General features: G+C 50.1%; 9 protein-coding genes across 20 annotated transcripts in view; 6 read left to right on the top strand and 3 right to left on the bottom strand.

Moving 5' to 3' along the window:
- Positions 1–3,994: 3,994 nt before the first annotated feature.
- Positions 3,995–20,084, top strand: CIB3 (calcium and integrin binding family member 3). Of its 2 annotated transcripts, none has more exons than XM_077336372.1 (6): positions 3,995–4,077; positions 4,368–4,402; positions 6,945–7,056; positions 9,337–9,484; positions 11,092–11,198; positions 19,771–20,084. In XM_077336372.1, exons 1-6 carry the CDS (start codon positions 4,027–4,029, stop codon positions 19,783–19,785), a joined length of 468 nt encoding a protein of 155 aa, XP_077192487.1. In that variant the 5' UTR covers positions 3,995–4,026; the 3' UTR covers positions 19,786–20,084. The 2 variants fall into 2 exon arrangements, with proteins under 2 accessions (XP_077192487.1, XP_077192486.1); XM_077336371.1 differs by having other exon boundaries at positions 11,092–11,287.
- Positions 20,085–23,863: 3,779 nt separating this feature from the next.
- Positions 23,864–28,866, bottom strand: LOC143836656 (lysophosphatidic acid receptor 6-like). The gene is made up of 2 exons (XM_077336206.1): positions 28,451–28,866; positions 23,864–25,540 (listed from the first exon to the last, which is right to left on the bottom strand). The coding sequence occupies exon 2, from the start codon at positions 25,513–25,515 to the stop codon at positions 24,448–24,450; it is 1,068 nt and encodes a 355-aa protein (XP_077192321.1). The 5' UTR covers positions 25,516–25,540; positions 28,451–28,866; the 3' UTR covers positions 23,864–24,447.
- Positions 28,867–40,957: 12,091 nt separating this feature from the next.
- Positions 40,958–44,057, top strand: COPS6 (COP9 signalosome subunit 6). The gene is made up of 10 exons (XM_077336205.1): positions 40,958–41,084; positions 41,186–41,311; positions 41,413–41,544; positions 41,643–41,731; positions 41,837–41,899; positions 41,986–42,033; positions 42,244–42,358; positions 42,550–42,642; positions 42,747–42,847; positions 43,877–44,057. The coding sequence occupies exons 1-10, from the start codon at positions 41,030–41,032 to the stop codon at positions 44,015–44,017; spliced, it is 963 nt and encodes a 320-aa protein (XP_077192320.1). The 5' UTR covers positions 40,958–41,029; the 3' UTR covers positions 44,018–44,057.
- A 1,380-nt stretch (positions 44,058–45,437) lies between these two features.
- Positions 45,438–54,288, bottom strand: MCM7 (minichromosome maintenance complex component 7). Its single transcript, XM_077336202.1, has 15 exons — positions 54,131–54,288; positions 53,942–54,030; positions 53,673–53,837; positions 53,450–53,574; positions 53,027–53,207; positions 52,787–52,924; positions 51,691–51,840; positions 51,491–51,605; positions 50,431–50,562; positions 50,060–50,143; positions 49,233–49,626; positions 49,058–49,141; positions 48,759–48,927; positions 45,837–45,946; positions 45,438–45,734 (listed from the first exon to the last, which is right to left on the bottom strand). Exons 1-15 carry the CDS (start codon positions 54,171–54,173, stop codon positions 45,527–45,529), a joined length of 2,187 nt encoding a protein of 728 aa, XP_077192317.1. The 5' UTR covers positions 54,174–54,288; the 3' UTR covers positions 45,438–45,526.
- Positions 54,258–75,097, top strand: AP4M1 (adaptor related protein complex 4 subunit mu 1). The gene is made up of 15 exons (XM_077336203.1): positions 54,258–54,398; positions 54,535–54,620; positions 54,751–54,857; positions 54,956–55,052; positions 55,660–55,770; positions 62,177–62,257; positions 64,507–64,569; positions 66,529–66,595; positions 67,642–67,695; positions 73,864–73,970; positions 74,045–74,136; positions 74,244–74,288; positions 74,386–74,436; positions 74,639–74,756; positions 74,830–75,097. Exons 1-15 carry the CDS (start codon positions 54,341–54,343, stop codon positions 75,028–75,030), a joined length of 1,338 nt encoding a protein of 445 aa, XP_077192318.1. The 5' UTR covers positions 54,258–54,340; the 3' UTR covers positions 75,031–75,097.
- On the bottom strand, positions 63,947–165,032 carry STAG3 (STAG3 cohesin complex component). Of its 11 annotated transcripts, none has more exons than XM_077336193.1 (33): positions 164,712–165,032; positions 164,435–164,591; positions 152,881–152,985; positions 152,002–152,098; positions 149,274–149,350; positions 148,953–149,157; positions 148,611–148,762; positions 147,141–147,214; positions 146,937–147,060; positions 141,816–141,914; positions 135,560–135,639; positions 135,358–135,465; positions 135,099–135,210; positions 134,887–134,998; positions 134,525–134,707; positions 132,991–133,094; positions 132,789–132,881; positions 116,122–116,214; positions 115,805–116,005; positions 114,267–114,334; positions 114,038–114,125; positions 113,725–113,820; positions 107,495–107,587; positions 99,603–99,771; positions 99,354–99,487; positions 98,873–98,974; positions 96,016–96,161; positions 95,732–95,860; positions 88,287–88,465; positions 87,989–88,139; positions 87,555–87,644; positions 82,709–82,816; positions 63,947–64,626 (listed from the first exon to the last, which is right to left on the bottom strand). In XM_077336193.1, exons 1-32 carry the CDS (start codon positions 164,846–164,848, stop codon positions 82,738–82,740), a joined length of 3,837 nt encoding a protein of 1,278 aa, XP_077192308.1. In that variant the 5' UTR covers positions 164,849–165,032; the 3' UTR covers positions 63,947–64,626; positions 82,709–82,737. The 11 variants fall into 11 exon arrangements, with proteins under 11 accessions (XP_077192308.1, XP_077192305.1, XP_077192306.1 ...); XM_077336190.1 differs by lacking the exon at positions 63,947–64,626 and adding an exon at positions 75,106–75,434; XM_077336191.1 differs by lacking the exon at positions 63,947–64,626 and adding an exon at positions 75,106–75,430.
- A 23,739-nt stretch (positions 165,033–188,771) lies between these two features.
- Positions 188,772–207,826, top strand: LOC143836650 (protein-glutamine gamma-glutamyltransferase E-like). Its single transcript, XM_077336188.1, has 13 exons — positions 188,772–188,921; positions 191,050–191,220; positions 191,355–191,597; positions 194,960–195,078; positions 196,434–196,562; positions 198,310–198,487; positions 199,731–199,866; positions 201,383–201,486; positions 201,635–201,880; positions 202,685–202,978; positions 203,541–203,698; positions 204,129–204,262; positions 207,562–207,826. The coding sequence occupies exons 1-13, from the start codon at positions 188,915–188,917 to the stop codon at positions 207,707–207,709; spliced, it is 2,067 nt and encodes a 688-aa protein (XP_077192303.1). The 5' UTR covers positions 188,772–188,914; the 3' UTR covers positions 207,710–207,826.
- Positions 207,827–218,734: 10,908 nt separating this feature from the next.
- LOC143836649 (protein-glutamine gamma-glutamyltransferase E-like) lies at positions 218,735–240,390 on the top strand. The gene is made up of 14 exons (XM_077336187.1): positions 218,735–218,979; positions 219,335–220,071; positions 221,477–221,650; positions 223,315–223,557; positions 226,290–226,408; positions 228,899–229,027; positions 229,135–229,315; positions 229,436–229,571; positions 230,634–230,737; positions 230,823–231,065; positions 231,902–232,222; positions 235,989–236,146; positions 237,351–237,475; positions 238,123–240,390. The coding sequence occupies exons 2-14, from the start codon at positions 220,065–220,067 to the stop codon at positions 238,280–238,282; spliced, it is 2,100 nt and encodes a 699-aa protein (XP_077192302.1). The 5' UTR covers positions 218,735–218,979; positions 219,335–220,064; the 3' UTR covers positions 238,283–240,390.
- Positions 240,391–270,372: 29,982 nt separating this feature from the next.
- Positions 270,373–282,075, top strand: part of LOC143836651 (protein-glutamine gamma-glutamyltransferase 5-like) — a 12,092-nt gene continuing 389 nt past the window's right edge. The window contains exons 1-12 of the mRNA XM_077336189.1: positions 270,373–270,639; positions 270,730–270,909; positions 271,344–271,595; positions 272,947–273,065; positions 275,085–275,213; positions 275,815–275,992; positions 277,031–277,169; positions 277,929–278,032; positions 278,132–278,371; positions 279,791–280,132; positions 280,218–280,378; positions 281,020–281,153. Coding sequence (XP_077192304.1) covers positions 270,630–270,639; positions 270,730–270,909; positions 271,344–271,595; positions 272,947–273,065; positions 275,085–275,213; positions 275,815–275,992; positions 277,031–277,169; positions 277,929–278,032; positions 278,132–278,371; positions 279,791–280,132; positions 280,218–280,378; positions 281,020–281,153 — 1,988 coding nt within the window. The 5' untranslated portion in view covers positions 270,373–270,629. The remainder of the gene's footprint in view (positions 270,640–270,729; positions 270,910–271,343; positions 271,596–272,946; positions 273,066–275,084; positions 275,214–275,814; positions 275,993–277,030; positions 277,170–277,928; positions 278,033–278,131; positions 278,372–279,790; positions 280,133–280,217; positions 280,379–281,019; positions 281,154–282,075) is intronic.

Genomic DNA, 282,075 nt, shown 5'->3' with positions numbered 1-282,075 from the left:
AAACCAGGTACAGACTCCCAACACCTAACACGGATTCCTGTGCAACGACTAGGATTTCCTAATTCTGATATGATTCAAGTGGGTAGCCGTGTTGATCTGTCTGAAGCAGCACAACAAAATCAGAGTCCATTGGTCGTAAAGGTCTTACAGGTGCCACTGGACTCTGATTATGTTGTGCTAATTCTGACATGCTAGGCTTTCTCAACCAGGATTTCACATATATATATTGGGTGATATGACCATACCCCCCTCCCCCCTTCTAAAATGACCACTGGTGGGCCTGGAAAGGGTGGGAAAGGGAGTGGCCAGCAGCATTTCCCCCCTGACCAGGCTTCCTTGTGCCACCCATATATACCACCCCCCCTGCACATAGAACAAGCCCTCCCCCCTCCCACACTCACCAGATTTATAATTGCTACAGAGAGCAGAAAGCTGATAATATTTTGCATTTGCAAAAGGCTGTCCTTCCAGGGTCCTGGTGTTGGTCAAGAAAGGCCAGACACTCAGCCAAGCTCTGGCCCCCAGCCTCCTCTCCAAAGCCTCATTCAGAGGGGAACAAGCAATTATGAGGCAAGCAATCAGCTGCAACTCCCAACTTGAGGTTTTGCAAAATGAGAAGCAGCCTGAGAAGAAGCTCCACCCAAGAAGGAAGAGCAGTTCCCCTTGCAATCCCATAGGGCTAATACTTTGCATAAGTGGGCACATGGAAAACCAGGCACAGACTCTAAACACCTAACATGGGTTCCTGCCCCATGACTAAGGGCCATTTCGCACGGCTTCAAAGTAGCAGAATGGTTGCTATTTGGAAACGCTACTAATTTGCCATAACCCACGACGTCGTAGACAATCTGCAACAATCCTGAAACCAATCAGCAAAAAGCACTTCGTTGTGGCGCTTTCAGGGGAATCCAGAAAAGTGGATTCACCCTCCGGATAGCGATACACTCCTGCAACCAATCTGCAACAGTAGCGCTAAAGACCTGTGCGTTACCATTGTTGCTGGTTCTTTAAAGTCCCTCCCCCTGGCTCTCTCCTCCAAACTTCCGGCGAAGCGATCGCCATTTTTTTTTCTCCGAGCGAGCGGGGATAAACGCACCGGTGAGCCTCTTTCTGTTTAGAGGCTTCCCTGGCTTCAGTCCTTCACCTTTAGTCACTAAGCACAAACCACTGAAAAGCCCGTTTGCTGAAATAAAGTCCCTTTATTTTTTACAAATAAATTCAGCCGAAAATCGGGCCCGTGAGAGGGGGGGGGGATTTTTTTTTTATCACTCGAGGCAGCGTGCAAACGATCATACAATCAAACGACAGCTCACATTAGGCAGCTGGATGGGTCTCTCCGTAGCAACGAATCTACCTAGATTCGTTGCTATGGGTCGTTTTTTTTTTTAAAAAACCTTTCTTAAAGGGAAAGGGGCTGTTTGGGAGCATGCTAACGGCTGCCCATTGGCTGCTTGACGGCCAGGGGCGGGACGAGCTTGGCAATAGCGCTTCCTTTCTAGTGATTTCTGCCGAGACCGGAAGCCTGTGGGAAACGCTAAAAAACGCAACTGATTCCACTACAAAGGCAGGTATGCATAACGACAAATTCCACTATTTTAAATGGCGATTTTTCATTCCGCAAACAATTTGCAACAAAGATCCCTGTGCGAAAAGGCCCTAAGGATTTCCTAATTCTGACATGCTAGGCTTTCTCAGCCAGGCATTGCCAAATATATATTGGTTGATATGACCACAGATGGTGATCTCAATCTACCCCCCCCCCTTCCAAAATGGCCAATCATGGACCTGGAGAGGGTGAGAAAGGGAGTGGCTCCAGGTGGCCCCAGCTATCCTTCCCAAACATATTCCACATGATTGTGCTAGTCTTGGGGTTTCTCAAAGCCTGAGTAATATTTTAGGGGTTTCTCAATGGTAAGAAAAGTTGAGAAAGGAATGGCAAGCTGCAATGAGCAGGAGCACAATCCAGACTTTCTCCACAGAATATGTTACTCTACCACTGCTGCACTCCACAGCTCCTTGCCCAGTTTCCCCTGCCACATCTGTACAGAGCAAGAAAAGATGGCATGGACACAGCACCTGGGGCAGGGAAAGTGCCATAAATGTTACTGAACGGTGCACAGAGAGAGGCTGGTAGAAAGGCAGAGAATGGATGGGGAGCATGAGACATGGAAAGCACCACCAAGGGACCAAGCCCTATGAAGATAGGTTGAGGGACTTGGGAATGTTCAGCCTGGAGAAAAGGAGGTTGAGAGAGGACATGATAGCCCTCTTTAAGTATTTGAAAGGTTGTCATTTGGAGGAGGGCAGGATGCTGTTCCCATTGGCTGCAGAGAAAAGGACACACAGTAATGGGTTTAAACTAGGAAGGGCGTTGTGAGTCTTGACCTACTGTCAAAGGCAGACAAAACTCACAACAAGGCTTATCATAGAATCATAGAATCCTAGAATCATAGAGTTGGAAGGGGCCATACAGGCCATCTAGTCCAACCCCCTGCTCAACGCAGGATCAGCCCTAAGCATCCTAAACCATCCAAGAAAAGTGTGTATCCAACCTTTGCTTGAAGACTGCCAGTGAGGGGGAGCTCACCACCTCCTTAGGCAGCCTATTCCACTGCTGAACTACTCTGACTGTGAAACATTTTTTTCCTGATATCTTGCCTATATCGTTGTACTTGTAGTTTAAACCCATTACTGCATGTCCTCTCCTCTGCAGCCAACTTCTATAGAAGCTTCTATGGAAAGAAAGCTTTAATTGGAAGTAGATCTGAATACTCAAACATCTGAAGTCAAGACTGTTCGATATTGGGAAAGCAAGCAGTTATCAATACAATTCTCCTGCCTAAACCAGACCCGTTCCCATGGGAGGGGTGCCATCCCCCACCCAGACGCCATCCCAGGCTTCCTGCCAAAGTGTCTCTGTTGGCACGTCCTTGATCAGCTCGGCACCTCAAGTTGCAGATAAGATGTTTACAGGAGCACTGGTAACAAAGTATCACAGCAGGGAGCACATGCAGTGTGAAAAGCTAGGGGGGATCAAAGGGAGGACAGAGGATCAAAAGGAATGCTACAGAGTCATAAGCATAATGGTTACATGGGTAAAGCAATAGAGGTTACACACACACAAAGATGGAGTCTCTCTGGCTCGCTTGGTTCAGACATGGCAGAGAGCAGGGGTCTGATCCTGACATTAACTTGTATGCGGAGTGTACTAAGACTTTGCACCTAACAACAACAACATGCTGTTGATGTCACTCAGACTCTAACAGCAGTTGGCAAATATGTAAGTGAAACATTTTGCAAAATGTTTCCACATCCAACTATGGCTGTGGTCTATTTAATATCCAGTCATCTATTCAAGATGCCTGTAGATGTTATGAAAGAAGGGTTCATACCACTCCAAGCCAATATGCTGCTTCTCAAAGGCCTGTGGTGGTCAAAGGAGAGCACTTGCCAGTGCTTTTGGGAAAAAAATGATGGCCAAGAGAGCAAGGACTTTACAACATTTGAGCTTTTGAAGATACCTGAGCCAATGTCAAGAGGGACCATCTGGACCCACCTGTCCATTCCCATGTTTCAAGGAGTGAGGTCTGTGGTGGCTGCCCTTGCAGGTACAATCAGTTTAAGGCAGTGGTGTATGTGAGAGTGGGTGTGAAAGAGATCTTGTTGCGTCATTTGGAAGGAGATGCTGACAACAAAGTAAGGAATGGTAGGAGGAGGCCAAGTCAGCCATCCAGTACCTTTGTCCAGTGCTGAAGGGTCCGCTTCGTGCGCAGACCAAGGCCTGGGAGTAACCCGACCCTCTCTGGAGTGATGATGCTAATCCTGTCCCTTGTGCCCCCACTGCACTCTGGATGCTTCTATTATAATCCTCAGATCTATGGAGCAGTGAAAGCTGACACTTGATCCTCTCAGGTCTCAGCAAGCCCTGTGTTGCCTGAACTTTTCATAATCTCAGTACTCTACCTCATTAGTCAGTTAGCCTCGGGGGGGGGGGAAGAGTCACAGGATAAGGACCAGGAGTTAACCATGGGCAACAAGCAGACCACTTTCACTCTGGAGCAGCTGGATGCATATCAGGTAAGTGCCTTTTCATGCCCTGGGACATACAAAACATTTCTCTTGCATTAATACATCTTGTGCACCCAGATGAGCACTGCCATGGCTGGCCAGAAGGTGGGAGGGTAAGAAGGGAGATAAATCCTTTTCCAGCTACTTAGAAGCAGACAAACCCCTGCCTCTTCTGACAAGAGGCGTAAGAGTTCTCCACAGCCCCTGAGAGGGGAAAAAGAAGACTCCAACAACAGGGCTAGAAATTACTCTGGGGCCTGAGTCAAGCCATCTCTGACTTGAGAGTTCTTCTGTTTCAGGACACAACATTTTTCACCAAGAAAGAAATTCTCAGGTAAGGACATTTTTTGATACTAACATGTAAGTTCCAGCCACTTTAATATCTGTTTGAAAATACTTGATCAATTAACATGTTTATAACCTACTTTTCCTCTTTGCTCAAGGATTAAGAATGACTGGGCCAGAGTTATTGTCCACATTTTTCTCAACATAAAGAAATGTGGAGCTCTGTCCATCCACAGACAATATTGTAATAATTCCATAATATGAATATTTCTTTACCTTGGCATTCTGGTGACTCAACCCACTGCTTTTCTGGAGCTGAGGAAGCCCCACAGTGTCAGAGTTTAAGTTACCTATAGGACAAGCTGCATTATGTGCACCTCTACTAGGCATCAGATATCTGATGATCCCCCAGCCTCCCTGCTTGTGTACAACTTAAGCTGCAATGGGGGACAACATCCCCCATTTAGAATTGGTACTTTCCAAGTTGAAGGGCTTTAAAACATGTTTTGATTTTTTTTTAAACCATAGCTATTACTGAAGACCAAAAACAGGACTTCTTTCTAATCTGAAAGAGAGCACTCAAAGCAAAGTATTTGAAATGCTTTCCTGTAAAATGCAAAACCACAGGCACCAAGGCCCAGTGGTCCTTTCTGCCCCACTGCCCAGCTCCTCCTGAGGCATTCATCAGACAAAGCCTCAGTCAGCAGAGATCAAGTCAGGAAGAGCCAGGACCGTGGGGCAGGTGAATCCTGTCCCCTTTCACCGTTGCTGATCTGCTGCATGATGCACAGATGGGGTGAAATTTAAGTATAGGCGCATTTTCATGCCTGGAATAGAGTCCAAGCCCATAATTGTATCATGAATAAGACATCTATTATTGATAAGGAATCCTTTTGAAACGTCTCCCTCTTTGTTCCTTTCTGCTTTCACTGATGACAGCTGTGAACAGTCGTTGGACCTATGAGAACAGCAAACAGCCACTGCCCTACAGCCCAGCCCCAAGGCCCCATCATGACCCCAGACTGTCTCCCCCACAGACACCCGTCATATTAAAGCTGACAGAGCAGGAAGGTATAGGCAGCTCAGTCCTATATAGTCCGATTGAATTTACAAGAAAATGTGCATATAAAGTACATACAATGAGAACATGATCCTCGACTGGCTAGACACTATAATGAAGGAGGAGATCTAGGTCCTTGGTCCATCCAGAGCTCACAAGTCTGAGTAATCAAACTTACGCCTTACACAGGCCTCATCTACACATTCACTTGTGTAGTCCAGTTGCACTATGCAGATATTTTAGAGTGGTCCTGTTGAGAGAGTCTTTCTTTGCCCCTTGCCAAGCCTTCCTGTCTTCACTGGAAATATGGACATAAGGTTTCCCTGATGCTAAAGTTCAGACAAATCAAATGGCCTAGGGTCTAGAATTGGTCAGTAAGGGTTCTTATTCAGCCTGCAAGCAACTGAGGGAGGGGGTGGGGAGTCTGAATGTAGACCAGAAGGATCTATTTTAGGGTCTTATACTTCCTGCTAAAGATTTTAGCATATTGACCTCTTGTCACCGCTAGAAGGTTGGTAGAAGGTTTAGCCTAGCTAGCATAAAAAATCGCTTCAGGGAAGATGATTTTAAAGATGTAAAGTACTCCGAGAGCCTTCCTGCTTGGGGATAGATATAAAAAAAGATGGGAAAGTATGTTCTGCGTGCTCTGGCAATAGTGTTCTGATAGTCAATATCCAAGATTCGTTACTGATGGTGTTGTAAGCTTGGTTCTCTTCAAGGTTTTCCAAAAATTCAATAGACATTCCTAAAGACTGTAGTTTGATGTTAATCTTCATGACCCAGGATGATAGAAACTTATCAGACAACATAAGATAGACTAAGCTCCCAGCTTGGGAGCCAGCCTAGAGAGGTCAATTCTGGGTACTACGGGAGAGGGAGGCGGGTATGAGGGCGGGATGATACAGAGAACTCTAGCACGTTTGACCTCCATACCTTCCTTCTGCTGGTTGCCTGCTGGTTGCTCTCTGGTTGCTAGCACTTTTTAGGGTGGTGAATCCACTTTATGTGATTCATAGAATCATAGAATCATGGAATCATAGAATTGGAAGGGGCCATACAGGCCATCTAGTCCAACCCCCTGCTCTACGCAGGATCAGCCCTAAGCATCCTATAGAATCATAGAATCATAGAGTTGGAAGGGGCCATACAGGCCATCTAGTCTAACCCCCTGCTCTACGCAGGATCAGCCCTAAGCTGATTCCCAAAGAAGCACTTTAAAATGAATAATGTAGCGACCAGTCAGCTGGCCAGATGCTGGATGTGGGCAACATCATGTGAAGGGGCTGGACTGTCTACATTCGACTGGCATGACGCTACATTTAACGGGTGCAGAAATCCCCTGGGTTAGATGTGAAACCTCTAGGAGAGATTCCGGTTCACTTGTTCTTTGAAAACTATCCATCAAATTCTTGGTTTGGGCCCTCCCTGTCTCTCTGCAAAGTCTGAATATAACTAATTGGTCTGAACAAGTTCTTCAAGCCCTGTCCTTGGAGGCACCAAGGGAAGGATGACCCTTTCTCTTTCTTTGCAGGCTGTTCTACAGGTATCGTGATTTGGCCCCTCAGCTAGTCCCACTGGACTACACCAAGAAGCCCAACGTGAAGCTGCCCTATGAACTGATAGGCAGCATGCCTGAGCTGAAGGTACTGGACAGTAAGGAGAGCCAAGGGGAGGGCAGAAAGAGACTGGTGGGTGCTGGAAACCTTGCAGGAGGGGCTTGAACAGAATGGTACCTGGGCCTGACCACTGTGCAACAGAGATATGTTGGACTGGATGGTATAGTGATTAAGAGTGGCAGCTTTAAATCTGGCGAGCCAGTTTTGATTCCCTGCTCCTCCACATGCAGCCAGCTGGGTGACCTTGGGCTTATCACAGCACTGATAAAACTTTTCTTACTGAGCAGAGATGTCAGGGCTCTCTCAGCCTCACCCACCTCACAGGGTGTCTGTTGTGGGGAGAAGAAATGGAATGTGACTGTAAGCCGCTTTGAGCCTCCTTCGGGTGGGGAAAAGCGGCATATAAGAACCAAATCTTCTTCTTCTTCTTCTTCTTCTTCTTCTTCTTCTTCTTCTTCTTCTTCTTCTTCTTCTTCTTCTTCTTCTTCTTCTTCTTCTTCTTCTTCTTTGAATCATAGAATCATAGAATCATAGAATCATAGAATCATAGAATCATAGAATCATAGAATCATAGAATCATAGAATCATAGAGTTGGAAGGGGCCATACAGGCCATCTAGTCCAACCCCCTGCTCAGCGCAGGATCAGCCCAAAGCATCCAAGAAAAGTGTGTATCAGCATTCACCCGATATACAGCATTTGCCTTTTTGACCGCTACATCACACTGCCTGCTCATGTTTAGCTTACAATCCACAAGTACCCCAAGGTCTCGTTCACACACAGTGTTACCTAGAAGTGTATCCCCCATCCAGTAGGCATGCTTTTCATTTTTCTGACCCAGATGCAGAACGTTACACTTATCTTTATTAAATTGCATATTGTTCTCATTTGCCCATTTTTCCATTGTGTTCAGATCTCGTTGAACTCTGTCTCCATCTTCCCGAGTATTTGCCAGTCCTCCCAATTTGGTGTCATCTGCAAACTTGATGAGTAGTCCCTCCACCCCCTCATCTAGATCATTAATAAATATGTTAAAAAGTACCGGACCGAGCCCTGAGCCCTGAGGTACCCCGCTACTCACCTCCCTCCAGTCTGATGAAACACCATTGACAACAACTCTTTGAGTGCGGTTCTCTAATCAATTCCCTATCCACTTAACTATCTGAAAATCCAGATTTCAGTCCTTCAAATTTATCCATCATAACATCATGGGGAACCTTATAAAAAGCTTTACTAAAATCCAAGTAAACGACATCAACCGAATTTCAACGATCCAGCAAACCTATTACTTGGTCAAAAAAGGAAACCAGGTTGGTCTGACAGAACCTGTTGGAGACAAATCCATGCTGACTTCCTTGGATCACCAAATTGTCTTCCAGATGTTTGCAGATTGCTCCCTTTAATGTCTGCTCCATTATCTTACCCACAACAGAGATCAGACTCACTGGTCTGTAGTTTCCCAGGTCATCCTTCCTCCCTTTTTTGAAGATCGGAATAACGTTTGCTCTCTTCCAGTCCTCCGGGACATCTTCAGTCCTTAAAGAGGTCCCGAAGATGATGGACAAGGGGATTTGAACTCATCCAGTGCAGCTAAATGCTTCTCAACAACCTCTCTGTCCATGTAAGCCTGCCACCCAGACACTATCCCTTGGCTACTGCCATCTCTAGTTGTGCCTAAGCCCTTTGACCTGTGGAAAAAAACAGATGTAAAATAGGCACTGAGCCTTTCTGCTTTTTTTGCATCTTCCGTTAGAGTTTGTCCATCTGGACCCAACAGTGGGCCTATTGCCTCCTTTACCTTACATTTGCTCCTGACATAACTAAAAAAATCTTTTCTTGTTACAAAGTTTGCCCTATAAAAATCCAACATCCGCGTCTGGCTACAAGCTTCCTTGACCCCCCCCCATCTCAAAAGGAATTCTATGAGGAAATGGTCACTTCCCCCTACGGTCCCCACCTCCTTCACCTCATCCACTAACTCTTGCCTGTTGGTCAGTATTAAGTCCAGTATGGCTGAACCTCTTGTGGGTTCATCTACCATTTGATAAATGAAATTGTCAGCCAGGCAGGTTAGAAAGTCGCATGACTGAGGATGCTTCGCAGAGTTTGTTTCCCAGCACACATCTGGGAAATTGAAGTCACCCATGATGACAAGGTCCTGCCGCTTGGATATTTTCCCAAGCTGCTCACAAAGTGCAGCATCCACATCGTTGCAATGGGAGATGCTTTTCAGAGAGACAAACCGGCCCAGTGGGGTCCCTGGAGAGACCTCACTCCCTTTCAAAACCTCCCATGCCTCTCTCCACAGGACAACCCCTTCCGGCAACGTATTGCAGAGGTTTTCTCTGAGGATGGGGAGGGCAACATGACCCTAGATGATTTCCTGGACATGTTCTCTGTGATGAGTGAAATGGCTCCCCGGGACCTCAAGGCTTACTATGCCTTCAAAATATATGGTGAGTGGGCCTGAAAAACATTCAGTGCTGGAGGGGGAGCCCAGAAGGAAGAGCAGCAGGTGGCAGGAATCCTCAGAAGCAGCATAGAAATGTCCTACATAGATGGACACAGGCTATCTGTCATCTTCTCAGACCAGCAGCAAAGTGGTTTTCTGTGGGTCCCCAAAGACTTTGCCTACAGGGATGCACAGGACATCCAACTGGGGGTGGTGATATCCTATTTTGAGGTCCAATGGTCCCTTCAGCAACCATCAAGGACTGAAGAGGTGGGACTCCCAAGGCCAGTCCCTTGAGGAAAGGGTGGTAGCAGAGACTGTGCAGCTATCTGCCCTAGGCCTGGCAATTACACAGCTACTCAAGGAACGGAGACTGTTGGGAGGCCACAATGCCAGACTTCACAATTAAGATCAAAAGTGTTCTTGGGGATGAGAGCCTGCTTGTGCAGCTCGGACCTCACAGGAAGCAGTGTGATTCTTGTCACAAACTGCCAGAGACTCACTGTTTGGACCTTCTCTGCAAGGATTGCCCACCAACTGAATCATAGAAACCTAGAGTGGGAAGGGGCCATACAAGCAATCTAATCCAACCCCCTGCTCAATACAGGATCACCCTCAAGCATCCAGGAGAAGGATTAGTCCAGCCACTACTTGAAGATCACCAGTGAGGGGGAACTCACCACCTCCTTAAGCAGCCCATTCCACTGATGAACTAGACTCATAGAATCCTAGAGTGGGAAGGGGCCATCCAGGCCATCTAGTCCCACATCCTGCTCTATGCAGGATCAGCCTAAGGCAGTGGTTCTCAACCTGGGGGGTCAGCACTCTTTTGGATGTCGAATGCCCCTTTCACAGGGGTTGCGGCAGGGCAAACAGCTTGGCTGGGGAGGCGCCATCTACACAACAGCCTTACAGGGTTGATCGAGATAGAGCATTCATCTGTCTGGAGCAGCAGAAAAGAGCGAGATCAGCATGGTGAGACTAGAGGCAGAACTGAACTGAGAAACCCCAGGGGGAAAAAAAAACTATTTATGTATAATCATGAACAATGGATCTTCACGAGATTGATGAGTTTCAGTTTAATTTCTGTGAAAGAATCTTTGCATAATTTCATGGTTGGGGTTCACAACAACATGAGGAACTGTATTAAAGGGTCGCAGCACTAGGAAGGTTGAGAACCACTGGCCTAAGACATCCAGGATAAGGATCTGTCCAGTCACTGCTTGAAGACTGCCAGTGAGGGGGAGGTTACCACCTCCCTAGACACCCCATTCCACTGCTGAACTACTTTGACTGTGAATTTCCTCCTGATACCTATCAAATACTGTTCTACAAGTAGTCTAAAGTTAATACTGCAGGCCCTATCCTCTGCTGCCCACAGGAACCACTTCCTGGCCAGTTTCCCAGCAGAATACAGGATGGGAAGGGCCCAATGGGATGGCAAGGGCTGCTGCTTCGCTGGCCTCCCCAGCCCCCATGGCCAGGGTCCAAAGGTCTGGCACTGCTGTTTCTCAATCAGAGCTCAGCTTGGGTCACTCATGGGGAGGGAGAAAGGGAGAGGAGGAGCCCACAGAGCTGAAGCAGGGTTTGTCACTGGCTTCTTTCCAACAGACTTTAACAATGATGACTACATCTGCAAGTTTGATTTGGAGAAGACCGTTAACAAGCTGACCCGCAAGGAACTGACCCCAGAGGAGGTGAACCTGGTGTGCAACAAGGTGATTGACGAGGCAGACTTGGACAATGATGGGAAGCTGTCATTAGAGGACTTCCAGCACATGATTGTACGAGCACCTGACTTCCTCAGGTAACAGAAATGATCCCAGCCTCTTAGCCCCACTTCCATTAGTGGGCCCGGACTAATCAGAGTTGGGGAAACCCTCCCTTTTCATCTGTTAAACTGGTTTTTAAAACCAATAAAAGATGAAACCACACCAAGAATTCTGTGGCATACGTATTTGGCCTATTTGGCCCCCAGGGCAGGTGAGAGGGGTGTGGGGGCGCAGGGCCTGGGGCAAGCCAAACAAGAAACTGAGGCACTTTGTGCTCATACACTGCTCCCATGTTTCCAGCTTGCAATCCACCTGTGACCTGTTCCCTGCTTCCTCACTCATCTCCCCAAGCCGTGCCATTCTGACTGCAAGACTCAACACTGGGGGACAGTAAGTGCTGTGGGAGGGTGGAGGAAATGGGAGTTTTACTAGAAAGCCAGATAAGAGCCCCCCACCCCCACTCCAGCCACTCTACCCAGGCCCAGGTCAGCATGGCATATGGCCTAGCTTCGCAACAGAACTGGATGGGAAGGGAGCTGGTGGCTGCCAACTGAGTCTGGAGGCAGCAGTGCTCCTTGTTAGGCGCAGAGTGAGGAACAGGGGGGTGAGACTGAGCTGGGCTTTCTCCTCTGAGAGCACCCTCTCCCTGTGGTCTCTCTGCCAATGGCAAGACAGCACCCATATGGGTCTTGGCCAGCTTGTGGGCTGGATAAATGTGAAGGAGTGTGGGATGGTGCCTTGCCAGGCAGCGTACCCATGGATGAGTCCCTGGGTGGTGGCAACGGAAAAGCTGGCAGCAGCACCTTCTCCAAGGTGTTGTTGCAAGCATTGAGTGGCAGCAAGGAGTAGAAGATTGCATACTTGCAGGCAGCACACTCCATTGTAGCCTCCTTGTCACTCCACAAGGTGCAGCTGGAACTGGGACTCAAGTTAAGTGCCATGGTGGAGGGCTCAGGAGCAGCCCTCAGCGAGAGGAGAGCAGGAAAGAAGCCACAATTATCATACTTAAGATACACCACTGCAAGAATGCCCTCCATCTTTCTCCTGGATGTTTAGCCGGAAATTCTTGGGAATTAATTTCAACCCACTGGTTCCGGTCTGACCCTCTGGGACAACAGAAAACAACTCTGCTCCATTTTCTATATGACAACCCTTCAATCAGCTAGGACAAGAAAGTGAATTTATAACAGATGATGAAGAGAGGGCTGACCTGCTTAAATACTATTTCTCCTCAGCCTCCTCTTGTGAGGGAAATAGTACTCAATGTGGAAAAAACGTAATACAAAACGGGGGGGGGGGGATGAGAATGGTGGCCTAGGATCACTGTGGGGACAGTCCATAAAGTCCTAGTTTCTTTAAATGTAACAAAGTCTTCTGGGCCAGATGAACTGCATCCAATAGTACTAAAAGAACTTACAGAACCTCTGTCCATTATTTTTGACACTTCTTGGCAAACAGGTAAGGTACCACATGATTGGAGGCGGGCAAATGTTGTCCCGATCTTCAAGAAAGGGAAAAAAGAGGATCTGGGTAACTATCGACCTGTCAGCTTGACATCTGTAGCTGGAAACATTTTGGAACAAATCATAAAACAGTCAGTCCTTGAGTAGCTGGAACAGAGAGCTGTGATTTCTAAGCATGGGTTTCACAAGAACAAATCATGTCGTTGTTGATGTTGTTAGGTGCGAAGTTATGTCCGACCCATCGCAACCCCATGGACAATGATCCTCCAGGCCTTCCTGTCCTCTACCTTTCCACGGAGTCCATTTAAGTTCACACCCACTGCTTCAGTGACTCCATCCAGCCACCTCATTCTCTGTCGTCCCCTTCTTCTTTTTCCCTTAATCGCTCCCAGCATTAGGCTCTCTTCCAGGGAGTCCTTCCTTCTCATGAGGTGGCCAAAGTATTTGAGTTTCATCTTCAGGATCTGGCCTTCTAAGGAGCAGTCTGGGCTGATCTCCTCTAGGACTGACCGGTTTGTTCGCCTTGCAGTCCAAGGGACTCGCAAGAGTCTTCTCCAGCACCAGAATTCAAAAGCCTCAATTCTTTGACACTCGGCCTTCCTTATGGTCCAGCGTTCACAGCCATACATTGCAACTGGGAATACCATAGGCTTGACTAAATACACTTTTGTTGGCAGGGTAATGTCTCTGCTTTTTAGGATGCTATCTAGATTTGCCATAGCTTTCCTCCCCAGGAGCAAGAGTCTTTTAATTTCTTTGCTGCAGTCCCCATCTAGTGAGGGGGAGCTCACCACCTCCTTAGGCAGCCTATTCCACTGCTGAACTACTCTGACTGTGAAAATTTTTTTCCTGATATCTAGCCTATATCGTTGTACTTGTAGTTTAAACCCATTACTGCGTGTCCTCTCCTCTGCAGCCAACAGAAACAGCATCCTGCCCTCCTCCAAGTGACAACCTTTCAAATACTTATCATGTCCCCTCTCAACCTCCTTTTCTCCAGGCTGAACATTCCCAAGTCCCTCAACCTATCTTCATAGGTCTTGGTCCCTTGGCCCCAGATCATCTTCGTCGCTCTCCTCTGTACTCTTTCAATTTTATCTACGTCCTTCTTGAAGTGAGGCCTCCAGAACTGCACACAGTACTCCAGGTGCGGTCTGACCAGTGCCGTATACAATGGGACTATGACATCTTGTGATGTTCCTTACAGAGTAGTTTCTCAGTGGAACAGGCTTCCTTGGGAGGTGGTGGCTTCTCTGGGAAACTTTAATCAGAGGTTAGATTTTTCTTGGATGCTTTAGGATGCTTTGGGCTGATCCTGCGTTGAGCAGAGGGTTGGACTAGATGGTCTGTATGGCCCCTTCCAACTCTATGATTCTGTGATTCTAGGATTCCATAGACATCTGATGGAGAGGCTGATTCTGTGAAGTCTTAAGGGGGTGGGAGGTTACAGCGGATGAGCAATAGGGTTGTGAGTGTCCTGTATAGTGCAGGGTGCTGGACTAGATGACCCATGAGGTCCCTTACAACTGTATTATTCTATGATTCTATGATTCATATCACCTCTTAGTTGTCTTCTCTACAGGGTATACAGACCCTCAAGCTTTCCTCATATGACTTGGTCTCCAACCCACTCACCATCTTGGTAGCCCTCCTCTGGACACACTCCAGTTTATCTATATCTTTCTTTAGTTGTGGTCCCCAAAACTGAACACAGGTTGGTGTCTGCTACCGACCGCCTGACCAGTGAGAGGATGTGGATGCTGCACTTTGTGAGCAGCTTGAGAAAATATCCAAGCGTCAGGACCTTGTCATCATGGGTGAGTTCAATTTCCCAGATGCGTGAATCATAGAATCATAGAGTTGGAAGGGGCCATACAGGCCATCTAGTCCAACCCCCTGCTAAACCCAGGATCAGCCCAAAGCATCCTAAAGCATCCAAGAAAAGTGTGTATCCAACCTTTGCTTGAAAACTGCCAGTGAGGGGGAGCTCACCTCTGCAGCCAACGGGAACAGCATCCTGCCCTCCTCCAAATGACAACCTTTCAAATACTTAAAGAGGGCTATCATGTCCCCTCTCAACCTCCTTTTCTCCAGGCTGAACATTCCCAAGTCCCTCAACCTATCTTCATAGGAATTGGTCCCTTGGCCCCAGATCATCCTCGTCGCTATGACATCTTGTGATTTTGATGTGATGCCCCTGTTGATACAGCCCAAAATGGGCACTTGCCTTTTTTACCACTGCATCACACTGCGTGCTCATATTTAGTTTACAGTCCACAAGTACCCCAAGGTCTTGTACACACACAGTGTTACCTAGAAGTGTATCCCCCAGCCAGTAGGCATGCTTTTCATTTTTCTGACCCAGATGCAGAACTTTACACTTATCATTATTAAATAGCATCTTGTTCTAATTTGCCCATTTTTCCATTATGTTCAGATCTCGTTGAACTCTGTCTCTATCTTCTGGAGTATTAGTCTGTCCTCCCAATTTGGTGTCATCTGCAAACCTGATGAGTACCCCCTCATCTAGATCAGTGGTCCCCAACCTGCAGGCCGTGGCCCGGTGCCGGGCCGTGAAGGCCATGGCGCCGGGCCGCGGCTCCCTCTCCCCGCCCCCCCGCAGTAAAAAACTTCCCAGGCCGCAAGCTTGCAGGGGCACGGCCCGCGGGTGCGGCCCGATGCGTGGGCGTGGCTGATGCGTGGGCGTGGCCCGCGCAGGCTGCGGGCCGCGCCCCGATGCCCTGCCGGTCCCCAACCTCAGAAAGGTTGGGGACCACTGATCTAGATCATTAATAAAAAAGTACCGGATCGAGAACTGAGCCCTGAGGTACCCCGCTACTCACCGCCCTCCAGTCTGATGAAATACCATTGACAACAACTCTTTGAGTGTGGTTCTCTAACCAATTCCCTATCCACCTAACCATCTAAAAATCCAGATTGCAGTCCTTCAATTTTTCCATCAGAACATCATGGGGAACCTTATCAAAAGCTTTACTAAAATCCAAGTAAACGACATCAACCGAATTTCCATGATCCAGCAAAACTGTCACTTGGTCAAAAAAGGAAACCAGGTTGGTCTGGCAGGACCTGTTGGAGACAAATCCATGCTGACTTCCGTGGATCACCAAATTGTCTTCCAGATGTTTTCAGATTGCTCCCTTTAATATCTGCTCCATTATCTTACCCACAACAGAGATCAGACTCACTGGTCTGTAGTTTCCCAGGTCATCCTTCCTCCCTTTTTTGAAGATCGGAATAACGTTTGCTCTCTTCCAGTCCTCTGGGACATCTCCAGTCCTTAAAGTGGTCCCAAAGATGATGGACAAGGGTTCTGCAAGTTCTCCGGAAAGTTCTTTGAGCACTCTCGGGTGCATTTCATCCGGCCCAGGGGATTTGAACTCATCCAATGCAGCTAAATGCCTCTCGACAACCACTCTGTCCATGTCAACCTGCCTCCCAGACACTATATCTTGGCTACTGACATCTCTAGATGTGCCTAAACCCTTTGACCTGTGGGAAAAATACAGATGTAAAATAGGCACTGAGCCTTTCTGCTTTCTCTGCATATTCCGTTAGAGTTTGTCCATCCGCACCCAACAGTGGGCCTATTGCCTCCTTTACTTTACATTTGCTCCTCACATAACTGAAAAATCTTTTCTTGTTACAGTGGGCTTCCCTGGCCAATCTTAGCTCACTCTCAGCTTTGGCCTTTCTGATGATTGATCTACAGTGCCTAGTAACCTGTACGTACTCTTTTTTAGAGCTCTGTCCTTCCCTCCATTTCCTGAATATTTCCCTTTTCTTTCTTAGTTCCTCTTGAAGTTCTCTGTTCATCCAAATAGGCTTCTTAGAGCTCCTGCAGTGTTTTCGTCTTTTGGGGATAGTCATTGATTGAGCATGCAATAGCTCTTGTTTGAGTTGCGCCCACCGTTTACATGCTCCCTTCCCTTCCAGCATTCTCGTCCATGGTATGACACTCATCATGTCTCTGAGTTTATTAAAGTTTGCCCTATGAAAATCCAACATCTGCATCTGGCTACAAACTTCCTTGCCTCCCCATCTCAAAAGGAATTCTATGAGGACATGGTCACTTCCCCCTAGGGTCCCCACCTCCTTCACCTCATCCATCAACTCTTGCCTGTTGGTCAGTATTAAGTCCAGTATGGCTGAACCTCTTGTGGGTTCATCTACCATTTGATAAATGAAATTGTCAGCTAGGCAGTTCAGAAAGTTGCATGACTGAGGATGCTTTGCAGAGTTTGTTTCCCAGCACATGAGACCTTGGGGTATTTGTGGATTGTAAACTAAACATGAGCAGGCAGTGTGAAGCAGTGGTAAAAAAGGCGAATGCCATTTTGGGCTGTATCAACAGAGGCATCACATCAAAATCACAAGATGTCATAGTCCCATTGTATACAGCACTGGTCAGACCACACCTGGAGTACTGTGTGCAGTTCTGGAGGCCTCACTTCAAGAAGGACATAGATAAAATTGAAAGGGTATAGAGGAGAGCAACGAAGATGATCTGGGGCCAAGGGACCAAGCTCTATGAAGATAGGTTGAGGGACTTGGGAATGTTCAGCCTGGAGAAAAGGAGTTTGAGAGGGGACATGATAGCCCTCTTTAAGTATTTGAAAGGTTGTCACTTGGAGGAGGGCAGGATGCTGTTTCTGTTGGCCGCAGAGGAGAGGACACGCAGTAATGGGTTTAAACTTCAAGTACAACGATATAGGCTAGATATCAGGAAGAAAATGTTCATAGTCAGAATAGTTCAGCAGTGGAATAGGTTGCCTAAGGGGGTGGTGAGCTCCCCCCCACTGGCAGTCTTCAAGCAAAGGTTGGATACACACTTTTCTTGGATGGTTTAGGATGCTTAGGGCTGATCCTGCATTGAGCAGGGGGTTGGACTAGATGGCCTGTATGGCCCCTTCCAATTCTATGATTCTATGATTCTATTATTCTATAGGATGCTTAGGGCTGATCCTCCGTAGAGCAGGGGGTTATACTAGATGGCCTGTATCGCCCCTTCCAACTCTATGATTCTATCGTTCTATGATTCACACATCTGGGAAATTGAAGTCACCCATGATGACAAGGTCCTGACGCTTGGATATTTTCTCAAGCTGCTCACAAAGTGCAGCATCCACATCCTCTCATTGGTCAGACGGTCGGTAGCAGACACCAACCACCACACTGTTTGTTTTCTCCTTGCTTATTTCCCCCCAGTTGCTTTCCACTGTAGATATACTCTCCTTCACTAGAATTTCCTGACAGGTAAGCCCTTTCCTCACATACAGTGCCACTCCTCCACCTCTTAGATCTATTCTGTTTTTTCTGAACAATTGATGTGTTACCCGCAGAAAGTGGTAACATTGCCTCATGTGATCTAGACCAGTGTTTCCCAACCACCGGTCCACGGACTGGTACCGGGTCGTGAAGCCCTCGGTACTGGGCCGCGGAGGGGGGAGGCACCGACGCACTAATGGCGATTGGCCACTTTGGCAGAGGGGGAGCAAGGAAAGGCAGACGGGCATGGCTGTGGTTTTGAAATCAACCGGGGCTGGCTGCCAACTTGCATCGGCTGGGGCGCGGGGGAAAGGGGCAAGGCTTTGCCATTTGGAGAAATTACGAAGAGGCCAAGGGCTCAAACCTAAGTGTGTCAGAAGAATAGCGGACGAGGAGGCAACCTGCTAACTTATCTCCCACTTCCTGTTGAAATCCACTCCTGCTGCTATAAATGGAGCTGCCTTGTGTCATTCTGAGGGCTGCTTCTGACAAAGGAGACCAGAAAGCACTCTGTGGCACGGCTGTGAAGGGGACAGAGGGAATTCTCCTGCTCCACCTTAAGCCACCAAGTCTAGGGAGGCTATGGGAGGTAACTGCGCATCCTTAAGCAGCTGCGGGTCCTGCTCGAGTGGTGGTGGAGGCGGCGGTACAAGCAACTTGGGGAAGGGAGGGAGGAGCTCGTGCTGCCCGGACCAGCCTGCGTGCTGCCGCTCCCAACAGCAGCAGTGCCTGCGGGCGGAGGGTCCAGTTGGCGCCATGTGCGCTAGTGTGGGTCGAGGCCAAGGCGGCGTGGCACACGGGGGCAGCGATGCCCCGGGGGAGGCGGCAGCATGATGGCTAAGCCCCTGCCCCCACCCCCACCCCCCAGAGCCAGAGCGCACCCGCGCCGAGTTGGAAAAGCTCATCCAGCAGCACGCCGTGCTCTGTGTCAGCTAAAAGGGAAGCATTTCGTACCGGCCCACCAGGTTACTCGGCCCCACCAGGTTACTCAGTCCTTCACCAATCCCAGACCCACAAGAAGGGAGGGGGTGGCAATCTTGGTCCGGGAGGCTCTTTCCTACAGGGCTCTCCCGGGGCCAGAAATCAGTGGAGTGATGTCAGTATTGGGTGGGACACGGTTGAGAGCTTGGCCATATGGCTGGTATACTGCCCGCCCAACAAGCTGCCAGATGCCCTGTATTCTGACATCAATAAAGCAGTGAGCCAGAAGTTCATGGTCAACTATGTCAAATGCTGCCATGAGATCCAATAGCACAAGCAGCCCTGACCCACCCTGATCCAGCTGTCTCATCATCATCATCATCATCATCATCATCATCATCATCATCATCATCATTAAATTTATTTTCAGCATTCCCTTGCGGCTCGTGGCTGGTCACAGTGTCTTAAAACCCCATTAAAACCCCATTAAAAGACATAAAACATTACCAACATGGCAGAAAATCAATAAAAACCCGACTCCCCCCCACTACTAGCAGGGTGGAGAAGGAGGTCCTGATGATGTTCACTTCAGATCCCGGGGGGGCGGGGCATAGATCGATCTTGCCAGCCCCGGTCTCAACCATATACCTGGTCGAAGAGCTCCATTTTACAGCTCTCCCGGGAGCTCATTCCACCAGGTCGGGGCCAGGACCGAAAAGGCGTGCTTCCCTAGGGCCAGGAATGACCAGCAAATTTTCACCCACAGAGCGTAGGGCCCTGCAGTGCTCTTCCTATTACTTACATGTGGATGGGACATAGATGTTTAAGTATTACTGTGTTTTTAACAGCACTTTCCACATTAGAATCTGAAAAGAGGGGCTATGAAGATAATGGGACTCCCACGTCCACACCTTCCAACATGAGTGAATTGGATCTGTTGATGGTTTGGAGCCTGTCTGAATCCAAAGCTTCAGGGAGTTCAGGTGGTGATGGAGAAGAAATTAATAATCTGACAGGCTCTGCAAAGGACCAGGGGACATCAGACCTTCGTGTTGCCTCCTGTTGGGAAGATGAAGCAAGCAAAAGCTGCCAGTACAGTCCTTTATCACTCTTTGCGTATGATCTGTCAACCAGTTCTCAATACACCTAAGATCTATTATTATTGTTGTTGTTGTTGTTGTTGTTGTTGTTGTTGTCGTTGTTATTGTTATTATTTAATTTTTAGACCGCCCTTCTCCAAATAGGTCTCAGGGCGGTTTACAAGATAAATAGTTAAAACACAATAAAATCCCCATAAAAACCCCAATTAACATCAACAAAAGTTACATATAACATATAAGCGGCGGTGGTCACAATTCTGATATTAGTTACCTGAATTCCCCTCAAGTTCAGCCTGGTGGGGAGAATAATATTCAGAAGAGGGTGGCACCAATACAATAGATCTAACAATGATCTCGATGTTAGAGATCTTAATATTGGAGGGGATCCTCTGATGGATTTGTGGGAGAGCTGCCCTGGCTTCAACCATATGCCTGGCGGAAGAGCTCTGTCTTACAGGCCCTGCGGAAAGCTGGTAGATCCCGCAGGGCCCTTAGCTCTTCTGGGAGCTCATTCCACCAGGTTGGGGCCAGGACTGAAAAGGCCCTGGCCCGGGTCGAGGCCAGGCGAACATCCCGTGGGCCCGGGACAACCAGTAAATTCATACCCGCAGAGCGGAGTGCCCTGTGGGGGGCATAAGCAACCAAGCGGTCCCGCAGGTAGACGGGACCAAGGCCGCGTATAGCCTTAAAGGTCAATACCAACACCTTGAATCTGATTCGGAAACAGACTGGTAACCAGTGCAGATGACGAAGCACTGGCTGAATGTGGGCCCTCAAAGGTGTTCTAGTGAGGACCCTGGCAGCTGCATTTTGGAACAGCTGTAACTTCCGATTCAAAGACAAGGGAAGGCCCACGTAGAGCGAGGATCCATCAATAGGATCCATACCACATTTTACCAAGTTGCCAATAAGAGTATGATGTGGAACCTTATCAAAAGCCTTACTGAAATCAAGGTAAATTATGTCCACAGCATTTCCCTGATCTAGCAAGCTAATAACTTTCTAAAAAAAAAGAAATAAGTTTAATCTAACATGACTTTTTTCTTGATAAAACTATGCTGACTCATAGTAATTATAGTCATCTGCTCTAGCTGCTCAAGGATTGACTGTCTGATGATTTTTTCTAAAATGTTGCAACCTATGGACGTCAAGCTGATGGGCTGGTAGTTACCCGAATTCTCTTTTTCCCCTTCTTGAAGATGAAGACAACATTTGCCCACCTCCAATCGTCTTGCACTTCACCTGTTCTCCAAGAATTGTAAAAAATAATGGACAGAGGCTCAGAAATTACATCTGCAAGCACTTTTAGTACTCTTGGATGCAATTCATCCAGCCCAGAGGATCTGGTTTCATTTAGAGAAACTAGAGGAATTTCCGCACATAGTATCACGCCCACAAAATGGCAAAGCACTGAATTATATCGCACCTCCCAGGTCTTACCTTTTTGCTATCACGCCTTTGTGGGGGGGGGGGAGAGAAAACCTTCAAGAGGTACACTTTGTTACAACACTTTAAAAATATTCTTTTATTTCTTGCATTGCCTACACACATGTCTTCCTATTCATTGCTCCAGACATGTTGCCATTTTTTAAAAGAGATTCCCATCTCTGGGAACAAGGGAGAGGGAGGCGGGTGTTAGGATGGGATGAAGCAGGTGACTTTAGTGCATTTAAGTCTCCATACCTTCCTTCTGCTGGTTGCCTGTAGGTTGTCCTCTGGTAACTAGCGCTTTTTAGGTTAATGAATCCACTTTATGCGATGGGTTTAAACTTCAAATACAACGATATAGGTTAGATATCAGGAATTTTTTTTCACCGTCAGAGTAGTTCAGCAGTGGAATAGGCTGCCTAAGGAGGTCGTGAGCTCCCCCTCACTGGCAGTCTTCAAGCAAAGGTTGGATACACACTTTTCTTGGATGCTTTAGGATGCTTAGGGCTGATCCTGCGTTGAGCAGGGGGTTGGACTAGATGGCCTGTATGGCCCCTTCCAACTCTATGATTCTATGATTCTATGATTCCCAAAGAAGCGCTTTAAAATGGAGGAAGTAGTGAGCTCTCAGTTGGATGTGGGTGACGTCATGTGCAGTGGCCAGAATATTCAGCTTGCAATTGACTGGCATGATGCTACCTTGGGGGGGGGGGGAGAATGCTTTCACCATGTTTGTTCCATTGTGTTACTGTTCTCCTGTTATGACTATTGTTCAATCTATCATGTTATTTGTACTGTTTTTTTCTCCAGTTCCATGTGAACCACCCTGAGCCCCAGGGGAGGGTGGTAAATAAATAAGCAAACAGATAAATAAACAAACCAATGAATTAATTTAATGGGTGCAGAAATACCCCAGGTGTTTAGGGCCTAACCCTATAGTGATCCTTGGCCACAACTCCCATCCTTCATCACATGAAATGATTTGGCCACGTTGAGAACTATTCCCCTCCCAAGAGAAGACTGAGGAGAAGTAGGAATTGAGCAATTCAGCCCTCTCTTCATCACCTGTTACAATGTCACTTTCTGGTCCCCGTAATGGTCCTACCGTGTCCCTATCCTTTTTCTTGTTTGAATATAACTAAATAACCCTCTCTTCTTGTTTTTAGCATTTCTTGCAAGCTTAAGCTCATACTAGCATTGAGTTAATTATTGTTAATAATAATAAATGCTGGCAAGTTACTTCTGAATGAACACTGAGAAGGGCCCTTATGGTTCCCTTGGGGGAATTAATCCATCTCGTCTTGGGTCTGCTTTTTTTCCTTCCACCTTCCATCTTTCCTATCATTGTTTGCCTTTTCCAGCGAATGGGTACATAAAGAAAGAAAGTCCTCAAGGATCAGACAATCAGCTCAGGGCCCACTGTCTTTCAAAGAGGTAGACATGTATTTGGGCTTAACTTGCATTGAGCAGGAGGTTGGACTAGATGGCCTATGTGGCCCCTTCCAACTCTATGTTTCTATGATTCTATGATTTCACTGTGGAGGAATGGGCTATACTGGATGTTTGACAGAGAGCTCTATATAGGGAAGTCGTGCTGGAAAGTTATGAGATGGTGGTATCTGTGGGTAAGAATTCCTTGAATGCTTGCTTAGGGGACAGATTTTTCTTGTTATGCTTATCTGCAGAAGAAGTGGGAAAAGGCTAGTGAGAAAAATGCCCTGACTGCTCACTAATCTGGTAGCTTTGTATCAAACCCAAGCCTGTTGTCAGGCACTTTTAAGAATTCATCTTGCCTCATATAGCCCATATTTCTCTTTTTAAAGAACCCTGCTGGATAGGCCACCATTACTGTCACCATGCTACAGGTGGAGGATTATGGCAGAGAGGGGTAGATAAGGGAAGAGGCCCACTTGTAAGTGGGTGGAAGCCAGACCGTCTCCATCCAAACCAGCACTACGTGCTCCAGTGGACATCAACTCAACAAGATTTCAGTACCTAAATGTTAAAGTAGGATGAAAATAAGTTTTAAACATAACTTCTTTAATATATAAATGTATAAAGAAGTGGATCCTGGGCAGAAATACGTTCTACTTCCTTTTTATGAGATATATAATACATAGATTTCCTTTCTATACTTTCATACAATACTCGCGGAAAGTTAAAGTGGTTGGGAAAGGCGGCAACAATATATAATACCAAATACGTAGTGAAGATGTAGCCAATAATGTAGATTTAAAATGGATGAATCATGAAATTTGAAATCTAAAATGTTGAGTATAAATGTACAGCAACAGAAGTAAATAACACTGTATTGCATGAATGGTGTTTTAAAAACTAAAATGAAGGGGATGTTTGGGGGAAATGCTTCTGGTTAATACCTGTCAGTGACCCGTTGAATTTCCAACAAGGAGACTCTGATGGAAAAGAAATCTCTTTATTGAAGAAATATATGAAAGGTGCAAGGAGTTTCCTTGCTGAAATTGACTTAGGCAGATTGTATGTGAATTTAGGCAGATTGTAAACTTAGGCAGAAGGGACTATGTCTGAGCTTGACTCTTGTGGCCCTGTCTTGCATGCCCAGGGAAATGCTAATTGCCACTTTGGGGTCAGAAGGTGAATTTCCTAGTGGTTAGAAGTGTGGACTTCTAAGCTGGCAAGCCGGGTTCAATTCTGCACTCCCCCACATGCAGCCACCTGGGTGGACTTGGGCTCGCCACAGCGCTGATAGAAATGTTCTGACCGAGCAGTGATATCAGGGCTCTCTCAATCTCACCCACTACACAGGGTGCCTGTTGTGGGGAGAAGAAAGGAAAGGTGACTGTAAGCTTCTTTGGGTAGAAAACAGCAGCATATAAGAACCAACTCTTCTTCTTCATCATCATCAGATGGAGGACTCTGTTATTTTGGGGGGGGGGTCATGATCTGGATATGGAATTGGGGTCACTTTGGGTGGGCAGGTAGTTGTGAATTTCCTGGAGGTCCCTTCCAACTCTATGATCAAGCAAGCCCTTGCTCACCCCTCTGGGTTGCAGTAGTTTCCTCTGTGGAGGGTCCCTGGTGGGCAGAGAGTGTCTGAAGCCGAAGGGGGGACTGTGACTTTATTGGACAGCAGGCACATTTCCAATATGGTCTCCATGAAAAACGTTCAGCAGCAAAATAGTAGACCAGGGGGTCAAGACAGGCATTGAGACTGGTGAGGGCCATGGTCACACGCCGGGCGATGTAGGTGGCACGGATGAGGGAGCAGCCATGCAGAGCACCCACGCGGCCAAGCGTGTGGACCAGTTGCACCACGTGGTAAGGAACAAAACAGAGAAGGAAGACGCCGAGTACCACCAGCACTGTCCGCAGTGCCTTGCGCCTTACAGCACGGGAACCAGGCTGAATCCCTGGGGTGGCCAGCAGCCGGCAAGCAATGAGTGGGTAGCACACCCCAATGAGAAAAAGGGGCAATAGGAAGCCAACCACCACAGCAAAGAGGCTTACACTGGAAATGCGCCCCTTCCAAGAACTGGAGGAGAAGTTCTCAAGGCAGGCTATGCGGCCATCAGCAAAGGGGCTGGTCAGGGGCCCTCGGAGGGCCAGGTAGAGGATGGCTGCCAGGAGTACTGCCCACACCACTAGCACAGCCCCCACGCGGTAGCGGAGCTGCCGGAAGTGCAAGTGCCGCAGTGGGTGCACCACTGCCACATAGCGCTCCAGGCAGATGCAGGCCAGGAAGAGGGAGCTGCCATACAGGTTGGCAAAGAAGAGGCAGCCTGTGATCTTGCAGAGAATCTCCCCAAAGATCCAGTCATTATGCAGCGCGTGGTAAGCAATGCGGAATGGCAAGGTCAATACAAAGAGCAAGTCAATGATGGCTAGGTTCACCAGGAAGACGTTGGCCGGAGCAGTGGCTGACTTGGTCCAGGAGAAGTAGCCCAGCACAAACATGTTTCCAGCCAAACCCAGCACAAAGACCAGGCTGTAGACAACAGGGAAGAGGATATACTGGAAGTCCGCACTTTCTGAGCAGTTTGGGATGCTCTTGCTACTGTTCCACATGGAGCCACTGAGACGCAGCATTGACCACACTGCAGGGAGCAGGCAGCTGAAAAGGAATTGACATACACTTTGACATACACTTAACCCATTTTATTACTTTTTGGTATGGAGCTTGAATCAAGGTTCCTTCCAGCACACGACCCCAGTTTAAGAAGAAGTGTTGGTTCTTAGATGCCGCTTTTCTCTACCCGAAGGAGGCTCAAAGCAGCTTACAGTCGCCTTCCCTTTCCTCTCCCCACAACAGACACCCTGTGAGGTGGGTGAGGCTGAGAGAGCCCTGATATCTCTTCTCGATCAGAACAGCTTTATCAGCGCTGTGGTGAGCTCAAGGTCACCCAGCTGGCTGCATGTGGGGGAGCGCAGAATCGAACCTGGCATGCCAGATTAGAAGTCCACACTCTTTACCCCTACACCAAACTGGCTCTCTTCCCTATTCTAGCCATTGTGAGACACCACTCCCACCCTCTACCTACAATAAGGAGTCAGGCAGGTGCACCAAGAGGGACGCAGGCAGCCTCCCCCTTGCACCTTAGCTGTCCCCCCAGGGTCCAGCAACCAGCTGCAGTCTTCTTGCTCCTACCATGTATCCCACTAGGATGGTAGCCAGAAAGAATATGAGACCTCTGTTGGGGATGAGCAGGCAGAAGTTTGTCTTCTGCTTTGCATAGCAGGTAGTCCCTCTTGATGTTTTTGCATTGTTTTTCCTCTTTAGAGATGAGGCCAGGTAGTTCTATGCCCCTGCTGAAAAACTCCAGATTTTTACCAAATCTGTTTAAGATTTCTGTTTGACATTATTCCCAGATTTCTGTAATCCAATGCGTACTGTTTTGTTCATTTTGAAAGTCCATCCTGCTGCAGAGAACCAGCTTGGAGACTGACAGCTTGGTGTAGTGGTTAGGAGCGTGGACTTATAATTTGGTGAGCTGGGTTTGATTATGTGCTCCTCCATATGCAACCAGCTGGGTGAACTTGGGCTTGCTACAGCACTGATAAAGCTGTTCTGACTGAGCAGTAATATCAGGGCTCTCTCAGGCTTACCTCCCTCACAGGGGTCTGTTGTGGGGAGAGGAAAGGGAAGGTGACTGGAAGCTGCTTTGAGCCTCCTTCAGGTAAAGAAAAGTGGCATGTAAGAACCAACTCTTCTTCTTCTTACTCTATGGAATCATCCGTGAGTCTTATCGAGAGAAAAGCCGGCTGCAAACCAAACAACAGAAACAGCCATTGAAGCCTGGACAGAAGGCATTCCCAGGCGAAGAAAGCTACTGCCATGTCTAAAAGAAAAATGCCTACGTGGTTATGAAACCACATCAAGGAAGTTGCAAAAATCAAAAAGCGGAAGTTGAACAGGAGGGAGCATTGGGGCTGGCAAAAGAAGTGTCTGTTCATAATTACCCGATTAAAGAGAAGATTTGAGCAGCAGATTGTTATATATATATTACAATATATGTATGTATGGAGCAGGCCACAGGACAGGGAGGCAGCTGGGATGCTGTGTTAAGCTATGTCAGTATTCTCACACATTACGCTATGTCCAAAACATCCTGCAGAAACGTGTGTGTTTGTGTCTGTGTGTGCACATTAAGTTCTGTCAAGTTTCTTGTGACTTATAGCAATCCTTTAAATTGATGTCCTCCAAAACAAATATAGACTATCAGCTATAATCATCAGCCACTCATCTGTATATCAAGGTACCATCTGGCAACATTGCACTGATCTGGAAATGTCAGGTAAAGCTGAGATGTCAACTTTAAGCATGTTATGATAAAGCATTAGTTTCCACATCTACTGTATCTCGTGTCCCAACACAAATCCTGTGAGCAATCAGAACAAAGGCTCACCTATCTGACAAAGTAGCTGTCCTTTCTACTAACAGGCACTTCATTTTTCCATCCAGCATTTCAATAGACCTCACATTGGAGAACTCTTGGGCACACGCGATCAGGACCCGTCTTTTAATTTCCCCAACAAGTCTCACGGTCCATCTCAATTTGAGTCAGTTGAGTTTCTACAAGCCCCATGGTTTGCACAGTAAACCCAGGAGCAAAAAAATCCCTTGGATTTCCCTGCCATCTCCCCATCTTATCCACCACCACTGCAAGAGTTTGTCTAGTGTCCAGATTAAGAGCAGCAGTCTCTGATCTGAAGAGGAGGGTTTGATTTCCAGCTCCTTCTTGACATGGAGCCAGTTGGGTGATCTTGGGCCAGTCACAGTACAGATAGAGCTGTTATTGCGGAACAGTTCTGTCAGAGCTCTCTCAGCCCGACCTCCCTCAAAAGTTGTGAAGAGAGGAAGCTTGGATGCTTTAGGATGCTTTGGGCTGATCCTGCGTTGAGTAGGGGGTTGGACTAGATGGCCTGTAGGACCCCTTCCAACTCTATGATACTAGGATTCTATGAAGGGAAAGGTGTTTATAAGCCACTTTGAGACTCCTTAGAGTAGTGACAACCGGGAGCATAAAAACCAACTTCTTCAGCAATCATCTGAAGGCTGGAGTGAAATCCAGGGTGGTGGCCTGGGTGGACCCCATTCCAGAGAAGGGCAAGGTTGCGGGGCAAGCGGCAGCGCTTCCAAAGACCCTTCCTCCTCGGCCCAGAGATCTGGATTTGAACCCAAGTCTGGCTCTGGCGGCGTGTCTCAGTGCCACCTTCCTTTGCCTTCGAGGCGGCCTTGCGGATCTCGGGGGGGGGGGGGACTGCGGTACCGCGCCCCCGCGCCCCCGCCTCCCTTCTCCTCCGCTCTGGGCTGGCTGGTGATGGTGGTCGCACCCGACTCTTCGCTGAAAGACCGAAGGGGCCCGAGATACACCGCTGTACACCCTTCCCCCCTACTCTCGAGGAAGCCTCTGACCAGCATAGCAGGGGGAGCGTTCGGCCGGGGGTCCAGCTCCTGAGGGGAGAGTAGCGGTGGTGGAAACAGCCCTGGCAAGGATGTGAGGGCTCGGCTCGAGAGTCTCACCTCCGCCCGTGGGCCCGACTGGCGCCGCGTCCTGTTCGGGGAGCGCTCAGCCCGTTCGCTGGCTCGGCCAGCCGGTGCCTGCCCGTCCCCCGCAGCAGCAGCAGCAGCAGCAGCAGCGCCCCGGTCCGCGCCTCGCCGGGGAATTCCTCTGCCAGCTTGCCTGCCTGGCGGCCTGCCTCCGAGCCGGAAAGCCCCGCCTGGCGAAACCGGCCGCTGGGTAGAGCCGTCGGTGCCAGAAGCCAGGTCGCTTCCTCCTCGGCAGCTTGGCGCGGGAGCCTCCCGCCCTGGGGCTTTTAGGGGGCATAGGCGTCCCGCTTGGGCGGGAGGGGGGGGGGAGAGAAGGGTTCAGCTGCCCCGCACTGGGGCCTCGGGGGTTCTCTGGGACCCGGCCGGGCTGCTGGAGTGGCGAGCCAAAGCATCTGCCACAGGAAAGACTCCTCCCCCCCACACACACACACACCTGGAGTGAGAGCAGGGCAAAGTTGAGCTCTCATCAAGACGGAGCCAGACGCCTCTTCCACTTGTACTCTGCTCTGGTTCGGCCGCACTTGGAGTCCTCTGTTCAGTTTTGGGCACCTCAGTTTAAGAGGGAGGTAGTCAAGCTAGAGCATGTCCAAAGGAGGGCATCAAGGATGGTGAGCAGTTTGGAGACCAAGACATGTGCGGAAAGGCTGGGGGAGCTTGGTCTGTTTAGCCTGGAGAGGATCTCGGCGATTCGGACCGTTTTATAGGTACAGGGGCTGATTCAGATCGATTTGGACCGCAGTAGCCAAGAGATAGTGGCAGGTTGACATTGACAGAGAGGTTGTTGAGAGGCATTTAGCTGCACTGGATGAGTTCAAATCCCCTGGGCCGGATGAAATGCACCCAAGAGTGCTCAAAGAACTTTCCAGATAACCTGCACAACCCTTGTCCATCATCTTTGGGACCTCTTTAAGGACTGGAGATGTCCCGGAGGAGTGGAAGAGAGCAAAAGTTATTCCGATCTTCAAAAAAGGGAGGAAGGATGACCAGGGAAACTACAGAACAGTGAGTCTGACCTCTATTCTGGGTAAGATAATGGAGCAGATATTAAAGGGAGTGATCTGCAAACATCTGGAGGACAATTTGGTGATCCAAGGAAGTCAGCATGGATTTGTCTCCAACAGGTCCTGCCAGACCAACCTGGTTTCCTTTTTTGACCAAGCGACAGGTTTGCTGGATCGTGGAAATACAGTTGATGTCGTTTACTTGGATTTTAGTAAAGCTTTTTATAAGGTTCCCTATGATGTTCTGATGGATAAGTTGAAGGACTGCAATCTGGATTTTCAGATAGTTAGGTGGATAGGGAATTGGTTAGAGAACCGCACTCAGAGTTGTTGTCAATGGTGTTTCATCAGACTGGAGGGAGGTGAGTAGCGGGGTACCTCAGGGCTCGGTGCTTGGTCCGGTACTTTTTAACATATTTATTAATAATCTAGATGAGGGGGTACTCATCAAGTTTGCAGATGACACCAAATTGGGAGGACTGGCAAATACTCCAGAAGATAGAGACAGAGTTCAATGAGGTCTGAACACAATGGAAAAATGGGCAAATGAGAACAAGATGCAATTTAATAAAGATAAGTATAAAGTTCTGCATCTGGGTCATAAAAATGAAAAGCATGCCTACTGGATGGGGGATACGCTTCTAGGTAACACTGTGTGTGAACGAGACCTTGGGGTACTTGTGGATTGTAAACTAAACATGAGCAGGCAATAGCTCTTGTTTGAGTAGCGCCCACACTTCACATGCTCCCTTCCCTTCCAGCATTCTCGTCCATAGTATGACACTCATCGTGTCTCTGTGTTTATTAAAGTTTGCCCTACGAAAATCCAACATCCGTGTCTGGCTACAAGCTTCCTTGGCTCCCCATCTCAAAAGGAATTCCTTGAGGACATGGTCACTTCCCCCTAGGGTCCCCACCTCCTTCACCTCCTTCAACTCTTGCCTGTTGGTCAGTATTAAGTCCAGTATGGCTGAACCTCTTGTGGGTTCATCTACCATTTGATAAATGAAATTGTCAGCCAGGCAGGTCAGAAACTTGCATGACTGAGGACGCTTCGCAGAGTTTGTTTCCCAGCACACATCTGGGAAATTGAAGTCACCCATGATGACAAGGTCTTGCCGCTTGGATATTTTCTCAAGCTGCTCACAAAGTGCAGCATCCACATCCTCTCGTTGGTCAGGCGGTCGGTAGCAGACACCAACCACCACACTGTTGTTTTCCCCTCATTTATTTTCACCCAGATGCTTTCCACTGTAGATATGCTCTCCTTCACTAGAATTTCCTGACAGGTAAGCCCTTTCCTCACATACAGTGCCACTCCTCCACCTCTTCTATTCTTTTTTTTTCTGAACAGTTCATATCATATTCCTATTAGGTCATAGCCCCCTTCCTCTATTAGGACTACTAGTTCCTCCTGGTTGTTTCCCATACTCTGTGCATTAATATAGAGACATCATAGTCCATCCTTTGTGTGCCTCATGGTTTTGGTTTTTGGACTTCCTTGTAAGCTCGTAGTTCCCTGCTTCTGTAACTGTTGGGGCGAGGGGTCGGGGAGGGTGCAGGAAGGGGAGAGCTCAAGCCACCCGCGGCTCCCAGGGCCCAAGATGGTTGGCAGAGGCAAATGGCAGAGAACCCTGTGGGGAGAAAAGATCATAGAATCATAGAGTTGGAAGGGGCCATACAGGACCCTGATATCTAGCTGCTCCGCGAGCAGCTCGACGACATGAGGAGAGAAGCCCGAACAAACCTGGCTGCGGCCCAGCAGTACCAGAAGACATACTATGACAGGCAAGCCCGGACCCAAGCGTTCCAGAGTGGAGAACAAGTCCTAATCCACTGAAAGGGCCTCGGAACAATGGAAGGAGAGTGTTGGCAAGGACCCTTCCGGATCCTAAGGGTCTTGGGACCAGTGACATACGAGGTCCGGCCGGTGGTTGGTGGCGTCAGACATGCACGGTGCACATGAATTTCATCAAGCGCTGGTACCCCCGTCAAGAGAGAGGGTGTGCCTTGGAGAAAGAGACATCTACCCTACCGGATGGCATGCCCCCATGGCAGGACCAAAGAACTGTCCTGGGCAGTCTACCCATCCTCAACCCCACGCTAACGGGAGATCAGAAGTGGGAGGGGGACCAGCTGCTGCGGTGGTATGTTCCCATCTTCTCGAGCACGCCAGGACGCACCCACATCTTGGAGCATGCTATCTGGACCGAGCTGGGAAGCTCTCAGAGATGCCGAGGAGGGGTGGAACACGGAAGAGGGCAGGGAGGAGAGGTTTAAGGCAGAGGCAGGGGAACAGGGAGAGGATAAAAACGGGTGGTGAACACAGACGGAGTTGAAGGTGATGCTTGTATGGTGGTGGAAACTGAGTAAATACATAGCAACAACAGCTGACGCCTGAAGAGGAGGCGACTGAGAGGGGATCTGATAACCATCTTCAAGTATTTAAAGGGTTGCCATATAGAGGATGGAGCAGAATTGTTCTCTCTTGCACCAAAGGGACGGACAAGAACCAACTGGATGAAATTAATTTCAAATAAATTCCGTCTAAGCATCCTAAAGAAATTCACATCAAAATCACAAGATGTCATAGTCCCATTGTATACGGCACTGGTCAGACCACACCTGGAGTACTGTGTGCATTTCTGGAGGCCTCACTTCAAGGACGTAGATAAAATTGAAAGGATACAGAAGAGAGCGACAAGGATGATCTGGGGCCAAGGAACCAAGCCCTATGATGATAGGTCGAGGGACTTGGGAATGTTCAGCGTGGAGTAAAGGAGGTTGAGAGGGGACATGAGGTGGGGACCTAAGGGGGGAGTGACCATGTCCTCATAGAATTCCTTTGGAGATGTGGAGGCAAGGAAGCTTGTAGCCAGACGCGGATGTTGAATTTTCATAGGGCAAACTTTAATAGACTCAGAGACATGATGAGTGTCATACCATGGACGAGAATGCTGGAAGGGAAGGGAGCATGTGAAGGGTGGGCGCTACTCAAACAAGAGCTATTGCATGCTCAATCCATGACTATCCCAGAAAGATGAAAACACTGCAGGAGCTCTAAGAAGCCTATTTGGATGAACAGAGAACTTCAAGAGGAACTAAGAAAGAAAAGGGAGATGTTCAGGAAACGGAGGGAAGGACAGAGCTCTAAAGAAGAGTACCTACAGGTTACTAGGCACTGTAGGTCAATCATCAGAAAGGCCAAAGCTGAGAGTGAGCTAGGATTGGCCAGGGAAGCCCACTGTAACAAGGAAAGATTTTTCAGTTATGTGAGGAGCAAACGTAAAGTAAAGGAGGCAATATGTTTATCTTCAAAAAAGGGAGGAATCTGCAAAAAAGGGAGGAATCTTCAAAAAAGAGAGGAAGGATGACCCGGGAAACTACAGACCAGTGAGTCTGACCTCTGTTGTTGGTAAGATAATGGAGCAGATATTAAAGGGAGCGATCTGCAAACATCTGGAGGACAATTTGGTGATCCAAGGAAGTCAGCATGGATTTGTCTCCAATAGATCCTGTCAGACCAACCTGGTCTCCTTTTTTGACCAAGTGACAGGTTTGCTGGATCGTGGAAATTCGGTTGATATAATTTACTTGGATTTTAGTAAAGCTTTTGATAAGGTTCCCCATGATATTCTGATGGATAAATTGAAGGACTGCAATCTGGATTTTCAGATAGGTGGATAGGGCATTGGTTAGAGAACCGCACTCAAAGAGTTGTTGTCAATGGTGTTTCATCAGACTGGAGGGAGATGAGTAGTGGGGTACTTCAGGGCTCTGTGCTAGGTCCGGTACTTTTTAACATATTTATTAATGATCTAGATGAGGGGGTCCCCCTTCAAGGATCGCTGTCTTGTTGTGGCAAGGGGGCTTGCGTAGTTCAGTGAAGCTATGAGCTATACCGTGCAGGGCCACCCAAGATGGACAGGTCATAGCTGAGAGCTCTGACAAAAGGTGATCCACTGGAGAAGGAAAGGGCAACCCACTCCAGTATCTTTGCCATGAAAACTCTATGGACAGTTCCAATAGGCATAATGATATGACGCTGGAAGATGAGCCCCTCAGGTCGGAAGGTGTCCAATATGCTACTGGGGATGAGCAGACAGCTAGTACGAATAGCGCCAGAATGAATGAAGCGACTGGGCCAAAGCCGAAAGGACGCTCAGTTGTGGAAGTAACTGGTGGCGAAAAGACAGTCCGATGCTGTAAAGATTTTTATTCCATAGGAACCTGGAACGTCAGATCCATGAATCAGGGTAAGCTGGACGTGGTCAAACAAGAAATGACAAGACTGAACATCGACATTTTAGGAATCAGTGAACTAAAATGGACAGGAATGGGTGAATTTAATTCAGATGACCATCAGGTATACTACTGTGGACAAGAATCTCGCAGAAGAAATGGAGTAGCCTTCATAATCAATAAGAGAGTAGGAAAAGCAGTCTTGGGATACAATCCCCAAAATGACAGAATGATCTCAGTTCGAATCCAAGGCAAACCATTCAACATCACAGTGATCCAGGTCTATGACCCAACCACTGCTGCTGAAGAGGATGAAGTTGATCAGTTCTATGAAGCCCTACAACACCTTCTAGAAGCAACGCCAAAAAATGATGTGCTTATCATCATGGGGGATTGGAATGCTAAAGTAGGAAGCCAAAAGATAACCGGGATAACAGGCAGGTTTGGCCTTGGAGTACAAAATGAAGCAGGGCACAGGCTGGTAGAATTTTGTTAAGAGAATACAATGGTCATAGCAAACACTCTTTTCCAACAACCCAAGAGACGACTCTACACATGGACATCACCAGACGGTCAATACAGAAATCAGATTGACTATGTGCTCTGCAGCCAAAGATGGAAAAGTTCTATCCAGTCAATAAAAACAAGACCAGGAGCTGATTGTGGTTCAGATCATGAGCTGCTTGTGGCAAAATTTAGGCTAAAATTCAAGAAAGTAGGGAAAAGCACTAGGCCACTCAGGTATGAACTAAATCATATCCCCAATGAATACACAGTAGAGGTGACAAATAGATTTAAGGAATTAGATCTGATACACAGAGTGCCTGAAGAACTATGGACGGAGGTTCACAACATTGTACAAGAGGTAGCAACTAAAACCATCCCAAAGAAAAAGAAATGCAAGAAATCAAAATGGCTGTCTGAGGAAGCTTTACAAATAGCTAAGGAGAGAAGGGAAGTGAAAGGCAAGGGAGAAAGAGAAAGATACACCCAACTGAATGCAGAATTCCAGAGAAAAGCTAGAAGAGATAAGAATGCCTTCTTAAATGAACAGTGCAAAGAAATAGAAGAAAACAATAGAATGGGGAGGACCAGAGATCTTTTCAAGAAAATTGGAGATATGAAGAGAACGTTTCATGCAAAGTTGGGTATAAGGGACCAAAATGGTAGGGACCTCACAGAAGCAGAAGAGATTAAACAAAGGTGGCAAAATTATACAGAACAACTATACAAGAGCGAGCTTAACATCCCTGATGACCACAGTGAGGTAGTTACTGACCTGGAGCCAGACATCCTGGAATGTGAAGTCAAATGGGCCTTAGGAAGTCTGAGCAACAATAAAGCTAGTGGTGGTGACAGCATTCCAGTTGAACTATTCAAAATCTTAAAGAACGATGCAGTAAAAGTGCTACACTCAATATGCCAGCAAATTTGGAAAACTCAACAATGGCCACAGGATTGGAAAAGGTCAGTTTACATTCCAATCCCAAAGAAGGGCAATGCCAAAGAATGTTCAAACTACCGCACCATTGCACTAATTTCTCATGCTAGCAAAGTTCTCATGCTAGCAAAATCCTAGAAACTAGGCTCCAGCAATATGTGGACTGAGAACTTCCAGAAGTACAGGCAGGATTTCGAAGAGGCAGAGGAACTAGAGATCAAATTGCCAACATACGCTGGATCATGGAGAAACCTAGGGAGTACCAGAAGAACGTCTACTTCTGCTTCATTGACTATGCTAAAGCCTTTGATTGTGTGGAGCACAACAAATTGTGGCACGTTCTTAAAGAGATGGGAATACCAGAGCATCTTATTTGTCTCTTGAGAAATTTATATGCAGGTCAAGAAGCAACAGTGAGAACTGAACATGGAATCACTGACTGGTTCAAAATTGAGAAAGGAGTTCGGCAAGGCTGTATACTGTCGCCTTGCCTATTTAACTTGTATGCAGAGCACATCATGAGAAATGCGGGATTAGAGGAGTCACAAATTGGGATCAAGATTGCAGGGAGAAATATCAACAACCTCAGATATGCAGATGATACCACTCTAATGGCAGAAAGTGAAGAAGAATTAAAGAGCTTGTTGATGCGGGTGAAGGAGGAGAGTGCAAAAGTTGGCTTGAAACTCAACATCAAGAAAACAAAGATCATGGCATCCGGCCCTCTCAATTCCTGGCAAATAGATGGGGAAGAAATGGAGATAGTGACAGATTTTATTTTCCTGGGCTCCAAGATCACTGCAGATGGGGACTGCAGCAAAGAAATTAAAAGACGCTTGCTCCTGGGGAGGAAAGCTATGGCAAATCTAGACAGCATCCCAAAAAGCAGAGACATCACCCTGCCAACAAAAGTGCGTTTAGTCAAGGCTATGGTATTCCCAGTTGCAATGTATGGCTGCGAGAGTTGGACCATAAGGAAGGCCGAGGGTCAAAGAATTGAGGCTTTTGAACTCTGGTGCTGGAGAAGACTCTTGCGAGTCCCTTGGACTGCAAGGCGAACAAACCGGTCAGTCCTAGAGGAGATCAACCCTGACTGCTCTTTAGAAGGCCAGATCCTGAAGATGAAACTCAAATACTTTGGCCACCTCATGAGAAGGAAGGACTCCCTGGAGAAGAGCCTAATGCTGGGAGCGATAGAGGGCAAAAGAAGAAGGGGACGACAGAGAATGAGGTGGCTGGATGGAGTCACTGAAGCAGTAGGTGCAAGCTTAAATGGACTCCGGGGAATGGTAGAGGACAGGAAGGCCTGGAGGATCATTGTCCATGGGGTCGCGATGGGTCAGACACGACTTCGCACATAACAACAATAACAAGATGAGGGAGTGGAGGGACTGCTCATTAAGTTTGCTGATGAGACCAAATTGGGAGGACTGGCAAATACTCCAGAAGATAGAGTTCAACAAGATCTGAACACAATGGAAAAATGGGCAAATGAACAGAAGATGCAATTTAATAAAGATAAGTGTAAAGTTCTGCAGTCTGGGTCAGAAAAATGAAAAGCATTCCTACTGGCAGTCTTCAAGCAAAGGCTGGAAACACACTTTTCTTGGATGCTTTAGGATGGTTAGGGCTGATCCTGCGTTGAGCAGGGGGTTGGACTAGATGGCCTGTATGAACCCTTCCAACTCTATGATTCTATGATTCTATGATTCTATGATTCTATGGATGGCGGATACACTTCTAAGTAACACTGTGTGTGCACGAGACCTTGGGGTACTTGTGGATTGTAAACTAAACATGAGCAGGGAGTGTGATGCAGCGGTAAAAAAGGCAAATACTATTTTGGGCTGTAAAAGCACCCTGGCACCAGGCTGCGGCTCCCTCTCCCGCCCCCCCGCGGTAAGAAACGTCCTAGGCCGCTAACTTGCGGCCCGGCAAGCTTCTTACTGTGGGAGGGGGGAGAGGGAGGCAGGGCGGCATACGTGCACATGCGCCATGCGCTACCAAAAACGTGCATGCGTGGCACTTTTGGCATGCGTGGAAGTACCGCACATGCGTGTTTCAGCCGCACATGGCGCTTCCGCATGGCGCGTGCGCGGCCTTGATTCCCTCCCCCCCCCACAGTAAGTATTTGAAACGTTGTCACTTGGAGGAGGGCAGGATGCTGTTTCTGCTGGCTGCAGAGGAGAGGACACGCAGTAATGGGTTTAAACTTAAAGTACAACGATATAGGCTAGATATCAGGAAAAAAATTTTCACTGTCAGAGTAGTTCAGCAGTGGAATAGGCTGCCTAAGGAGGTGGTGAGCTCCCCCTCACTGGCAGTCTTCAAGCCAAGGTTGGATACACACTTTTCTTGGATGCTTTAGGATGCTTTGGGCTGATCCTGCGTTGAGCAGGGGGTTGGACTAGATGGCCTGTATGGCCCCTTCCAACTCTATGATTCTATGATTCTATGATTCTATGATTCTATGATATCCAATTTGCTTCTGTTTTGGCATCCTTCTTCAAGGCTGGTGAGTGACCAGACTATCTTGAATAATTGTGCTGGGTGCGAGTTTGCGGGTGCAATGGAAGTTGATTAAAAGCTGTGTTTTACTGATTTCGCCGCTATCTCATAGGTCTTCCTTCTGTCATGCCATCTTTGCATGGTTGAGCATATACTGTTAATTGGCTTTGTTTCAAGTATCTGTAACCCTGTAATCCAGTTGGCTGGCTTAGCAGTTGTCCCATCCTGTCAACTGCATAAGCTGTCCTGCCCCTGGACACTTTGTTTGATGTAAATGCTAATGTAGACTGTCTCACAATTACTATGCTGCAATGAATGTGAGGTCCTATCAAATACCACATGACCGGCATTTTGCCAGCAGCAGAGCTTCTAGCCCTTCGGACTGCAAACCATTCACCCCCCCCCAATAAATAAATAAATAAATAAACGAACGAACATACAAACAAACAAAAGCACCCCGTAGCTTGAGTGGATGAAGTCCTCCCACCCATCAGTCCTTCATTAGTGTTTTCATCAGTCCTTCCTGTAAGTAGCCAAGGCACAGGAAGAGAGAGAAAAATTATGCAAGTAAATGACTGGCTACGTCAGATTCTAACCATCTTCAAGTATTTAAAAGGGAGCCATATAGAGGATGGAGCAGAATTGTTCTCTCTTGCCCCAGAGGGACAGACCAGAACGAATGGGATGAAATTAATTCAAAAGAAATTCCGTCTCAACATCCAAAAGAAGTTCCTGACAGTGAAAGCGGTTTCTCAGTGGAACAGGCCTCCTTGTGAGGCGGTGGGTTCTCCATCTTTGGACATTTTTAAACAGAGGCTGGAGAGCCATCTGACAGAGAGGCTGATTCTGTGAAGGCACAAAGGGGTGGCACATTACAGTAGATGAGCGACTGGGATGTGAGTGTCCTGCATAGTGTAGGGGGTTGGACTAGATGACCTATGAGATCCCTTCCAACTCTCTTATTCTATGATTCTATGATTCTATCAACCTCCCTGATAAAAAAAAAAACTTGATGCAGATCTTGAGAGGTGGAGACAAATAAAGAAGCCAACAGAAGCGGAAAATATTGCAATACTGAGTTATTTCAACCACGGTCATGTGAGCTGACCAAATGTGCGTTCAAGTCAAAGTGCAGAAAAACGGTTTTGGGATTGTGTAAATCAGTCCCCAACCTTTTTATCACCGGGGACCGGTCAACGCTTGACAATTTTACTGAGGCCCGGGGAGGGCTGGTACTCTTTTGCTGAGGGATGCTGCCACCTGAGCCCCTGCTTCACTTGCTTTCCCGTCGGCGCCCGACTTCCCTCTGCCCGCTGGGGGGCACTGCCAGCAGCAGCTGCGCAGTGCCATGCTGAGGGGGAGCCCCAGCCATGCCGGCCGCTGGAGAGCAGCAAAGGTGAGCTGGTGGCAGCGTGGCAGGGCAGTCCCCGAGGCAGCAGCCAGGGAGGAGGACAAGGAGGAACCACAGCCCAGTACCGACTGATCCACGGACCGGTACCAGTTGCCGGACCGGGGTTGGGGACAGGTGGTGTAAATGACCATGTACATGTTGGAGCAGCTAGGTCTGGGAACCAGCTAGAGGTGTTGCACCAACTGAGAATGGTGACCTCAGTGCTGTCAAGGGCCATGACCCTGTCAACAGAAGGCTGCCTCCAAATTCAGGAACATGAGACTTCAAAAGACAGAACTGTCCAAAAAGGAGGGGGGCTATTCAAACGGAACTGAAAAGAAGAACAGTTGGTTCTTATATACCGCTTTTCTCTACCAGGAGTTAGGGTCTACAATCTCCTTTCCTTTCCTCTCTCCACAACTAACACCCTGTGAGGGAGAGGAGGCTGAGGGATCACTGATATTACTGAAGAAGAGTTGGTTCTTATATGCCACTTTTTCTCTACCTGAAAGAGTCTCAAAGTGGCTTCCAATCGCCTTCTTTTTCTTCTCCCCACAACAGGCACCTAATGAGTGAGGTGGGGCTGAGAGAGCCCTGAGATTACTGAAGAAGAGTTGGTTCTTATATGCTGCTTCTCTCTACCCGAAGGAGTCTCAAAGTGGCTTCCAATCGCCTTCCTTTTCCTCTCCCCAAAACAAACACCTTATGAGGGAGGTGAGGTTGAGACAGTCTTGATATTCCTGCTTGATCAGAACAGCTTTATCAGTGCTGTGACTAGCCGAAGGTCACCCAGCTGGTTACATATGGGGGAGCGTGGAGTCAAACCCGATTCACCGAATTAGAAGTCTGCACTCCTATCCACTACACTAGCGATCCCCAACCTGTGGGCTGCGGACCACATGTGGTCCTTCGACTAATTGGAAGTGGGCCCCGAAGGATGCCTTCTCCCCCCCCCCCCCGGCCGTTTACAACACACTTCGGGTGTCCTTGTCTCCCATCACTCCCAGATGGGACTATCTCGTTGCAGAGAAACAAGCTCAGGGTTCCCATTGATTTGTCATTGTCATGAGTTAAAATTTCCATGAAAATAAAATGTTCCTTATGTTCATTGTTGTGGCGTGTCTGTATCTTATTTTGAAGGGATGTTTAAACATTACCATAGCGATCAGAGAGCGTTAGGGCAGTGGTTGAGAGTAGAGGAGTAAACTACCCCCCCCTCCGGGCCTCAGTAAAAGGCATTGAGTGGTCCCCAGTGATAAAAAGGTTGGGGACCACTGCGCTACACCACACCGGTGTCGGGAGAATTAAGAGTCCATTTTATTCAAGGTCCAGATAAAAGTCAGGAAAAATGCCATCAAATCTAAAATGAAACAATCATATAGATATTTTTTGAGTGGTGGATTTAAATATATTAGATAGCATGAAGGTTGCAAAGAAACGAAATGAAAGTGAATTAAACAAAGCAAATCCATTTATTATAAAGTGCAGCTAAAAAAACATTTAAAAATAGGGCTTGAACTTAGGTTCCAGGCTGAAGGTGTAGTTCCATAGCACCCCCAAGGTGATGAGGTCCAGGCATGACCCGCTGGGCCTTCCTCACTGGGCACGTCTGGCCCAAGGTCCAAGGCAGAAGTACCGCGGCCAACCCAACGGGGGGTGGGGGGCGGCCGCGGGATCCAGCAGATCCAGGGGGCCTCCGGGCCAGAAGGGAGAGCTGCCTCCCCGGAGGGCCGGGGGCTGCTCGGAAGGGAGGGAGGGACGGGAGACCACCTCCATGGCCCCCGCCCCATCGGCGGGGGAAAGAACCCCTCCCGCGGAAAGGGCCTTAAAAGGCCACACACCCCGCCCGGGGGCGGGGCTAGCTTCTGCAGGGGCCAATCCGATCGCCCGGTCGCCCCTCAGGGGCTGCGGCGCGTGCGCGCTTCCGCGGCGGTTTCTACGGAGGCCAGCAGGGGACGGACCCGGCCAAGATGGCGGCCGCGGTGAGCGGCGGCAACGGGGCCGGCATGGAGGTGGACGCGGCCGGTAAGGACGGGCCGGGCCGGGTCGGGCCGGGCTTGGGCGGCGTGAGTGACTGGATGGCTGGCTGGCCGGCCGGCTGACTGGCGTCTCCTTTCCTCCCTCAGCAGCGCCGGCGGTGATGGCCTCGGGCGTGACGGGCAGCGTGTCGGTGGCGCTGCACCCGCTCGTCATCCTCAACATCAGCGACCACTGGATCCGGATGCGCGCCCAGGAGGGCCGCCCCGTCCAAGGTGGGTGAGAGGGAGGGGGAGGCGCCCCGGGGGACCCCTCCCTCCCTCCCTCTGCGGGCGGGGCTGATCGGGGTGCTCTCTCCCCCCCCCCGCGGGCGCAGTCATCGGGGCGCTGATCGGGCGCCAGGAGGGGCGCAACATTGAGGTGATGAACTCCTTCGAGCTGCTCTCGCACACCGTGGAGGAGAACGTGGTTATCGACAAGGAGTACTATTACACCAAGGAGGAGCAGTGTGAGTAGGCCAGAGGAGGGGAGGGAGTCCCTTCTGCAGGCCTCCCAAGTCTCCACGCTCCTCTCATTCTCTCTTTCCCTCCATCCTCTCCTGGGCAGTCAAGCAGGTGTTCAAGGACCTGGAGTTCCTGGGCTGGTACACCACGGGGGGCCCCCCAGACCAATCAGACATCCATGTACACAAGCAGGTAAGCTTCTCTCTGTAGCGGGGGGGGGGGAGGGGGGAAGGAAGCACCTGCCCCAAAGTCCTGCTTCTCGGGGGACCTCTGAGAGTGCTGTTTACTATTCCTCAGGTGTGTGAGATAATAGAGAGCCCCCTCTTCCTCAAGCTCAACCCCATGACCAAGCACACAGATGTGAGTACCTGCTCCTCTTCCCTCCTTACTGTTAGTCACATCTCCATGAGAAGTGAGCCAGGTGCTTTTTGTCTTTTCCTTCCCAGTTGCCAGTAAGTGTCTTTGAATCCGTGATCGACATCATCAATGGAGAGGTAATGCCTGCTGCCGTCCCTAAGAAGACTCTCTTTCTGAAGAAATTGGCAACCTGGTGCTGGCCACATGGCCAAATTTCTTCCTAGAGCCACTTGCTGCTCCCCAGAGGGTTGTTAGCAAATGGAGTGGAGGTGGAAGGTCTGGCACTAGGAGCACAGGTTCCTTCCATTTCTGGTATCAACTTGTTGCCTTCTGCCTTTTCCTCCCAGGCCACAATGTTGTTTGCCGAGCTGACGTACACGCTGGCGACAGAGGAGGCCGAGCGCATTGGGGTGGACCACGTGGCACGAATGACTGCAACCGGCAGTGGCGAGAACTCCACAGGTGAAAGAGTAAAGCAGGGGGAGATACTGTTAAGATCTGGGTTGGCTCCATGTGGTAGAGCAGGTGGATGGGGGTGGGGGGGGGGAGAAGCAGGTGCTGGGGGAATCTGCCAGATCTCTGGTTCAGGGGCGCAGCCATTGATGGCCTTGCATGGCTAGATCGCAGTGTCCCTCTTTGATTGTTTTCTGTAGTGGCCGAGCACCTCATTGCTCAGCACAGCGCCATAAAGATGCTTCACAGCCGTGTCAAACTTATCCTAGAATACGTCAAGGCCACAGAGACAGGTAAAGCACCTGGCTGGGGTGGGCTTGTGACCCTGATCCAAGTTCTTGTACTTTCTGGGTGAGAAGCAGAGACTCTTCCATAACATGTCTTCTCTCTGCAATAGGTGAGATCCCTTTCAACCATGAGATCCTGCGGGAGGCTTTTGCCCTCTGCCACTGCTTGCCAGTGCTGAGCACTGACAAATTCAAGACAGACTTCTATGATGTGAGTGCTGGGAGTGGGGCTGGGGAGGCAAAAGGACAGGGGGTATTTTCCTTCTGTCATGCCAAAGCAAAAGAAGGGTGAGGAATGGGAGAACACCCCTGGCAAAAGGAGAAGGGCTGATGGGAGTGAGGTGGAAACTGTTCCTTCAGCCAGTGGAAGCTGGAGAGCTAGAAATAGTTATGCAGGTGGCAGTGGTCAGGAGCTATTGCCTACCTGCTGGCCTGAGAACTTGCAAATGTCTAGGGCAGGCTTTCTTAACCAGGGTTCGTGTAGTCCTAATATGTTACACTTATTAGCTGAAATGACCATATATAGTTATGTCGACTCCCCTGCCTCAGCCAATGATGGGCCTGGAGGGGGGGTTAGGGTTGGGGGGTGGGAAGAGGAGGGGCTTAGGTGGGCATGGACACAGCTATGATTTTCAACCATATGCTGCATGATCACGTCACTTCTGGGATTTCTCAAAGCCTAAATAATATTTCAGGGGTTTCTCAACAGTAAAAAATTGAGAAAGGTGAATTTTCTCCAGGTCAGACTGGCCAGGTTTTTTTTTTTTTTTTTGAGGGGGGGCATTATAATCTGGGCATGGAATTGGGGTCACTGTGGGTGGGCAGGCAGTTGTGAATTTTCTGCATTCTGGAGGGGATTGGACTAGATGATCCTGGAGGTTCGTCCAACTATGATTCTAAAGGCTGTTCTATGGGAAGAAAAATGAATCCTCCGTATCACTCATGGTGATAGAAAAGCCCTAGGCTTAGTTTTAAGCGACCTTTGTTGTATGTTAGTTCCCTTAGGTGCACAAAATCATTTGTACAAGTGAAGGAGAACAGTAAAGCAGCACAGTTGGTAGCTGAATTAGTTGTTCTGAATGCTGCCTTGAGAACCTTAACTGAAGAGTAGGTTAAATAAATGCCTTGGTTCTCCCCTGCTGTGCCACCCACTTCCTCATGCCAGTGGGGCAGCATGGGTACTAGCGTGGGTTTGTCCCTTCTAAGCGCTCAAGACTGCTTCCTTGTGGCTCTTTTCCAGCAATGCAATGATGTGGGCCTCATGACGTATCTGGGCACCATCACCAAGACCTGCAACACCATGAACCAGTTTGTGAACAAATTCAACATTCTCTATGACCGCCAGGGCATTGGCCGACGAATGCGGGGCCTCTTTTTCTGAGGTGTGCCAGCATTCCTGAATAAAACTTGTGATGCCCGGGTGTGGGTATGCATCTTTGCTGTTGCAAGAGGGGGGAGCAATCAGATTCCTCTCTGGACCAGTTGTCCAGAGGGAGGCCAGTCCTTTCACGTGTGCAACAGGCCCTGCACAAAGACTTTTGCATTTGCCACTGTCACAGCCAGCTTACAGCAACCCATCATTGTGCTTCAGGCCAGAGCCAGTAGTGGTGGTATGCTTTTGGGGTCCCTGGTGACTTCCTGCCTTATAGGGACCGGGGGGGGGGGAGAGTTCTTGATTTGGTCTATATGGAGCAACAAGATTTCATAGAATGCAAAAAATAGTATTGTTATGTATTCTCAATTTCAATGCAAGTACAATTTGCCAGGTGCCCCCAGATGTCCCTCCAAAAGTGGGACAATCTGGTCACCTTAACCTAAAGGCAACAAATAGCAGCTCTTTCACAGAGGCTTCTTAGAATCAGAGTTGGAAGGGACCTCCTGGGTCACATAGTCCAACCCCCTGCACCATGCAGGACACCCACAACCCTATCACTGAAACTGTAACCTGCCACCCAGTTGAATCTTCACAGAATCAGCCTCAGATGGCTATCTGGCCTATTCCAAAGATGGAGAACCTCCCGAGGAAGCCTGTTCCACTGAGAAACCGCTCTGTCAAGAACTTCTGGATGTTTAGATGGAATTGCTTTTGAATTAATTTCATCCCATTGGTTCTGGTCCATCCCTCCGGGCAAGAGAGAACTCTGCTCCATCCTCTATATGGCACCCTTTTAAATACTTGAAGATGGTTATCAGATACCCTCTCAGTCATTTCCTCTCCAGGCTAAACATACTAAGCTCTCCCAACCTTTCCTCACGTCTTGGTCTCCAACCCCCTCACCTTTGTTGCCCTCTGGACACACTCCAGTTTGTCTACATCCCTCAACTGTGGTGCCCAAAACTGAACACTGCTTGAGAACCAGCTTGGTGTAGTGGTTAAAAGTAGCAGTTTCTAATCTGATGAGCCAGGTTTAATTCTCTGCTCCCTGACATGCTGGGTGACTTTGGGCTTGTCACAGCACTGAGAGTTGTTCTGATATAGCGGTTTCTTTGAGCTCTCAACCTCACTTACCTCATAGGGTCTGTTTAGAGATATGAAAGGGAAGGAAATTCTAAGTTGCTTTGAGACTCCTGGTAGAGAAAAGCAGAAAATAACCAGCTTTTCTTCCTGGATTGGCTGAGGACTTGTAAGTCAATACCAGAATGTGGAACTGTTCTGTCCTCCAGATCATCACTCATCCCCCCCCCCCCCACACACAATAAGGGAGAACAACGCAGATGGAGATGATACGCAAATAGCCTCCTCTCCCAGAGGGCTTCAGCTGTTACCTTTACATTGATTCCCCTAGCAAGAGGCAGAAATGTCATGGGCCACATGTAACTTTATTGCAGAAAAAGACAGATGCAATTTTCAAAAATAGAAGAGACCAGGGAGGTTCTCTCCAAGGGAAGATTACACAAATGTGAGGCGGGTCTTCTGCTGGTTCACCTGCCAGACATTGAGTTCTTCGTAATCCTCAAGTGCAGCATGGAACTGAGCAGGCGTGAAGCCTTTAGAGATGCAGCGCTGCTCAGCTTCTGCAAGGCGGACTGAACGGACCCCTCCTGCTGGAACCATTTCCCGGATCGCTGCAAAGATCAGTTCTGAAGGCTGTTGAGCTCTGGGGAAAGAGAAATGGGGGTTAACAAACCTCACTGCCTCCAACAAAAGTCCAGAATATGGTGTCGGGTGGGTGGGTTATGATGGGAACCCTCCATCTTACCTGCTTGGCTGTCCCTTGTCTGTGAGAAGGGAGTCTTTGGACATCTCCATCAAGCGCATAGCCTCATTGACATCCTCCTTCTCCACCACATCCACCCGCCTCAGCCGTGCCTGCAATGAGGAAGGGCAGGATGAAGTGTGGGCCCAGTGGTTAGTGTCTCACTCCCCACCACCCAGGCTACTACACTGAAGGACTGCAATCTGGATTTTCAGGTAGTTAGATGGATAGGGAATTGGTTAGAGAACTGCACTCAAAAGTTATTGTCAATGGTGTTTCATCAGACTGGAGGGAGGGGAGTAGCGGGGTACCTCAGGGCTTGGTACTCGGTCCGGTACTTTTTATTTATTAATGATCTACATGTGAGGCTGGAGGGACTACTCATCGATATTGCAGATTACACCAAATTGGGAGACTGGCAAATACTCCAGAAGATACGAGACAGAATTTAAGTATTTGAAAGGTTGTCACTTTCCTCTGTTGGCTGCAGAGGAAAGGACGCACAGTAATGCCTACTGGATGGGGGATACGCTTCTAGGTAACACTGTGTGTGAACGAGACCTTGGGGTACTTGTGGATTGTAAACTAAACATGAGCAGGCAGTGTGATGCAGCGGTAAAAAAGGCAAATGCCATTTTGGGCTGTATCAACAGGGGCATCACATCAAAATCACATGTCATAGTCCCATTGTATACGACACTGGTCAGACCACACCTGGAGTACTGTGTGCAGTTCTGGAGGCCTCACTTCAAGAAGGACGTAGATAAAATTGAAAGGGTAGAGAGGAGAGCGACGAAGATGATCTGGGGCCAAGGGACCAAGCCCTATGAAGATAGGTTGAGGGACTTGGGAATGTTCAGCCTGGAGAAAAGGAGGTTGAGAGGGGACATGATAGCCCTCTTTAAGTATTTGAAAGGTTGTCACTTGGAGGAGGGCAGGATGCTGTTCCCACTGGCTGCAGAGGAAAGGACACCCAGTAATGGGTTTAAACTACAAGTACAACGATATAGGCTAGATATCAGGAAAAAACATTTCACAGAGTAGTTCAGCAGTGGAATAGGCTGTCTAAGGAGGTGGTAAGCTCCCCCTCACTAGCAGTCTTCAAGCAAAGGTTGGATACACACTTTTCATGGATGCTTTCGGCTGATCCTGCATTGAGCAGGGGGTTGGACTAGATGGCCTGTATGGCCCCTTCCAACTCTATATTATCCCCCATCCAGTAGGCATGCTTTTCATTTTTCTGACCCAGATGTAGAACTTTACACTTATCTTTATTAAATTGCATCTTGTTCTCATCTGCCCATTTTTCCATTGTGTTCAGATCTCGAACTCTGTCTCTATCTTCCCGAGTATGTGCCAGTCCTCCCAATTTGGTGTCTTTTGCAAACTTGATGAGTAGTCCCTCCACCCCCTCATCTAGATCATCTTTATACAGCCCGCGGCGCCACAGGTGCCGTGGACTGAATAAAGCCATAAGGGCTTAGGGGGAGGAGTTAGGGCGGGCTCTGTCCGGGATGAGGAAGGGTGCCGATTGGCCCCTTCCTCCGGACAGACCATCGCCCAGCTGATTCCCGCCCTGCTGACAAGGAAGTAACTGCTCGCAGTTGCTCCCTTGCGGGCCGCAAGGGAGCCCCCGGCAGCCACGCAGAGCACAGCTGCCGGGGGCTCCCTGCCCGGCAACCTGATGCGGCGAGAGGCGCAAAGCGCCTCTTGCGGCGTCAGGCCACCTGCCAAGGGAGCCCCCGGCAGTCGCGCTCTGTGCGACCGCCGGGGGCTCCCTTGCCTAGCGCCCGCTGTATTTATTTTACATCGGGCTTGTTTACTAGTTAATAAATATGTTAAAAAGTACCGGACCGAGCACTGGACATAGCTGATGGAGCAGAATTGTTTTATGTTGTTCCAGAGGAGTGGACCAGAACCAGTGGTTTGAAATTAATTCAAATGATTTTTTCGGCTAAACATCCAGAAGTAGTTCCTGACAGAGCGGTTCCTCAGTGAAACAGCTTCCTTAGGAGGGAGAAAGTCACCCTCCTTTGGAAGTTATTAAGCAGTCATCTGACAGAAATGCTGATTTTATTAACTTGGGGGCAGATTGTAAGTGGGTGGGCAGGAAGAGATGTGCCAGGGTTTGTCTCTTGTGGCCCTTCCCTGCATACCCAGGGAATTGCTGATCACCACTGTGGAATTGTAGGTAAATTTCTTCTAACTGGTACAGATTCTGGAGATTCTTGGTGTGTGTGTGGGGGATCACTGGGGCATGAAATTGGGTAGGTGGGTAGTTGTGAGTTCCTGCATTGTGCAGAGGTGTGGATGATTCAATGCCTCAGGGCTCGGTCCAGTACTTTTTAACATATTTATTAATTATCTAGACTCTATGAGGGGGTGGAGGGACTACTAGGTTGGGGGACTTGGGGATGTTCAGCCTGGAGAAAAGGAGGTTGAGAGGGGACATGATAGCCCTGTTGAAATATTTGAAAGGTTGTCACTTGGAAGAGGGCAGGATGCTGTTTCTGCTGGCTGCAGAGAAGAGGACACGCAGTAGTGGGTTTAAACTTCAAGTACGATATAGGTTAGGTATCAGGAAAACGTTTTTCACAGAGTAGTTCAGCAGTGGAATAGGCTGCCTAAGGAGGTGGTGAGCTCCCCCTCACTGGCAGTTTTCAAGCAAAGGTTGTATACACACTTTTCTTGGATGCTTTAGGATGCTTAGGGCTGATCCTGCGTAGAGCAGGGGGTTGGACTAGATGGCCTGTGTGGCCCCTTCCAACTCTATGATTCTATCCTTTGAATAAAACTTTGTTGGTTGCAGAGGTGTTCCTGGGCTCAAGCTTTGTTCTGGAATCTGCTCTTTCAAGGCACTGAAGGACACATAAGCCTGTAGTCAGGCGCTTAGCCCTTCCCCCTCTGCACCCAGCCCCCGCTCACCAGGGCTGTGGCCAGCCGCAGGATGCCCAGCAAAGTGCGGGCAGAGGTGTAGGTGGTGTCCTTGCTGGCCCAGGCCTCCTTCCGCATCTCCACATAGGCGGCTGTGATATAATCTGCCAGTGATTCTGGCACAGCTGGCTGTTTCCGCTTGCAGGTGGCAATGTAGCGCCTGGGGGGAGGCAGAGACAGGCTAGCCTGAGAAAGAGGCTGGAGGGAACCTCCTCAGCCCCATCTCGGCCTCTTGCCAACAGGCAGCTATGGGCTCCCAGAAAGGATGACAGGGGGTCCCACTGCTTCACCTCATGAGGGCCATGTCCAGAGGCTGCAACTGGCTGGGTGGCTGCCGGTTATGCTGGTGCACGTACGTGATATGCTGGGCAAGTCTGCAGGAGAAACAAAACAGCCTCTCAGCAGAGAGACACAGGGCGGGGGGCTCCTCTCTTGCCCCCCCTCCCAATCTCGCCTTTTCCTTACCGAAGGTCGTTGTCATGGTCAGGCCGGTCCTGGATGAGCCACAGCAAGTCAAAGCGGGAAAGCAGGGCGGCTGGCAGCTGGAGGTTCTGCTCCAGGCTGCGCTTGGGGTTGTAGCGGCCGTAGGCGGGGTTGGCAGCCGCCAGGATGGCACAGCGAGCGTTCAGTGTGGTCAGGATGCCTGCTTTGGCAATGGAAAGTGTTTGCTGCTCCATCACCTCGTGGATGGCCGTGCGGTCTGACTCCAGCATCTTGTCAAACTCGTCGATGCAGCAGACACCCTGGTCAGCCAGCACCAGTGCGCCTCCCTCCAGTGCCAGCTCCCCTGTCAGGGGGTCACGGAGCACAGCTGCCGTCAGCCCCACTCCAGAGGAGCCACGGCCCGTGGTGTACTGGCCTGCAGGGAGACAACAGATGTAGAGACATTCTCCTGGGTGGCCGGGCTCCCGTCCAACAAAAAGAAGCAGAGAAGCCAGGGCAGAAGGTGTCGGTTGCTGGGCATGGCCAAGGGGAACTACTGCCTCCTTCTCCCCCTGAAGGCCCCTGGAAGTATCTGGTCTGCTGTGGGAAACAGGGACACAGAACCCCCCCCCCCACCCTTAGCCAGCACATCTCTTCTTGTGCTCTGTCATGAAGAACAGTCTGGCCACAAGCACTGCTCCATTTTTCCAACCAGATGAGCCAGAATGGCTTAGGAATAGCTCTCTGCCCCAATTCAAGTAAGAGGAGCAGCACCAGGATGGGGCCTCTCCCCCCTGCTGCCAGATTCCCAGAAGGCAGAGGAGGGACATGAAGCTCAGAGGGACCCCCCTCCCCTTTGCCGTACTCACTGCGTGGTGCCAGGCGTGTGATATAGGACAGCAGCTGGGACTTTGCCACGCCAGGATCCCCCATGAGGCAAATGTTGATGTTCCCTAAGACGAGGGGAAAGGAGGGGGAGGCACATTCTTCTCAATGCCTGCCTTGCTGGCTCCTTCCCCCCCCCCCCCGGGAAGAAAGCAACTCCTTGTAAAATACTATAACTGTGTTTTCTCAGCAGAGTGAAATGGGGCAGGGAGGCAGGAGATGCATGACCTTAGTTGGAGAGAAACACATAGCTTCCTTGTGCCACGCCATACCCCTGGGCCACCCTCTGAGGCCCCATGGTTCCCTTGGAGGGTCTCTGTGCACAGGAGGCTGGGAAAGGAAACAGCTGCCTCACCACGTATCTTCATGCCTCGGGGGTTCTGGTCCACGCCCCCCACCAGCAGAAGCAGCAGGGCCTTTTTGACATCTTCGTGCCCATAGATCTCGGGGGCAATTGAGGCAGCCAGCTTGTTGTAGAAATCTTCCTCTGGAAGAGTCCCCCGGCCCCCAAGCAATGAGTATATAGTGAACACTTTGAAGACAGCAGGTGCTACAGGAATGGCATTGGCTGCCAGCTACATTCCAGATTAAGTTCAGTGCTTTGGTATTGACCCTGAGGGCCATGGGCAGTCTGGGCTCAGAGTATCTGAGGGCCTGTCTAACTCCTTATGCCCCATGCAGAGCCTTGCGCTCTGTGGATCCCAATAGGTTGGTGATCCTCAGTCTGGGAAAAGTGCTCCTTGCCTTGACCTGGTGGGAAAAAACTCCCAGAAGAGCTTAGGGCCCTGTTGGAGCTATCACAGTTCCACAGGGGCTGCAAGACAGCTCTTCTACCAGGTGTTTGGCTGCGGTAAAGAGGACAGAACATCCCTCCTCTGAACACTCGCTCTGAGGCATTGGGTTGGAGGGTCCAACCAATCTGTTGAGGGGTGGGAATGCAGGGGTCTTATGCTTACTGTTGTAAATCGCTGTGAGCTAACTGGACTAAGAACAGCAGCCAATGAAATAAAAAGGCAGGGAAGTTAGCAAGAGGCCCTTCTTGAGACCACAGCAGCTGTTAGCAAGACCTTTTAGGACGCTGCTTCTCAAAGGAGCCTAGAGATGGTGGTTCAGCTTGGCTGCAGCCTCTTTGCCTCAGAAGGCCTGGGCATGGAATTGGGGGCATTGTGTTGGGCAGGTAGTTTTGAGTTTCCTGCATTGTGCAGGGGGTAGACTAGATTACCCAGGAAGTCCCTTCCAACTTCACAATTCTATGAAAAATACTTTAGACAAAAACAACTAAGCAATTGAAAATCAAACCCCAGAGATAACTGGATCACCTCAGCCATGCAAGAAAGGGCCAGCGTCTCACCTGTGTGCACTCGCCCATTACTCCACCTTCACTTTTGGTGCATAGGAAAGAGTAGCCATCTCACCTGTAATCTGGTGCAGTTCTTCCTCTGTGAGCTCCTCTTCTCCCTGCTGCTCCTGCTCACTCTTGCTCACACAAACAATGTGATGGGCCTCCAGGTAAGTGTCGGAGAGAAGGCCCTGCCAGAGCAAGCCATGCCCTCAGTTTGGGGTGCCAGAACCATGGCTGAGCTACCCCGCCCAATCCCACTGATCCATTTCTCACCTGCATCAGCTGCCTAAAGCCGGCCTGTCGCACAGGGAGGAAAACTCCAGTGATGCTCACGTGGTCACCCGGCTGCACGAGACGAGTGTTCTCTCCTTGCACGCTAACGTTGATGGAGCGGGGCAAATTGCCCACTGGCACCTGGTCACTCTGTGGACAAGAATACAGCAATGTCGTATAGGAGGCCTCCAGCCCTCTCCTGTAATCTCCCCCCTTGCTGTAGCTAAGACTTTGAGGTGAGAAGGGTTCGGAGGTTGGTCAGCACACCAGCACCACTCTTTAGCAAACTACAGAGAAACAGGATGAGAAAGGAATCCGTTTGGTAAACTGCAACTTTTCTTCCAAGAAGTCACCAATTTGGCCATGGTTTGAACACTGGCAGGCAGCGTGGAAATATATTTGTTTATTTTATACTTTATAATTGTACTTTTAGGCTACTGTTCCCAACCTGTTGGCTTGCAGTGGCTAACAGATAAAAACAATACAATAAAAATGCACTAAAACCACACGGTCCCAGTCCCAACAATTGTAACCCCCTTCTTTCCACCCCCACCCGCCTAGACTCCAGGGATGATATTATTGGAGGGAAAGACTTCCAGAGGTGGGGCAAGACCTCCTGTCAGCCTGGCCTCAAGCAAAAGCATGCGTGTCTGCTGGAGGGAGCCCAAGGGTTGATTTTGCACCCCACCTCCTGGCCACGTTTTCCATCAACAGCCCAGGCTGTCCCAGCCTAAGTGAGAGAAAAACAGTTTCATGAACAGAGTGCCGATGGTTGGATTTTAAGAATGCAGATTTTTACTACATTATGGAACACAACCACCTGCACCGTCATTGGACTCTGTGCTTGCTTTGATCAGCAAGGAGAGAGATCTTTTTCGCTCTGCTCACGAATGATCCTTCCTCTAGAATACGATGCCCACAAAGCACAGAGTTCTGGTACTCAGCCTGGTCTCTCTCATAACCTACCTTGTCTTGCTTTGACCAAAGTTGCCCTCCAGTGCCCCAAAGGACATTGGCCTCCAAACCTTCCTCAGACCCAGCTGAGCTACCCTGTGGCTTCAACTCCTTTCCACATATAGCTGCAGCCGTCACTCACGTGCTCCTGGATCTTCATCTCCTGGTATTTGATGAACTTGGAGCCGCGGCTTTGTAGATAGAGTCGGCCCCCGGCTCGGTTGGTCTGGCATTCGCGACTTGGGCAGAGCAAGAGAGGCATGAAGGTGGGTGCCTGGATCTGGAACGGGGCAAGGTGTGGCGGTGGGGAGAGAAGAAGAGCGTTCAGAGGGGAGGTCTCGAGGCAGCCCCCCTCCCAGTCCCTGCAAAGCCCATGACTCACCGGCTGGTAGGTCTCTGCACCACACTGGTCACAGCTGTATGTCGCGACCACCATCCGAGGCTTCACCTCAGAGACACGGGTGACGATGCCACGGACAGTCACCAGTTTGCCAATGGAGTCCGCCTTCACCTCCCGGATCACCCGGGCCTTGGTGCCCGCAGGAGCCTTGAAGTACAGCTCACTGAGGAGAGGAGAAGGAACTGCTGCTGACATGGCTGGGCCGGGGGCTGCTCCATTCCCCAGGGAGGCTTCCCTGCCTCACCAGAACTCTGGAAAGAGGTCAGCCTGCTTTCTGTGGGTCGAGAGCAGTGCTGCTCCTATGTCAGGGGCAGGCGGGCTGGGTGTGTGTGTGTGTGTGTGCTGCCCAGGGCTCCCCCCCCTCTTGAGTGGACCAGCGCCCAATCCCGGGGAAGGAACGCTCACAATCGGCGCATGAGCTCGGGCGGGAACTGGTTCTGGGGCGGGCGAGGCTGGCCGGGCTCCCGGGCGCGCCCCTCCAGTAGCAGCCGGTGCTCCAGGTACACGTCCAGGGCGTCCTTGGGGGCCACCTGAGGGGAAGGAGGCGTCAGGGGGACGGCGTCGGCGGGCGGCCCCATTGCTCCCTCCCTTCCCCCCAGGGGATGGTGTGGAGGGGAGACGGACCGACCTCCGGCGGGCGGCATCGGGGCAGGAGCTCGGCGACGGCGTCGGCGAAGAGGCGCTGGTAGCGCTTGGCGTTCTCGCAGACGGCTTCGGCCAGCGCCGGGTCCTCCTCGGCCACGTCGTCCAGGTCCACGTGCAGGGCCACGGCCTCCCGGCGAGCCAGCACCTCCTGCGGGCGGGGGAGAGAGAGGGAGGGAGGGAGGGCGGGAGGCTGCGGCCGGGAGCTCCAGGCGCTCTGCACATGCTCGGGGCGGGGGGGGGGCGCGGACTCACCAGGCGCTGCCGGTAGGGGAAGTCCTTCTTGGGCGGCCGCCCGGCCTCGCTCTGCCGGTAGAAGTCCTGCAGGAAGCGCTGCGCCGCCTCTGCCCGGGACAAAACGAAGGGGGGGAGGGGGGGTCAGTCGGGGCGGGGGCGGGGGCGGCGTCGGGGGGGGGCGTGGGGGGCAGGCGCGGTCCCGCTCACCTCGCTCCTCCGCGTAGTCACCCCGGCCGCGCGCCCCCGCCATCTTCCTCCTCCGGCTCTCCCGGTCTTCTTTTCCCGCCGCGAAAGTGGCGCGAAAGCGATCGCCCCGCCCTGATCACGTGTCGCCCGGTGCGCCCCGCCCTCGCCGGCGGAAGAGCGGACGGGCGGGCGTTCCCCGGGGCATGCGCAGAACGCCTCCCCCCCCCGTCCATGTTCGCGCAGGTGTTCGTGCTGTCGGCGCAGGGCGACCGTCTGGTCTACAAGGACTGTATCCTTCCCCGGCGGGAGTTGGGGCGGCCCTTTCTTTCTTTCTTGTTTCTTTCGTTCTTTCTCCTTGACTCGGCCCTCCCCTCTCCCCTCCTCTCCTCTCCTCTCCTCTCCTCTCTTCTCTTCCCTGCGCGGAGTCCGCGGCGATGGCGGCCCCGACCTGGTGGGCGACTTCTTCCGACGAGTCACGGCGGTGCCCGGCGCCCCGGCGCCCCTCTGCAGGGTGGGTGTCCCGGCGGGGCGGGGCGGGGCGGGGCGGGGCGGGGCGGGGCGGGGGCGGGGGCGGCGCCGCTCTCTTCCAGCTGTTCCCTCCGCCCCTCCAGCTGTTCCCTCTCTTCTTCCCCCCCCCGCAGGGTCGGTCGGGGCGGCACTTTGCGCACGTGCGCCACGCCGGGCTCTACTTCGTGGCCAGCCTCCTGCCCAGCGCCTCGCCCTTTGTGGCCGTGGAGTTCCTTTCCAGGTGAGCGGGGCGGGGAGGAAGGTGGGCTGACCGCAGCCGCCCACCGCCACTCCCAAGGCTTACACCATCCCCCCCCCCCCCCCCCGTTCTCCTGCAAGGCTGGTGACCCTCCTGCGCGACTATTGCGGCGCCCTCAACGAGCAGACGGTCGGCCTCAACTTCGCCCTCATCTACGAAGTGCTGGACGAGCTGCTGGTAGGGGCGGGGCGTGGTGGGGCTGGTGGTAGCATCTCCTAATGCCAATAGGCTTGGTACCAGACAAACGGCCCATCGTCAAAAGCAGTTTATTGAGGAAGCTCATGATTGTTTTGCTGAAACTGATTGGATAGGCAACATGACCCCCAAATCCCACCCCCCCCATGACAACAGGTGGGGTTTCCTGGAAATGGCCAGCTCCCCGCCCCACCTCCCCAGTCCAAGGGAAAGTGCAGAGGAGCCCTCCACCCAGAAACCTCCTCACAAGGCTGACTGAAGGCCAGTCTCACCAAGGAAGTCCACACTTCCCTCTCTTAACACTTTCATCTGCTCAAGAGCAAATTCGCAGTGAGACTACACAAATGGGCGAGCAACACAAAGCACAAAACACAGATTGCAGTCAGTTAACTTCCCCCATGACAAGTAACAATACACTAAAATGGACGTGGCAGGAGACTAGTGCTTAGGTGGATTCTGGCCCTTGGGGAGTGGGGGAGGGAGGACCGCTGGCTGAGCGTGGCCAATGCCAGCAGTGGGGGGGTGGGAGGCATCCTGCACCAATGCTGACCTGCTCCACTTTTGAGCACCGGTGTCTTCTCCCTGCAAGGACTACGGCTATGTTCAGACGACCAGGCCTGACGTGCTGAAGAACTTCATCCAGATGGAACCGGCAGTCAGCCAGCCCTTCAGCCTCCTGGATCTCAGCACTGTCGGCCTGGTGAGTACGGCCCAAGGCAGGCGGGTGGGTGGGTGGCTTGCTTCTGCCTGCTGCTGGTGCCTAATGCCGGCAGAGATGGTGTGGAGCGGCAGAGTGGGCCTTGGCCCCTGTGCAGAGGGGAGCTTGCTAGAGCAGCAGTGCTGACTAAGACCACAGGGGAAGAGAAGTCATGCGTTCTCCCTGCCCCAAGATGGCAGCCCTGCCCTCCCTTTCTGCCCATGGGCTTTGATTAAAAGAGCCACTTACAGGTCACTTTCCTGTTACGCTGGTGATTGTTCACACGTTGCTCTACCCTGATTTTTGGATCTAAAAAGCCCCAACCGCATGTCCCTCTTGGAACAGGCCTGGCCTGTGCCAGCAGTTAAAGTCACTCCATGGCCTCAAAGCCAGGAGTAGATGACAGAAAACCAACAATCTGCGGAAGGCCAATATCTGTTTTTTATGCAATAAAGCATAAAGCACAATAAAAAAGTTTTGTTTATTTCCAGTTTAAATCTTGATGTAGAATGAGAATCATCCAGAGAAAATGAACGCTGAACGCTCTTAATGTTTTATTTTCATAGAATCATAGAGTTGGAAGGGGCCATACAGGCCATCTAGTCCAACCCCCTGCTCAACGCAGGATCAGCCGAGAGCATCCTAAGGGGCGGGGGTGGAGGTGGGAGAAATCATCCTCTTAACCGTTCTCCCCACAGAGGCAGGACAGTACGGGCAGCTGCAGAGCTGGGGGCCACTTTGCTTTGTTGAGTGTCTGCTCCTTAGGCAGCCTTCTTGAAGTGAGGCCTCCAGAACAGCACACAGTACTCCAGGTGTGGTCTGACTAGTGCCGTATACCAGTAGTCCGCAACCTTTCTAAGGCTGCAGACCGGTGGGGAGGGGGAGGGTGAACCAGCGGCTGCGCAAACGCGCATGCGCGGCATGTCCGCGTTTGCGCCATGCGAGGCTGCAAACGTGCATGCGCAAAACTGCTGCACATGCGCGTTTGCTCGGTCCTAACAGATAGTTAGGTGGATAGGGAATTGGTTAGAGAACCGCACTCAAAGAGTTGTTTTCAATGGTGTTTCATCAGACTGGAGGGAGGTGAGTAGCGGGGTACCGCGGTGCTCGGTGCTCAGTCCGGTACTTTTTAACATATTTATTAATGATCTAGATGAGGGGGTAGAGGGACTACCCATCAAGTTTGCAGATAACACCAAATTGGGAGGACTGGCAAATACTCCAGAAGAGACAGAGTTCAACGAGATCTGAACACAATGGAAAAATGGGCAAATGAGAAAAAGATGCAATTTAATAAAGCCTTTCTGTTTTCTCTGCATCCTCTGTTAGAGTTTGTCCATTTGCACCCAGCAGTGGGCCTATTGCCTCCTTACGTTTGCTCCTCACATAACTGAAAAATCTTTTCTTGTTACAGTGGGCTTCCCTGGCCAATCCTAGCTCACTCTTAGCTTTGGCCTTTCTGATGATACATCTACAGTGCCTAGTAACCTGTAAGTACTCTACTTTAGAGCTCTGTCCTTCCCTCCATCTCCTGAACATTTCCCTTTTCTTTCTTAGTTCCTCTTGAATTTCTCTGTTCATCCAAATAGGCTTCTTAGAGCTCCTTCAGTGTTTTCGTCTTTTTGGGATAGTCATTGATTGAACATGCAACAGCTCTTGTTTGAGTAGCGCCCACCCTTCACATGTTCCCTTCCCTTCCAGCATTCTCATCCATGGTATGACACTCATCATGTCTCTGAGTTTATTAAAGTTTGCCCTACGAAAATTCAACATCCGCGTCTGGCTACAAGCTTCCTTGGCTCCCCATCTCAAAAGGAATTCTATGAGGACATGGTCACTTCCCCCTAGGCTCCCCACTTCCTTCACCTCATCCACCAACTCTTGCCTGTTGGTCAGTATTAAGTACAATATGGCTCTTGTGGGTTCATCTACCATTTGATAAATGAAATTGTCAGCCAGGCAGGTCAGAAACTTGCATGACTGAGGACGCTTCGCAGAGTTTGTTTCCCAGCACACATCTGGGAAATTGAAGTCACCCATGATGACAAGGTCCTTACGCTTGGATATTTTCTCAAGCTGCTCACGAAGTGCAGCATCCACATCTTCTTGTTGGTCAGGCGGTCGGTAGCAGACACCCACCACCACACTGTTTGTTTTCCCCTCGCTTATTTTCACCTAGATGCTTTCCACTGTAGATATACTCTCCTTCACTAGAATTTCCTGACAGGTAAGCCCTTTCTTCACATACAGTGCCACTCCTCCATCTCTTCGATCTATTCTGTTTTTTCTGAACAGTTCATATCCATCCACTATTACATTCCAGTCATGAGAATCATTCCACCAAGTTTCTGTGATGCCTACTAGATCATACCTTTCCATCAGCATGAGAAGTTCCAGCTCTTCCTTCTTATTTCCTATGCTTTGGGTGTTAGTATAAAGGCATCTGAATCCTTTGACTTTTGGTTCCCTATGAGCTGGCCTTCCTGGTTGGGCTGCCCCCGATCGGTCTCCTTCCTTACACTCCATATGTTGAACGTCTCCTTCCCCTTGTGGCTTCAGTTTAAAGCTCTCTTGTGCAAGGCTCTTTCCGATTACCCGGTACTTGGTCCTTTCAGCTGGAGATACCAGGGACAAAACCCACCTTCAGCTAAGCAAGGGACCTTCCATGAAGTAACAGCCCTCTCCCTCCTCGTATTTATGCAAGCTGGTGTTTTAAACATTTTAATCCTGAAAGATCGGCAGAATGGAGCCTGGAGGAACAGTGGTCACGCTCTCCTGGCTTTGAGGAATAGCAAGAATACAGGAGGGCACAAAAACAACATATGACAGAAATGAACCAATGATCTGTGTGGCCAGTATCTACAGCACAAGTAATAAGTCTTGTTTAAATCTTGATATGGAATGAGACTATTTCAGAGAAAACTTTTTCCAACACGCAATCCTGCACAAATATATAATCTGAGCACTGCTAGACAAGATTCTGGCATTCCCTCGTATCACAGGAGGCTTTTCCAACAGCAAAGCTAGAAAATCAATCATCAGAAAGGCAAAAGCTGAGAGTGAGCTAAGATTGGCCAGGGAAGTCCGCAGTAATAAGAAAAGATTTTTCAGTTATGTGAGGAGCAAACGTAAAGGAGGCAATAGGCCCACTGTTGAGTGCGGATGGACAAACTCTAACGGAAGATGCAGAGAAAGCAGAAAGCTCAGCACCTATTTTACATCTGTTTTTTCCCACAGGTCAAAGGGTTTAGGCACATCTAGAGAAGGCAGTAGCCAAGAGATAGTGTCTGGGTGGCAAGTTGACATGGACAGAGAGGTTGTCGAGAGGCATTTAGCTGCACTGGATGAGTTCAAATCCCCTGGGCCAGATGAAATGCACCCGAGAGTGCTCAAAGAACTTTCCGGAGAACTTGCACAACCCTTGTCCATTATCTTTGGGACCTCTTTAAGGACTGGAGATGTCCCGGAGGACTGGAAGAGAGCAAACGTTATTCCAATCTTCAAAAAAGGGAGGAAGGATGACCCGGGAAACTACAGACCAGTGAGTCTGACTTCTGTTGTGGGTAAGATAATGGAGCAGATATTAAAGGGAGTGATCTGCAAACATCTGGAGGACAATTTGGTGATCCAAGGAAGTCAGCATGGATTTGTCTCCAACAGGTCCTGTCAGACCAACCTGGTTTCATTTTTTGACCAAGTAACAGGTTTGCTGGATCATGGAAATTCGGTTGATGTCGTTTACTTGGTTTTTAGTAAAGCTTTTGATAAGGTTCCCCATGATATTCTGATGGATAAGTTGAAGGACTGCAATCTGGATTTTCAGATAGTTAGGTGGTTAGGGCATTGGTTAGAGAACCGCACTCAAAGAGTTGTTGTCAATGGTATTTCATCAGACTGGAGGGCGGTGAGTAGCGGGGTACCTCAGGGCTCAGTTCTCGATCCGGTACTTTTTTATTAATGATCTATATGAGGGGGTACTCATCAAGTTTGCAGATGACACCAAATTGGGAGGACAGACTAATACTCCAGAAGATAGAGACAGAGTTCAACGAAATCTGAACGTAATGGAAAAATGGGCAAATGAGAACAAGATGCAATTTAATAATGATAAGTATAAAGTTCTGCATCTGGGTCAGAAAAATGAAAACCATGCCTACTGGATGGGGGATATGCTTCTAGGTAACACTGTGTGTCAACGAGACCTTGGGGTACTTGTGGATTGTAAACTAAACATGAGCAGGCAGTGTGACAAAGAAGTAAAAGAGGCGACTGCCATTTTGGGCTGTATCAACTGGGGCATCACATCAATATCACAAGATGTCATAGTCCCATTGTATACAGCACTGGTCAGACCCCACCTGGAGTACTGGTGTTTAAACTATAAGTACAACAATATAGGCTAGATATCAGGAAAAAATTTTTCACAGAGTAGTTCAGCAGTGGAATAGGCTGCCTAAGGAGGTGCCCTCACTGGCAGGCTTCAAGCGAAGGTTGGATACACACTTTTCTTGGATGCTTTAGGATGCTTTGGGCTGATCCTGGGTTGAGCAGGGGGTTGGACTAGATGGCCCCTTCCAACTCTATGATTTTATGAAGATCCCGGAAAGCAGCTTCCAGAATGATTGGATGATCTTGACATTGATGGTCTAATTCAATTTAAGGCAGTTACTTTGCACATTCAGAACATGTCTCGTGTCACCATGTTTAGTGTCTCCTGTGAGCTGTGGATCTCTGATGATCTAGTGTAGAGTTTGGAAGGTCAGAGCAGGAGGGTGGAGACCCACTTTCATAGTTCTTATTTGATGAAAAGTTCTTGGGCTGACCTTGAGCCAGTCACATATGCTTAGAGAAAAGTGGCATACAAGAACCATCTCTTCTTCTTCAGTAATATCAGGGCTCTCTCAGCCTCCCCTCCCTCACAGGGTGTCTGTTGTGAGGAGAGCAAAGGTGAATGTAAGCCGCTTTCTACCTGCCTTCGGGTAGAGAAAAGTGGCATATAAGAACCAACTCTTCTTCTTCTTAGGCTAACCTCTCTTACCGTTGTGAGGCTGAGCAGTTGGGACCCCCGCCCCTTACACAGGCACAGAGATCATAGGGGTTGTGCATAACACCTCTGCTGTCCCCCACCTGTCTCAAGAGCTGTGCCCATATGAGTTTCAGAACCCTGTTTCCAGGCAGGCCCCCTGGGAAGACAGCATGGCCCCTCGTCGCCCATCGTCCTCCAAAGCTGAATCAACAACTCCCAAGACCTTTCCGTGCCCAGGGGCCTGGTCAGGTGTCGGAAAGGCCAAGCCGGCCTCTTGGCAGAGCAGAAAGAGGAGTGCTGCGCTGTGGAGGGCACAAGGCATTCTCCAGCAGTCATAAGGATGGCAGTGGCTGTGGGCAGGGGCATAGAAAAAGGGAGGGCACAGGTGGAGTGTGGAAGGTGCTCTTTGGATGGCTTCTGGGGCAACCATCACACAAGTTCCTGGGCATGGGTTGGTGAGGGGACAGGCTGTTTTTGCCACCTCACTGTCATCAGAGGAGGAGCCGATTGTTTATAACCTGCTTTTCACTACCTGAAGGAGTCCTAAAGTGGCTTACAAATACTGTTCCCTTCCTCTCCCCACAAGAGGGCAGCTCTTTGAGAACTTTTGTGAGAACAGCCCTAAGATAACTGGGACTAGCTCAAGGTCACCCAGCTGGCTGCATGTGGAGAAGGAATGGAAAATCAAATCCACCCCAACAGACTGAAGTCTGTTTAACCATGACGCCATGCTGGCTCTAACCAGCTTCCCAAAGCAGGAAGGTGCTCAGTGCCAGATGCACATGCCCCTCATTTCAGAACCTACGCTCTGTGGGGGCTAACCTATTGGTCGTTCCTGGTCCCAAGGAAGCTCGGCTGGCCTCGACCAGGGCCAGGGCCTTTTCGGTCCTGGCCCCTCCCTGGTGGAATGAGCTCCTGGAAGAGCTCCGGGCCCTGCGGGAACTGTCATCATTCCACAGGGCCTGCAAGATGGAGCTCTTCTGCCAGGCTTTCGGTTGAGGCCGGGCAGCAAGAAGATCTAGCCCCCCTCACACATGTGACGGTTGCGGCTGTCATCTGCCCCGTCCCTTTCCCTTCTTCGTGGGTTGTGGAATTGGGTTAGTCATATTGAATCTTGCAGCCATTCTTGTCTTTACTTTTGTAATTAATTGTATTATGTTTTATTGTGTTTTTATTGTTTTAGGGAATTGGTTTTATGTGACCCGCCTCGAGCCTCCGGGGGGAGGCAGGATGTAAATTAAATAACAACAACAACAATAATAAAAAGCCTCATGGCAAAGACAATGAATGCCATAGTTCTGGTGGCTATGAGTATGGGGAAAAGGATTTATTCCTGCCTCCCTCTCACTACATTTTCATCTTTTCCTTTTCTTGTGGTTTCAGTTTGGAGCGGACACTCAACAAAGCAAGGTGGCTCCCAGCTCTGCAGCTGCCCGTACTGTCCTGCCTCTGCGGGGAGAACGGGTAAGAGGATGATTTCTCCCACCTGCACCTCCACCCCCACCCTTTAGGATGCTTAGGGCTGATCCTGCGTTGAGTATGGGTTGGACTAGATGGCCTGTATGGCCCCTTCCAACTCTATGATTCAAACTGTGCCAGGAGCTTGCTTCTGGCGGTGAATTGGGTGCTGGATCCCCTCCCTCCAGGCACTTCGAACAGCAAATGGGGAGGTTAGAGAATTGATAGGTGTGAAAAAAGAGATTTTGAGGCGTGGGTTGTTAAAAGCATCAAGACAGACAATAAACATTTAAAAAAACTACACCCAGAGCAGGACACCAGCCAGAGTAGCAGTGGGGTCTTTGGATGACAAAGGGCTCAAGGGATTGCTAAAGGAAGATGGGGAGAGGGCAGAGTAGCTTAAAGACTCCTTTGCTGCTGGGTTCACTCTGGAAGGTGTGGGGCACAGACCCCTCCATGCCAGAGCTTCTGTTTTCAGGAAGGGAGTGTGAAGAACTGAGCTAAATTGAAGTGACCGGAAATGAAGTTCTAGACCTTCTGGGGAAAGTGAAGGCCCGCATAGAGCAAGTTACAGAAATCATTTCTGGAGGTGACCATTGCATGGATCACTATAGCCAGGAGTTCTGAGGACAGCTAGGGCGCTAGTAGCCTCGCCTGGCGCAGATGGTAGAAAGCCTGGTGGGCTACCTTTGTGACCTGCACCCCATGGTCAGTGAGGAATCCAGGATTACCCCCAAATTTCTGGCCTGGGGTGTAGCGGTAAGTTGCGCCCCTGTTAGAATGTGTAGCCAGGCTTCCTGTCCTGCCCTCTTCCCCCCAAGCTGTAGGACTTGTGTCTTGGAGGGGTTGAGTTTCAGGCAAGTTTGCTTGATCCATCCAGCTAAGGCTTCCAAACATTTGGCGGACGGATTGGGGAGGGGAGTCTTGATGGCTGTCCATGAGGAGATAGAGCTGGGTGTCATCATCAGTGTACTTATGACAGCCCAGCCTGAAGCTCCGTGCCAGCTGGGCCATGGGAGTCGGAAAGGGGCTATCTGTCAGCCAATGGGGAATGCTCTCTTCCTCCTGTTAGACCCCTCCAGTTCTTTCTGCCTCTGGCCAAGGGGTGATGCTTGGGTATTCAGTATGCCATCCCAGGGACAAGGCTTTGTAGTTTCCAGTTGCCCATTGCATTCCTTTCTTCTTCCTCCCCCTCCCTGCTCCAACACCCTCCTGTTCTCACTCTGGGTTCAATAAAATCAGAGACCAGTAGCACCTTTGAGACCAACAAAGATTTATTCAGGGCGTGAGCTTTCGAATGCAGTCTTCGGCAGACTGCTTGCACTCCAAAGCTCACACCCTGAATAAATATTTGTTGGTCTCAAAGGTGCTACTTCAGACCAACACGGCGACCCATTTGAATCTATCGCTCTGGGGTTGTTATCATGATGTTGTGACTACAAATGTGGCATCTGTTCAGTGATCCTAGGAAGGGGGGCGGCCCTGCTGAACCCTGTATGTAGTGACCCATCGTTTGAATGTTAGTTCACAGAATTCAGCAGCTGTACCAGAAGAATGGAGAGTAGCAAATGTGAAACCAGTTTTTAGGAAAACACCCAGCGAGCAACCAGGAAATTACAGGCCAGTCATCCCAATGTCTGTTGGAGGCAAATTATTCAGGATGGTGAAAACCAAGGTTGATTGCGAAGAGCCCCACCAACTCGGGCAGTGGGCAGCAGTGGGGCGAATGAAGTTTAATGTAGGTCAGTGTAAAGTGATGCACAGAGGGACAAAAATGACTGAGGAGGTACAAGATAGAGGCAAAGGGTGGAGAGCTGACAAAAACAACTTTTCACTCTCCCAAGATAGTAGAATTCATGAGCACCCAATGAGGCTGATGGGCACTGGGTTCTGGATGGACAGAAGGAAATGCTGCTTTTCAGAGGGATGGAGATGGAGATGTTGAAACTGCTGTTAGAGAATGTAGTGTGGGTCAGAGAACTAAACATCTTTAAAGAGGACTGGAGAAGATTCTAGGAGGACTGAGGGAAACCTCCGCATTCAGGAGCACTAAGCCTGTGAATTCCAGAGCCAAGAGGCAACGTCGGGGAGGCCTTGGCTTTGGTGCCCTGTTGTTGGCTGTCCAGAGGAGCTGGTTGGCCACGATGCAAGACAGGAGGCTGGGCTAGGTGAGTTCTCCTTGGTCTGGTCCAGCAGGGCTCTTTTGAGGTCCTGATCCACCAGCCTTGCTACCTTCTAGTTTCTTTTTCCTCCAGGGTGCACGGCCAGAGGTTTTCCTTGATGTGGTTGAACGTCTTTCTGTCATCATTGCGGCAAATGTGAGTTGGTGCTGTAGGACTTCATTGAGGCTGATCTCCATCTGCCTGCCCGCCCATCTGGCTTGTGGCAATTTGCAATAAAATCCATATAACCACATAAAAACAACAAGAACACAATCATCAGTATTGGTTGAAAACCAAATCTGATTCCCTCCCCCCACCCATCCCCTGCCGATCACAGTATAGACCACAATAATCAACAGTAATCTACCACCGCCCTTGGGAGAGGTGCCCATATAAAGATAGCCAAGATCTGTGTAGGGTGTCGAACAACCCTTTCACAGGAGTCTCGGCAGGGCAAGTAGCTTGGCTGGGGGGGGGGGGGCGCCATCCACACAACAGCCTTGAAGGGTAGATCGAAATAGAGCGTCTGTCTGGAGCAACAGAAAAGAGCAAGTTTGGCATGGGACAAGAGGCAGAACTAAACTGAGAAACCCCAGAAAAAAATCTATATACAATCATGAATAATGGATCCTCACGCCGTTGGGCAGTTTTGGCTTAATTTCTGTGAAAGAACACTTACATAATTTCATGGTTGGGGGTCACAACAACATGAGGAACTGTATTAAAGGGTTGCAGTATTAGGAAGGTTGAGAACCTCTGGACTAGATGTTCCTGGCCTGGCCTCAAAGCTCCATCTTGCAGGCCTTGCGGAATGTTGACAACTCTGTCAGGGCCCTCAGGTCTTCTGGGAGCTCATTCCACCAGATCAGGGCCAAGACTGAAAAAGCCCTAGAACAGTGGTCTTCAACCCCCGGTCCGGGGACCAGTACCGGTCCGTGGATCAGTTGGTACCGGGCTGCGGCTCCTCCTCATCCTCCTCTCCGGCTGCTGCCTAGGGGGCTGCCCTGCCATCGGCTCACCTTTGGTGCTCTCCAGTGGCCGCCATGGCTGGGTCTCCCCCTCGGCATTGCACTGTGCAGCTGCTGCTAGCAGTACCCCCCAGCGGGAGGCGGGAAGACAAGGGCACCGGCGGGAAAGCAAGTGCAACAGGAGCCCAGGCAGCGACATCCCTCAGCAAAAGACTACCCCCCCCCCCGGGCCTCAGTAAAATTGTTAAGTGTTGACCGGTCCCCAGTGATAAAAAGGTTGGGGACCACTGCCCTAGAATCATAGAGTGGGAAGGGTTCATACAGGCCATCTAGTCCAACCCCCTGCTCAATGCAGGATCAAGGCCAGGCATGCCTCCTGAGGTCCCAGGACAACCAGTGGATTCCTGCCCACAGAGCAGAGAACCTCGCAAGGGGCATAAGGAGACAAGTTGTTCCTTAGATATACAGGACCTAGGCCTGACTGCCGCGTAGTTTGTTTCAGAACAAACTGGCAGTCTTCAAGCAGAGGTTGGATACACACGTTTCTTGGATGCTTTAGGACAGTTGTCCCCAACCTTTTTATCACCAGGGACCACTCAACGCTTGACAATTTTACTGAAGACCGGTGGGGGGGGGGTAGTTTACTCCTCTACTCTCAACCACTGCCCTAACGCTCTCTGGTCACTATGGTAATGTTTAAATATCCCTTCAAAATAAGATACAGACACGCCACAACAATGAACATAAGGAACATTTTATTTTCATGGAAATTTTAACTCATGACAATGACAAATCAATGGCAACCCTGAGCTTGTTTTTTGGCAACGAGATAGTCCCATCTGGGAGTGACGGGAGACAGTGACACCCAAAGTGTGTTGTAAAGGGCCGGGGGGGGTGAAGTAAAGGGCTGGGGGGGGGGAGAAGGTGTCCTTCGTGGCCCACCTCCAATTAGTCGATGGACCACATGCGGTCCATGGCCCACAGGTTGGGGATCGCTACTTTAGGATGCTTTGGGCTGATCCTGTGTTGAGCAGGGGGTTGGACTAGATGGCCTGTATGGCCCGTTCCAACTATGATTCTATGAGAATCGGCAGGATTCTACCAGCTGGGACAGGATCTTTTTGCTTATTTTGCTCTCCAATCCTAGGGTACTCCCATGAAAACTGATGTCCAGGGGGAAATCAGGCTCAAAAGCTTCTTTCCTGGGTGCTCAGGTGAGTGAAATCACAGGTTGGCTCTGCTTGTCTTAGGGAGGGAAGAGAGAAAATGAGCAAGGTCTCCCTGCGAGTCCAATAAGGGGCTTTTTAGATTAGGAAAAGATGACTGAGGGGGTAATGCCCTAGAGGTCCAACAATCCTCCACACTCTAAGGCAGCAGGAGATGTTTCCCACCCTGCCTCTTGCTGATTCTCTACAGCAGTGGTCCTCAACCCCCGGTCTGGAGACTGGTACCGGTCCGTGGATCAGTTGGTACCGGGCCGTGGCTCCTCATCGTCCTCCTCCCTGGCTGCTGCTTCAGGGGCTGCCCTACCACTCTGCCGCCAGCTCACCTTTGGTGCTCTTTGGCTGGGGCTTCCCCTTGGCCTGGCACTGTGCAACTGCTGCTGGCAGGGCCCTCCAGTGGGTGGCGGGAAGTCAGGGGCGCTGGTGGGAAAGCAAGTGGAGCAGGGGCTCAGCTGGCGGCAACGTTCCTCGGCAAAAGACTACCCCCCCCCCGGGCCTTAGTAAAATTGTCAAGCATTGACCAGTCCCCAGTGATAAAGGTTGGGGACTACTGTTCTACAGGGTTCCCCCCACCCAACTGTTCCAATACCCATGCTTGGTACTTGCCTTGGCTGAATGCAGGAAACAGGAAAGCAAAAGTAGAGACAGGGACCCTTACAGGACCACCTTCCGCTCACATCTGTTTGGAGTAGTTGGCGTCACTTGGAGGATCTGTCAAAGCACTTGGGGAGGGGGTCACCTTGCTGAGTCTAGCCTGGGAGACGTGGGAGGGGATACAGAGGCCAGGGTAGCTAACAAGCTTGCTATAGTCCCCACCCAAGAACTGTTTGGGCAGGTCTTGCTCTAATTTGACATAGCCCATGTCAGTCAACCAGCTCAGCATGCTGGCAATGTGCTACCGAGGCATAGGAAGCCAGATGGCAGGGCTCCTATGTTTTATGGCCGGGTGGGGGGGGGGGGGACAGGATGGCCAGCAAGAGCACATGTGCACTGGGGACAGAGACCGCTCTGATTTGGAGCTGTGGCCTCCCTTGCAGAGATGCGAATTGGACTCTCGGAGGAATTCTGCGTGGGCAAGATGGAGCTTCGAGGTGAGTGCTGCCTGGAAGAGAACCCTTTTTCTCTTCCTTGTCTCTTGTCCCAAAAGAACCAGCATGGTGGTATGCTTAAGAGCAGTGGCCTCTAATCCAGAGAGAATCATAGAATCATAGAGTTGGAAGGGGCCATACAGGCCATCTAGTCCAAAAGAGATTCCCCAATTCTCTTCCTCATGCAGCCAACTAGGTGAGCTTGGCCCAGTCAGTTCTCAGAGCCTTACCTGCTGTGCAGGGTGTCTGTTGTGGGGAGAGGAAGGGTATACACCTAGTTTCTTTAAATGAAACAAAGTCTTCGGGGCCAGATGAACTGCATCCAAGGGTACTAAAAGAACTTGCAGATGTTCAGAGAGCTCAAACAACTGAGAGCACGTGGAGAGAGCTGCTGGGGAATGCTGCTGTTGCTGCTGACCAGGTGAGGCTATTGTGGTGCTGAGTGAGGTGATTGTTGAGTGATTGCAGGGTGATTGCTGGGAGGATTAAAAAGGCCTGCTTCGCCAGCTGAAGGGCGAGAGACAAAGGGCTCTTAGCCTGGGGTTCTTGGCCTAGCAATTAGAATCAGTAGATTATATTTCCCTAGTAGTTGCACTGCCTAGAAGTTACAATGGACCTCTAGGACACTCATCCCATCATCTGCAGTGAGTGTAACATGATTGCCTTCCTCCCTGAAGACAAGATGGACTATATCTGCCCCAAGTGTAAGCTGGTAAGACTTTTGGAGGAAAGGATTAGGGGGCTTAGAAGAGAGGATCATTACTCTGACCCAAATTAAGAAAGGGGAGGAGTTCATAGACCAGAGCTGTGCAACTCGGAATAAAGAGGATACAACCAGTCCTGAAGAGGATAAGTGGATTGACCTCATTATGGAGCCTCTGCAGAGCGAGACGGTTCTCGGGGCCTTTAGAGCTCCAAAATAGATTTCAGCCACTTGCAGAGGAGGTGCAAGTGCCAACGAGGGAAGAGGTCCCAAAACAAACTCTAAGACAAAGTGAAAAGGCCATGGGGATAGAAGGAAATGGTGTTGAGAAGAAAAAGGAGAGTACTGGTAATTGGAGACTCCCTGCTAAGATGAATGGATTGCCATGTGGCTGGGCCCAACCCCCTAACCTGAGAGGTGTGTTGCTTGCCAGGGGCTAAAATTAAAGACGTTTCAGAACGGCTGCCCAAACTCCTTAAATCTACGGATCACTACCCATTTGTGATGGTCCATATGGGAACGAATGACATGTCTGTGAATACCATTGCTCCTATTAAAAAATACTATCAAGATCTAGGAAGGAAGCTCAAGCAAATGGGGGCACAAGTGGTATTCTCTTCAATCTTGCCTGTCAAGGGAAGAGGAATGCGTCGGGAGAGGAAGATAATGGAGGTGAATCACTGGCTGCGTAGTTGGTGCCGTCAGGAGAGATTTGGTTTCTGGGACCATGGGATAGGCTTTCTTGAGGAAGGCCTACTAGCACCTGACGGACTGCACTTATCGAAACTGGGGAAGAATGTGTTTGGCAGGAACCTGGGGAGATTCATCAGGAGAGCTTTAAACTGAAGCCACAAGGGGAAGGAGACGTTCAACATATGGAGTGTAAGGAAGGAGATTGATCGGGGGCAGCCCAACCAGGAAGGCCAGCTCATAGGGAACCAAAAGTAAAAGGATTCAGATGTCTTTATACTAACGCCCGAAGCATGGGCAATAAAAAGGAACTTCTCATGCTGATGGAAAGGTATGATCTAGTAGGCATCACAGAAACTTGGAATGATTCTCATGACTGGAATGTAGTGGTGGATGGATATGAACTGTTTAGAAAAAACAGAATAGATCGAAGAGGTGGAGGAGTGGCACTCTATGTGAGGAAAGGGCTTACCTGTCAGGAAATTATAGTGAAGGAGAGCATATCTACAGTGGAAAGCATCTGGGTGAAAATAAGCCAGGGGAAAACAAACTGGTGGTTGGTGTCTGCTACCGACCGCCTGACCAACGAGAGGATGTGGATTCTGCACTTTGTGAGCAGCTTGAGAAAATATCCAAGCAGCAGGACCTTGTTATCATGGGTGACTTCAATTTCCCAGATGTGTGCTGGGAAACAAACTCTGCAAAGCATCCTCAGTCATGTAACTTTCTCACCTGCCTGGCTGTCAATTTCATTTATCAAATGGTAGATGAACCCACAAGAGGTTCAGCCATACGGGACTTAATACTGACCAACAGGCAAGAGTTGGTGGATGAGGTGAAGGAGGTGGGGACCCTAGGGGGAAGTGACCATGTCCTCATAGATTTCCTTTTGAAATGGGGAGGCAAGGAAGCTTGTAGCCAGACGTGGATGTTGGATTTTCGTAGGGCAAACTTTAATAAACTTAGAGACATGATGTGTGTCATACCATGGACAAGAATGCTGGAAGGGAAGGGAGCATGTGAAGGGTGGGCGCTACTCAAACAAGAGCTATAGTCCCATTGTATACAGCACTGGTCAGACCACACCTGGAGTACTGTGTGCAGTTCTGCCTCACTTCAAGACGAACGTAGATAAAATTGAAAGGGTACAGAGGAGAGCAACGAGGATGATCTGGGGCCAAGAGACCAAGCCTTATGAAGATAGGTTGAGGGGAATGTTCAGCCTGGAGAAAAGGAGGTTGAGAGGGGACATGATAGCCCTCTTTAAGTATTTGGAAGGTTGTCATTTGGAGGAGGGCAGGATGCTGTTTCTGTTGGCTGCAGAGGAAAGGACACGCAGTAATGGGTTTAAACTACAAGTACAACGATATAGGCTAGATATCAGGAAAATTTTGTTCACAGTCAGAGTAGTTCAGCCGTAGAATAGGCTGCCTAAGGAAGTGGTAAGCTCCCCCTCACTGGCAGTCTTCAAACAAAGGTTGGATACACACTTTTTTTGTATGCTTTAGAATGCTTTGGGCTGATCCTGCGTTGAGCTGGGGATTGGTGTAGATGGCCTGTATGGCCCTTTCCAACTCTATGATTCTATGTCATCTCTGAACCTCTGTCCATTATTTTTGACACTTCTTTGGAGAACAGGTGAGGTGCCAGAAGATTTGAGGCAGCAAATGTTGTCCCCATCTTCAAGAAAGGGAAAAAGGAGGATCCAGATAATTATCGACCCATCAGCTTGACACCTGTCGCTGGCAAAATTTTGGAACAAATAATCAAACACTTGGTCCTTGAGCAGCTGGAACTGAGAGCTGTGATTTCTAAGACTCAGCACGGGTTTCACAAGAACAAGTAATTTCAGATCAACCTTATTTCTTTTTTCAAGAAAGTGACTACCTTGCTAGATCAGGGGAATGCCATGGACATAGTTTATCTGGATTTCAGTAAAGCTTTTGGTAAGGTTTCACATGAAATTCTTGTTGACAAGTTGGTAAAATGAGGTATGGATCCTAATTCTGTCAGGTGGATCAGTAACTGGTTGACAAATCGTACCCAGAGAGTACTTGTTAATGGTTCAGCATCTTCTTGGAAAAGAGTGACAAGTGGAGTACCCCAAGGATTGATAAATGATTTGGATGAGGGATTAGAGGGGATACTTCTTATTGCAGATGATACTAAACTAGGAGGGGTAGCAAATGCAACTGAAGACAGCAACAGAATACAGGACGATTTTGATAGGCTTGAGAAGTGGGCTAAACTGAATAAAATGAAGTTCAATAGGGACAAATGTAAAGTTTTGCATTTAGGTAGAAAAAACCAAATACAACAATATAAGATGGGGGAGACTTGTCTTCGCAGTAGCATGTGCGAAAAGGATCTAGGAGTCCTAGTAGACCATACATTGAACATGCGTCAGCAGTGTGACTCAGTGGCTAAAAAGGCAAATGGGATTTTTGCCGGAATCAAACAGAGTATCGTGTCCAGATCACAGGAGGTGATGGTACCACTTTGCTCTGGTTCATCCTCACTTGGAGTACTGTGTTCAGTTTTGGGGACCCCAGTTGAAGAGGGATGTTGACAAACTGGAACGTGTCCAGAGGAGGGCAACAAAGATGGTGAGGGGCTTGGAGACCAAGACATACGAAAAAGGGTTGGGGGAGCTTGGTCTGTTTAGCCTGGAGAGGAGGCAACTGTGAGGGGATCTGATAGCCATTTTCAAGTATTTAAAAGGGTGCCATATGGAGGATGGAGCAGAATTGTTCTTTCTTGCCTCATTGGGACAGATCAGAACAAATGGGATGAAATTAATTCAAAAGAAATTCCATCTAAACATCTGGAAGAAGTTCTTGACAGAGCGGTTTCTCAGTGGAACAGGCTTCCTCAGGAGGTGGCGGGTTCTCCATCTTTGGAAATTTTTAAACAGAGGCTAGATAGCCATCTGATGGAGAGGCTGATTCTGTGAAGGCAAAGGAGTGGCAGGTTACAGTAGGTGAGCGATTGGGATGCGAGTGTCCTGCATAGTGCAGGGGGTTGGACTAGATGACCCATGAGATCCCTTCCAACTCTATTCTATGATTCTATGTTCTGATGAGTAAACTGGAGGACTGCAGACTGGATTTTTGGATCATTGAGTGTATAGGGAACTGGTTGGAAAACAACACCCAAAGAGTGGTTCTCGGTGGTATATCATCAGCTTGGAGGGAGGTGAACAGTACGGCTCAGTAATGGGTCCGGCACTTCTCAACTTTTTAAATCAGTGATCTGGATGAGTGGGTGGAGGGACTCTTCATTAAATTTGCAGGTGACAAATTGGGAGGAGTAGCAAACACCCAAGAAGATATTCAAGAAGATCTGAACTTGCTGGAAAAGTGGGCAAATGAGAGCAAGATTTCAATTTCCCAGAAGTGTGCTGGGAAACAAACTCTGCGAAGCGTCCTCAGTCATGCAACTTTATGACCTGCCTGGCTGACAATTTCATTTATCAAATGGTACATGAACCCACAAGAGGTTCAGCCATAAGTGTAAAGTTCTGCACCTGGGTCAGAAAAATGAAAAGAATGCTTACTGGATGGGGGATACATTTCTAGGTAGCACTGTGTGTGAACGAGACCTTGGGGTACTTGTGGATTGTAAACTAAAAATGAGCAGGCAGTGTGATGCAGCGGTAAAAAAGGCAAATGCCATTTTGGGCTGTATCAACAGGGGCATCACATCAAAATCACAAGATGTCATAGTCCCATTGTATACGGCACTGGTCAGACCACACCTGGAGTACTGTGTGCAGTTCTGGAGGCCTCACTTCAAGAAAGACATAGATAAAATTGAGAGGGTACAGAGGAGAGCAACAAAGATGATAGAATCAAAGAGTTGGAAGGGGCCATACAGGCCATCTAGTCCAACCCCCTGCTCAACGCAGGATCAGCCCTAAGCATCCTAAAGCAATGATCTGGGGCCAAGGGACCCAGCCTTATGAAGATAGGTTGAGGGACTTGGGAATGTTCAGCCTGGAGAAAAGGAGGTTGAGAGGGGATATGATAGCCCTCTTTAAGTTTTTGAAAGGTTGTCACTTGGAGGAGGGCAGGATGCTATTCCCATTGGCTGCAGAGGAAAGGACACGCAGTAATGTGTTTAAACTTCCAAGTACAACGATATAGGCTAGATATCAGGAAAACAATTTTCACAGAGCAGTTCAGCAGTGGAATAGGCTGCCTAAGGAGGTGGTGAGCTCCCCCTCACTGGCAGCCTTCAAGCAAAGGTGGGATACACACTTTTCTTGGATGCTTTGGGCTGATCCTGCGTTGAGCAGGGGGTTGGGATTGGACTAGATGGCCTGTATGGCCCCTTCTAACTATGATTCTATAAGATGCAATTCAATAAGCAGTGTAGAGATCTACATCTGGGTCACAAAAATGAGAAACATGATGGGAGGTACACTTGAATAGTGGTGTGTGTGAATGAGAATTTGGCGTATTTGCGGACTGTAAGGTAAATAGGAGCAGTGATGTGGCTGTTGCTCAGAGGAGGGCAGGGAACGGTTCTTGTTGGCGGCTGATAGGACCTGTAGTGATGCCTTCCAACTACATGTAGAAAGTGCTGGCTAGATGTTGGGGGAAAAGTTCATAGTTCACCTGTGGGATTGGCTGTCTTAGGTGAGCTTCCCTTCCCTGACAGTCTTCAGACAGTGGCTGGACAGAGTCTGATCGGGTATTGAGCAGGGGGTTGGACTAGGTGGTCTGTATTGAATCACAGAGTTGGAAGGAGCCATAAGGATGATTCTGTTCCTCCAGGCTATGGCACAGCCGTCCGCGTGGATGAATGTTCTTTCCATAGCTCCATCAAGCTGGAGGAATTTGAGCACAGTCGCATCCTCTGTGTGAACCCCAGCCAAGGGGAGGTAAGGACACAGGGCAGTGTCTCGCTGGGCTGGGGATGAATTGCCACTTGTGATGCCTGCAATATTTTCTGCAGCTGACCCTGATGCAGTACCAGCTGGCAGATGATGTCCCCTCGGCTCTGCCTTTCCATCTGTTCCCCACTATCAACCACAATGCCAGCGATAGGTAAGTGGTGCCAGAGCTCTGCATGTCACCCACACAGAGATGCCCAAGGGGGTTGGAAAGCTTCCTGCAGGTTCCCTCATTCTGCATATTTTCTGCTTCTCATGCAGGTTGCAGGTTTACCTTAAACTACGCTGTGATTTGCCACCAAAGAGGTAAAATGTCTCTCTCTGCAGCCAGGGTGAGGGGAAACTATGTCAATTCAAAAATGCCCTCTGCCCTAATCACTTGGTACTTCTGGCTGTCCTGCAGTCATGCGGTGAATGTCTGCCTCCATCTGCCCGTCCCCAAGGCTTCCCTGAGGTAAGCTTGGCTGTTCCCAGCTGCAGCCAAAGGCCTCTCTCCAATACTTTGGGGGGCATTTCTTGCAGCAGGCAGTTGACCCTGTGTGCAGGAGTTGTGGTGCAGTGGGCTAGAAGTGGCCCAGCAGCTACTCTTCCATACCCTGTGTAGAAAGGGAGCATTATGGAGCTTCCTCTTGTTACCTGGTCTACTTTCTTTCCAGCCTTGCTCAAGAATTGAGCAGTCCTGAGCAGATGGCTTCCCTGCAGTCCAGCACCAAGTCCATCGAGTGGGTGATACCCAGAGTCCAAGGTGGCTCCCAGCTCTCTGCTCTTTTTAAGGTAAGGGTTCAACCAGAGTAACCGTGTCTAATACAAAACTGGCTTGCAGAATAACCCTGTTTTTTTTTTTTAGCTGGAGGTGCCGGGACTGAGCCGGGCTGTGCTGCAAGAGCTGGGCCCCGTGAACCTCTCTTTTGAGGTGCCGGCCTACACCTGCTCCGGATTGCAGATACGCTTTCTGCGTTTCACAGGACCACAGCCTCAACTTCCTTACCGCTGGGTGCGGTATGTTACGCACAGCGAGTCCTACGTCATCCGTCTTAATGCCGGGTAGCTGTTCTTTCTAGCAGGAGAGCTGCTTGGAGATGCCAGTTCAGGCCATAAAGTAATTTTCCTGTTGACCCAAGGGTGCTGCTTGAACCAGAATTTTTTTATTTATTAACAAGGAACCTTTCATAGTGCTGGACTAATAAAGAATCAAGTAATCAGAATCCCCGAGACTGCCTTTAGAGGGTGGGAGAATCAGCTGAAGCCCAGAGGCCACGTTTGGAGGATCACGCCTGACATCAGTGGATTCTGAGAAATGAGAATTAAACACCATTCTCTTAATAGAGGACAGAACCAACTGGGGTAACAAACACAATCCCTGGCAGCCACGGTGACGGTGTGATGACATGTGGAGAGGATGAGGGTGTCGCATCCTGCCAAATGCCTTGGGGTGGGTGCCTGCCTGCCTGCCTGCCGAGAGAGAGAGAGAGAGAGAGAAGGAGAGAGACTGAACAGATGGTCACCGACCTACCTGTTCCACCAACACCAGGAGCCAAAGAGCAGCAGGCTGTTTGCTCACTGGTGCTGTTTAGTAGACCAGTTGGAAAAAGTTACTGACTTTACAGTATCCAAAGGAAAGCTGTTGGTGTACACAGGCCACTGCATGAGCTTGTTGCTGTTCAAGACTAGAAATGTAGACTGGGTAACCTTTGAGGTACAGCAAACCCAAAACAAAAAGCTCAACTGCTGCCCCCCTCTGCCCTGGTCTAGCCAGACGTAACAAAAAGAACAGGGAACCTTGTGGCAAATTCAACAAGAAAAAAATAAACTCACCACCATGGAATGGCAAATATCAAATTAATTATACAAGTCCTTGTCTTGGGGTTGCGCTGCTGTCCAATGAACATATTATACAAGTAGAACAGGTATATAGATATTCTTACAATTCAAAAAAGTATAGAAAAGGTACACAATTATTTTTCTTTATAAATGGACAGTAACTCCCACTTTGTGGATACTCCCAACAGGATCCAGGAGCTCTGCCTGTTTTGTAACAGCTTCTGCCGGGGAGCAAACAGCTACAAAGAATAATAATGAAACCCAGTTATATTTGAAGCAGCATGGGACAACATAGTGTTGAAAATAGTAATGTGATACCAATTGTTTCCCCCTTCAAGGATTGTTGCCTTGCCGTGGCTTAGTGAAGCGATAAGCTATGCCGTGCAGGGCCACCCAAGACGGACAGGTCATAGCTGAGAGCTCTGACAAAAGGTGATCCACTGGAGAAGGAAATGGCAAACCACTCCAGTAACTTTGCCATGAAAACCTAATGGACAAGGCAAAATGATATGACGCCGGAAGATGAGCCCCTCAGGTTCGAAGGTGTCCAATATGCTACTGGGGATGAGCAGACGGCTAGTACGAGTAGCGCCAGAATGAATGAAGCGACTGGGCCAAAGCCGAAACAACGCCCAGCTGTGAAAGTAACTGGTGGCGAAAAGACAGTCCGATGCTGTAAAAATTTTTATTCCATAGGAACCTGGAACGTCAGATCCATGAATCAAGGCAAGCTGGACGTGGTTAAACAAGAGACGATAGGATTGAACATTGACATTTTAGGAATCAGCGAACTAAAATGGACAGGAATGGGTGAATTTAATTCAGATGACCATCCGGTATACTACTGTGGATAAGAATCTCATAGAAGAAATGGAGTAGCCTTCATAATCAATGAGTAGGAAAAGCAGTCTTGGGATACAATCCCCAAAATGACAGAATGATCTCAGTTCGAATCCAAGGCAAACCATTCAACATCACAGTAATCCAGGTCTATGCCCCAACCACTGCTGCTGAAGAGGATGAAGTTGACCAGTTCTATGAAGCCCTACAACACCTAGAAGCAACGCCAAAAAATCATATGCTTATCATCATGGGGGATTGGAATGCTAAAGTAGGAAGCCAAAAGATAACCGGGATAACAGGTAAGTTTGGCCTTGGAGTACAAAATGAATCAGGGCACAGGCTGGTAGAATTTTGTCAAGAGAATACAATGGTCATAGCCAACACTCTTTTCCAACAACCGAAGAGACGACTCTACATATGGACATCACCAGACGGTCAACACAGAAATCAGATTGACTATGTGCTCTGCAGGCAAAGATGGAGAAGTTCTATACCGTCAGTAAAAACAAGAGCTGATTGTGGTTTAGATCATCAGCTTCTTGTTGCAAAATTTAGGCTTAAATTAAAGAAAGTAGGGAAAAGGACTAGGCCACTCAGGAGTGAACTAAATCATATACTCGACGAATATACAGTAGAGGTGACAAATAAATTTAAGGAATTAGAACTGATAGACAGAGTGCCTGAAGAACTATGGACGGAGGTTCGCAACATTGTATAAGAGGTAGCAACTAAAACCATCCCAAAGAAAAAGAAATGCAAGAAATCAAAATGGCTGTCTGAGGAAGCTTTACAAATAGCTAAGGAGAGAAGGGAAGTGAAAGGCAAGGGAGAAAGAGAAAGATACATCCAATTGAATGCAGAATTCCAGAGAAAAGCTAAAAGAGATAAGAATGCCTTCTTAAAAGAACAGTGCAAACAAATAGAAGAAAACAATAGAATGGGGAGGACCAGAGAACTTTTCAAGAAAATTGGAGATATGAAGAGAACGTTTCATGCAAAGATGGGTATGATAAGGGACCAAAATGGTAGGGACCTCACAAAAGCAGAAGAGATTTTAAAAAGGTGGCAAAATTATACAGAGTAACTATACAAGAGCGAGCTTAACATCCCTGATAACCACGATGGGGTAGTCACTGACCTGGAGCCAGACATCCTGGAATGTGAAGTCAAATGGGCCTTAGAAAGTCTGAGCAACAATAAAGCTAGTGGTGGTGACAGCATTCCAGTTGAACTATTCAAAATCTTAAAGGACGATGCAGTAAAAGTGCTACACTCAATATGCCAGAAGATTTGGAAAATTCAACAATGGCTACAGGATTGGAAAAGGTCAGTTTACATTCCAATCCCAAAGAAGGGCAATGCCAAAGAATGTTCTAACTACCGCACCAGTGCACTCATTTCTCATGCTAGCAAAGTTATGCTCAAAATATTACAAGCTAGGCTCCAGCAATATGTGGACTGAGAACTTCCAGAAGTACAGGCAGGATTTCGAAGAGGCAGAGGAACTAGAGATGAAATTGCCAACATACGCTGGATCATAGAGAAAGCTAGGGAGTTCCAGGAAAACATCTGCTTTATTGACTACTAGAAAATAAGCCCGCTGTGAAAGAAATACAGCGGGCCCTAGCGGAGGGGGAGGCAGACTGTGGGAAAAGAAGGGAGAAGAGGAAAGGAGGAATGGGAGGGAGAAAAAAGAGATCAAATTGCCAATATACGCTGGATCATGGAGAAAGCGTCTACTTCTGCTTCATTGACTATGCTAAAGCCTTTGATTGTGTGGAGCACAACAAATTGTGGCAAGTTCTTAAAGAGATGGGAATACCAGAGCATATTATTTGTCTCTTGAGAAACTTATATGTAGGTCAAGAAGCAACAGTAAGAACCGAACACGGAATCACTGATTGGTTCAAAATTGAGAAAGGCGTTCGGCAAGGCTGTATACTGTCACCTTGCCTATTTAACTTGTATGCGGAGCACATCAAGAGAAAGGCGGGATTAGAGGAGTCACAAATTGGGATCAAGATTGCAGGGAGAAATATCAACAACCTCAGATATGCAGATGATATCACTCTAATGGCAGAAAGTGAAGAAGAACTAAAGAGCGTGTTGATGCGGGTGAAGGAGAGTGCAAAAGTTGGCTTGAAACTCAATATCAAGAAAACGAAGATCATGGCATCCGGCCCTCTCAATTCCTGGCAAATAGATGGGGAAGAAATGGAGATAGTGACAGATTTTATTTTCCTGGGCTCCAAGATCACTGCAGATGGGGACTGCAGCAAAGAAATTAAAAGACGCTTGCTCCTGGGGAGGAAAGCTATGGCAAATCTAGACGGCATCCTAAAAAGCAGAGACATCACCCTGCCAACAAAAATGCGTTTAGTCAAGGCTATGGCATTCCCAGTTGCAATGTATGGCTTCGAAAGTTGGACCATAAGGAAGGCCGAGCGTCAAAGAATTGAGGCTTTTGAACTCTGGTGCTGGAGAAGACTCTTGCGAGTCCCTTGGACTGCAAGACGAACAAACCAGTCAGTCCTAGAGGAGATCAGCCCTGACTGCTCCTTACAAGGCCAGATCCTGAAGATGAAACTCAAATACTTTGGCCACCTCATGAGAAGGAAGCACTCCCTGGAGAAGAGCCTAATGCTAGGAGCGATTGAGGGCAAAAGAAGAAGGGGACGACAGAGAATGAGGTGGCTGGATGGAGTCACTGAAGCAGTCGGTGCAAGCTTAAATGGACTCCGGGGAATGGTGGAGGACAGGAAGGCCTGGAGGGTCATTGTCCGTGGGGTCGCGATGGGTCGGACACGACTTCACACCTAACAACAACAACAACAACAACCAATTGTTTGATTTATCATTAGATACCTGACCAAAATGTTCTTTTAATAGGAAGTGGATTATAATTTGTGTTGAAGAAGGAACGAGTCAGACTGGAGGGAGGTGAGTAGCGGGGTACCTCAGGGCTCGGTGCTCGGTCTGGTACTTTTTAACATATTTATTAATGATCTAGATGAGGGGGTGGAGGGACGACTCATCAAGTTTGCAGATGAGACCAAATTGGGAGGACTGGCAAATACTCCAGAAGATAGAGACAGAGTTCAACGAGATCTGAACAGAATGGAAAAATGGGCAAATGAGAACAAGATGCAATTTAATAAAGGGCTGATCCTGGTTGAGCAGGGGGTTGGACTAGATGGCCTGTATGGCCCCTTCCAACTCTATGATTCTATGATTCTATGAAAGATAAGTGTAAAGTTCTGCATCTGGGTCAGAAAAATGAAACGCCTACCTACTGGATGGGGAATACGCTAATAGGTAACACTGTGTGAACGAGACCTTGGGGTACTTGTGGATTGTAAACTGAACATCACATCAAAATCACAAGATGTCATAGTCCCATTGTATACGGCACTGGTCAGACCACACCTGAAGTACTGTGTGCAGTTCTGGAGGCCTCACTTCAAGAAGGACATAGATGAAATTGAAAGGGTACAGAGGAGAGCGACGAAGATGATCTGGGGCCAAGGGACCAAGCCCTATGAAGATAGGTTGAGGGACTTGGGAATGTTCAGCCTGGAGAAAAGGAGGTTGAGCGGGGACATGATAGCCCTCTAAGTATTTGAAAGGTTGTCACTTGGAGGAGGGCAGGATACTGTTTCCGTTGGCTGCAAAGGAGAGGACACGCAGTAATGGGTTTAAACTACAAGTACAATGATATAGGCTAGATATCAGGAAAAAAATTTCACAGTCAGAGTAGTTCAGCAGTGGAATAGGCTGCCTCAGGAGGTGGTGAGCTCCCCCTCACTGGCAGTCTTCAAGCAAAGGTTGGATACACACTTTTCTTGGATGCTTTGGGCTGATCCTGCGTTGAGCAGGGGGTTGGACTAGATGGCCTGTATGGCTCCTTCCAACTCTATGATTCTAAGTCCTTTGTTGGTTGTCAGAGCCAAAAACAGGTTATAAGAAGGCTTCTAAGAGTCAAAGAGACAATTACTCAAGATGTAAAGAAGGGTCATGAGGCAATTGGATTATTTAGCAAAAGAAGAAAATATATACTTGCTACTCTTCAGCCAAAAAAGGTTTAAGCATGGGCTACCAAATAAGGCATGGTCTCTCAAGTGCAAAGTATTTTAACTAAATTACACTGCTAAATGGTAAGAGACTAAAGCTTCACCCATGAAAATCCAAAAATTTAAAGGGGAATGCTATCTAAAACACCTATTACTATTTAAAGGAACCACAAATAGAAAAATGGCATATAGGTCATGATGTCCAATAGGTGCCTTCTTATTCTTTGTATCTTTTTGCTGCCCAGCAGAAGGTGCTGCAAAACAGGCAGAGCTCCTGGGTCCTGTTGGGAGTATCCACAAAGTGGGAGCTACTGTTCATTTATAAAGAAAATAGGAGATTGTTAATTGTATACCTGTTCGATTTGTTCTGTATACTACTTGTATATTTAATTTGATATTTGCCATTCCATTGTGGTGAGTTTATTTTTTTTCCTGGTCCAGCTCTTATCCCAACAGCATATCTCCTGCCTTGCCCCTGGAAATGGGGCAAGATCTGTGGCACCCACAACCATCAGGAATTGCCTTTTAAGCCCACCTCCACTCTTCAGAGTGCAGGGTGGTTGTATAATCATGACAAACTCATGAGAGTTGGCTGAGAGCCTCTTTGTGACCCGACCAGAATGGCCATAGGCCCAAGAACCAGCTATCCAACCCCCAGCACTGTGCACTCTGAGCTTTCTGTAATCTGGTTCCAGTTTCCCATAAAGAATAAGTTGGGATCATTCACAAAATCAGGCCCACCTTTGATTCCGGCTCCTAGCAAAAAGGCCCATTGTACTTAAAAATAAAAAGGGCCCTGGGCTGGTGGGGACTCCCCTTTTCTCTCCCCCTCTCAGCCCCAAAAATGCCTGTTGTGGCCCCCGCTTGCCCTTTCCCTCTGGCAGCACCGCAAGGCTGCAGATGGTTCAGGTGGGAGGTCCCCCCCCCCCAAACGGGCTCGCAGTTGTAGGCCCTTCACCCTCCCTCCCAGCTGCTGCTTACCAGGCTGGCACTTCTTCCATATGGAAGAAGTTAGAGGAGAATGTGGCCAGGGGCAGGACATCCTTCCTGATTGGCCATTCATAGGATGGATGGCCAATCAGAGATGGGACATCCTACCTGATTAGGTGATGTCTCAACTCCTCCCAGCACCCTCTTACCGTTTTACTTATATGTTCAGATTCCACGCCCACCCCAGTTCCCTTTGTTGTGGGGGGAACCTGGTACCTCCAATTCTCTTCCACAGCCATGACGTAACCCTCATCATTTTCCCATGACTGCTTCACAGGAGCCTTTGAGAGCTTGCTCTTATCCACACACTTAATTCTCTCCAGGAATTTGAAAAGGGTGAATGGGAGGCAGAACACGATTTTTTTCTCAGCTAGGCTTCTTGCCTGCACCAATTAGGATTGTTTTTAATAAAACTTTCGGCCTATTTACCTGGGAGGATTTGGGGATGTATAAAGGAGTTTTTAGGACAACATCTAATTCAAGTTCAGAGCCTGGATGCAATGGTGGAACTCATGAAAGGAGCTCATGAAAGAGGGCCAAACCTCTGTTGCGTGGCTGTAGCTTCCGTCCAAAATACGGAGACAATGCTGGCCTCCCTCACCAGGTGGTTGCAAGGACAAGAAGGAAAGGGGTGTGAAGCGCTTTGGAGGACAGAAACACTATGGGAATGTTGAATATTACATGAAAAAGCGGGGGGGGGGCTGCGTTATGTAGTAAATTGCGGTGGGCTCTTACCTGGAGTACAGTTTGAGTCCCCCCTCCTCCACATGCAGCTAGCTGGGTGACCTTGGGCTAGTCACAGTTATGAGAACCCTCAGCCCCACCTACCTCACAGGGTGTCTGTTGTAGGGAGAGGAAGGCAATTATAAACTGCTTTGAGACTCGTGTGTGTGTGTGTGTGTGTGTGTGTAGAGAAAAGTAGGGTATAAAAAACAACTACTCTTCTTGAACAGCTTGGCTGTCCAGTGTCCACTTGCAGGACTTAAAAGGCTTCATCCTCACCCTTCTCCGGTCCAAAAAGCTCTGGGTCCTCATTCCATGAATTCTGCTCCATCCTCCTCTTCCCCAGTAGACTCCTGCTTGTCCTCTGTCTCTTCCATCAGAATCAGCCTGTGAGGTATGAGCAGAACAAGCTGGTTTCAGCGCTCCAAGATCAGAAGCTGGACAGAGGAAAGGGAGAACTTGCTGGCCTTCCCCACTCCACCAGGAGGGGGCCTGCTCTGCATGGGGAATTCGTGGGCCACATGGCCATCACAGCCCGGAGACAGGCCTGGCATTCAGGGCTCCAGGTTCTTCCCTGACCCCCCTATCCTCCACAGGCTTTCCCAGAAGTCAGATGGCCAGCTGCTGACCTCACCAGGTGTCTCTGGAGCCCACTTCCCCTGTTACTCCTCAGGTTTCTCTCTCTACAATGGAAACCATAAATGATCAACTGATTCATTGGCTTGCTCCACATCTTACTTTCTTGGCCACTTCTGGGGGTCCCCAAAGCCTGAGAAATATTTCAGGGATACCCACACAAAAGGTCAAAAACGTCTTCACTTTCTCATTATTTCACTACTTGAATTTTAAAAAGTTTCTAGGTACTGGTGCCTCTGCCAAAACCGTGACAATCTGCTAACAGCCCTGCTTTTGAGAGGCTTGATTATTCTGAATGCACACTTCCCTTGACAGAAGGAAGGGGCTCTGCCAGACTGGAGGACTGTTCCAGAAGGTATGGCTGCCTTTGTCTGCACTGGCGTTAGGCAAAGACAGGCCCAGCTGCTTTGGCTCCAAAGCTGATGTCTGTCAAGGGTGTGTGATCTAGAGCCAGTCGTCTGGACAGATAAGGGGGAAAGCTACTGGCTGCTGGAGAGATGCATAGAAAGCCTCCTGCAGCAGTACAGGTCACCTCTGGTATACTGGAAGCAGCCTCAGTTTGCCTGGGTCAGGGAACAGATGACACATTTTATTTATTCATAGAATCATAGAGTTGGAAGGGGCCATACAGGCCATCTAGTCCAACCCCCTGCTCAACGCAGGATTAGCCCTATTCAAAACATTTTTGTTGCCTTTCTAACCAGAGTCCCAAGGTAGAACATCGAAATTCAAAGTCATAGAGTTGGCAGGTATCTCCAGGGCCATCCAGTCCAACCCTCAGCACAATGCCGGAACGCACAGCTACCCACTAGGCTTGTGCACCAGAGCCTGATCTGGACCAATTTGGCTTTGGCGTCCATTAAATTCAACGGCGCCATTGACTGTAATGGAAATTCTGGCCTTTCCAGGGGCCGGGCCGTTTCAATTATAGCCTTCAAACCTCAGGGTTGCTCTGGGAAGCTCCCCCCTGACCCCCCTCTGAATTTCACAACAACTGTACCATGGGGTACACTTCCAGGGGTTCCGAAAGAGGGTGTCCCCATCTCCTTTTTATCCAATGGACGGCCAATCATAAAAACATACATAGTAGGTGAAAATGTAGATATAATATTAATCTCTAGATCTATCATCTTAAAAACAGTCATGCCAGCTTGATATGCACATTAATCCATTTAAGAGCATCTTGTTGTTGTTGTTTTTTTTCGGGGGGGGGGGAGGATCCATACAGAGGGAACCCAGATGGTGTTTAGTCAAAATAGTCTTGTTCACTGGCCCCAAACAAGTCTTGGCAGAAGAGCTCCATGTTACAGGCCCACGGGCCCAGTTTTGGCAGGGCCCGTAGGTCTTCTAGGAGCTCATTCTGCCTATTTGGCAACAAGACTACAAAAGCCCTGGCCCTGGTTGAGACCAGATGTATTTCGTTTGAGTTAGGAATCACTGGTTTGTTTGTATTGGATGATCTTGGTGTCCTTTAAGAGGCATGGCCAGCTAAGCGGTCCCTCAGGTACACCAGGCCCTGACCACTTATGGCCCTGAAGGTTAGCACCAATACCTTAGAGCAGATTTGGAATGCAACTGGTTGCCAATGCAGGTGCCTCATTGGCTGGATGTGGCTCCTCCATGGTGTATGAGTGAAGAATCATGCTGCTGCATTTTGAACCAGCCGAAGTTTCCAGATCAGCATCAAGGGAAGGCCTGAGTTGAGCACATTAAAGAAATCCAGCCTGGAGGTGGCTATCACATGGATCACTGTGTGTACGTGTTCTGGGCCCAGGTATGGTGCTAGTAGCTTCGTTTGGCGAAGATGGTAGAATGTTAGCTGAACGATGAGTGACCTGTGCCTTCACTGACAGGGGTGGGGGGGGGAGATCACACGCAGATTCCTAGCGGATAGTGCAGCAGTAAGCTGTACGTCTAGGCACAACAATTGCACTTCCTTACCCGGTCCTTTTCTACCCAGCCATGGGACCCCTGTCTTGGAGGGATGGAGCTTCAGATGGCTCTGCTTAAGCCAGACCATTACAGCTTCCAAACATCTGGCAAATGTTTCTGGGTTTCATCTGCATACTGATGGCACCCCAGCCCAAATCCCCAGACTAATGGGCTAGAGGGCACATTAAGATGTTAGAGTGGGAGAGAGAACGGGAGAAATGGAGGTTGAGAGGGGACATGATAGCCCTCTTTAAGTATTTGAAAGGTTGTCACTTGGAGGAGGGCAGGATGCTGTTTCCGTTGGCTGCAGAGGAGAGGACACGCAGTAATGGGTTTAAACTACAAGTACAACAATATAGGCTAGATATCAGGAAAAAAATTTTCAGAGTAGTTCAGCAGTGGAATAGGAGGTGGTGAGCTCCCCCTCACTGGCAGTCTTCAAGCAAAGGCTGGATACACACTTCTCTTGGATGCTTTAGGATGCTTAGGGCTGATCCTGCGTAGAGCAGGGGGTTGGACTAGATGGCCTGTATGGCCCCTTCCAACTCTATGATTCTATGATTCTAACTGCACCCTGCAGTACTTCACAAGGGAGTTGGCAAGGGCATGAGTCTCTCCCACCATAACCCTCTGTCCACAATCCTGGAGAAAGGATATCAGCCAATGAAGGGATGTTCCCCGTATACCAGCATCAGCAAGGCAAGAAGTTCATGATCTACCACGTCAAATGCTGGTGTAAAATGTAGCAATATAAGCAATGTCGAGCCACCTCTGTCCAGCTGTTGTCGGAGGTCATCCATCAGGGCAACCAAAGCTGTCTCTACCCCATGGTCAAAACAAAAGCCAGACTGAAATGGGTCAAGAACCAAAGCTTTCTCTAGGAATGCCAAGAGTTGGTCCATGGCTGCCCTTTCAACTGCCTTTCCCAGAAACACCAGGTGCAAGCTGGACCACTGATCCCTTTAGCAGTAGAATAATACTGGCTAGATATCAAGGAAAAAAAATGTTCAGAGAAATTCAGCAGTGGAATTGGCCACCAAAGGAGGTGGTGAGCTCCCCCTCACTGTCTAGCATCAGCTAGACAGATAGAATCGTAGAACTAAAAGGCACCTTCAGGGTCATCTAGTCCAACCCCTTGCACAATGCAGGATACTTATCATGGGTGCTTTAGGCTGGTCCTGCATTAAGCAGGGGGCTGGACTAGATTGCCTGTATGGCTCCTTCCAATTCCGATTGGAATAAGATTGCTGTGGTCCCTATGACCTATTCTGGCCAATACGCTGGATGCAGCATTTTGTATCAACTGCAGCTCTCAGGCAGTATTCAAGGGCTGCCCCACATATAACACAGTGCAGTAATCTAATGAGGATGTTGCCAGGGCAGGCACATTGGCAAAATATTTTCTGCTCTGGGAATACAGTTGGCTCACCAGTTAATAGCACAGAAGACTGGCTGGCTGAATATCCACAAGGTTAGAAGAAGAAGAAGAAGAGTTGGTTCTTATATGCCGCTTTTCCCTACCCCAAGGAGGCTCAAAGCGGCTTACAGTCGCCTTCCCATTCCTCTCCCCACAACAGACACCCTGTGAGGTGGGTGAGGCTGAGAGACCCCTGATATCACTGCCCGGTCAGGACAGTTTTATCAGTGCCGTGGCGAGCCCAAGGTCACCCAGCTGGTTGCATGTGGGGAAGCACAGAATCGAACCCGGCATGCCAGATTAGACGTCCGCACTCCTAACCACTACACCAAACTGGAGGTAGGCGTGCGCGTTAGCGCCCCCTAGTGGTGAAAACGCGCATGCGCAGTTGTCATGCATGCGCATTAGCGCCACCTGGTGGCAAAAACACACATGTGCGGTGACTGCGCGTGCACGGTTTCGCAGCACCCGGGCCATTGGCCCTCCCCTCACTCCGGAGGCGGTCCCTGACCTGAGAAAGGTTGGGGACCACTACTCTAGACTATCAGGGCTTCGCCAGAAAAAGCCACCATGAAAATACTAGCCCTGGCTCCCAAGCCAGTAGATAGACAAGAGCATCATGCGGCTGCACAAGAGTTCAGGGGCTTGGGAAGACTGCTGTCTTTTTAAAGGCTTTGGGTCAGGAATTCCAGTGGATTAGGGTTAGACAGTTTCACCTTCGGCTCTTCCTCATGTGTAGGCAGGGTGAAGCCCCTTCCCCTCAGGAATCACTAGAACCCCTGCCTGCCTCCAAGGAGGAGGTTCTTCACCCAGCTCAGACTGCCCCACCCACTGGAGGGAGAAACAGTCCTGGCCACCCTGGTGGATGACCCGTTCCAAAACACGAACAGAGGGACTGCGGTCCTATTGACTCTTTTGTGCTGTGCAGGGGCTTTCAGGCTTACTCTTCCTGATATCCCTCCGGACTGTTTTTCAGAGTTGGGCCCGGGTGCCTTTGATTCTACCTAGAAATCAGGTGTCGCAGTTGTGCAATCATGTGCTGTACATCATTCACTGCTGTGGCAGCCAGCCCTGCTTGAGCAGAACATCTGAACAAACATGCTGTAAGCACAAAATAAAGACCAGCCCCTCCTGGTTTACCGATCCAGCCGTTGGCCCAGTCCGCTCCCATCCTGCTGGCTTTGACTTGGACATGCCTCCCGGGAATGCTGAGAATCCAATGGTGGCACTCTGCAAAGAACATGAGGAGCTGAAGTCTCTCTGGCAAAGAAGCCTCTCAGAGGGGCATGATTAGGCAGGTGCCAGCACGAGAGGTGATCTTGCTGGTGCGAGAGAAAGGACCACGTATGACTGATGTCCACCATTACTTTCCAGGCCCAGAGAGAACTCCGCCCACTCCTGCTGCTCAGAGGCACCGGGCCCCAGCAGCAGCACAGGAGCAGGTGGTTGGCATGGCTCATCCTGGTCCTCCCCGCCCCAGGCTAACTTCATTGCTGACCCCTGAAGTGTGGCATCTGGAAGCAGCCTGGAAATGCTCATGTCTGCCTCCCACAAGGGCATGCACCATATCTCACCTGTGCACAAATTCCGGCTCAGAGCTGGACTCCTGAGGCCCTGCTGGAAGTATAAGGAGCGGTGGCCTTCCCTTCAGAGCAGTGGAGGTCAGCAGGGGAGTCTGCAAGCGACTGCTGGAAGACGGGGTAGGACTGCCCAGCACAGATGACTCTGGCAAAACAGACCAGACAAACTGGAGGGCCATCGTTCTTAACTGGCTTTCTTCCACTGTCTCCAGCAAGACCCTCAGGCCTGACCTACTATTCACTCCTCCAGTCTGCCTCACAGTCCCCCACCTCCATCTACATCTCTCCTTACCATCCAGGCGTTTCCTCTTAGCAGCGGATCCAGGTATCTTCTTGGCAGCAGAACAAGGCTGAGGGGCTGCAGCATCCTCCGGGGGGCTCAAGGAGTGCCGATACACTACAACGGATGCCCAGCAGAGCTCCCCCTGGTGGCTGGCATGTGCTTGGCTCATCGTGTTTAAATAGGACAAACTGCTTGGGGAACAAGCACACATGTTATCCAGAACTGGACACATAGCCCACTTATGCATTCCACTGACACTTTGCTCCAGCATTACAGCAATTACAGGAAAGGTTGGATGCACACTTTTCTTGGATGGTTTAGGATGCTTAGGGCTGATCCTGCGTTGAGCAGGGGGCTGGACTAGATGGCCTGTATGGCCCCTTCCAACTCTAGGATTCTATGAATTCCATATAAACACTAAACTAGAAATATGAAGTCAAACCTACCAGTGCATGTGAGGTATGTGTGTGGGGAGGGAGGAGAGCTCAGGAAGCTGACTAGGAGTCACAATCCTGTGTATCCTGGACTTGTGCAGTTGTGGTACTCCACAATGATGCCACAGCCACTTTCTTCAGCCAGAGATATACGCTGTGGCACATTCAAAATGCAGGTGTAAGAAGGAACCCTTACATCATCCCCAGCCATGGCTCTGATGGGAGGGCACGTGGGATGGGACTCTCACTCCAAAGGCCTCTGATGCACACACAATTGTGGTGGTGGGAAATGCTGAGAAGGCATCTGGTGCTAGCAGCTGAGAGAGGAGCTAATGTCCTCCTTATGTGACTATGCCCCTCAAAGAGCTTTGTGCTCCGCCAACTCCAATCAGCTAGTGATCCCTGGTCCCAAGGAAGTCTGCTTGATGGCCACCAGGGCTGCAGCCTTCTCTGTCCTGGCAGGGCCTGCAAATGGAATCTCCTCTGACAGGCATTTGATTGAGGTCAGCCAAACTGAATCCTAGAATATCAGAGTTGGAAGGGACCTCCTGTATCAGGTAGGACAATTCAGAACACTCACAACTCTATCACTCTATCACTCATCCACTGTAACTGCCACCTCCTTGAACCTTCACAGAATCAGCCTCTCCATCAGATGGGTATCCAGCCTCATTTAAAAATTTCCAAAGATGCAGAACTCGCCACCTACCGAGGAAGCCTGTTCCACTGAGAAACCGCTGTCAGGAACTTCTTCCAAATGTTTAGACAGAATTTCTTTTGCATTATTTTCATCCAATTAGTTCTGGTCCCTCGGTCCGGGGCAAGAGAGAATAACTCTGCTCCATCCTCTATTCAGCTGTCCCCAACCCCTGGTCTCATGACCGGTACCAGGTTGGGGATCAGTTGGTACCGGGTCGCGGCTCCTCCTCATCCTCCTCCCCGGCTGCTGCCTTGGGGACTGCCCTGCCACTCTGCTGCTGGCTCACCTTTGGGGCTCCCCCTCATTGTGGCACTGTGCAGCTGCTGCTGGCAGTGCCCCCCAGTGGGCGGCCGGGAAGTCAGGGCCGCCGGCGGGAAAGCAGGCAAAACAGAGGCTCAGGTGGCGGCGGCAACATCCCCCGGCAAAAGACTATCCCCTCCCTGGGCATCAGTAAAATTGTCAAGCGTTGATCGGTCCCTGGTGATAAAAAGGCTGGGGATCACTGGCAGCTTTTTAAATACTTGAAGATGACTATCAGATCCCGTCTCAGTCGTCTCCTCTCCAGGCTAAATGGGATCATCAGGTATAATTGACTGGGCCTCTGAACTTCCCATGAATCCGTGCACCTGAACTTCAAAAAAGGGAGGAAGGATGACCCGGGAAACTACAGACCAGTGAGTCTGACCTCTGTTGTGAGTAAGATAATGGAGCAGATATTAAAGGGAGCAATCTGCAAACATCTGGAGGACAATTTGGTGATCCAAGGAAGTCAGCATTTGTCTCCAAACAGGTCCTGTCAGACCAACCTGGTTTCCTTTTTTTATCAAGTAACAGGTTTAGTGGATCGTGGAAATTCGGTTGATGTTGTTTACTTGGATTTTAGTAAAGCTTTTGATAAGGTTCCCCATGATGTTCTGATGGATAAATTGAAGGACTGCAATCTGGATTTTCAGATAGTTAGGTGGATAGGGAATTGGTTAGAGAACCGCACTCAAAGAGTTGTTGTCAATGGTGTTTCATCAGACTGGAGGGAGGTGAGTAGCGGGGTACCTCTGGGCTCGGTGCTCGGCACGGTACTTTTTAACATATTTATTAATGATCTAGATGAGGGGGTGGAGGGACGACTCATCAAGTTTGCAGATGACACCAAATTGGGAGGACTAGCAAATACTCCAGAAGATAGAGACAGAGTTCAACGAGATCTGAACACAATGGAAAAATGGGCAAATGAGAACAAGATGCAATTTAATAAAGATAAGAGTAATGAAAACCACGCCTACTGGATGGGGGATACGCTTCTAGGTAACACTGTGTGTCAACGAGACCTTGGGGTACTTGTGGATTATAAGGTAAACATGAGCAGGGAGTGTGATGCAGCAGTAAAAAAGGCAAATGCCATTTTGGGCTGTATCAGCAGGGGCATCACATCAAAATCACAAGATGTCATAGTCCCACTGTATACGGCACTGGTCAGACCACACCTGGGTGTAAACTGCACGGAGCTTTTACTCCAACCCCAGATCGATTCAGTCCCTGCCCTCTACACAGAATGCGATTTCCGTTTGGATTTGGGGCGGTTTAAATTTTCCTTCTGCAGCAAGAAGGATTGATCCGGAGTGACCCTACCTTTATTGTGGAATATCTCTGACTGCTGCTAATCCTGAATATATTCAGAAAATCGCATTGTTTTGAATCTGAGCTCTCCTCCGTGGTAGAGGACCCGTGATTGGCAACAGGTGGTCACTGACAAGCCTGCCTCAAAGGAGAAGCCCCTAATTTGTCTCAACTTCTGTCGGCCTCTCCTGCAGAGGAGAGGACACGCAGTAATGGGTTTAAACTTCAAGTACAACGATATAGGCCAGATATCAGGAAAAAGTTTTTCACAGTCAGAGTAGTTCAGCAGTGGAATAGGCTGCCTAAGGAGGTGGTGAGCTCCCCCTCACTGGCAGTCTTCAAGCAAAGGCTGGATACACACTTTTCTTGGATGCTTTAGGATGCTTAAGGCTAATCCTGCATTGAGCAGGGGGTTGGACTAGATGGCCTGTATGGCCCCTTCCAACTCTATGATTCTATGATATTTTTTTTTGTGCCTTCTTCGTCCTCCCCCCCCTTCAAGAAAAGAAAGGATTTTTCCTCCCGACTTCTTGGATCCTCTCCCCCCTTCAAGAAAACAGAGAAAGAGTCTCCATTTGCCCCCCCCCCCCTGTTCTGAGCCTCCCTAACCACGTGCAGAAGACTTTCCTGTTTCAATGGAAAGGGGGGGGGGGAAAGAGGAACACCTGAGTTCAAAGCAATCTGAATTCAACAGGATTGACAATGGAATCAAAAAAGTAAGTGCAGACTCTGCCCTGGAGTACTGTGTGCATTTCTGGAGGCCTCACTTCAAGGACGGAGATAAAATTGAAAGGGTACAGGAGAGCAACGAAGATGATCTGGGGCCAAGGGACCAAGCCCTATGAATATAGGTTGAGGGACTTGGGAATGTTCAGCCTGGAGAAAAGGAGGCTGAGAGGGGACATAATAGCCCTCTTTAAGTATTTGAAAGGTTGTCATTTGGAGGAGGGCAGGACGCTGTTCCCGTTGGCTGCAGAGGAAAGGACACGCAGTAATGGGTTTAAACTACAAGTACAACGATATAGGCTAGATATCAGGAAAATTTTGTTCACAGTCAGAGTAGTTCAGCAGTGGAATAGGCTGCCTAAGGAGGTGGTGAGCTCCCCCTCACTGGCAGTCTTCAAGCAAAGGTTGGATACACACTTTTCTTAGATTCTTTAGGATGCTTTGGGCTGATCCTGCGTTGAGCAGGGGGTTGGACTAGATGGCCTGTATGGCCCCTTCATAGAATAGAATCATAGAATCATAGAGTTGGAAGGGGCCAGCTGCACCCTGATTGGACCTGCCCCTACAGCTCTGGCCCTCCCTCACCAAGCCTCATCCCTTGCCTCACAAATGTGCCTGGCTGTTAGGGGCAGGCACGTCTGTGACTCCGCCGCCCCACTTCCAGGGCCCCAGGTAAGAGGCCCGGCTGTGTGTGTGTGTGTGTGTGTGGGGGGGAAGGGACCGCTTCCCAGAGGCCTGGAAAGCACTCCCAGGGCCTCACAGAGGCTCCGTGTGCGGTTTTCAGGCCCCCAGGAAGCCATCTGGCTGGGGGGGGGGAATGCTTCCAAAAGGCCTGGAAAGCACACCCGGGGCCTCGCAGCGGCCCCGGGTGTGCTTGCCAGGCTCCTGGAAGCGCTCCCTCTCCCCCACCCACTCCTTACCCTCAGTGCTTCCCGGCGGCCTGAAAAGCGGCTGGTAAGCTCACAGGGAGGACCCTTTCAAAGCCTGTTCTTATGAACGGGCTTTGAAGCTAGCAGTAATATAACAGCGAAACTTGGTAATACTATGAAGCAAAGACTTCTACTCAAGTCATAAAAGGACACTTCTTCCCCCCATCTTTTACTTGCATGGTAGTAAAGCTCACTCTACCTGAGTGGTACCAAATAAGGAACAGTACTAAGCCTTTATTAGCAAATACCTTGCTGGATCAGTGGAATGCTGTAGTGGATCAATAACTGGTTGACAAATCGTACCCAGAGGGTACTTGTTAATGGTTCAGCATCTTCTTGGAAAAGAGTGACAACTGGATTACCCCAAGGATCTGTCCTGGGGCCTGGGTTGTTCAACATATTTATAAATGATTTGGATGAGGGATTAGAGGTGATACTTATTAAATTTGCAGATTATACTAAACTGGGAGGGGTAGCAAACACAACTGAAGACAGCAACAAAATACAGGATGATCTTGATAAGCTCGAGAAGTGGGCTAAACTGAATAAAATGAAGTTCAATAGGGACAAATTTAAAGTTCGGCATTTAGGCAGGAAAAACCAAATACACCAGTATAAGATGGGGGAGACTTGTCTTGGCAGTAGCATGTGCGAAAAGGATCTAGGAGTCTTAGTAGACCATATATTGAACATGAGTCAGCAGTGTGACACAGTGGCTAAAAAGGCAAATGGGATTTTGGGCTGTCTCAAACGGAGTATCGTGTCCAGATCACGGGAGGTGATGGTACCGCTTTACTCTGCTCTGGTTCAGCCTCACTTGGAGTCCTGTGTTCAGTTTTGGTCACCCCAATTGAAGAGGGATGTTGACAAACTAGAACATGTCCAGAGGAGGTCAATGAAGATGGTGAGGGGTTTGGAGACCAACACATAAGAAGAAAGGTTCAGGGAACTTGGTCTGTTTAGCCTAGAAAGGCTATTACCAGGATTGAGAGGGGATCTGATAACCTTCATCAAGTATTTAAAAGGGTGCCATATAGAGGATGGAGCAGAATTGTTCTCTCTTGCCCCGGAGGGACAGACAAGAACTAATGAGATGAAATTAACTCCAAAGAAATTCCATCTAAACATCCGGAAGAAGTTCTTGACAGAACGGTTTCTCAGTGGAACAGGCTTCCTCGGGAGGTGGGGGGTTCTCCATCTTTGGACATTTTTAAACAGAGGCTAGGTAGCCATCTGATGGAGAGGCTGATTCTGTGAAGGCAAAGGGATGGCAGGTTACAGTAGATGAGCAATTGGGATGTGAGTGTCCTGCATAGTGACCCATGAGGTCCCTTCCAACTCTATGATTCTAAGTCATGTCAGACTAACCATATCTTTTTTTTGAGAAAGTTTCTACCTTGCTTGATCAAGGGAATGCTGTGGACACTATTTACCTTGATTTCAGTAAGGCTTTTGATAATGTTTTGCATGATTTTCTTATTGGCAAGTTGGTAAAATGCAGTATGGATCCTATTACTGTGAGGTGGATCGAGAACTCGTTGACAGATCCCACCCAAAGGGTTTGTCATCTTCTTGGAGATAAGTGACAAGTGAAGTACCTTAGGGATCTGTCCTAGGCCCTGCGTAATTCATCATATTCATAAATGATTTGGATGAAGGAATGGAGGGGGTGCTTATTAAATATGCAGATGATACTAAACACACCAGAAGCAAACACACCAGGGGACAGAATCAGGATACAGTATGATGTTGACAGGCTGGCAAACTGGGCTAAAATGAATTTTAATAGGGAAAAATGTAAAGTTCTGCATTCTGGCAGGAAAAATCAAATGCATCATTATAGGATGGGTGACACTTGTCTTGAGAGTAGAACGTGTGAAAAGTATCTGGGGGTCTTAGCAGACCAGACAATGAACAGAATATAGGATTAAAAAGGCAAACAGGATTTTGGGCTGTACTAAAAGAAATACAGTGTACAAATAACGCGAGGTAATGTTACTGCTTTACTCCACTCTGGTTAGACCTCACTTGAAGTTCTATGTTGTTTTGGGCACCACAAGTGAAGAAAGATGTAGAGAAACTGGAGCGTATCCAGAGGAGTGCTACAATGATGGTGAGGGGGTTTGGAAACCAAGTCATATGAGGAAAGGTTGAGGGAGCTTGGTAGGTTTAGCCTGGAGAGAAGATGGCTAAGAGGTGATATGATAACCATCTTCAAATACTTGAAGGGCTGTCATATAGAAGATGGAGTTGCTTTCTGTTGCCCCAGAATGTCGGACCAGAACCAATGGAGGTGGTGAGTTCTCCTTCTTTGGACATTTTAAAGCAGAAGCTAGATAGTCACCTGACAGAAAGGCTGATTTTATAACCTTAGGCAGACTGTGAGTGGGTGAGCAGGAAGGGATGTGCCAGTGTTTGTCTCTTGTAGCCCTTCCTTGCATACCCAGGGATTTGTTAATTGCTGGTAGTTTAATTTCTTCCAGGCCAGGCTGGATTCTGGAGGGGGGGTATCATTTGGGCATGAACCTAAGATCACTATGGGTATGCAGGTAATTGTGAGTTCCTGCGTTGTGCAGGAGATTGGACTAGATGACCCTGGGGTTCCCTTCCAACTCTATCATTTTCTGATTCTATTACCAGGAAATCAACTGAACAGATTTTGCCCTCTTCTTGCACCCGTATCCTCCCTATCCATGAAGAAGGCTTGCAGAAAGTACAGTTTTGAAGCCTGGCAAGGGAGCCTCAGAGTACCTGACTAGGCCTTCTCTCCATGCGCACAATGAGGGGAGACATGTACACAATGGTACTGGAGATCTTTCCCTGTACCAACTAGTCTCAATTTCTGCCATTCTTTAAGTTCCAACTGCCACTCACCAGCCATTCCCATTCCACCCAGTCTGAGGCCATCCAAAAGCATAAAAAGAAAAAAAAGCCACAGAATTCAAGCAACATAAATTATGTTAAGGTCACCAAAAAACAAAGAAATGCAAAGCTAAGCTAAAGAGGGGGTTGAGGTGGGGCTCTCTGCCCCTTCTTCATCAGGATACTCACAGCAAAGCTTTGTCAGGATGCAGCAGCCGTGGGGAAAATTCACTTAGCAACTCCAGAAACGGCAAGTTGACAAGTCCCAGCTTGGAACTTGGAGATGCTGGTTCCTCGAATGCAAACTTTATCCCATCTCTGAATAAAGAAGAGACAGTGAAGCGATGTATTACCAAGCCTTTTTTCTGCTCTGTCATTCCCTCGGAAAGACATTTCCCCTGCTGAAGAAGCCTCCCCAACAATGGGTCTTCATCCACCACCTTCCTGTAGAATCCACAAAAATTCAGCCTTACTTGTGCAGCTTGACGAGGGCTGAGCGGTACTGCAACCGATGTAGCCCGAAGAGGAGCGAGAACCGCCGGGCCAGGTCTCGGATCTCAAGAAAAGCACTGGATTCTATGCCTGCTAGTCCCTGCTCCAGAAGCAGCTGTGTCAGCAACTGGGAAGACAGATTGGCTTGATTAAGAATATTTTACTCTTCCTTCTTCGTTCCTAACTAGCTTTTGATAAGGTTCCACATTATCTACTTGTTGACAAATTGTAAAATGCAGTATGGATCCTATTAGGTGTATCAATAACCGGTTGCCAGATTGAACCCAAAGGGTGCTTATTGACATCCTCTTGGAGGAGAGCAACAAGTGGAGCATCTCAGCAATCTGTCATGGGGCCCGTGTTGCTCACCATATTCATAAATGAAATAATAGATGGGATGCTTATTAAATCTGCTGGTGATACTCAACTGGGAGGGGTAGCTAACAGCAGAAGAAAGAATCAGGATACAGGATGACTGTGAAAAGGGAGGAAGGATGACCCGGGAAGCTACAGACCAGTGAGTCTGACCTCTGTTGTGGGTAAGATAATGGAGCAGATATTAAAGGGAGCAATCTGCAAACATCTGGAGGACAATTTGGTGATCCAAGGAAGTCAGCATGGATTTGTCTCCAACAGGTCCTGTCAGACCAATCTGGTTTGGTTTTTTGGCCAAGTAACAGGTTTGCTGGATCATGGAAATTCGGTTGATGTCGTTTACTTGGATTTTAGTAAAGCTTTTAATAAGGTTCCCCATGATGTTCTGATGGATAAGTTGAAGGACTGCAATCTGGACTTTCAGATAGATGGATAGGGAATTGGTTAGGTAACCACACTCAAAGAGTTGTTGTCAATGGTGTTTCATCAGACTGGAGGGAGGTGAGTAGCGGGGTACCTCTGGGCTTGATCTGGTACTTTTTAACATATTTATTAATAATCTAGATGAGGGGGTGGAGGGACTACTCATCAAGTTTGCAGATGACACCAAATTGGGAGGACTGGCAGCAGTAAAAAAGTCAAATGATCTGGGGCCAAGGAACCAAGCCCTATGAAGATAGGTTGAGGGACTTGGGAATGTTCAGCCTGGAGAAAAGGAGATTGAGAGGGGACATGATAGCCCTCTTTAAGTATTTGAAAGGTTGTCACTTGGAGGAGGGCAGGATGCTGTTTCTGCTGGTTGCAGAGGAGAGGGCACGCAGTAATGGGTTTAAACTTCAAGTACAACGATGTAGGCTAGATATCAGGAAAACATTTTTCACAGTCAGAGTAGTTCAGCAGTGGAATAGGCTGCCTAAGGAGGTGGTGAACTCCCCCTCACTGGCAGTCTTCAAGCAAAGGTTGGATACACACTTTTCTTGGATGCTTTAGGATGCTTTGGGCTGATCCTGCGTTGAGCAGGGGGTTGGACTAGATGGCCTGCAAGGCCCCTTCCAACTCTATGATTCTATGACAGGCTAGAAAATTGGTTTAAGATGAATCAAATGAATTTCAAAAAGGATAAATGTAAAGTTCTGCATTTAGGTAGGAAAAATCAAATGCATCATAGGATGGGGGAGACTTGGCAGTAGATTATAACACTACTTTCCCCACTTGATTCCCACTTGGATTGAATGTCCAATGCATAGTGGCAAACAAGCGTCTCAGCTGACAAACATATCACTGCTCTACAGATCTCCAAGATTGGCACTCATAGAATCATTGAATCACAGAATCACAGAGTTGGAAGGGGCCATACAGGCCATCTAGTCCAACCCCCTGCTCAACGCAAGATCAGCCATCTTCACCAAACGAGACCTTGGGGTACTTGTGGATTGTAAGCTAAACTTGAGCAGGCAGTGTGATGCAGCGGTAAAAAAGGCAAATGCCATTTTGGCCTTTATCAACAGGGGCATCACATCAACATCACAAGATGGCTGATTCTGTGAAGGTTCAAGGGGGTGGCAGGTTACAGTGTCAGCGATAGGGTTGTGAGTGTCCTTCATAGTGCAGGGGGTTGGACTAGATGATCCATGACGTGCCTTCCAACTCTATGATTCTATGATGCTTAGCCAGTAATTTTGTTGAATTAATTTCAACCAATTGGTTCTAGTCCGACCCTCTGGGGCAACAGAAAACAACTCTGCTCTATCCTTTACATGACAACCCTTCAAGTATTTGCAGATGGTTATCATATCTTATGTCATCTTCTCTCCAGGTTAAACAGACCAAGCTCCCTCAATCTTTCCTCATACAACTTGATCTCTAAACTCCTCACCACCTTCGTAGCCCTGCTCTGAACACACTTGTTTTTCTACATCTTTCTTCATTTGTGGTGCTCAAAACTGAACATAGTACTCCAAGTGAGGTGTAACCATAGTGGAGTAAGGTGGTAACATTACTTCACGTGATCTGGACATTATACTTCTCTTAATAAAGCTCAAAATCCCGTTTGCCTTTTTAGCTAACAAGTCACACTCTGACCCCTATATACCATAAGCGAGGCAGCGAGCTAGCAGCTCATGATGTACAGTGTCAAATACTCACAGAACTTCCATGCAACCATTATCCTTTAGTTTTTGGTATCTTTTAAAATAAATGTACCCAATTCTCCGTTAAGGTCACCCAAGCCATTTTGGAGGTGTGAACTCCATATTTACCATACATCATATAAAGAAGTGTTTCTTTTTCTCTGCCCCAAATTTTACAGTGTTTTGGGAAAGGGAATGCTCACTATATTCCACTTCCTTCACATTAAGCAAAATTTTAGACATGCCTCTATTGGCTGAGCACACTTTTTTCTGTAAGCTAATTTTCATCCTCCACCCCCAGAGCCCACGTGTTGCCTCCATCCTTCACCAATACCTGCTGCAGGCTGAGAAGCAGCGTGTGGGCCCATTCAGTCCGGTCAATCTGACGGGCACGATTCAGCGTCTCCTTGATGATGTCCCCATAGTCATTGTAGAACTAAAAAGGGAAGGAGAAATGGTAGAAACGCACAAGAGTTGCCCACCCTCAGCTCTGTAAACACCACGACCCCCTGCTGTGATCCTGGAAACCAAAGTCACTTTATCCAGGAACTTCTCAAGGTGGTGGCCTGGCAGTGAGAACTACAATGGTTCTTTTCAGTGGTGAACCACTAAAAGAGCTTAGGAGACTGTCCCGCTGCCTCGGCATGAAAGAGGAGCTTAATGGAGACAGCCCTGGGCTGCTGCACTTCCACCTCTAGGCAACAAGCTGAGACGGGACAAACAACCTGATCAGTAGCAAGGCAGGTTGACACTCAGGGGCTGCCATGCTCTCCTTCCCCCAGTAACTGGCTCACACTCCTCCATTCCTTGCAGACCTTGGCATAGTGCTTGAAGACATCAGATGCTGCACTCAGCTCTACAACTCCATAGACAATAAGCTTGCAGAATCCAGCCAGAAGACTGCGGCGCTGGTGCAGTGCCTCAATCTGGAGCTCCTTGTCCTCGTGGTCTGAAGCAAAAGGCCAGGAATGGGCATAAGACCCATGTCTGGCCCCTCAACATCATCATCACCCCACAGGCTTCAGGAAGCCAGACTGCCTGTGGCCCCACAGGCCAATACACACCCATCTCGCAAGCCTCAGTATGACTGAAGATGTGGTCCATAAGGAAGCCAGCCAGCTGGGACTGCAATGCAGGTTCAGCCTTACAGACCAATACTTGCAGCACCTCCTGGCCCCGTCGCGCCAGCTGTGGCCCGAAGATCAGGAGCAGATCACTCAGCAGCACAAAGGCCTGGAAAGGGCAGTGCAAAAGGGAGACTGAGAAAACCATAATCTACCAGGGACTATAGTCTTGAGAGCCAGGTTGGAATATGGCAGTCAGAGCACTGGACTAGGACAAGGTGAAATCAGGCCCAGCTACAATGCCCTCTCGTTATGACTATGGATCACAAATCCTCTTCCAGGGTAACTTGGCTCACAGGGTTAGGTGTGAAACATAACACAAAAGATGCAAAAGGGCTTGGGGTCTCAGATAAAACTGCAGAATGAGACAGAGGGAGTACTCTAGTCTGAAAAAGAAAGCAAATAAACAGACATCAAAGTTAGTCCCAAGCCCTGCCCCCTGCAGTCTCTCCGCCCCCCCCTTTCCCCTTGCCCTTACTGCATAGCAGTAAGCCCATTATCCCTTCTTAGGCTCTTCACTTGCTGGTTGTAATGCACAGCAAAGCAACCTTCTTGGATGCTTTAGGATGCTTTGGGCTGATCCTGCGTTGAGCAGGGGGTTGGACTAGATGGCCTGTGTGGCCCCTTCCAACTCTAGGATTCTGTGATTTTTCTTGAAAAAAAGAGTTGCACTTGCCTATTGTTCAATGATGGCTTCAGTGCACACACACACACACACACTGGGACTGCACTTGTGCAGGCTAGCTGCAAATCGTTTTTTTTTTAGCTTAAAAATTCCAAGGAGGGGTGAGTCCTGCCCCTCTCCGAGTCCACACACTTTGGAGTCCCACCCAGCACTTCATCAGGCAGGGGCCACATTGCTTCAGTTCCCAGTACGCCACCATGACACAATAGGCCTTGTGAGAGCTTATGGTAGGGCAGGAGGGAGGGAGTCTGTATCTTCACAGAAGACTTTGATAAGTGCAACTCTGTTTTCACATTCTGTCGTCCTGTGTAGCCTCACACAGGAGCCATGGGAAGGGGAGCCATGGGAACAGCTTCTTTCCTTGCCTACAGGTCTAAGATATAATGCCTCACAAATGTATCATCTGTTAACTGGGTTGCCACCATACAGGTGTCCCGTTGAGGAACTTGTTGATGAAACACAGCAGATAAACCTTGTGCTTGGGTGTAATGTGTCTTCGTTTCAAGCTGAAGCAGTTTTTCAGATGCCAAGCAGCTGGAACAGATGGCAGCAACTACCCATCGGGACACTGGGCAGAAGCAGTTTTGCCCTTTTAGGGGTCCCAGTAACAATAGTATTCTGTCTTTATGGAATGGTGTGCTGTACCAAAGATGCCATATCCCGGACGTTGGTAGGAGACTGATGCACCTGGCACTTTCCTGGCTTGCCAGCACATCACACCCACATCCATGACTGGAAGGAACCTTGATAAGGATGGCTCCTCTAGGACACTCACAGGACACTGGAAGGGCTCCTCTGGACCAAGGCCTCCTTTAGAAACATAAGAGGCCTCAAAGAATTTTATCTGGCTTTCTAGTCCATAGAATCGATTAAAATCCTTTGTGTCCTAAATAGTTAACATATTATATCACTGTATGTAAAGGAGCCAACTGTATATTTAACATTTCTGTTCCTGTGTTTTATTTATGCTGCTTTATTTATGCCTGACATAAAGGCAGCAATGCCAAATGCATCTGGTCAGTGGGAGCATTAGTATAAACGTATACTTGGATTTCCCCCTTCAAGGATCGCTGCCTTGTTGTGGCAAGGGGGCTTGCGTAGTTCAGTGAAGCTATGAGCTATGCCGTGCAGGGCCACCCAAGACGGACAGGTCATAGCTGAGAGCTCTGACAAAAGGTGATCCACTGGAGAAGGCAATGGCAAACCACTCCAGTATCTTTGCAATGAAAACTCTATGGACAGTTCCAATAGGCATAACGATATGACACTGGAAGATGAGCCCCTCAGGTCGGAAGGTGTCCAATATGCTACTGGGGATGAGCAGACGGCTAGTACGAGTAGCGCCAGAATGAATGAAGCGGCTGGGCCAAAGTCGAAAGGACGCTCAGTTGTGGAAGTAACTGGTGGCGAAAAGACAGTCCGATGCTGTAAAGATTTTTATTCCATAGGAACCTGGAACGTCAGATCCATGAATCAAGGCAAGCTGGACGTGGTTAAACAAGAAATGAGAAGACTGAACATCGACATTTTAGGAATCAGTGAACTAAAATGGACAGGAATGGGTGAATTTAATTCAGATGACCATCAGGTATACTACTGTGGACAAGAATCTCGCAGAAGAAATGGAGTAGCATTCATAATCAATAAGAGAGTAGGAAAAGCAGTCTTGGGATACAATCCCCAAAATGACAGAATGATCTCAGTTCGAATCCAAGGCAAACCATTCAACATCACAGTGATCCAGGTCTACGCCCCAACCACTGCTGCTGAAGAGGATGAAGTTGATCAGTTCTATGAAGCCCTACAACACCTTCTAGAAGCAACGCCCAAAAATGATGTGCTTATCATCATGGGGGATTGGAATGCTAAAGTAGGAAGCCAAAAGATAACCGGGATAACAGGCAAGTTTGGCCTTGGAGTACAAAATGAAGCAGGGCACAGGCTGGTAGAATTTTGTCAAGAGAATACAATGGTCATAGCAAACACTCTTTTCCAGCAACCCAAGAGACGACTCTACACATGGAGATCACCAGACGGTCAACACAGAAATCAGATTGACTATGTGCTCTGCAGCCAAAGATGGAAAAGTTCTATCCAGTCAATAAAAACAAGACCAGGAGCTGATTGTGGTTCAGATCATGAGCTTCTTGTTGCAAAATTTAGGCTTAAATTGAAGAAAGTAGGGAAAAGCACTAGGCCACTCAGGTATGAACTAAATCATATCCCTGACGAATACACAGTGGAGGTGACAAATAGATTTAAGGAATTAGATCTGATAGACAGAGTGCCTGAAGAACTATGGACGGAGGTTCGCAACATTGTACAAGAGGTAGCAACTAAAACCATCCCAAAGAAAAAGAAATGCAAGAAATCAAAATGGCTGTCTGAGGAAGCTTTACAAATAGCTAAGGAGAGAAGGGAAGTGAAAGGCAAGGGAGAAAGAGAAAGATACACCCAATTGAATGCAGAATTCCAGAGAAAAGCTAGAAGAGATAAGAATACCTTCTTAAATGAACAGTGCAAACAAATAGAAGAAAACAATAGAATGGGGAGGACCAGAGATCTTTTCAAGAAAATTGGAGATATGAAGAGAACGTTTCATGCAAAGATGGGTATGATAAGGGACCAAAATGGTAGGGACCTCACAGAAGCAGAAGAGATCAAACAAAGGTGGCAAAATTATACAGAAGAACTATACAAGAGCGAGCTTAACATCCCTGATGACCACAATGGGGTAGTTACTGACCTGGAGCCAGACATCCTGGAATGTGAAGTCAAATGGGCCTTAGGAAGTCTGAGCAACAATAAAGCTAGTGGTAGTGACAGCATTCCAGTTGAACTATTCAAAATCTTAAAGGACGATGCAGTAAAAGTGCTACACTCAATATGCCAGCAAATTTGGAAAACTCAACAATGGCCACAGGATTGGAAAAGGTCAGTTTACATTCCAATCCCAAAGAAGGGCAATGCCAAAGAATGTTCAAACTACCGCACCATCGCACTAATTTCTCATGCTAGCAAAGTTATGCTCAAAATCCTACAAGCTAGGCTCCAGCAATATGTGGACCGAGAACTTCCAGAAGTACAGGCAGGATTTCGAAGAGGCAGAGGAACTAGAGATCAAATTGCCAACATACGCTGGATCATGGAGAAAGCTAGGGAGTACCAGAAGAACGTCTACTTCTGCTTCATTGACTATGCTAAAGCCTTTGATTGTGTGGAGCACAACAAATTGTGGCAAGTTCTTAAAGAGATGGGAATACCAGAGCATCTTATTTGTCTCTTGAGAAATTTATATGCAGGTCAAGAAGCAACAGTGAGAACTGAACATGGAATCACTGACTGGTTCAAAATTGAGAAAGGAGTTCGGCAAGGCTGTATACTGTCGCCTTGCCTATTTAACTTGTATGCAGAGCACATCATGAGAAATGCGGGATTAGAGGAGTCACAAATTGGGATCAAGATTGCAGGGAGAAATATCAACAACCTCAGATATGCAGATGATACCACTCTAATGGCAGAAAGTGAAGAGGAACTAAAGAGCCTGTTGATGCGGGTGAAGGAGGAGAGTGCCAAAGTTGGCTTGAAACTCAACATCAAGAAAACAAAGATCATGGCATCCGGCCCTCTCAATTCCTGGCAAATAGAAGGGGAAGAAATGGAGATAGTGACAGATTTTATTTTCCTGGGCTCCAAGATCACTGCAGATGGGGACTGCAGCAAAGAAATTAAAAGACGCTTGCTCCTGGGGAGGAAAGCTATGGCAAATCTAGACAGCATCCTAAAAAGCAGAGACATCACCCTGCCAACAAAAGTGCGTTTAGTCAAGGCTATGGTCTTCCCAGTTGCAATGTATGGCTGCGAAAGTTGGACCATAAGGAAGGCCGAGCGTCAAAGAATTGAGGCTTTTGAACTCTGGTGCTGGAGAAGACTCTTGCGAGTCCCTTGGACTGCAAGGCGAACAAACCATTCAGTCCTAGAGGAGATCAGCCCTGACTGCTCCTTAGAAAGCCAGATCCTGAAGATGAAACTCAAATATTTTGGCCACCTCATGAGAAGGAAGGACTCCCTGGAGAAGAGCCTAATGCTGGGAGAGATCGAGGGCAAAAGAAGAAGGGGACGACAGAGAATGAGGTGGATGGATGGAGTCACTGAAGCAGTAGGTGCAAACTTAAATGGACTCCGGGGAATGGTAGAGGACAGGAAGGCCTGGAGGATCATTGTCCATGGGGTCGCGATGGGTCGGACACGACTTCGCACATATCAACAACAAATACTTGGATTTTAATGAGGATATATTTTGGGATTTTAATTTGCATAAATATTAATATTCAATCTTACAACATGTTTTATCCTGCAGAGGCTTGAGCACATTTTCCTTATTTTGACCCTAACTGGATTCCCACTATAGTCACCAGGGCCATGGGACTGGTTTCCTATCAAGACCACTCTTCTGATGGCTGCACCCTCTACTGTCACACTGACCAGCTACAGCATAGGGACCATGGACTACGCTACTGGGACGAGCCGGTAGAAGAGACCCCTGTGTGACTGCACCTCACCCAGCCTTGTTGCTGCTGCAGTACTCAAGCCCCCATCCCGTGTGTGCCCCAGCCCCGGCTGTGGCAGATTCTTGGCCCGCAATGGCCTCATCTTCTTCCCTCCCTCCTGTAGCTTTGGAACTGCAGAGATCTCACTTCACAGACAGTTCCCTGCTACCTCCAGGACTTTGTGTGCAATTAGTTAAATGGCTATCTTAGGGGGGAGGGGTATTGTGTGGCAGCTGCAAAAGCCACCTGTATTCCTGCTACAGGAAACCAGGGGGACTGGGGCAGATCCCTTAAGAAGTGCAGAGTTCTGAGGGCTTTCCCTCCTGCACCTTGAGAACCTTGACTGGGGAGGACTGACTCCAAGATAGGTCATTGGCACCTACTCTAGCTGGCAACTGAAATGTTGCCCCTATAACTAAGTTCAGGAAGTGGGAGGAAACCAATGCTGTTCAGTGCTTGGAGCCTCCACATTCATTGTCAGTGCTCAGAGACATACAGGGCCAAATATTGGGGATTAGGTGAGATGCCCCTCATACAAAGAGTCTCCAAAAAAAGAGAGGCTGCCTGCTTCCAGGGGGAGCTTCTTCCTACTGGTCCAAGACTGCCTCTACCTGGACCCTTGGAGAAATTGCTGAACTATTGAGAGAGGCTCTTCTTAGTTTCTTCTCACTGCATGGGATGTTGCTGCTGAACTCTTTGCGGCTTATGTGTCAATCTCATTTTTATTTATGCTGTGACCAGGAATCACTAAAAGTACCTAGTATTTTGGTTCCATTTTCACCTGCCCTCTCTGTAACTGTATGTATAATTAATGCTATTTAAATTATTAACTGCTCTTTTTCCTTACAGAGCTCAAGGCAGTGCAATATATTAATAACTGCTTAAATTAAATGCAGTGTCTGGGATGCCTCCAGACCATCCCACACTTCTCCAGGAGCTGTTGGGAAACTGCCACACCCCTACCTCCACAGGGAAGGAGTAATGGGGCACAGCTTCCTGGCATACCAGCAAAGCCTCCACCAATCCATAGACACCCCAACAGCCCAGGGCAGCTGCCTGCAGCACCCCCAAGCCAGAACAGGGCCCACTGACGAGGCTTGGCTGCAGCAAGCTCCACCCCAGCCCACCCTGGCAATGACATGGACAACCTCCCCAAGGAGGACAGAAGTGTGAGAGCAGGCCACATGACCCCGGCCACACCTCCCCAAACATCAAAGAAGTGAGCGGGCTGGAACACCAAGGGATAGCCTCTCAGCCTTCAAGTCCAACCTGCCCTAGCCAGCACTGCCAGCAGTTCACACAGGCAGGGTGAGACTGGCCCCGCTAGCGAGCTGAGTGCACAGGGCAAGCAGCGGCTGGGCATCTGAGGAAGGGACGGGGTGGGAAGGTGGCTTGTTAAGACCTGGGAGGTGGGAGGCAATGGAGGGGACTGGAATTGATGAAGAAATAAAGGAAAGATGGAAAGTGAGCTCGGGGTTGGATGCAGGAGAAAGGAGGCGGACGACCTGAGAGTACAGAAGAGCTGAAAAGGCCCTGGGCCCAGCTGAGGCCAGGCGTGCTTCCCTGGGGCCGGAGACGATAGTGCGAAAGGCTGTCCCATAGATATGTGGGTCCCAGACGGTGAAGGACCTTAAAGGTCAAAACCAGAACCTTGAACTGGACCTGGACAGCAACTGACAGCCAATGCAGCTGCTTCAGCACAGGCTGGACAGGGGGCCTCCAAGATGTCCTTGTGAATCATAGAATCATAGAGTTGGAAGGGGCCATACAGGCCATCTAGTCCAACCCCCTGCTCAAAATGCAACTATTAGGTGAAGACCCTAGTAGTTGCATTTTGAACCAGCTGTAATTTCCAGATCAATGTCAATGGCAGGCCTGTGTAGAGCGAGTTACAGAAATCTATTCTGGAGGTGACCATCGCGTGGATCATCGTGGCCAGGTGTTCAGAGGATAGGTAGGAGACTAGTAGCTGTGCCTGGCGAAGGTGAAAAAATGCCTGGCAAGCTACCTTCTTGACCTGTGCCTCTAGTTAGTGAAGCATCGATGGTCACTCTCAAGTCCCTGGCCTGAGGCGCAGTCTTAAGTTGCATCCCTGCCGGGGCAGGCAAACTTGCTTCCTGGCCCATCCCCTTGCCTTCCAGCCGCAGGACCTCTGTCTTCGATTGAGTTTCAGACAACTCTGCTCCAACCATCCAGCGACAGCTTCCAGACATCTGGCAAATGGTTGGGGGGGGGGGGAGTCTGGACAGACGTCCATGAGGAGACAGAAGTGGGGGTCATCAGCATATTGATGACAACCCAGCCCAAGGCTCTGTACCAGCTGTGCCTGAGGGCACATAAAGATGTTGAAAAGCGTGGGGGGGGGAGAGAACTGCGCCCTGAGGGACCCCACAAAGGAGTCGATAGTCTTCCAAGTTTCAAAGTACTCCTCCTTCCTTGTTGCTAAGGGAGCTGTAAAACCCCCAAAGGAGACAGCAGGCATCCTGATAACCAAGAAGAACAGAAGACAAACTCTCACAACACCAGTTCCCCCCACGACCCAAATTTACTAAGCATGACAAGGAGCCACTGCTAAGAGTCAGGCCAACAGCTCTCACCTGCTCTTGGATGTCGGAGTCGGTGTCAACAAGGCAACTTTGGCAGAGGGAGCAAAAGGAAGTCACTTTCTCTTTCAAGTCAAGCAACTGTACCTGCAGAAGGTGGCAGGAATCATACAATCACAGAAGCATAGAGTTGGAAGGGACCCCCCAAGATCATCTAATCCAACACACTGCACAATTCTGGAAACTCACAACTAGCTGCTCACCCAAAATGACCCCAATTTCATGCCCAGATGATGCTCCCCTTCCCAAAAATCACAAACCCTGATCAGTTTGACCTGGACCCCAAGGTGACCACTGTCATTTCCCTGGGCATGTGAGAAAGGGCCACAAGAGCCAAGCATTGACACAATCCCTTCTATGCTCTATGAGACAGCCTCTCAAGTACTTAAAGATGGCTATCATATTACCCATTAGTCATCTTCTCTCTAGGTGAAACAGACCAAGCTCCCTCAGCCTTTCCTCAAACCCCTCATCATTTTCAATGCCCTCCTCTGGACACACTCCGGTTTCTCCATGTCCTTCTTCAATTATGTTTGCCCAAAACTGAACACAATACTCTGAGGTCTAACCAAGTCACACTGCTGTCTCAGGTTTAGTGTATAGCAGGGGTAGTCAAACTGCGGCCCTCCAGATGTCCATGGACTACAATTCCCATGAGCCCCAGCCAGAAAATGCTGGCAGGGGCTCCTGGGAATTGGAGTCCATGGACATCTGGAGGGCCGCAGTTTGACTACCCCTGGTGTATAGTCTACTAAAACCTCTAGATCTTTTTTGAACATGCTACTGCCAAGACAAGGTTGCCTCATCCTATAACAATGCATTAGATATTTCCTACCTAAGTACAGAACTTTATATTTATCACTATTGAAATTCAATTTAGCTCAGTTTTCCAGCCTGTCAAGATCATCCTGTATCCTGATTCTGTCTTCTGCTGTGTCTACTCCTCCTCCCCGTTCATATTATATGCAAATTTAATAAGCACCCCTATTCCTTCATCCAAATATATTATTATTATTATCATTATTATTATTAGATTTATTCCCTACCACACCCTGACCGGCTCGTGACGGATTATAGCGTCTTGTAAAATCCCCATTAAAACACCCATTAAAAGACATCAAAAAAGCCCAACATGGCGGAAAACCCACTCCCAACCCTCATTACTAGAGGGATGGAGAAGGAGGTCTAACAATGTACTACTCAAACTCCGGGGAGGGGTGTCGATCTACCTCGCTGACCCCAGCCTCAACCATAGGCCTGACAGAAGAGCTCCGTTTTACAGGCCCCCGCAGAACGCTGAAAGATCCCGCAGAACCTGCAGCTCACCCAGGAGCTCATTCCATTAGGTAGGGGCCAGGACCGAAAAGGCCCTGGCCTGGTTGAGGGTAGGCGTACTTTCTAAGGGATATATGAATATATTGAACAACACAGGGCCCAGAACAGATCCTGAGGCACTCCACTTGTCACTCCTCTCCAAGAATATGACGAACCATTAATAAGCACCCCTTGTCAACCAGTTATCAATCCGTGAAACAGAATAGGGCTGTGAGTGTCCTGCACAGCGCAGGGGGTTTGACTATAGAATCATAGAGTTGGAAGGGGCCATAAAGGCCATCTAGTCCAGCCCCCTGCTCAACGCAGGATCAGCCCTAAGCATCCTAAATCATCCAAGAAAAGTGTGTATTCAACCTCTGTTTGAAGACTGCCAGTGAGGGGGAGCTCACCACCTCCTTAAGCAGCCTATTCTACTGCTGAACTACTCTGACTGTGAAAAATTTTTTCCTGATATCTAGCCTATATCGTTGTACTTGAAGTTTAAACCCATTACTGCATGTCCTCTGCTCTGCAGCCAACAGAAACAGCATCCTGCCCTCCTCCAAGTGACAACCTTTCAAAAAAGAGGGCTATCATGTCCCCTCTCAACCTCCTTTTCTCCAGGCTGAACATTCCCAAGTCCCTCAACTTATCTTCATGGGGCTTGGTCCCTTGGCCCCAGATCATCTTCGTCACTCTCCTCTGTACCCTTTCAATTTTATCTACGTTTTTCTTGAAGTGAGGCCTCCAGAACTGCACACAGTACTCCAGGTGTGGTCTGACCAGCGCCGTATACAATGGGACTATGACATCTTGTGATTTTGATGTGATGCCCCTGTTGATACAGCCCAAAATGGCATTTGCCTTTTTTACCGCTGCATCACACTGCCTGCTCATGTTTAGTTTACAATCCACAAGTACCCCAAGGTCTCGTTAACACACAGTGTTACCTAGAAGCGTATCCCCCATCCAGTAGGCATGCTTTTCATTTTTCTGACCCAGATGCAGAATTTAGACTTATCTTTATTAAATTGCATCTTGTTCACATTTGTTCTTTTGCCCAGTCCTTCAATTTATCCATCAGAACATCATGGGGAACATTGTCAAAAGCTTTACTAAAATCCAAGTAAATGACATCAACCGAATTTCCCCGATCCAGCAAACCTGTTACTTGGTCAAAAAAGGAAACCAGGTTGGTCTGGCAGGACCTGTTGGAGACAAATCCATGCTGACTTCCTTGGATCACCAAATTGTCCTCCAGATGTTTGCAGATCGCTCCCTTTAATATCTGCTCCATTATCTTCCCCACAACAGAGGTCAGACTCACTGGTCTGTAGTTTCCTGGGTCATCCTTCCTCCCTTTTTTGAAGATCGGAATAACATTTGCTCTCTTCCAGTCCTCCGGGACATCTCCAGTCCTTAAAGAGGTTCCGAAGATGATGGACAAGGGCTGCGCAAGTTCTCTGGAAAGTTCTTTGAGTACTCTTGGGTGCATTTCATCTGGACCAGGGGATTTGAACTCATCCAGTGCAGCTAAATGCCTCTCGACCACCTCTCTATCCATGTTAACCTGCCACCCAGACACTATCCTTTGGCTACGGCCATCTCTAGAGGTGCCTAAACACTTTGACCTGTGGGAAAAAACAGATGTAAAATAGGCACTAAGCCTTTCTGCTTTCTCTGCATCTTCCGTTAGAGTTTGTCCATCTGCACCCAACAGTGGGCCTATTGCCTCCTTTACTTTACGTTTGCTCACATAACTGAAAAATCTTTTCTTGTTACAATGGGCTTCCCTGGCCAATCTTAGCTCACTCTCAGCTTTGGCCTTTCTGATGATTGATCTACAGTGCCTAGTAACCTGTAGGTACTCTTCTTTAGAGCTCTGTCCTTCCCTCCATTTCCTGAACATTTTCCTTTTCTTTCTTAGTTCCTCTTGAAGTTCTCTGTTCATCCAAATAGGCTTCTTAGAGCTCCTGCAGTGTTTTCATCTTTCTGGGATAGTCATTGATTGAGCATGCAACAGGTCCTGTTTGAGTAGCGCCCACCCTTCACATGCTCCCTTCCCTTCCAGCATTCTCGTCCATGGTATGACACTCATCATGTCTCTGAGTTTATTAAAGTTTGCCCTACGAAAATCCAACATCCGCGTCTGGCTACAAGCTTCCTTGGCTCCCCATCTCAAAAGGAATTCTATGAGGACATGGTCACTTCCCCCTAGGGTCCCCACCTCCTTCACCTCATCCACCAACTCTTGCCTGTTGGTCAGTATTAAGTCCAGTATGGCTGAACCTCTTGTGGGTTCATCTACCATTTGATAAATGAAATTGTCAGCCAGGCAGGTCAGAAACTTGCATGACTGAGGACGCTTCGCAGCTCACATCTGGGAAATTGAAGTCACCCATGATGACTAGGTCCTGCCGCTTGGATATTTTCTCAAGCTGCTCACAAAGTGCAGCATCCACATCCTATTGTTGGTCAGGCGGTGGGTAGCAGACACCAACCACCACACTGTTTGTTTTCCTCTCGCTTATTTTCACCCAGATGCTTTCCACTGTAGATAAGCCCTTTCCTCACATACAGTGCCACTCCTCCACCTCTTCGATCTATTCTGTTTTTTCTGAACAGGTCATATCATATTCCTATTAGGTCATAGCCCCCTTCCTCTATTAGGACTATTAGTTCCTCCTGGTTGTTCCCCATACTCTGTGCATTAGTATAGAGACATCGTAGTCCATCCTTTGTGTGCCACATGGTTTTGGTTTTTGGACTTCCTTGTAAGCTCGTAGTTCCCTGCTTCTGTAACTGTTGGGGCGAGGGGGTCGGGGAGGGTGCAGGAAGGGGAGAGCCCATCCACCATTACATTCCAGTCATGAGAATCATTCCACCAAGTTTCTGTGATGCCTACTAGATCATACCTTTCCATCAGCATGAGAAGTTCCAGCTCTTCCTTTTTATTGCCCATGCTTCGGGCGTTAGTATAAAGACATCTGAATCCTTTTACTTTTGGTTCCCTATGAGCTGGCCTTGCCGGTTGGGCTGCATCCGATAGTTTTCCTTCCATACACTCCCTATGTTGATCGTCTCCTTCCCCTAGTGGCTTTAGTTTAAAGCTCTCCTGATGAATCTCCCCAGGTTCCTGCCAAACACATTCTTCCCCAGTTTCGATAAGTGCAGTCCATCAGGTGCTAGTAGGCCTTCCTCAAGAAAGCCTATCCCATGGTCCCAGAAACCAAATCTCTCCTGCCGGCACCAACTACGCAGCCAGTGATTCACCTCCATTATCTTCCTCTCCCGACGCATTCCTCTTCCCTTGACAGGAAAGACTGAAGAGAATACCACTTGTGCCCCCATTTGCTTGAGCTTCCTCCCCAGATCTTGATAGTCTTTTTTAATAGCAGCAATGGTATTCAGGGACATGTCATTCGTTCCCACATGGACCATCACAAATGGGTAGCGATCCGTAGATTTGAGGAGTTTGGGCAGCCGTTCTGAACATCTTTAATTTTCGCCCCTGGCAAGCAACACACCTCTCGGGTTAGGGGGTCGGGCCCAGCCACATGGCAATCCATTCCTCTTAGCAGGGAGTCTCCAATTACCAGTACTCTCCTTTTTTTTTTTCTTTTCAACTCCATTTCCTTCTGTCCCCGTGGCCTCTTCCCTTTGTCTTGGACTTTGTTTTGGGACCTCTTCCCTTGTTGACCCTTGCACCTCCTCTGCAAGGGCCTGAAATCTATTCTGGAGCTCCAAAGGCCCTGAGAACTGTCTCGCCCTTCGCCGTTCAGTCTTTTTCCGAACTGTCTGCAGAGGCTCCCTATTGTGGTCAATCTCCTTATCCTCTTCAGGACTAGTTGTATTGTCTTTATTCCAAGTTGCAGGGCTCTGGTCTATGAACTCCTCCCCTTCCTTACTTTGGGTCAGAGTAATAATTCTGTTTTCTAATCCCCTAATCTTTTCCTCCAAAAGTCTTACCAGCTTACACTTGGGGGAGCTGTAGTCCATCTTGTCTTCTAGGAGGAAGGATATCATGTCACACTCACTGCAGATGATGGGATGAGTGTCCTGGAGGTCCATTGTAATGTCTAGGCAGTGCAAGTACTAGGGAAATATAATCTACTGATTCTAATTGCTTGGCCAAGAACCCCAGGCCAAGAGCCCCAGGCCAAGAGCCCTTTGTCGCCCTTCGGCTCACGCCAAAGGCTCACGCCTCTGGCGAGGAGCAGCCCTTTTTAATCCTCCCAACAATTACCCAGCAATCACCTCACCCAGGCAGCACAATATCCTCACCTGGTCAGCAGCAACTCTCCCCAGTAGCTCTCTCCACGTGCTCTCAGTTGTCTGAGCTCTGCCTCTGGCGAGGAGCAGTCCTTTTTAAGCCTCCCAACAATTATCCAGCAATCACCTCACCCAGGCAGCACAATAGCCTCACCTGGTCAGCAGCAACTCTCCCCAGTAGCTCTCTCCACGTGCTCTCAGTTGTCTTCAAGTACTTGAAGGGCTGTCTTCAAGTACTTGAAGGGCTGTCACATAGAAGATGGAGCAGAATTGTTTTCTGCTACCCCAGGGGGTCGGGACTAGAATTAATGGGATGAAATGTATTCAAAAGAATTTTCAACTTAACATCTGGAAGAGGTTCCTGACAGTTAAGAGTGGTTCCTCAGTGCAGCAGACTTCCTCAGGAGGTGGTGCGTTCTTCTTTGGAAGCTTTTAAGCAGAGGCTAGATAGCCATCTGACAGAAATACTAATTCTGTGAACTTGCCTGCATATTTACAACAAATTGTAAGTGGGTGGACAGAAAGGATTGTGTAGGTGTTTAGTTCTCGTGGCCATTTCCTGCATTCTGCAGAGGGTTAGGCTAGAAGACCCTGGAGGTTCCTTCCAACTCTATGAAAGATCCCATAGCACTGCTTACCTGGCTGGGAAGGGACCCAGAGGAAGTGGAACTGGACAAGTGGGCCACTTCCCAGAGGAGCGAGAAGTGAGAGCAGGTCATGGCAGGAATAACAACCTACAGCAAAGACAAAGGAGAAGAAGGGAAACAATATCCTCCAGCACACACACAGGTCAAGAAGCAAGACCGCCCACTCCGGCCCTGCAACAGGGAGGCCCTCAGGCATTGCTCAACCACACAACAGAATCACTACCATACACACCCACCACCCCAAGGTGCAAATCAGAATGGCCCCCAAGTTTAAACCTCACTCCTATTCTCAACATCCCAGTACCTGCTTGGGGACCTCGCCCGTGTCCACTGCATGGCGTAGGAGGTGGGTGCAGGGAGCAAATAAGCCCCAGGGCGTCAGGTCATGAGCACTGCACACAATGACAAAAGACAATAAGAAGAGATGTCATGCTTTCTTTTCAGCCCACCCAAGAGCAGCAGGCATAGGATGTGGCAAGTCTTATTTGTGGACTTTCAAACCCTATGGGATGGAGACACCACCTTTTACTCACCTGTGGAAGACAGCAATGCGCCTGAGAGTGGCAGCCAGACTGTAAACATCTTCCTCCACAAATGAGGACTAAACAGGAAGAAACAGTAATGAGGCAGGAAGAGAAAGGAACACCAGAACAGCCCTGCTGGGCCAGACCAGTGAGGGCCCATCTGGCCCAATAGAATCATAGAATCACAGAGTTGAAAGAGGCCATGCAGGCCAGTGTGGTGGCTTCTAATCTGATGAATCAGGTTTGATTCACTGCTCCTCCACATGCAGCCAGCTGGGTTACCTTGGGCTTGTCACAGCCCTGATAGTGTGGTTTTTAAAGAGCTATTCTGGAGCTCTCTCAGCTCCACCTACCTCACAGGCTGTCTGCTGTGGGAAGGGGAGGCGATTGTAAGCCATTTTGAGACTCCTTCCGGTAGTGAAAAGTGGTGTATAAAAATCAACTCTTCTTCGAATCAAACCTCCTAGTCAGTGCAGGACCAGCCTGGCACATCCAGGGTAAGTATCTGTTTGCAGTCACCTCTAGACTGGACTTCTGTAACTTGCTATACACAGGCCTGCCTTTGGCTTTGACCTGGAAACTACAACTAGTCCAAAATGCAGCAGCCTGAGTCCTCACAGCAACACCATGGAGGGCCCACATCCAGCCTATTCTCCACCAACTACAATGGTTGCCAGTTGAATTCTGGATCAGGCTAAAGGTTCTGGTACTTACCTTTAAGGCCATATGCAGTCAGGGCCCAATGTACCTGAGGGACCGCCTCCTTGCCTATGTCCCCCAAAGAGCTCTATGCTCTGCTGCCACCAACCGGTTAATGATCCCTGGCCCTAAAGAAGCCCGCCTGGTCTCAGCCAGGCCAGAGCCTTCTCTGTCCTGGACCCTACCTGGTGGAATGAGCTCCGAGAGGAGATCAGGGCCCTGGCGGAGCTTAAACAGTTCTGCAGGGCCTGCAAGGAGGAGCTCTTCCGCCAGGCATTTGGCTGAGACCAGGCACAACCAACAACATCTGCAGGGCCCCTGCCCCCCCCCCCCAATATCCATCAAGGCATTCTGCTCCTGAACCTGTTTGTACTATTACTGTTTAATATTGTACCCTGTTATTATCAGTTAGTAAGATTAATGTTATAGTTATTTATATATATGGTTTCTTGTATAGTTCTCAGGTCTATATAAACCGCCCGGAGCCTTCAGGGAGGGCAGTATATAAATGTGAATAAATATGTAAGTAAAATAAAAACTGCTACTGAGGGCGAGCTCGCCACCATCTTAGGCAGCCCATTCCACTGCTGAATTACTCTGTGCATTTCCCCCCGATATCTAGCTGGTACCCTTCTACATGCAGTTTAATCCTATTATTGTTGGTCTTATCCTCTGCTGCCAACAGGAACCGTTCCACGTGGGGACAAGCCCTGAAGGGACCCTTTTCAATTCTATACCCCATGGTGATGGTCCCCCAGGGTTTCCATTCTTGCACAAAGAGCTGGAAATTGGCTCTTCCTAGCTTTGCCAAGAATCCTTAAGTGCCACTCAAGTGCAACTCTTGGTACCTGGAGCAGTTCAGAAGCCTCATGCTGGAATTTGTCAGCAAGTTGGTCCACAAAGCAGCTGCGGGCAGAATCCACCCGGCTGTAAAAGGCTAATTCCGGACAGCAAAGGGCAGACAGTGTCCTGGCAGATGTCTCCAGTACTTCCTTGTCAGTGTGCTTTTCAACCACATTCCACAGCTGGGCCACCAGCAACTCCAAATACTAAAGAGACAGGGAGGAGAAAGAATACATGCAGCCCTGTCAAGAAGTGCTCTCTAGGACAGCAGGGCCAGAAAAGATTGTTTGGAAAAGCTAACAGGTACGTTCCTCATCCCTACCTTCTCCAGACGGCCAGTGCTGTAAAGCCTCAAGTCGAGATAGCGGGGGGCCTCCAGCAAGGGCACCACTTTCTCAACATCAGCGGAGAACTGCTGGAAGAAAACAAAGAGCTCTAGGAACTCTTTGAGCATACTGTTGTCCTCCATAGAAAGGAAGAGGTGGAACAAAGGCTAGTGACTGTCTCACCTATCAGGTGCAGCTTAAAACACTAAGCTATCTGTGGAAACATAGAATAAAATTTAATGATAAGCAGATGACGATTAGACTTGGGCCTAGTCAGACTCTCTCATTCTGCTAGCACTACCTTATTGAAAACAGAAGGAAAGGGTATTAGTGGGACACAAGAACCCTCTTTAGGCAAGGCTGTGACAGACCCTGCTGGTAAGTTAGGGTTGTGGACTGCAGTCTCCTTAGCTGTTGCTTGCATCTCCAAGATTCTAGGAATCTTTGGCAAAAGCTTGTGAATCAGCTCTTGAGGAAAAACCCTAGTCTGCATAGTTGTGACTTGGAGCTGCTCTGAAAGTTCTCCTTCCTCAATAGGCCAGGATTCTGAATACTCAGAATCCAAAACCATATGGTCCCCATGATTACTGAACTCTCTGCCTATGATGCAATCAAACTTGGACTTCTTTCCTCATCTGCCTCCCCATAACTCCCTAAGGAGGCAGCTCGGGTATTTTATTTATTTTATACTAGCAAGAAAGCCCATTGTAAGCAGGAATGCAATGGGCGCTAGGACCCAGGGACACCAGAAGGTGCAGATCTCTTGCTCCCTGTCACTGCCTGTCTCAGGGTGCCTCGCAGCAGAAGGCATAGCAGGTAATTAAGGGCTGGATTGTAGGAGGGTTGGTGTGCAGTTTGGGGCAGCTCTCTGTCCCTGTCTCCATTGCAGCAGGGGCAGCTCCCTAGGAGGGAATGAGGGCTTATGTTCAGGCTGACAGAGCTCTGTGTGTCTCTCTCTGTCTCTGGCTTGTCTGAGAGGAACGTGGCTAGCGTCCAAGGAGCGAGAACGGGAGCTGCAGGGGCAGGGCTAATCAGGGCGCAGCCAGCATTGCCCTATTCCAACTTGGACAACTGGACACATTCCACTCCACAGGCTGTTTCACAAATATATACAGGAATCATGGATAAGGATTTATATTTATATACCACCCTTCACCCCCTTCAAGGATCACTGCCTTGTGGGGCTTGCATAGCTCAGTGAAGCTATGAGCTACGCCGTGCAGGGCCACCCAAGACAGATATGTCATAGCGGAGAGATCTGACAAAAAGTGATCCACTGGAGAAGGAAATGGCAAACCTCTCCAGTATCTTTGCCATGAAAACCCAATGGACAGAACCAAAAGGCAAAACGATATGACACCGGAAGATGAGCCCCTCAGGTCGGAAGGTATCCAATATGCTACTGAGGATGAGCAGACGGCTAGTACAAGTAACACCAGAATGAATGAAGCGACTGGGCCAAGGATGCTCAGTTGTGGAGAGAACTGGTGGCTGTACAGTCCGGTGCTGTAAAGATTTCTATTCCATAGGAACCTGGAACGTCAGATCCATGAATCAAGGCAAGCTGGAGGTGGTCAAACAAGTGATGACAATACTGAACATCGACATTTTAGGAATAAGTGAATTAAAATGGACAGGAATGGGTGAATTTAATTCAGATGACCATCAGGTATACTACTGTGGACAAGAATCTCACAGAAGAAATAGAGTAGCAGTTATACATGTTTTACAGACTGTTTTATGTATTGTTCTCTGTTATAATGTAAACCGCCCTGAGCCTCCGGGAAGGGCGGCATAGAAGCATGATAAATAAATCAATAAATAAATAATCAATAAAAGAGTAGGAGTGTGACATGATTGCCTTCCTCCCTGAAGACAAGATGGACTACATCTGCCCCAAGTATAAACTGGTAAGACTTTTGGAGGAAAGGATTAGGGGCTTAGAAGAGAAGATTATTACTCTGACCCAAATTAAGAAAGGGGAGGAGTTCATAGACCAGACCTTTGCAACTCGGAATAAAGAGGATACAACCAGTCCTGAAGAGGATAAGTGGATTGACCTCATTATGGAACCTCTGCAGACAGTTAGGAAAAAGACTCAACGGCGTAGAGGGAGACGGTTCTTGGGGCCTTTAGAGCTCCAAAATAGATTTCAGCCACTTGCAGAGGAGGTGCAAGTGTCAACGAGGGAAGAGGTCCCAAAACGAAGTCTAAGACAAAATGAAGAGGCCACAGGGATAGAAGGAAATGGTGTTGAGAAGAAAAGAAAAAGGAGAGTACTGGTAATTGAAAACTACCCGCTAAGACTAATGGATCATCATGTGGCTGGGCCCGACCCCCTAACCCAAGAGGTGTGTTGCTTGCCAGGGGCAAAAATTAAAGACGTTTCAGAACGGCTGCCCAAACTCCTCAAATCTACGGATTGTGATGGACCATGTGGGAACGAATGACATGTCTTTGAATACCATCGCTCCATTACAACAGCCTATCAAGATCTAGGGAGGAAGCTCAAGCAAATGGGGGCACAAGTGGTATTCTCGTCAATCTTGCCTGTCAAGGGAAGAGGAATGCGTCGGGTGAGGAAGATAATGGAGGTGAATCACTGGCTGCGTAGTTGGTGCCGGCAGGAGAGATTTGGTTTCTGGGACCACGGGATAGGCTTTCTTGAGGAAGGCCTACTAGCACCTGATCGACCTGATGGACTGCACTTACTGAAGTTCGGGAAGAATGTGTTTGGCAGGAACCTGGGGAGATTCATCATGAGAGCTTTAAACTGAAGCCACAAAGGGAAGGAGACGTTCAACATAGGGAGTGTAAGGAAGGAGACCTATCTGGGGCAGCCCAACCAGGAAGGCCAGCTCATAGGGAACCAAAAGTCAAAGGATTCAGATGTCTTTATACTAACGCCCGAAGCATGGGCAATAAGAAGGAAGAGCTGGAACATCTCATGCTGATGGAAAGTTATAATCTAGTAGGCATCACAGAAACTTGGTGGAATGATTCTCATGACTGGAATATAATAGTGGATGGATATGAAATGTTCAGAAAAAACAGAATAGATCGAAGAGGTGGAGGAGTGGCACTGTATGTGAGGAGAGTATATCTACAGTGGAAAGCATCTGGGTGAAAATAAGCGAGGGGAAAACAATGATTCTATGATTCTAAAAGCAGTGCTGGGATATAATCACTGAAATGACAGAACGATCTCAGTTCGAATCCAAGACAAACCATTCAACATCACAGCAATACAAGTCTATGCCCCAACCACTGCTGCTGAAGAAGATGAAGTTAGAATCATAGAGTTGGAAGGGACCATACAGGCCATCTAGTCCAACCCCCTGCTCAACGCAGGATCAGCCCTAAGCATCCTAAAGCATCCAGGAAAAGTGTGTATCCAACCTTTGTTTGAAGACTGCCAGTGAGGGGGAGCTCACCACCTCCTTAGGCAGCCTATTCCACTGCTGAACTACTCTGACTGTGAACAAAATATTCCCGATATCTAGCCTATATTGTTGTAGTTTAAACCCATTACTGCACGTCTTTTCCTCTGCAGTCAACAGAAACAGCATCCTGCCCTCCTCCAAGTGACAACTTTTCAAATACTTAAAGAGGGCTATCATGTCCCCTCTCAACCTCCTTTTCTCCAGGCTGAACATTCCCAAGTCCCTCAACCTATCTTCATAGGGCTTGGTCCCTTGGCCCCAGATCATCTTCGTCGCTCTCCTCTGTACCCTTTCAATTTTATCGACGTCCTTCTTGAAGTGAGGCCTCCAGAACTACACACAGTACTCCAGGTGTGGTCTGACCAGCGCCGTATACAATGGGACTATGACATCTTGTGATTTTGATGTGATGCCCCTGTTGATACAGCCCAAAATGGCATTTGCCTTTTTTACCACTGCATCACACTGCCTGCTCATGTTTAGTTTACAATCCACAAGTACCCCAAGGTCTCGTTCATACACAGTGTTACCTAGAAGCGTATCCCCCATCCAGTAGGCATGCTTTTCATTTTTCTGACCCAAATGCAGAACTTTACACTTATCTTTATTAAACTGCATCTTGTTCTCATTTGCCCATTTTTCCATTGTGTTCAGATCTCATTGAACTCTGTCTCTATCTTCCGGAGTATTTTCCAGTCCTCCCAATTTGGTGTCATCTGCAAACTTGATGAGTAGTCCCTCCACCCCCTCTTCTAGATCATTAATAAATATGTTAAAAAGTACCGGGCCGAGCACTGAGCCCTGAGGTACCCCGCTACTCACCTCTCTCCAGTCTGATGAAACACCATTGACAACAACTCTTTGAGTGCGGTTCTCTAACCAATGCCCTATCCACTTAACTATCTAAAAATCCAGATTGCAGTCCTTCAACTTATCCATCAGAACATCATGGGGAACCTTGTCAAAAGCTTTACTAAAATCCAAGTAAATGACATCAACTGAATCTCCCCGATCCAGCAAACCTGTTACTTGGTCAAAAAAGGAAACCAGGGCAAACGACTGAAGATGGCGCCGTACTAGCCGGGCTCTTAAGCCATGCTGAGGGTCAGGAGCAAATGCACCTGGCAGACCTGAGCAGATACGCAAATCTTGCTCGCCGGTCGCCCCAGGAACCGGGAACGGCATCCTGAGGGTCCTACAGATCCGTGGAGACTGAGTTCTCCGGATCGCCACGGCATGTGCTCAAGGTCATGATGGCGCCCTTGTCGTAAATAACTTTCTAAACCTGAAACGACCAGCTGACCCTACATTCTTCCCAGATCATCTTTTACCAGACTGACAGGAGCCGGAGTCTGCAACAGTAAAGACTGTGAGTTTTCTGGTTTTTCCTTTTTTCCCCCACAAGCTCTTCCCCCCCCCTCCTCAACCAATTTACAAGTGAATCCTTTCGTTGAGTGGGAGGCACCCAGCTAATTACACTCATTAATCAAACAAAGAGAGAGCTTAAAGAAAAGAGAGACTTTAAAGATTTGTTGGAGAGAGTTCAGTGGGGGACGCTGACTTGATACAGAGATCGACAAACTGATAATTTTGGATCGCTTGAGCTCCCGCGAGACCTCACGAGACTTTTTGTTTATAATCTGTGACTGCCTAGAACTATGGAAAAATTAACTAAGGCACAGCTTTTCCATTTGTTATGCAAAGGGAACTCAAAGATACTGAAAGCAGTCAACAAGGTGGAAAAGGAAATCCAAAAGACTAAGAAAGAGCTTTTAGACAGAACCGACAGTTTGAAAAAAAACAGCTGATGAAAACACAACTCAGCCAACAATACTTCAAACGAGAATTCAATGTCTGGAAGTTAATCAACAGGAGGGGGAGAGAGCTAGGGACGTAAAAATCAAACGCACCTTGAAAGAACTTGGGAAAACAGATTTAAGGAAGGAAAGCACCAAAAACCTGGAAGTCTATTTAGAGCAGGAAGTGATTTGGATCAACAAAATAAATAGAGTCTATTCAAAGGCGACAGGACGCAGGACGCTATCAGGAGATATCTCTGTGCGACCAGAGGAAGAGATCCGGATTGACAAAGTATACAGAGCCTACTTAAAGGCGACTGCAAGCAAGAATCAAGCAAGAGACTTCTTTGGCCCTGACAGAAAGGCAACCAGAAATACTCTATGCAGGAATCATCAGGCGACATTATGGAAAAGAATACAATTTCACTTTCTGCGACCACCTGAAGGATGTGATGAACAGTGGAGCTTTCTCCTGGTTTCCTGTGGGAAAGACAGCAGCAGTAACTTTTAGGTCAGGGCCAATATATGAAGGGAACTGACTTTATATTACCTAAGACAATAATAGAATATATTCTTATAATAGATTATACTCTCATATGTATCAACAATTACTCTGCTAAGAAAGATGGTAATAACTTCTAGACCAGGATCAATATGTGATGGGAATTGAATATATATGCTAATATGTATGCTAAAAGAGGAAGGCAAACTATACTTCATATGTATCAATAAGACAGCAGCAGTAACTCTTAGGTCAGGGCCAATATATGAAGGGGACTGACTTTATATCACCTAAGATAATAATAGAATATACTCTAATATGTATTCACAATTATTTCGCTAAGAAAGATGGTAAAAACTTCTAGATTAGGATTAATATGTGATGGGAACTGAATATGTATGTTAAAAGAAGATGGCAAACCATATCAGCTGGTCGTTTTTTCTCTTTTACTTTTCTGTAAATGCTTTAAGGTAAAGGTAAAGGTATCCCCTGTGCAAGCACCAAGTCATGTCTGACCCTTGGGGTGACGCCCTCTAGCATTTTCATGGCAGACTCAATACGGGGTGGTTTGCCAGTGCCTTCCCCAGTCATGACTGTTTACCCCCCAGCAAGCTGGGTACTCATTTTACCGACCTCGGAAGGATGGAAGGCTGAGTCAACATTGAGCCGGCTGCTGGGATTGAACTCCCAACCTCATGGGCAAAGCTTTCAGACGGCTGCCTTACCACTCTGCGCCACAAGAGGCTCTTGTAAATGCTTTATATAATAATAAATAATAAAATTATTTTTTTAAAAAAGGAAACCAGGTTCGTCTGGCAGGACCTGTTGGAGACAAATCCATGCTGACTTCCTTGGATCACCAAATTGTCCTCCAGATGTTTGCAGATCGCTCCCTTTAATATCTGCTCCATTATCTTCCCCACAACAGAGGTCAGACTCACTGGTCTGTAGTTTCCTGGGTCATCCTTCCTCCCTTTTTTGAAGATCGGAATAACGTTTGCTCTCTTCCAGTCCTCCGGGACATCTCCAGTCCTTAAAGAGGTCCCGAAGATGATGGACAAGGGCTGTGCAAGTTCTCTTTTAGTACTCTCGGGTGCATTTCATCTGGACCAGGGGATTTGAACTCATCCAGTGCAGCTAAATGCCTCTCGACAACCTCTCTATCCATGTTAACCTGCCACCCAGACACTATCCTTTGGCTACGGCCATCTCTAGATGTGCCTAAACACTTTGACCTGTGGGAAAAAACAGATGTAAAATAGGCACTAAGCCTTTCTGCTTTCTCTGCATCCTCTGTTAGAGTTTGTCCATCCGCAACCAACAGTGGGCCTATTGCCTCCTTTACTTTACGTTTGCTCACATAACTGAAAAATCTTTTCTTGTTACAATGGGCTTCCCTGGCCAATCTTAGCTCACTCTCAGCTTTGGCCATTCTGATAATTGATCTACAGTGCCTAGTAACCTGTAGGTACTCTTGTTTAGAGCTCTGTCCTTCCCTCCATTTCCTGAACATTTTCCTTTTCTTTCTTAGTTCCTCTTGAAGTTCTCTGTTCATCCAAATAGGCTTCTTAGAGCTCCTGCAGTGTTTTCATCTTTCTGGGATAGTCATTAATTGAGCATGCAATAGCTCTTGTTTGAGTAGCGCCCACCCTTCACATGCTCCCTTCCCTTCCAGCATTCTCGTCCATGGTATGACACTCATCATGTCTCTGAGTTGATTAAAGTTTTCCCTATGAAAATATAACATCCGCGTCTGGCTACAAGCTTCCTTGGCTCCCCATCTCAAAAGGAATTCTATGCGGACATGGTCACTTCCCCCTAGGGTCCCCACCTCCTTCACCTCATCCACCAACTCTTGCCTGTTTGGTCAGTATTAAGTTCAGAATGGCTAAACCTCTTGTGGGTTCATGTACCATTTGATAAATGAAATTGTCAGCCAGGCAGGTCAGAAACTTGCACGACTGAGGACGCTTCGCAGAGTTTGTTTCCCAGCACACATCTGGGAAATTGAAGTCACCCATGATGACAAGGTCCTGCCGTTTGGATATTTTCTCAAGCTGCTCACAAAGTGCAGCATCCACATCCTCTCGTTGGTCAGGCGGTCGGTAGCAGACACCAACACCACACTGTTTGTTTTCCCCTCGCCTATTTTCACCCAGATGCTTTCCACTGTAGATATGCTCTCCTTCACTAGAATTTCCTGACAGGTAAAACCTTTCCTCACATACAGTGCCAGTCCTCCACCTCTTCGATCTATTCTGTTTTTTCTGTTCCCTATGAGCTGGCCTTGCCGGTTGGGCTGCCCCCGATCTTTTCCTTCCATACACTACCTATGTTGATCATCTCCTTCCCCTTGTGGCTTTAGTTTAAAGTTCTCTTGATGAATCTCCCCAGGTTCCTGCCAAAAACATTCTTCCCCAGTTTCGATAAGTGCAGTCCATCAGGTGCTAGTAGGCCTTCCTCAAGAAAGCCTATCCCATGGTGCCAGAAACCAAATCTCTCCTGCCGGCACCATCTACGCAGCCAGTGACTCACCTCCATTATCTTCCTCTCCCGATGCATTCCTCTTCCCTTGACAGGCAAGATTGAAGAGAATACCACTTGTGCCCCCATTTGCTTGAGCTTCCTCCCCAGATCTTGATAGTCTTTTTTAATAGGAGCAATGGTATTCAGGGACATGTCATTCATTCCCACATGGACCTTCCTTGCCTCCCCATCTCCAAAAGAATTCTATGAGGAAATGGTCGCTTCCCCCTAGGGTCCCCACGTCCTTCACCTCATCCACCAACTGTTGCCTGTTGGTCAGTATTAAGTCCAGTATGGCTGGACCTCTTGTGGGTTCTTCTACCATTTGATAAATGAAATTGTCAGCCAGGAAGGTCAGAAAGTTGCATGACTGAGGACACTTTGGAGAGTTTGTTTCCCAGCACACAGGTAAGCCCTTTCCTCACATACAGTGCCATTCCTCCACCTCTTTGATCTATTCTGTTTTTTCTGAACAGGAAAAATATAATCTACTGATGCTAATTGCTAGTTTACGAACTCCAGGCTAAGAGCCACAGGCCAAGAGCCCTTTGGCTCGCACCTCTGGCAAAGAGCAGCCCTTTTTAATACTCCCAGCAATCCCCCAGCAATCCCCTCACTCAGCACCACAATAACCTCACCTGGTCAGCAGCAGCAGGTCTCCCCATGTGCTCCCAGCTGACCAGTTCTATGAAGCCCTACAAGACCTTGTAGAAGCAACACCCAAAGATTGGAATGCTAAAGTAGGAAGTCAAAAGATAACCAGGATAACAAGCAAGTTTGGCCTTGGTGTACAAAATGAAGCAGGGCACAGGCTGGTAGAATTTTGTCAAGAGAATACAATGGTCATAGCAAACACTCTTTAGAGACGACTCTACACACGAACAACGCCAGACGGACAACACAGAAATCAGATTGACTATGTGCTCTGCAGCCAAAAATTGAGAAGTTCTATAGTCAGTAAAAACAAGACCAGGAGCCGATTGTGGTTCTGACCATCAGTTTCTTGTTGCAACATTTAGGCTTAAATTGAAGAAAGTAGGGAAAAGCACTAGGCCTTTCAGGTGATGTATAGGAGCTTGAAATAATATTTTTTTAAAATTTTTGTTCTGTAAAGAAAAACTTTGTGTACCAAACTGTTTTGTTAAAGAAGGCCTAGAAAACTTATTCTTGTTCTTGATTGTTTTTTGGAATGTTACCAAGGCTGATCCCCCTTCAAGGATCGCTGCCTTGTTGTGGCAAGGGGGCTTGCGTAGTTCAGTGAAGCTATGAGCTATACCGTGCAGGGCCACCCAAGACGGACAGGTCATAGCTGAGAGCTCTGACAAAAGGTGATCCACTGGAGAAGGAAATGGCAAACCACTCCAGTATCTTTGCCATGAAAACTCTATGGACAGTTCCAATAGGCATAACGATATGACGCCGGAAGATGAGCCCCTCAGGTCGGAAGGTGTCCAATATGCTACTGGGGATGAGCAGACGGCTAGTACGAGTAGCGCCAGAATGAATGAAGCGACTGGGCCAAAGCCGAAAGGACGCTCAGTTGTGGAAGTAACTGGTGGCGAAAAGACAGTCCGATGCTGTAAAGATTTTTATTCCATAGGAACCTGGAATGTCAGATCCATGAATCAAGGTAAGCTGGACGTGGTCAAACAAGAAATGACAAGACTGAACATCGACATTTTAGGAATTAGTGAACTAAAATGGACAGGAATGGGTGAATTTAATTCAGATGACCATCAGGTATACTACTGTGGACAAGAATCTTGCAGAAGAAATGGAGTAGCCTTCATAATCAATAAGAGAGTAGGAAAAGCAGTCTTGGGATACAATCCCCAAAATGACAGAATGATCTCAGTTCGAATCCAAGGCAAACCTTTCAACATCACAGTGATCCAGGTCTATGCCCCAACCACTGCTACTGAAGAGGATGAAGTTGATCAGTTCTATGAAGCCCTACAACACCTTCTAGAAGCAACGCCCAAAAATGATGTGCTTATCATCATGGGGGATTGGAATGCTAAAGTAGGAAGCCAAAAGATAACCGGGATAACAGGCAAGTTTGGCCTTGGAGTACAAAATGAAGCAGGGCACAGGCTGGTAGAATTTTGTCAAGAGAATACAATGGTCATAGCAAACACTCTTTTCCAACAACCCAAGAGACGACTCTACACATGGACATCACCAGACGGTCAACACAGAAATCAGATTGACTATGTGCTCTGCAGCCAAAGATGGAAAAGTTCTATCCAGTCAATAAAAACAAGACCAGGAGCTGATTGTGGCTCAGATCATGAGCTTCTTGTTGCAAAATTTAGGCTTAAATTGAAGAAAGTAGGAAAAAGCACTAGGCCACTCAGGTATGAACTAAATCATATCCCCGACGAATACAAAGTAGAGGTGACAAATAGATTTAAGGAATTAGATCTGATAGACAGAGTGCCTGAAGAACTATGGACGGAGGTTCGCAACATTGTACAAGAGGTAGCAACTAAAACCATCCCAAAGAAAAAGAAATGCAAGAAATCAAAATGGCTGTCTGAGGAAGCTTTACAAATAGCTAAGGAGAGAAGGGAAGTGAAAGGCAAGGGAGAAAGAGAAAGATACACCCAATTGAATGCAGAATTCCAGAGAAAAGCTAGAAGAGATAAGAATTCCTTCTTAAATGAACAGTGCAAACAAATAGAAGAAAACAATAGAATGGGGAGGACCAGAGATCTTTTCAAGAAAATTGGAGATATGAAGAGAACGTTTCATGCAAAGTTGGGTATGATAAGGGACCAAAATGGTAGGGACCTCACAGAAGCAGAAGAGATTAAACAAAGGTGGCAAAATTATACAGAACAACTATACAAGAGCGAGCTTAACATCCCTGATGACCACAGTGGGGTAGTTACTGAACTGGAGCCAGACATCCTGGAATGTGAAGTCAAATGGGCCTTAGGAAGTCTGAGCAACAATAAAGCTAGTGGTGGTGACAGCATTCCAGTTGAACTATTCAAAATCTTAAAGGACGATGCAGTAAAAGTGCTACACTCAATATGCGAGCAAATTTGGAAAACTCAACAATGGCCACAGGATTGGAAAAGGTCAGTTTACATTCCAATCCCAAAGAAGGGCAATGCCAAAGAATGTTCTAACTACCGCACCATTGCACTAATTTCTCATGCTAGCAAAGTTATGCTCAAAATCCTACAAGCTAGGCTCCAGTAATATGTGGACCGAGAACTTCCAGAAGTACAGGCAGGATTTCGAAGAGGCAGAGGAACTAGAGATCAAATTGCCAACATACGCTGGATCATGGAGAAAGCTAGGGAGTACCAGAAGAACGTCTACTTCTGCTTCATTGACTATGCTAAAGCCTTTGATTGTGTGGAGCACAACAAATTGTGGCAAGTTCTTAAAGAGATGGGAATACCAGAGCATCTTATTTGTCTCTTGAGAAATTTATATGCAGGTCAAGAAGCAACAGTGAGAACCGAACATGGAATCACTGACTGGTTCAAAATTGAGAAAGGAGTTCGGCAAGGCTGTATACTGTCACCTTGCCTATTTAACTTGTATGCAGAGCACATCATGAGAAATGCGGGATTAGAGGAGTCACAAATTGGGATCAAGATTGCAGGGAGAAATATCAACAACCTCAGATATGCAGATGATACCACTCTAATGGCAGAAAGTGAAGAGGAACTAAAGAGCCTGTTGATGCGGGTGAAGGAGGAGAGTGCCAAAGTTGGCTTGAAACTCAACATCAAGAAAACAAAGATCATGGCATCCGGCCCTCTCAATTCCTGGCAAATAGATGGGGAAGAAATGGAGATAGTGACAGATTTTATTTTCCTGGGCTCCAAGATCACTGCAGATGGGGACTGCAGCAAAGAAATTAAAAGACGCTTGCTCCTGGGGAGGAAAGCTATGGCAAATCTAGACAGCATCCTAAAAAGCAGAGACATCACCCTGCCAACTAAAGTGCGTTTAGTCAAGGCTATGGTCTTCCCAGTTGCAATGTATGGCTGCGAAAGTTGGACCATAAGGAAGGCCGAGCGTGAAAGAATTGAGGCTTTTGAACTCTGGTGCTGGAGAAGACTCTTGCAAGTCCCTTGGACTGCAAGGCGAACAAACCGGTCAGTCCTAGAGGAGATCAACCCTGACTGCTCTTTAGAAGGCCAGATCCTGAAGATGAAACTCAAATACTTTGGCCACCTCATGAGAAGGAAGGACTCCCTGGAGAAGAGCCTAATGCTGGGAGCGATTGAGGGCAAAAGAAGAAGGGGACGACAGAGAATGAGGTGGCTGGATGGAGACACTGAAGCAGTAGGTGCAAACTTAAATGGACTCCGGGAAATGGTAGAGGACAGGAAGGCCTGGAGGATCATTGTCCATGGGGTCGCGATGGGTTGGACACGACTTCGCACATAACAACAACAACCAAGGCTGATATGTTCTATTCTCAAGGCCAGAGACATGCCATTGTTTATGTTACCAGAGGATTGAGAAAGAAGGGGAAATTACCTTTGGTAACCTTTTTCCAGTTACTTAACATAATGCCAATGGGTAGTCCTGTGGGATGTGCAAGGGGGTGGAGACCCCAGGTTATTGGTTTGACCTGGAAAGCATCATCTTTCCCTGCCTTCAACTGAATATAATAAAATATCATGTAATCCTTCTTCGACACACAGGCTTTTTTGGGACAACCCCCCTGTGTCATTTTGTTCTGCTGCAGTTGAATAAAATTCTTAAAAGGTTTTCCAATCTAGTGGTCACTCTGGTGGTGGTGCTACAAAGTAGTGGATCCCAGAATATGCCAGCAAATTAAAAAAAACTCAACAGTGGCCACAGGATTGGAAAAGAATAATAGAATCATAGAGTTGGAAGGGGCCATACAGGCCATCTAGTCCAACACCCTGCTCAACGCAGGATCAGCCCTAAGCATCCTAAAGCATCCAAGAAAAGTGTGTATCCAACCTTTGCTTGAAGACTGCCAATGAGGGGGAGCTCACCACCTCCTTAGGCAGCCTATTCCACTGCTGAACTACTCTTGCTGTGAACATTTTTTCCTGATATCTAGCCTATATCGTTGTACTTGTAGTTTAAACCTGGGCTATCACAGGTATGATCTAAATCATATGCCCGACGAATATACAGTAGAGGTGACAAATAGATTTAAGGAATTAGATCTGATAGACAGAGTGCCTGAAAAACTATGGACGGAGGTTCGCAACATTGTACAAGAGGTAGCAACTAAAACCATCTCAAAGAAAAAGAAATGCAACAAAGCAAAATGACTATCTGAGGAAGCTTTACACACTGGCCAAGGCATACAAATAGCTGAGGAGAGAAGGGAAGTGAAAGGCAAGGGAGAAAGAGAAAGATACACCTAATTGAATGCAGAATTCCAGAGAATAGCTAGAAGAGATAAGAATGCCTTCTTAAACGAACAGCGCAAACAGAAGAAAACAATAGAATAGGGAGGACCAGAGATCTCTTCAAGAAAATTGGAGATATGAAGAGAACGTTTCATGCAAAGATGGGTATGATAAAGGACCGAAAAGGTAGGGACCTCACAGAAGCAGAAGAGATTTTAAAAAGGTGGGAAAATTATACAGAACTATACAACAGCGAGCTTAACATCCCTCGTAACAACGAGGGGGTAGTCACTGATCTGGAGCCAGACATACTGGAATGTGAGGTCAAATGTGCCTTTAGAAGTCTGAGCAACCATAAAGCTAGTGGAGGTGACAATATTCCAGTTGAAATATTCAAAATCTTAAAAGACAATGCAGTAAAAGTGCTACACTCAATATGCCAGCAAATTAAAAAAAACTCAACAGTGGCCACAGGATTGGAAAAGAATCATAGAATCATAGAGTTGGAAGGGGCCATAACAGGCCATCTAGTCCAACCCCCTGCTCAACGCAGGATCAGCCCTAAGCATCCTAAAGCATCCAAGAAAAGTGTGTATCCAACCTTTGCTTGAAGACTGCCAGTGAGGGGGAGCTCACCACCTCCTTAGGCAGCCTATTCCACTGCTGAACTACTCTTGCTGTGAACATTTTTTCCTGATATCTAGCCTATATCGTTGTACTTGTAGTTTAAACCAGTGGTCACCAACCTGCGGGCCGCGAAGGCCTTGGCGCCGTGCCGCGGCTCCTTCTTTCCTCCCCCCCCCCTGAAGCGAGAAGCCAAAGCGGTTGATTAGCTCGCAGCCCGGCAAGCTTCTTGTTTCGGGAGGGGAGGGAAGAGAAGCTTGCCGAGCCGAAAGCTAATCGGCCGCTTTAGCTTTAGATTTGCTGGCGGCCTGGAGGGGCCGGGAGAGGGAGCCGCGGCCGCCAGCATGGCGGCGGCGCAAACGCGCATGCACGGACTGCCGGTAGCAAACGCACATGCGCGGCAGTCCGCACAGGGGCGTTTGCGCTGGGGCTGCCGCGCGTGCACGGGCCCCCGGGTCGCCCTCTCCCCCCACTCCGCCGCAGCGGTCCGCAGCAGCTGAAAGCTTGCGGACTGCTGGTTTAAACCCATTACTGCGTGTCCTTTCCTCTGCAGCCAATGGGAACAGCATCCTGCCCTCCTCCAAATGACAACCTTTCAAATACTTAAAGACAGCTATAAAGGTCAGTTTACATTCCAATCCCAAAGAAGGGCAATATCAAAGAATGTTCAAACTACTGCACCATTGCACTCATATCTCATGCTAGCAAAGTTATGCTCAAAATTCTACAAGCTAGGCTCCAGCAATATATGGACCAAGAACTTCCAGAAGTACAGACAGGATTTCGAAGTGGCAGAGGAACTAGAGATCAAATTGCCAACATGTGCTGGATCATGGAGAAAGCTGGGGAGTTCCAGAAGAACATCTGCTTTATTGACTACTAGAAAATAAGCCTGCTGTGAAAGAAATACAGCGGGCCCTAGCGGAGGGGGGGGGGCAAACTGTGGAAAAAGACGGGAGAAGAGGAAAGGAGGAATGGGAGGGAGAAAAAAGGGCAAGGGGTGGTTGAAGGGATGGGTAGAAGGGAGAAAGAAAGGAAGTAAAGGAGAGAGACAGGAAGCAAGTGAGAGGGAAAGACAGAGAGACAGGAAGGAGAGGGAGAAATAGAGGAAGTCAGGAAGTAAGAAGGAAGAAAGGAAGGCAGGCAGAGAGGTAGCTGAAAGGGGAGGGGACAGGGGGGGTGAAAGTTGGGGGGGAATCGCGGGGGGACGAATCGGGAGGGGGAGGTGGGGAGGAAAGAGGGGGGTAGACAGGAGTGTGTGCGTGGGTGTGTGGGGTGGGTGAAGGGGTCACAGAGCGCGGTGGGTGGGTGGCTGTGTTTGTGTGTGTCTGTGGTTGCTGGGAAGTGGTGGCGGGGCGATGGGGGGGCGGCCAGGGGGGTTTGTGTGTGCATGTGCGTGTCTGTGGTCAGTGGGAAGCGGCAGTGGGGCGATGGTGGGGGGTGGCCAGGAGGGTTTGGCTGGTGAGGCTGTGTGTGTGTTTTTGTGTGTCTGGGTGTGGGGATGCGGCGGCTGTGAATGGCCATTGGGAAGGGACCCCAGGGGGGAAAGGAACAGGCACGGCACGTCTGCAACACGATGTCCTTGCTCCTTTCGAGAGGGCGAGGGGAAGCCGGCAGGAGTACTCACCGTCAAAGGAAGGCTGCTTCTCCTTGTGTGCGGTGAGCCCCCGGCCAGGCAAGGCGAGGCTGGGGCAAGCAGCCAATGGAGAGCCACGTGAAGTGTGGCTCCCCATTGGCTACTTGGCCCTGGAGTGACACTTGGCTTTGCGGCTCCTGATTGGGCCCTCCGAATTTTTATCCCGGACAGAGCCCGCCCTTTCTCCTCCCCCTTAGGGCTTACTCTTTTATTTATTCCGCTCCTGAGGAGCGGTTAAAGATGCCAAAGCCTTTGATTGTGTGTCAATCTGTATTCTGCTCTTCGAACAGCAGGGCCGAAGACTGGGACAGTCAGAAGACCTCACTCTAGTGTGTCACAAGATTTGTGACCCTGCCCACTAGGAGAAGGAACCGAATCCCAACACTCAGGACTGCACCGCTGAGGACCAGTGGAGAATGTATTATTCTTTTCAGTCATTGTCCAAGATCTTTAGATCACAAGAGCTAAAGCTTGACAGCAAAGTCCAGCTCCTTCAGCTGCTTTTGTGTGACCAGGCAAGGCAGACCTGGGGATAGATTGCTCCCCCTCAAAAGCTGACCTTGTCTCTGAATAAATCTTTGTTGGTCTTAAAGGTGCTACTGGACTCTGATTTTATTGTGCTACTTCAGACCAACACGGCTACTCATTTGAATCTTGTCTCTGAAGAGAATCAGAATAAAAACTTTTCAGAATGCCCTCTTCCCTGCCAAGTCTGCCACAAGAAGCTGCTTCCTTGTCTCACCTGCACAGGTATCTCCAGTTGGACTCACCTTAGCAAGCAATGGAGGTAGCAGTGGGATGAGGTGCTGGGTGAGTCTCAAGCGGTCCGCAGCTTGGATCTTGCGCTCCCGGGCTGTTAATGTCTGTCAGAGAAGGAAGATGGAAGGAAAAAGGCAGACAAGGGAGCATGTCCCAGTGGCCATGAAAAAGAAGTGGGAAAGTGCCAGGCAATGGCCACCCTCTTTCTCTTACCTTTTTCCCAGAGACTCTGCCGATAGGAGGCTGCCCCTCTGTTGCCTGCCGCATGCTGGCCACTAAGGTCATAATGAGCGCACTTTCCTGTTGATCATTAAAGCCTGTAAAGGGAGAAGAGCACTTTGTGAGCCATCACTGCACTATGGCGGACAGAAAGCCAATTATCTACACCACCTGTCCAAAGTCCCCAGTGTGGGGTTCATGGTTCTTCTATATTTAAAACACCCCAGGCAAATCAAGATCTTGATTCACCACACTGGCCAAAGCACACAATTGCAAATGACTCTCTCTCTCTCTCTCTCTCTCTCTCTCTCAGCCAACCTTTCTAACTTTTTTTGCCTTGAAATAACTCACTGTACGCTAGGCTACCCTTATCCTTGATCTGGAAACTGCAACTAGTCCAGAACGCGGCTTCCAGGGTCCTCACAGCAACACCTCGGAGGTCCCACATCCGACCCATCCTCCAGCAGCTGTGCTAGCTCCTGGTTGAATTCCGGATCAGGCTTAAGGTGTGGTTATCACCTTTAAGGCCATACATGGTCTGGGACCAGTATACCTGAGGGACCGCCTCTCCACCTACACTCCTCAGAGAGCCCTGCGCTCTACTGCATCGAACCTCCTGGTGGTCCCTGGACCCAAGGAAGCCCGCTTGACCTCAATCAGGGCCAGAGCTTTCTCCATTCTGGCCCCCACCTGGTGGAATGAGCTCCCAGAGGAGATCAGGGCCCTGACGGAACCTAAACAGTTCCACAGGGCCTGCAAAAGGGAGCTCCTCCGCCAGGCATTTGGTCGAGGTCGACCAAACCACTACTTCCAGTTGGCCCTCAAGCTCCCCCCCTCTACGACCAACATTAATCAGTTGCCCACAGGGTCCAGTAAGAGTTGAGCTCAGGCTCTTACAATTTCTATTTTATGTATCATTGTTAGTATCATGTTAAATTATTATTGTTATAATATTACTGCTGTTACTGTTACCTGTTACCATGTGTTAATTGTATCCTCCCTGTTTTCTGTAAACTGCCCTGAGTCCTCGGGGAGGGCGGTAAATAAACAAACAAACAAACAAATGTTCTTCAGCCTTTGAGAAACCCCAGATGTGGCGTGATGGTGCAGAATATACGATGTACACATGCACCCTCCCCTTCCCACCCCCTCCAGACCCATCTTTGGCCATTCTGGAAGGGGCTGGGTGGGTCAATATGACTGTGTATGGTCCTGTCACCTGATATGTGCTTAACAATTTTTTAATGTATTAAAGATTAACCCCCACGGATTTGGGAAACCTTTCCAGAGCTGTCAAAAAACCCCGGGGTTTCACAAAAGCACTAGGTCCCATTCATGGAACTGCTCAGCAGTGTTCAGTCTCTCCCCTGCTCAAGGATGCTTCACTGGTACAAGGTACAAGCGCTGACTGGGCATCACACCAACCTGCACACAAGCTGTAAAATCAAAGATCCACAACACTACTATAAAACAGTGGTCCCCAACCCGCGGTCCAGGGACCGATACCGGTCCGTAGATCAGTTGGTACCGGACCGTGGCTCCTCCTTGTTCTCCTCCCCGGCTGCTGCCTCGGAGGCTGCCCTGCCACTCTGCTGCTGGCTCTCCTTTGGTGCTCTCCAGTGGCCAGCATGGCTGGGGCTCCCCCTCTGCATGGCACTGCGCAGCTGCTGCTGGGGGGTGCCCCAAGCGGGCAGTGGGAAGTCAGGGGCACCTGCGGGAAAGCAAGTGGAGCAACGGCTCAGGCGGCGGCATCCCTTGGCAAAAGACTACCCCCGCTGGGCCTCAGTATAATTGTCAAGCGTTGACCGGTCCCTGGTGATAAAAAGGTTGGAGACCACTGCTCTAAATGATGCCAAGCATCCAGCAGGACCATCTTTCCCGGTCACTCACCCTCTGCAGGTGGTTCCTCCAGCAACAGCCCTGTTATCCCCTGCCAGTCCTTCAGCAGGTGAGCTGCACAGTCCCACAAGCTATCCACCAAATAGGCTGCATGGTCATGGAACTAGATACAGAAAGAGCAAAGCAAGGACAACATTCACTGACCCTGGCAGCTCCCTCCTCACAAGCAGGAAGAACGGCCTCCATCTCCCCCCCCCCCTCACCTCGCTCTCCATGAAGAAGGGAAGAAGCTGCTCAAGAAAGGCTCGTGCTCCTTCGCAGGGTTTCTCATCTCCCCTGGCACATCCTTCAGGTGCCCACAGCCTACAAGTCAAACTATCATCCCATTAGAAAGAGACGGCAAAGACAAAATTCTTGGCTGCCTTGAGTAACAGGAGGATTATTAGGGCTGAAACCCCCAGGCATCACCTCCTTTCCTACTCTTGATACTGCAGCACACCAGGGGGCGGGGAGATCACTCACTTCTTGTACAAGAATTCGCCAGCAGCAACAGCTAGAGGACGGCTGGAAGCATAAACTAGTGGAAAGATGCTTTCGCAGTCAGAGTCTGTGAGCACATCCTCCATGTTCCTGTACAGAGAGAAGATTTGTTGTGTTAGTAAGTTGAGTATGTAAATCAGGCAGCCGATAGCATCATTAACACCACTCCTTTAGTGCTACTTACTGGAGGATGAGCGTGAGGAGTCTGACTGCTTCCACTGCTACCTGGGGCTCCTTGTCCAGTGTCATGGACACCATCCGTTCCTGAAAGAAACAGACAGGTAGGAGCAAGCAAAGGCAAGACACGCCCACCCATCCCATCTGATGTGCAGTCACCAAACTGTCCTAAGTATCTCTTTCACCTTCCAGTTTATGAATCACAGAAACTTATCTGAAATACTTCCTGCTATCTAAAGGTTTATTCTCTTCAGTGGGGCAAAGGCCTCCAAAACTAGTTAGGTCAAACCTCCTTTCGCTCCAGGCAGGGCTATGAAAATCTGAATGCCTATAACAGAACCGAGAGGGGGCTATGCTTCCAAACATAAAAAGGCCAAATCCCCAAGGAACACAAATAGTATAATATAAAAACCTTTTATTCTAACATGAATAATAATCACAACATATTTTAACTGATCAACAGCACAATATCCCATCAACTCATTAAACGTGCAGCTATATAACATCACTGGAGATCTTTACCTCACTGAAGAGAAGAAATCTTCATGTAAGTCCAATGTTTTGTTCTCCTTCAATGGGGGAAGTCCTCCAAAACTGGATACATAACAGGTTCAGATAGTTGCCCTTATGGACCTTAGTCGCCAGCTGGACAGGGGCGGGTTGGCGCTGCTTATATTATTAGATCTCTCAGCAGCATTCGACAAAGTAGACCATGAGCTTTTAGCTCACCGTCTCGCCGATGCCGGAATCAGAGGGACTGCCCTACAGTGGCTGATCTCCTTTGTCCAGAATCGCAGACAGAAGGTAGCATTAGGAGAGAGCTCATCAAGACGTCATCAACTGCCTTGTGGAGTCCCCCAAGGGGCAATTCTCTCTCCAACTCTATTTAACATCGTTATGGGCCCTCTTGCCCAACTGGTGCGGAGGTTTGGGCTGGGCTGTCACCAATATGCTGATGACACCCAGCTCTTCCTCCTAATGGATAGCCGCCCTGACTCTCCCCCAAAAAGAAGAAGAAAAAGAAGAGTTGGCTCTTATATGCCGCTTTTCCCTACCCGAAGGAGGCTCAAAGCGGCTTACAGTCGCCTTCCCTTTCCTCTCCCCACAACAGATACCCTGTGGGGTGGGTGAGGCTGAGAGAGTGCTGATATCACTGCCCGGTCAGAACAGCTTTATCAGTGCCGTGGCGAGCCCAAGGTCACCCAGCTGGTTGCATGTGGGGGAGCGCAGAATCGAACCCAGCATGCCAGATTAGAAGTCCACGCTCCTAACCACTACATCAGACTGGCTCTCCATTAGCCAGCTGCCTGGAAGTGGTGACGGGTGGCTCAAGCAGAGTCGTCTGAAGCTCAACCCTTCAAAGATGGAGGTCCTGTGGCTGGGCAGAAAAGGTCCAAGTGAGGAAGCGCGCCTACCCAATCTGGATGGAGTGCATTTAACAGTGACACACTCCGCCAGAAACCTGGGAGTGATACTCGATGCCTCCCTCTCTATTGAGGCTCAGATCACAATGGTAGCACGGCTGCCATTTTACCACCTTTGCCAAGCCAAACTACTAGCGCTCTCTATCATATTATTATTGCTGTTATCATGTTGGGGTTATTGTTGTTGTAGTGTTATTGCTGTTGTCAAATGTGTTACCTCATGTTATCTGTATCTGTTTCCTGTTCCCTGTAAACCACCTTAGCTTTCCAGGGAGGGCAGTTTACAAATATAAATAAATAAATACCAAATGGATTTTCCATACATTATTGAAGCTGACATCTATTGAAGAATCTATATCCCAAAGGCAAATGCCACAGAATTCTGCTGGTCTATCTTACAATGTTCTAATGTAGCAGACAACAGAGCACGTGGAGAGAGCTACTGGGGAGAGTTGCTGCTGACCTGATAGAAGCCGGTTGGGCTAAGTGGGAGACAGAACCCTTGTTTCTACAGGTGCAGCAGCAAACAGAGACCATCCGGTTTGACGTAGCACATATGCCACATTTCCCTTTGGTGCTGGATATGGATTGGCTGGCCCAGCAAAAGTTGGAATTGCAATTTGCCAAGGCTCACTCAGCTGCACTTCTACTGGCAACCCAGACTGAGGCACCGCCATCCGAGTACGCTGACTATGTGGACATGTTCAAAGAGAAAGGAGCAGATCGTCTTCCCCCCCATAGAGAATATGACTGTGGAATCGACCTCAATCCAGAGGCTGCTTTGCCAGTCAAAAGGCTGTATGTCCTCTCTGAACCAGAACCGCAGGCACTTCAGGAGTTCCTGGAAAAGAACCACCAGCATGGCTTCATCTGTCCATCCACCACCCTGACCTCGGACCCAGTTTTGTTTGTCCAAAAGAAATGTGTGGAGCTGAGGATGTGCCAGGACTACCAGGCCCTTAATCAGATCACAATCAAAGATCGCTACCCCTTACCCCTCATCTCTGAACTTTTGGAGCAGGTTCGGGGTGGGCAGCTTTTTACCAAGCTGGATCTGCGAGGGGCTAATAACTTGATTTGCATACATCATGGGGACGAGTGGAAAACAGCTTTTGGTACCTGTTACGGCCAGTTTGAGTACACCATCATGCCCTTTGGCCTCTACAATGCACCCGCCGTATTCCAGCGGTTCATTAACAATGTTTTCCGCGACCTGTTAGATCGATTTGTCATCATTTTCTTCGATATCTTGGTGTACTCCAACTCTCGCCAGAAGCACGCAGGCCATGTAAGGCGTCCTCCAATGGCTCCAGGAACATGGGCTATACGCTAAACTTTAGGATGCTTTAGGATGCTTAGGGCTGATCCTGCGTAGAGCAGAGGGCTGGACTAGATGGCCCTTTCCAACTCTATGATTCTATGAAACTGTTCAAGTGCTCCTTTTCCCAGACTACCATGGATTTCCTTGGGCACCATCTTACCCCCCAGGGGGTACAGATGGATCGAGCCAAAGTACAAGCTATACTCCAGTGGGAGGAGCCCCAGACCCGAAAGAAGCTGAAACGTTTTTGGGGGTTTGCCAACTACTATAGAACCTTCCTCCCTAATTATGTTGACTTGGCTCACCCCCAGATGCACCTTCTGAGCACCAAGCACCCCTTCCAGTGGGGACCAGCAGCAGCACAGGTCTTTCAGAAACTCAAGATATACTTCATCTCTGAACCCTATCTAGGGTACCCTGACCCAGAGAAGCCTTTCCTGGTAGAAGTAGATGCTTCAAGCTCCGCCCTGGGGGCCGTGCTCCTGCAACCCGGTCCAGTCCACCAAGGCCTTGCGCCTACTATCCCAGGCAATTCACCCCCATGGAAAGGAAGTATATCATCTGGGAACGCAAGCTCCTGGCCATTAAGGCAGCTTTTGAGACCTGGTGCCACCACCTTGAAGGAGCCAAGTACCCTGTCCAGGTATGCACCGACCAACGGAACCTGGAGTATCTCGAGTCTGCCCACTGCCTGAACCAACACCAGATCTGGTGGGCTCTCTTCTTCGCCCGCTTCGATTTTTGGATCGAGTACATCCCTGGAAGCCAGAAGAAGAGAGTGGATGCTCTCTCCAGACAACCCCAGTACCATTCGGACTCAGAGGCCACACCGACTCCACCACTGCTACCTGCCTCAGTCTTTGCCGCCCTGCTGGACCGGCCCGAGTTTCAACAACAGGTCAGGGATCGACAAGCTGAAGATCCATGGGTCCAGGAACAGATTCAGTGGCTTCAGGAACATCTTGGGGAGCCAGCGGAGTATCACCTCCAATAGGGTCTCCTACACCATCGGGTTCGTGTGGTACTCCCAACTGCTGACCACTGCCCTCAGAACGAAGACTAGCTTCTCCAGTGCACATCACCTCCAGACGGACGGCCAAACTGAGAGAATCAATGGGGTCATCGAGCAGTACCTGCAGTGTTATGTGTGCTACCAGCAGGATGACTGGTCACGTTGGCTCCCCCTGGCCGAATTCACGTATAACAATGCTACCCATACATCCACCCAGATGTCCAGAGGAGGGCAACAAAGATGGTGAGCGGTTTGGAGCACAAAATGTATGAGGAAAGGTTGGGGGAGGTTGGTCTCTTTAGCCTGGAGAGAAGACGAATGAGAGGAGATCCCCTATCAGATCCATCTTCTAGTATTTAAAAGGGTGCCATATAGAGGATAGAGCAGAGTTGTTCTCTTTTGACCTGGTGGGATGGACCACGTCCAATGGGATAAAATTAATTCAAAAGAAGTTGGTTTGAATTTCTCCACTGACAGTTGGTTTTTCAGTGGAATAGGCTTCTTTGGGAAGTGGTGACTTCTCCATCTTTGGAAATTTTAAAGCTGGCTGGATAGCCATCTGCCGGAAAGGCTGATTTTGTGAAGGTTCAAGGGGGTGGAAGGTTAGAATGGATGAGCAACAGGGCTGTGAGTGTTCTGCATAGTGTAGGTGGTTGGACTAGATGACCCAGAAGGCCCGGCCCCTTCCAACCCTATGATTCTATGACCCTGCCCACTGCATTCTGGACCAGTTGTAGTTTCCAGATCAAGATTAAGGGCAGGCCTCCATAGAGCAAGTTGCAGAAGTCCAGTCTAGAGGTGAGCGTTGTGTGGATCACTGTGGCTAGGTGTTCTGTGGCCAAGTAGGGGACTAGTAGTTTGGCTTGGCAAATGTCAAACATATATATATATATATACTAGTAATCAAGCCCGCTGCACCTAAATGCAGCGGGCGCTAGACCACGGAGCCCCCGGCATTCGCGCGGAGCGCGGCTGCCGGGGGCTCCGTTTGTCAGGGGGCTGACGCGGCGAGAGGCGCTTTGCGCCTCTCGCTGCATCAGGCCGTTGGGCAGGGAGCCCCCCGCAAAGCGCCTCTTGCCGCGTCAGCCCGCCGGGCAGGGAGCCGCATCGGAGACGCTTTGTGCCTCCCGACGCATCAGGCTGCCCTCAAGGAAGCAACTGCGAGCCGCGCTTGCACTCAAAAGCTCACGCCCTGAATAAATCTTTCTTGGTCTTAAAGGTGCTACTGGACTCTGATTATATATTTCTGGTCTTGGAGGAGGAGCTGGTCTCATGGCTTAAGTGCCACCCAGTGCTTAACACTCACTCAGGGTGGTTGACCCGCCCCTGGGTGTCTCCTCCAACCAGCTTGCCTGTCTATCCAGCAGCCAGCCAATCGCCTTCCATCCCCCACCCCTGACCACCCCCTCCTTCCACTTCCCTCCAGTGCTTGGAGGCTGCAGATCCCTGCTGCGTAACAACTGCCCCTGCTGATGAGTTGCCTACAGCCTGCAGCCTTTCCAGGTCCTGGGAGAAGGGAGAAGCCATCCGCAGAGTTCTTCCACCCCCACCCCCACCCCGCCTAGCACCTGTTGTATTTCTGGATGTAATGGGCTTTGCCCCTAGATTTGAAAGCATCACATTTACAGAAAATGAAGACTGGAATTTGAGCACAAACAGCAAAGCTTGCCAGAATCTGAGACCACCTACATAACGAAAGCTAGGCATCTTATATTCCAAATGGTAGCTGTCAGTCAAAGAATGATTGTTCAAGCTATCCCAACACACTTGGATAAGTCAGGCTGTCTTGCACCTGGCCTCCAGCAGTGATAAGCAGCGACTCAGATCTTCAAGATAAGCAGTTGTTAACAAGTGCATGTGTGTGTGAGAGAGAAAATAGTTCTCTTGGGAGTGGCTAACAGCATCCTCCCTCCTATCTTAGGGCAACTAATCAGCATCTAACAATGGTGGCATTACTCAGGCCATGCACTTACATACCGTGACTGCACAAAACCAGACAAGACTATATTCCTTCACAGACCAAAGCTGTACACCAGAAGACTAATAATGCCTTCTGGTATTGTTTTCTAGCCCTGGATTGGAATTATATCTTGGAGAAGGAAAGCAGGGAGCCTGGAGGATCTCAGGAATACTGAAGAGGCACTCAGGAACTCTAAAGAGCCCTGCACTATTCAAATCCTTCTCCATTATGCAATGCAGAATCTCTCATAATTAACTGGAGTAAGAAGTGTCACTCAAAGGTTCCAACATTCAAGAGGAAGTTGAAGGAAGTTTGCCCTTGCGAACATGATAAACAGCAGAGCTCACCAAAACTTCAGGTATAAAAGGACAATGTTACAATTCTACCTTACTGTCATACTGCTAAATACACAGGGAGATTCAAACAAAAAATACTGTTCAGCAGAGGCTAACAATTCTGTCCTGGGGAAGCAGCCATGGCTCAGTGCCAGAGCATCTACTTGGTATGCAGTAGGTCCCAGAACTCAGGCATGGGTGGGCATCTTACCTTGAATCGGCTAGTGAAGAGTTCCATACGAGAAGCCATCTCCTGGTTGCGATACAGCTCTTGCAAAGTGAGTAAGCATTTGAGACGGACCTCTCCCTGCTGCAAGACGTGATGGACAGGGGAGGTAAGAAAGCAGTAACCTTCATCTAACACAGCTCTCTATCCTACCATTTCAGACACTGCCCCCTTATTCTGCTGTGTTCATCTGGAGATACATCTTCTAATCACTGGCCATCTTTCTGCAATCTATAATCTATAACCGCTCCGCGGCAGCGGTATTAATAAAACGCTAAGGGCCCTTGGTGGGCCCTGTCTGTGATGGGGAAGGGCGCCTGTTGGCCCCTTCCCCCTGGAATGACAAGCGTAGGGCCCAATTGGCAGGCACAAAGCGCCTACCGATTGGGCCCTATGCTTGTCATTCCAGGGCCAAGGCACCAATCACCAGCCACGTACAGCGCAGCTACTCCTGGCTCTGGCATGACCACTCGCCCACCCACCAATATCCGCTGCCTTCCCCCCACGCCGCCATTACCAGCCTGCCCGCTGCGAGGACATGCAGTGGCTCGGCAGGGCCAGCCTGGTGGAGGTGGAGGTGGAGGTGGAGGTAGAGGTGGGTGTAGTCTTCGCACCGCAAAAGCCAACGCCTTGAAGCCTCGCTGCCGCCTGCCGCCCGCCCGCCACCCAAAGCCTTCTGCCCTGGCAAAGGGATATCCCCCGGCGCGTCAGTCCCTTTGCCACCCCCATCTCACCACCCCCAACCTTCCCTCCCAACCAGCCCCCAACACTCGGCCCTGCACGCCACTGCCACTTCCCTGGCCGAAAACACCCACCCACCCACCCTTCTCAACACACAACTCCTTCCCCCCCCACTTACCCCAGCACTCCGCTGCCGCCGCTCCCCCATCCCCAAACACCCACCCACCATTCTCATCACCCAACTCCCCCCCTTCGACACTCACCCCCACGTTCTACCGCCGCTGTTCCCCCACTCCCAAACACCCACCCACCCTTCTCAACACCTGCCTCCTCCCCCCTCGCCACTCACTCCCGCGTTCCGCGGCCACCACTGCCCCACCCCCAAACACCCACCTTTCTCAACTGCCCCCTTCCCCCCTTGCGAATCACCCCCCACACACCCAGCGGACCTATCCCCCCTCCCTTCTACCCCTGCCCCATCACCTTTCATAGCACCTACCTGCCTGCCTTCCTCCCTCCCAGAATTCACTTTCTCCTCCCTTCCTTCCTCCCTTCTTTTCTGCCTCTCTCTCTCTATGCCTCTTTCTCTCCCTCTCCCTCGCTCTTCCTGTCTTCCTGCATTTCTCTCTTTCTCCCTTTCTTTCTTCCTTCTCTACATTCATCCACCCATCCCTCTAGTGCCCGCTGTATTTTTTGTGCAGCGGGCTTAATTTCTAGTCCCATATAAACCGACACACATATAAGCCAAGGCACCTAATTCTACCACAAAATCTGGAGAAATTTATTGAAGGTGAGAAATGCAGCAGCTACAGGTAATTTTACAGGGTGGTCTAAGCGCTTAATCCATGCTCTATGATTCTATCCTGTATCCTGTATTCTGATTCTGTCTTCTGTTATGTTTGCTACCCCTCCCTGTTTGGGATCACCTGCAAATTTAATAAGTAACCCCTCTAATCCCTCATCCAAAACATTTATAAATCTTGTAGAGAGAGAAAAGCTAAAGCTCAGTATGAGCTTCCTTGGCAGAAGAGTCTGATCTGAAAGTTTCTACTTCTTGCTTTTAATAGCAGCACGTAATGCTGCAAGGCAATGTTATTGGCGGACTTATTCTCTGTGAATTGTAAACAGACACGGAATGCAAGCACGAAGGGGCTTTTGTTGAGCGAGTGATCAGATCTGTCTCTCAGCCCGGAATTAAAAAAAGAAGCGCTAAGTAGGCAGTTGGCTTCGAATCTACCTTTTGAGGATGGCAAAAGAGCAAATAGAGGAGTTTAAGGAGAAAAGAGTCCTGTAGTGGGCTACCATGTGTGCCCACTACTTCCGCCTAATCTACCAGTTCTTCCCTATTGATGAGACTCAAGTCTAAAATAGCAGAGCCCCTGGTTCCCCTCTCTACTTTCTGGGAAATCAAACTGTCGGCAAGACAAGTTAAGAATTTAATGGAGTTTGCATTTTTAGCAGAGTTGGTCTTCCAACAGATATCTGGGTTATTGAAGTCACCCATGACCACTGTTTCCCCCTTTTTTTAAAATTGTGTAATTTGGTCTAGCAGTATCTCATTCAAGTCCTCTGACTGGCTTGGTGGTCTATAGCGGACCCCCACTCTCATTTCCTACTCCTTTTATATTTATCCAAATACACTCAACTGAACTTTCATGCTCAGTTACCTGTATTTCTTCACAAGTATAAAGATTCCTTACATATATTGCTACAGTTCCCCCCTTCTTTTCTTGTCTGTCCCTTCTGAATAGATTGTACCCCTCAATTTTAGTATTCCAATTGTGAGTATTATCCTACCAAGTTTCTGTGATTCCTATTAGGTCATGGCCCCTTTCCTCAATTACGACTACTAGTTCCTCCTGCTTGTTTCCCATACTCTGTGCATTAGTGTAGAGACATCGTAGTCCATCCTTTGTGTGCCTCATGGATTTGTTTTTTGAACTTCCTTGTAAGCTAGTAGTTCCCAGCTTATGTAACATTCCCTGTAGATTTGAGATCTTCTCATGTTCAGATCTTGCCATCATACCAAGTTCTGAATTTACATCTTGCCCCCGCCCCTTTGGTGTCTAGTTTAAAGTCCTCTTCACCAGGTGTGCAAGGGTTCTCCCAAAAATACTTTTTCCTTCCCTTGTGAGGTGCACACCATCTCCTGATAATAGCCCCTCATATTGACATCGTTGACCATGATCCAGAAATCCAAATTGTTACTTAATGCTTAAGGCTGATCCTGAGTAGAGCAGGGGGTTGGACTAGATGGCCTGTATGGCCCCTTCCAACTCTATGATTCTAAGATTCTGTTGACACCATTGACGTAGCCAGTCATTTACTTGCATAATTATTCTCTCTCTTCCTATGCCTCAGCCACTTACAGAATGGACTGATGAAAATACAACCTGTGCTCCCATGTCCTTTGCCATAGAATCATAGAGTTGGAAGGGGCCATACAGGCCATAGAATCAGAATCCTAGAATCATAGAGTTGGAAGGGGCCATACAGGCCATCTAGTCCAACCCCCTGCTCAATGTAGGATCAGCCCTAAGCATCCTAAAACATTCAAGAAAAGTGTGTATCCAAACTTTGCTTGAAGACTGCCAGTGAGGGGGAGCTCACCACCTCCTTAGGCAGCCTATTCCACTGCTGAACTACTCTGACTGTGAAAAATGTTTTCCTGATATCTAGCCTATATTGTTGTACTTGTAATTTAAACCCATTACTGCGCATCCTTTCCTCTGCAGCCAACGGGAACAGCATCCTGCCCTCCTCCAAGTGACAACCTTTGGTCCAGATCACGTGAGGTAATGTTACCACCTTACTCTACTATGGTTAGACCTCACTTGGAGTACTATGTTCAGTTTTGAGCACTACAAATGAAGAAAGATGTAGAGAAACAAGTGTGTTCAGAGCAGGACTACAAAGGTGGTGAGGAGTTTGGAGATCAAGTTGTATGAGGAAAGGTTGAGGGAGCTTGGTCTGTTTAGCCTCGAGAGAAGATTACATAAGATATGATAACCATCTGCAAATACTTGAAGAGCTGTCATGTAGAGCAGTGGTCCGCAACCTTTATTAGGCTATGGACCGCTGGGGGGGACGGTGATCGCGCTGCTGCACATGCGCGTTTGTGGCCACGCATGGCGCAAACCCGCATGCGTGGACCTGCCACGCATGCGCATTTCCGCTGGCGTCCGCACTTCCATCTCTCCCCCCCTCCTCCTGCAAAAAGAAGCTTGCCGGGGTGCAAGAATTGCTTGCTTGTGGCCTGGAAAGTTTCTCACTGCGGGGGGCGGGGGGCGGGGAGAGATAGCCGCGGACCGGCACCGGGCCACAGCCCAGTGGTTGGGGACCACCGATGTAGAGGATAGAGCGGAGTTGTTTTCTGTTGCCCCAGAGGGTCAGATTAGAACCAATTGGTTGAAATTTATTCAAAAGAATTACTGGCTAAACATCATAGAATCATAGAGTTGGAAGGCACCTCATGCGTCATCTAGACCAACCCCCTTCACTATGCAGGACACTCACAACCCTATCGCTGACACTGTAACATGCCACCCCCCCCCGAACCTTCACAGAATCAGCCTCTCTGTCAGATGGCTATCCAGCCTCTGTTTAAAAATGTCCAAAGATGGAGAACCTACCACCTTCTGAGGAAGCCCGTACCACTGAGAAACTGCCCTGTCAGGAAATTCTCCCGGATGTTTAGACAGAATTTCACAGAATCATAGAATTGGAAGGGTCCATAAAGGCCATCTAGTCCAACCCCCTGCTCAATGCAGGATCAGCCCAGAGCATCCTAAAGCATCCAAGAAAAGTGTGTATCCAACCTTTGCTTGAAGACTGCCAGTGAGGGGGAGCTCACCACCTCCTTAGGCAGCCTATTCCACTACTGAACTACTCTATGATTTTTTCCTGATATCTAGCCTATATCGTTGTACGTGTAGTTTAAACCCATTACTGCCTGTCCTTTCCTCTATAGCCAACGGGAACAGCATCCTGCCCTCCTCTAAGTGACAACCTTTCAAATACTTAAAGAGGGCTATCATGTCCCCTCTCAACCTCCTTTTCTCCAGGCTGAACATTCCCAAGTCCCTCAACCTACCTTCATCGGGCTTGGTCCCTTGGCCCACAGTGCTCCAGGTATGGTCTGACCAGTGCCGTATACAATGGGACTATGACATCTTGTGATTTTGATGTGATGCCCATGTTGATACAGCCCAAAACGGCATTTGCCTTTTTTACCGTTGCATCACCCTGCCTGCTCATGTTTAGCTTACAATCCACAAGTAATTGCACCAATCCAACTACAAAATCAGGCAAGCAACAGTTTAACCCTGTCAATACCAGTAATACAGGATGACTTACATCATACACAGAAACCCACTAAGAAGCAGACAATGGTTAAATACCCTCCTCCAAATAAGGAATATCCACCTTGTCATGCAGTGTCCAGCCAACATACTTGAGATAGCCATCAGTCAGAAAGGAGGTACTATAGTGCTGCATCCATTGCCCCATCTCCTCCATGCAAATGGAACGTATCTCAGGCACAAGGTCCCTGACAAACAAACAAATGGGGGGGGGGGTTAAGGTTGCTTCTCTTGTTTTCTGCTCTTCCCTAAGTCCTTCCCAACTCACCGATAGCGGTGAACAAAGATTCCCTTGAAGATAGCATTCATTAAGTTCTCCAGCTCTTTCTGTTTCTCCTGGAACTAAAAGACAATGAAGCAAGTTGCAAGAAGAGTAAGACTTATATGGTCATCCAGTCCAACCCCTTGAAGAATGCAGAAAACCAGGCATCTAATTGTAGCCAAATAGAATAAAAACTTGCAGCAATACAAGACAGTAAGAAAAGCAAAATACAAATTTAATTTTTTTAAAGGTTTCTCCAAAATAAGCCCAGTCATTGAATAATCAATCGAGCTCTTTAGTAGGAAGATTAGTAATCATCTCCTTCCATTTATCATCTCAATCTAAAAGCAGCTGGGAAAGGGACTGAAATACAATGTTTGGCCACAGTAGTAAAATTGAAAGACTATTTATTCCCTTATGCCATCTTCCCAAAGCAAAAAAAATGCCTAAGTATCTCACCATATAAATACACAAATGTGGGGAAGGGGAGGGAGAGAGTGAACCGAGAAGAGCTGGTTTTTTATATTCTGCTTTTCACTCTCTGAAGGAATGCCAAAAAAGCTTATGAACAATTTTCCCTTCATCATTCCATAAGATGCCCTATGAGATAGGTGGGGCTGAGAGAACTCTAAGAGAACTGACTAGCCAAAGGTCACTCAGCTGGCTACATGTGAAGGAGTGGGGAATCAAACCCAGTTCTCCCTATCAGAATCTGCCACGCTTAACTACTACTTCATCCAGGATTTAATCTGCTGGTCAGACCAGCAGTCCATCTAGTCCAGTTCTGGCAGTCTGCCTGCAGGTGTGCTATCAGGCAGCAGTGCCAGTTCTTTATTAGTGGGCACTGCCAACATTGCTGGGGACTCCGGCATGCACATTATGGGGGTCTGTGTTTTGAAGAGGAGTGTCTTTCTGTGTGTTTCCTTTCTGTGCAAGAATTGCAGCATGACAACTCAAAATTCTTGCGAAACAGCAGAACCTACTAGAACAGTCGCATTGTGGTCAGCTGGTTCCCAATTTCTTGGCATAAGAACTATGCACAACCACTAGCTAAGATGGCTTTAAGTATGTACATTTATTATTCTCCTCTTCATGTGACTGGAGATCATGCTAAATGGACGAAGTTTCAAAGGCCCTGCAAGACAGCATTGTTCCACCAGGCATATAGCTGAGGCCAACATAAGCAGGATATGACATTAGAAAGCCCCCCCTCCCCCTCTACATTTAAAATCTAAAATTTGGATACAAAATCAACTCCAGAATTATTCTCACCCATATGGAAAGTGTTGGAGCAACCAATAGGGTATGTAGTATTAAATTTTTAAACAGCTATTTGTAAATATTTTTATAAATGTACTTTGTACAAGTTTTTAGTGAAGTTAGCTGGTCCGAGCTTATTCCTAATAATAACTGGGGATGCCTTCATAACACAACCCACTATAGACTGGCCCCGCTGATCCCTCTTCACCAAGTCACCTCCTTGTGCTGTTCCAGCAGCTCCTCCAGTTTCTCTGGGGCCCGACGATTCAGCCCCTTAGCCCTCTCAGACTCATACTGACGCTGACTGTTGTCTTTCTGCAAGCTGACACTCAGGGCCACGTGCATCAAGCCTGTCATCAGCTTCATGGCTAAAGAAGAAAACAGCAAAGCACAAGCCTCCCAACCAATCTCCGCTCATCAGCAAAAGCCTCAAGGAGTTCCACAATTCCCTCTCTAACGTGACAAGACACACAACACTTCCCTTGTATGCCAATAAAGGTTTTCTGAATCTGAAAAACAATACACCCTATCCAAATCCCACACCAGCCACCTGCCTACCTGCCAGGGTGCTGGTATGGCGAAAGGCACGCACTTGGGAGTCAGACATGCCAGTCAGGAGGGCAATGAGGTTGTCCATCAGGTATTCATCATACACAACATCATATTGGGTGTGGTGTACAAGAACAGCCATCACCTCACAGAAACCCCTCCGGAAACGTCGCCAGGCAGGGGTACTCAGGGACAATGGATAGTCTGCAGAATTCTGGGGGAGAATGGGAAACTCAGCTGTGTCTGCTGGCCTCCACATTGCACAGAACACAACCAGCATAAAGGCCACCTTCTTGCTGTTTGGATTTTGCCCACTCTCTTGGCTCTCACCTCATGAAATGACTCTGTCAGCTGCTGAATGATGTGGGAGTTCTGGAGGCTCTTGAGCATTTCATAAGTCACCACTCCTGACAGGGAGAGACAGAGGTCAGAACCAGCCCTAATCCCCCAAGCCACAATTGATAGAACCATGCTGTTAACCTGAGACATGGCAAGCAGAAGACTCTCAAGCTGGGGATGGCAAGCAAATAATTATTCCAATGCAAAATCAATGTTCCAAAAATATTTTTAACTCAAAATCAAAACCGACTCCTAGGTATATTCCATATTCGATGCCTTCATCAGTGATATGTGATACTATAAATATATGAAAAAATCATAAACATATCAGCATATGTCTGCATGTAAAATGAAAGTATTAAATTTAATACAGAAATGGAAACAAACATACCTTGATAATGTTTATGAGTCCATTTCAATGGTAGGAATGTATCAGAATGATACTAACCTTAAAGATATATAATATTACGTAAATATTTACAACAATATATTTCGCACCCTGGTGCGACCATAGAATCATAGAGTTGGAAGGGGCCATACAGGCCATCTAGTCCAACCCCCTGATCAACGCAGGATCAGCCCTAAGCATCCTAAAGCCCTAAGCATCCTAAAGCAATCTGTCAGCCAGTTATCGATCCCCCTAACAGTAATAGGATCCATGCCACATTTTATCAACTTATCAATAAGAATATGATGTGGAACATTATCAAAAGCCTTACTGAAATCAAGGTAAACTGTTCACAGCATTCCCTGGAACTAGCAAGGTAGTAAGTTTCTCAAAAAGAGAGATAAGGTTAGCCTGACATGACTTGTTCTTGTGAAAGCCATGCTGACTCTTAGTAATTACAGCCATCCACTCTAGCTACTCAAGGAATGATTGTTTGGTGATTTGCTCTAAAATTTTGCCAACTATCGATGCCAAGCTGACGGGTCAGTATCATAGAATCATAGAATCATAGAGTTGGAAGGGGCCATACAGGCCATCTAGTCCAACCCCCTGCTCAACACAGGATCAGCCCTAAGCATCCTAAAGCATCCAAGAAAAGGAAGCTTATAGCCAGATGCGGATGTTGGATTTTCGTAGGGCAAACTTTAATAAACTCAGAGATATGATGAGAGTCATACCATGGACGAGAATGCTGGAAGGGAAGGGAGCATGTGAAGGGTGGGCGCTACTCAAACAAGAGCTATTGCATGTTCAATCAATGACTATCCCAGAAAGACGAAACACTGCAGGAGCTCTAAGAAGCCTATTTGGATGAACAGAGAACTTCAAGAGGAACTAAGAAAGAAAAGGGAAATGTTCAGCAAATGGAGGGAAGGACAGAACTCTAAAGAAGAGTACCTACAGGTTACTAGGCACCGTAGATCAATCATCAGAAAGGCTGAAAGTGAGCTAAAATTGGCCAGGGAAGCCCATTGTAACAAGAAAAGATTTTTCAGATATGTGAGGAGCAAACGTAAAGTAAGGGAGGCAATAGGCCCACTGTTGGGTTCGGATCTACAAACCCTAATGGAAGATGCAGAGAAAGCAGAAAGGCTTAGCGCCTATTTTACATCTGTTTTTTCCCACAGGTCAAAGGGTTTAGGCACATCTAGAGATGGCAGTAGGATAGTGTCTGGGTGGCAGGTTGACATGGATAGAGAGGTTGTCGAGAGGCATTTAGCTGCACTGGATGAGTTCAAATCCCCTGGGCCGGATGAAATGCACCCGAGAGTGCTCAAAGAACTTTCCCATCTTGCAGAACCCATCTTATAATGTATTTGATTTTGCCTACCTGAATGCAGAACTTTATACATTTTTCACTGCTGACATTCATTTTATTCAGTTTAGCCCACTTCTCGAGTCTATAAAGATCATCCTGTATCCAGATTCTTTATTCAGCTGTGTTTGCTACCCCCCCCCCATTTCAGTATCATCTGCAAATTTAATAAGCACCCCCTCTATTCCCTCATCCATATTGTTTATGAATGAGTAGCAGTCGTACTATGTTTGGACCTGGGATTGCACAACATGAGTGTCAAGGAAAGACTACTTTTCATAGCCCTTCCACCCTTGTCTTTTGGAATAGGACAAAGGTTAGAAGGGGTGCAGTATCTCCTACGCCTTAATTTGAACCAACTTATCCCACCACCATACTGTCCCATCCCCAAATTGTAGGGATCCGCAAGCCTTTGCTGCCCTATCATCCATCTCATCCTTTTTCCCCCTCCTTTCCTCCCTCCACCTTCATCAACCACTCAATATTCCTAATATTGTAAGAATATTAACAATCACTCTCAATAAACTCAAACTTATGATTAAACTATAAGGCTTTCTTCCCTAAATCTGCCCAATCTCCTCAATTTTTATGGAGATGTTCAGGTTGCTCTGGGTTTCCAGGTCTATAGGTAATTTTCTAGGTGGGCACATCTAATAACCAGCATCCACAGATTAAAGGACCTCAGCCTGAGAGCCTGGAGGTCCACTGCCACTCTAATGACCTTAATGGACTCATGGGTCCGATTCAGTATTAAGGCAACTTCATGGGTTCACCATCTATCTAGCTACACATGTTCATCTCTGTTTTGGTCCTAAACTGATCTCCAACAGCTTCTTAGGACAGGAAAGCTACTCCCTCAAATCTAGATAATACTGCAACCAAGCAGAGACTGCAAACACAGAAAGGAAGAGAACAGAGGAGATGCCAGTAGGCAAACATGAACCTCCTGCACTCACCTTTGTGGCCACATGACTGTACAAGGAAATTGACCAGTTCCAAGAAACCCAGATCATGGTCCTCCTTATAGCTCTCTAGCCACTCATCAAGGACAGACTAGAGTTGGGAGAGAAAAGGAGAAAACACAAAGCAGATATATTTTGAGAGAGCATCATGTAAATAAGGAGTCCCACCTACAACTATCCCTTTGTCCCAATACATTTTGTTGATGATCTCTGCCCCTTTTGCACTGATCAGCCTCCTGCAAAGAAAAACCACCACTTTTGCTTGGGCTGCCCCCTCATTTCTTGTATTTCGTCCCAGAACACATACAGGTTGGGGTCTCCCTCCATTCCCACAGAAAGCTGGAAGAGAGCCACAGACACACATTAGTGCAAGGCTTGAACGCTGGAAAGTTGGGAGCAGTCAGGAGTCTCCCAAATATTCTGCATGCAAAAGTCCCTGAATACTTGGCCATTTTTTTTGTCAGCAAAAATGGGGAGGAATAGATAGAACACAGACAGATAATGGCCAGCAGAATCATGACACAATGCTTACTCTCTCAAGAAGAAATTTCTGAGACTAGGGCGTCAACATCTGCTACCACTTTAAAAGCAGAAGCCCTACCAGCATCACTTCATACTTGCAAACTGACACAGGGCAGTCCAGGCAGGACTATCTTTAAGGCCCCTTGACGAGAGTGGACATTTCTTGGCTGAAATATGCCCACATCTTAACCTGGAAGCCCAGGAAGAGCCAAGCAGGCTGAGACACTGCATCGTTCTGGTGTGGCCATGTTTTGGACCCACTCCTGTTATGAGCATGAAGGTGAGTAGGCACCTGGCAATCCCTCCAGAGGCTGGATCATGACAGAATTCTTGCTCCACCCCCAGCCTCACCTCTATGATGCTCTTGCCTAGCTTCACAGCCTCAAAGAGGTTCCCACCTCTCATGGATTTCTGAGCATCCGAGCTGTGATTATCCTTCCGCAGCTGCTTAGGCCCCTGAAAAACAAGACAGAGGGAGTGAAGTGACTGAGTAACAAAAGTCACCAGCCCTCCCTCTGCTATGCTCCCGATGCCTTGAGGGCTGCCAACTCAGGGATGGGAAATTCCCCGAGTGTTTGGGGCGGAGCCCAGGAAAGGGGAGGGAAGGAACTGAGTAGTGTATAATGCCACACTAGTCCTGTGAAAAAGGCAAGTTACACTGGGAATTACTAGGAAATCCCTGACAATCTACTGTGAAAGCAGAAGACTGCTTTTCCATGTGACTACAGCTGCAAGGATGGTAGCAGCAAGACAATGGAAACAAGATATTCCAAAAATCACAGATTGAATTGAAAAACTAGGGGATATGATGAAAATGACAAAACTTACCAGCTCAATCAACAACAGACCTGTAGAAGAATTCAAAGAACACTGGGGCTATCTTACATGGTATCTAGCTAGATAGTCAAATCTGTATTTATGGTATAGCAAAACAACTTTAATGCTTTTGTAATCTGTATAAATTCTCTCATTTTTTTCTTTTTCTTTCTTTAAACTTAAATGCTGGAAAAAACCAGCAGTTATAATTTAAAAAAAAACACTTTAAAACAAGTATCCATGAAGTATCCCTATTTTCTTCAGTTATCAGTTCCCCATGTGCCAAATATAATCTAAGAAGATCAACTATTGGACAGGAAACTGAAAACAGGAGAGTGGAGGCAGTGGGGTACAGGGGAGTAGGGCATATGTTTACCACCATCAATGCTGTTGTGGGTCGTTTTAAATTGTAAATTGTATTTTGGGAAATTGTACGGGTTAGTTTTAATATGGGTGTTTTTAATGTAAACCGCCACAGGCCAGCCAGGCCAAGAGTGACGGTATATAAGCCAATTAATCAATCAATCAATCAAGGGTGACTTTAATGCAAAAGTTGACACACCAGTGAAGAGACACATTACTGGCAAGTTCAGACTTGGAGAAAGGATGATGCAGGTGATCGTCTGGAATAATTATGTCATGAAAATTGATTTTGTATCATGAAAACTTGGCTCAAACAGAATAAACGTCACCTATACACTTGGTCATCACCAAATGGACTACACAGGAACGAAACTGACTATATTTTATGCAGCCGATGATAGTCTACTTCAATAATTGCTGTCAAAACATATCCAGGCTCTGACTGCAGTTCGGATCACTAACTGTTACTGGCTAAAACAAAAACCAAGCCTTGAATCAATCGCCAATCAACAAGGCCCCAGGCATTGATGTCATGCCCATGGAGCTGCTGAGATGTATAGCAATCAAAATCATTATACCTTTGAGCCAGAAAATCTGAGTGGAAACAATCTGTGTTCATTCCATTACCAAAAAAAGGGTGACTCAAAAAGCTGTTCCAATTATTTGCTCCCAAGGGTACAAAGAAACAGGTACTGGTCATTGGGGATTCCCTGCTGAGAGGCGTAGAGGCCAAAGTGTGTAGACCAGACTTGTTGTCTCGTGAGGTCTGCTGCCTACCTGATGCAAGCATCAAGGATGTGACAGAGCGGCTGGACAGGCTCGTCACGCCTACAGATCATTACCCCTTCTTTCTCATCCATGTAGAAACAAATAATACTGCCCAGCAGAACATAGAACCTATTAAAACAGACTTTGTGGATCTGGGGAAAAAGACCAAAAACCAAAGGCCAAAGCTGAGAGTGAGCTAAGATTGGCCAGGGAAGCCGTAGAGATGGCCGTAGCCAAGGGATAGTGTCTGGGTGGCAGGTTGACATGGACAAAGAGGTTGTTGAGAGGCATTTAGCTAAACTGGATGAGTTCAAATCCCCTAGGCAAGATGAAATGCACCCGAGAGTGCTCAAAGAACTTTCCAGAGAACTTGTAGAACCCTTGTCCATCATCTTTGGGACCTTTTTAAGGACTGGAGATGTCCCAGAGGACTGGAAGAGAGCACACATTATTCCGATCAAAAAAGGGACGAAGGATGACCTGGGAAACTACAGACCAATGAGTCTGACCTCTGTTGTGGGGAAGATAATGGAGCAGATATTAAAGGGTGCGATCTGCAAACATCTGGAAGACAATTTGGTGATCCAAGGAAGTCAGCATGGACAGCTCCTGTCAGATCAACCTGGTTTCACAGACTGGAGGGAGGGAAGTAGTTGGGGTACCTCAGGACTCGGTCTGGTACTTTTTAACATATTTATTAATGATCTAGACTAGATGAGGGGGTGGAGGGATTACTCATCAAGTTTGCAGATGACACCAAATTGGGAGGACTGGAAAATACTCCGGAAGATAGAGACAGAGTTCAATGAGATCTGAACACAATGGAAAAATGGGCAAATGAGAACAAGATGCAGTTTAATAAAGATAAGTGTAAAGTTCTGCATCTGGGTCAGAAAAATAAAAAGCATGCCTACTGGATGGGGGATACGCTTCTAGGTAACTTCTAGGGGGCAGTCCATAAATACCTAGTTTCTTTAAATGAAAGGTTTTCTGGGCCAGATTAATTGCAACCAACGGTACTAAAAGAACTTGCAGATTTAATCTGAGCTTCTGTCTATTGCAGATGTAATCTCTGAAGCTTTGTCCATTATGTTTGACACTGGGTACCTACTGCCCCCCCCTTCAAGGATCGCTGCCTTGCCATGGCAGGGGGGCTTGAGTAGCTCAGTGAAGCTAAGAGCTATGCCGTGTAGGGCCACCCAAGACGGATAGGTCATAGCTGAGAGCTCTGACAAAAGGTGATCCACTGGAGAAGGAAATGGCAAACTACTCCAGTAACTCTGCCATGAAAACCCAATGGACAAGTTCAAAAGGCAAAGCGATAAAAAGGCCAAGAGTTGCTTTTAAAATACTTCAAGACATGAAGGAGAGAGGAGGTCAAGGTGTTCCTAATCTAAAACTATACAAAGATGCAGCAGCCCTTACATACATAGTGGGCTGGGTACGGGAACCGTATTCAAGAGAACTGGTATTTGAAAGAAAAAACATGGGTAACAGCTTTCATGAAAGACTATGGCCAGCAGGAAAACAAAAACAAAAAGCAGTAGCAAACACCAGGATTAGTGGACTTTTGAACATGTAGTCAAGATACAATAAAAGACTATCTCCAGCACCATCAATATTGAAATCACCAACTGAAGCATACTTCGGTAATGCTCAACAGAAAAGGCTGACTTGTCTCCAGTACAAAGACTTATTATTAAAAACCGGCAAGTTTAAGGATATGCAAACAATAAAGAAAGAAGGAGTATGAGTGTGGCTTAAGATGGCGTCCTAAAAGGATTGCAGTGCAATCTCTGAAGCCTGACAGGGGTCAATTGTGGAAGCAATTGGCAGAAAAGAGGAGGGGTACGCAAACCCCACCTCACCTTTCTACCCAGGAAGTTCTAGGGAATTCTTGGGGCCGTCTCCAATCCTTTAGGGAATATATCTCCCTGGATTACAGGCTGTCAGTGTTTCGGGTCAAGAGGACGTCTGCCATATTCTGGACTTTTCTTTCTTTCTTCCTTCAAGAATTTACTTTGACCCTCTACTACGATTTACTGCAAATGAATGCTGTGAACTGAGGGGAGGACATCTGCCAAATTCCAAGATATCAAGACATCAATTAACGCACAGAGACACAAGTATTTCTCTGTTTCTCCATTTCTCTTTTTTCTCCCTTTTTTGCTCTGCCTGAAGCCACCTCGATATGAGGAAGGCTAATTCTCTTCCCTAAGCAGAAGAAGGACTTAAATAAACTCAAACTAATTAGTAATAGCTTTTACTGCATTTGTTTTGGTTTTCGGAGATAAGAGATAAGAGCCGTGGGTGGGAGGATCTCGCGATAATTCTGTTCCAGTACGAGACACTGCTTTACTGACTTCAATACGTCACATGCCAGTGCCAGGAACGTTGGAGATCAAACCAGACTTGTTTTCGCTTAGGACTCTGTAGGACCTCTACTGGCTATTTGCAAAATTGCCTGAGATTAGTTGACTTGCAAGCCTAAAACATGTCTATGCTAAAAAGAATGGCTCACCTAATAGAGAAACAATCCCAAGATCTGAAAGCATTTACAGAAGGCTTGCTTAAAAATATTTTCAAGGAGATCCAAGACAGCAAGGAAGAAGTCTCTAACAGGAATGATGGATCAATAACAGTGGCTGATGATAGCTCTAAACAAGGTGGAAAACTATCAGCAGAAGAGAAATTTGAAACTATGGAGATGGAAAAGGGGATGTCAGAGTCTTGCAGCCTAGATAAGGACACCCTTCCTAAAAAGACATACAGCCACTCCAAAGCAACAGTACACAAGAACCAATCAAAAGATATATGGATCTGCTGTGAAAGTAATCGATTTAAAGGAGCTTCTCGGAAAAAAACTGTACTGATATTGGAGCCCAGAAGGTACAACTGCCTCAAGATTCACCGATGCATACTCCGAGGGAAAGAATACAACTGCACTTTCTATGCCAAAGGCCAACTGGACAGAACACAAGTCAACAGGAACAACAAGATGCAGCAAGCCTCGATATGAGACCCCCTTAAGAAGATTGGGGAACGGAAAGGAGAAGCAGTGGTTGAAATTCTTTCTCTCCTTTTTCTTTTCTTCTGTAGCCACACAGGCAATATAATCAGTTAAGAAGTTAATGTGGGGTCTAAGATCTTCTAAGTAAGTTGAATCTGTATTATTAAATCTATCTTCGCAGTGCTTCCCAGCCCAAAATTAAAGCTTAACTAAAAGGAGACACCTAATGGAGTGGGTTTAAGAATAACCATAGAATAGAATCATAGAATTGGAAGGGGCCATACAGGCCATCTAGTCCAACCCCCTGCTCAACGCAGGATTAGCCCTAAGCATCCTAAAGCAGATGAAGACTATATTTTACTGCTCATTGTAAGTCTATACTATTATGTAAGTGTGGGGTCTTAGATTTCCTATGCTAGCTGAATTTGTATTATAAAACATATCTCCGCAGTGACTCCCAGTCTAAACTTAAAGCATAACTAAAACGAGGCACCTAATCGAGGAAGACTTTATTTTACTATTTTTTGTATTAACAACTTATACTTATATAACTTATACTCATATAACAACCTATATATTTTTCTTCGGTACAACTAAGTAGGCCTCTTTTCCTAAATGTGGTGGAAATGTGGATGGCTCTAAGATTGTGTTAAGTATAAATTGTTTTATAGGTGTTATGGGACACCAAAAATGACCGTTAAAATTGTTGAAAACTATGAGCCTAGGAGGTACAACTGCCTCAAGATTCACCGATGCATATTCTGAGGGAAAGAGTACAACTGCACTTTCTACGCCAAAGGCCATCTGGACAGAACACAAGTCTACGGGAACAACAAGATGCAATAAGCCTCGACATGAGACCCCCTTAAGAAGACTGGGGCTTTTCTTAAGTTAATGTGGGGTCTAAGATCTTCTAAGTAAGCTGAATCTGTAAATATATCTTCGCAGTGCCTTCTAGCCCAAAATTACAGCTTAACTAAAAGGAGACATCTAATGGAGTGACATCTAATGGAGATGAAGACTATATTTTACTGCTCACTGTAAGTCTATACTATTATGTAAGTGTGGGGTCTTAGATTTCCTAATCTGTAAATATATCTCCGCAGTGACTCCCAGTCTAAACTTAAAGCATAACTAAAAGGAGACATCTAATCGAGGAGGTGTAAATAACGAAGACTTTATTTTACTATTCTTTGTATTAACAACTTACACTTATATAACTTATATATAACAACCTATATATTTTTCTTCTGTACAACTAAGTAGGCTTCTTTTCCTAAATGTGGTGGAAATGTGGATGGCTCTAAGATTGTGTTAAGTATAAATTGTTTCATAGGTGTTAAAGGTAAAAGGTAAAGGTATCCCCAGTGTAAGCACCGAGTCATGTCTGACCTTTGGGGTGACGCCCTCTAGCGTTTTCATGGCAGACTCAATACGGGGTGGTTTGCCAGTGCCTTCCCCAGTCATGACCGTTTACCCCCCAGCAAGCTGGGTACTCATAGGTGTTATGTGACAACAAAAATGACCGTTAAAATTGTTAAAAACTATGCAAACAAATGCTGGAAAGATGGTAAAAAAGTAGGCTTCTCCTTCTAAATGTGGTGGAAACGTGAAAAAGTTTATAAGCTTTGGGCAAAAGTTCACACTATTGTGCAGCTATGTGGGGTCTTATATTTTCAAATGAAGAGGTCTTTCAAGAACAATAGGGCCCTTATCTGATTTACCTAAGAAAATAAGTTAAAAGGGGATTGAAACGGGGAATTAAGTGTATTAAATGAAGAGCACAATCTATTTTTTTCTGTATCAATAATGTAGATTACTTGTATTGTACTATTTTTAATCTTGGAAAATAAAACAAAAACCGTTCCAAAAAAAAAAAGGAGTAGAAATTCAATGGTTAGAGTATAACCAATTACTATCTAAATTCAAAGCAAAGTTTCAGCAACCGTTAAATCTAGAGGCTCCAATACCAGAATTTGAAAACTTAGTAATCCAAGACAAGCCTCACTTGCAGGGCCAAATATATAAACTGCTATTATGGTATGAGACGGAAACGGAACGGGTCAAGCCATGCATGATTAAATGGATGCAAAATATTGAGACAAATGTGACAATGGAACAATGGGAACTAGTATGGTCTAGAATACCTAAGTATACTAAGAGTAAAATACTTAAAGAAAATTGGTATAAAATGTTTTACAGGTGGTACACGACACCAAAAGTGATCGCCAAAATTGCTAAAAATTGTGATAATAAATGCTGGAAATGTGATGATAAACTAGGTTCTTTCTTTCATATGTGGTGGAGATGTGAAAAAGTTTACAAGTTCTGGGCAAAAATACACACCATTATGCAGAAAATGTGGGGTCTTAGATTTCCTATGAAAGCTGAATCTATGTTATTAAGTATACCTCCGCAGTGCCTCCCAACTCACACACAAAGCTTATTCTTCTACGCGACGACGGCAACAAGACTAGAATTGGCCAAGAAATGGAAAACGCAAGAACTACCTTCGATAGAAGACTGGTTGAACTAGCTGACTTTGCCAAACTGACACTGATGGCCAAACTGACACTGATAGTCAATGGAAGAACAGAAGAGGCCTTTCAAGAACAATGGGGCCCTTATCTGAATTACTTAAGAAAATAATATAAAAGGGGACTGAAACGGGGAATTAAGTGTATCAAATGAAGAGCATAACCTTTTTTTTTCTGTATTAATAATGTAGATTATACGTACTGTACCATCTTTAATTCTGGAAAATAAAATAATTCTGCTATAAAAAAAAACAAAAGGCAAAACTATATGACACTGGAAGATGAGCCCCTCAGGAAGGAAGGTGTCCAATATGCTACTGGGGATGAGCAGACGGCTAGTACGAGTAGCGCCAGAATGAATGAAGCGACTGGGCCAAAGCCGAAAGGACGCTCAGTTGTGGAAGTAACTGGTGGTGAAAAGACAGTCCGATGCTGTAAAGATTTTTATTCCATAGGAACCTGGAAGGTCAGATCCATGAATCAAGGCAAGCTGGACATGGTTAAACAAGATACGAGAAGACTGAACATCGACATTTTAGGAATTAGTGAATTAAAATGGACAGGAATGAATTTAATTCAGACGACCATCAGGTATACTACTGTGGACAAGAATCTCACAGAAGAAATGGAGTAGCCTTCATAATCAATAAGAGAGTAGGAAAAGCAGTCTTGGGATACAATCCCCAAAATGACAGAATGATCTCAGTTTGAATCCAAGACAAACCATTCAACATCTTCTTTGACCTGCCTCCCTCGAAGAGAGATGGGAAATCACCCACCGAGCTGTCCTCCTGTTCTAGAGGGAGAATGCAATGGTCATAGCAAGCACTCTTTTCCAACAACTCAAGAGACAACTCTACACATGGACATCACCAGACGATCAACACAGAAATCAGATTGACTATGTGCTCTGCAGCCAAAGATTGAGAAGTTCTATACAGTCAGTAAAAACAAGACCAGGAGCTGATTGTGGTTCAGATCATCAGCTTCTTGTTGCAAAATTTAGGCTTAAATTGAAGAAAGTAGGGAAAAGCACTAGGCCACTAAGGTATGAACTAAATCATATCCCCGACAAATATACAGTAGAGGTGACAAATAGATTTAAGGACTTAGATCTGATAGACAGAGTTCCTAAAGGATGGAGGTTCACAACATTGTACAAGAGGTAGTAACTAAAACCATCCCAAAGAAAGAGAAATGCAAGAAATCAAAATGGCTGTCTGAGGAAGCTTTACAAATAGCTAAGGAGAGAAGGGAAGTGAAAGGCAAGGAAGAAAGAGAAAGATGCACCCAATTGAATGCAGAATTCCAGAGAAAAGCTAGAAGAGATAAGAATGCCTTCTTAAATTAACAGTGCAAACAAATAGAAGAAAACAATAGAATGGGGAGGACCAGAGATCTTTTTAACACAATTGGAGATATGAAGAGAATGTTTCATGCAAAGCTATGTTTCATCAAAAGGGTATGATAAGGGACCAAAATGGTAGGGACCTCAAAGAAGCAGAAGAGATTTAAAAAAGGTGGCAAAATTATACAGAACAACTATACAAGAGCAAGCTTAACATCCTTGATAACCATAGTGGGGTAGTTACTGACCTGGAACCAGACATCCTGGAATGTGAAGTCAAATGGGCCTTAGGAAGTCTGAGCAACAATAAAGCTAGTGGTAGTGACAGCATTCCAGTTGAACTATTCAAAATCTTAAAAGACGATGCAGTAAAAGTGCTACAATCAATATGCCAGCAAATTTGCAAAACTCAACAATGGCCACAGGATTGGAAAAGGTCAGTTTACATTCCAATCCCAAAGAAGGGCAATGCCAAAGAATGTTCAAACTACCGCATCATTGCACTCATTTCTCATGCTAGCAAAATTATGCTCAAAATCCTACAAGCTAGGCTCCAGCAATATGTGGACAGAGAACTTCGAGAAGTACAGGCAGGATTTGGAAGCAACATTGAGAACTGAACATGGAATCACTGATTGGTTCAAAATTGCGAAAGGAGTTCGGCAAGGCTGTATACTGTCGCCTTGCCTATTTAACTTGTATGTGGAGCACATCATGAGAAAGGCGGGATTAGAAGAGTCACAAATTGCGGGTGAAGGAGGAGAGTGCAAAAGTTGGCTTGAAACTCAACATCAAGAAAACAAAGATCATGGCATCCGGCCCTCTCAATTCCTGGCAAATAGATGGGGAAGAAATGGAGATAGTGACAGATTTTATTTTCCCTGGCTTCAAGCAAAGAAATTAGAAGACACTTGCTCCTGGGGAGGAAAGCTATGGCAAATCTAGACAGTATCCTAAAAAGCAGAGGCATCACCATGGCAACAAAAGTGCGTTTAGTCAAGGCTATGGTATTCCCTGTTGCAATGTATGGCTGTGAAAGATGGACCATAAGGAAGGCCGAGCGTCAAAGAATTGAGGCTTTTGAACTCTGGTGCTGGAGAATACTCTTGCAAGTCGCTTGGACTGCAAGGCGAACAAACCGGTCAGTCCTAGATATCAGCGCTGACAGCTCCTTAGAAGGCCAAATCCTGAAGATGAAACTCAAATACTTTGGCCACCTCATGAGAAGGAAGGACTCCCTGGAGAAGAGCCTAATGCTGGGAGCGATTGAGGGCAAAAGAAGAAGGGGACAACAGAGAATGAGGTGGCTGGATGGAGTCACTGAAGCAGTAGGTGCAAACTTAAATGGACTCTGGGGAATGGTAGAGGACAGAAAGGCCTGGAGAATCATTGTCCATGGGGTCGCCATGGGTCGGACACGACTTCGCACCTAACAACAACAACCTACTGCCCCATCAGCTGGATAGCCATCTGAGGGAGGCTGATTCTGTGAAGGTTCAAAGCACTCTTGCACTCTCTCAGGGGGTTAGAATCATAGAATAATAGAGTTGGAAGGGACCTCCTGGGTCATCCAGTCCAGCCCAGAGGTCTCTTTCAACTCCATTATTCTATGATTCTAAGGCTTCAGCTTTAGTCATGTTGCTGGCCTTCCAGAGTAGTTGGCTAGCCAGTTAATGAGAAAGAATGCTAGAGTAGACAGACCCTCAATTGTCTGATCCAGCTGGGCTCTTCTTACTTTATTCGCAGGGAAAGTTGTCAGCCTCTCTTCACGGGTATTGGCTAAAATTGGAACTGGCTGGCCCCTCTGTGAGACAGGAGGGTGGACTGGATGGACCCTCCGTGGTCTGACCCAGCAGGGTCTTATGAAGGCTTAGAATCATAGAATCATAGAGTTGGAAGGGGCCATACAGGCCATCTAGTCCAACCCCCTGCTCAACGCAGGATCAGCCCTAACCATCTTAAAGCATCCAAGGAAACTGTGTATCCAGCCTTTGCTTGAAGACTGCCAGTGAGGGGGAGTTCACCACCTCCTTAGGCAGCCTATTCCACTGCTGAACTACTCTGACTGTCAAAAATGTTTTCCTGGTATCTAGCCTACATGGTATCTAGCCTATCGTTGTACTTGAAGTTTAAACCCATTACTGCGTGTCCTCTCCTCTGCAGCCAACAGAAACAGCCTCTCTGCCCTATGGCTGGCCCTGCAGAGGAACTGGCTGGCCCCTGGGTGAGACGGGAGGCTGGACTGGAGGGACCCTCCCTGGCCTGACCCAGCAGGGCTCTTCTGAGGGTCTTCTCAGGGGAAGGCCTCGGCCTCTCTGCCCTGTGGCTGGCCCTGCAGAGGAACTGGCTGACCCCTGGGTGAGACGGGAGGCTGGACTGGAGGGACCCTCCCTGGCCTGACCCAGCAGGGCTCTTCTGAGGGTCTTCTCAGGGGAAGGCCTCGGCCTCTCTGCCCTGTGGCTGGCCCTGCAGAGGAACTGGCTGGCCCCTGGGTGAGACGGGAGGCTGGACTGGAGGGACCCTCCCTGGCCTGACCCAGCAGGGCTCTTCTGAGGGTCTTCTCAGGGGAAGGCCTCGGCCTCTCTGCCCTGTGGCTGGCCCTGCAGAGGGACTGGCTGGCCCCTGGGTGAGAAGGGAGGCTGGACTGGAGGGACCCTCCCTGGCCTGACCCAGCAGGGCTCTTCTGAGGTTCTTCTCAGGGGAAGGCCTCGGCCTCTCTGCCCTGTGGCTGGCCTTGCAGAGGAACTGGCTGGCCCCTGGATGGGACATGAGGCTGGACTGGAGGGACCCCTGGTCTGATCCAGCAGGGCTCTCCTGAGGGTCTTATGAGGGCTTCAGCCTCTCTGACCTGTTGCTGGCCCTGCAGGGGAACTGGACCCCCCCCCCGCCCAGATGGTCTGACCCAGCAGGGCTCTTTGGATGCTCTTCTGAGGGCTGTTGGTGTCCCGAGGGGGTCCCTGTGGGCGATGGGATGCTGGACAAGGGGGCGAGCGAGGGAGGAAGGCGGGAGGCCAGAGCGCAGCCGCAGCAGCAGCGCCCCCCTCCTACTCCTCCTCGGCCTACCCGGCGGCTGCCTTGGGCCTCGTGGGCGGCCCGCTTGCCGTCCCGACTGCGGAGCGTCCGCTCGAAGTCGCTGCCGGAGTCCGTGTCCGCGCCGGGGCCGCTCTCTTCTTCCTCCTCCTCCTCCTCCTCTTCCTCGTCGGGGCTGCGGGGCGCCTCCCTGCCGGCCAAGAGAGGCCTTCAGGGGAGGCCGGGGGCGAGCGGGGGCGGGGGTCCCCCGGCTGCTGCCGCCCCCTCCCTCCCTCCCTCCCTCCCTCCCCCTGCCCTGGGTCCGACTCACAGGCCGGTCGGGCGGCGGCGGCGGCTCCCCGGAAGGGGGGTGGGGGCGGCCGCCTGAGGCGAGGCACGCGAGCTGCTGCTGCTGCTGCTGCTTCGAGCGCCCCGCGAAGCCGGAGGTGGCGAGGAAGACGAGGCCATGGCTGGCTGGCTGGCTGGCGGGCGGCCCGGCCTCTCTCTCTCTCCCCGCGGCGCCTGAGGGGAAACTCCGCCGCAAGAACCAGAGCGGCAGCGCCTCCCTCCCCTCGCGCCTCGCCTCCTGCGCGGGAAATGCCTAGGCCACGCCTACCCCGGCTGCCGCCACGCGGAGGCCGCCGGCTCTGCGCACGCGCGCCTGGCCTCACTGGGCTTCCCGACGTGCCGCCCCCACTCAGCCGCAGGCAGCGGGGCGGGGCTAGCGGAGCCCGGCGAGCAGCGCGCTCGAGGGGGGGGCGGGGCGGCCGCTTTCCTTCGGCAGACCCCGCCCACTCCCGGGAGAAGCCTCCCCTCGACCGGCCGACCCCAGTCGCCTCCGGGGTCCAGCGGCAAGAGGGGGGCGCAGGACCCCCCTGGCAGGCACCGGCCTCTCCTTCAGCGGCCTCTCCTTCAGCGGTGGGCAGAGCCCGGAAGCCCCCCTCGCAAGCCTGAGCTGAGCAACCCGGCCCCCTGGAACCCCCCTACACTAATGTTTAGAAGTACTGCTGGGTGACTGCCTTCTTTTTATTTCATTTATTTATTTTTATATTTATACCTCGCCTCTCCCGGCAGCTGCCTGCTTGAAGGGCTCACAATAAGACATCCCCAGCCCCAATTAAACTGGGAGAAAATTTCACATCTTAACTCATTTAGCAGTCCCTTAGTCATCCATCTTGGCTTCTTTTGATCTCTTCCTCCACTTCATAGGAGCAGTTTGATATTGCTTGCAGTGGGCTGCCCAGCACAAAATGGTTCACAGACTGACCTAAATAATCGAGGAGGCCTTGTGGAGGGTCCTGCTGGAAGGGAGAGGCAGGAGGTGGGGTTGGGCGGTTCATTTTTTCGCCACGAGAGGCTGGTTATTTTTAAGGCTTTTTACCTTTGTGGGGTTTTATATTTTATTGTAACCCACTGTGAGACATTTTTCAATTTGTTGTTGTTATGTGCGAAGTCGTGTCCGACCAATCACGACCCCATGGACAATGATCCTCCAGGCCTTCCTGTCCTCCACCATTCCCTGGAGTCCATTTAAGTTTGCACCTACTGCTTCAGTGACTCCATCCAGCCACCTCATTCTCTGTCGTCCCCTTCTTCTTTTGCCCTCGATCGCTCCCAGCATTAGGCTCTTCTCCAGGGAGTCCTTCCTTCTCATGAGGTGGCCAAAGTATTTGAGTTTCATCTTCAGGATCTGGCCTTCTAAAGAGCAGTCAGGGTTGATCTCTAGGACTGACCGGTTTGTTCGCCTTGCAGTCCAAGGGACTCGCAAGAGTCTTCTCCAGTACCAGAGTTCAAAAGCCTCAATTCTTTGACGCTCGGCGTTCCTTATGGTCCAACTCTCGCAGCCATACATTGCAACTGGGAATACCATAGCCTTGACTAAGCGCACTTTTGTTGGCAGGGTGATGTCTGCTTTTTAGGATGCTGTCTAGATTTGCCATAGCTTTCCTCCCCAGGAGCAAGCGTCTTTTAATTTCTTTGCTGCAGTCCCCATCTGCAGTGATCTTGGAGCCCAGGAAAATAAAATCTGTCACTATCTCCATTTCTTCCCCATCTATTTGCCAGGAATTGAGAGGGCCGGATGCCATGATCTTTGTTTTCTTGATGTTGAGTTTCAAGCCAACTTTTGCACTCTCCTCCTTCACCCGCATCAACAGGCTTTTTACTTCCTCTTCACTTTCTGCCATTAGAGTGGTATCATCTGCATATCTGAGGTTGTTGATATTTCTCCCTGCAATCTTGATCCCAATTTGTGACTCCTCTAATCCCACATTTCTCATGATGTGCTCTGCATACAAGTTAAATAGGCAAGGCGACAGTATACAGCCTTGCCGAACTCCTTTCTCAATTTTGAACCAGTCAGTGATTCCATGTTCAGTTCTCACTGTTGCTTCTTGACCTACATATAAATTTCTCAAGAGACAAATAAGATGCTCTGGTATTCCCATCTTTTTAAGAACTTGCCACAATTTGTTGTGCTCCACACAATCAAAGGCTTTAGCATAGTCAATGAAGCAGAAGTAGACGTTCTTCTGGTACTCCCTAGCTTTCTCCATAACCCAGCGTATGTTTGCAATTTGATCTCTAGTTCCTCTGCCTCTTCGAAATCCTGCCTGTACTTCTGGAAGTTCTCGGTCCACATATTGCTGGAGCCTAGCTTGTAGGATTTTCAGCATAACTTTGCTAGCATGAGAAATTAGTGCAATGGTGCGGTAGTTTGAACATTCTTTGGCATTGCCCTTCTTTGGGATTGGAATGTAAACTGACCTTTTCCAATCCTGTGGCCATTGTTGAGTTTTCCAAATTTGCTGGCATATTGAGTGTAGCACTTTTACTGCATCGTCCTTTAAGATTTTGAATAGTTCAACTGGAATGCTGTCACCACCACTAGCTTTATTGTTGCTCAGCCTTCCTAAGGCCCATTTGACTTCACATTCCAGGATGTCTGGCTCCAGGTCAGTAACTACCCTACTGTGGTCATCAGGGATGTTAAGCTCGCTCTTGTATAGTTGTTCTGTATAATTTTGCCACCTTTGTTTAATCTCTTCTGCTTCTGTGAGATCCCTACCATTTTGGTCCCTTATCATACCCAACTTTGCATGAAACGTTCTCTTCATATCTCCAATTTTCTTGAAAAGATATCTGGTCCTCCCCATTCTATTGTTTTCTTCTATTTGTTTGCACTGTTCATTTAAGAAGGCATTCTTATCTCTTCTAGCTTTTCTCTGGAATTCTGCATTCAGTTGGGTGTATCTTTCTCTTTCTCCCTTGCCTTTCACTTCCCTTCTCTCCTTAGCTATTTGTAAAGCTTCCTCAGACAGCCATTTTGATTTCTTGCATTTCTTTTTCTTTGGGATGGTTTTAGTTACTACATCTTGTACAATGTTGCGAACCTCTGTCCATAGTTCTTTAGGCACTCTGTCTAATTCCTTAAATCTATTTGTCACCTCTACTGTGTATTCGTCGGGGTTATGATTTAGTTCATACCTGAGTGGCCTAGTGCTTTTCCCTACTTTCTTCAATTTAAGCCTAAATTTTGCAACAAGAAGCTCATGATCAGAACCACAATCAGCTCCTGGTCTTGTTTTTATTGACTGGATAGAACTTTTCCATCTTTGGCTGCAGAGCACATAGTCAATCTGATTTCTGTGTTGACCGTCTGGTGATGTCCATGTGTAGAGTCGTCTCTTGGGTTGTTGGAAAAGAGTGTTTGCTATGACCATTGTATTCTCTTAACAAAATTCTACCAGCCTGTGCCCTGCTTCATTTTGTACTCCAAGGCCAAACCTGCCTGTTATCCCGGTTATCTTTTGGCTTCCTACTTTAGCATTCCAATCCCCCATGATGATAAGCACATCATTTTTTGGTGTTGCTTCTAGAAGGTGTTGTAGGGCTTCATAGAACTGATCAACTTCATCCTCTTCAGCAGCAGTGGTTGGGGGATAGACCTGGATCACTGTGATGTTGAATGGTTTGCCTTGGATTCGAACTGAGATCATTCTGTCATTTTGGCGATTGTATCCCAAGACTGCTTTTCCTACTCTCTTATTGATTATGAAGGCTACTCCATTTCTTCTGCGAGATTCTTGTCCACAGTAGTATACCTGATGGTCATCTGAATTAAATTCACCCATTCCTGTCCATTTTAGTTCACTGATTCCTAAAATGTCGATGTTCAGTCTTGTCATTTCTTGTTTGACCACGTCCAGCTTACCTTGATTCATGGATCTGACATTCCAGGTTCCTATGGAATAAAAATCTTTACAGCATCGGACTGTCTTTTCGCCACCAGTTACTTCCACAACTGAGCGTCCTTTCGGCTTTGGCCCAGTTGCTTCATTCATTCTGGCGCTACTCGTACTAGCCGTCTGCTCATCCCCAGTAGCACATTGGACACCTTCCGACCTGAGGGGCTCATCTCCCAGCGTCATATCGTTATGCCTATTGGAACTGTCCATAGAGTTTTCATGGCAAAGATACTGAAGTGGTTTGCCATTTCCTTCTCCAGTGGATCACCTTTTGTCAGAGCTCTCAGCTATGACCTGTCCATCTTGGGTGGCCCTGCACGGTATAGCTCATAGCTTCACTGAACTACGCAAGCCCCCTTGCCACAACAAGGCAGCGATCCTTGAAGGGGGCATTTTTCAATAGTGGCGGGTAAGAAACCTAATACAATATTGTACTACAAATAGGAAGAACTTGTTATGTCATTTTAATGCTTAGGCAGTGGTGCTGCTGTTTCTTTCTGGTGGTTTCAGACTGCTAATCTAATGACGTTGCTACTGATGTTGATTGTTCTGACTTACTGTGTGCAATCCATTCTGAATCCGTGCGAGAAAAGAGGACTATAACACACATCATATAAGGTCTGCCGTGACAGCTTCACTCATCTGCATAGGAACTCCCCTGCCTGCAAGCAAGATCAACAACTGTCCACACATGGGCTCCTTCTCCTTGTGGCCCTCATATGGTATAACAGCCTGCTGGAGGGGATGCTCAGGGGAGCAAATAAGAGGAAATGTAGCTTTGCAGCTTGGATTCACAGATTCCTTCCTTCTGCGCAGGCAAAACATTCCCCACTAGTGCTGCTGCTGGAGAAATGGGGGAGCCCAGGAATGAATCATAGAATCATAGAGTTGGAAGGGGCCATACAGGCCATCTAGTCCAAGCCCCTGCTCAACGCAGGATCAGCCCTAAGCATCCTAAAGCATCCAAGAAAAGTGTGTATCCAACCTTTGCTTGAAGACTGCCAGTGAGGGGGAGATCACCACCTCCTTAGGCAGCCTATTCCACTGCTGAACTACTCTAACTGTGAAAATGTTTTTCCTGATATCTAGCCTATATCGTTGTACTTGAAGTTTGAACCCATTACTGCGTGTCCTCTCCTCTGCAGCCAACAGAAACAGCATCCTGCCCTCCTCCAAGTGACAACCTTTCAAATGCTTAAAGAGGGCTATCATGTCCCCTCTCAACCTCCTTTTCTCCAGGCTGAACATTCCCAAGTCCCTCAACCTACCTTCAGAGGGCTTGGTCCCTTGGCCCCAGATCATCCTCGTCGCTCTCCTCTGTACCCTTTCAATTTTATCTACATCCTTGAAGTGAGGCCTCCAGAACTGCACACAGTACTCCAGGTGTGGCCTGACCAGTGCCGTATACAATGGGACTATGACATCTTGTGATTTTGATGTGATGCCTCTGTTGATACAGCCCAAAATGGCATTTGCCTTTTTTACCGCTGCATCACACTGCCTGCTCATGTTTAGTTTACAATCCACAAGTACCCCAAGGTCTCGTTCACACAAAGTGTTACCTAGAAGCGTATCCCCCATCCAGTAGGCACGCTTTTCATTTTTCTGACCCAGATGCATCTTTATTAAATTGCATCTTGTTCTCCTTTGCCCATTTTTCCATTGTGTTCAGATCTCGTTGAACTCTGTCTCTATCTTCCGGAGTATTTGCCAGTCCTCCCAATTTGGTGTCATCTGCAAACTTGATAAGTAGTCCCTCCACCCCCCTCATCTAGATCATTAATAAATATGTTAAAAAGTACCAGACTGAGCACCGAGCCCTGAGGTACCCCGCTACTCACCTCCCTCCAGTCTGATGAAACACCATTGACAACAATTCCACCTAACTATCTAAATTTCCAGATTAAAAAGGTAAAGGTAAAGGTATCCCCTGTGCAAGCACCGAGTCATGTCTGACCCTTGGGGTGACGCCCTCTAGCGTTTTCATGGCAGACTCAATACGGGGTGGTTTGCCAGTGCCTTCCCCAGTCATTACCGTTTACCCCACAGCAAGCTGGGTACTCATTTTACCGACCTCGGAAGGATGGAAGGCTGAGTCAACCTTGAGCCGGCTGCTGGGATTGAACTCCCAGCCTCATGGGCAAAGCTTTCAGACGGCTGCCTTACCACTCTGCGCCACAAGAGGTTCTAAAATTCCAGATTGCAGTCCTTCAATTTATCCATCAGAACATCATGGGGAACCTTATCAAAAGCTTTACTAAAATCCAAGTAAACGACATCAACCGAATTTCCAAATTCCAGCAAATCTGTCACTTGGACAAAAAAGGATACCAGGTTGGTCTGACAGGACCTGTTGGAGACAAAATCTTGCTGACTTCCTTGGATCACCAAATTGTCCTCCAGATGTTTGTAGATTGCTCCCTTTATTATCTGCTCCATTATCTTCCCCACAACAGAGGTCAGACTCACTGGTCTGTAGTATCCCGGGTCATCCTTCCTCCCTTTTTTGAAGATCGGAATAATGTTTGCTCTTTTCCAGTCCTCCGGGACATCTCCAGTCCTTAAAGAGGTCCCGAAGGTGATGGACGAATGTGCAAATTCTCTGGAAAGTTCTTTGAGCACTCTCGGGTGCATTTCATGCGGCCCAGGGGATTTGAACTCATCCAGTGCAGCTAAATGCCTCTCGACAACCTCTCTATCCATGTTAACCTGCCACCCAGACACTGTCCTTTGGCTACAGCCATCTCTAGATGTGCCTAAACCCTTTGACCTGTGGGAAAAAACAGCTGTAAAATGGGCGCTGAGCCTTCCTGCTTTCTCTGCATCCTCCTTTAGAGTTTGTCCATCAACACCCAACAGTGGGCCTATTGCCTCCTTTACATTTGCTCCTCACATAAATGAAAAATCTTTTCTTGTTACAGTGGATCACTCTCAGCTTTGGCCTTTCTGATGATTCAACTACAGTGCCTAATAACCTGTAGGTACTCTTCTTTGGAACTCTGTCCTTCCCTCCATTTCCCTCCATTTCCCTTTTCTTTCTTAGTTCCTCTTGAAGTTCTCTGTTCACCCAAATAGGCTTCTTAGAGCTCCTGCAGTGTTTTCGTCTTTCTGGGATAGTCATTAATTGAGCATGCAATAGTTCTTGTTTGAGTAGCGCCCACCCTTCACATGCTCCCTTCCCTTCCAGCATTCTCGTCCATGATATGATATTCATCATGTCTCTGAGTTTATTAAAGTTTGCCCTACGAAAATCCAACATCCGTGTCTGCTACAAGCTTCCTTGCCTCCCCATCTCAAAAGGAATTCTATGAGGACATGATCACTTCCCCCTTGGGTCCCCACCTCCTTCACCTCATCCACCAACTCTTGCCTGTTGGTCAGTATTAAGTCCAGTATGGCTGAACCTCTTGTGGGTTCATCTACCATTTGATAAATGAAATTGTCAGCCAGGCAGGTCAGAAAGTTGCTTGACTGAGGATGCTTTGCAGAGTTTGTTTTGCAGCACGCATCTGGGAAATTGAAGTCACCCATGATGAAAAGGTCCTGCCGCTTGGATATTTTCTCAGGCTACTCACAAAGTGCAGCATCCACATCCTCTCGTTGGTCAGGCGGTCGGTAGCAGACACCAACCACCACAATGTTTGTTTTCCCCTCGCTTATTTTCCCCCAGATGCTTTCCACTGTAGATATGCTCTCCTTCACTAGAATTTCCTGACAGGTAAGCCCTTTCCTCACATACAGTGCCACTCCACCTCTTCGATCTATTCTGTTTTTTCTGAACAGTTCATATCCATCCACTATTACATTCCAGTCATGAGAATCATTCCACCAAGTTTCTGTGATGCCTACTAGATCATAACTTTCCATCAGCATGCGACATTCCAGCTCTTCCTTCTTATTGCCCATGCTTCGGGCGTTAGTATAAAGGCATCTGAATCCTTTGACTTTTGGTTCCCTATGAGCTGGCCTTCCTGGTTGGGCTTCCCCCGATCGGTCTCCTTCCTTACACTCCCTATGTTGATCATCATCTTCCCCTTGTGGCTTCAGTTTAAAGCTCTCCTGATGAATCTCCACAGGTTCCTGCCAAACACATTCTTCCCCAGTTTCGATAAGTGCAGTCCATCAGGTGCTAGTAGGCCTTCCTCAAGAAAGCCTATCCCATGGTCCCAGAAACCAAATCTCTCCTGACGGCACCAACTACGCAGCCAGTGATTCACCTCCATTATCTTCCTCTCTCGACGCATTCCTCTTCCTTTGACAGGCAAGATTGAAGAGAATACCACTTGTGCCCCCATTTGCTTGAGCTTCCTCCCCAGATCTTGATAGTCTTAATAGGAGCGCTGGTATTCATGGGCATGTCATTCGTTCCCATATGGACCATCACAAATGGGTAGTGATCCGTAGATTTAAGGAGTTTGGGCAGCCGTTCTGAAACGTCTTTAATTTTAGCCCCTGGCAAGCAACACACCTCTCAGGTTAGGGGGTTGGGCCCAGCCACATGGCAATCCATTCATCTTAGCAGGGAGTCTCCAATTACCAGTACTCTCCTTTTTCTTTTCTTCTCAACACCATTTCCTTCTATCCCTGTGGCCTCTTCATTTTGTCTTAGACTTCGTTTTGGGACCTCTTCCCTCGTTGACACTTGCACCTCCTCTGCAAGTGCCTGAAATCTATTTTGGAGCTCCCAAGGCCCCAAGAAGCATCTCGCTCTACGCCGTTGAGTCTTTTTCCTAACTGTCTGCAGAGGTTCCATAATGAGGTCAATCCCCTTATCCTCTTCAGGACTGGTTGTATCCTCTTTATTCCGAGTTGCAAAGCTCTGGTCTATGAACTCCTCCCCTTTCTTACTTTGGGTCAGAGTAATAATCCTCTCTTCTAAACCCCTAATCCTTTCCTCCAAAAGTCTTACTAGCTTATACTTGGGGCAGATGTAGTCCATCTTGTCTTCAGGGAGGAAGGCAATCATGTCACACTCCTACTCTTTTATTGATTATGAAGGCTACTCTATTTCTTCTGCGAGATTCTTGTCCACAGTAGTATACCTGATGCTCATCTGAATTAAATTCACCCATTCTTGTCCATTTTAATTCACTGATTCCTAAAATGTCGATGTTCAGTATTGTCATCACTTGTTTGACCATGTCCAGCTTGCCTTGATTCATGGATCTGACATTCCAGGTTCCTATGGAATAGAAATCTTTACAGCATCGTACAGCCACCAGTTCCCTCCACAACTGAGCATCCTTTCGGCTTTGGCCCAGTCGCTTCATTCATTCTGGTGTTACTTGTACTAGCCGTCTGCTCATCCTCAGTAGCATATTGGACATCTTCCGACCTGAGGGGCTCATCTTCCGGAGTGATATCGTTTTGCCTTTTGGTACTGTCCATTGGGTATTCATGGCAAAGATACTGGAGTGGTTTGCCATTTCCTTCTCCAGTGGATCAGTTTTAATGGAAGAGATGGTATTCACGGACATGTCATTCGTTGCCACATGGACCATCACAAATGGGTAGCGATCTGTAGATTTGAGGAGTTTGGGCAGCTGTTCTGAAACGTCTTTAATTTTTGCCCCTGGCAAGCAACACACCTTTCGGGTTAGGGAGTCGGGCCCAGCCACGTGAGGATCCATTCCTCTTAGCAGGGAGTCTCCAATTACCAGTACTCTCCTTTTTTTTTTTTCTCAACACCATTTCCTTCTATCTCCGTGGCCTCAGTCATGCAACTTTCTGACCTGCCTGGCTCACAATTTCATTTATCAAATGGTAGATGAACCCACAAGAGGTTCAGCCATACTGGACTTAATATTGACCAACAGGCAAGAGTTGGTGGATGAGGTGAAGAAGAAGAAGAGTTGGTTCTTATATGACGCTTTTCCCTACCCGAAGGTGGCTCAAAGCCTTCCCATTCCTCTCCCCACAACAGACACCCTGTGGGGTGGGTGAGGCTGAGAGAGCCCTGATATCACTGCCCGGTCAGAACAGTTTTATCAGTGCTGTTGCGAGCCCAAGGTCACCCAGCTGGTTGCATGTGGGGGAGCGCAGAATCGAACCCGGCATGCCAGATTAGAAGTCCGCACTCCTAACCCCACTACACCAAACTGGCTCTGAAGGAGGTGGGGACCCTAGGGGAAAGTGAAAGGCCTATTTCACATCTGTTTCGTCCCACAGGTCAAAGGGTTTAGACACATCTAGAGATGGCGGTAGCCAAAAGATAGTGTCTGGATGGCAGGTTGACATGGATAGAGAGGTTGTCGAGAGGCATTTAGCTGCACTGGAGTTCAAATCCCCTGGGACGGATGAAATGCACCCGAGAGTACTCAAAGAACTTTCCGGAGAACTTGCACAACCCTTGTCATAGAATCATAGAGTTGGAAGGGGCCATACAGGCCATCTAGTCCAACCCCCTTCTCAATGCAGGATCAGCCCAAAGCATCCTAAAGTATCCAAGAAAAGTGTGTATCAAAAGTTGTCCATCATCTTCGGGACCTCTATAAGGACTGGAGATGTCCCGGAGGACTAGAAGAGAGCAAATGTTATTCCAATCTTCAAAAAAGGGAGGAAGGATGACTCAGGAAACTACAGAGCAGTGACTCTGACCTCTGTTGTGGGGAAGATAATGGATAATGATGTCGTTTACTTGGATTTTAGTAAAGCTTTTGATAAGGTTCCCCCTGATGTTCTGGTGGATAAATTGAAGGACTACAATCTGGTGTTTCATCAGACTGGAGGGAGGTGAGTAGCGGGGTACCTCAGGGCTCGGTCCGGTACTTTTTAACATATTTATTAATGATCTAGATGAGGGGATGGAGGGACTACTCATCAAGTTTGCAGATGACACCAAATTGGGAGGACTGGCAAATACTCCGGAAGATAGAGACAGAGTTCAATGAGATCTGAACACAATGGAAAAATGGGCAAATGAGAACAAGATGCAATTTAATAAAGATAAGAGTAAAGTTCTGCATCTGGGTCAGAAAAATGAAAAGCATGCCTACTGGATGGGGGATACGCTTCTAGGTAACACTGTGTGTGAACGAGACCTTGGGGTACTTGTGGATTGTAAACTAAACATGAGCAAGCAGTGTGATGCAGGGGTAAAAAAGGCGAATGCCATTTTGGGCTGTATCAACAGAGGCATCACACCAAAATCACAAGATGTCATAGTCCCATTGTATACGGCACTGGTCAGGCCACACCTGGAGTACTGTGTGCAGTTCTGGAGGCCTCACTTCAAGGACGTAGATAAAATTGAAAGGGTACAGAGGAGAGCGATGAGGATGATCTGGGGCCAAGGGACCAAGCCCTGTGAAGATAGGTTGAGGGACTTGGGCATGTTCAGCCAGGAGAAAAGGAGGCTGAGAGGGGACATGATAGCCCTCTTTAAGTATTTGAAAGGTCGTCACTTGGAGGAGGGCAGGATGCTGTTTCCGTTGGCTGCAGAGGAGAGCACATGCAGTAATGGGTTTAAACTACAAGTACAACGATATAGGCTAGATATTAGGGAAAAAATTTTCACAGTCAGTTCAGCAGTGGATTAGGCTGCCTAAGGAGGTGGTGAGCTCCCCCTCACTGGCAGTCTTCAAGCAAAGGTTGGATACACACTTTTCTTGGATGCTTTAGGATGCTTAGGGCTGATCCTGCGTTGAGCAGGGGGTTGGACTAGATGGCCTGTATGGCCCATTCCAACTCTATGATTCTATGATTCTCCACTTTGTCTTAAGACTTTTTTGGGGGTCCTCTTCCCTCGTTGACACTTGCACCTCTTCTGCAAGGGCCTGAAATCTATTCTGCAGCTCCAAAGCCCCTGAAAACCGTCTCGCTCTACGCCGTTGAGTCTTTTTCCTAACTGTCTGCACAGGCTCCGTAATGAGGTCAATCCCCTTATCCTCTTCAAGACTGGTTGTATCCTCTTTATTCTGAGTTGCACAGCTCCAGTCTATGAACTCCTCCCCTTTCTTAATTTGGGTCAGAGTAATAATCCTCTCTTCTAAGCCCCTAATCCTTTCCTCCAAAAGTCTTAAAAGCTTATACTTGGGGCAGATGTAGTCCATCTTGTCTTCAGGGAGGAAGGCAGTCATCACTCTCACTGCAGATGATGGGATAAGTGTCCTGGAGGTCCATTGTATTTTCTAGGCAGTACAACTCCTAGGGATATACAATCTACTGATTATAATTGCTAGGCTAAGAACCCCAGGCTCAGAGCCGCAGGCCAAGTGCCCTTTGTCTCTCGCTCTTCGGCTCGCGCCAAAGGCTCACGCCTCTGCTGAGGAGCAGTCCTTTTTAATCCTCCCAGCAATCACCCAGCAATCACCTCATTCAGCACCATAATAGCCTCACCTGGTCAGCAGCAGCAGCAGCACTCCCCCGCAGCTCTCTCCACTTGCTCTCAGTTGTCTGAGCTCTGCCTCTGGTCAGCAGCAGCAGCAGCACTCCCCAGCAGCTCTCTCCACTTGCTCTCAGTTGTCTGAGCTCTGCCTCTGGTCAGCAGCAGCAGCAGCACTCCCCCGCAGCTCTCTCCACTTGCTCTCAGTTGTCTGAGCTCTGCCTCTGGTCAGCAGCAGCAGCAGCACTCCCCAGCAGCTCTCTCCACTTGCTCTCAGTTGTCTGAGCTCTGCCTCTGGTCAGCAGCAGCAGCAGCACTCCCCAGCAGCTCTCTCCACTTTTTCTCAGTCCCCCTAATCCCAGTCCCAGGGAGGCAGTGGACCAATATCTCGTGGTCAACCACATCAAATGTGGCCGACAGGTCTAAAAGCATGAGAATGGTGGAACCGCCTCAATTCTGCTGGCACCGGATATCATCTGTCAAGGCGACCAGTGCAGTCTCCACCCCATGGCCAGGACAGAAGCCAAACTGGTATGGGTCAAGGGCCAGAGCAGGGGTTGGACTAGATGGCCTGTTCCAACTCTTTGATTCTATGATACTATGTTTAGTTAAAGGGACAGCAAAATTCTGTCCTTCTCATGTAGACAGAGATATATGATTTAGTAGGCATTATAGACACCTGGTTCAATGATTCCTATGACTGGAATGCAGTAGTGGATGGATAGGAGTTGTTCAAAAGAAGCAGAAAAAGATCAAAGAGAAGGTGGAGAGGCGCTGTATGTGAGGAGGGGGCTTGCCTGTCAAGAGATACTAGAGGAGGAGAGTGACATGTTATTGGAGACTTCAGATTAGTTTTGTGGCCTTGGCCTGTGAACTCTGCTTCAGAATACCAGTTGAACCAGCATCAGTAAAGTCAGACCAAAGGAAGCAGGAACCTTTGAAGGGGGCAGCCTGAGGGCCCCCACACCCTACATTCTTGATGTGTACAACCAGTTCACCCAGTTCCAAGGTAGAGGTTTGCTAAAACATCAGACAGAAGAACTCAGCTGAATCAAATGGGTGATCCATTTAGACACACATCTTGACTCACACTGGCAGCCTGCTACCACAGAGAGCCAAAAAGCCGGGGCCTTTATTAGTGCTGCCTCCTGAGGCTAAGATTCTGAGGCTGAGAAAAAAGTCCAGACACCTGTCTGACTGTAATTCTCTTTATTCTTGTTTTGTTATTTTAAAAAATGTTCACAACTGGAGACTCCCTTATAGGGAAGTATTCATTCTTCCAAATAATATAAGGTATGAACTAAACATCAACCCCCAAAATGGATTCTGGATAAACTATATAATTCTATCCCCATTTTAAATGTCTTTATTCTTCAGTGGTATTTCATATACAATGTCCTGACTGGCTCAAACTTTCTGGGAAGTTTTCTAACAGCTCACAGGCTTCAACCCCCTACCCCCCTAGGATTCTGAGGTTGGCTGCTTTTATACATGGAGGCTCCCTTTATTCACAATGGCCAGTAGTCACTAAAGGACCTCTTCCTCTATGAGTCTGACTAACCTTTTAAAGCCATCTATGCCTGTGGCCCTCACACCACTGGAAGTGAATCCCACAAATTAATTCCTTCTTAAATAAAGAATTGTTTCCTTTTACCTGTTTTCCACCAGCAACTTACAACCTCTACTGGATAATGTAGGTTCCTTTTCACAAGTATTGGGTGCCAAATCTTTTCTTGCACAACGACAGCTTCCCAATCTCAAACATTTCCTCACGTACAATAATACAACATCTAATTTGAATATGGACACTGGTACCGGAGCTTGTAAGGACCCCAGGCGCCAGCTTTGCTGCCCCCCACACACAGCACACTCACTGGACCAACACTATCAGCTGCACCATCTCGGGTTCATTCACCTGCTCACCTTCAAACATTGTGTGTGTCACACTTTTCTTGGATGCTTTAGGATGCTTAGGGCTGATCCTGCGTTGAGCAGGGGGTTGGACTAGATGGCCTGTATGGCCCCTTCCAACTCTAGGATTCTAGGATTCTATGGCCTGTATGGCCCCTTCCAACTCTTTGATTCTAGGAGTCTAAGATTACATGCTGAGAGCCATCTGCTCAGGACTCTCCCACTGCAATCCTAGCTGTGGCCATCCAGTGTCACTAGTGAGTACGTGGGTGCAGTTCCTTAAAACTTCTTGGGGATGAACCAATGTCGTTGACATAGAAAAAGAAGAGTTGGTTCTTATATGCCGCTTTTCCCTACCCGAAGGAGGCTCAAAGCGGCTTACAGTCGCCTTCCCTTTCCTCTCCCCACAACAGACACCCTGTGAGGGAGGAGAGGCTGAGAGAGCCCTGATATTCCTGCTCAGTCAGAACAGCTTGATCAGTGCTGTGGCGAGCCCAAGGTCACCCAGCTGGCTGCATGTGGGGGAATGCAGAATCGAACCTGGCATGCCAGATTAGAAGTCCGCACTCCTAACCAATACACCAAACATACTGAAGAAGCATGCATGCTCAGGAAAGCGCATGCCATGAATGAAACTTTGTTGGTCTTAAAAGTGCCCCTGGACTCAAAATTTGTTCTGCTGCTTTAAACCAACACAGCTACCCTGCTTGAATCTCTCATGGTTAACTTCACCACATTACTTGCTGACTGGAATGACAACAGTGAGAAATTTGTTTTTGGTGTTTTCAAAATTCAAACTCCTATCGATCCCTGGTTCTGACCCTTAGAATCATAGAATCATAGAATCATAGAGTTGGAAGGGGCCACACAGGCCATCTAGTCCAACCCCCTGCTCAATGCAGGATCAGCCCTAAGCATCCTAAAGCATCCAAGGAAAGTGTGTCTCCAACCTTTGCTTGAAGACTGCCAGTGAGGGGGAGCTCACCACCTCCTTAGGCAGCCTATTCCACTGCTGAACTACTCTGACTGTGAAAATTTTTTCCTGATATCTAGCCTATATCGTTGTACTTGAAGTTTAAACACATTACTGCGTGTCCTTTCCTCTGCAGCCAACGGAAACAGCATCCTGCCCTCCTCCAAGTGACAACCTTTCAAATACTTAAAGAGGGCTATCATGTCCCCTCTCAACCTCCTTTTCTCCAGGCTGAACATTCCCAAGTCCATCAACCCATCTTCATAGAGCTTGGTCCCTTGGTCCCTTCAGACAGCCTGGGTTCTATCAGCTTAGAGAGGCAACACTTTGAGACCCACTATGTGGGCTTAAATGAAGGCCTTGCATCTTCCTCAGAAACCACAAGCATTGGCAATGGAGACAAGGGGAGGCGGGGCAGATGCATTCTTCCAGGGCTGACCTGGCTGTGGCACTATCAGCATGGTGGAGTGATGCTCTTGAGACCTTTTTCACCCACAGGCAGAAGGGCCATCCTTCACACATTGTCTGCCTGTCCTGAGCAATGTTGCACATTTTGCCCCTCTGCTGATACCCTTTAACTGTGTGTGGCAGCAGCCTTCTGACTCTTCACTTGAGGAACATGGTCCAGTCCCCCAAATTCCTCCTGTCTGTCAGGTGGGAGAGCAATTTTGACTCCTCAGCCTGATACAGAGCCCTCTTTGGTCTGGTTAGCACTTTCCTTTCCTGTGAAAGATGCTCCTCCTTTCAGTTTTGGGCACCGCAGTTGAAGAGGGATGTAGGCAAACTGGACCATGTCCAGAGGAGGGCACCAAAGATGGTGAGGGGTTTGGAGACCGACGTATGAGGAAAGGTTGGGGGAGCTTGGTCTGTTTAGCCTGGAGAGGAGACAGCTGAGAGGGGATCTGATAACCATCTTCAAGTATTTAAAAGGCTGCCATATCGAGGATGGAGCAGAGTCGTTCTCTCTCACCCCGGAGGGACAGACCAGAATCAGTGGGATGAAATTAATTAAAAAGAAATTCTAAACATCCAGAAGAAGTTCCTGACAGTTAGAGCGGTTTCTCAGTGGAACAGGCTTCCTTGGGAGGTGGTGGGTTCCTCCTCTTTGGAGATTTTTAAGCAGAGGCTGGGTAGCCATCTGGTGGAGAGGCTGATTCTGGAAAGGTTCAAGGGGGTGGCAGGTGACAGTGGATGAGCGAGTGGGTTGTGAGTGTCCTGCATAGTGCAGGGGGTTGGACTAGATGACCATGAGGTCCCTTCCAACTCTAGGATTCTATGATTCTATGAGTAGGAGATCACATTCCCACTCATCTGGATTTTTGGGAAACTGTGGCAGCAGCCTGCGATGCTGAGAAACAAAACAACCTTTTGAGTGTGAGGTCACAGCGACGATGCCGTGTATTATTCTGCCTGGAGGGCAGGTGTGTGTTTTGCTTCTCCAGCAAAAAGTAGGTCACTGGGGCTGCTGGCTGTTGTCCATTTGGGTGCTCAGCTGCCTGGCCCTTTGAATGGCTGAAGCACTAAGTGGCAGCCCTCATGTATTTCATTCTGCGATGCTCTGAATGCGTTGTCCTGCACCTCCTGCACAGCTGGCTCATCAAGGCCGCCTGCAGCATCCATCATCCCCCTGGCAGGACTTCCGGGGAGCTACTTGCTGGCTTCTGTTCAGGCATGCACATGGACACTCGCCACTGAGGTCTCTCGCAGGGAAACCGGCTGTGTGGGTTTTATAGGCACAGCACAGATGAGCTGGAAGGAGGGAGAGGAGGACACCACCTCTTCCCCATGGCAGCTTTCCCAAAATCTCCGCACCAGGGAAGAGTTCCTTTTCTAAAGAAGGGAGCAGGCAGACCTGTGACTGCATAAGCACAGAGGGGGACTAATGGCTTTCTAGGCAGGTGTGCAGAGGGCTCCAGAGCTGCTGTCCAGCCACCTGCAGCCACCCTGCCAGTGCTACTACTCAAGCAGGCGTCTCTGAGCAGTCTGCTGCTGCCTCTCCCACTTTGGGGCTACCACAAGTCAGTAGGGCGGAGCTGGCCTCCCAGGCCAGGCACTCCTTCCTTGGCTGAGGGTGGATTCGGAGGCCAGTGGGCAGCAGATAGTCTGTCCAGGGGGGCATTTCAGCAGAAAGGTCTTTCGGACACTCGGGACGGACAGGAGAACAAGCAGTCCTGTGGACCCTTGAAGCTGATAGAGGGTACTACAGCCAAAGCATCTGAGGGCCAGAGGCTGCGTCCTCGGGGGCAGCAGCAGGTGGGAGGGGGTAGGGGGAGGAAGTGTTTCAAATTTCTGGCATAATCCCAAGGAAAAATGAATCATAGAATAGAATCTAAATGCCAACTGTTTTAAAAGGGTGCCATATAGAGGACGGAGCAGAGTTGTTCTCAGTGGAACAGGCTTCCTCGGGAGGTGGTGGGTCCTCCATCTTTGGAGATTGTTAAACAGAGGCTGGATAGCCATCTGACAGAGAGGCTGATTCTGTGAAGGCTCAAGGGGGTGGCAGGTAACAGTGGATGAGTGAGAAAGGGTTGTGAGTGCCCTGCATAGTGCAGGGGATTGGACTGTCAAGAGTAGACAAAACTCACAATCAGGCTTCTATAGAAAGAAAGCTTTAATTGGAAGTAGATCTGAACACTTTAACATCTGAAGTCAAGACTGTTCGATATCGGGGATGTAAGCAGTTAATACAATTCTCCCGCCGAAACCAGACCCCTTCCCAAGGGGAGGGGGTCACTCCTCACCCAGGTGCTATCCCAGGTTTCCTGCCAAAGTGCCAGAGTTAACACAGCCTTGGTCAGGCCAGCGCCTCAGGCTACAGATAAGATGTTTACAGGGACACTGGCAACAATGTATCACAGCAGGGAGAACATGCAGTGTGAAAGCAGAGGGATCAAAGGAGAGGGGGATCAAAGAGAGCCATAAGCATTCTGGTTACATGGGAAAGACAGCAAGAACACAGCACACAAAGATGGAGTCTCTCAGGTTCGATGAAATCAAACATGGCAGAGAGCAGAAGCTGATCCTGACATTGGACTAGATGACCCAGGAGGTCCCTTCCAGCTCTAAGATTCTATGATTCTGTGACGGATCAAGGGGGTGGCAGGTTACAGTGGATGAGAGAGAGGGTTGTGGGTGTCCTGCATGGTGCGGGGGGTTGGACTAGATGACCCAGAAGGTCCCTTCCAGCTCTAGGATTCTATGATTCTGTGAAGGATCAAGGGGGTGGCAGATTACAGTGGATGAGAGATAGGGTTGTGGGTGTCCTGCATAGTGCGAGGGGTTGGACTAGATGACCCAGGAGGTCCCTTCCAAGGGACCTCCAGGGTCATCTAGTCCAAGCCCCTGCAGAATACAGGAAATTTGCAACTATGTGCTCACTCACAATGATCCCAATTCCATGCTTAGATGGTGCCCCCCTCCCCCCCCCAAATAGAATCCCTGGCCACTCTGGCCTCGAGGAAATTTGCCTCCCCAGCCCAAAGTGGTGATGGGCATTTTATTTAGTTAGTTTATTTAATTTGTGTGCCGCCTTCCCTTGGGCATGCAAGAAAGAGCCACAAGAGCCAAGCATGGACACAGTCCCTTTTGCCCACCCATTTGCAATCTGCCTAAATACACAGGATCAGCATTTCTCTGAGGTGGCTCTCTAGCCTCTGCTTAAAGACTTCCAAGGAAGGAGAACCAACTTCTTATCACAGACAGGTTTCCTGCCACCCTTTCACAATGGACCATGCAACCATTTAGTGGTTAAGATTTCATCAAAATTGTTAACGAACAAAAGGTAGAACCTGCCCCCATTCCCTTGATGCTGGAACCAGCAGAGCTGAGCAGGGCAGGAGAAGGTGCAAGGAAAAGTTAGCAAACACCTCGGAGTTGCACCAGCTTCTACCTTGGTCAGCTTCTGGGCCAAGTGGCTCGAGTGCTTCCCCCACTTGCCTAGCGGGTTGGTTCAGAGTCGTGGCCGACCCAGTCACCTTTTGCTGGTCCAACAAGGAAGAGGAAGCTCAGACACTCACCCCTGGCCCACTTCATCAGATAGAAAGGGAGTGTGGGTGGGTGTCCCATGGCTCGCATGCCACAGGCTTGGTGTGCCTCTGACATACAAATTCACACCTCCCACACATTCTGGGGTATGAGAAGGGCACTGACAGACAGCTCTGCCCTTCACTAAGAGTGATTTGTTGACTTCAGGGAGGAAGGGAGGAAGGAAGGGAAGGAGGGAGGGATAGATGACAGGCAGACAGACAGGCAGATCCATCTTAACTTAGACTCTACCAATCAATAGCTGGGCACTAATGGATCTCCTGTTCTGTCCGGCTCACTCCTGCATCCATGGAATGAAACCACAATTGACTCCTGCCTGAGAAGCCACGGCTGAGCTCTTGCTGCAGCCTGGCCCTGTGAACTAGTTGGAAAGTGGATGTCAAGCATGCTAGTGGGCGAAGTGGGCAGGGCCACCAGGTGGAGCTGGGGCAGAGGCGCCATGAGCAGCCACTCTTCCCTTCGGACAGGGACGAAGGATCTGGCAGCGGGAGGGCTGCTTGTAGTTCAGAAAGTGGCAGAAGGAGCGGAGACCAGCATGTCAAGCTGATGGCCACGGCTCAGGTGAACCATCTGGACTACATTTTGGGTGAGATCAGACCCTCCAAACGAAGTTCCTGCAGCTGCATACTGACCCGTGACAGGGAGCACCAATGTACGCTCGAACCACCGTCCCCCTGGGCCTGAGTCCCACAGCCGAGTGCAGCATGGTTCCCCTCCTTCAGGAACTGGGTTTTTCTTTCTACTCTGCTCCTTCCTTCTGTCTCAAGGGCATTCAAAGCACCTGATTACAGCATACAAAGGCAGCTCTGCAGAACTGTAATCACCATGTTTCCCCCAGCAACACGTAAGAAAAAGGGCCACGGCTGAGGAGGATGTGAAACATAGCGCAACCAGATTTCCTGGAAGACCGACCGGGGCAGCAACACCATCAGGTCAGGGCGTGAGCCTTTCCTTCTCCGCTTCCCATTAACATCACCCTTCAGCCAGTCACGGCTGAGACAGCGAAGTGAAGCAAGAGGAAGGAAAGCCCAGTTGAATCAGCCATGAGGCGGAACGTTGAGGCTGGGCCTGAGTCACGACCGGCCGCCAAGAGAGAGAGAGAGAGAGAGAGAGTTACGCTTCCACGGCTGGAGAGAAATATGGAGGGGTGTGTCTGCAGAGGCCTGAGCTGCATGCCCCAGGCCTCCCCGACCCCATCAGATTGGGGAAGCTACACAGAATTGGCCCTGTTTTACCCTTGGATTGGAGTCACTCCCCCTCCCTGGGCATCCAGTCTTGCTAGGCAGAGGCAGGAAATGGCAAACCCCTCTGCTTGTGTGTTGCCTTGGAAACCCTACAGGGGTGGCCATAGGTTGGCTGCAACCTGGCCACCCCCTGCTCAGTCATGTGTGATACCTGGCAGAGTCTCTCTCCCATTTGTTCTGGATCATAGAATCATAGAATCATAGAGTTGGAAGGGGCCATACAGGCCATCTAGTCCAACCCCCTACTCAACACAGGATTAGCCCTAAGCATCCTAAAGCATCCAAGAAAAGTGTGTATCCAACCTTTGCTTGAAGACTGCCAGTTAGGGGGAGCTCACCACCTCCTTAGGCAGCCTATTCCACTGCAGAACTACTCTGACTGTGAAAATGTTTTCCTGATATCTAGCCTATATCGTTGTACTTGAAGTTTAAACCCATTACTACGTGTCCTCTCCTCTGCAGCCAGCAGAAACAGCATCCTGCCCTCCTCCACGTGAAAACCTTTCAAATACTTAAAGAGGGCTATCATGTCCCCTCTCAACCTCCTTTTCTCCAGGCTGAACATTCCCAAGTCCCTCAACCTATCTTCATAGGCTTGGCCCCAGATCATCTTCGTCGCTCTCCTCTGTACCCTTTCAATTTTATCGACGTCCTTCTTGAAGTGAGGCCTCCAGAACTGCACACAGTACTCCAGGTGTGGTCTGACCAGTGCCGTATACAATGGGACTATGACATCTTGTGATTTTGATGTGATGCCTCTGATGATACAGCCCTAAATGGCATTTGCCTTTTTTACCGCTGCATCACACTGCCTGCTCATGTTTAGTTTACAATCCACAAGTACCCCAAGGTCTCGTTCACACACAGTGCTACCTAGAAGCGTATCCCCCATCCAGAAGGCATGCTTTTCATTTTTCTGACCCAGATGCAGAACTTTACACTTTATTAAATTGCATCTTGTTCTCATTTGCCCATTTTTCCATTGTGTTCAGATCTCGTTGAACCCTGTCTCTATCTTCCGGAGTATTTTCCAGTCCTCCCAATTTGGTGTCATCTGCAAACTTGATGAGTAGTCGCTCCACCCCCTCATCTAGATCATTAATAAATACGTTAAAAAGTACCGGGCCAAGCACCGAGCCCTGAGGTACCCCGCTACTCACCTCTCTCCAGTCTGATGAAACACCATTGACAACAACTCTTTGAGTGCGGTTCTCTAACCAATTCCCTATCCACCTAACTATCTGAAAATCCAGATTGCAGTCCTTCAACTTATCCATCAGAACATCATGGGGAACCTTGTCAAAAGCTTTACTAAAATCCAAGTAAATGACATCAACCGAATTTTCCCGATCCAGCAAACCTGTTGCTTGGTCAAAAAAGGAAACTAGGTTGGTCTGGCAGGACCTGTTGGAGACAAATCCATGCTGACTTCCTTGGATCACCAAATTGTCCTCCAGATGTTTGCAGATCGCACCCTTTAATATCTGCTCCATTATCTTACCCACAACAGAGGTCAGACTCACTGGTCTGTAGTTTCCCGGGTCATCCTTCCTCCCGTTTTTGAAGATCGGAATAACGTTTGCTCTCTTCCAGTCCTCCAGGACATCTCCAGTCCTTAAAGAGGTTCCGAAGATGATGGACAAGGGCTGTGCAAGTTCTCTGGAAAGTTCTTTGAGTACTCTCGGGTGCATTTCATCCGGACCAGGGGATTTGAACTCATCCAGTGCAGCTAAATGCCACCCAGACACTATCCTTTGGCTACGGCCATCTCTAGATGTGCCTAAACACTTTGACCTGTGGGAAAAAACAGATGTAAAATAGGCACTAAGCCTTTCTGCTTTTTCTGCATCTTCCGTTAGAGTTTGTCCATCCGCATCCAACAGTGGGCTTATTGCATCCTTTACTTTACATTTGCTCCTCACATAACTGAAAAAACTTTTCTTGTTACAAGAAGGCTGTTTCTGGTGTGAAAGTCCATCAGGCCTCCTACCTGGGCCAAGGCAGGGGGGGGGGGCAGAAAAGCAGCCTCTCACAGACCATCTGTGGTCAGCATGAAGACTGACCTCCAGGCTGGAAGGGCTGCGTGGCCTGCTGTGGAGAGGCCCTCAAAAGCAGGGTCTAATTCATGGGCCTGCATTTTCGGTTGAGAGCACTTTGCTGTTCGGAGCTGGCTACAGCTACTTCCTGATAAGAGGCACCCCAAGTCCACACAGCCCACCCACTGACTCTGGCATGCTTCTCAAGGAGAACGAATCTTGGTCGCCTGAAGGCCAAAAGCATTAGTGGGAGACCCCTAAGTGGCAACCCTAAGCAGAGGAAGGCCTGAGCCAGGTGTGTCTCCCTCCAAAGGAATGCCTGGCCCAGGTGGATCTCCTCCTAAAGAAAGGTTTGGCCCAGGCGGTCTGCTCCCCCAGGAAGACCTGTATCCTGGGTGGCACAGGGATGGGTGGGTTCTGTTTGAACCTTCCTCTGGTGACCAGGAGCCCATGGTTGACATTCTGGAAAATGTGATTGGCCCCTCGCCCCCAGCAACACATGTCCAGAGCTGCTCTTTGGGGCTGCTGGAAAGCCACGTCCAGCCCTTCTCCAGTCCTGGAGCACAAGATGCCCGCCAGCTCTCAGTGGTTGTGTGAATGGCCCACACAGGGCCAGTGATGGAGGGGCCAAATGCTGCCTTTGAACCTGGGCGACCAGGAAGAGGCCCAGAGGCACAGACCGCTCGTTCCCCAGACCCTTTGGGATGTGGTGAGATGAGCGGCCCATCTGGAGAGCCCAGCCGAGGTGGCTCCCCCAGAGCCTGACAAAGTGGCTGCCCCTCACTGTAGCCCTCTCTGCACAAAGGGTGGGGGCGGCAACTTAGCCCTGGGGGGTTGAGGTGGGATGAAAATTTGCTGAAGAGGCAGCGGTGGCAGCAGCAGCAGCAGCAGCCGCATGGCCCAAGTGCAGCCTGGTCTTTTTGTGTGCGCACAGCAGAATCTGGGCCCATGAATATTTATGTTGTATCATCTGCATTTAGATAAGGAGCCGTATTTGCATGGAGGCAGCTGGGGAGCCCTGCTGGGACCCAAGACCAGGGAGACAAGCTCCAGGGGTGCAATTTGGGCACATGTTGCCACAGGCCGACAGCCTCCCTCCTCTGCTGGCGGGACGGGGTGGGGTGGGGGAGCCAGGCAGAGGCAGCAGCAGCAGCAGCAGCAGCAGCATACCCCATTGCCTTCTGTGGAAGGGACGAGCCTCTGTGGGCTTGCACAACCGAGCTCTTCCTCATTGGGAAATGCTGTCTCGACAGTTGTGTGTGTTAGGACACTCCTGTCATTGCACTGGATTGTGTTTGTGGAAGCGGAGGGGGGGGGGGCACTTCTGTTCCCAGCCCCGTGTCCTGGTTGGCTGAGTGGAGGTTGCTTAAGAGTCTGGTGCTCGAGTGTTGCCTACCAGGGTCGTCCACCTCTGCTGACTTAAGCCACCTTCCTCCTTCCTCCATGGGAATCCCCCCATGCCTGCCCTTAGACAAGGGCGCAGCAGCTACGTCCCCCCTGCCCGGCTTCCTGCCTGCCCGCCCGCCTGCTGCTCCTTGCTCTCTCTTGCACAAGGGCTGTGACAGCAGCCTGTCACCGGGAAGTTTACGGCAGCCTGTCACCGGTGTGGCCTGGGAGCCTCACCCACCCCGCAAGGCAGTCCCCGGCTCTGGTGGGAGGGGCCTCTCAGGGCCATATATAGGAGGCTCCTTCATCCCCTGGAGCCACACCTGCTGTCTCCACAAGTGGCCCGGAGGAGCCCACAGAGAGAGCGGCCATGACTGGTAAGGGCAAGCAGTGGCCACAGGAGCAGGGAGGGCCTGGTAACCGTCCTGCCACTGGGGACCGCCCAGGCCCACACAATACCCCTAGAGGTGGATGGGACTGGGAGCATCCCATGTCCGCTTCAGGGGCCTGGATTGGGCCAAATGCCCGTCAGTCAAGAGAGAGTGGGCCCATCCCTGCCCCTCTCTGGACTGGCCTGGAGGGGGCGAGTCCTGGGCAATTTGTGGGTAGAGAACATCTGTGGGGCACAGTCTCGGGCAGGCACTAGAGTGGGGTGTTGGGCACGGGCCACAGAAGGGCTGGGAAATACAGCAGAAGTCCAGGATCGGCAGGAGGCACGGAGCGGCGTCAGGAGGCCAAAGCACCCTCACCCCACCCGCCCGGCCACAGCGTCCCAGCTGCCCTGATTGCATGTATTTGCATCTTGGCTGAGCCAGAGCAGCCCTGCCAAGGCTGCAAGCAGCTGGAGCCTCCTTGGACAGGTGCTGCACCTTGGCTTGTTATCTGGTGCTGAGTGTACCTGTCCTCAGCCGGCATCAGGCAGACGGAGAGGCAGCTCCCAGAAGGCGATGCTTTCTCGGTGGCTGCCAGTCAGCTGGTGAGTGTGACCTGGGGTTGCCCTTTTCCCAGATGGCCAACGGTGATGGCAGCGGCAGGGAGTGGGCACTCCTCCCCACGAAAAGGCAGTCAATTATAGGGGGAGGCTGGAGCCGGCCTCTGGCATGCAAGACAGGACTGGGCTGGACAGGACTGGGCTCAGTGCCTCGGGGCCTCCTTTGGCTCCCCTCCCCTCCTGGCCCAGCCCAAGCAGATCGTGGCATGCTCACAGAAAGGCTGATCCTGTGCATTTAGGCAGATTGTGAGCGGCTGGGCAGGAGGGATTGTGTCCGTGCTTCGCTCTGGTGGCCCTTTCCCCACTTTGGGTTGGGAGGCAAATTTCCTCCAGGCCAGACTGGCCAGGGATTCTGGGGTTTTTATTGGGGGGGCATCATGTGGACGTGGAATTGGGGTCACTGTGGATGGGCAGGTAGTTGGGGATTTCCTGCATTCTGCAGGAGGGTTCAGCTAGATGATCCTGGAGGTCCCTTTCAATTCTTTGCTTCTATGATTCTGTTCCTGGGTCCTGGTCAGGGAACCCTCCTGTGATTGCCCCTTGGAGTGTCCAGGGCACTGTGTGCTCAGGAGGAAATGCCCTGTCGGCTTGCCTCCTGGCACCGGATGGGCCGTGAAGCACGGAGCACTCCCCACGCAGGTTCCTTCCATCTGCAGAGCACCCTGGGGCTGAATTCTCCAGCCTCCACTTCCAGTGCCTGCAGGTCTGGCCTGTGTATGGCTGTGAATGTGATTTCCCAAGGAGCCTGAGGAGGGGCCCAGGTGGGCAGCAAGGGGTCAGAATGAACCCCTGCCATGCATGCCCCAAAACAGCTCCTTCCATACAACCTGACGTGGATGTATTCAAAGGCTACTTTTGTCCTAAGCCCCACTCAGAAGGATCATCACAGGGCTCAACATAAATGCTTGGGCACTGTTTGTGTGTGTCCCCCTCCCCAATACACATATGGAAAGATGCCAGCTGTCAAGCAGTAGAAATACTGCCTCTGCAGAGCAGTCACCCCAACAGAGAAGAAGAAGGACTAGATGAGGTGTCTTCCTCCTGGGCAACCCTCCCTGGGCAGGCCACACACTGTGTGGCCAGCTCCCCCCCCTCCCCAGGGGCTCTGGCAGGTCCCACTGTGGGGGGCTGGCCAGGAGTCCTCCTCCTCTTTGTAATGGAGGAGGCTGGCTTCTTTGGCAGCCATGCCATTCCTCCGTTTGCTGCCCCCCTCCCCACTTCTGACTGCACACAAAGAGCCACATCAGCTGGTGGGGACCGGGGGGGGGCACACAGGGATGTTTCTGATCCAGAAAAGTAATATCTGGGTCCATACAAAGAATCCTGGGATTTCTGTTGAAGGTTGACCCCAGCAGACCCCAGAGCTTGCCACAAAGTCATCCTTGGTTTCTTCTTCTCACCCAATCCCGGCCCCAACCCCAGTAGATCCTGGGGGGAAGTCATGGCAGCTGCAAAGAGAAGGTCTGCCTACTGGGGATCTGACCTCAGCTTTTCTCCTCACCTTCTTCTTCCAGAGCTGAATCTCGCCAATGTGGACTGGAAATGGAAAGAGAACACCCAGGCCCACCACACCAGCCAGTACAACACCAAAGAGGTGGTGGTACGGAGGGGGCAGGTATTCAGCCTGACTCTCACCTTTAGAGGGAGCAGGCCGTTAGGGAACCTCACGTTCATTGCAGAGACAGGTATGTGCCTCCTCCTCCTCCTCCTCCTCTCTCCTGCTGGACCACACAGCCCTCCTCCCCCTGGGGTGGGCCCGCTGCAGAGCCCTGGCCCTGGAGGTCGCAAGCCAATGTGTGGCCCTCTCCTGTGTCCACAGGGGCAACCCCCGCACTGCAAGCCAAGACCCGGGTGGCCTTCGCTGTGACCAGCACCCCCCGCAGCGGCTCCTGGAGCGCCGTGCAGAACTCCTCAGATGCCAGCTCGGTGACGGTCTCCATCTCAAGCCCACCCAATGCCATCATTGGACGCTATACCTTCCGTGTGACCGTCGGCTCTGGGGGCAGTGCCCCCGCCACCATCCTGGGCACGGCGGTCATGCTCTTCAATCCATGGAACAAAGGTAACCAGCTGGCAGTCACAGTCAGCCTCTCCAGCTCTCCCAAAGGTGCTCCTGACCTTCCCTGGGGCAAATCCCAAGCAAATTCCCCAGCCACCCCTCTCTCTTTCTCTTTGCTTGGGGAGGGGGTTCCTGGGGAGATTTGTGGGCCAAACCTCCCTATGACAGCTCCCCCCACAGCCAAACTATCACTGTGTGGAGGTATTCTCACTGCCTTTGAAATGGGGAGATCAGTGGGCAACTGTGAGGACATCCACATCAGCTCCAAGTCATTTAAATATGCCTGGAGGGCCCATTTTCATGGAGTGGTTAGGAGTGCGGACTTCTAATCTGGCATGCTGGGTCCGATTCTGCAATCCTCCACATGCAGCCAGCTGGGTGACCTTGGGCTCCCCACAGCGCTGATAAAGCTGTTCTGATCGAGAAGAAATATCAGGGCTCTCTCAGCCTCACCCACCTCACAGGGGGTCTGTTGTGGGGAGAGGAATGAGAAGGCAACTGTAAGCCACTTTGAGCCTCCTTCGGGTAGGGAAAAGCGGCATCTAAGAAACAACTCTTCTTCTTCTTCTTCTTCTCCAGTAATCTCAGGGCTCTCTCAGCTTCCCCTCCCTCACGGGGTGTCTGTTGTGGGGAGAGGAAAGGGAAGGCGACTGTAAGCCGCTTTGAGACTCCTTCGGGGAGAGCAGTGGTTCTCAACCCCAACTTCGGCACCGAAGCCCAGCAAGACCCAGCCGGAGGAGCTGTCAGCTAGCACTGTGGAGGCACTTCTGCCGGCCCCCCCAGCTGTGGCCATGGGCAATCCCCCCCCCCGCGTGGAGGTGACTGTAGCGGGGCGAGAGCCCTGTCTGGGGGAGGGGGTTGCTGCTGCCGCCAGGTCTGAAAGAGCTGAGGGAATGTTTCGGCGCATTCCTTGGCAGGCCCTCTGGGCAGGCTGGGCAGCTGCAGGAGCCAGTGGGGCACTGAAAACGCATGTGCACAACAATCAAGGTGGTGTGGAGGCAGCCATTGCCATGGCTTCGCTGCCCCCGCTGGCTGCTGCCACCCCCCCTCCACCCCCACCCCCACCACCAGCCACCTCTACATGCTGCTGCCCGCTGCCACCGCTGCCCGCCACTCACTGCCGCCACCCACACGCCTCCACATGCTGCAAAACACCTGGCCCTCCCAAGGCTCCCCCCCACCAAGAAATCACCACCCTGCTCAAGGGGCAGCCGGTGATGGGAGAGTTCCCAGTCCGCAGAATCTGCTGACAGCAGGAACCCTGTGGCTTTTTTGAGGATCTGGCCCTTGCAGACCCTCCTGCTTTTCCTGCCTCCAGGCAGTATGATGCAGCGGTAAAAAAGGCAAATGCCATTTTGGGCTGCATCAACAAGGGGCATCACATCAAAATCACATCAAAATCACAAAAGTCATAGTCCCATTGTATATGGCACTGGTCAGACCACACCTGGAGTACTGTGTGCAGTTCTGGAGGCCTCACTTCAAGAAGGACGTAGATAAAATTGAAAGGGTACAGAGGAGAGCGACAAAGATGATCTGGGGCCAAGGGACCAAGCCCTATTAAGATAGGTTGAGGGACTTGGGAATGTTCAGCCTGGAGAAAAGGAGGTTGAGAGGGGACATGATAGCCCTCTTTAAGTATTTGAAAGGTTGTCACTTGGAGGAGGGCAGGATGCTGTTTCTGTTGGCTGCAGAGGAGAGGACACGCAGTAATGGGTTCAAACTTCAAGTACAACGATATAGGCTAGATATCAGGAAAAAAATTTCACAGTCAGAGTAGTTCAGCAGTGGAATAGGCTGCCTAAGGAGGTGGTGAGCTCCCCTTCACTGGCAGTCTTCAAGCAAAGGTTGGATACACACTTTTCTTAGATGCTTTAGGTTGCTTTGGGCTGATCCTGCGTTGAGCAGTGGGTTGGACTAGATGATTCTATGATCTCCCACCTGGGGAGGGGGGGCTTGTGTGGTATGACACCACTGCAGCAGGGCAGGTCCCCTCCCCTCCCCTCCATATCCCCAGGACTTTGTCAGTTTTTTTTAATCGGCAATTAAATATTGTTTTGGCACTATATTGTTGGAACCCTCCAAAACCATCCCCTGTCTCTGTGGGCACTGAAAAAAACATCTCTGAGACTTCAAAAGGCTGCCACATGTGGGGAGGGGACCCACATGTGGCAGCCACCTTCTCAGTTGTACTGCAGTCTCCCCCAGCCCTTCAGAATGAAGCAGGTCTGAGAAAGATCGGAAACAAGCCAGGGAAGCCTTGGGAGGCACCCACAGCATCAGGGGCATTGGGTTGTCTCCCTCTCTCCTTGGAAAGTGCTTAATGTGCAGGTGAAGTTTTTCATGGCCCAGAGGGAAATCACACCCTAGCCAGCCTCAGCGACAGAGTGGCAAGGCAACCCAAAGCCGTGGGGCTACAGCTCAGCCTGCCCCACAGTAATAAACCTGGTGGAACGAGCTCCCAGAAGAGCTAAGGGCCCTGCAGGATCTACCAGCTTTCCGCAGGGCCTGTAAGACGGAGCTCTTCTGCCAGGTATATGGTTGAGGCCAGGGCAGCTCTCCCACTAATCCATCAGAGGATCCCCTCCAATATTGAGATCTCTAACACCAAGATCATGGTTAGATCTATTGTATTGGTGCCACCCTCTTCTGAACATTATTCTCTCCACCAGGCTGAACTAAGATCAGAATTGTGACCACCGCCGCTATATGTTATGTGATATGTTATATGTAACTTTTAATTGGGGTTTTTATGGGGATTTTATTGTGTTTTAACTATTTATGTTGTAAACCGCCCTGAGACCTATTGGGAGAAGGGCGGTCTAGAAATTAAATAATAATAATAATAATAAAATAAAGTGGTGCATGGGAATGAGCCAAAATCCCATTGTCCATGAAGGCCGGCTACCGAGGGCTCTCTGCCTCTCCACTCTGCCTGGCCTGCTCCAGACCCGCTCCCAATTAAGCCTCTGGACAGCTGGCTGAGGACCACAGATACACAAACATACACACACACACACACACTCCTGCCATGCCTCCCCCCCACCCCCACCCCAGCCCCTTCCCAGGCCCCCTGGCTAAGGCCATGCCCTGAGGCTGCCTCAGCAGGGCACCAGTCGAGGGGGGGGGTGGCGTTTGCTGGCCTCATGGTTTGGGGGGAAATTGTCCATGCCCACGGAGAGCTCAGCACCAGGGCTATTGCCATTCCCAGGCCCCACCTCGTGCAATCATTATTGCCAGCTTCCAGACGGAAGGTGGAGATTAGTTCCCCTGGAGGAACTGGCCACTTTGGGGTGGGCAGGAGAGGTAGCATCAGCTCTCCCTCCCCCCAGGCTCTCTCACAGGTTGTGCTGTTTGCTTTCCAGAGGATGATGTGTACATGCCAAACAATGCCGAGCGGGTGGAATATGTCCTTTCCGAATTTGGTGTGGTCTTTATGGGCAGTGCAAACCGCATTGGTCAGTCTGGATGGAACATTGGACAGGTACGTTCGAGGGGAGGGGAGGGGAGGGGAGGGGAGGGACCAACTGAGGAAGATTGAAGAAATCCAGAAATTGGGATGCATGTGCAGAAATGAGTTCTGAGAATTCCAGAGTGCTAGGAGGGGAGCCCCCAATGCTCCCATCTCTGGGCTTCACCATTGCCCCAAATGCCTTCCCCCCTTTTTTAATTTGACCAAATTGTGCAGAGGGAAGGGGAAGGGGAGAGCAGAGAACGACAGACAAAGGGGAGCTGAGGGTCGTCCCCCCTCTTGGTGCTGCAGAGATTCCAACGGAGGCCAGACTCCCAGCTTCCCTTCTCCAATGCCTAGGCCTAGCCAAGTAGGGTGCTAGTAGTTTGGCTTGTCAGAGGTGGCAAAATGCCAGCCGTGCTACCCTCGTGATCTGAGCCTCCATGGAGAGGGAGGCATCAAGTATCACTCCCAGGTTCCTGGCGGAGTGGGCCACTATTAGCTGCACTCCATCCAGATTGGGAAGGTGCGCTTCCTCGCTTAGACCTTTCCTGCCCAGCCACAGGTCCTTCGTCTTTGAAGCGTTGAGCTTCAGACAACTCTGCTTGAGCCACCCGTCACCGCTTCCAGGCAGCTGGCTAAGGATTCTGTGGGAGAGAGTCAGGGTGGCCATCCATCAGGAGGAAGAGTTGGGTGTCATCCGCATATTGGTGACAACCCAGCCCAAACCTCCGCACCAGCTGGGCAAGAAGGCCCATAACGATGTTAAATAGAGTTGGAGAGAGAATTGCCCCTTGGGGGGCTCCACAAGGCAGTTGGTGACGGCTTGATGAGCTCTCTCCTAATGTAACCTCTGTCTGGGATTCCAGAGAAATTCAGATCTCCACCTTCCTGATACCTGTCAGGAGAAAGGGGAGAGTCCTGGGCCATCCCTTGCCTGCTAGCCTGGTCAATTAGCTGAGCCAGTGGCTAACTCCTCCCCCTCCCTCCAGACTACAGGGAAAAATGCTTCATGTGGTCGCTTTGAAATCTTCCAAGCAGACGGACATTTTGCCACCTGGATCTTTGGAGAATTCTCAGGAACAAACCAACCTTTCCCAAACTGCCCAGAGCCATAAAGAATGGGTGGTATAAAAATCCAAGTAAATAAAATAAATAAATAAGACATTCTTCAGCAAGGCTCTGAAAGACCCAGACCTTCCTGAATGCAGATGGGCAGATTTCGCTTAGCTGTATGTCAGACTTATTCGGGGGGGGGGGGGAGCGCCTGCCTCAACTTTCAAGTATTCTTAGAAAGAGCTGCCTGGGCCAAGAACTGGCAGCTTGCAAATGGCGGGACGGGACGGGACGGGACGGGACAGGCTGCTAACATCTTCCTCCATCACCAGTTTCAAGAGGACATCTTGGATATCTGCCTGACCCTCCTTGACCGCAGCAGGAGCTTCATGCAGGATGCCCAGAGAGACCTGGCCCTGCGAAATGACCCCAAGCACGTTGGTCGTGTGTTGAGTGCCATGGTAAGAATGGATTGCTTGGGAATTCTCTCTCTTGGGGGGCCGTGGGGCTGCCAGCGCTGACTCATTGATGGCCCAGGGCCTGGGCTGGGCTGTTTAGGATCGGTTGCCTAGTGTGCAGTGCACAAATAGAATGACCACTAGACTGGAAAACCTTTTATGATTTGTATTCTACTACAGAACAAAATTACACAGGTAGGATGGCCCCAAAAGAACCTGTGTGTGGAACAATAGAGTTTCATGAAATTATATAACTTCTCATTGGAGGTGGGAAAAGGTGATGCCCTCATGGGTCAAACCAATAACCTGAGGTCTCCACCCTTTGCACATCCCCCTGGGACCATCCTGATGCCATCATGCTAAGTCACTGGAAAAGGTCCCAAAAAGACAATTTCTGTTCCTCCCAGTCCTTTGCCCGTCTCCACTGGGCAATATAAACAATTCCAGTTACTTCCACTGGCCTCGGAAACAGGTCAGCTTAACACATCAACTTTGGCAGCATTTCAAGAGATAGCCAAGTGCAGCCTTCTCATAAACAAGGCCTTTAGATTAAGAATGGAATAGGCTGCCTAAGGAGGTGGGGAGCTACCCCTCACTGGCAGTCTTCAAGCAGAGGCTGGATACACACTTTTCTTGGATGCTTTAGGACAGCGGTAGTCAACCTGTGGTCCTCCAGATGTTCATGGACTACAATTCCATTCGCTGGCAGGGGCTCATGGGAATTGTAGATCCTGCGTTGAGCAGGGGGTTGGACTAGATGGCCTATATGGCCCCTTCCAACTCTATAATTCTATCATTCTATAATAAGAAATAGTTCCAGAAGTCAAGTTACAGAGACAAAAAAAAAAAAAAGTTACAGAGCCAAGTTACAGAACTTTGCGTTATCATCACATACAATGTTTTAAACATCTCGTTCACGTGGAATGGGCACTTTAGGTGTCTTAGCATTTCCCAGCATAGCAGAAGTTAAAAGTTCACCCCTCACTCCATCCCGTCCCTGGAAACAAGGCAGACACTGCCAGGCTGTCCTCTCCCACGCTCACACAGGTGGGCTGGCCGTGATCAGAGGGAGGCTAAGGAAGGTTCAGTGGTGCCAGTCAAGGGCCAGGAGAGGCGTGCTCCGCTAGGACCCTGGGCCAGGGAGCCACGAGGCGGGGTGCCACGTGGGCCAAACACACTGGATGCACTGCAAGGCATGCTGATTTGGTACAACACCTCCACCTCCTCCCCCCCCCCAGTTTAAAAATCAGGCAACTTTGGGCACTGGGGAGGAACCGATGCTGAGAGGCTTCTGCCCAGCAGAACATAGTGGTGGTGGTGGTGGGGGGGGTCATGTCTCCTCCTCCAGCACAGTGGAGCTTTGTTGGCTATCTGGGGTTGAAGGTGGGTGGATGGTACCGCAGTGTGCGCACCCCATGGAAAGCGCTGCCTTGCAGACAGTGGCCTGGGGGAAGACACAAGGAAATTCAGCCGGCCATCTGCCCTGGACGCTTGCCCGCTGCACTGCATGACTTCTCTCTGCGTCGCCCCCTAGCTCTGCTGGTGCAAGTGGACAGAGGGAAGTCTTGCCAGGTCAAAGAGCTTCCGGCCAAGCTTGGCAGGACAGAGGCTATGGAGCCCCCTTCCTGGACAGAGCCACCCCGTCTCAGGAACTCGGCCGGGGTGGGCCTGGTGTGTGTTTGGGCCATGAACCGGGATGCGGCTGATGAGCCGCCAGCAGGAGGAGGTTCCAGTGCTTGCCTTTCCCCAGGTCAACAGCAATGATGACAGCGGAGTGCTGCAGGGCAACTGGAGTGGCAACTACCGTGGCGGGCAGAACCCCAGCAGCTGGACCGGCAGCGTGGACATCCTGCGGCAGTGGAAGGCCTCGGGCTTTAGGGCAGTGAAGTACGGGCAGTGCTGGGTCTTTGCTGGCGTGCTGACCACCGGTGAGTCTCCTTCTCCCTGGAGAAGGCGGGGGCGGGGGGGGGGATTTGCCGCCTGCGCCCCCAGGGAGCCACTTGCTGAATAGGCTGCCTAAGGAGGTGGTGAGCTCCCCCTCACTGGCAGTCTTCAAGCAAAGGTTGGATACACACTTTTCTTGGATTTATTTTATTTATTTATTTATCATACTTATATACCGCCCTCCCCGGAGGCTTTAGGATGCTTAGGGCTGATCCTGCGTAGAGCAGGGGGTTGGACTAGATGGCCTGTATGGCCCCTTCCCACTCTATTGTTCTGTGATTCTATGAACACAGGGGAGTGAAGGCTGGGGGTGGGGGCACAGGCTGGGTGTGGGACCTGCAGGGCCAGACGGGAAAGCAGCCCATGCCGCATCCAGGGGTAGTGTCACACCCAGGACCCTCTGCATCACATGGCCTCCTTCTGAGCATATGCAAAGGGCCCACGGGGCGGCCTCCAGGGGCAGTGCTCTGCTACATCCTGTCCAGCAGTTTTCTGGCTGTTGGGATTCCTTTGATTCTGCTGCTAGCTGCTGGATTTTAATTTTTAATATTTGGGAGTACCATGTGGCTCTCATCCTGCATTGTGGATTTTTACAGGCCTGGAGACAGGCAAGAAGTCTTCCGCTGCACTCCCCCCCCCCCTTCATCCATCCCTCCATCCTCCTGAAGGAGAAGGGGGCTGAAGGAGAGGAGGCAAATGAGAGCTGCAGGGGGTAGGGCAGGGTTACAGCAAGCCCTTTTCCTCCCCACACAGAGACAGTTGTGGAGAGAGTTAAAGCTCCCACCCCCGGCAGCACATATCATGAGCAATGGTGGCCTCGTGGGCATCAGCTTAGCATACTTGCCAGTCGACCTCTCCATACACACCCTTATTAGTTATTGTGGGAAAGGGGCTCTCCTGCGAGAGCCATGGATCATAAATACACACCTGACCCATGGTCTGCTGCTGACGACCAACTGGCTTTCCACCAAGCCAGGCCAAGGACTCATGCGCTGGGCCTCCTCTGACTGGCAGCAGCTCTCTAGGGTCTCTGGCAGAGGAAGGCCTTTCCAAGTACTGCTGCAGTTCTGCCTGCAGACCCCAGGCCCCTGCCCTTAGCCTTTCCGATCTGAGCCTGGCCCGGCTGAGATGCTGCGACCCCCCCCCCCGCAACCCCCGCTCAGGAGGAGTGGACAGATCCTGGGATCCCATCAAGACTCTCTCTCTCTCTCTCTCTCTCTCTCTCAGTCCTCCGGGCTTTGGGGGTGCCCACTCGCATGATTACAAACTTCAACTCTGCCCACGACACAGACAGAAGCCTCACTGTGGATGTCTACTATGATGAATCTGGAAACCCCCTGAACATAGGAGGAGATAGTATCTGGTAATTCGTCTTCTTCTACATGCCTCTGGGAGACACCAGGCTGCTGTGCATGAAAGGCCAGAGAGAGAGTGACAGCAGCAGTCTGCCAGCCTCCCTCCCCCCCGCCCCGCTTGCTCACTAGGCCCCCCTTCCCACACAGTCTCTGCCAGCCCAATGGTCTTCTGGCCAGGCAGAAGCTCCACCCCACCCCACCCCACCAGCAGTCACCCAGAGCTGCATGCTAGCCAGCCTCCTTCTCATCTCCAGATACAAAGATTGCATATGGGCCTCCCGGATACTTCTGATCCAAACCGATATAGCAGAATAAAACACATTCTCTTCCATCCTTTGGTCCTCTTAATATTTATGAAACTGGCCAGGGGGTTGGAGCTGCCCGGGGTCTCTGATTGCCCTGATTGGGCTGGCCCCAACAGCTCCTGTCCTCCAGCCTAGCCGCTCGCCCCTCTGCCCGCAGACGCGGTTGGCTCTGCCACACCACATATCCACGGTCCCCGGGCGGTCACGAGAACACAGTGGCTGCCTGCACCACAGCCCAGTCGCGGCCTGCGTCACCGTCCCCGGTGAGAACTGCCCGGCTCCAGCCCTGTTTTCACAGAGCCCATGGCAGTGGCGCCGCTGCTAGCGCTCCCACCCGGCCACGCACCCGGCCTGCTCCCCATGAGGATGCTTGTGCAGCCCTGTAGTCCAAGAAGTGTCAAAAAGAATGGACAGAGGTTCAGAGTACCTGGAAGCTCATACCCTGAATAAAACCTTGTTGGTCTTAAAGGTGCTCCTGGACTCTAAGACCATTTCTGCATGGAGTGGCCTCCTGCTTGCAAATGCGGGATGGTAAACATTGTGTTTACAGCCCGCCTCACGAGGAGACCCCTCCCACATTTTCCCTCTGCCCCATTACTGCAAAACGGTGGAGCCAGCAGAGTCAGAGGGATGTCTGTTTGCCGTCTCTGCCTTCCCTGCAATCCTCATGGCTGCAGTGCACAACTGCCTGAGTTAAAAAGAGAGTTTCAGGCAGGGAGCCCTGTTGGTCAGAAACAGCAAAACAGAATTTGAATCCAGGGACACCTTGAAGTCCAAGAAAGTTTTATTCAAGGTGTGTGCTTCTGTGTGCATGCACACTTCCTCAGACAAAGAAACAGAAATCAACAGAGTCCATCAATAAGAAGAGATTAAATTAGTAAATGGCATCATGAAGATATCCAACAAATATGCAGGATTATGATGATGTTTAGCCCATTCGAGAGCCTTTCTGGAATCACAGACTGAGTTCATCAGTCCATTGGGTTCAATTCCCGTTCCCAAAAACAGAAGGGGAGTCAAACTGTTAAGGTTAGTGATGAATGGCAGACACTTTCCTAGTTGTGAAAAGAAGTAATGAAAAAAGACCTGTTGCTAACCCCTTTTAATGACTTCCCTGTCTCTTTGGGAGCTCTTTGCACTTGGCCATGAGACTTGCTGTTGATGACACCTGACCCACTGAAAGGATCTTCTGGGCTCACCAGCTCATTCTTGGTTGCAGGAACTTCCATGTGTGGAATGAAAGCTGGTTTGTTCGGCCTGACATTGGCTCTGCATACAATGGATGGCAAATTTTGGATGCCACGCCACAGGAGAGAAGTGCAGGTAGGAGGGAGCTGCTTTGAGGGTTACTTAGCGCAGCTTATTATTATTATTATTATTATTATTATTATTATTATTATTATTATTATTATTATTATTATTATTATTATTATTTTCCTCCCTGCTTCTCTCCCTCCTCGGACCCCCGCAGGCCTATTCCAGTGTGGGCCGGCTTCTCTGACAGCCATCAAAGAGGGAGATGTGAACCTGAAGTACGACAGCCCCTTCGTCTTTGCCGAGGTCAATGCAGACCGCATCGCCTGGACCCACAACATGTCCACAGGAGAAACCAAGACGCTGTACACGGAGACCAAGTCAGTTGGCCAGTTCACAAGCACGAAGGCTGTGGGCACCTATGCCCGGGTGGACGTCACCAGCAATTACAAATACGCAGAAGGTAATGCCAGCAAGGCTGCTGTCCTGCAGGAGGTGGGAGCTTCAGGGCTGCCTCTGGGCTGGTGGCCAGAGCTTGGGGGGCTTGACCCTGGGCCCCTCTTGTGGCTACCCCCATGCCCCTTCCCAAGCGGGCATCTTAGCTGAGCTCGTCCTGAAGACTGAAGCAGAGGTCCCTGGCTCTCCAGGCGGGCTCTTCCCAGCAGCCTTTCCTTTTCATAGAATTAAAAAGTGGGGAGGGGACTAAGGACCCCCCAGTCCACCTCTAACCTTGCAGCACCACCAAAAGCATCCCTGGCAAATGACCAGAGTCTGCTCAGAACCCTCCCAGGAGCCCCCGGGTGACCGCTTCCACCGCTGAACTGGCTTTGTGCCTTCACCAGTTTTCCTAATATCGCGCCGATATCTTCCCACCTGCCATTTAAACCCATAACAATGAGTCCTGTCCTCCACCGTGGCACCAAAGCACCCACCCTGCCTCTAAATTGCAGCCCTTCAAGAGGGTCCCCCCTGTCCCCCACCCCCAGCTCCCTCTTCTCAGAGGTTGGACGCCTGCCCCTGGTGTGTGGTGGGAGCCAAGAGTCTCTGTGGCCGCCATACCACAGCACAGCCCATGTGGGCTCCAGCCCCCTCTCCAAGGGACCTGTAAGCGGGGCACTGGGATGAAGAGCTTGGGGGGGGGCTGTGGCACACCGATGGACTGTCAGCCCAGGCAGAAATCTCCTGTCCGGCTCCCGGCCCCCAGTGGCCAGCAGCGGGGCTCCTCGTGTGCAGCCTCTGTGCTCTCTCCACCCCTCCCCCCGCACAGGCTCTGCCAAAGAAAGGACTGTCTTCGAAAAGGCTCGTGAGAAGCTGAACCTGAACACCATGAACACGACCGCAAGGCAGCTTCCCCCTAGGCTGAGTGTTTCGGGGAAATTCAAAATGGAGTGCACCCCAGAGGTGGGCAAGGAGGTCTGCATGGCTCTGACGCTCACCAACCACGCCCCTGAGCCCAAGGCCATGGAGATGCACATGGCAGCCTGGACCATCGTCTACACGGGGAAGCCCATCCACGAGGTCTGGAAGAACGCCCAATCCATCACTCTGGGCCCCAAAGAAGGTAGGGCCCTTTCCCAGGCAGCCAGGCCAGGCCCGGACAGGGGTGTGTGTGTGTGTGGGGGGGTGGGCACGCAAGGGAATGGCAACCCCAGCCCACCACTGGGGCCGAGGCGCCCTTGGTCCGGAGGGAGGCCCAGGCTTCCAGAGTAAGGACAAAGGAGCCCCCTCACCATGCTGCTCCGTGTTGAGCTGCATTCCTCAGGCAAGCAGCAGGAGAGGAACTGGCCGCCCTCCCAACTGGTGGCCTCACTGGACACTGGAACTCCAGGGGAGGGAGGCTGGTTCTGCTGCTGCCGCGGCCAGAGCAGCTGGGTGAATTCTCTGTGCTGCATCTGGAGAAGGGGGACAGCTGCAAAGGTCATACATGTAAATAAATAATCGTCCTCATTTATTAAAACAGTGATTTCTAACTTCACTTTTTGCCAGAGGTGCCCACAAATCAGTTTCCATCAGATAGAAACATAATAAAAGCAGGCAAGTGAAAGACCACAAAGGATCAAAGTGCAGCATCACCTAGCACGAGAAGCCGCTGCCCCCCTGACAGTCCCGCTCTTTCTCTCCAGAGAAAACCTTCCCCGTCACCATCCCTTACGAGGAGTACCAGCAGTACCTGACCACGGACAACATGATCCACACCACCGCCTTGTGCCACGTGGAGAAGGAGGGGGATGCCCTGGTGGAGCGGGTCGTCACCCTGGAGAACCCCGGCCTCACCATCAAGGTCAGTGCCTGGGGGAATTCTTGATAGGAACTTGGAGCGCACCTCTGGGGGGAGAAGTGGGGCACGGGGAAGAACTGGGGGGGGGGAGCTTCTTTCCAAAACTGGCCAAGGAGGCACCAGTGAGACCCCTCCTGGGCACCAAGGGGCAGGGGACGGGCCACTCGCCCCACCCATGCCCCACAAAAGCGTGGGGAGCAGCAGTGCTGGCTGGGATTGGGGCCCAGAGAGTTTTCCTGGCACCCAGTGGGACGAGGACACTACCCTGTCCCCATCGCTGTCCCTTCTCGTGTCCCACCCTGGCTTTTATCCAGCCAGGGCCCCGCTCCCTGCCCCCCCTCCATCCGGACCCTGCCTCTCCTCCTGGCCCTGGACTGGGGCATCCTGAAGCAAGGAGTGGTGGTGAGCAAGGCCTCTCTTTGCCTCGGGGCAGGTGCTGGGCCAGGCAAGAGTGAATCGTCAGGTGCAAGTGGAGGTGCTCTTCACAAACCCACTCATGCAGGAGCTCAAGGACTGCGTGCTGCTGGCAGAGGGCAGCGATTTGCTGGCGGAAAAGCTCAGGCTGGAGTGAGTATTGGGGCTCAGCCCCTGGGGAACCCCTGGAGACTTCAGGCGTGGAAGCCGGGGAGGCGCATTGTATCTCGGCAGGGGAGAAGGCCATGGAAGCCACCCTCCCCTGGGGAACTGATCTGTGCACACGCTCTTCATTCATGTTCATAAATTTTATGTAAACTGCCCTGAGCCTCCAGAGAGGGCGGTATATAAAATGAATGAATGAATGAATGAATGAATGAATGAATGAATGAATGAATGAATGAATGAATGAATGAATGAATGAGCGAGCACACACACTGAACTTACTCAACAGTCCTGTGACTGGCCTGGCACGAATTCCCCACTGAAATGCTCCTGCACGCTGGCAGTCAAGATGCTTGACTGCGTATCCTGCTCTGAGGTTCTGCTACCCTAGCAGGGCAGGGGGTGCTCATCCTCCATTGCTCCACTGCCCAAGTCAAGCCCCTCCTCCGGCGGGTGCCCGGTGCCCCCTGCCCTGCATTGTGACCACTGACATGTCAGCTGTGGCATGGCCTGGGTGAGTGAGGCACAGACAGACCTTGGATTGTGGGGAAGCAGCATTCTTGTGGGTCACCCCCCACCCGGGCCAGGGCAGGGTACAAGCAGGGAAGCAGCCACAGTGAAAATGAGCCCTTTGGACAGCTGTCCTGTCCAAAGTGGCCTCCCAACAGGCTGGCCTGGAAACAGAGAGGCTTCCCTGTGAGCGTTTCCCTGGAGAACTGGAAGGCTGTGCAGAAGTCAAGGCTTGCCCCATCCACAGCCTTTCCCAACTCACTCAGCACAGTAAAAAGAAAGAAAAAAGGAGGGAGGGATTTATTCTTGATAAACTTACTTTTTGCAAGGAAACCCAGGAATTCATAGAACCAGATAGACTGCTCTGACATAATGCTTCTGCAATATTGACCTGCTGATGTATTAAACTGAAGAGCTCCTGAGGGTGTGTGTGTGTGTGTGAATGATGGCTGCTGGCAGGGGACGGGGCGGGGGGAATGCCATGCAATGGTCCTCACTCCCTCACTCCACCCCGTGTTCCCAAGCCTGGCGCTCGTGATCCAGCGACTGCTTCCATCCCAGGCACTTGGCCTTCCAACACACCCGGGTGACCGGCTCCTGCTGCCCGCTCTGCCTTTCAGCTCATCCCTTTCCAGGCCATGGGCTAACATTTCTCAAAGCATATCAGGATCCACTTGTCTGATGTTAAGTGCCCTGGTGGTTAGCTTTCCATGTGGCCAGAAAGCATTCAAGCATCCCCCCCCCTTCCTACCTCCTTGGCCAAGTCTTGCCCGGCAATTCAGGAGAACTAGGCCCCTTCTGGGTCCTTCCTCCACCTTCTGAAAGGGAACGTTCCCAGCACAGCATGAAAGAATTCCTTAGACATCCTCTGCTGAGTGGAGTTTTGTCAGAGATATCAGAGTAGTTGAAGCCTTGTTCTTGAGACTTCCGTAATCCTCTGCATCCTCTCCTGCAGACCCCAACCCCATTATTGCATGTAGGTCTTTCTCCCACTCCTCTTGCCCAATTGTTCCCTCTACAAGGTCATCCTGGGTGTAAACTGCACAGAGTTTTTATTCCAATCCCAGGTCAATTCAGTCTCTGCGTCTACACAAAATGCGATTTCTGTTTTGATTTTGGGTGATTTAAATTTTCCTTCTGCAACAAGCAGGATTGATCCGGAGTCACCCTACCTTTATTGTGCAATATCTTAGAGTGCTTTTAACCCTCAATATTTTAAAATTCGGATTGAGAAAGCAGGCTGTTTTGAATCTGGGCTCTGCTCAATGGTAGAGATTCCCTGATTGGCCAAAGCTGACCATATGACAAGCTTGCCTTAAAGGAGAAGCCCCTAATTTCTCTCAACTTTTGTCAGTCTTGGGTTTTTTTCTCCCTCCTCTGCCTTCTTCGATCCTCTCTCCCCCCCCCCTCCAAGAAAAGAAAGAGGCTCCCACTCTGTTTGGCTCCTCCCCCCCCCTTCAAGAAAAGAAAGAGGTTGTGCTTGCCTCCTCCCCATGATGAACTACCCTAACCACGTGCAGAACACTTTTCTGTTTCAATGGGGAGGGGGGGGGGAAGAGGAAGACCCGAGTTCAAATCGATCTGAATTCAACAGGATTGACAATGGAATAAACAAAGTAAGTGCAGACTCTGCCCTGGTCACCCTGGTGGAGTTCCATTTCCTCCCCACACCTCCCCGCAGCTGGTGAAGGAGGCACAACTGCTGGGACCCCTCAGAGGAAGGCAAATAAGAGGTCCCACAGGAAGCATCAGTGAGGCTGTCCTCACTCAAACCCGGCAAGAGCAAAGGAGGAGGAAGCCTGGCCAGCCAAAGTCCCATTTCAGGCACGGCCTGCGGACCCTGTGCAGTGCCCCCCCCCCTCTAGACTTCACTGGGAACAAGGGGCAGAACCTTTCCCTGGGTGGGAGCGCTTCATAGCAGTGCATGGAGACACAAAGGCCCTGATCACTGGGGCTCTGAGCCGGGGACCTGAGAAGACCCCAAATAAGTGCCCGGGCAACCCTCAGGTACCCCTTGTGCCTTTGCAAGCCCTAGTCCACCTTGCCCACCCCTTTGCTGGTTGGTTGCCACATCCTGGAAGGATTATCCTTACGTCTCTCTGGGTAACTGCTGCTGCCACCTGGTTGTTAACAGTTGTTAGAGTTGTATACCACCCTCCCACAAGTGGCTCGGGGCTGCACGGGCTGGCCTGCTGTGAGGATCAGGACACTCAACTCCAAGGCATCGCCCCTGTGTCTCCCACAGCCCCACCTGTGAGCACCAGAATATTTAAGTGGAACCTCCATTCCCATCATGCTGCAGGGAGCGAGTCCAGTCGGCCCCCTCTGCCTAGAATATAGAATAATAATAGAGTTGGGAGGGACCTGCTGGGTCGTCTAATCCAACACATCTAGCTTTGATGTAGTTCAGCACAGCTGCCCTATCCCCCCTCTCCTCTCCCTCTTCTCCAAGCGACACAGGCCCAGCTCCCTCAGCCTTTCCTTGTGAGTCCTGGATCCTCCCAGGCCTTCTGCCATCCCAGCCGTCCTTCCCTGAACAGGCCCCAACTCAACTGCCCCAGGTCCTGTTGGGAACAAGAAGCCCCACCCCCCTCCAGCCGTGCCCCAGAGCTCAGGAGGGGCTGAGGTTGTGCCCGCTCTGCTCCTGGGTCTGAGTCTCTGTGGTGGGCAGAGAGAGAGAGAGAGAGAGAGAGAGAGAGAGAGAGAGATGCCCGCTGGACAGTTCAGGGTGTGTGCCTGTTCCACTCTAACCTCATGCTTGGGCTCTTCCCCTACAGCACCCCTCCGCTGGAGGCCAAGCAGCAGGCCACCCTCCAGTTTGCATTGACCCCCACCAGGGACGGGACCAAGCAGCTGCTCATCAATTTCTCCTGCGACAAATTCCCAGATGTCAAAGCCTTCGAGACCGTGGAGGTGGCCCCATGAACTGGAAGCCAGACAGCTGGGGAGGACGCCATAGCTGTGGCTACCGACATATGCATGCTCAGCTGGTGAGCAGTGGAGCCTGGGCAGCAGCCATGCAATACATGTTTTTTTTTCTGATGGTGTGATCTGGTGTTGCATTCTTCTGACAAATCCCGCCGGCCACGGAGCCTTAAGGAACCTTCTGGGCCAGGCCCAGGTGGGCCACTTCAGCACTCACAACCAGTGGCCACAGGAGCCTCACAAGCCTGGCAGGAAGCGGGGAGGAGAAGAGGGTCATAAAGAGGCTTCTGGAGTCCCAGCCCTACTGGTGGACCACTGGGCCACTGTGGGCTGGACGGGCCTTGCCCTGATCCAACGTGGCTTCTCTTCTTTATTCCGTGGATTTCTTTACTCATGAAACTATCATGGAGGGGTTATCATGCCCTGAGTTAATTAAGTGCTGCAGGAAGGTGGCCTTCTGTTTGCCTCTCCCCATATTTTCAAGAGAGCTCACCCCAGAGCAGTCTTGCTGGTGACCCCTGGCAACAGTCTGAGGAAGGAGGAGAAGCAGGTCTCTCTGGCCTACCTTGCCAGCCCTCCTCACCTCCGCGCAGAAGAAGGCTGCTGTGTCTTTTGCTTGCTCACCTGTTCCTTGGCGTTCTCTGACACCCACCCACCCACCCACCCACCCACACACACACGGAAGAGAAGCCCCTCCCCAGCATCCGCCTTTCTCCCTCTTCATCCCTCCAAGCTGCTGTCCTTTTGTCACATGAAGAATCCAGGTGTGACTATCTAGCGAGGGGGGACGGGGGTGGGTGGGGACATGCTGAAGCACTCCGGAGAGCCTTTCCGGCATTGGCGTCCAGCCTACACGGCCAAAGCATTCCTGCTGGTCCGTCCCCTCAGGATATTCTGTGTGTGTGTGTGTGTGTGTGTGTTAAAAAACGTGCCCCTCCACAAGAAGTGAAGGGCAGAGCCACAAGCCCCCGGGCAGGAACCTCCGCAGGCATCAACCGGTCCGGTCAAGAGAGCAGGGCTGGGGCTCCCCGCTCAAACCCCACAGGGGCTGAAGCCGGGGGCGGGGGAGCTGATGTTCTGCTGGCCTGAAGATCCATCACTAGGCGAGGGATGCAGCTACTCTACTGCACCTCTGTCCCAATCCTCTTTGTTTCCTCAGGTGCCAGCAGTTCTCCCTCCCTCGGCCATCCCTCCCTCCCCTCCACCGTATGCCCTGTACAAACTGCACACAGCAGCCAGTAGAGTGTGCCTGTGTGTGTGCACACACATGCATGCAAATTAGGTGGAGACAGAACCAGCCCCCCACAACATATGAAGGGGCAGTCCAAAGGGGCAGGAGGGGCGTGGAGCATGTCAGGCCCTTGCAGACAAGGTGCAGGACACCCCACCCTTGGGTTGGCCAAGGGCTGCAGCAATCTCTTTCCAGGCTGGCTCCGGTGCTTTTGTGCTCTGCCCCCAGGGGCCGTCAGGAGACAGAAAGGCTGAGCCCATCCTCACCCAGCCTGCATTGGGGTGACGTGGACTCCCAGGTCAGCGAGGCAGGATGGCTGCCTCAGGAGGCTGGGCGGAGGGGCAGGAACAGCACTGGGCATGCCACCAAGAGGTCTCCTTGTCTAGCCCCCACCAGCTCAAGAGAAACCCACTTTGCCATGACCTCCCCCCCCCCGGTGGTCTCCCATTCAAATACCCCTTGGAATATGCAATATCTTTCTGCAGGGTGTTGGGGTTAAAGGCAGGTGCAGAATACCCTGCAGGGGGCATTGAAGGAGAAGCACAGTTTGCATAGCTGGCTTAGGAACCACCTGACATTTTTCAAACCTTGATTGGTTCAACTGGAGACTTCCTGCTCCTTGAGCATACTTCCTCCATGCTTGCCTCCTGAGCAGAACAACAGCTAAACAGTTTGTTAGGACAGTGGTTATCTGCCAACCAGACACTATCCCTTGGCTACGGCCATCTCTAGATGTGCCTAAACCCCTTGACCTGTGGGGAAAAACAATAGGCACTAAGCCTTTCTGCTTTCTCTGCATCTTCCGTTAGAGTTTGTCCATCCGCACCCAACAGTGGGCCTATTGCCTCCTTGACTTTACATTTGCTCCTCCCATAACTGAAAAATCTTTTCTTGTTCCAGTGGGCTTCCCTGGCCAATCTTAGCTTACTCTCAGCTTTGGCCTTTCTGATGATTGATCTACAGTGCCTAGTAACCTGTAGATACTCTTCTTTAGAGCTCTGTCCTTCCCTCCTTTTCCTGAACATTTTCCTTTTCTTTCTTAGTTCCTCTTGAAGTTCTCTGTTCATCCAAATAGAGCTCCTTAGAGCTCCTGCAGTGTTTTCGTCTTTCTGGGATAGTCATTGATTGAGCATGCAATAGCTCTTGTTTGCGTAGTGCCCACCCTTCACATGCTCCCTGTCCTTCCCCCCTACTTCCCAACCACAGGACCTCTGTCTTCAGATGAGTTTCAGACGACTCTGCTTTAGCCATCCAGCACTGCTTCCAAACATCTGGCGACTGGTTCCGGGGGGGGGGGGAGTCCAGGTGGCCATGCATCAAAAGATACAGCTGGAATTCATCAGCATATTGCGCTACTTTTTAATTTTTCTGTCCCTTTTAAATAAGTTGTACCCTTCAATCCTATTATTCCAGTTGTGAGAGTTATCCTACCAGGTTTCTGTAATGCCTATTACATCATAGTCACCTTCCTTTATTAGGACTTCTAGTTCTTCCTGCTTGTTTCCCATGCTCTGTGCATTAGTATAGAGACATTGTAAGCCTTCCTACGAGTTGTTGTTGTTAGGTGCGAAGTCGTGTCCGACCCATCGCGGCCCCATGGACAATGATCCTCCAGGGCTTCCTGTCCTCTAGCTCATACGAGTACCCCAGGATTTTAGTTTTTGTGGGGTTTTATATGATGATTTTAGATTTAGATTTTTTCCTGCCATGAGCCACTCAGTGGGAGTGGTGGGATATAAATTGAAACATAAATAATAAAATAAATAAGTAAACCAACGTTAGCTGGTGCAACTATATCTACATTTTGACCCAGTTGAGTTCTAGTCACAACCAATCCAGTGTTGCTTCACTTCTTGTTAACTCTGTGATCACCTACTCCAGTGCACAGTCATATATGGCATCTAGACAGCTCATATGTACAGCATGACTCAAACACACCTTTACCCAGCCAATGTGAGGGTAGTTGAATTCAGCCAGTATTACAGCATTTTCCACTTTAGTCACTTCCCTTATTTCCATCCTGATCCTGAGATCTGCTACATGATCTTGATCAGCGGGACAATAGTACACCCTCACTTTTAAGTAACACTTAGGACCCAGTATCTCCACCCATTCTGAGGGGGAGGTTATTTCCCTAATGTTATCTAGCTTGTTTGACTCCTTGATATCAAAACAGTACCTTCCCCAGCATGACTCTCCCTGTACTCTCTATCCAGGAATTACAGTGTCCCTCTGACATCTCCCATTCCACCAGGTTTCCTAAACCTGTCCCACTAAAACTACATTATCATTTAGCACCAACACCACAGAACCCCTGTCTGGGCTTGGGGGTTTCTAGTGTTAGCATATAGGCAGCGGCAACTTGTTTTCCTTCTTGGTTAGGTTCCCTGCTTGCATGGATGCCCTCAGGTTTCCTCACGGGGGCCTCATTTACTGCCCTAAACTCACTCTCACATTTTGGCCCTATCCACCAATATTGACCCAAGACCATTTCTCTGAGAGGAATCATCCAAGACTGGACACCCTCCAGATCTTGTTAGAAAAAAGGGGTAATGTTTTATACCCCACTTTTCATTACCCGAAGGAGTCCCAACGTGGCTTATAAACACCTTTCCCTTCCTTTCCTCACAACAGACACTCTGTGAGGTAGATGGGGCTGAGAGAGCTCTGAGAGAACTACTCTGTGAGAACTGCTCTAGGAGAACTGTGACTAGCCCAAGATCACCTAGCTGGCTGCACGTGGAGAAGGAGTGGGGAATCAAACCTGGTCCTCCACTGCTCTTTTACTACTTTTACTACTAAGCCATGCTGGCTCTGGAAGCAGGGCCTCCGAAGGTTCTGATCACTTCCCAAAGGCAGCCACATGTAGAGTGCATTTCAATACTCTAATCCAGCTGCAACCAGGGCATCAGGCAACACAGCAGCTAGCTTTCCTCTGTCTAGCCAAGGCCACGCCTGGATAACTCACTGGAATGGCCAGCAGGCACTCCTGGACGCAGCTGCCAACGATGTATCCAGCAGGAGGCCCAGGTCCAAGAGCCCCCCCCCCCCCCAGCCCACTACAGACCTGGATCCACAACCCCTTAGCTGCTGATTCCAAGAGCTATGGAGAGGAAGGTCCAGGGAGATCAACAGCGTCAAAGCTCCCAGTGCAAGTCCTCCAGCAGGGCTCCCAAGTCTCGGGAAAGGGGCAATACCGCTTGCCTCAGCCAGGACATCTTGGGGCTGTTCAGACGCCATCTGTTAAGTCACCTTGCTCAAGAATGGAACAGAGGATATTAGTAATCTCCTTTTGTAGGGATCTGGTCTGTCCCACTAAGTTCCCTGGTGCCTAACACACGTGTGCCCTTTGCACCAGCAGCCCCACGGTCCACTTCCCCGCCCCCAGCCCTGCCCATGACACCACAGCCAACAGCCCCACAAGGCCTTTCTGATTAGAGGCGGGGAGCGACCGGAATCCACACTGAGACTTCACAGTGACAGGGCAAACTGAGCCCTCCTGCCCCCTGCAAAGGGCTTTCAGTCAGAGCCTTGACATCTGTAGCTGGCAAAATTTTGGAACAAATCATCAAGCACTCGGTCCTTCAACAGCTGGAACTGAGAGTTGTGATATCTAAGACTCAGCATGGGTTTCACAAGAACAAGTCATGTCAGACCAACCTCATCTCTTTTTTTTTTTGAGGAAGTGACTACCTTGCTGGATCAGGGGAATGCCGTGGACATAGTTTATCTGGATTTCAGTAAAGCTTTTGATAAGGTTCCACATGATATCCTTGATGACAAGCTGGCAAAATGCGGTATGGATCCCAATTCTCTCAGGTGGATCCATAACTGGTAGACAGATCGTACCCAGAGGGTACTTGTTAATGGTTCAGCATCTTCTTGGAAAAGAGTGACAAGTGGAGTACCCCAAGGACCTGTCCTGGGGCCTGTGTTGTTCAACATATTTACAAATGAGTTGGATGAGGAATTAGAGGGGATACTTATTAGAAGAAGAAGAAGAAGAAGAGTTGGTTCTTATATGCCGCTTTTCCCTACCCGAAGGAGGCTCAAAGCGGCTTACAGTCGCCTTCCCATTCTTCTCCCCACAACAGACACCCTGTGGGGTGGGTGAGGCTAAGAAAGCGCTGATATCACTGCCGGTCAGAGCAGTTTTATCAGTGCCGTGGCGAGCCCAAGGTCACCCAGCTGGGTGCATGAGGGGGAGTGCAGAATCGAACCCGGCTCGCCAGATTAGAAGTCTGCTCTCCTAACCACTACACCAGACTGGCTCTGAGGGGATCTGATAGCCCTCTTCAAGTATTTAAAATGCTGCCATCTAGAGGATGGAGCAGAGTTGTTCTCTCTTGCCCCAGAGGGATGGACCAGAACCAATGGGATGAAATGAATTCAAAAGAAATTCCGTCTAAACATCCGGAAGAAGTTCCTGACAGTTAGAGCAGTTTCTCAGTGGATCAGGCTTCCTTGAAAGGTGGTGGGTTTTCCATCTTTGGAAATTTTTATACAGAGGCTGGATAGCCATCTGATGGAGAGTCTAATTCTGTGACGCCTAAAGAGGGTGGCAGGTGACAGTGAATGAGCGAGAGGGATGTGAGTATCCTGCATAGTGCAGGGCTTTTATTAGATGACCCATGAGGTCCCTTCCAACTCTATGATTCTAGGATTCTATGAGAGGCTATGGCTGGCTGGCTGGCTGGCTGGCTGGCTGGTTGGCCGGCCGGCCGGCCGGCTGCCAGAGGCTCACAGACAGAGGCACCACCCACTGGGTGTGCTGGGGTGGTGCTGGGTGTACACACTTTGGGGTTAGAATGGTGCAATTAGCCGCAGCTGATGATGTTCGCGTCTGGGATGCCTGTGAGCTTTGTGAGCATCTTCAGATGGTGTTTGGCAATCCCAGAGGTTTCCTCACAGACCCATGGTCACCAGCCTTATCAGAGAAATGCACTAATTCGCCAGGAATGCGCGGTCTGGGCCAAGGGTTCTGGAGGAGCTCCTTCCCCACATGAAGCTCCTACAGTGTAATGGATGCATGCTGGACACAGAGGCTGGTAGGGGCGGTGTGTGTGTGTGTGTGGCAGAACAGGGAGCCATGCTTCCTGGCCTGCCCCTTTACCTCCCAGCCATAGAACTCCCATCGTGGAGGGGTTGAGTTTCAGGTGACTTTGCTCTGAACATCCAGCTACGGCTTCCGGGGGGGAGTCCAGGTGGCTGTCCATGAAAGAAAGAGCTGGGTGTCATCTGCATACTGATGACAGCTCAGCCCAAAGTTCCAGACCAGCTGGGTCAGACGGTGCATAAAGATGTTAAAGAGCATAGTTGAGAGGACCATGCCTTGAATAACCCTAAAAGGGACCTGAAAGGGGCGTGAAAGCTTTTCCCTAATACGGCCCTCTGTGTTCAGTTCTGAAGAAAGGAGAGCAGCTACTGGAGGGCTGTCCCACTAATTCCAGTCCCAGCGAGGTGGTGGGCTAAGAGCTCACGGCTGACCACATCAAATGCAGCTTACAGGTCTAGCATTATGAGAATGGCTGAACTACCCCTATCCAGCTGGCACCAGAGATCATCCTCCATGGCTACCAGCACCATTTCCACCCCATGGCCAGGGCGGAAGCCTGGATGGTATGGGTCAGCCGCTGAAGCTGCCTCCAAGAATGCCAGGAGCTGGTCCACGGCAGTCCTCTCAACCACCCTGTTCCAAAAAAAATCCAGGTGAGAGACTGGCTGACAGTTGAGCAGACACCGTGGGTTAATGATACTGCCCAGCACAGCATGGAACGTATTAAGAAAGGCTTTTTGGATCTGGGGGAAAGATAAAGGACCTAGAAGCACAGATTGTGTTTTCATCAGTCCTTCCTGTGGGTGGCTGTGGCTTTAGGAAGGGAGAGAAAAATCAAGCAAGTAGATGGCTGGCTGCGTCACTGGTGTCGTCGGGAAAAGGTTTGGAATTCTGGATCATGGTCTACAGTGTCAATATGAGGGGCTGTTATCAGGAGACGGTGTGCACCTCACACGGGACAGGGAAAGTATCTTTGGGAGAACCCTTGCACAGCTGGTGAGGAGGGCTTTAAGCTAAATCCAAAGAGGGAGCAAGACCTAAATTCAGAACCTGGTGTGATGGCAAGAACTGAACATCGGAAAATTACAAATCTACAGGGAACGGCACATAAGCAGGGAACTACTAACTTACAAGGAAGTTCAAAAACTAAAACCATGAGGCACACAAAGGATGGATTACAATATCTCTACATTAATGCACAGAGTATGGGAAACAAGCAGGAGGAATTAGTAATCACAGGAACTTGGTGGGATAATACTCAAAATTGGAATACTAGAATTGAGAGGTACAATCTATTCAAAAGGGACAGACAAGTCAAGAAGGGGGGAAGTGTAGCAATATATGTTAGGAATCTGTATACTTGTGAAGAAATACAGGTAACTGAGCATGAAAGTTCAGTTGAGTGTATTTGGGTAAATATAAAAGGAGTAGGAAATTAGAATAGTATTATTGTGGGGGTTTGCTATAGATCACCAAGCCAGTCAGAGGACTTGGATGAGATACTCCTAGACCAGATTACAAAATTCTCAAAGAGGGGGGAAACAGTGTCACGGGTGACTTCAATGACCCAGATATCTGTTGGAAGCCCAACTCTGCTAAAAATGCAAACTCCATTAATTTCTTGACTTGTCTTGCCGACAGCTTCACTTCCCAGAAAGTAGAGAGGGGAACCAGGAGCTCTGCTATTTTAGACTTGACTCTCATCAATAGGGAAGAACTGGTAGATGAGGTGGAAGTAGTGGGCACACTTGGTAGTAGTGACCATGTGATCTTGGAATTTACAACTGTGGGAAAGAGAAAACCTTTACATACTAGGAAGTATAGGCTGGACTTCAGGAAAGCAAATTTTAACAGACTTAAAGGTATGTTGGGTAGAGTCCCATGGTCAGAAAGACTTAAGGAGATGGGAGTCCAAGAGGGCTGGGAGATTCTTAAAAGTGAAATACTGAAGACTCAATCACAAACAATCCCCTTGAGAAGAAAAGATGGAAGGAGCCTAAGGAAGCTAAGGTGGTTCCATAAGCAACTGTCAAATGATTTGATGAATAAAAAAGAGTCAAACACCTAGTTTCTTGAAATGAAACAAAGTCTTCTGGGCCAGATGAACTGCATCCAAGGGTACTAAAAGAACCTGCAGATCTCATGTCTGAATCTCTGTATATTATTTTTGACACTTCTTGGAGAACAGGTGAGGTGCCAGATGACTGGAGGCGGGTGAGTGTTGTCACCATCTTCAAGAAAGAGAAAAAGGAGGATCCAGGTAACTACCAACCGATCAGCTTGATGTCTGTAGCTGGAAAAATTTTGGAACAAATCATCGAACACGTGGTACTTGAGCAGCTGGAACAGAGAGCTGTGATTTCTAAGAGCACAGATTTTGCAAGAACAATTTATTTCAGACCATTCTATTATTCTATGATTCTATGATTCTATGTTTCACACAGAAGGAGGAGAAGGAGAAGGAGAAGGAGAAGATTTGGTTCTTATGTACCACTGTTCACAAAGTGACAACCTTTCAAATACTTAAAGAGGGCTATCACGTCCCCTCTAAACCTCCTTTTCTCCAGGCTGAACATTCCCAAGTCCCTCAACCTATCTTCATAGGGCTTTGAAAGGTTGTCACTTGGAGGAGGGCAGGATGCTGTTTCTGTTGGCTGCAGAGGAGAGGACACGCAGTAATGGGTTTAACTACAAGTACAACGATATAGGCTAGATATCAGGAAAAGGTTTTTCACAGTCAGAGTAGTTCAGCAGTGGAATAGGCTGCCTAAGGAGGTGGTGAGCTCCCCCTCACTGGCCGTCTTCAAGCAAAGGCTGGATACACACTTTTCTTGGATGCTTTAGGATGCTCTGGGCTGATCCTGCGTTGAGCAGGGGGTTGGACTAGATGGCCTGTATGGCCCCTTCCAACTCAATGATTCTATGATTCTATGATTCTATGATTCTACTCCAAAAGACCTATGCAGAGGTCCCCCGTGATGCTTTCCTGAGTCCATTTCTTGTCTGCCTCTTCAAAATCTGGGGTCCACGAGGCTTCCAATTAAAATCGCCAGAACATTAAAACCAAGCTATTTTGTAAAAAGGTACCCAAGACTCATTGTCCTTCACTCCATCTGCCTCCCTTGGCCCCACCCGCATGCACACAGCCACCCCCTGCCAAAGTCAGTGGGGCAGGACCAAAGGGAGACAGAGCATCTCTCCTGCCCACCTTCAGCTACTCTCTGGGGAATGGACGGAGGAAGGACGCAGGCCTGCTCTGCATTGAAATCTGGTCTCTGTCTGGCAACCTCCCTGAGGCAAATCTTCCTTTTGCCTAGCACCTCACCTCACTCAACTCCCCCAACCCAATACAGCCTATCCCTCCCCCCCCCACACACACACACTCTCTGGGGGTTTGCCTCAACGTATCTGTGTGTTCTGCTCAGCAGAGGAGGTGGGGAGTGCATGGAAACAGCTGCCAGAGACCTCCTTGGCAGGGCAATGTGAGCCAAGGCAGGAGGCAGGCTGCCCTCTGAATACCCCCCTCCCGATATGTCTCAGTTACTCAGAGAACCAGGCCAAAGGCCCCAAGAGCATCCCCACTGCACTCCCTGGTCAGAGCCAACCCCAAGGCCCAGGAACGCTTCAGCTCCCAAACTGGCCTTCCACGTTGGCTGAGGCTAATCATAGAATCATAGAATAATAGAGTTGGAAGGGACCTCATGGGTCACCTTGGCATCTCTGGCCCAGTCTGGCGGATGTGCTGGGAGTAGCCCAGGGGAGGCATTACTCACAACCTCATAGTTGAGGCCTTCAGTCAGCAAGGACTGAACCAAGAAGCATCACTCTGAGGGTGCCAATGTCTGGCCAGCCCAGTTCTGCTCCGAATGCCTGTTAGGGGAGACCCGGTCCGTGCCCTGTGGGTCACAGTGTCAGTACCCCAGGTGTGCCCCTGGGCACCTTAGGCAGTGTTTCTTCATGGGTAGACCAGCAGGAAGCAACACAAAGGCCTGTCTGGCATCAGAAGTTCCTCTGGGGTGAGCTTCTCCTCAGAGGATTCCAGGGCTGTCAAATGCAACCAGACCCCTTTCCTCTTGACTGCCCCTGCAAGCCTCAACAGTCGGCCAAGGCTGAGCAGAGAGCTCCTTTCACATCGATTCCTCTGGGAGAGGGTAGGGATGGGGCCAGAGCAAAAGGGGCTCACCAGCCTCACTCGAGGGCTCCCCCATTTCTGCTTGGCTGGGTAACCAGATGCCTCTCCGTCCCTCTGCAGGCTCCTTTAGCTTGCCCAGCAGCATGTGCGGCCCACCCACCCAGCGAGGAGGGGCTGCCAAAGGGAAGGGGGGAGGGTGCGGGGTGAAGAGGAGGCCCCCCGCTTTGCCCACCCCCAGGCCCAGCCGTCTCCCTTGCACAGTGGCACCATGAACCGACCAGGGCTGCTGAGCCAGCTGCTTCCTCGGGCAGGGAGCCTCCGCTGCCGCCCCAGAACCATTAGGCCGGGCGGGGCAGGGTGCAGCGTCACTCCCCTTTGGCCCTCGGGGGTTCTTCCAGGATCGGCAAGGAGGCCAGAGCCAGAAGGAGGCGGAATGTTTCCGTGCCAAACAAGCCGGAAACAAACAAGGCCTGGGCTGCTGCTCAGCTGCCGAAGCTGCAAACCGGAAAGTCTACCCCAGGCCCGATAGCATCTGTGGCGTGAAGGGCTCTCGGGTGGGGTGGGGCAGGACAGGCCTGGCTGCCGGCAGCGGGGGGGGGGGGGAGCAGCAGTGGAAGCGGCGGCCCAGCCGAGTGAGCCCCACAGCTAGGACGAAGGAAGAGAGCAAGCAGCCATGAGGCACCCTACGCCACCCCTTGGGAGGAGGGGGTGGAGTGCGCTCCAGTGGCTGAGCACCGCCTGAGTCTCCCTGAGCAGCAGCAGCGCCAGGAAGGCAGGCAGGAGAGGGTTCCCCAAGGAGACTCCCCGCCCGCCCGCCAGCACCCGCTGTGGGTTGCCCTGAAAAGGAGGGGGTGAGTATCCAGGGAGGAAGCTGGGCTGGGCGCCTGGGCTGGAGCACCCACTCCTGGCAGGCCTGCACAGATCCTGTGGCACCACATGTCCAGCCCTTCCGGAAAAAGGAGCCAAGCAGAGAAGCCCAGAGGAGGAGCAGGACAGGAAAGGCCCTGTTGCTGGGCCCTTAGCAAGAGCCCGGGGGTCAGTGGGCTATCTGCCTCAGCCCACCAGGGGCCAGCTGGCAGAAGCCCAACCGAGGAGCAGTTTCACAGGAACCAAAGCTGGGAAGGTGACAGGAAGCCACTTTGGCCCTCCTCCGGGTATAGAAACCAACTCTTCTTCTTCTTCTCCTACTCCTCCCATACCAACAAGGGCCCACTGGACAGGGGACGTGAAGAAACCCTCTCAGGGCCACAAATGGTCCAGCAACCACCCACACCCACACCTCCGACACACAGGACATCTGCCTCGGAGAGAAGGAGACTTGGAGGCTTCTCCCCATGCTCTTTTCAGAAAACCATGAGCAGGGCCACACACAACCAGGGGTCAGCGTGAGCCATCCGCTCAGGGCAGTGATGTGAAATGAAGTGACTCCCCCTGCGGACTCCAGCCAGAGCCCCATGGGCAGAGGGCTGGAGCCCAGCCTCACAGGCACAGCCCAGAACAGAAAGTGAGTAAACAGAATCTCCCTGCCTGCCTCGGGACGGGGCCTGTGAAGCAAGAGAAGTGCCATGGAAAGCGGGAAGTGAGGCTCTGCAAGGCAAGCAGGAAGCACCCCGGTCCTGCCGGTCTTTTCTCCCTCTTCCCCGCCCGGCCATTTCCTCATCTGTGGCGGTGACTCTCGGCCCTGGATTCCACACGTAGGAAGTCTTGCATGTCATCCATATGCAAGAGAATGCACTTCCTCTGAGTAAACAAGGAGGACTTCTCCCTCCCACAGCAACACCTCCCAGCAAGCAGGAAAATTGCTCCTGCAGAGCCCCAGATTAGAGGAACTGGCTAATTGTACCGGGACACTTTGCAGCCGCCTCACTCCTCTCCGGGCGCGCTCTCAGGAGGATGCAATAGAGCTTGCCGGCCAGCGCCAGAAGACAGGAAGAAGATGGCAGGTGGGTGCTGGGGCAGTGGTGGTGGGGGGGGGGGCTGTCCACCCCAAGGCTGCATCCGCTCTGCCCCCTTGGCTCAGGGGGGTGGGCAAGAGGAGGCCGCCGGGCCTTTGCAGAAGGCTTCTTGGGGGAGACCCCTCCCTGGCAGCTGCCCGAGGCCACAGAGCTGAAGGAGGAGCAGACAGGCCCGGCATCCAGCCAGGTAACCTTCTTGAGCACCCAGATTTGCCCCAGAATGACAGCTGACCAGTTGCCTGGCAGGAAAGAGCAGCCAGAGGAGAAGCCATTGGCACCACGTCGTAAGGGAGCTGCCTCCCCTACCCAGAATCATCGGCCCTTCGCGGGCTCCATCCTCAAATCCCCAGACATCTCTCCCCAAGCCTTGCCAGGCCTCTGAGATGTGGGAACTCGCCAGCAGGATTCCTCCCCAAGTCGAAGTCAGGTGGCCAAGACCACCAGCTGCTGCGATTTCATCCGCACCCCATCCTGGGAGGGCAGTTAGGGGGCTTAGAGGGTGCAGCTGGCCTATGGTGGGGGGCCAGCTTCTAGGGGAGGGGAGCCTAGAGATCTCCTGGGATCTTGTCCCTCCTCAGGATCCCCCTCCAAATCTCCAGGGATCTCCCCCCTGAAGATTGGATACACACTTTTCTTGGATGCTTTAGGATGTTTAGGGCTGATCCTGCGTTGAGCAGGGGGTTGGACTAGATGGCCTGTATGGCCCCTTCCAACTCTATGATTCTAGGATTCTAGGATTCTATAAGATGCCATCCTTCATTCCTGGCACAAAGTCAGCCAGCAAGGCTCAAGGTTACCAAAGTCACCCAAACCAACAGGTGGGGATTTGAAGCTGGCTCTCCCAGATCCTAGCTGGACACTCTAGCCACTCCACCACGCTGGTGGTTTCTGGCTCTGCATGCAAGCCTTCCCTCCGGCATGATGCGGCCGTGCCTGAACAAAGTGTGGCGTCCCTGTCGTGGGCTTGTCTGTCCCTGTTGCTCTGCGGACTGCATTGCTCCAGAGCTTTGCAGGGTGCTCTTAGAAAGAAGGCCACTGGCAAGCACCCCAGGAGAGTCCACACCCCCACAGGCACACCGTCCCCTGCCCGCGGATGAACAGAAGGTCTTCCCTTCCCTTGGAAGTGCCTGTGCTTGGGTGGGTGGGGGGAGATGGGGACTGGGATGGAGAAGCAGGTCAACCCTTTCCTGCTCCTCCCTTTGCCAGTCACCTGCCTTGGGTGGGGGGCAGGAGCTGCCATTCGTCCATCAATTGCCCTACAAATGGGCCTACAAATAGGCCCACAGATTTCTGGAGGCACCTGGGACTCCAGAAGGGAAGAGGCTCTGCACCCACGGAGGTAACAGCCACCCCCCCCCACCCCCCCACCCTCATACTGCTTCTTGTGTCCTAGATCTGACCCCGACCCAGCTCTGCTGGCAGGTGCCCGCCAACTCACAAGCACATCACACCAGCTGCTTCAATTCCTCGAATCTGATTCTGCGCCGTGGGCAGGTCTTCAACTGCACCGTGTACTTCAACAGGCCCCCTCAGCCTGGGGACAGCTTGGGCTTCATAGCTGAAACAGGTAACCTCCCTACCCCGGGGGCACCTCCTGTTCCAGTCCATTACGGGGGTGGGGGTGGGGGGTGCGGCCCTTTTGCTCCCAGCCACGTGACACTCTCCTGCCCTCCCCACTGCCAGGTGCCTAGCAGGTCCAACGGGGCTCCGGGCACACCTGCATCCTCGCTCTGGCCTTCTGGCCCCACGGCTCTTCTCCTTCTCTGCCCCATCTTCTGGCAGAAGAGGAGCACAACTCTGCATGGTCCCATCCTTGCATCAGGGTCCTTGAATGAGCCCGCTGCACAAGAAGCTCCACTGGCTGAGACACCCCCCCCACACACACACACACATAGGAAAACTCTCTTGATCTTAAGTGTCTCCTGGACGCGCGCACACAGGCATGCAGAGCTGTGCATTGAGCAGCCCATTCACCCTTCCCTCTCCCCCGTGGGATCTCTGCTCCCCACAGACCTCCCTCTGCAGGAACCAGACGGGGAAGGCTGCCCTCCCACACCCTCTGCACCGCCAGCTGGATGCCCAGCGCTGCAGCCGGGGTGGTGCCAATGGCTTGAAGCAGGGCCAGTCCCAGGGAAGCCCCTGAGCAGAGAGTATTCTGGGACCCCCTACACCCCTTCTGTGCCCGCCTGCCCACCCACCCACACCTCAGGAATCCCTCATCTGCCCACGGGCAAGCTTTCCCAGCAACTGCAGCCACCACTGCCCACCCCCTGGGGGCAGTGGGTACAGCCAGGGGAGCCAGCATCTCTGGGCAGCTGAGGCAGCTGCGAGCACAAGTGACAGGGCTGTGCAGGATCCTCCAGAGGAGACCCATTGAGCCGGCAGCAGTCCAGAAGAAGAAGATGGTTCTTATATGCCGCTTACCCAAAGGAGTCTCCAAGCAGCTTCCATTTCCCTTTCCTCTCCCCACAACAGACACCCTGTGTGGGAGGTGAGGCTGAGAGAGCCCTGAGATTACTGAAGAAGAAGAAGAGTTGGTTCTTATATGCCGCTTTTCTCTACCCGAAGGAGCCTCAAAGAGGCTTCCTTTCCTCTCCCCACAACAGACACCCTGTGTGGGAGGTGAGGCTGAGAGAGCCCTGAGATTACTGAAGAAGAAGAAGAAGAGTTGGTTCTTATATGCCGCTTTTCTCTACTCAAAGGAGTCTCAAAGCGACTTACAGTCGCCTTCCCTTTCCTCTCCCCACAACAGACACACTGTGAGGGAGGAGAGGCTCAGAGAGGCCTGAGATTACTGAAGAAGGAGAAGAAGAAGAAGGGTTGGTACTTAGATGCCGCTTTTCTCTACCCGAAGGAGGCTCAAAGCGGATTACAGTCGCCTTCCTATTCCTCTCCCCACAACAGACACCCTGTGAGGTGGGTGAGGCTGAGAGAGCCCTGATATCACTGCTCAGTCAGAACAGCTTTATCAGTGCCATGGCGGGCCCAAGGTCACCCAGCTGGCTGCATGTAGGGGAGTATGGAATCAAACCTGGCTCGCCAGGTTAGAAGTCCGCACTCCTAACCACTACACCAAGCTGTCCATGGGCTCTGGCTGCTGCCCCCCTCCCAGGAATGCTGGCACCAGCCTTAGACAGAGCTTCTAGGGGGCCGCAAGGCTAAAGGGTCCTCCCCCACCCCTTGGTGCTACCCAGCACATGGCATGTCCTGTTCCTCCCTCTTCCCTGGCAGGACAAGCCCCTTCGGAAAGCAACCACACCAGGACCACCTTTCCCGTCTCCAGTGAGCTGTCCAGGGGCTGCTGGAGCGCAGCGCAGATCTCTCGCGACTCCAACTACATCAACTTCGCCCTCTCTAGCCCCCCCATTGCGGCCATTGGGCACTACAAGCTGAAACTGCGGGTGACCTGTGGGAACAAGGTGACTGTCCAGCTGCTGGGCCAGTTCACCATGCTCTTTAACCCGTGGTGCAAAGGTAAGGACACCCAGCATGCACTTGGGCATAAGGGGGGAGGGGAGGCCTGCCACTGCTCTGGGAAAGGAGGACATTGCTAAGCACAAGACAGAGACCCCAACTGGAGTCTTGCATGCAGCCCTGGAGAACTCTGCAAAAAGGACACAGACCAAATTCACAAGGGCGGGGGCGGGGGCTTCTCCTGGATGCTTGATGCTGATCCTGCACTGTGCAGGGGGTGGGACTAGATGGCCTCCATGGCCCCTTCCCACTCTAGGATTCTAGGAGTCTAATTCAGCAGGGGAATGGGCTGCCTAAGGAGGTGGGGAGCTCCCCCTCACTGGGGGTCTTCAAGCAGCGGCTGGACAGATCCTTCTCCTGGATGCTTAAGGCTGATCCTGCACTGAGCAGGGGGTGGGACTAGATGGCCTGCATGGCCCCTTCCCACTCTAGGATTCTATGAATATAATTCAGCCATGGAAGGGGCTGCCTCAGGAGGTGGGGAGCTCCCCCTCACTGGTGGTCTTCAAGCAGCGGCTGGACAGATCCTTCTCCTGGATGCTTGAGGCTGATCCTGCACTGAGCCGTGGCCTGCATGGCCCCTTCCCACTCTAGGATTATAGGAGTCTAGTTCAGCAGTGGAAGGGGCTGCCTAAGGAGGTGATCCTGCACTGAGCAGGGGGTGGGACTAGATGGCCTGCATGGCCCCTTCCCACTCTAGGATTCTAGGAGTCTAGTTCAACAGTTGAATTGGCTGCCTCAGGAGGTGGGGAGCTCCCCCCTCACTGGCAGTCTTCAAGCAGCGGCTGGACAGATCGTTCTCCTGGATGCTTGAGGCTGATCCTGCATTGAGCAGGGAGTGAGACTAGATGGCCTCTTTGGTCCCCTTCCAACTCTAGGGTTCTATGATTCTATGGCTCTCCTTCCTGCCCCTGCATTCCATGTGTGGCTAGTGTGCTGCCAAAGGCTTTGCTTCCCTAGCTTGGAACAGTACAGTAGGGGTTGTGGCCTCCAGCTGGGCAAGTTAAAGAAGGCCTCCTCCCTTCTGCCCTTCTGTGGCCTCCAAAGCCCTGGCTGGTCTTTAAGGAGGAGAGGTCCCTGTTTAGCTGGTGCTGCAACATTTTGCTCAATACTTTTGCTAAATAATTGCTGTGATGTCTGGTATATCCAAAAGTACCTTTTGCTGGGTAAGCTCTAACTTAAAATCCATGGAGGGAGCAGACATAAACTTATGCCCCATTGTTCTCCAGGTGCAGAAATTGCTGCTGTTTGGCCCAGCTCCTGTCCACAATGCCCCATCCTAGGGAAGGACAAGGGGCCCAGCAGGACTCTCCGGATGGCTCTACCCAGATCTTTTGCTCCCCCTTGGCTTCTCCATGCCATTATCCACCTGACCCCATCCTCTGTTTGTCCTGCTTCTGGGTTTTACCTCACTTTGCTGTCATCTTTCCCAGACATGGCTTCATAGGATATTTTTGGAAAGTCCCCTTGGACACGCTGTGGATGGGAAATAGCTTTTTGTTGTTTTGTTTTTCAGGTCCTGCCCACTTTGGCCTTCGTCTTCTGCTTCGCCTACCCTGGCAACAGTCTCCTCCTCCCATGGAGGGCTTTTCTAGGAAAATCAGGAATGGCTTAATCCCAAGTTATGACCTATTGCAGCACAGCCCTAGTTTCCACTTTTAGAATCATAGAATCATAGAATCATAGAGTTGGAAGGGGCCATACAGGCCATCTAGTCCAACCCCCTGCTCAACGCAGGATCAGCCCAAAGCATCCAAAAGCATCTAAGAAAAGTGTGTATCCAACCTTTGCTTGAAGACTGCCAGTGAGGGGGAGCTCACCATCTCCTTAGGCAGCCTATTCCACTGCTGAACTACTTTGACTGTGAAAATCTTTTTCCTGATATCTAGCCTTTTCACTTTTGTCAAAGTACATCTTTAGTCCTTATTGTTGCGGAGTTTTATGGGGATAGGTGCAGACGTGGGTAGCCATGTGAGGAATGAACAAGAGTCCAGGAGTGCCTGAAAAGCTCACGCAGTTTGTGGTCGGGGAGGAGCATTCATGAGTCTTGTCTGGAGAACTGAACCGTGACTCATTAAAACTCCTCCCCTGCAACAAATTTTGTTCCCCACCTCCTGGACTCATGCTGTTTTCTAGTCTGCAACAAAAGGGATAGATTTTGTGCATAATGTGTAAAATGAAAGCAGGAGACTAGTGCATCCTGCGTTGCACTAGGGCTGATCCTGCGTTGAGCAGGGGGTTGGACTAGATGGCCTGTATGGCCTGTATGGTGCCTAGGGTGGCCAAGGCAAAGCACATGTCCCCACAACTGCTGTATGTTCACCTCTTTTCCTGCAGCTCTTCACAGCTGCAACTTGGAGGAGAATCCCCTCTCCATGAAGCAGTTGATGCCAGAACAGGGTTCTGCCCACAGTCCTCTTTGCAGCCTCTGTGCAGGGACAGAGTCTGCCCTCCCAGACTCCCCCTGCCCTGGCTGAAAGGCCCAACAGGCTGTCCAGACCACATTACCCAAGAAAGGCCAACCCACTATGGGCAAACTATCAGACTCAAAATCCAAAGAAAGAACACCTTGCTCTTCTGGCAGCCTCTTCCCCGCCTCATCTAATGGCCCTCCTGCTTGGCCAGTGCTCTTGGGCACTGGCAGGTCTCCTGGGGCTGGGGACCTTCTGCTTGGCTGTCTTGGGCCCCATCCTGCTCTGCACAAGCCTTCACCGTGCCTCTCTGTCCCACAGATGACCTTGTCTACTTGGCCAACGAGGCAGAGCGGCAGGAGTACGTCTTGAATGAAAATGGAATAATCTTTGTGGGCAATGCGCAGTACATCGAAGCACGAGGATGGTACTATGGCCAGGCAAGTGCTGAATGTCCACTGGGGGGATGGGAAGAATGGGACACAGCAGTCCACAGAAATCTCGTCCTCTCTCATGGCCTGTGAGCGCCAGGCCAAAGCCCCTGAACCCCAGGAACACATGCATGCATTTATTTGTTTGTTTGTTTATTTAATTCATTATATGTTTATATCGCCCTCCCCAAAGGCTCAGGTTGGTTCACATAAAACAGAAACAATACAGATAACTTAGATTAACAATGATAAAGTGATAACAACATGCAACATAGAACAATAGAAAAATATGGAGAACATTAAATTAACACATACTGATAGCCCAGTGGGTTGGGTGGAATTGTAGTGGGGGCCATAGGAGGGAGGCTCAGGGAGAGGGCCCGTGGGAAGGGGTCGGTCAGGTCGACCTCAACCAAATACCTGGTGGAGGACCTCCCATTGGCAGGCCCTACGGAAAAGTGGGGTGTAGGGGAGCCAGAAAGAGGCAGGCAAAAAGGAGGGTGGGAAGAAATGTCACCTCCCAGATTCAAGCAGGACTGCTCAGATGGGAAGTGGGGCTCCCCAGGCTCAGCTGCAGGACACAGCGGGGAGTGGGGGGAGGTAGGTGATTGAGGGCTGGATGCGTTCCCAGGTGCTGCAGTCTGTGCAGAAGCTCCTCTGACTTCTCAGTTTTTGTTTTTAAAAAGAAATTCTCTACCCTTTTTCATTGGGGAGACATAAAGGTATAGGCATATTACTGCAACAAAGGGGGACAGAGCCTTACTTAAAAACATGAAACTGGGGTAATTCAGAAAACTTGATACATAGATTGTCAATATTGTTATAATGATAGAATGATACTCAATTATCAGGGGCTTTTTTGGAGGTGGCAGCTGTAGGAGAAATAATTTCTGTCTGTCCCTACAGTTACACTAGTTTTAACAGGAAGGAAGGAAGGAAGGAAGGAAGGAAGGAAGGAAGGAAGGAAGGAAGGAAGGAAGGAAGGAAGGAAGGAAGGAAGGAAGGAAGGAAGGAAGGAAGGAAGGAAGGAAGCTATATAGAAGATTACCAACAGAGCATATTGCTCAAAAAGAACAAGTTCAGGGAAATCCATGCTGTATGAGAAAAGGTGGAGAAAGCTGGGTCTGTGCTGCTTGGAGAAGAGGAGGGCAAGGGGGGAGAGGACAGCTGCGTTGAACTACCTAAAAGGTACACGCATGTTGTAACTTGTTCACTGCAGCTTTAGAGACCAGGACTGTTGTTATTGTTGTTGTTATTTATTAGATTTCTTACTCGCCGCTCTCAGAAATGACTCACTGTGGGTTACAATAGAATAAAACCCCAATACATAAAAACATACAACCCATTAAAACTAAATACCAACTTGCTCCAGTGACTAAGAGCAGCAGGTTCAAATTACAGGAAAGGAGGTTCCTTTTCAATATTAGGAAGCCTTTTCTGGGGGCTGTTTGTAGATGGAAGAGGCTGCCTTGGAGGGATGGTGGAGTCTCCTTCGTTAGAGGTTTTTAGGAGGAAAATTGGATGAATACCTGTCAGGAGGGTGTGGTTTGTAAGAGTTTCCGGGTGGGGGGACTGGCCTGGCTTCCAGCTGTGTGTGATTCTGATTATCAGAAGAAAAATAAAATAAAGTAAATCTGCATACTTGGAATCTCAAAGAGCAAGAGTGGATAGAAATGCAGCTTCTCGCATTGGGAAATCCATGATAAGCACTGTCAGTTCAATGGGGAGGGAATTTCCCCCACCAGAAATGACCTTGTTCCCAGTGCTCACCCCCTCCCCCCTCCCCCAAGTGTGGGGGTGGGGGTGGCCGGAGCAGAGCCTCCCTCAAGAAGGAGGAGATCTGTGGGCCCAGGCAGGCGCAGGATGAGTTCCCCGTCCCTCGGTCACTGCCCGGCTTCTGTTCGTCATGCTCCTCATGGCACCACCCTTCATTTCGTATGCCGAAGAATGTGAGGAATGTCTGGCTGGGCTTCGAAGGCTCGGCTTCCTCCAGCCTCCAGCATCCAGGTGTGAATTGCCCCCAGACGGGCCCTGTGATGGAAACGGGCAGGCCGAGGGGAGGGCGAGGAGGGCCTTCTTATTCTGCCGGAGACCGTGGTGGGTGGGTGGGTGGGTGGGTGGCTGGGTGGCTGGCTGCCTGCCAGTCGGGGGGCTCTGTGTGCTCCAGCAGGTCCTGCTGCCAGAATAAGGAGCAGGTGGGGCAGAGTAGGCCATAGGTCAGCCACAGGAGGGTTGTGAGCAGGGCCTCCGGGAAGGCTGTCACCTGGTGCCCCCCTGAGTTGCACTTGACAGGGGCACAGGTGACTCTGTGGGGAGGGGAGGTGTCTTCATTTCCACTCCAAGAAGACGGGAGAGGGACTGGCTTGGTGCCTAGAGGCCCCTCCCCCCCTGCTAGACTGAGCAGGCCCAGGCAGGCCCACGGCTCTTCCTGTGGGGCCTGCGTGGACCGGGCAGAGACCTGCCCTCTGGCGTTTCTGAAGGTGCCCCTCCCACTTCCAGTTCCAGCCGAACATCTTGAACTATTGCCTGATGCTTCTGGATCTGAGCCTCTATCACCGCCAGGACCCAGCGGGAGACATGGCCCGGCGAGGAGACCCAAGATATGTGGGCCGTGTGGTCAGCTCCATGGTAAGGCCCCTGCCAGCGGCTCCCGATGGGGTCCCATGCCCAACTCCCCCCTTCCCTGAGCATCCCCTTCCCCTCCTCACTCCCATGGGGCTTCTGCCCCCCTCCAGATCAACGGCAACGACAACGACAATGGCGTGCTGGAGGGCAAGTGGAACGCAGACTTTGCCCACCACGAGAACCCCTCCCGGTGGGACGGAAGTGTGGCCATCCTCAGGAAGTGGGCACAGGACAAGTACAAGCCGGTCCAGTACGGGCAGTGCTGGGTCTTTGCTGGAGTGGCAGGGACAGGTACGCAGGTGGCAGCAGGGACGGGTGCGTGGGTGTAGGGGGGCCGGAGTACAAAGACGAGATGGTCCCTGATGGAGCCACCCCACGTGACCTCTTCCTCCTCCTCCTCCTCTTTTTCAGTCATGAAATGTGTGGGGATGCCTACACGGCTGGTCACAAACTTCAACTCTGCTCATGACTCAAATGGAAACCTGAGCATTGATAAATATTATGACCCCTCTGGAAAGAGCCTCAAAATTGGCCAGGACTCCACATGGTAAAGAAAATGTGCTGGGGAAGGGGTGGGGGTGGGGGTGGGGGTGGGAGAGCTGTCCTTGGTCCTGGCAGTTCCCTCCCTCAGAACTGGAAGATAAACTCTTGCATTGGGGCAGAAGAGCCGCTGGAGAACTTGTGGGTGTCGGAGGTAAGAACTGAAAATTCCCCAGTTTGAAAGTTTAGCAGATCCCCTCCCAGCCTTGCACTGTAGGACATACCAGGGCCAAGCAGCAAGAAGCTACTCTCCTAGCAGGAGGGGGGGAGGGGGGGGTAACCCACATGCCTGGATCCGAACTCTAATCCGCTTCTCGGATGATGCAGACTGCTGGAGGCTTCGTGCTCTTTGCAGCTTTAAAGGCAGCTTTCTGCACTAAGAAAATTCTGTTTGTTAGGAGAAGAAAAGAGTTGGTTCTTATACCCCGCTTTGCATTTCTAAGACTTGAGAGTCCTCAGGACTTTTTGGCATCTGGGACTGGCAGAAAAGAGGGGGATGACAACAAGGACCTTCTCCAAAATGTTCAGCCTGCATGCCCTGCCACTCTCAATCTGCTCTCCCTCCTTGGGAAACTTTGTCTGGTTTGAGTGTGAAGCAGGCCATTCCCCCTCCCCCGCTACACACAGTGGGGTGTTCTGAACAGTCCCTGGCATGCAAGGGGCACAGCTTGCCTGATACTCCGCCCAGGAGGCCAGCTTTGTAACCTTTCCAGGTCTTACGCTGCAGTCTGGCTTGCCAAGATTGGCGCAGGTGGGCAGCCAAGACATAATACCAAGTGGGCATCCTTTGGACTGCCTTTTCGGCAGGGTGAGGGCATTCCGTCAAGTGCTTTGGTGCACCAGCTCTTCAGCCAGCGAGGAAATGGCCTCATGATGCAAGAGCGTTGCATGAGCCTCCCCCTGCTGCTGCTGCTGCTGCCACCGCTGCCACCGCTGCCACCGTTGCTTCGCAGGGCAATGGGTGGCCTGCAGGACCCAGGCCATGTCCCCTGAGCAGGAGAGGTGGGCTCATCCGAGTGGCTAATCTCCAGGTCAGTCCGCAAGGCAGGCTGTGCTTTCCTCCCTCCAGGGATTACCACGTCTGGAACGAAAGCTGGTTTGTCCGGAAAGATCTTGGGACAGCCTACAGCGGGTGGCAGGTGGTCGATGCCACCCCGCAGGAGAGGAGCCAAGGTGAGGAAGCCCCCTAGGGTGCTTTGGCTGGGAATGCCGGCCTTTCCCCCCCCCCCCACGCTTGACTCCGGCCTCTTCCTTGCAGGGGTCTACCAGTGCGGACCAGCCTCTGTCCAGGCTGTCAAACAGGGCGACATCGAACTGTTGTACGACACGGCCTTCGTCTTCACAGAAGTGAACGCGGACATTAACCGGTGGGTGGTCCACAAGGACGGGTCCCGTGTCCGAGCCTATTGTGACACCTCCTCCATTGGCACCCACATCAGCACCAAAGCGGTGGGCAGCAACCAGCGAGTAGACATCACCGGCACCTACAAGTACCCGGAAGGTCAGTGCTGGCGCTTGGGCCTCTGCAGAAGGGCTGTGCGGCCTCTCTTCTCCGCTGGGGCGTCCCTTGGGAGGTTTCCCTGGGTGGGCCAGGGGGGCACCTGGCTAGAAGCCCCTCTGCCAAGAGAGGACTGGCTGCCTCCCAGGGAGGTGCTGCTGCTTGCGTTGTGGGCCTCCAGCTGGTCTCAGCCCTCAAACTGTTCCTGGACCCCCCAGGTTGGAGGCTCCTGTGGGTGGGCCGGGAAACTCTGCTGAGGAATGGCAGGCTCAAACTTTTCCAGGTAGCCTTCAGAGCAGGAGTCCGCATTGCCTGAGGAGCCGGGAGGTAGCCAGGACTCCCTCATTCTATCTAGCAGACACTCGCTTGCAGAGTGCTCATTGGCTGGCCCCTGTGGCAATCATGATGCTTACTGATTGCCCAAAATCCAGGACTAGTGGCTGCTCTCTTCCCATCTCTGTTTTTCCCTACTGGTGGAAGGAAGCAGGTGTGGGCCAGCAAGGTGCACCTTTGTAACTTCTGGAAAGGCACGGGGGAGGGGTGGTAGGTAGCTCAGGGGCTGAGCCCCTGCTTGGCTTGCAGGAAGTCCCTGGCTCAGTCCCCAACTCCATCTCCAGTCGCAAAGGAGCAGGCGGGAGGGGCAGGAAACACCTTGCCCTGGGGCCTGGAGAGCCACTGCCGGACTGAGCAGACCACCCTGACCTGGATGGGCTGAGAGGGTCTGCTCCCGTCAAAGGCCGCTTCACACGGCACGGTGTGTTCACCAGAGCTGCTCAACAGGTGAGCTTGGGCAGTGGTGTTGGTGGCGTCTTGTGCTGATGCTCCCCTTTTCCACGCAGGCTCGGCAGAGGAAAGGAATATTTACAAGAAGGCCTGCTCCAAGCTGCCCAGGTCCAGCAGCACACCGGCCAGGCGCCCGAGCACCCTTGATGGCACGTCTTCCGAGCTCAACACGCTCCCGGAGCTCTATGGGAAGTTCCGGCTGGCTCAGCCTCCCGTGCTCGGGAAAGACATTGAACTCATCCTGACGCTGGCCAACCTGTCCTTGGCACCGAAGACCGTCATGGTGAACCTCAGCGCCTCGAGTGTGCTGTACACGCGCACGGCTGTCCAGGAGATCCTAAAGGAAACCGTGCATGTCCGTTTTGATGCCCAAGAAGGTAACGGGGTCAGAGCACATAGCCATGGGGAGCAGCTGTAGTGGGGCTCCCTGCTTAGGGGCCTGGTGGATCTGTGGGCCGCTACACCCACCCACCCTTCCCGCCCCACCTCTTGGCAGGAAGAACACCAGCTTGGACCCTAGCCAATGGCCAGCCGTGAGGGCAAACAGTAACAGTATGTATTTTAGCAGGCTGTGTTGTGCTTCCCATGGTGCTGCCAGTCACACAGCAGCTGGAGAAAATCCTAGGGTGGGCCGCTCTGGGCGGGGAGAGACCTGGGGACTTTGGGGTAGAGCTGGGAGTGAGCAAGGTCTCGGGTGGGGAGGGACCTCAGTGGGCTCAGAGTCCACCCTCCACAGCAGGGCAACTCATGTCTGCCCCCTGGAGAGATGAGCTATCCTTCCAGGAGATCCCCAGGTCCCACCTGGAAGCTGGCATCCCTAAGTGAACGTTGCTTTTGACACCCGCAGGAGGGAATCAGAGAATGGGGAGAGGGGGCTGAGTGGAAACTGCCTCAGTAAGGAGCTAGTTGCATTTCTTTGGAGCTGGCATGGGGTAGGGTGGGCCTCTCTTAGGATTCCTCAGAGCTTATGTGTACCAAGAGCAGGAAGGTCTGGCAAGGAGTGGCTGCAGGAGGAGAGGTTTGAACAGGGCCGAAATCCCCCCTCTTTCTCCCACCTCCACCATGAAAGGGTGTCTTTGTGCCCCTCACACCTTCCACTGCCTGCTTTGCTTCAGGCTGGGAATTTTGGGGGCGCCCTTCTTGCCCATGCAGCCCCTTGTGGGGAGCCTTCCACAGGTCCTCCCACTGCCTAAACTCAGGGCTCTGCCCACAGGGGACAAAGCGGGGTGTTGCATTCTGAGCAGTTGGCCTGCTTGCCCGTTCAGCTCAGCTGGGTTTCTTGAAGGACGGTCCAGGGAGGTCTTTGCCCTGCCAACAAAAGCGCGTCTGGTCAAGGCTACGGTCTTCCCAGTTGCAATGTGGAGGTTGGACCCTAAGGAAGGCCGAGCGTCAAAGAACTGAGGCTTTTGAACTCTGGTGCTGGAGAAGACTCTTGCCAGTCCCTTGGACTGCAAGGCGAACAAACCGGTCAGTCCTCGAGGAGATCAGCCCTGACTGCTCCTTAGAAGGCCCGATCCTAAAGATGAAACTCAAATACTTTGGCCACCTCATGAGAAGGAAGGACTCCCTGGAGAAGAGCCTAATGCTGGGAGCGATTGAGGGCAAAAGAAGAAGGGGACGACAGAGAATGAGGTGGCTGGATGGAGTCACTGAAGCAGTAGTTGCAAACTTAAATGGACTCTGGGGAATGGTAGAGGCCAGGAAGGCCTGGAGGATCATTTTCCATGGGGTCACAATGGTCAGGACACGACTTCGCAACAACAACAATACATTCTAGGTAACACCGTGTGTGAACGAGACCTTGGGGTACTTGTGGATTGTAAACTAAACATGAGCAGGCAGTGTGATGCAGCGGTAAAAAAGGCAAATGCCATTTTGGGCATCACATCAAAATCACAAGATGTCATAGTCCCGTTGTATACGGCACTGGTCAGACCACACCTGGAGTACTGTGTGCAGTTCTGGAGGCCTCACTTCAAGAAGGACGTCGATAAAATTGAAAGGGTACAGAGGAAAGCGACGAAGATGATCTGGGGCCAAGGGACCAAGCCCTATGAAGATAGGTTGAGGGACTTGGGAAAGTTCAGCTTGGAGAAAAGGAGGTTGAGAGGGGACATGATAGCCCTCTTTAAGTATTTGAAGGGTTGTCACTTGGAGGAGGGCAGGATGCTGTTCCCATTGGCTGCAGAGGAGAGGACACGCAGTAATGGGTTTAAACTTCAAGTACAACGATATAGGCTAGATATTAGGAAAACAATTTTCACAGTCAGAGTAGTTCAGCAGTGGAATAGGCTGCCTAAGGAGGTGGTGAGCTCCCCCTCACTGGCAGTCTTCAAGCAAAGGTTGGATACACACTTTTCTTGGATGCTTTAGGATGCTTAGGGCCGATCCTGTGTTGAGCAGGGGGTTGGACTAGATGGCCTGTGTGGCCCCTTCCAACTCTATGATTCTATGATTCTATGATTCATTACCAATACAATTTCTTTTATATACATGAAGAATCAATCATAACAGTTTCTAGATAATTTCCATTTTCAGTTACTTCTTCTGTGGTTGAGTCCTCCATTCTCAGTTTGCTTTAACAATAGTGGGAAAATCTTACAGCCTTTCCTTATATTACTGCTTTAATATCAATCAATAGGCCATTGCCTCAAAGGTACCGGGGAATTTTAGTCAAAAACATTTCCTGATACCTTTTAGTGTTGTCATTTTATGAACTCAGGCAGTTTGTGTGGGCAGGAAGGGATGTGTCAGTGTTTGTCTCTTGTGGCTCTTCCATCCATACCCAGGGAATTGCTAATTGTCACTATAAGATGCTCGGTGAATTTCCTCCAGGCCAGGCTGGATTCTGGAGATTTTTGGTGGAGGGGCCACTTGGGCATGAAATTGGGCTTACCGTGGGTGGGAAGGTAGTTGTGAGTGTCCTGCCTTGTGCAGGTGGTTGGACTAGATGACCCTGGAGGCCCCTTCACAACTCTATGATTCTATGATCTGGTCTCTCACCAGATCAGGTCCACAAAATAACTTAGGAAGTTACAGTGCAGTTCAGTCCTTACTGCTAGACAAAAACACTGCAAAGCAGCAAAGGAGACAAGAAGACAAAGCACAGAAGCAACGGGAGTCTCTCTCTGAGTCTGTCTCTGCCTTTGAGCACAATGCTCAGCACCTCTTCTCTTGAAAAGAGGAAGTGGGCAGTCCCACTGGAACAAAATTCAAACTGGCTTCTTGGCAGACTCTGCAGTTCCTGGGCTGCCGCCAGGTGTCTCTCCTGAGCATGTGACCAGGACCTTGCAGTGTAGAAAGACCAGCCCTTCCTGGTAGGCCTGAACCAAATAACTAATGATTGCATTCCAACACTGGGAGCAGGATGGGGGGAGGCACCCTTGCAGCTGAGCGGGTAGGGAAAGGGCCCGCTCGAGGTGCCCTGAGGTGCCAGCTCGAATCCCAGGGGATGCAGCTGGCCCAACGCAAGGTTGGGCCCACAGCCAGCCAGCTGTGCAGAGCGCAGAGCATCATCCAGCACCTGACCCTGGGCAGGAAGGGAAGGCCAACCTGCACGGAGGGAAGAAAGCCTAGGCAGCTGAGCTGACTTGGTGGAGAGGGTGGCAGCAAGAGCCTGCTGTGAGTAGGGGGGAGATGGAGGGGGACTGAGGTCCACACGCCCCCTGGATTGAGAGAGTTGCAGGGATGTTCATCCAGGAGGCATTCCAAGTTCCCCTTCGAGCTCAGCAAAGCTGTGGGTGGTGGGGGGGAGTTCTTGCTGCAGAGTCCCGGACCCCCTCCTGGCATTGTGAAGAATCTGTGGCAGAATCGCTGTCCGAGAGCAACACAGCAGCTCACTTCTGGAGGGGGGCAGTGAATGGACGGGGGGACGGCTGCCAAATTTCAGGGACTGCCCCCATGTTGGTCTGGTGCCCCATTGGTGCCAAAGGCAAAGATTGAGGGGAGGAATGGAAGACAGAACCATGAGGGGTGGGGGGGAGAATAGGCCTCTATGACACCCCTCCCCCCTGCCCAGCCCTGTCCAGTCTGCCCACTGGGCTACTTGAGGGGGAGGGGAGGGGGCCGGGAGCGAGTGCCCCTGGCCCTCAGGTGGCCTTGCAGCCGGAGAAAGGTGCCTGTCTCTCTTGCTTTCCCTACCAGAGAAGCACATCCCCTTGCGCATCTCGTACGGCCGCTACGGAGGATCCCTGACGGATGACAAGAAGATCCTGGTGACGGCCTTGTGTGATGTCACGGAGGGCATCAAGCTGCTGGTGGAGAAGGCCATCACCCTGGAGAGCCCGGGCATCTCCATCGCGGTAAGGAGAGGATGGCTCCCCAAATCCATGCCGGGTGGGGTGGCTGCTCAGGTCCCCCCGCCCCAATGCCAGAGGGCCCACAAGTGGCAGCCTCCACCCACCCCACCGGGCCCCCGGCAGTCCTCCTGCCACTTCCCCTCCCAGGCCACGAGGGGCCCAGACCCCCAGCAGAGCCTGCCTGTTGCATGTGGCAGAAAGCACAGTCAAAAACCGGGGGCTGGTGGGGCAAGTAGCGGTTCCAGGCCACATCAGCGCCGTGTTCTGTGTGTCACCCTGACCCTGTTCTTTCTGGAGGGGGAGGGCTAATTTCTAAATCAGTACCTGAACTGTGGCTGCAGTAGCCATAGCCAGGGGCCATTGAGCTACGCGAGGGCATGCGTGAACACTGTCGCTAGAAAGAAGGGCGGTGCCAGCTACCCATCTAGCACCCAGTGGAGCCCCTGGTGCCTGTGCAGGGGTGGGATGGGGTGGGGGCAGCCTTAGGGCCAGGCGGGGGAAACAGCCCCCGGAAGGAAGGGTGGGGAGCTCTGTGTCCGTCCGTCCCCCCCCCCCCCTCCGGCAGCCTCCAAGCAGAGCTCTGCAGCTCAGTAGGGCTCCGGCAGCAGCCGGGGGGGGGGGGGCAGGTGCTGCAGGCGGTGGGGGGAGCAAAGGCTCTCTTGGCAGCCAGCTGTAAAGGGGGGTGGAAACGGCTTTGGGTCCCCCTTGGGCTACAAACCAAGTGCACGAAGAAGCAAATCAAGGAGGCAAGTCGGCTGCCAAGCTGAGGCCCAGGTTGCCTGGCCATCCCATCCTATATTTTGATGAACGCTGTTCGTGTTCTTCCTTTCTCTTTTCCCCGTGACTCAAATCTGGACTTTTTGCTTTCCCACCAAACAAAAAAGGCTTTGGGCAGTTTTGACACTTCCTGAGTCCACTCCCCACCCAGAGGAGGCCGAGGCTGTAGGCCTGCTCTTAAAGCACCGTTCCTCCATTTCATTTTGAGAAAAAGAACTGAGAGGACAGACGGCCAGTCCTGGAGTGCCCCAGCAGGGGTGGCTGGGGGAGGGGGGGGCGGCCCTGCAGAGGCCAGCGGAAGGAGGACCCCCCCCTCGGGGGGGGGCAGTGCTTCTTGTGGTGTGTTAGACGGCCGGGCCTTGACCAGCCAGCTACGCCTCGCTTTCTGCCACGGGCCTAGTGGGCTGATCTGGGTTGTTCCCTGCTGCAGGTTCCCCCAAATGTGCAGGTCAACAAGCCCACCACAGTGGAGATCTCCTACGCCAACCCCCTCCCGGAGCCGGTGGACAACTGCGTGCTGCTGGTGACCCTCATGGGGCAGGCTGTCAAGATCAAGTAAGTGTGGTGGGGGGTGGGCAGGGCAGGGCAGGGCCCCAACCTGTTCCCTGGCCTGGGTGGTGGCCATTGGAAGTTCCTGCGGTTCCTGACCGAGGACACAGCCGGAGTCCACCCAGGTGTCTTTAGGACCAACAGCGTTTAACTCTGGGAAGAAGCTTCCGTCTGGACCTGGAAGAAGTGCTTCTTGCACCCAGAATTACACTTGCTTGGGCTTAAAGGCACCTGGCTGGACTCCAGCTGTGATCTTCTGCTTCAGAAACTATGTGCAGAGAGATGGTGTTTCAGCACTAAAGGGGCAGGCCTCGTCCCAGTGGCTCAATGGCAGAGCTTCCCACGTTCAGTCCCCGGCCAGAGCCTCTCCACCTGGAGCCTTGAGGAGCAGGTGATGAGAAAGGCTGTCCTCTGCCGGACAAGGGACCAAGGAGTGACTCAGCAGGAAGCAGCTTCTTGTGTTTCCAATGGAACATTAAAAGCCCGCCAGCAGTCAGGAATGGTGGGGCCAGGGTATGTCCTGTGGGGGTGAGGGGGCAATGTGGATCCCCCTCCCGACACACACACTTTCCCCAAGCCTGGTCTTTCTTCAGGCCATCTCTGAGTGTCTTGAGGACCCCTCACCATTCTCTCTTTCCCTCCATCTGTTCCAGTGTGGCAGGACTGGCCCCCGGGGAGAAATCCAAAATCTACTTTGAGTTCACTCCCCGTGCCGCTGGAGCCATGCAACTGCACGTGGACTTCTCCTGCAACAAGTTCCATCACATCAAGGGATTTGTGCTCATGAAGATCACACCCCCGGCCTCCCACTGATTTGGTGCTGGGCGCTCCGGGCTCGAAGGGGGGCCGTCCTGCTCCCAAGCAGAGCCAGGGAGGGGGGGGGGCACGTGGCTCATGCACTACCATTAAAATCCTTTAGCAGGCAGACTAAGCTTTGTCTCTGGGTGCATTGTGTGTGGAAGGACGCAGGTGTGTTCTGGCAGGGCTCCTTCCCCTTCAGCCACGGAGGAGGAGGAGGCCACGGGTGGCCACCCATGGCTTGAGCGGGAAGGGCACAGCACACCCTCTCTGACCCTGCCACCCACCTCTTGGCAGGCTTCCCTGGGCAGCCAGATAGGAGGTGGCAAGGACCCAGTCAGGCTGAGCAAAGCAAGACCTGGCCCTGGCCTGTACCTTCCTGGATTTCCCTTCGGACCGGAAGCAACACATGATGTCAGACATGTCCCCAAGCCTCTGTGCTGCCCCTTGACCCCTGACTCTGCAGATTGCTTCATAAACTCCGAGGCCCAGAAACTGGGCGCCTGCTGGGGCCCCAGGATGATCAATTAGATCTGAACCCAGTCCTGCCTAGGAGCCCAATGTGGGTTTGGGCAAGGAGCTCTCGAGGCTCAAAACTGCCCTGGCCCCTGATGCAAGATTCAGTTCTTGTCGGTCCCCAAGCTGCAGCTGGACTCCAAGGCACCTGTCCTACTGCAGACCCACCCGGCTCCCCTCGGAAACTGCAGCCACTGAGTAAGGAAAGGACAGTTCATGTGGGATATGCCAGAGACACTCGAACCTGGATGCTCCAGGCAGAAGCTAAGATGGGTCGGCCTTGGTCAGCGCTCGGGTGGGAGACCACCAAGGAAGCCGGGCCTGCTCTGCAGAGGCAGTGCCTGGCAAACTTCCTCACAGCATCTCTTGCCTGAAAATCACAGGGGGGGGGTCATCATAAATTAGTTGCAACACAAGGACCCCCCCACACACACACACAAAAAAAGAAAGTTACAGGCAGGGCCAAACTCACTCAGAAAAGAAAGGGGCTGGAAAGTAATCGAGTGCCCTAGCCTGACCCCCTTTCTTGATTCCTGCTACTCTTTATGCTACCTGTCCCTGTCCCCACTGCTTTGGGGTGAGGGGCCCATTCCCTCCAATAAAGCCCCTCTGCTGCACAGCTCCTGGGAATGAGCAGCCTCCCAGGTCAAGGCTCCTGCTTCACACAAACACCCCAGCCCAACTCTGAGGCTTGGCGGCTGCCTGGGAAAGGCAGGCCTGCCAGGAAATGGACAGGCTCTCCCCAACTCAAAGCAGCCTCTCTTGCCAACCACTGGGGTCACCCAACAAAGACACAACCCAGGGAGCGACATGCCAGCTTTGTCCCCAGACCTAGGAATGCACCAGCTGCCCCATCCCAGGCTCTTTTGCTTGTACATCCCCCCCTCCCAAACATGCCCCCCTGTGCCAGCAATGCCCTCCTGCTGTAAGAGGCTCTCTGCGTAAGAGAATCAGTGGACACCCATTAGACATAAGCCATCACAATGTTCAAAAAGCAGCAGGGGGACTTTTTACTCTCCCTGGACATATAAATAAAGACCTGAAAGTCACTGTTCTTAAAAGAAAAACTCAAGGGGCACGCACACAGTGAAAGTGCTGAATTAGAACTCAGCAAGAAATGCAGCACTACAGGTCACCCCAGCTTAACAGACACGTAGGACCCCTTACTACAACCTCTAGTAGCACTACAAGACTTACTGTTTGGAAATACTGATCACCTGTTCTTACATGTTTTGGTTGTGAAAACTGCTGTCACAGGTGACTCACAGCAACCCTGCAGGGTGTGCAGAGGTGGTGGTCCATTGCCTGCCACTGTGTCACAGCACTGGAAGGGAGGGAGGGAAGGAGGGAGGGAGGAAGAAGAAGAAGAAGTTCAATCCCACTGCTATTGAGTAATTACTCATAGTGATGTCAATATTTGTACACCCCTTCAAATTTAAATTTATGCAACCAGCTTGAGATTGAATTATATACCCAAAACATTATAAGAGCCTAAGTTATTTCCAAAAAAACATTAGAGAAGATCAAGTTATTACAATATTGAGAATTCACTGATGAAGAAAGCAAAAACAGACTATACCTGGGAATCCATTTTGAAATTGTGTTGAACACTGTGATATTTTGAACATTAAATCACTTCGCCATCACCAGCTTGAGACTTTTTTCTTCTACTTTATCACAGCTGATTTATTTTTATTTATTTATTTGATTTGATTTCTATACCGCCCTTCCATATGGCTCAGGGCGGTTTACATACAGCATCATAGGGGATTACATGAAACGAGTCAACATACAACATATACAATATACAACAATAACAACCCAACAGAGGTTCTAAACAACAACTTCAGTGATTCCAACAATAACAACATAACAAGCTAAACTCCCTAGAGAGGTCAGGCTGCTTCAGGCCATGGAGGGGATGTCAGAGGTGGGGGGGGGGGGACCTGTGGTCGGTCTCAGGCAAATGCCTGGTGGAGGAGCTCCCTTTTGCAGGCCCTGCAGAACTGTGGGAGTTCAGGCAGGGCCCTGGTCTCCCCTGGGAGCTCGTTCCACCAGGTGGGGGCCAGGATGGAAAAAGCTCTGGCCCTTGATGAGGACCAACGTGCTTGTTTGGGGCCAGGGATCACCAGCCAGTTGGCAGTGGCAGAGCGTAATGCTCTTTTGGGGTTATAGGCGGAGAGACGGTCTCTCAGGTACACTGGGCCCAGGCCGCGTATGGCCTTGAAGATAAGAACCAGAACCTTAAGCCTGATCCGGAATTCTACTGGGAGCCAATTGAGTTGTTGAAGTATAGTCCGGATATGATATCTCCACAGTGTGTTGGTGAGGATCCTGACCACTGCATTCTGCACTAATTGCAGTTAGGTCAAGGATAAGGGTAGGCCTGTATAGAGCAAGTTGCAGACGTCCAGTCTAGAGGTGACCGTCAAGTGGATCACTGTGGCTAGGTGTTCTGGTGCCAAGTAGTTTGGCTTGGCGTAGGTGGTAGAAGGCCAGATGCGCTACTCTTGTGACCTGCGCCTCCATGGAGAGGGAGGCATCGAGGATCACCCCCAGGTTTCTGGCAGAGTGGGCTACTGTTAGACGCACTCCGTCCAGGTTGGGTAGGCACACTTCCTCTCTTGGTCCCTTCTTACCCAGCCACAGGACCTCCATCTTTGTAGGGTTGAGCTACAGACGACTCTGCTTGAGCCATTTTGTCACTTCTTCCAGGCATCTGGCCAAGATTTCTGTGGGGGAATCGGAGCGGTCATCCATCAGGTGGAAGAGCTGGGGGTCATCTGCATATTGGTGGCAACCCAGCCCAAACCTCCGCACCAGCTGAGCAAGAGGGCGCATGAAGATATTAAATAGGATAGGAGAGAGGACTGCTCCTTGTGGGACTCCACATATGAGCTGATGACGGTTGGATACCCTCTGTCCACAACCCTGGAGGAAGGAGATCAGCCATTTGAGAGTTGTCCCCCATATCCCGGCATTGGCAAGGCAATGAGCTAGGAGCTCATGATCTACAGTGTCAAACGCTGCTGATAGATCTAATAGTATAAGCAGCACTGACCCGCCTCGGTCTAGCTGGCGACGGAGGTCATCCATCAGGGTGACTAGCGCCATTTCCACCCCATGGACAGGCCGGAAACCCAAATGAAGTGGGCCAAAGACTGAAGTTTCCTCCAGGAATGCTGATATTTGGTCCACAGCAGCCCTTTCAACTAACTTCCCCAGAAACGCTAGGTGCGAGAGGGGGCGGTAGTTGTCAGGCTTCTGTGGGTCAAGGGATGTTTTTTTGAGCAACGGGCGTACCACTGCTTCTTTTAGTCCTTCCGGATGGGTCTTCCTTCACCTGTAGCTTCTGAGATCTGGCAAGACCAGGCTAGCCTGGGCCATCCAGTCAGGGGTTTAGTGTGTTTTACTCAGTCCAGGAACACTGAGAGGCCAAGAGGGTTGGGGGCTGTCGGGGACCCGCTTGCTAACTGAAAAACCAGGGTGCCCCTTTGAAGAAAACGTCACGCCAGGCCTGGTGAACGATACAACAGGAACAAGCTTTATTTCAGCAACGTGGAGTCCGCTGGTATGGAGTAAGAGCTTCCACCGAACTCCAGGTGGAAGCTCCCTTTTATACAAAACCCACCTCCTTAGGCTGTATTGCCCCACCCAGTACTTGCGGAGGGAACATGCTGATACAATCATGACTCATGCACATATGCGAGGTTTTCCGGGGTTCCTGATGGCCCATTTTCCTGGAACAAAGGGCCATCTCCGGGCCCTTGTCAAAAGGTGGAGGGGGACATTGAGGTTCTTTAGCGGCCATTGCCACCTCAACGATCGGGTGGGGCGCCCAGCTGCCGGCTTGCCTATGATCACCATGCCCTACCTCCGTGATCGCGGGCGCCTCTGATGGCGGGGTTCGGTCCGGTTCCCCAGCCACCAAGGACCGAACCACGGCAGGGGCAGAAGCTTCCAGGAGTGAAAGCCCCCTTCTCAGCTCCAAGTTGGAAAGGAGGTTGCCAGTTGCCAATATCCCAGCTCAGAGAGCTCTGTTCTGACCTGCACCTGATGCCGGGGAGGTGGTGTCTCCAAAGCTTCTTCCATGAAACTCTGGTTGTTCTCCCTTGGGGGCCCCTGGGCTTGAATCCGGCATCAGTTTTCCTGCTGTCCAGCACGGCTGACCTCTAGAACCTTCTAACAGGCCACCACCTGGTGACAGGTTTTGCTCACTCACTCTGCTCTCTCACCTGTTTGAACCTCTGACCTTGCTCATCAATCACCTGCTATTTGCATGGACTAATTCTGCTTCAGACACACACAGAGGCCACCCTTTGAAGTCTGATGACGAGCTTCCCACCAGCTCTTTCGCTCCTGTTTTCCCACAGAGATCTGAACTTGAAAGGTTCAGATAAACTTCCACTCAAGTAGGATTCCTGGTATGATTTCCTCTCAACTCTCTGCAGAAGTGAGCTCTGAGTCAGAAAAGAAAGCTTGTGTTCCTGTTGAAAGAAATGTTGCTAATCTTCAAGTTGCCACCAGGACTTTTGTCTTGTAGTTGCTCCACCCCTCAGCCTCAAGCCCTGGATCGTCATCATGACCAGGTGGCGCCAATTCCTCTCTCTCTCTCTCTCTCTCTCTCTTTCTGTATCCTCCTCTTCCTCCTCCAAGCAGCCCGCCTTAGGCTCATCAGGACTGGGGGTCTAAGTGGGGCCGGCCTGGCTTAGCACTTTGATGGGAGACTGGGGTTGCTACAAGGAGGAGGTAGGTGCTAGCTCACCTCCTTCTGCTCACCTCTTGCGTAGCCCATCCTGTGGAAGGAGCTGCATCTTCTCCTCCTGCTGCCAAAGGCCTCCCCCTGAGCCTCACAAGTCCCAGGGCTGCAAGGGGCAGGGAGGGGGCAGGGGCTGGAGCTCAGGATCATCTTCAAGTGCCAGAAGCCAGCTCTAGGGTCAATCCATGCCCCTCCCCCCCGTGAGCTTCTGGGCTGCAGGGGGCAGGCTGCCTTGGCTCCGCCCGATGCCTTGTGTCCAGAGAGGCAGGGAGTTGGACTAGATGACCCCAATTCCATGTCCAGATGATGCTCCCCCCCCAAATGGCTGGGCTAGAGCTGCTTCTTCAATCTGGCCTCTCTTTCTCGCCACTCCTCCAGTCATTTCTGGGTGCCCCAAGCAGCCACTAAAAAGGCACAGGTATCTCAGCCTGGGCCTTCTGGGCCCGGTCATGCTCTTTTGGGGGGCTCCAGGCGGAGTGGGCATCATTCCAATAAAGCCAAGACGGCCAGCGTCGTGCAACCAGGCACGTAGCCTCACTATGCGTCCTTTGGATCTGGGCTACAAAGTGGCCCCCCCAGGGGGAGGCCCAAAGGTGCTCAGCAGTGGAATAGGCTGCCTAAGGAGGTGGTGAGCTCCCCCTCACTGGCAGTCTTCAAGCAAAGGTTGGATACACACTTTTCTTGGGTGCTTTAGGATGCTCTGGGCTGATCCTGCGTTGAGCAGGGGGTTGGACTAGATGGCCTGTATGGCCCCTTCCAACTCTATGATTCTATGATTCTATGATTCTATGATTCTATGATTCTATGATTCTATGATTCTATGATTCTATGATTCTATGATTCTATGCTCTGCCAGGCTCATCCTTCAGGGAACAGTCATCACCCAGTTGCATGCTGAGCCTTCCCAGCCGGGGCCCAGGCTCTCGCCTCCGAGCATGAACCGGGGAGCCAGCTGGCTGGGCATGGGGGTGGCGCCATGTCAGCTTGAGTGAGGGTGTCAGCCTGCCTCCTCCCGATAGCAGGCTCCTTCTTCCGCCGGCTTCCTAATTACACATTCCTTCGCCTGGCGGCTGGCCAAGGAGAAAGGGTGTGAAGCCAGGTTCCCTCTGCCGTGGAAGTCTCCACATAAGCTGTGGTCGGGTGTGCAGAGAGGGAAGGGTAGAATTAGGTTAGTTCTATTGCCAGGATACAGGATTGTTTTTCCCCCTTCTGTTTTATGTGATTTTATCATAGAATCATAAAGTTGGAAGGTACCTCCTGGGTCATCTAGTCCAACCCCCTGCACTATGCAGAACACTCCCAACCATATGACTCATCCCCTGTCACCTGCCACCCCCTTGAACCTTCACAGAATCAGCCTCTCTGTCAGATCATTCCCGGCCCTAGGGAAGCACACCTGGCCTCGACCAGGGCCAGGGCCTTTTCGGTCCTGGCCCCGACCTGGTGGAATGACCTCCCGGGAGAGCTTTCAACATTCCGCAGGGCCTGCAAAACGGAGCTCTTCCGCCAGGTTTATGGTTGAGGCTGGGGCTGATAATATAGATCTATGCCCCCCCCCCCCCGGGACTCGGGATTCGAACCTGAAGTAAAACATCATGGTAGATGAACCCACAAGAGGTTCAGCCATACTGGACTTAATACTGACCAACAGGCAAGAGTTGGTGGATGAGGTGAAGGAGGTGGGGACCCTAGGGGGAAGTGACCATGACCTCATAGAATTCCGTTTGAGATGGGGAGCCAAGGAAGCTTGTAGCCAGACGCCGGTGTTGGATTTTCGTAGGGCAAACTTTAATAAACTCAGAGACATGATGAGTGTCATACCATGGACGAGAATGCTGGAAGGGAAGGGAAGGGAGCATGTGAAGGGTGGGCGCTACTCAAACAAGAGCTATTGCATGCTCAATCAATGACTATCCCAGAAAGACGAAAACACTGCAGGGGCTCTAAGAAGCCTATTTGGATGAACAGAGAACTTCAAGAGGAACTAAGAAAGAAAAGGATAATGTTCAGGAAATGGAGGGAAGGACAGAGCTCTAAAGAAGAGTGCCTACAGGTTACTAGGCACTGTAGATCAATCATCAGAAAGGCCAAAGCTGAGAGTGAGCTAAGATTGGCCAGGGAAGCCCATTGTAACAAGAAAAGATTTTTCAGTTATGTGAGGAGCAAACGTAAAGGAGGCAATAGGCCCACTGTTGGGTGCGGATGGACAAACTCTAACGAAAGATGCAGAGAAAGCAGAAAGTTTCTGGGACCATGGGATAGACTTTCTTGAGGAAGGCCTACTAGCACCTGATGGACTGCACTTATCAAAACTGGGGAAGAATGTGTTTGGCAGGAACCTGGGGAGATTCATCAGGAGAGCTTTAAACTAAAGCCACTAGGGGAAGGAGACGATCAACATAGGGAGTGTATGGAAGGAAAACGATCGGAGGCAGCCCAACCGGCATAGGGAACCAAAAGTAAAAGGATTCAGATGTCTTTATACTAACGCCCGAAGCATGGGCAATAAAAAGGAAGAGCTGGAACTTCTCATGCTGATGGAAAGGTATGATCTAGTAGGCGTCACAGAAACTTGGTGGAATGATTCTCATGACTGGAATGTAATGGTGGATGGATATGAACTGTTTAGAAAAAACAGAATAGATCAAAGAGGTGGAGGAGTGGCACTGTATGTGAGGAAAGGGCTTACCTGTCAGGAAATTCTAGTGAAGGAGAGCATATCTACAGTGGAAAGCATCTGGGTGAAAATAAGCGAGGGGAAAACAAACAGTGTAGTGGTTGGTGTCTGCTACCGACCGCCTGACCAACGAGAGGATGTGGATGCTGCACTTTGTGAGCAGCTTGAGAAAATATCCAAGCGGCAGGACCTTGTCATCATGGGTGACTTCAATTTCTGTTTTTTCTGAACAGTTCATATCCATCCACCATTACATTCCAGTCATGAGAATCATTCCACCAAGTTTCTGTGATGCCTACTAGATCATACCTTTCCATCAGCATGAGAAGTTCCAGCTCTTCCTTTTTATTGCCCATGCTTCGGGCGTTAGTATAAAGACATCTGAATCCTTTTACTTTTGGTTCCCTATGAGCTGGCCTTGCCGGTTGGGCTGCCTCCGATAGTTTTCCTTCCATACACTCCCTATGTTGATCGTCTCCTTCCCCTAGTGGCTTTAGTTTAAAGCTCTCCTGATGAATCTCCCCAGGTTCCTGCCAAACACATTCTTCCCCAGTTTCGATAAGTGCAGTCCATCAGTCCATCAGGTGCTAGTAGGCCTTCCTCAAGAAAGCCTATCCCATGGTCCCAGAAACCAAATCTCTCCTGCCGGCACCAACTACGCAGCCAGTGATTCACCTCCATTATCTTCCTCTCCCGACGCATTCCTCTTCCCTTGACAGGCAAGATTGAAGAGAATACCACTTGTGCCCCCATTTGCTTGAGCTTCCTCCCCAGATCTTGATAGTCTTTTTTAATAGGAGCGATGGTACTCAGGGACATGTCATTCGTTCCCACATGGACCATCACAAATGGGTAGCGATCCATAGATTTGAGGAGTTTGGGCAGCCTTTCTGAAACATCTTTAATTTTCGCCCTTGGCAAGCAACACACCTCTCGGGTTAGGGGGTCAGGCCCAGCCACATGGCGATCCAGTCAGAAGACTGGAGGCAATCAAATGTTGTCCCCAACTTTAAGAAGGGCAAAAAGGAGGATCTGGGTAAGTACTAATCCCTCAGCTTGACGTCTATACCTGGCAAAATTATGAGTGGGTGGGCAGGAAAGGATGTGCAAGTGTTTGTCTCTTGTGGGGAATTGCTGATCGCCAGTGTAGTATGGTAGGTGAATTCTGGAGATTTTTGGTGGAGGGATCACTTGGGCGTGAAATTGGGATCACGGTGGGTGGGCAGGTAGTTGTGGGTTCCTATACGTTGATGATGTCTTGCTTGCCGGGAGCACCGAAGAGGTTCTTAGCCACTTCCCAACTGCCGGGCTCAAAGTGAAGTGGGAGAGATGCGACATCAGAGTTTCATCTGTGGAGTTCCTGCAATTCCTTATCGACATGGCCGGCATCCACCCGACTCCCAAAAAGGTCAAGGCTATCCAGCAAGCTCCACCACCGCAGTCCAAGCATGACCTGCAAGCCTTCCTGGGGCTGGTTAATTTTTACAATGATTCCTCCCCAATAATGCCATGATCACAGGAGAAGATGCCATGGGTATAGGATCCCGCTCAGAAGTCTGCTTTCTCCACCATCAAGCACCTCCTGACCTATGAGAGGATCTTGGCTCACTGTGATGAGATGCTACCTGTTGACCTCACCTGCAATGCCTCACAGCACGGCGTCTGGGCCGTCCTCAGTCACCACCTTCCCAACAGACGGGAGGCCTCAGTCGCATTCGACTCGTGGACCATGTCATTGGCTGAGCACACCTACGCCCAGATCAACAAAGAGCCCCTTGCCATCGTGGCTGGAATTAAGAAATTCCATGATTATCTGTACAGTCAGAGGTTTACGATGAGCACTGATTACAAACCCCTCCTTGGCCTCTTCACGATGGACCGCCAGACACCCAGATCCTCTCACCAACGTTGCTGCGATATACGACTTCCAGAATGGAGCACCGCCTGGGAAAGACCATTGGTCACACCGATGCCCTCAGCTGCCTGTTGCTGCCTGATCTTGGTGAGGACACCACAACCGCTGGATTCATTCTACAGATCGATTCATTTCCAGAACCGCTGCTGTTCTCCATGGACATTGCCGCCCGGTCTGCAAAAGATGGTCTCTTCTTTTGCAGAGTGCTCAAAAAAACTTTCAGGAGAACTTGCACAAGCCCTGTCCATCATCTTCGGGACCTTTTTAAGGACTGGAGATGTCCTGGAGGACTGGAAGAGAGCAAACGTTATTCCGATCTTCAAAAAAAGGAGGAAGGATGACCCGGGAAACTACAGACCAGTGAGTCTGACCTCTGTTGTGGGGAAGATAATGGAGCAGATATTAAAGGGAGCAATCTGCAAACATCTGGAGGACAATATGGTGATCCAAGGAAGTCAGCATGGATTTGTCTCCAACAGGTCCTGTCAGACCAACCTGGTTTCCTTTTTTGATCGAGAAACAGGTTTGCTGGATCGTGGAAATTTGGTTGATGTCGTTTACTTGGATTTTAGTAAAGCTTTTGATAAGGTTCCCCATGATGTTTTGATGGATAAATTGAAGGACTGCAATCTGGATTTTCAGATAGTTAGGTGGATAGGGAATTGGTTAGAGAACCGCACTCAAAGAGTTGTTGTCAATAGTGTTTCATCAGACTGGAGAGAGGTGAGTAGCGGGGTACCTCAGGGCTCGGTGCTCGGTCCGGTACTTTTTAACATACTTATTAATGATCTAGATGAGGGGGTAGAAGGACTACTCATCAAGTTTGCAGATGACACCAAATTGGGAGGACTGGCAAATACTCCGGAAGATAGAGACAGGGTTCAATGAGATCTGAACACAATGGAAAAATGGACAAATAAGAACAAGATACAATTTAATAAAGATAAATGTAAAGTTCTGCATCTGGGTCAGAAAAAGGAAAGAAATTTCACAGTCAGAGTAGTTCAGCAGGGGAATAGGCTGCCTAAGTAGGTGGTGAGCTCCCCTTCACTTGCAGTCTTCAAACAAAGGTTGGATACATACTTTTCTTGGATGCTTTAGAATGCTTAGGGCTGATCCTGCGTTGAGCAGGGGGTTGGACTAGATGGCCTGTATGGCCCCTTCCAATTCTATGATTCTATGATTCTATGATTCTATTCTATCGCATCCTCAACTGGATGTGGAGGGGATGGCCGAGTGGTAATCAGGACTCGGATTTTCCTCCCTTTACGGACCGACAGACAGAACTGTCATCTCACCAGGGCTGCCTGCTGTGTGACCACTGAGTGGTAGCCCCACTTAAACTACGCTGGCCAATCCTAGAAGTACTGCACAAGGAACACCCAGGAATTATGCCAGCATGTTAAGCCATTGTTGGAAATGGGTAAGAGCCCCGCACAGCTACTCATGGGCAGGAGGATCCATACCCTCTGGGACCACCTGCACCCCGACCATGGCACGATCCGGGATTCTAGCCAGCATGAGCCAGCCACTGCACCTCGACAATTCATTCTGGATTATCAAGACTACACCTAGAATTATGGGGCCAGTCCAATATGGGTGCCAGCAATGATCACACTAGCAATCGGACATATCTCCTATCAGGTGGAGACACCACAAGGCCACCTGATGCACAGACACGTGGACCAGGTACGCCACTGCGTTCCGGGAGCCAATGGTTCCATCAGACCACTGCCAGGCCCGCTCCCCTCCATGGGCCAGAAGAAGAGGCAGGTGAGTCACCTCCAATGCCAGCCACCCCCAGTGCCCAGCCAGCCATGGCAGTCACTGCATGGTGCCTCTCCAGCCCGTTGCGCCCATTTTGCCAGCCCTTACTGTGGCTTCCGAGCTCCATCCATCTACAAGGACTCGTACAGCCCCCTGGTACCTGCTTAGTGACTTCTTTAGAGTGGAGGGGCGTTGTGTATGTGGGCAATCCTACATAGGACCAGGCACATGGTCCAAGGGAGGATCAGGTGTACTTGGACTCTAACCGTCGCAGCCACCATGACATCCAATCAGCTTGCATCAGTCAAGGAGTCTGTGCCAATGGCTATCTGTCCTGATCCGCCCCTTGTTATCACAGTTATCACATGCCCAGTTGTAGGCATGGGTCTTCGTGGGGCTCTCAGAGAGTCGTGCTGTTGTGTCATGTATGTCCAAAATTAAAAAGAGCCGCAGCCATTCCAGTGTCATGTGGTTCTTGAACCCACATATATTTTACAATAATACTCCAATGATATCGCACTATAGCAACAGCCAGTTGTTTAGCAGCCGTCTGCTCGCGCTGGGGTGGGAGGAAGCCCAAGGCAGCTTATGAAGGAGAAGCTCTGGGAATGGGCATTCCAAGTGAGGACTCCCTGCCGGGTCGAGACAGCCCCCCTGCCACTCACCTGCAGAGCACATGGCAATGCAGAAGAGGCATGTGAAGGGCAGATGAGCATTTTGGCCCTCTGAGTCCCACTCTGACAGCTGCTTCAGCCTGAGCTATCTTTCCTTGTGTCCTTGGGGGGTGGGGGGGTGCGGCTCAGGCAGCAACGGGCTTAGCAGCCTCTGGTACCCGTCAGCAGCCTCTCCCTTTGGAGGCTGGGCATTGCAGGCCCCAGGGCTTTGCTGACTTGGCACTTGAGCAGCTCCAGCTTCACCTCCGCCCATGACATGAGCCCAGCCCTGCCTACTGTTGACAGATGCATTCATGCCCCTGGCAAGACTATGGCTCACGAGGAGCCTTTGCAAGAGGCTGCAGTGCAATCAAACCAGGAGTTTCAGAAGAGCTCTGGTACGCCCCCCCCCCAGCTGTGGCCCCCTGCTTTCCACATCACTGCCAGGACCAGGCAGCTGTAGACCCCATCCAAGGCCTTCAAGGCCCTGAGCGCTAGAATCATAGAATAGAATCACTGAATCCTAGAATAATAGAGTTGGAAGGGACCTCTCAGCTCACCTCCAAGCTCTCCTCTGTCTGTCTTTTGGCAGCCACCGCTGGGCAGTCCCTTAACTGCCAGCAGCCTTCTTCCACAGGCCAAGTAGGTACAAGGCTGATGAGTGCCTAAAAACACCCGTGCAAGACTCAGGTGGGCTGCCAGGCTGGTGTGCAGCAGAACAAGGTGTGAGTCCAGTGGCACCCCCAAGAGCAGGGATGCCAGCCTCCAGATAGGACCTGGGGATGCACACAAAAGAATCTCCCTTGAATGAAACATTGGTCTCAACACCTGTGCAAGAGTTGGTTGAAGGAGCCCTTCCCCCAGCCCCCAGCAGGACACCTCCCCAGCAACAGGACATCTGGAACAGCAGCAGCGCCCTTGGAAGTCTCCTTTTAAGGGTGACGGGGTGGGCTTCTGCTGACAAAAGCTGAAGCCTCCCTCTGCTAGCCACCTCTCGGCCACCCCCTTGGCACTCCTCCGTGCCGGCCTGCTGCCATGACATGCCCGAGCCTGTGGTGCTGTTGGCAGAGGGGATCACCAGCGCCAGGGCCCAGGCAGGCCCCAGTGATAGGTCGAGGGACTTGGGAATGTTCAGCCTGGAGAAAAGGAGAGGGGACATGATAGCCCTCTTTAAGTATTTGAAAGGTTGTCACTTGGAGCAAGGCAGGATGTTGGAGGAGGAAAGGACACGCAGTATTGGGTTTAAACTACAAATACAACGATATAGGCTAGATATCAGGAAAAAAAATTTTCACAGTCAGAGTAGTTCAGCAGTGGAATAGGCATTTGCCTTTTTTACCACTGCATCACACTGCCTGCTCATGTTTAGTTTACAATCCACAAATACCCCAAGGTCTCGTCCACACAGTGTTACCTAGAAGCATATCCCCCATCCAGTAGGCATGCTTTTCATTTTTCTGACCCAGATGCAGAACTTTACACTTATCTTTATTAAATCGCATCTTGTTCTCATTTGCCCATTTTTCCATTGTGTTCAGATCTCGTTGAACTCTGTCTCTATCTTCTGGAGTATTTGCCAGTCCTCCCAATTTGATGTCATCTGCAAACTTGATGAGTAGTCCTTCCACCCCCTCATCTAGATCATTAATAAATATGTTAAAAAGTACCGGACCAAGCACCGAGCCCTGAGGTACCCCGCTACTCACCTCTCTCCAGTCTGATGAAACAACATTGTCAACAACCATATGAGTGTCATACCATGGACGAGAATGCTGGAAGGGAAGGGAAGGGAGCATGTGAAGGGTGGGCGCTACTCAAACAAGAGCTATTGCATGCTCAATCAATGAGTATCCCAGATAGACGAAAACACTGCAGGGGCTCTAAGAAGCCTATTTGGATGAACACAGAACTTCAAGAGGAACTAAGAAAGAAAAGGATAATGTTCAGGAAATGGAGGGAAGGACAGAGCTCTAAAGAAGAGTACCTACAGGTTACTAGGCACTGTAGAAAGGCCAAAGCTGAGAGTGAGCTAAGATTGTCCAGGGAAGCCCATTGTAACAAGAAAAGATTTTTCAGTTATGTGAGAAGCAAACGTAAAGTAAAGGAGGCAATAGGCCCACTGTTGGGTGCAGATGGACAAACTCTAACGGAGGATGCCAAGAAAGCAGAAAGGCTTAGTGCCTATTTTACATCTGTTTTTTCCCACAGGTCAAAGGGTTTAGGCACATCTAGAGATGGCCGTAGCCAAAGGATAGTGTCTGGGTGGCAGGTTAACATGGATAGAGAGGTTGTCGAGAGGCATTTAGCTGCACTGGATGAGTTCAAATCCCCTGGTCCAGATGAAATGCACCCGAGAGTACTCAAAGAACTTTCCAGAGAACTTGCACAGCCCTTGTCCATCATCTTCATAACCTTTTTAAGGACTGGAGATGTCCCGGAGGACTGGAAAAGAGCAAACGTTATTCCGATCTTCAAAAAAGGGAGGAAGGATGACCCGGGAAACTACAGACCAGTGAGTCTGACCTCTGTTGTGGGGAAGATAATGGAGCAGATATTAAAGGGAGCAATCTGCAAACATCTGGAGGACAATATAGTGATCCAAGGAAGTCAGCATGGATTTGTCTCCAACAGGTCCTGCCAGACCAACCTGGTTTCCTTTTTTGACCAAGTAACAGGTTTGCCCCCCTTCAAGGATCGCTGCCTTGTTGTGGCAAGGGGGCTTGCGTAGTTCAGTGAAGCTATGAGCTATGCCGTGCAGGGCCACCCAAGACGGACAGGTCATAGCTGAGAGCTCTGACAAAAGGTGATCCACTGGAGAAGGCAATGGCAAACCACTCCAGTATCTTTGCCATGAAAACTCTATGGACAGTTCCAATAGGCATAACGATATGACGCTGGAAGATGAGCCCCTCAGGTCGGAAGGTGTCCAATATGCTACTGGGGATGAGCAGACGGCTAGTACGAGTAGCGCCAGAATGAATGAAGCGGCTGGGCCAAAGCCGAAAGGACGCTCAGTTGTGGAAGTAACTGGTGGCGAAAAGACAGTCCGATGCTGTAAAGATTTTTATTCCATAGGAACCTGGAACGTCAGATCCATGAATCAAGGCAAGCTGGACGTGGTTAAACAAGAAATGAGAAGACTGAACATCGACATTTTAGGAATCAGTGAACTAAAATGGACAGGAATGGGTGAATTTAATTCAGATGACCATCAGGTATACTACTGTGGACAAGAATCTCGCAGAAGAAATGGAGTAGCATTCATAATCAATAAGAGAGTAGGAAAAGCAGTCTTGGGATACAATCCCCAAAATGACAGAATGATCTCAGTTCGAATCCAAGGCAAACCATTCAACATCACAGTGATCCAGGTCTACGCCCCAACCACTGCTGCTGAAGAGGATGAAGTTGATCAGTTCTATGAAGCCCTACAACACCTTCTAGAAGCAACGCCAAAAAATGATGTGCTTATCATAATGGGGGATTGGAATGCTAAAGTAGGAAGCCAAAAGATAACCGGGATAACAGGCAAGTTTGGCCTTGGAGTACAAAATGAAGCAGGGCACAGGCTGGTAGAATTTTGTCAAGAGAATACAATGGTCATAGCAAACACTCTTTTCCAGCAACCCAAGAGACGACTCTACACATGGAGATCACCAGACGGTCAACACAGAAATCAGATTGACTATGTGCTCTGCAGCCAAAGATGGAAAAGTTCTATCCAGTCAATAAAAACAAGACCAGGAGCTGATTGTGGTTCAGATCATGAGCTTCTTGTTGCAAAATTTAGGCTTAAATTGAAGAAAGTAGGGAAAAGCACTAGGCCACTCAGGTATGAACTAAATCATATCCCTGACGAATACACAGTGGAGGTGACAAATAGATTTAAGGAATTAGATCTGATAGACAGAGTGCCTGAAGAACTATGGACGGAGGTTCGCAACATTGTACAAGAGGTAGCAACTAAAACCATCCCAAAGAAAAAGAAATGCAAGAAATCAAAATGGCTGTCTGAGGAAGCTTTACAAATAGCTAAGGAGAGAAGGGAAGTGAAAGGCAAGGGAGAAAGAGAAAGATACACCCAATTGAATGCAGAATTCCAGAGAAAAGCTAGAAGAGATAAGAATGCCTTCTTAAATGAACAGTGCAAACAAATAGAAGAAAACAATAGAATGGGGAGGACCAGAGATCTTTTCAAGAAAATTGGAGATATGAAGAGAACGTTTCATGCAAAGATGGGTATGATAAGGGACCAAAATGGTAGGGACCTCACAGAAGCAGAAGAGATCAAACAAAGGTGGCAAAATTATACAGAAGAACTATACAAGAGCGAGCTTAACATCCCTGATGACCACAATGGGGTAGTTACTGACCTGGAGCCAGACATCCTGGAATGTGAAGTCAAATGGGCCTTAGGAAGGCTGAGCAACAATAAAGCTAGTGGTAGTGACAGCATTCCAGTTGAACTATTCAAAATCTTAAAGGACGATGCAGTAAAAGTGCTACACTCAATATGCCAGCAAATTTGGAAAACTCAACAATGGCCACAGGATTGGAAAAGGTCAGTTTACATTCCAATCCCAAAGAAGGGCAATGCCAAAGAATGTTCAAACTACCGCACCATCGCACTAATTTCTCATGCTAGCAAAGTTATGCTCAAAATCCTACAAGCTAGGCTCCAGCAATATGTGGACCGAGAACTTCCAGAAGTACAGGCAGGATTTCGAAGAGGCAGAGGAACTAGAGATCAAATTGCCAACATACGCTGGATCATGGAGAAAGCTAGGGAGTACCAGAAGAACGTCTACTTCTGCTTCATTGACTATGCTAAAGCCTTTGATTGTGTGGAACACAACAAATTGTGGCAAGTTCTTAAAGAGATGGGAATACCAGAGCATCTTATTTGTCTCTTGAGAAATTTATATGCAGGTCAAGAAGCAACAGTGAGAACTGAACATGGAATCACTGACTGGTTCAAAATTGAGAAAGGAGTTCGGCAAGGCTGTATACTGTCGCCTTGCCTATTTAACTTGTATGCAGAGCACATCATGAGAAATGCGGGATTAGAGGAGTCACAAATTGGGATCAAGATTGCAGGGAGAAATATCAACAACCTCAGATATGCAGATGATACCACTCTAATGGCAGAAAGTGAAGAGGAACTAAAGAGCCTGTTGATGCGGGTGAAGGAGGAGAGTGCCAAAGTTGGCTTGAAACTCAACATCAAGAAAACAAAGATCATGGCATCCGGCCCTCTCAATTCCTGGCAAATAGAGGGGGAAGAAATGGAGATAGTGACAGATTTTATTTTCCTGGGCTCCAAGATCACTGCAGATGGGGACTGCAGCAAAGAAATTAAAAGACGCTTGCTCCTGGGGAGGAAAGCTATGGCAAATCTAGACAGCATCCTAAAAAGCAGAGACATCACCCTGCCAACAAAAGTGCGTTTAGTCAAGGCTATGGTCTTCCCAGTTGCAATGTATGGCTGCGAAAGTTGGACCATAAGGAAGGCCGAGCGTCAAAGAATTGAGGCTTTTGAACTCTGGTGCTGGAGAAGACTCTTGCGAGTCCCTTGGACTGCAAGGCGAACAAACCAGTCAGTCCTAGAGGAGATCAGCCCTGACTGCTCTTTAGAAGGCCAGATCCTGAAGATGAAACTCAAATATTTTGGCCACCTCATGAGAAGGAAGGACTCCTTGGAGAAGAGCCTAATGCTGGGAGAGATCGAGGGCAAAAGAAGAAGGGGATGACAGAGAATGAGGTGGATGGATGGAGTCACTGAAGCAGTAGGTGCAAACTTAAATGGACTCCGGGGAATGGTAGAGGACAGGAAGGCCTGGAGGATCATTGTCCATGGGGTCGCGATGGGTCGGACACGACTTCGCACATAACAACAACAAACAGGTTTGCTGGATCGGGGAAATTCGGTTGATGTCATTTACTTGGATTTTAGTAAAGCTTTTGACAAGGTTCCCCATGATGTTCTGATGGATAAGTTGAAGGACTGCAATCTGGATTTTCAGATAGTTAGGTGGATAGGGAATTGGTTAGAGAACCGCACTCAAAGAGTTGTTGTCAATGGTGTTTCATCAGACTGGAGAGAGGTGAGTAGTGGGGTACCTCAGGGCTCGGTGCTCGGCCCGGTACTTTTTAACGTATTTATTAATGATCTAGATGAGGGGGTGGAGGGACTACTCATCAAGTTTGCAGATGACACCAAATTGGGAGGACTGGCAAATACTCCGGAAGATAGAGACAGGGTTCAACGAGATCTGAACACAATGGAAAAATGGGCAAATGAGACAGGCAGTAATGGGTTTAAATTACAAGTACGACGATATAGGCTAGATATCAGGAAAAGAAATTTCACATTCAGAGTAGTTCAGCAGTGGAATAGGCTACCTAAGGAGGTGGTGAGCTCCCCCTCACTGGCAGTCTTCAAGCAAAGGTTGGATACACACTTTTCTTGGATGCTTTAGGATGCTCTGGGCTGATCCTGCGTTGAGCAGGGGGTTGGACTAGATGGCCTGTATGGCCCCTTCCGATTCTATGATTCTATGAATTACCAGTACTCTCTTTTTTATTTTCTTCTCAACACCATTTCCTTCTATCCCCGTGGCCTCTTCATTTTGTCTTAGACTTCGTTTTGGGACCTGTTCCCTCGTTTACACTTGCACCTCCTCGGCAAGGGCCAGAAATCTATTTTGGAGCTCCAAAGGTCCCAAGAACTGTCTCGCTCTACGTCGTTGAGTCTTTTTCCTAACTGTCTGCAGAGGTTCCGCAATGAGGTCAATCCCCTTATCCTCTTCAAGACTGGATGTATTCCCCTTATCCTCTTCAAGACTGGTTGTATATATCCAGTCCAACACTTCAGATCACATAGTGGCCAAACCCCAGGGGCCATCAGGAGATTCTAGAAAGGGAAAAGGAGGATCTGGGTAACTACCAACCAATCAGCTTGACATCTGAAGCTGGCAAACTGTTGGAATAAATCTTCAAACACTTGGTTCTTGAGCAGCTGGAAAAGAGAGCTATGATTTCTAAGACTCAGCATGGGTTTCGCAAGAACAAGTCATGTCAGACCAACCTTATCTCTTTTTTCGAGAAAAACCTTGCTGGATCAGGGGAATGCTATGGACATTGTTTATCTAGATTTCAGTAAAGTGTTTGACAAGGTTTCATATAATATTCGTGATGACAATCTGGTTAAATACGGTATGGATCCTAATTCTGTCAGATGGATCAATAACTGGTTGACAATAGGGTTGTGAGTGTCCTGCATTGTGCAGGGGGTTGGACCAGATGACCCAGGAGGTCACTTCCAACTCTATGATTCTATGAATCATAGAGTTGGAAGGGACCTCCAAGGTCATCTGGTCTAACCCCCTGCACAATGCAGGAACTCACAACTACCTGCCCACCCATGGTGTCCTCAATTTCATTTCCAAGTGATCCCTCCACCAAAAATCTGCAGTATCCAACCTGGCCTGGAGGGAATTCACCTACCATCACATGGTGGTGATTAGAATCATAGAGTTGGAAGGGACCTCCAAGGTCATCTGGTCTAACCCCCTGCACAATGCAGGAACTCACAACTACCTGCCCACCCATGGTGTCCTCAATTTCATTTCCAAGTGATCCCTCCACCAAAAATCTGCAGTATCCAACCTGGCCTGGAGGGAATTCACCTACCATCACACGGTGGTGATTAGAATCATAGAATCATAGAGTTGGAAGGGACCTCCTTGCGTCATCTAGTCCAGCCCCCTGCACTATGCAGGACACTCCCAACCCTCTCTCATCCACTGTCACCTGCCACCCCCTTGAACCTTCACAGAATCAACCTCTCCGTCAGATGGCTCTCCAGCCTCTGTTTAAAAATTTCCAAAGAAGGAGAACCCACCACCTCCCGAGGAAGCCTGTTCTACTGAGAAACCGCTCTAACTGTCAGGAACTTCTCCCGGATGTTTAGATGGAATTTCTTTTGAATTAATTTCATCCCATTGAATCATAGAATCATAGAATCTGTAGAGTTCTGTATCCTGAGCATTACTGGGCCTCTTATGTGCAGTGGGAGATACCTCAAAAGAACCCCGCTGCCCCCTTTTCAGAGAATTAGGTGCCACCCCTTCCTTATTCTGCCTGGCAGAACCAGCAGCTGCGACTCTCCAGCCTGCAAGCTGGATGTGGGCTCCGCTGAATGCACATCAACCTTACTGACCTGCTGGCCCTGTCCCAAAGAAGACCCCATATGTGCTCTGGCCCCATCCATGGAAAAAATCAGGAAGGCAAAGGAAGGAGGCAGCCCCCACCCCCCACCCCCCAAACTCCAGGGGCCAACAGCAGGGCATGGGTAAGAGGTGCCATGCCAGCTAACTCCTCCCTTGTGGAAGTTGGGCCAAGTAAAATCCGGGCCCCCAACTGAAGGCCCAGGGTGATGGGGAAAGTCTGGGAGCCAGGCAAAAGTGGAAGGATAGGGAGGCCAATGCCAGGACCCCCCCCCCCCCTTGAGAATCATCCAGGGGCCCCCCGGGGCTCATGGCCGTTCGGTGTGGCCGGTCTGACCCTGCAGGCTCCCAAGCAGATCCCCTGGGCTCCTCCCTCGGGGGCAAGGCCCCTGACAAGCCCTCCTGCATGGAGGAGGGAGAGCCCAACGTACTCCCCCAGATCCAGAGTTGCTGCCATCTGCAGAACTGTCCCTCGGAGACAGAGAGAGTCTGGCTCCGCCCTGCAGGCCCCCCCATAAAGTGACTGTATGGCAGCCGTGGGGGAGGCCTGGTGGTGGGATTCCGCTGTGCCTCCAGTCACTCCCCTGGCCGTCTGAACCGCAGGGACAGCAAACGCTCTCCCCGCTGCACCTCGTGTGCGCCCAAGTCCCATGGACCACCCTGGCAGCCGCTGTGCGAGCCGTCCTGGAAGCCAATGAGGACCCCTTCTTGCGGCTCCCTGCCTTCCCACTGGGCTTTGTCAATGGGGCCATCTCCCCATGGCCCAGTAAAGCAATGGTCCAGGAAAGAGAAGAACCGTCCCTGCTGCTGTTGCCGCTGCCTCTACGGGCGCACTGCCAAGCAGACCCCCAAAAGTGGGGGGGGGGGTGCCAGAGACCACTCCCAGCCACGCCACCTGGCCCTTTAGCACTGCCATTCTGCTTGGCTTCAACCCAGCGGAAGGAGCCTGAAGGCCAGGAGACTACAGGAAGCAGTCAGGCAGCAAAGCGGGCAGCGAGATGCAAAGGACACAGAGCCGAAAAGCAGGAGACGGAGCAGCAGGCAGCAAGGAGGCCGCGTGGGTAAGCGGCCCCCTTTCATTCCCGCTGTCTGCATGAGGCCGCCCCTCCAGGACACGCGGCTTGCATGTGCAGCCCAGCGAGCCCTCCTTGCGTGCAGGAGCGTGCCCACCGCGGTTCCTTTGTTGCTGGGCTCCCTCCCTCCTGCAATGGCCACCCTGTGCTGAGGATCCGCGGCAGCACTTCTAGTTCAAAAGGTAAAGCTAGAGCACCGAGTCATGTCTGACCCTTGGGGTGACGCCCTCCAGCGTTTTCATGGCAGACTCAGTACAAGGTGGTTTGCCAGTGCCTTCCCCAGTCATCACCGTTTACCCCCCAGCAAGCCAGCTGGGTACTCATTTTAGCGACCTCGGAAGGATGGAAGGCTGAGTCAACCTTGAGCCGGCTGCTGGGATTGAACTCCCCACTTCATGGGCAGACAGCTTCAGACAGCATTTCTGCCACTTACCACTCTGCGCCACAAGAGGCTCCCTTCCAGTTAAAAGGTCGCCATAATCATTGTCTGTGGCTTAAAGCTGCCTTTTGTATAGACTTACAGTGCCATCCTAAGCAGATTTACCTCCGTTTAAGCCCCTCGATTTCAACAAGTAACTCTGGGTAACTCTGCCTAGGAAGGCACTGTTAGTTGAAGTGTATCCTAATCAGTTTAAACAACAATGTCAAAAATAATTCCTTTTTTACTGAAGGAGGGAGGGAGTGTTCCCATCTCTGGCTGTGTGATCCCCCCTTGTGACACTTGCATTTGTGGGAATAGCTATAACAGAGATCATCTTTGGAGCAACCCTTCAACACCTCCAACGGCCCCCAGGACTAGTGGACAAAGGAGGCCTGCTGTCCTTGGGCAGACCGGGGCCTCCGTCTTTCTGGCTTCTGGCCAGGCAGTTCTGGCTGCTGTGCTGGGTGGGAAGATCTGCTGTTCTTCCCAGATGTCTCTGGTATCTTTTCATTCCCCAGGTGGAAGGCACGAGGACACCATTAGCAGCAGAATACCTAAATTATTAGATATAGTTTTTATGCAAAGGAGTGCTGCCGCTTGTGAGGGGAGAGGGCTCCTCCCTGCAGCCTCAGGCATGGGGAAATTGCACCTTTTCTTCCTTGTAAGGAACACCCTGACTCTTTCACTCCCTCTAGTGGATTTAGGACAATAAAATCAGAGTCCAGTAGCACCTTTAAGACCAACAAAGATTTAATCAAGGCATGAGCTTCCGAGTGCAAGCACCCTTCGTCAGACTATGATCTTCTTACATGACAGGGAATATATAGCAAAAATCAGCTCTGTTACATCTGTGTCACAACCAGATACAACCAATGATAATCCTCTGTCAAAACAGCCAATCAATCCCCTAGAATTCAGTGTACTTTACAAAGAGAAACCAAAGTGTTGCTGGTAGAGAGATCAAAGGCTATCACCTCCCCATATGTTGCTTGCTCCATACAGGTGTGAGACATTCCTGCCAGGGAATTGCTGTTCACTTCCCAAGGACAGGGAGTCAAACTCAACATTCCATTACAATGCCATATCTTACACTCACATTATCAAAAATAAAATACATAGTGAGGAATATGGATGCACAAGTTGAACAAGGTTAGCATGAATAAAAAATGCCTTTGTCTCTGTTGAGTCCTGGGTCTGTCATAGAATAGAGTTTTGTAATAACAGTCACATAATCCCAATTAAAATATATTGTGAGGAATGTGGAAACAAAAGTTACATAAGGTTAGCATGCATAATGAGATAAAAAACCTTTGTCCTTGTTGAGTCCAGGGTATGAGTGTTGTAATAACTTGCAAGAGCCTCTTGTGGCGCAGAGTGGTAAGGCAGCAGTCATGCAGTCTGAAAGCTCTGCCCATGAGGCTGGGAGTTCAATCCCAGCAGCCGGCTCAAGGTTGACTCAGCCTTCCATCCTTCTGAGGTCGGTAAAATGAGTACCCAGCTTATTGGGGGGTAAATGTTAATGACTGGGGAAGGCACTGGCAAACCATCCCCTATTGAGTCTGCCATGAAAACGCTAGAGGGCGTCACCCCAAGAGTCAGACATGACTCGGTGTTTGCACAGGGGATACCTTTACTTTTAATAACTTGCATTTCTGCAATCTCCCTTTCTAGCCTGTTCTTGAAGTTTCTTTGTAATGCAACAGCTACTTTTAAGTAGCTGTTGTGAAGTAGCTGTTGTGAAAGAAAAGGTTGGATACACACTTTTCTTGGATGCTTTAGGATGCTTAGGGCTGATCCTGCGTTGAGCAGGGGGTTGGACTAGATCATAGAATCATAGAATCATAGAGTTGGAAGGGGCCATACAGGCCATCTAGTCCAACCCCCTGCTTAACGCAGGATCAGCCCTAAGCATCCTAAAGCATCCAAGAAAAGTGTGTATCCAGCCTTTGCTTGAAGACTGCCAGTGAGGGGGAGCTCACCACCTCCTTAGGCAGCCTATTCCACTGCTGAACTACTCTGACTGTGAAACGTTTTTTTCCTGATATCTAGCCTATATTGTTGTACTTGTAGTTTAAACCCATTACTGTGTGTCTTCTCCTCTGCAGCTTGTATGGCCCCTTCCAACTCTATGATTCTATGATTCTAAGTCCCTTATAGAATGTCCTGGAAGGTTGAAGTGTTCTCCTACAGGTTTTTCGGTCTTGTAGCTTTTGATGTCAGATCTGTGTCCATTAATTCTTTGGCAGAGGGTTTGACCTGTTTGCCCTATGTAGAGAACAGAGGGACATTGTTGGCACTTGATGGCATATACCAAGTTTGAAGATGAGCAGGTGTATAAGCCTTTGATGTTGTTAGGTCCAGTAATTGTGGCGCTGGAGTGTATATGGTAGCAAAGTTGGCATCTGGGTTTGTTGCAAGCTCCAGTACCAGTGTCCATGTTCCCATTCGATGCTGCATTGTTGTGGGTGAGGAGTTGTTTGAGATTGGGGGGCTGTACCTGTGTGAAATAAAAGGTTTACCCCCCAGTGCTTGGGAAAGAGAACTGTCATTATCCAGTAGTGGATTTAGGGTTACAGAAGCACAGATGAAGTCTGAGATTAGAAGTTAGAATTTCTCCCACATTTTAATTACATAACAAATGCTAAATTCAAATGGGTAGCCATGTTGGTCTGAAGTAGCACAACCAAATCAGAGTCCAGTGGCACCTTTAAGACCAACAGAGATTTATTCAAGGAGGGAGCTTTCAAGTGCAAGAAAAGGTTGGATACACACTTTTCTTGGATGCTTTAGGATGCTTAGGGCTGATCCTGCGTTGAGCAGGGGGTTGGACTAGATCATAGAATCATAGAACCATAGAGTTGGAAGGGGCCATACAGTCCAACCCCCTGCTCAATGCACGATCAGCTCAGAGCATCCTAAAGCATCCAAGAGAAGCGTGTATCCAACCTTTGTTTAAAGACTGCCAGTGAGGGGGAGCTCACCACCAAAAGCACAAGGATAGCTAAACCACCCCAATCCAGGTGGCTCCGGAGATCATCCTCCACGGCAAGCAGCACGGTCTCCATCCTGTGGCCTGGTTGGAAACCCAACTGGTATGGGTCCAAGGCCGAAGTTTCCACCAAGAATGCCAGGAGCTGGTCCGGAGCCACCTTACCCAGAAACATCAAAAGTGAGACCGGGCTGAACCAGTTCTCAATCCACCTGACAGAATAAGGATCCATACCGCATTTTACCAACTTGTCAACAAGAATATCATGTGGAACCTTATCAAAAGCTTTACTGAAATCCAGATAAACTATGACTACAGCATTCCACGGATCCAGCAAGGTAGTCACTTTCTCGGTTTTTTTTTTAATGATGTCTTATTGCATTTTTTCATTAATGGATTGTTGTGACCTGACACGAGCCGGTTCTGGGAGTGGTGGGGAATAAAAATCTAAACAACAACAGCAGCAGCAGCAGCAACGTTCTGGTCTGCACATTCCAGGGTGTTCTGGAGGCATTTTGGGCTGGAAAGAGTTAATGAAAATGTGAATGTTCCATGTTTTCTTTTCTAAAATATTGAGAAATATTTTCTAAAATAGTGGATATTGCATCCCACTGGGTTTTTTTTAAGGTGATTTTTAAAATAATGCTCTTGTTTAATTAATGCCTGTTTCAGAGGTATTTTTGGCCTGGAAAAGGTTAATAAAAGAGCAGGAGTCATGCATTTCTTTTCTAAAACATTGTCCTCCAGTGCCCGTCATGCATCCCATTGTTGTTGTTTTTTAGGTACTGTTGTTTGCATAGTGCCAGGTCTGACCTGTTCTGGGTGTGCTGGAGGCATTTTGGCATGCAATAGTTTAATAAAAGCAGGAGAGTTCCGCATTCTCTCTTATAAAACATTGTTCTCAAGTGTCTGTCATGCATCTCATTGTTTTTTTTTTTGTGTGCATTGTTTTGTTTGCTTAATGCTCTTCCTGAAGCAAACGAAACCAAAAGGCAAAAAGTTGTGTCTTCTTGAAATTTATTAAATGCAATCCTGAATAATTGTGCATCCAGAACGGGGTCCGAGGTATTCAATCCTGCTTTCTATTGCTTCTTCAGTGGTTGCAATTATAGTCTTAATATAACATCATATAACATCACCAGTATTACAGGTACAGGATATCACAGAGGCAACAGCTCTTCAGTAAAGGAGTCCCTTTATATGATGTTATATTAAGACTATAATTGCAATAGAAAGCAAGAAGCAATAGAAAGCGGGATTGAATACCTGGGACTCCATTCTGGTTGCACAATTATTCAGGATTGCATTTAATAAATTTTAAGAAGACACAACTTTTTGCCTTTTGGTTTCATTTGCTTTGGGTGTTTCTTCATATGGACTTCATATGAAACCAACGGTGTTTCTTCATATGGACTGCATTTGAGATGGCATAATGCTTTTCCTGGCCTGTTCTGGCTGTTCCCCTGTCCTGGAAACATGGAAGGAGCCCAAGACAGGTGGGGAGGCAGCCGAACTGGCCAAGGAAAGAACGGCTTTGTGTGACAAGAAGTGGGCCACTGCGTGCAAACCGGAGTCCTGTGAACAGTTCTGGAGGCCTCACTTCAAAATGGCCTTGAACAGAACAGAGAGCGTGCAGAGGAGAGCAAAGAAGAGGACCCGGGGCCTGGAGACCAAGCCCTGTGCAGAAAGGCTGAGGGACTGGAGAAGAGGGCACTGAGAGGGGACAAGACAGCTCTCTTTAAATATTTGAAAGGGTGTTGTTTGGAAGAGGGTTTCTCAAGATTTCAGTAAAGCTTTTGATAAGGTTCCACATGATATTCTTGTTGACAAGATGGTAAAATGTGGTATGAATCCAAATTCTGTCAGGTGGATCCATAACTGGTAGACAGATCGTACCCAGAGGGTACTTGTTAATGGTTCAGCATCTTCTTGGAGAAGAGTGACAAGTGGAGTCCCCAAGGATCTGTCTTGGGGCCTCTGTTGTTCAACATATTTATAAATGATTTATAAATGATTTGGATGAGGGATTAGAAGGGATACTTATTAAATTTGCAGATGATACTAAACTGGGAGGGGTAGCAAACACACTCTGAATCAGAATACAAGATGATCTTGATAGGCTCAAGAAATGGTCTAAAATGAACAAAATGAAATTCAATTCTAAACATCCAGAAGAAGTTCCTGACAGAGTGGTTTCTCAGTGGAACAGGCTTCCTCAGGAGGTGGTGGGTTCTCCATCTTTAGAGATTTTTAAACAGAGGCTAGATAGCCATCTGACAGAGAAGCTGATTCTGTGAAGGTTCAAGGGGGTGGCAGGGGACAGTGGATGAGTGATAGGGTTGTGAGTGTCCTGCATAGTGCAGGGGGTTGGACTAGATGACCCATGAGGTTCCTTCCGACTCTATGATTCTATGAAAGGTTCCTGTGGGCAGCAGAGGAGAGGACCCGCAGTAATGGGTTTAAACTTCATGGAGAAACTGCATGGAGGGTTAAGCAGTGGAATGGGCTGCCTATGGAGGTGGGGAGCTCCTCCTCACTGGGGCTCTTCAAGCAGCGGCTGGACAGATCCTTCTCCTGGATGCTTCAGGCTGCTCGTGCACTGAGCAGGGAGTGGGACTAGATGGCCTGCATGGCCCCTTCCCACTCTAGGATTCTAGGAGTCTAGTTCAGCAGTGGAAGGGGCTGCCTAAGGAGGTGGGGAGCTCCCCCTCACTGGCCGTCTTCAAGCAGCGGCTGGACAGATCCTTCTCCTGGATGCTTGAGGCTGATCCTGCACTGAGCAGGGAGTGGGACTAGATGGCCTGCGTGGCCCATTCCCACTCTAGGATTCTAGGAGTCTAGTTCAGCAGTGGAAGGGGCTACCTAAGGAGGTGGGGAGCTCCCCCTCACTGGGGGTCTCCAAGCAGCGGCTGGACAGATCCTTCTCCTGGATGCTGGAGGCTGATCCTGCACTGAGCAGGGGGTGGGACTAGATGGCCTGCATGGCCCCTTCCCACTCTAGGATTCTAGGAGTCTAGTTCAGCAGTGGAAGGGGCTGCCTAAGGAGGTGGGGAGCTCCCTCTCACTGGCCGTCTTCAAGCAGAGGCTGGACAGATCCTTATCCTGGATGCTTCAGGCTGCTCGTGCATTGAGCAGGGGGTTGGACTAGATGGCCTGCGTGGCTCCTTCCCATTTTGGGGTGTAGTCTGCATGGGGCTTTTGACCCACTCCCAGTTCGAATAAATCCTTCCTGTCTACACTATATTCAATTTCCCTTTTGATTTGGGGCGCTTTAAATTTTCCCTCTGCAACATGCATGATTGATCTGGAGTGAGCCTACTTTTCCCACACGATATCAAGAAGTGGATATAACCATTGATATTTGAAAAATCACCATCCGTGTGCAGGTTTCTAATTTTTGCGAATTAACTTCCTTCTCCGTGCCTCGTAGCAAAGCAGTCTTCCCTGATTGGCTAGGGTGTCAGTTCAAAGACTTCCTGGTTCCCAGTTGCAAGGCTTATCTTAAAGTGATTGCATTCCAGAAGCCCTAACTTCTCTCAGCAGAAATATGCCTCTTGGAATTATTCCCCCTGCTCTGCTGTTTCCAATCCTCTCCCCCTCCCTTGTTCAAGTAAAGAAAAAGAGATTCCTGCTACACTTGGCTCACCTCCCCGCTCTGAGCTTCCCCAATCAAGTGCAGAACACTTTCCATTTCAATTGGGGGAGGGATAGAGGAAGACCCATGTTCAAATTGATCTGAATTCAGCAGGATCCACAAAGTGCAGAATCAGCCTGAGATTCTAGGAGTCTAGTTCGGGCATGGAATGGGCTGCCTAAGGAGGTGGTGGGCTCCCCCTCACTGGCCGTCTTCAAGCAAAGGTTGGATACACACTGTTTTTGGCTGCTTTAGGATGCTTTGGGCTGATCATGCGTTGAGCAGGGGGTTGGATTAGATGGCCTGTATGGCCCCTTCCAACTCTATGATTCTAGGATTCTATGATTCTATATGCCATTGGCCTAATCCACTATGGTGTCTTTTGTGTTCCCTTATGTTCTTACTGTATTCAAAGCCCATTCGTTAGAACAGGCTTTGAAAGCCTGCTCATGTTTAGTTTACAATCCACAAGTACCCCAAGGTCTCGTTCACACACAGTGTTACCTAGAAGTGTATCCCCCATCCAGTAGGCATGCTTTTCATTTTTCTGACCCAGATGCAGAACTTTACACTTATCTTTATTAAGTTCTGTGTAACTCTGTGTGTGAACAAGACCTTGGGGTACTTGTGGATTGTAAACTAAACATGAGCAGGTAGTGTGATGCAGCAGTAAAAAAGGCGAATGCCATTTTGGGCTGTATCAACAGGGGCATCACATCAAAATCACAAGATGTCATAGTCCCATTGTATATGGCACTGGTCAGACCACACCTGGAGTACTGTGTGCAGTTCTGGAGGCCTCACTTCAAGAAGGACGTAGATAAAATCGAAAGGGTACAGAGGAGAGCGACGAAGATGATCTGGAGCCAAGGGATCAAGCCCTATGAAGATAGGCTGAGGGACTTGGGAATGTTCATCCTTGAGAAAAGGAGGTTGAGAGGGGACATGATAGCCCTCTTTAAGTATTTGAAAGGTTGTCACTTGGAGGAGGGCAGGATGCTGTTTCTGCTGGCTGCAGAGGAGAGGACACGCAGTAATGGGTTTAAACTTCAAGTACAACGATATAGGCTAGATATCAGGAAAATGTTTTTCACAGTCAGAGTAGTTCAGCAGTGGAATAGGCTGCTTAGGGAGGTGGTGAGCTCCCCCTCACTGGAAGTCTTCAAGCAAAGGTTGGATACACACTTTTCTTGGATGCTTTAGGATGCTTAGGGCTAATCCTGCGTTGAGCAGCGGATTGGACTAGATGGCCTGTATGGCCCCTTCCAACTCTATGATTCTATGATTCTATGATAAATTGCATCTGGTTCTCATTTGCCCATTTTCCCATTATGTTCAGATCTCATTGAACTCTATCTCTGACTTCTGGAGTATTTGTCAGTCCTCCCAATTTGGTGTCATCTGCAAACTTGATGAGCAGTCCCTCCACCCCCTCATCTAGATCATTAATAAATATGTTTAAATAAATATGCATCCTCCTGTATGCTTGAGGCTGATCCTGCACTGAGCAGGGGTTGTACTAGATGGCCTGCATGGCCCCTTCCCACTCTAGGATTCTAGGAGTCTAGTTCAGCAGTGGAAGGGGTTGCCTAAGGAGGTGGGGAGCTCCCCCTCACTGGCTGATCCTGCACTGACCCACCCCACAGGGTGTCGTGGGGAGAGGAATGGGAAGGCGACTGTAAGCCGCTTTGAGCCTCCTTCGGGTAGGGAAAAGCGGCATATAAGAACCAACTCTTCTTCTGGGGAGGAGGAGGAGGGGGTGGGACCAGATGGCCTGTATGGCCCCTTCCTACTGAAGGATTTTATGATTCTCCAGGCATGTTGGGCTGTGCTTTTGGGAAGAGACATTTCAGGCATCCTTTGTCCATTCCCAACTGCAGGTTTCCTAGCCAGGGCCAGGATTCTGCCTCCCATGAAGCTGCTGTATGTTGCGTCAGAGCCTCCGTCCATGGAGGGCAGATTGTCTCCTTGGACTGGCTGGCTGCCGCTCTCTCTCCGGGGTGTCAGGCAGAGAAGGGCCTTCCCCCTCCCCTCCTGCCCGGTCTGTTCACCTGGAGATGCTGCCAAAGATTGATCCTGCCACGCTGAGGCTCTTCCAATGAGACACGGCCCCTCCATGCAGGGCTAGATGTGGCGGCTGGGCAAGGCCTGACTCTGGGCTGGTGGGCCGCCCTCCCATGCTCCTTGGGGGCCCCCAGCTGTGGCAAAGCTTTGTGGAAGCCAGTGCAGCTCGGAGCTCCCAGGGATGGCCGGTCGAGTGGGGGCCTCGAAGCCTCCTCCCCCCTCCCCCCAGTGGAAAATGAGACCTTTCCCTGGGATGAGTTGCTGCTGCAGGAAATGGCTGGGCAAGAAAGACATTTCCAAGCTGGTGATGGCTAAAACGTCATTCAAGCAATAGAACAAATTTTGTGTTTTTTTTCAGGAATACTAGCAGAGTCTTCAACACACTACCTAAATATGGAAACAAATATAAACATTTTATATATAAAAAAAACTTACATCAAAAAGGGAATTATTAAAGAACATATGTCAAATATACATACCTTATATTCTACACCTTATATTTTATATTTTAAGCCATACAATGGAAGTGGAGCAGAAGGCATTGCTCTGTGCAGCCTGAGGCCTTCACCAGCCTCCCAGGGCCAGACCCTCACGGAGCCAACCCTGGCTGACTGGGAGGGGGGATGGATGGTGGCAGGGGACCCCAGCCCCTGATATGTCCGCCCCCCCTCCCTTGGCAGGAAGGAAGGCAGCACTCCCTTCTTCTGGGTGGGGAGACACCAGCCAGCTACTGCAGGGCGGGGCAGCCGGGCTCGGAATGGGGCCTCGCCCCTTGGGCTGGTCCGGGCCTGCCTGCGGCAAGACACTCGGATGGCCTGTGGGCCAGAGGGCAGGGCCAGGTTGAGCCACGGAGGCCTTGGGGCTCTTCCTGTCTCCCGAGAGCAACGCGAGGGCAACATGACTCACCTGCGCCAAGCCTGGCCCGGCTGCACACCACGCCACACCAGCCAGGGCACTGTGGCTGCTGCAGGGGGCTACAACAGACAAGGTCCCCCAGGAAGACGGCTGCCCTTGCCTTGGCCACCCTCCTGGGCTGCAGCAGGGACAGGCTGGGGAAAGGAGGAGCAACTGGGTGAGGGGCTCGTGCGCAGGACGCAAGCCTGGATCTTGAGGCGGGAGGCAGAGAGCCAGGGAGGCATCAGGGTTCAGAGGTCCAGGCTCTCATCTGGAGAACTTCTCCTGCCTGCAGCCAGCTGGGTGACCTGGCGCCATCCCCAGTGCTCTCAGAGCTCTTTCGCAGGGTGTCTGGCATGCAGAGGGAAAGGGAAGGAGCCTCCTTTGGGGTGTGAAAAGTGAGCTTCCTTTCAGACAGAGGGTGCTGGCACTGCCCCACTGCCCCAGGGAAACGCTCAGAGTCAGCCCTGCTCCTCCAGACACTTGGCTTCTCTGGGACTAGGAAGGAGGGGGCTGCTACCGGCTGCCCAGAGAGACCCTCCTGCCCTGCCCCAGACCCTCTCCACCCCCTTCAGGCATGCCCCACAGCCTTGCCTGCAGGACAGGTTCCCGGGTGGAGTGGGGTGGGTGGGGTTCCTCCCAGCCCAAGTGCCAGGAAAGGGGGGGCTGGGAGTGACTCGGTCATGCCCTTGGGGCCCCACCCCAGCCTCCCTGGCTCCTGCCGGCTGCTGCAGCCCCACTACACTCGGAGGAAGAGAGGCAGAGTGGGATCATGGCAAGAGGTAGGTCTCTGGCAGAAGAAGCCTGGGAGCCGGGGGAAGGGGGGTGGGAGTGGGGAGTAGACCTCCCACCAAGTTGGGCACCTTCCCCAGGGCTGCAGCTGGCATCCATTGACTGGCAGAGCCCCAGGAACAACCAGCGACACCGTACAGCCGGGATCAGCACCCAGCGGCCCATCGTCCGCAGAGGGGAGGCTTTTGACCTCCGCCTCCACTTCCGCGCCAGGGGCTACCAGCCCGGGGTGGATGCCATCCACCTGATCGCAGAGACCGGTGAGCCAGCCAGGGGCCCACCCCCTCACAGCAGCAGGACAGCTTGGGCAGAGGGGCGGCAGGAGGACCTGTTGCCTCATCCTTGCCTGGCTCTCAGGGTGGGATGTGTGGGGGGCTCACGGCACCATTATGGGGGTGGGGGCTGGCTTAAGTGGGGTCTGCTTTGAGAAGCCCCCCCCCCCCCCAAGCCTTGAGGTATTTTCTGCACAGCCCGGACTTTCCCCTGGGTGATGGGGCCTGCAAGCTCAGGCTCTTGGCTTTGCAACCCACAGCTCAGGTCTGGGGGTGGAAAGGCTTGGCTTTGCCCAAGGAGGCCTGCAGAGCTGCGGCCTGGTCCTAGAACCGGCCGCACGCCCCCTGTCCTCCACCTGAGAGAGTGGGAGTCCCCCTGCCCCTGCTGGGCCCCCTCTGAGGGAAGCTCTCTGGCTTTGCAGGGCCCCAGCCGGAGCGGCCATCGGGCACACGAGCGGTCTTCCGTCTCCATCTGGGGCCGCCTGAAGCCAGGAGCCTGTGGAGCGCCGGCTACATCTCCAACGGGCCCCGATCCACGGATGTGGCAGTGTTGCCGCCAGCCAGGGCCCCCATCGGCCGCTACCAGCTCAAGATCCACATTGACTCCGGCGAGGGCCAGGTGGCCGCCTACCTCCTGGGAGACTTTCTCTTGCTCTTCAATGCTTGGTGCCCAGGTACCAGCGGGGGGGGGGGGACGGCTGGCCAGTCTGCTGCCCACAGAGGGGCAGGGGGTGAGGTGGGGGCTTCAGTCCAGAGGGGCAGGGCACTATGGCTCTCTTGGCCTCAAGTCCTCTCAGCAGTGTCTGTCTCAGCCCACAAGGGCCCCCTGCCCACTGAAGAGGAGATTCATTCATTCATTCATTCATTCATTCATTCATTCATTCATTCATTCCATTTGTATACTGCCCTCCCCTCCCCTCCCCTCGGCTGCACAGACCCCACCTGGACAGCCCAGGCAAGCTCCATGCCAACAGGTCTTGGGTACCATCAGGGTTGGGCCCGGCTAGTGCTTGGAAGGTGACCATCCCCTTACCAACATCCCCTGCCGGCAGGCAGACAATCTTGGCGTCTCCTTGCTACATGACTCCCACACTGGCCGAGGCAGACCTGGAGCCCAGGGGCTGCCTATGGATCATTAGAGCCGTATGCTCATGACTAGCAGCGTGCACGAATGCTAAGAGTTACAGCTGAAGCTATGTGTTCCTTGTGTGTGTGTGCAGGCAAGGAAACAACAAACAAAATGGAGAATAACAACTTTATTATAGGAAATCCATTTCCGAATAAGAAAGTGTTAATCTTGTCTCAATAAGTAGGATGGGGAGAGATGCGGGAATCCATCTTGCCCTCTGGGTGTCATGAGGGAGGGAGGGAGGGAGGGAGGGAGGGAGGGAGGGAGGGAGGGAGGAAGGAAGGAAGGAAGGAAGGAAGGAAGGAAGGAAGGAAGGAAGGAAGGAAGGAAGGAAGGAAGGAAGGAAGGAAGGAAGTTTCCCAAGGCTGCATAACCAAGGGGCAGCAATTAGAAGGGGCGAGGAATGCTCCTTCGCCACCTGACTTCTCTGCCTTTCTGACTCTCTGATAGCCCCCTCTGGAGGCTAAGGCTAAGAGCCATCAGAAGAAGAAGAGTTGGGTCTTATATGCAGCTTTTCTCTACCCAAAGAGTCTCAAAGTGGCTTACATTCACCTTCCCTTTCCTCTCCCCACAACAGACCCACCTGTGAGGTGGGCGAGGCTGAGAGAGCCCTGAGATTATTGCTCAGTCAGATCAGCTTAATCCGTGCTGTGGCGAGCCCAAGGTCACCCATCTGGTTGCATGTGGAGGAGGAGCGGGGAATCAAACCCGGATCGCCAGATTAGAGGTCTGCACTCCTAACCACGACACCAAGCTGGCATAAACAAAGTCCTTTGCTGCCAACAGAGTCAGGGGAGCTTGGAGTGGGGGTGGACAGCCAGACAGGGTGCTGTGTGAGAAGCCATGGGGAAGGGTGGAAGCCCCTCTCCAGGCACCTTGCTTTCCCTTGCCCTCAGAGGATGACGTGTACCTGGCAAGTGAGGCCGAGCGGCAGGAGTACGTCATGAACGAAGATGGCATCCTCTACCAAGGCAACCGGGACTGGATCCGGCCGTCTCCCTGGAATTATGGACAGGTACTTGCAGCCTGGTGGCTCCTTCCCAGGAGAGGGAGGCCCACGTGGAGTGGAGTGGTCTGGCCCTGGGGGGTGCTGCATGCCTGCCCTCCCGGACTTTCTGCCTTTCCGGCAGCCGTGGGGAATGGCAGACTCGCAGCAGAGGCAGCGGCCACACATGCCAGGAGGTGCAGAGTTGTCCGAGGCCAGAGGGGGAAAGTGCTGCCAACCCCTGTGCCTGTAACAAGAGCCCTGCTGGGCCAGCTAGTCTCACAGGCTGGCGGGCAGAGGGGCCACCGCAGCCCTTTGGCCTGTCTGGAACCTCTTGTCCATCAGCTTCTTTGGGGGCCTCGAGTTCCCTATGGAGGGTGAGGGAGAAACAGCTGTCTGCACGCATGCGCAGTTTTATCAGCCTCTGCCCTCCAGCCCCACTGTCTTTTAGGCAGCCAGACAAGCCCAGCCCCTGCAGCCTCTCCTCCTAGGGAAGGGGCTCCATCCTGGTTGCCCTCCTCGGAAGGTTTCCCAGCTCGCAGGGTGTGGTAACCAGGCCTTGCAGGCCAGGCCCTTTCACCTGCCCCAGCCCCCCAATCTCTCTTGGCATCGGCCCTGGCTGCTTCCAGCCCCAGGGACCTTTGGCTCCTGAGAGCCTCACCTTGTCTTCGCCCCCACCCTGCCACAGTTTGCTCACTTGCCCGGGGGGGGGGGATCTCTTGGGAGCCCTTCACAAGTGGCCCTCATCTTCACGGGCTGCTTCGCTGGTTCTGTGTTCCCTGCAAGCTTGGCCACTGCTCTGCTCGCTCCCGCCCCTGCCCTCTGCAGCCCATGGACTTTTTCACAGTCAGAGTAGTTCAGCAGTGGAATAGGCTGCGTAAGGAGGTGGTGAGCTCCCCCTCACTGGCAGTCTTCAAGCAAAGGCTGGATACACACTTTTCTTGGATGCTTTAGGATGCTTAGGGCTGATCCTGCGTTGAGCAGGGGGTGGGACTAGATGGCCTGTATGGCCCCTTCCAACTCTATGATTCTATGAGTCTAGTTCAGCAGTGGAATAGGCTGCCTAAGGAGGTGGGGAGCTCCCCCTCACTGGCAGTCTTCAAGCAAAGGTTGGATGCACACTTTTCTTGGATGCTTTAGGATGCTTTGGGCTGATCCTGCGTTGAGCAGGGGGTGGGACTAGATGGCCTGTATGGCCCCTTCCAACTCTATGATTCTATGAGTCTAGTTCAGCAGTGGAATAGGCTGCCTAAGGAGGTGGTGAGCTCCCCCTCACTGGCAGTCTTCAAGCAAAGGTTAGATACACACTTTTCTTGGATGCTTTAGGATGCTTTGGGCTGATCCTGCGTTGACCGGAGGGTGGGACTAGATGGCCTGTATGGCCCCTTCCAACTCTATGATTCTATGAGTCTAGTTCAGCAGTGGAATAGGCTGCCTAAGGAGGTGGTGAGCTCCCCCTCACTGTCAGTCTTCAAGCAAAGGTTGGATACACACTTTTCTTGGCTGCTTTAGGATGCTCTGGGCTGATCCTGCGTTGAGCAGGGGGTTGGACTAGATGGCCTGTATGGCTCCTTCCCCCTGGAGGATTCCAGGATTCTATGATTCTATGAATAGCATTGAGCCCAAACCTCCCACTGCCACCCAGTGTTCCTGGCCAGGAGGGGACTGGGGCGGGGGAAGCAGAGTGGAGTGGCCCTGCCGGGTTGTTCCGCTGGGGTCTGGAGCACTTCCTGCTCCTCCTCTGCCTGGGGGAGAGGCGGCTGACCCAGTGCCTGTGGCAGGTGTCCTGAGCCTGGCCCCCTCTGACGGAGGCTCCGGCCAAGTCACTGGTTGCTGGCCTGCGGGGCTTCTCTAGCCCAGTGGTCCACCGGGAAGTCCCTCCGCACATGCAATGGCCGGTTTGCCATGGCCGGACCCCCGGGGCCGCTTCGTGCCTCGTCTGGGGGCTGGCTTGCTTCAGGCTAGGAGGGCAGGGCAGGGCAGGGCAGGGCAGGGCAGGGTGTGATCCTTGCTGTGCGGCAGCCTAGAGCCTCTCTGCTTCCCCTGCAGTTTGAGGAAGACATTGTGGACATCTGCTTGGAGACCCTGGACAGAAACTTGAATTACCGCCGCAATCCTGCCAGGGACTGCTCCCTGCGTGGCAGTGCAGCTTACGTCAGCCGGGTGCTGAGCGCCATGGTAAGAGCAAATAAGGCAGGGAGGTCTCACACCCCGATTGAAGAATAGGTGAGGGTTTATTCTGGAGTCACCATACTCGATAGTGCAGAGACAGAGAGACAGAGAGAGGAGCTGACTCCATGCCTAACTGAGAGAGAGAGAGAGAGAGAGAGAGAGAGAGAGAGAGAGAGAGAGAGAGAGAGAGAGAGAGACTGACTAGGGGGCTTCCGAGAAGAAGCAGGAAATCGCCCTGAGAGTAGCAATCTGGAGACAGGCAAGGGAGGACACTTAGCAGGGGAGAAGGTCCTGGCCTCATTATCTTATCCTATAGTCTTCTTGCTGCCCCCTGCAGGGTCTTCTTTTTTGTACAGCAGAAACTGTCTATTCCAACAAGAGCTGCCCCAGCAAGGAACGTACACAAGCCCCAGTGACAGGGGCACGCAGGGGGAAGGCCAGCTGCCAGGAGAGAGAGGGCTTCTGCGGAGCCACCACTTGGGGCAGGGCTCCCCTCTTTTCCTGGCACCTCTGGCGGGGGGGGGGGACTGCTCTGGTTCTTGCCTTGGAATGGGGGAGGGGCCCCGGGTGGGGATGGCCCTCCCTCCACCCCTCTGCCTCCTTCCAGATCAACAGCAACGATGACCAAGGAGTCCTGCTGGGCAACTGGAGCGAAGACTACTCTGGCGGAGTCCGTCCGACCGAGTGGAGCAGCAGCCTGCCCATCCTCCGGCAGTGGTCCCGCTCCGGGGGCCAGCCGGTCCGCTACGGGCAGTGCTGGGTCTTTGCAGCTGTGATGTGCACAGGTAGGAGGTGGAGCCTGGGCAGGGCTATGGGTCAGACCCAAAGCCAGAAGCGGGTCCCCACAGCAGCTAGCCAGGTGCCCCAGAGGGCCTTTGGCAAAGAGGCCGAGCCTCTCCCGCTCATTTAGAGGGGCCTGGGCTCTGAAGGGGGAGGCCCCACGGCCACCGCAGCCAATGACCCCCTCCCACCTCCAAGAAGACAGCCCCTCCCTGTTTCAAGTGATGTCAATTTCTGCGATCTGAAGAGAAACCAAGGGCAGACGATTTCTGTGATCTGAAGAGAAACCAAGTGACGTGACAGGCAGGGCATAAGCCAGCCTGGCAGGACCCCTTTCAGTGTGGGGGCTGGTCTATGTCCCCACCCCCAACCCCCGATGCCGCTTTCAGAGGGAAGGGCCGTCCTGCACACACATTGCATGCTGGTAACAACTGAGTGTAAAAACTGAAAAGAGCAATGGGAGCCACTGGGATTTGCCTTGTAGGAAGGCCTATTGAGTCGTTCTCATGTTCTGGTCCATGCGTAGCGGAGCATGTGATTCCTGCACCTTTATCAGGTGTCCAGGTCCCTCCTTTGATTGGCAAGGGGAACAGGGGCGCTTGTTTTCTTCTCCGCTGCTGCTGCTGCCGCTGCTGCTGCAAACTGAGTGATGACCGCAGGCCACGGGCTGGCCGGCCCCGCTCCTTCCCAGGGCTGCTGACACGACTTCCATAGCATCCGTGGTCCTGCTGTGGGTGGAGCGTGTGGCGCGGTGGCCCATCAGCACCTCTAGTGCCCCGCAAGGGCACCGGTGCAGTGAGGCTGCCCAGGCCTGGCTTGGCCATGGCAGAGGGACCGTCCTGGAGGAGGCTCAAGGGGGCTCTGCCCTGGCTGCCTCTCAGGGGCTGGGTGGGAGGGCCTGGTGGAATCCTTCCTCCACCAAGTGATGCCTGGTTCCTGCCCCCATGGAAGGAGGAGGCCCTGGACTTGCTTCGGGCTGGGACGTGGGGAGCGACGGTGTGGCCAGGCCCAGCGGTGGTGGCTCATTGTGGCTCCCTCCCCAGTGATGCGGTGCCTGGGGATCCCCACCCGCGTGGTGACTAATTTCAACTCGGGGCATGACACGGATGGGAACTTGGTCATCGACGTCTTCTATGACAAGACGGGTAGACTCCTGCCCGGCAAAAACAAGGATAGCATCTGGTGAGAAACCCCCACCCCCACCCGCCCACCCATGCCCCTGGCGCCACGGGAATCCCCTGGGCCCTCCACAGAGCCCCGTCCCCCACACTGCAGGGCTCCACCGGGCTGCCAGCCCCCACTTGGGTCTGGAGAGATCTCCTGAGCTTACATCTGATCTCCAGGGGACAGGTCGGTTCCCCTGGAGGACATCTAGGTCGGAATCCAGAGGCACCTGGGACAGCAAGACGAGTCTCTCAGAGTCAAAGCTCCCTTCATCGGGTACAGCAAAGAGTGCCTTGACTCTCAAAGGTCTTCTTGGTCTCCCAGGTGCCCCAGGACTCAAACACAGCTCGTCTGCAGCTAGGGAAGAGAGCTGCCTTGGAGGGTAGACTCTGTGACATGGCACCCCACCCCACTGAGACCCTGCCCCTTCCAAACCGTGCCCTCCACACAGGCCACCTCCAAAATTTCCCAACCGAAAGTTGGCAATCAGCTCCAACTTGCTGCCCCCCCCAACACATTCTCAGTTGACACGAAATCTTCTGCAGCTCGACAAGATCCCTTCTTTAGCTGAGTACAGTCCAGGTGGACCCTGCCGGGACCTTATGTGCCCTCCCCGACACAAGGCCTGGCCAGGGGGAAGCAGCTCCAACCCAGAGGCGGCTCCCCTCTGCCCCCCCTGGCCTCCCAAGGCAACGGGGCTTCCTGGCTCACCCCCCTCCAGTGGTCACAAGCCACCCCCTGCTCCAGCCACCCTCTCTTGGGCTTCCTTCCTTGCAGGAACTTCCACGTGTGGGACGAGTGCTGGATGGCTCGGAGAGACCTACCCGTGGGGTACAGTGGCTGGCAAGTCTTGGATGCAACCCCCCAGGAGCGCAGCAATGGTTGGTGTCTTTCGCCAACGAGGGGAGGGGGTCCCACCTCTCTGCTGCTCTAACACCCACCTGCCTCTCTATTTCTTCCCCCCCTCTCCCCTCCCGTAGGGGTGTACTGCTGCGGTCCTGCCCCTGTCACAGCTATCCGGGAAGGAGACGTGCAGCACCCCTATGATGCCCCCTTTGTGTTCTCAATGGTGAATGCGGATCGGGCCGCTTGGCTGCTTTCTGGGACGCGGAAGGAGAAACTGCATTGGGATGAAAACTCCATTGGGATCCACATCAGCACTAAAAGCGTTGGGAGTCAGGACCGGGAGGACATCACCAGTGCCTACAAACATGGGGAAGGTCATTCTCTCCCTGCCTCTTGCACTCCAGCAGGACCCCCCCTCCCCCCTCCCTCCCTTTTGATAGTCCTGAGGCCCAAGGCAACGCTCCCAATTAGTCACACTGAGAGCAAAGCCTTTTAATGTTTATTTTACTGCAACAAAATAGACACAGGGGAGTCCCCAAATTAACAGGCCCAATATTAGGACGACATAGTGTTAAATACCCTTTCCTTGGAGGCTGGGAGAGATGATGCCCCTTTGCAGGATGAGCCAATAGCCTCGGGTCTCTACCTCCCCACACCGCCTCCCGGGAACACCCGACAGCCCTTACTCCCGCCTTCCAGGAACCGCTGACAGGGATCCGGGTCTTTGCCTGGCATCCCCCAGCACCCAAGGTGTACATATGTCATGGGTTACTCGTGCCTTCTATCCTTGGTGTGCAAGATAAGACCGGCTTGACCCTGCTCCAAACATTCCCCACTCCGACTCATGGGCAGCGACGTTCTGGAGAGGAACATGCTGCTCTCTTGATAAGAGCCAAGGGTCAAAAAGTGTCAGACCAATATGCAGAACTAGAGTCAATTTCTAATAACTGTATGATCAATCAAAAGGTGGCAATCATTTTCTTCACCACCAGGCCATCACTTTCTCCCTCCCTCCCTCCCTTTTCCAATCTCCTTCATTCCCTCTTTTCCCTACTTTTTTCCTGTCTGCCTCCCTCTTCCAATCTTTTCCCTCCCTTGCTTCCTCCCTCCCTTCAATCTCCTGCCTCCTGCTCCCTTCATCCTTCCCTTCCCTCCCTCCTCCAATCGCCTTCCTCTTCCAGTCTCCTTCCCACCTGCCCTCCCTGCCCTCCCTGCCCTCCTTCCTTCCTTCCTTCCTTCCTTTCCCCCCTCCCCTCTTCCCTCTTCCAATCTCCTCCATCTCCTTCCTATCTTCCCTCCCTCCCTCCCTCCCTCCCTCCCTCTTCCAATCTCCTTCTCTCTCTCCCCCTCACACCCCCCTACTTCATTCCTCCCTTCCCTCCTCTCTCTCTCCCTTCCTCTCCTAACCTTCTGCTTCTCTTCACTCCTTCTTCCCCCCCCCTCCCTCCCTCAGAGCAGAGGAGGTTGGCACCCTGTGCTCACTTGTCCTTGCTGTCTCCTCCAGGAGGCAGGTGAGGCTCAGGGGCACAGCAGGCCTGAAGGCAACAAGCCAATGGTGGGTGGGCAGCCGACTGAGGGGTGTGCAGAAAGCTAGGCAGGGACTGCCTGGCTTGACCAAGAGTTCCCTGCTGGAAAGTGGAGTGGGCAGGCCCCCTCAGGGAGAGCGCTCCCTTCCACCCACCCTGCCAGGCCCCCAAGCAGGCAAGCAGGGCAGCTCAGAGAGAGGCCCCCTGGGAAGAATCCCAACCCACCCCCCAGACTGTCTGTCTGTCTGTCTGTCTGTCTCCCTGCAGGCTCTGCGGAGGAGCGCCAGGCCTTCCGGAAGGCTCTTGCTGCTCGGTTTGGAGCAGAAGCTAAGCCTGCAGCCTCCGGGGTGCCCGCCCCCTTTCCTACGCCAGCAGATGGCAGGAGCACGTCCACGCCGCCAGCAGAGGCCCCGCTCTCCCTCCAGCTCCAGCTGGTGGAGACGGCCGAGATTGGGCAGGATCTCCACCTGATGCTGGTGGCCCAGAACCTGCAAGTGGCTCACCAGGAGGTCAAGCTGAGCCTCAGCGCCCAGCCTGTGCTGCATAATGGAACGCCCCGGCCCCCCTTCTGGCAGGATACCCACTACCTGTCCTTCCTCCCCAAAGAAGGTGAGGAAGGGATGGGGCGGGGCTGGCCAGGATCTGCCTCCTGCCTGACAGGCCAGCTACTGACCCCTTGGAACTTGCTTTGCAGAGAAGCGCCTCTCCTGGCGCATTGCCTACGGGCAGTACGGCCAGCACCTGGAGGAGGACCAGCAGGTCCAGGTGGTTGCCCTGGTGGAAGAGAAAGCTTCCTTGCAGAAGATCCTGCTGGAGAAGACCATCACATTGGCCAGCCCCACCCTCACCCTCAGCGTATGGCACCCCATGGCCGGAGGGAGGAGGGAGGGAGGGAGGGAGGGAGGGAGGGAGGGAAGGAGCAGGCCAGTGGAGAGGGACAGGAGGGCTCCTGCAGGTGGCAGGCTCCCAGACCTGCCGGATGGCTCAGATCCTGGGCCCTGTGACCCACAGAGGCTGGCTAGCGAGAGCCCCCTGGCCTGAGGTGCACAGTCTCCAATTTGGGGGAGGTGGTCTGATCCTTCATCAGCACGATGCCCTCCTTTTAAGTCTCCTCCCTGCTGGCCTGCCCATTCAGACCTCCCCCTTCACCACGGCCTCAGCACCTCCTCCCCCAAGGACGGCAGCCACCCCTTCTAGAATCCTAGAGTTGGACGGGATCTCCCGGGTTCTCTACGCCAACCCCCTGCACTGTGCAGGACACTCCCAACTACAAAGGGGCTTTGTCTAGCAGAAGCTCAGGGCCCCCAGTGCGTGTGGATGTGGCTGGACTCCGTGGAAGGGGGGGCACCGCTGGGCCAGGCTCATTCGGTCCCCACTCCCCTGGGACACATTCTGCATGGGGAGGAGGGGCATGGGGAGGAGGGGCATGGCCTCTGCCCTTGGGGGGCCGGGAGGGCGCACCTGGCAGGGACTGACCTCAGGCTCCCTTGGCGCAGGTTTTGGCACCAGTGGTGGTGAACCAGCCATTCCCGCTCCATGTGGAGTTCGTCAATCCCCTGCCCCAGCCGGCGAGCAGCTGCACCTTGGTCATGGAAGGCGGCGGGCTGGTGAAGGGCCAGGCCTCCATCGAGTAAGTAGCAGGAGAGGGGGCCTTCCCTCCCTGGCCTCAGCCCAGGGACCCACAGGGCAGCCCTCCCACTTTCCCAGCAGAGCCCTTCCTGCAGTTTGCGGGGATGGGCAGGGTTGCCAGCCTCCAGGTGCTGGCCGGAGGTCTCCTGGGATTGCCCCCGAGATCCATTCCTCTGTGGAAAACGGACACCCTGGAGAGCGGACTCTGTGGCCATGGAACCTCCCTAGGGCCTGCCCTCCTCGGACTCTACTCTCAAACTCTCCAGCTGTTTCACAAGCCACAGCTGGCAATTCTCGTCCCCCCACCCTAAGGATTGGAAGTTGGGATCCACGGAGCCCCCCTTTGGCTCCCTGCCTAGCTGGCTGTTGACTTCTTCAGGAGCCCACCATTTCCTTGGGCTAAGGACCCTCCTCCAGCACCCCTCCAGTCAGGTGTCCCCACGGCCTGGGCATGGGCGTGGGTCAACCCAAGAGTCCAGCTGGCAGAACTTGCTGGGACAGGCCAACAAGAGGTCCAGGGCTCCAGGAGGTGCAGGGGACAGGGAATCGCTGGAGAATACTCGCTAGGTGGGGGTGGGATTTCAGAGGGAGGGTGGCAACCTGCCAAGGCTAAACTGCCCTCAAACAGATCAATAAGAATGTGCCCCCCATTATTTCAGAGTCCCTGCAGAATCAAAATGCCCCCCCCCTTAAGAACTGAGGCAGCTGGTCCTGGCCTGCAGAGTTTGCTGCTGAGGCTCCTTTTGCCATTCATTATATGGATAGATATCTCCCCCCCCCACCCCAGTACTGGCTTTAAGCCGAGAACCTCCTGCCTGCCAGATGGGGGTTCCCTTCAAGGCTTCCTCAAAGGGTTCTATGGGCCTATTCCAACCTTCCACTTTAGGGGGGTTCATCTGAGCTGCTCATCCAGGTAAGTTTTC

Source organism: Paroedura picta, chromosome 4 (assembly GCF_049243985.1).
Source record: "Paroedura picta isolate Pp20150507F chromosome 4, Ppicta_v3.0, whole genome shotgun sequence".
NCBI lineage: Eukaryota > Metazoa > Chordata > Lepidosauria > Squamata > Gekkonidae > Paroedura > Paroedura picta.
This window is presented reverse-complemented; position numbering and strand designations above follow the sequence as displayed.

Bases quoted from the DNA above. Each gene is read 5' to 3' on its own strand.
- CIB3 (XM_077336371.1), top strand. From the start codon at position 4,027: ATGGGCAACAAGCAGACCACTTTCACTCTGGAGCAGCTGGATGCATAT. The intron at 4,403-6,944 runs GTAAGGACATTT...CTTTCTTTGCAG, and splicing joins ACCAAGAAAGAAATTCTCAG to GCTGTTCTACAGGTATCGTG. The intron at 9,485-11,091 runs GTGAGTGGGCCT...TCTTTCCAACAG, and splicing joins CTATGCCTTCAAAATATATG to ACTTTAACAATGATGACTAC.
- LOC143836656 (XM_077336206.1), bottom strand. From the start codon at position 25,515: ATGCTGCGTCTCAGTGGCTCCATGTGGAACAGTAGCAAGAGCATCCCA.
- COPS6 (XM_077336205.1), top strand. From the start codon at position 41,030: ATGGCGGCCGCGGTGAGCGGCGGCAACGGGGCCGGCATGGAGGTGGAC. The intron at 41,732-41,836 runs GTAAGCTTCTCT...ACTATTCCTCAG, and splicing joins ACATCCATGTACACAAGCAG to GTGTGTGAGATAATAGAGAG. The intron at 42,848-43,876 runs GTGAGTGCTGGG...GCTCTTTTCCAG, and splicing joins TCAAGACAGACTTCTATGAT to CAATGCAATGATGTGGGCCT.
- MCM7 (XM_077336202.1), bottom strand. From the start codon at position 54,173: ATGGCGGGGGCGCGCGGCCGGGGTGACTACGCGGAGGAGCGAG. The intron at 51,606-51,690 runs GTGAGAAATGGA...TTGCTCTGGCAG, and splicing joins GCTTTAGGCAGCTGATGCAG to GGCCTTCTCTCCGACACTTA. The intron at 49,627-50,059 runs GTGAGTACGGCA...GTCTCCCTGCAG, and splicing joins CACACGCCTGGCACCACGCA to GCCAGTACACCACGGGCCGT.
- AP4M1 (XM_077336203.1), top strand. From the start codon at position 54,341: ATGTTCGCGCAGGTGTTCGTGCTGTCGGCGCAGGGCGACCGTCTGGTC. The intron at 54,399-54,534 runs GTATCCTTCCCC...CCCTGCGCGGAG, and splicing joins CCGTCTGGTCTACAAGGACT to TCCGCGGCGATGGCGGCCCC. The intron at 55,053-55,659 runs GTAGGGGCGGGG...TCTCCCTGCAAG, and splicing joins AAGTGCTGGACGAGCTGCTG to GACTACGGCTATGTTCAGAC.
- STAG3 (XM_077336193.1), bottom strand. From the start codon at position 164,848: ATGGCCTCGTCTTCCTCGCCACCTCCGGCTTCGCGGGGCGCTCGAAGC. The intron at 152,986-164,434 runs GTAGGCCGAGGA...CTTGTTTTTCAG, and splicing joins AGGCCCAAGGCAGCCGCCGG to GGGCCTAAGCAGCTGCGGAA. The intron at 152,099-152,880 runs GTGAGGCTGGGG...TCCCAACTCTAG, and splicing joins TAGGCAAGAGCATCATAGAG to TCTGTCCTTGATGAGTGGCT.
- LOC143836650 (XM_077336188.1), top strand. The intron at 191,221-191,354 runs GTATGTGCCTCC...CTGTGTCCACAG, and splicing joins CACGTTCATTGCAGAGACAG to GGGCAACCCCCGCACTGCAA. The intron at 191,598-194,959 runs GTAACCAGCTGG...TTTGCTTTCCAG, and splicing joins CTTCAATCCATGGAACAAAG to AGGATGATGTGTACATGCCA.
- LOC143836649 (XM_077336187.1), top strand. The intron at 226,409-228,898 runs GCAAGTGCTGAA...TCCCACTTCCAG, and splicing joins GAGGATGGTACTATGGCCAG to TTCCAGCCGAACATCTTGAA. The intron at 230,738-230,822 runs GTGAGGAAGCCC...TCTTCCTTGCAG, and splicing joins CCCGCAGGAGAGGAGCCAAG to GGGTCTACCAGTGCGGACCA.